Source organism: Schistosoma mansoni, chromosome 2 (genome assembly GCF_000237925.1).
Source record: "Schistosoma mansoni strain Puerto Rico chromosome 2, complete genome".
NCBI classification, from domain to species: Eukaryota; Metazoa; Platyhelminthes; class Trematoda; order Strigeidida; family Schistosomatidae; genus Schistosoma; species Schistosoma mansoni.
In genome coordinates this window covers 27,278,325-27,517,106 of record NC_031496.1, presented here as the reverse complement: position 1 = coordinate 27,517,106, position 238,782 = coordinate 27,278,325, and the positions used below count along the sequence as shown (strand labels likewise).

The following is a 238,782-nucleotide window of genomic DNA, read 5'->3' as shown; positions in this document are numbered from 1 at the left end:
ATTATTTGGCACAGTGCTAAGATTGGATAAGTCATATTCCGATTGGTGGATAATTCATATGATAAAAAGCCGGGCATAAGATCACAACAAATTAGATACAACCTTTTTTTGAAATTCATTACAAAAACGTTATGTAATACATTGAATAACAAGAAACAAACATTATTTAACATCATAATAAATAAAAAAAGTCACAAATACTTAACGAAATGAATATACTAAGCAAAATTCTTTCTATCGCAAAACGCTAAAACATTTGAATTCACTGAGTATTGTTTGTTTGAAACTTCTCATTGATGTTTAGGACTGAAACTGGTCATTCACTAATTGGCATATGCGCATACGGTGCGTATTGCCTCGATGTAGCTCTAATTCACAAGCATTATAAGCAAAGATGGATAGTGGCTAGAAGTGGAATCCAGGAAGCGCTTTTCATCCTATTTGGGACTCGTCATCTGGATGTAAATAAAGACAGAACAAATATTGATGCAGAATAATATGAATTCATTATATTTCGTGGTTTCTCATCAGCTGCTTACAACCAAATATGCATTAGAGTTTTAGCATTGGGGTAATAAATAGGATGGAACGACTGACATAAGTGAATGTAAAGGATTGGAATAACAAAAGTCATCGATGATAACCAAAAATGGATTACCAGGGTAGTAATAAGTTTATCACTGTCTCTTTTTGAATACATAGATCCGGTTTGAGTTTATTTGTTACTACCCTGGTAATCCATTTTTTTTTGTTTTTGTTTCAGTTTTGTTGTTATTAGTTCAATTTTGGTTAATATTCAGTTTTTATTATGTTCCCCTCCCCTCACCCAATTCTTAAACCACCCTTTCTCTCACACATTTCCGCTCATTTGTCTCCTAATTATATGAACTATCAAAATTTTATTCAATTATTACGTAACCCACCCTAATTGTTTTCAACTACCTCTAAAATAATCACATTTTTGATTTTATCTGTCTCTGAACTCCACTCAACTATTACGCCACCCTTTATTCTAATACCTAATAATCTCTGACCTTTCCTTGCCCATATATATATATATATATGGTTATCATCGATGACTTTTGTTATTCCAATCCTTTACATTCACTTATGTCAGTCGTTCCATCCTATTTATTACCCCAATGCTAAAACTCTAATGCATATTTGGTTGTAAGCAGCTGATGAGAAACCACGAAACATAATGAATTCATTATTATTATTATTATTATTATTAGCTTTATTCAATATTATATTATTTGGTACAAAATCGAATTCTCAGCATAAAGTATTTCAACATGTTTACGTTTCTTATTTCTTCGTTGCTCCTGATGATAAACATTCAGTGATCGCCAGTTGGATGTCAGCAGTTCAGTCAATCGACATATGAATAATGTATATTCTTTTTGCTGCATGTTCCCAGCAAACACGACATCTCTGATTAGGCCTTTTGTAACCTTTACAGCGAAAGGTTGTACAGTTTTCAGAAACGCACCGGAATAGGTTGTGTGCTTAATAGCCATAATGATGTATTAAAACAAACAATATTAGATAACTTGTTGAAATATATAGATGACAGGAACAGGTAGCCCAGATGTTTAAGCAGGCCGCCATTCAAATTATTATTCTGCATCAATATTTGTTCTGTCTTTATTTAAATTCATAAAGGGAACTAACTGCATGGAATCATCTGGATGTACCTGCATCTTGTGAATTAAGGCTTTATCGAGGCAATACGCACAGTATGCACATATGCCAGTTAGAGAATGACCAGTTGCAGTCCGAAACATCAATGGGAAGATTCAAACAAACAATACTAAGTGAATTTAAGCTTCACCCCATTACACAAGAAAGTGGCTGAGTGGATAACGCGATGGCATTTGGAGCGAAAGGTACTAGGTTTGAGTCCCAGAGTCAACATCAGCTCTGAGATACAGGTACATCCAGATGACGAGTCTCAAATAAGCCGAAACGCGCGTCCTGGATTCCACTGCTTGCCACTATCCATCTTTGCCGATAAAACATTTGAGTTAGAGAAAAACAGAAATTTATAATCATTCCAAAAATTCAATAATAATTTATGAATATAATCATAGTTGACAGTTTATATGGTCAATTATGGTCTTATGTATTATTGAATATTATTGAATATCAGATAATTTGGTCATATTCAACGTCTCAGAATTCAAATAGTAACTTATTCTACTGAAATACTTTGTTTCATTATAGTATTTTCTAGACTTTTAAATTATGTTACTAGTGAGTAGTAAAGAAAATTGAAAGAAATTTTGAAGTTACAAATATAGATAAATCTTTGGATAAAGACTTTATAGTTTTAAGTTTTATGGGCTAATTGGTAGACCTGGTAGGCCGGCACTCGATCTTCAGTACTACCTTAAATGATAATTTCTGAGTATTCCCGTAAACGGATAAAAAGCTATTCAGTAATTTCTGTTTTCTAATGCCTATGCTCCTCCACGAGGGGCAACAGGCGTAAGTTGTGACATAAACTAAGAAATTTCTAATTTACATTTATTCTTAAATATGGAAAATAGAGGAATGTGCATTTCAGATAACATGAATGATAAACCCATCCAACTTATCATGGCTTATGAATATGAAACCAATTTTGAAATAAACTAGTCAAATAAGAAAGTCATTTCAAATTTAAAAAATTGGAATGTTTAAGTAATACTTAGATGCAAATGTAAAAGGCAAAGAAAGAATGAATATTTTAGTTTCTTTGTTAATATAACAAAGTCTTAACTTATTTAAGATTCAATATAAGGATAAGACTGCTATGAATTACAGAATACATCAACACTGAAAGCATATACACTAAGTTACTAGTGTAATCTATTTTCTAGTAATCAATCATTCTGCAGCTAATGTATCAGGAAATTGATAATGATAACGATAAGGTAATTATAACGGAGGTACTTTTTATTTATCGTTTAAGAAGAGCAATAAATTAAAATACTTGTTAGGCATCCCAGCTTCAATTAAGAACAAGGTCAGAAAGGGGTGTTTATACAATCTTAGATTTTCTTAAAGTTATTATCCTTCACACATGGTTTAATAACTAGTACCAAACTTTCCAACGCTTACAAATAATTAAAATCAAGTTTCTACTCTGTTCATTTGATTACGCTGCCCAATATGTGATGTATTATAACAAATGACGCTTCATTTAAAACAGTTAATAAGTGAATCCGTCAGTTCCTTTCAATAATTCAATATAAACTTCAGATTGAATGTTATATACTCATCAGTAATAAATAAATAAAGTCGTTTAAATGAATACGTAACAAACTTATATCAATTTTAAAGAACATACCATAAAGTGATTCTATATTCGATTTCGATTTACTGGAAGCTTATCTTTTGATATAATCCCAGTTTTTTATGTGTTTTTTCTTTTATCCTCTAAATAAACTGTAATTAGGTACGTAATTCATTTCAGCATTTCTATTTGTACTATCATAAAATAAATATTTGGTCAAACTTAATTGTAATCAGTGTAATTCATTAAAGAAGTCATTATGCATGCTTAATTGTAAGATGACTTCAATTTATATGTACATACATATATAAATTAGAACCAATATCAATATGTTCAGTGGTAAAGAGCATAGAAATTTATATCTACCTTTTTGAATAAGTTATATAACATAACCTTATGGGGTAGGATAAATTTACAATGGTTTTCCGGAGAACCGGACACCATCCAGACTTTCACATGGCAACCCGAACAGTACAGCTCAAACCCGTTTAACAGGAGAGCCAGAGACACTTCATACTTAATTTTATTACTGATTACTTTATTCAAGCAGCTGAATATGCATAAAATTGAAATAATAGAGAAGATAAACTGCCACAGTTCTCCAAGTCTATTAAAAAGAACATAAGAAACCTAAAGGATTATCCAATGCTGACTACCATAATACTATAACTTAATGAATAAAATGAAGATATTTAAAGCAATAGGTTATCTGATTCAAGTTATGGTAGAAAAATTAACATTGGTTTAACTGTGGCAGTGTCAATCAGACGAACTTTATATAAAAAAAGATTTCCAGGTTCGAACATTTTCTATGGCTAACAAAATTCATCTATTATTACTATCTACTGTTTTAATTAACTTCATGCCTCAGATAATTAGGCTTATTTCAGTGTTACCCATATATTCGATTCATGAACTTTTGTTATTTTAAAAAATTAGAAATTCATCACATTATTATTATTGTTATTAGCTTTATTCAATATTCAATATTCAATAAGACTTAAAAGTACTTAAATAAAAAGGGGTTGATTTAAGAGTTGATTTCTCTCTGAAATATTCCATTTTCCTTTGAAAATGAGTTGCTTACTTCCTTACGCCCGTTACCCCTCGTGGATTAGCATAGGCTGCCCACCAGCATTCCCCACCCAACCATGTCCTGAGCAGACCTTTCCGGTTCTTTCCAGTTAATATTCATCCTATTAATATCTACATATAATTTTCAGCGTAAAGTGTTCTTTGGCCCTCCTCTTTTCCGCTTCCCTTCTGGATTCCAAGTTAGGGACTTCCTCGTGATGCACATCGGTGATTTCCTCAATTTATGTCCGATCCACTTCCAATGTCTTTTCATAATTTTCTATTCAGCCATAACTTGGTTTGTCCTCTCACATAAAACGTTGTTGCTGATAGTATCCGGCCAGTGAATGTTGAGTATTTTGCGTAAACAACTGTTTATAAATACTTGTACCTTCTTGACAATGGTTCTAATACTTCTCCAAGTTTCGGCTCCGTACAGTAGGACTAACTGTTTTGACGTTATTATTGGAGATTCTCATTTTGATATTGGTTGACAGTTGGTTTGAGTTCCATATGTTCTTCAATAGTAGAAATGCTGCCCTTGCTTTGCCAATCCTCGCCTTTACATCCGCATCCGATCATCCTTGTTTATAAACGATGCTTCTCAGGTACGTGAATGTTTCCACCCCTTCCAGAGTTTCTCCATCAAGTGAGATTGGGTTTGTGTTCTCCATGTTGTATTTGAGAATCTTGTTTTTTCCTTTGTGTGTGTTGAGTCCTATTGATGCAGAGGCCGCTGCTACATTAGTTGTCTTCGTCTGTATTTGTTCGTGTGTATGAGAGAGGAGGGCTAGGTCATCTGCGAAGTCCAAATCGTCTAATTGATTCCGAGCTGTCCATTGTATTCCGTGTTTTCCCTCAGATGTCGAGGTCTTCATAATCAAGTCAATCAGCGGAAGAAAGAGGAAGAGGGAGAATAGGCAGCCTTGTCTGACTCTCGTCCTTGCTGGAAATGCATCCGTCAGCTATCCCCCATGCACGACTCTACACTGTAGTCCGTCGTATGAGTTTTGGATAATGTTGACAATCTTTTCAGGAACTCCATAGTGTCGAAGAAGTTTAATAATGTTCTCCTGTCTACATTGTTAAACGCCTTCTCATAGTCAATGAAGTTGGTGTATAATGACGAGTTCCACTCAATTGATTGTTCAACGATGATTCGTAGTGTCGCAATCTGGTCTGTGCACGACCGTTCCTTACGGGATCCAGCCTGTTGATATCGAAGCCGAGCGTCTGCTGAGTCTTTCATCCGGTCCAGCAACACCCTACTGAAAACTTTTCTAGGGACTGACAACAGTGTGATGCTTCTTTAATTCCCACATTTGCTCATATCTCCCTTCTTTGGTATCTTGATGAGGTATCCTTATTTTCGGTCCGTTGGCACTTGTTTCCCCTCCCTAATCTTTTTGAATGGAAGGTGAAACTTGTCACTAATTGAAATGTGGTCCAGATTCAGATCATTCCTTTAACCTCTTTCTGTTCTTCTTTTTGTTTCTGCAGAAGAAATTTGTTGAAATACCTTGTGCTGAGAATTCTATATTGTTTCAAAATATAATATTGAATAAAGCAATTATTAATAATTATAGATGGGCAAAAAATGCTAGTATTTCGGAGGCCAAACTGGCACTAGTAAGTCTCACTGCCCTCCAACTTGACATGTTACTGTCCCCCTAATACATATGCGTTCTCTCACCCACAAGTTTACCCCTCATGGTTATTCAAATCTTGTCACATTCACGCTATTTTAAACTATTTCCACTGTCCCTGCTAAGCTTGGATATTTCGCTGATTCGGCGTAACCACATTCAACTTTACCATGGCCAGTTTACTGGCCTCCTAACCTCGAGAGGCCAACCCATGTAGCTGTAAATAATTTCCCAAAATCAATAGCTCTTTAGGTGTTCGACATTGGATGCTGACCAGAGTGTTTTAAGTGGACTTGTTTAGCTGAAGGCGTTCGGTCGTGCGTCCGCACTGGATTACGTTACGACTCAGTGTGGGAGACAGCTCCTACGTTCACTCGCCAGATTAGAGCAACCGCTTCTCGATATATTGATAATGCATCAAATATATCTTTCCTACCTCTTCGCACCTGACTTCTGATTTTAACCAAGTGGGGGACGATTCGAATATAGGTGTTACTGGTTTATAGTTGTCAAACTAGAATACCGGTCGTATCTTCAGTGGTGAGGCCGATGTGATCTGGTACACCAAACGTATAAACTGTGAGTCTGTTCCTTTTTGGAATTTCAGTAATCATTGTGTTGCTTTATTTGACTTTTATATATTGTGATTTTTTCTTCGAGTTTTCGTATATACTTTATTTATTTATTTCTCGTTCATTATCATACCTGATTTTCCACAATGACTGAACAGACACCCAAGGTATTCAAATTAAAGACTATTCCCCCACCATCGATTCAGTTAACTCCCTTTTGTCCGACTTTAACGGCCACGGCATCATGGACTCGCGCTCACAATTCCTCGTGGTGGTTAAGACACTACCGCGCGAATTCAACAGGTACGTCACACCTAGTATGTTTACTTATGATGTTTCGGAACCTTGTGAAACTCTGAAACGAGCGATTCTTAAACGCGGAGATTTAACCGACCGACAAAGGTTGGATCAACCCCCAACATGGTTCTGCGACAGACATGTTTCTAAGGATGAGAGAAGTGATAGGTCAAAGAATTTTCCAAGATGGCCTATTCAAACAGTTCTTCTTATCTAAACTCCCAAAACAGGTACAAGCAGTTCTCGTCTTGTTTCAAAACAACGCCGTAGACGAACTGGCTGCATCTGCGGACCACATTTTGAACTTAGGAAATCTACTAGCGCTGAGGTCTTTTGCGTCAAAGAAAAACCTCAAACGACCCCATCTGACACAACCGAACTATGTCACACACTTACACGCTACCTTCGATTTCGTAATGACCGTAGATGGTCACAAACCCGGCGAAGAAGCATTTTACGTAAAAGATCTGTCTCTTGACCACGAGGAACAGATAATCCCGACTGGTACTGGTATCGTAACCAGTGTAGCAAGTCTTCTAGAATTTGCAGGAAACCCTGCAATTACCCGAACCCGAAATCGAACGACACGAAAACAACTCGGGAAACTTCACAGCCGCAAGTGTTAACGACAACCGTAGCCGGTGGACATAGCCGTTTGTTATACGTCACAAATGTGACTACGAAAGCCCGCTACCTCGTCGACACTGGCGCAGAAGTTAGCGTTCTTCCCATTTCACAGTCTAAACTCAGGTGGTTTCCTTTTTCTTTACATATTTCAAGGAATCCAATAGCCCGTCTTTCTACTCATCCAATTGGAACCGTGAAGGACTCCTAAGCGCCTATAACAAATTTCTCACATTATGCGTTGAAAGACCCCGCTTAAGTCCACTTGAATGTCTCTTAAGTATGAATCACTACAAACAGCACTAAATAGTTACTAAAAAAAGTCATTTCTCGAGATAATACTTTAATAACTGAAGAGATTACTTCAAACATTTAGAACTTGCCGGTAACTCGAGATTTCGTTTTAATTCTTGCTGAAAACAAAGATTCACACAGACTCAGAGTATCTTTTACCGTTAATTTATCCTCAATACGCAGTTTTGTGGGCCCCAACAAATTTTTAACACGGACAATGAGCTTCAGTAGGGTAATGGATATCCCAGGTCAAGTTACGAAGCAACCATTTTTTTACTCGCCCGCTATTTAAAAAGGACAGTAGTATTTTTCCTCATCGAGTAAATTCTATTGTTCTGACCGTTATTAACGTATCAAGACTACTGTTTATACTTTGATTGAATTTCTTTCAGTTAAAGTATTCGACTAGAGTATCATTTTTGGTATCCTAATCAGTTTTATCGTCGGTACTCCAGAGTACCTTGTTTTTCTATTGTATCTGTTAGTACTTTGGTCCTAACTATTTATAGTTTTTTCATACTTTTAGTCAAAACTCACTTTCTCATCCTAAAATGATTGGAAGATGCAACAAAAGCATTTGCCAGCGCCCAGGATGTCGATATCCCATTGACAGCGGCATGCAGTACGATGAGTGCAAAGGTTGGTACCACTAAGTTTGCACGAATCTAACGCTTGCGGCTTTCATACGGTTTAGTAAGCATGGCTGCACATGGTTATGTCAACAGTGCTGTCTGGACGCGAATAGCCTGTTGACCGAGACCATCTCAATGATCAATGCTGCGAAGAAGTGTCTCGGTAAGCGCGGTCGGGACACGTCGGTCAGAACTCGATCTGTCGACACGCAGATTGACATAAGGCAGGCACAAGTGAGTCCCAAAAATGCCGACTCACATCGTCCGAAGGAGGAAGGACAGCCTTCAAAGAGGTCTGTCCCAACCAGAAACTCGCGAAAAAAGTCTCTTCTGTCTCCCGTATCCGAAATGATACCCAGAAGGGAACATCCAGAACCCAAAATCGCAAGGCTCGATCGGTTTCCAGCGCGAAAGATGACCCAACCTCCCAAGTTGTCCCGAACCTTCCGGAATCCCACAGTATGCCTGACGCGACTGTGGTTACTACTCCAAAGAACGTCGACGATTGGGTACGGGTCGTAAGAAAAAAACGACAAAATGACGTTAAAGGAAATCCTATCACCAAAAGGGTCGAAAAGCCGAAGTCTGATCACAGCGACAGATCAGTCATTCTCCATAGAGTCAAGGAGAGTGAAAGCTCGGAACCAAAAGCTTGTTTTGAGCACGACATTGTGTTGATAAAACAACTACTCAACCAAGCTATGCCCCAAAACATCTCCAGATTCACCTTGCTAAAGGTGTATAGGCTAGGAAACCTGGTGCATCTGAAGCCAAATCAGTCTAGACTACTCAAAGTCGTTTTCAAATCCCCAAACGAACGCGACTTAATCTTAGAAAATGGACACAATTTAAAGGGTTCAGTAGTTTTTCTCCGTAAGGACTTACCGTTGGCGGACCGTGTAAAAAGACGGGAAGCCGAAAATGAACTACAGGTCAGATTAGACTCTGGCGAAAAAGACCTGAAAATTGTAAATTTTCGGGTTGTGAGGCTTCGGCAGAGGATGATGCCGAAGCCACTCTGCGTGAAGCACGAGGCCACTTAAATAGGCTTCGGATCTGTTATACCAATGCCCGGAGCTTGTTCAATAATCTATCGGAACTAGGTGTACAGATTGACTCAACTAGGTCAGACATAATCGCAGTCACAGAAACATGGCTGACGCCGTCTATAGATAGTAGGGAACTTGATTTCGAGGGTTTTACATTAGTAAGGGCCGATAGAATACAAATGCGTAAAGGAGGGGGAGTAGCTCTATTCATTAGGAATGCTATTCCACTCACCATTATCGACAGTGTATCCCATGAGAGTGGGACGTATGAATTAGTTAGCTGCCGCCTAAAATGCAAGGGACAAGAGTTACTGCTTAGTTTGATCTATCGCAGTCCAAACTGTGAGGTAAATGAGGTCCTGCTTAGCAGTCTCAACGCTTTATCACGAAGTGATCGATGTATAATCCTAGGGGACTTTAATGCACCCATGGTGGACTGGGGAAATCTGCGGACTGAATCATCGGTAAATTCCTTCGAACAGGAACTACTTGATGCGGTAATCACATGTGCTCCAGTGCAACACGTGAAGGAAGCAACGAGGTACGACCCGGGTTCTGCATCATCCTTACTAGATCTTATATTGACTCATTATGAGGATGACGTTGCAAACCTGGATTACATGCCACCCCTAGGCAAAAGTGATCATGAGGTTTTAACCTTTGAATTCCATATAACTGTCGATCACGAACAAGTCTCAGCTCAATCCAGACCTAACGTCTGGAAAGCAAACATACAAGACATCATGTAATCAGCATCATCAGTAGATTGGAAAATAGACCCAGAGTCATTAATCGAAACGGCTTGGGACGTATTCCGGAATTTATACTTCAAAGTTACCGCCCCCACATCCCTTGGACTACATCTAAGGGGCCGAGAAACTCCCCATCGTGGTTCAGTAAGGAGGTTCGCATCCTTCTCCGTAAAAGAAGGAAAATGTGGGATAGATTTAGGTTACTGGGGACTGATGAGGCAAAATCTCAGTATCAAAAGGCTCGAAATACCTGTGCCTCGACCCTCCGTAAGTCCAGAAAGCTGTACGAAGGGAAAATCGTTAAGGAATCCATAGAATGCCCTAAACGCTTGTATTCGTATATAAACCAAAGGGCAAAAAGAAGAAGAAATGTTCCTTCACTATGGGGAGACAGTACTGCCTCATCACTAGTGGAGGACGACTTTGGCAAAGCTCAAGTATTCTCTAAATACTTTAGCAATGTATACACCATAGAAACACCCTTCTCACTAGTTCATGAAAATGCCCTCACACAAACACTGGACAGCGTGACCGTTAAAAAACTCGATGCCTTTGGTCTGCTAATTAAGCTTGACATAGGTAAATCCACTGAACCCGATGAACTGCATCCTAGGTTACTAAAGGAATTAGCCAACTTTGTTGCGAACCCTTTAAGTGTATGTTTTAATCTATCCGTAACCCAGGGTCGTCTACCAAAAGACTGGAAGAACGCCATAGTAAGTCCAGTCTTCAAAACAAATACAAAACATAAGCCTAAGAATTACCGACCAATTAGCCTAACTAGTGTGGTTGTTAAAATCTTAGAAAAGATTATTCGGAAGGAACTGTTAAAGTATCTCGATGAAACCGGATCCTCTCGGAAAAGCAGCATGGTTTTAGAACAGGTTACTCTTGTCTCACAAACTTATTAGTCGCTCGTGAAAGTTGGTGCGCTCTTAAGGACCAAAAGTTACCTATAGACGTAGCCTATATCGATTTCAGCAAAGCTTTCGACAAAGTTCCGCACAACCGACTGCTATATAAGCTAAGGAATGTCGGGATTGAGGGCAATCTATTGATGTGGATAAAAGACTTCCTAGTTGGGCGTCAACAAAGAGTGAGGGTGAACTCCAAGTTGTCTATCTGGGAAACCGTGCTTGGTGGAGTCCCCCAGGGTACAGTTTTGGGGCCAGTGTTATTCCTCCTGTACGTAAATGACCTCCCTCGTCTACTATCGTCATCGGTCTTACTCTATGCTGACGATGTCAAGATATGGAGAGCGATACAAAGCAAGGGCGATAGCTTAGAACTCCAAAATGACCTGGAGAGATTATCTGAATGGTCCCAAACCTGGCAATTGCCGATAAATACTTCCAAGTGTATTGTGATGCATATTGGCCACCAGGGTACAAATACATACACGATAAATAACACTGAGCTACCTATTGTTCAGACACACAATGACTTAGGCGTCATCGTTAGTCAAGATTTAAAGACTACTGCACACTGCCGTGCAATAGCCGCCAAAGGTTTTAGAACTTTATGGTCCATACGCAGGGCTTTTAGGCATGTTGACGCTAAAACGTTTCTGACTTTGTACACAGTGTTCGTATGTCCTAAACTTCAGTACTGCATACAAGCAGCTAGCCCCTGCCTAAAAGACAGTGAACTCTTGGAAAGGGTTCAGAGAACAGCAACTAGGCTGATTCCCGGAATAGCGAAGCTCCCGTATGGTACTAGACTGACCAAGCTAAACCTATTCCCGCTGTCATATAGAAGAATCAGAGGCGACTTGATTACAGTTTTCAAATTGCTTAATGACAAATTTGCACCTGCTATGCCCTCATTTTTCTTGTCTTCCAAAACAGAAAATCTACGAGGACACTCCAAAAAAATTCACAAGCCCAGAACGAATTACTTGTCAGCTGACTACCGACTTTCCCATTGAATGATCAACGAGTGGAATTCATTACCTCAGCACGTGGTTGAGGCTCCGTCCGTCGACTCCTTCAAAAGAAAGTTGGATCAGCTGAGAGACCATCATTGCCAGGACTAACACAGGCCATCAAACCTCCTGTCCTTTCCAAACTGAAACTGAAACTAAACAATACAGCCAAATTGTACACTACAAAGCAAAGGAAGCTAAATTAACGCTTTTCACATTGATTTCGTGAATTTACTGCGGAAAAACGCGGCTCAAATACAGGAAAACCTGATATTCGTACAACATAACGGACACCCAACAGAGCCTCAGCTACTCAAATATGGAATGACCGCCTCTCGTCAGACCGTTCAAGGTCGTTTAAGCGAAACGGCGGGCGGCTTTTAGCTCGCTGACTTTATTTTACCGTGCTTAACGCGTCCGAAACTTGACGCTACCGACCCCTGTTGCTGATGGTTAGTCGTAAGCTTAAATTATATCTCATTGTTGTCGATTACTTTCTGATTAGGTGTGGTTGCGTTCTGTTTACTTACTGAGTCCTCCACTTTTTATCCTGGTCTTTCGTCCCATAGGTTCGCACACCGACCTTTCACATCCAATACGAGGAACCTTCAGGCTAGACACAAACCTACCAAAGTCTGGCCGTCACAACACAGACTGTGTTTTTGTTTCATACATCTTGGTGGTTTTCTCGTTCTTAGTTACTGAGATTGCAGCGAGACTATAATGTACATTATAGTCTCGCTGCAATCTTGATTGTCCATACGTATGGACATATCAATCAGATATACGATAACAGGTCTCCAATTTGGCTAAATAAAGTTTTGGTATGAAAGCTGATGTCAGTTCGTGATGAAAACCTTATAACTAATCCTTAACCCTATAGGGTCCTAAATATTAGGTGAACATTCGCAAAGTCACTTAAGCCTCGCTCAAACGTCGTCCACAAATTGTAGTCTCACTGAGAATGCTTCAATATAAGGCTTGAAAACCAGAAAAGATTTTACTGACAGCCTCACAGAACTAAAACAACGTAAGACCAGGCACATATATGGATTAGTTCAAGTTGCTACACACTAGCACAAGATTATCACCAAATTCATAGGATTAGTTATTGCAATGTTAGTAATACATAAAAGAGAGATCGCATTTAAGGATATACTACAAGAGGAAAGAATTAGTTCATAGAAGGAAAGGTGTAAAGTAATTTTAACCTCATGGCTTAGGGGAAGACAAAAAGTGTAATATGGCAGTAAACTGCCGGATCCCCAGTACTTCTCTTTCTCCTTCCCGTTTTCTGGTCAAATTAATTGAAGGGGAAGTTTATGATAAATTTAGGGCCAGTTGCGTCACTGTACTGATACAAAGCCTAATAAAAGCAGTCGATAAAATGTCCTCAGGTTCCTATTGTTTACTGCACCCATAGTTTCACTCTACTCCATAGACATAGGCCATTTGTCAATGATAGATATAATTCGAAAGAAACATGCCCAGCGTTTCGTACTTGTCATTCACTCATGTAGACGCCTTCCAACTATCTTAATAAGTGCATTGCGCGAACACATTCATTCACTTAATTTCCACAAGGTTGTCCCAATCTCCCTATTTTGGGGGGGGGGGAAATCTTGTTTGTTCTGGGGAAACCACTATAGAAAACTTTGGGAAAATGGCACAGAACCCCCAAAATTTCCCCAGGTCTGAGGAAAATCCCCAAATATTCGAGGAAATTTTGAGTTTTCGCCAGAATCTTATAACACGGGGTTTTCCCCAAAGTTTTGGGAAAACTACCACATTTTTTTAAGACTTTAGGGAAAACCCCAAAATAGGGAGATTGTATATGTTCACATTCAGGATCGAAGGTTGACGTAACTTACTAGTCAAAAGAGAAAATCGTCATACTTTTGTCAAGTTACAGACTAATGTTTGCAGTTTGACAAGCTTAATCTCGAAAACAAACTGCTCCGTCAATAATCTGTGTTTTCATGTTTTTAGATCTTTCCAAATAAATTTTATCGTTTGATGTAAAGTATGGACAAGTCAGTTGAACTTTCTGAAGTTCTCGTTTATAACCCTAAAAATGTACCTCGTGGTGCCAAACAGTTAAACCCTTATGAAGCACTTGCTTTGCGTCTTCGAATAATCAATTCATGGAACAAACCTCTGGAAGTGTTACCTCTTAAGTTCGGAAAAGAAGCAGTAACAATGGCTACCTTTTTCTCAAGTTTACTTGTAACCTATCGCTCAAGATCGTTTTTCAATCTGTTTACTAGATTTGGACTTGCTTTGTCTTTTGTTCCATGCGTACTTCTTCCTACTGGCGTAGCACATCACTGTTTTACCCGTTTCGTTTTTAATCCGATTCTTGTTGGACCCTCTAATTCAATGTTGTATCCTGATTGCAGTATTTGCTTACAAATACGTGAAGCTCTAATAATGGTAAGTTATCCTGTTCACAACTGTAACATATTTCTCCATTCTTACTGAGCTACATATTTCGTGTATATATATTTCTTGCACGTTTAGTTTGTTCTGCTTCTTAAAACAAGTGCTGCCAATAGCTTAGTGTCCATGTGATTCATAGTTGCGAATATGTACCATCATGTTTCAACTCCACCTTTAGCTCTTCTAGAGTTACTGCCAGTCCCAAGCCCGGGTAAAGAAGAAGTGTTGGAATAGGGTCGGCAACCCCATCCCGTAGAAAAAAATTTTGCTAAAAAAACGCCAACCAGATTGAACAAATCAAACCATTTTAACTCTGCCCACCGAATTCAAGTAGGAATTATGAAAGCCGACATTTTTCGAAAGTCACGAGGCCGATGCCTCTTCTAACAACCGGAGCAACATGGAATGTCTAGACAATGTGGGAGACCGGAAAGACCAGTCAAATGGCAACGGAAATGAGGAGATACAAATTGCTAGTACTCGGAATCAGCGAGACCCATTGGACCCAAGCTGGACAGAAAAGGCTAGATACGGGAGAGATGATGCTATACTCCATTCATGAAAACGAAAATGCTCAACACAGCCAAAGAGTTGCTGTCCAAAGAAGCACGAAATACACTTATAGGATGAGAATCTCGCGGATCCAGGATCATCATAAGCATCTCAAATCAAAGAAGGAGGGAATCACAATGAATGTTATCCAATGTTATGCACCCACCAATGATAGCAACGGTGACAATAAAAATCAGGTTTACGAGAGGTTGCAATCAACTCAACCGAATCTAAATGTCAGGTCCTAGTTGTTTTTTACTGTCTAAAAATCGATATGTTCCACAGACAGTAATATTTAATGCCTTGGTTTAGTAAAGTATTTCATAGGTTGAAAAGTAATGACTCTTAAAAGCCGTCACTTTCGATTAATCCTTTTAAAATATGGCAGTGACATACCAACTCACAAAGAAATACATCACCATTGACAAACATAAATTTACTACAGGTGCAACGTTTTCGACTAATTGGTGTATATAACTAAATTACCTATCTACTAAATTAACATTAATCTTCCTTTTTTACTAAATGCGGATTTTGATTTGTTATGATTACGTTTCGACTTTTGAATTGAATGGAATACTGATTAGTAAGTGATAATCACTGGTACAATGTGATCATTTATATTTTTTGGTGAGTTGGTAGCTAACCTTAGACCTAGCTCGGTTTGATATTCGGTTGCAACGGATGCTGAAGCCACTTTGCTTACATCAATCACTTTGGGACAATGAATTTGTTGGTCACTGAAACGTAGGATAAGATCAGTGCAAACCATGGCATGATCAGAGTCCAGGGACGCAATAAATTTTTCTGTTGTTCAATCCACTTTAGTGTGTGGTCGCTGAAGAATGTCACTTTGAATGACAAGTGTAGTTTCCGTAAAGCAGTATCAGTAATAATATCCGGTGGTGGCATTTAAACTTTTGACCAGCCAGAGACTTGAGTTCATTTGGACAAGGCAAGTTTCGCACCATAGACGAGCTGCTGAGCAAGTTAGAAAATAAAAACACAATGGAAATAAAACGGAGTAGGAGAGGGAAGTGAAGTAAAGCGAATTAGGTGGGTAATGAATACCTTCTGAGTAGGTGGAGAAGCAAATCAAGTTAGTCGATCTATTTATAATTATTCGTTGCCATATTTGGGAGGTCCCCAGTATCCACTATCCTGCTTTAAGCACTGTTTATCCTCTCACTTCTCTAAACAGTACCTATGCAGCGAGTTGACAGTAAGTAGAACTTCTCCATCTGTGGTCATGTCAGCATTTCGTGAGTGAGATTGGAATCCTTCCTAACTCGACTGTACTAGGGCGATTAGAGGCAAGGTTTGTTATACGTCACTTGGATGTCTTACACCCTAACATACTTCTACACCTGCCGAATAAGTTGTCAAATTTGGGTTAAAATTTCTTGTTTCATCTATTAACTTAAACATTTGAAAACGGTTTGTTAGGCCACGGACTAATCAGTCTACTCTAAACCACCAACTGTTTTTTTCTTTATTTTATAACAAGCGTTATAATTGTTTTGTAATGTTCGAACTGTTATTTAAACGTTATTTTCCAGTGAATATTTAAACCAACTACATCAGACTAAAACGTGTTTGTACGACCCAAAGTTTCATGTAAGACTCCCAACTTTTGGTTCACACTTTGTTAGTCTCTCACTGTGCTGACGTAAAGTGTAACAACTCCGACCGATGTACACTCACTTTGCGTTCTAGGTCAATGATGGCTGGCTGACATAAAACAGAAATGTCTGGAATCTATTCTCTTGGGAAATTGAAATAATTGGAACAAAATGTATAGTCTACTCAAAGCCATTTTTCTTGTAATGAGTGGCAACACAAAGCAATAATAATTATAAATAATAAGTTACTATAAGTATATGTTATGCCCCGATAGGGATAACGAATGGTAACTTTGTGATCTATTTATGAACTAATATTATGCATATATTTTTTATCGTGTAATCGCTAAATAACTAAAGTATTCATATTCGTGCCCCCCTTATTATAAGCTTTATTTTGATCCATAGACTATTATTATACGACTTACCATTCATGAATTATACTCAGTCTACTAATTACTGTTCCCCTATTCACAGCCACATTTGGCTAAATCTTGTACATATGTTATTGTTTATTTTACGGTACGATGTGGTCAGCTTGATTGGTCAGTCAGTCAGTCACAACGTAGAACTTCGTACGTACGTACATCAGTTCGAGTTGCCATACCACATTAGCACAGAGATGCAGTTGTCGATTCAAATCCCATAGTGGTAGAAGTAGTAGGAGTATAATCAGAAATCCAAAAGATTAGGGTTTGAAGAAATTATTGAAGGAGTATAGTACAGTGAAATAAATTTGGAAAGAGGAAAAGATAAAGACATGAGGAATTCAGAAGATTAGAATTTGGTAGAACACAAAGAGTGGATGCACCTTCGCCATTGCAAACGATTTTGAGCCATGTCATTCAAGGTCTCTAACCATCGGTTGCTGTCATCTCGCGAATCCCAACCAGGTAGTCTACACCTACCAACATGGCCCAGTCCACTTGTCAGTGACTTCATCGATTTGTGCCACGTTTTGGTCTGGCCACCCCTAGCTTTCTTCCAACCTACTCCTACACCATGAAACATTGCACGTCGGGGCAGTCGGTGGTCGGGCATACGTAACACATGTCCCAGCCATCTCAACTGATGAAGTTTCACTAGTTCATCAATCGATTTGCCATCCCTACCTAGTACTCGTTTCCTAACAACTGCATTACTTACCCGGTGGTCCCAGGATATACGAGCAATGCTTCGAAGACACCTATGATCGAACACTAGTAGCCTACGAATATCCTCTACTCTTATTGGCCATGTTTCACTGCCATAAAGTAGGACGGAGCGAACTGCTGCACAGTAAACCCGTCCTTTGGTTGGTAGACGGATATCTCGCCTACGCCATAAATGGCGCAAGTTGGTGAAAGCTAGACGAGCCTTCTGTATCCGTGCTGAGATTTCGTCACATACTAGACCACAAGGGCTGATGAGACTCCCTAGATAAGTGAAGTGGTCTACACGCTCAACTACTTCACTCCCTATCATTAGTTCAGGTGTCGCTGCAACCCAATCCTGAAGTAACATTTTGCACTTCGAGGGAGAGAATCGCATCCCGAACATGCCTGCATAGTTGCTTATAGTGGTCAGAAGACTCTGCATGTTGTCAGCGTCTTCACCAAGTAAAACTATGTCGTCGGCGTATTCTAAGTCAACAAGTAAATCTCCCGGTAAAAGTTCAACTCCTGGAGGTTTAGCTGATGAAAGTGCTATCTCTAAAAGTATGTCAATGACAAAGTTAAACAAGAATGGGGAGAGTGGACAGCCCTGACGAACGCCACTTGTGGTAATCAGTTCTGATGACAGTTCGCCATAGGCTCTAACTCGACCAGTTGTGTTCGAGTAGAGAGCCTTTATGAGGTTAATGTACTTCTTTGGTACTCCTTTCAGTGACAAACACTGCCATAGAACCTCACGATCAACGGAGTCAAATGCCGCCTTAAGGTCAAGAAATACTACTATTGTGGGACGTCTGAATTTGTGTCTATGTTCTAGGACCTGACGTAGTGTGAATATCTGGTCTATGCAACCACGTCCAGGTCGAAAACCAGCCTGGTTTTCTCTAGTCTGCTCTTCACGAGCTTTGGTTAGGCGACCTAGTATTATTGAAGCTAATATTTTAGACACTATATTAGTCAAACTGATCCCTCTGTGATTGTCACAGGAGGACTTTTGTCCTTTCTTATAGACTGGCACAATCAGTGATTGGGACCAGTCAGATGGAATTACGTCCATTTCCCAGATTCTACCTAAGACATCAGTCAATCTCACTGCTAGTACTGGACCACCATCCTTAAAAATCTCAGGAGACAACCTGTCAGGGCCTGCTGCTCTCCCTCGCTTCAGATTTCCTATAGCTTTTTCAACCTCACAGAGGGCTGGAGGACTTACATCAATTTGCCATTCAGGACGACTGGGGATCGTGGGTAATTGAAGTGTGGCTGAAGGCCAGTTGAACTGATCCCTAAAGTGTTCTGCCCATCGATCCAATCTCCTGGATTGAGAATGAATAATATGCCCATCTTTATCTGAGATGGTTTCACTGATATTCGGGTTCCTAATACCGGTTTCTTTAACGAGTCTGAATAGCTGCCTACTGTTACCTATTGCCGCTGCCTTTTCCATCTCTCTTGCTTTCGCTACCCACCACTGTTCACGATCATTACGTAGGCTTCTTATAAGCCTGCGCTTAAGTTGACTCCGCTCTTCGTTATGTTCAGAGCCAGGTGGGATGAGTTTACGAGCATCTATCAGTGCGGTAGATGCTGCCGAGATCCATTGTTTCTCCCTAACGTTATGGTTTACCTTACTAGCGGATATCACTACTGCTTCTACAGCTTTTCGGATGTCATTCCACGCTGCCTCGGGGTGGACACAACTTACATGGCTGCCTAACTGTTTTTCTAGTTGTTCCTGAAATATATTCTTAGCTTGCCTATCATTAAGTAGAACCCTTAGAGGCTTCCCTGCAGTGTCTTTCCCACGACCAGTAAGATGCAGACAGATACGTGCTCGCACTAGAGCATGATCTGAATCTAAACATGTGCCCCAGAATGAGCGACAGTCTTCTATCGAGCCCCTCCATCGGTGGCTGATAGCGATGTGATCTAATTGGGTCCAACGTTGGGACGAATTCGGGGGTCGCCATGTCAAAAGATGTTTTTCCTTATGCTTAAAGTTAGTATTTGCAAGAAATAGGCGGTTATCTGAGCATAGCTGCAACAGACGGTCGCCATTATCTGTTCTTTCCGCCATGACACCATAAGATCCACCCAGGTGTCTTTCCCTTTCACTTAGTTTACCTACTTGAGCATTAAAGTCACCTGCTACTATTACTACATCAGAACGCCTAGCTTCTCGGAGAAGGTCAGAAAGTTTCCTGTAAAACTCATCTTTTATATCGTCTGAGCTGCAGTCAGTGGGAGAGTAGGCAGAGACGACGAAGAGGCAACGACGAGTTTCCCTATCTTTCCGGGTCCTTACTGATCCGTTTAGTCGGACAGCGCATAGACGACTGTCTACTGGGATCCAGTCTAAAAGAGCTAGTTCTGCCCTACGACTTAATGCTATACCTACTCCAGCGAGGCCACGGGAAGCAGCATCAGGGCTTCCAGATACATGAAGCGTGTATCGAGATGAAACTTTATTTTGATTAGGTGCGGTCAAATGAATGACACTACTCGGATCTTGTATGCGCGTTTCGGAGACGCAGCACACATCGATGGTGTAAGATTCTAGAGTCCTAGCTAAGGAAGCCTGTTGTCCTATTTGGCACAATGTTCGGACATTAAAAGTTCCTACATGTAGTTTAGAGCGTGGTTTCAGGAGACCAGGAATAACGTTCTGTGTACTCGAATCGTTTGCCCTAGCGGTGCGAGGTGATAAAAGGACGTGGGAAGAGTTAGTCGTGGAGATAACAGAGTTATTAGGTGTAGGAAGGATTTGAAAGCGACCAACTTGGTCTCGTGTGCAGTTAAGGGTATGAGGGCTAGTATCACTTCCCGGCTGCCCACACCGTGGAAGGGTATTTCTTGAGGGACCTGAAAAAGAAGTTGGATTAGTGTTGGTCTTAACGACCTGGGAGCATGACCGCAGTGCCCAAGGGACAACTGCTTGAGGCCGGTCATGCACGGCCTTTTTGTGGGGGATTTTTGACGTGTTAGCTCCGTTCTTCAAAAGTCCTTACCGCCGGAGACGGAAATCCGTGGAATAAGGCGAGGTGTGCATTTTTAGGGTCGACCTTTTCTAACCCCACCCCTCCTTGTGGGAAGGCAGCATCGCTGTCATGCTGGTTGTCTGAAGGAAACACCTTACTGCTTTCACACCTCTGTACAGTCAGCAGTACGACTTCGCCTTCGGACCTTGGGATTGCTGCTTTTAGTCTCACCGCTCTTCAACCGACCTGTCTGGCATGGTAGGACCTTGAGGAACGATTGTTCCAGCCAGCATAGCTCGATTGGATCATCACGATAGGCAAGCCCGACCACCACGTCAAGGTAGCAGCAACGGTCGGGAGCTTGATTGGTAATGATTCATGCCGCAGAGGCTGTTCTGGACTCAACTGGCTCGGCTAGGCACAAGCAGGACCGATAAGTACTTAAGACTGTTCGCACGACTTCCGTGTATCACTGGCCCGATCGACAAATCGCTGCTCTCTAATTGGCGGTCTAATAGCGGTCATACATTAACAGAGCATCCACTCGGCCACAAGTTATAACAGTATGTCACCCTGAAAAATGTTTGGCCTATGAATTACCATTAATATTTCCAATTCTGTCTGCTTTATAACATGATTCTCATTCTAGATTAATGTAAAATATCCAACTTATTGTTATACAAGTTTTTTGAGAGTTTCTCGCTTATTTTTTCTTCAGAATACGTGTGGATTGGTCCTACCCTTAGGCTTTGGCTTTCTTTCTTCCGCAGCCTCTGCACTTATGACACGATCTTACCCTGTACCTGATCTGCTTGATGCCAAACGTATGTGGAGAATGTTCAAGCTCTATAGTACCTCGTTTCGAACCGTTGGCACGTGTTTGTTTTTGGGTCAGACAATATTTGGAACAGCATTGGTATATGCTATGATCGACAGTAATCAACGCGTGCTCAGGCAGCAGAAGTTCAGTCCTAGTAGTGAAGGATTCATCGCAGACTAAATCGAACTTTAGTGCTTGTTGTAAATTGGTTACACTTAAACTAATATAGACTTACTTTACTGCACTAATCTTCTTAACTCTTAATTATATTTGAAAAAGTTATCGACCCAATTTTATTCAAACTACAGGCAACAAAATGTCAGACGAATACACAAAGGTATTGCATTTCTTTTGCACTGCTCATTTTCTTAATCTCTTTTACACTGAGTACACTTTCTAACATAAGTTAACATTACTCAGACATTTCTTTTGATTAAGAAGACAAGTTTTACAAAAAACATGAGCGACGTTTGAAGATAATTCATCAGAAACTCAATGTGATCGCTTTCATATTACTGTGTTAACTCCCGGTTGTAACCAGCGCACAATGATGAGCCTGTGTATTTTGAGTAGATTTATTAATTGCATTCACAATTGAACTGAAGTATGTCTGTATTTTGTTGGCCATTGTTGTTTATTTAAAGTTCATCAAGAGTGATATTGTGTTGTGCGCTACTTATGCGGACTGGTATTAGTAGTATATGGTAGGTTTTCAAAGTGAAATGCACACCAGCAGAGGACTGAAATAAGGTGAAGAGGAAGGAAAACAGAGAGCAATCAGAATGACAAAAAATTGAAGGAATGATGGAGTATATGAAGGAAAACTTAAAGAGAATGAGCAATTGATGTATTTAATGTATGATTTTCATATTTTACAAAGGCACTGTGTATTTTTGCATAAAACATTAAGTTGGTTTACCTTATCTGCGTTTTCGTTCACTAAAATATTACCACTTTATTGCATAATGGCTTGCTTCAATAGGCTTTTTACCCCCAGTAATCTTTTAAGGTATACTACGTGTTCATTTGCAGTCAGTCAATCAGAATTCAGTGTAGACCATATCCCCCTAATGTAATAAATATGTTGCACCATTCCGATTAAGTAAATGCTATGTGCATACATCTTTGTCCATTCTTTTCACAGAACTGTTGTTTGACTCGGAATTTAGTCTCACTAATCAACTTTTCTTTGAGAAATAAATTATTGTATTTCGTATTTTATACGAAGATGGCCCAAAGCTTACTACCTGTACTTGATTACTTAGTCGAACGTCTTGTAAACATCGTAGAAAGGTTAACTGTGTTTTCTGTATCTGGTTTCTACACTGATTCTATTGGTGTTAGACAGTTGTCATATCATTCTTATTGTGGAAGTCTTTCGAATTAATGAAGAAAGTTTGCTATTAAGTTACCGTTTCATGATATTTATAAACACCAAAATTATATTGAGTGTATTGAGGCTTTCTATTTGCTGTTATATCGCTGTATAACACTTGAAAAGTTATCTATTTATTCATATGAATTTTAAAAGTGATTGGGACTTTTTTAAAATTAGTTATTTTTCTATTCAAATGGTTTTATTATCTGAATGACATTTATTAAGTCCTCATCTAGAATTTATTTCAGCTATATATATTGATCAAATAGTCATATTCAAACTAGTTTAAGAAGCTGACTCGAAATAAATAAGTGGTAGTTTTATTTCTATTAATTAGGGGGGCAGTTAAATAATACTATATGGTAGTAAATGTGTCATTGAAAATATCGAATGGCAATAAATTCTCTTCCCCCCTCCAAAGTAGTTAAACAACTACACATAGAGCAAACATGAAAACGTCAACATCTAGAGGGAAGTACGGGATACAATGGACAGCTAGGATGCAGCTGGACGATTTAGATTTTGCAGATGATCTGGCTCCTTTATCACACACGTAACAACAAATGCAGAAGACGACCAGTGTAGCAGTAGCCTCAGCAGCAGTAAGTCTCAATATAAACAAAGGGAAAAGCAAGATTCTCCTATACAATACAGCATGCACCAATCGAATTACACTTGACGGAGAAGCTTTGGAAGATGTGGAAACCTTTACATCTCTGGGCAGCATCATCGATGAACACGGTGGATCTGATGCAGATGTGAAGACGCTGATCGGCAAAGCAAGAGCAGCATATTTACAACTGAAGAACATCTGGAACTCAAAACAATTGTCAACCAACACCAAGATCAGAATTTTCAACACAAGTGTCAAGACAGTCCTACTGTATGGGGTGGAAACTTGGAGAACTACGAAGGCCATCATCCAGAAGATACAGGTGTTTATTAACGGTTGTCTACGCAAAATACTTCGGATCCGTTGGCCAGACACTATCAGCAACAACACGCTGTGGGAGAGAACAAACCAGATCCGAGTGGAAGAAGAAATCAGGAAGAAGCACTGGAAACGGATAGGACACACATTGAGGAAAGCAGCCAACTGCGTCACAAGACAAGCCCTCACGTGGAATCCTGAAGGCTAAAGGAAAAGAGGAAGACCAAAGAACAGATTACGCCGAGAAATGGGGACAGACATGAGAAAAACAAACAAAAGTTGGATAGAACTAGAAAGGAAGGCCCGTGATAGAGTGGGTAGGAGAATGCTGGTCGGCTGCCTATGTTCTGTTGGAAGTAACAGGCGTAAGTAAGTAATATAGAGCAAATATTTTACTTATCTTGGAATTTTCGTCACTCCTGGTAACTTGCTGGTTGATGAATACTCGGAATGGATTTAGAGAGCTAGTTTAGCTTTTGTCATCTTGTGTTACTTACGGGATACAGGAATATCCATCTTTCAACAAAGTGGCGAGTACAACGCAACGATTTTTTCTGTATTACTCCATGATATGGAAACATGGCAACTGAAAATAAAAGGCTGCACGCTTTTGACCATAGGTGACTTCGATGCATTTCTCGCATATCGTGGAATAAGGGCGAACAATACTGTGGTTAGTATTAATTATTAGGTTAATATATCAACTCGGTTTTTGACGTCGTAGATTCTCATCGACTGAGGTAGTTGGGACATGTGCTATTTATGCCCAACTGCGACCTACGTTGAAATGCAATGTTAACTGGTGTAGGAGTGAATTGAAAAAAACTGCCAAATCAGGACGTTGAATCACTGGCTGTTGGACGGATCAGTGGTGGTAGGTGGTTGAGATTCTCACAATTACCGGCAATCAGTGGTTGTAGACGTTGGGTGACATGTTTCAGAAACAGTCATGGATGAACTCAGTCTTAAACTCTTACTAATCCTTTATGTATACATTCTCCGTTCTTTTCACAAACTATATTCTTTGTTTGTTGTTTACTACTATTGTTGTTAGTGAACGAACTCTCAGGTGGGGACAACCAGTTTATTATTTGATACAAAATTACCGAGCTCTGTGGTAAAATGTGAAACCTATATATTACATTCTTCATTTTTCAATCTTCCATCAAATGTCTTTTACATCCGTCATAGTTTTTCCACTTCCCAGTTCTTTTATGTTTCCTTTTCTGTTTTCATTTCAATCTCCTCAACCTTCTTTTGACAGGCATTCAACTTCAGACTGGTGTTACATGCTACTTATGTCTGTCGATATAAGTAGCATACATCACAGTACTACCAACATTTTGATTTTTTTTTCGTTCATTTCGTCATTTTCAACTCTCTGTGCTGATTTGGTTCAGAACCCTCAGTAACGCTTTTTGCTAGGCTCTATGTTGATAATGACTAACATAAGACAGCATAGTGAAACCACTTATGAAATGGTTACTCAGTAACTATAATATTTCTTGCTGACGGGAGATTTTCTCAAGTCTGGTTTCACAAGTAGTTTGTCAATCTGATATAATCATGAGCCAAAAAGCGTTCGCTTTCCTTAGTGTGATTTCTGGATTTATGTTTCTATTGATTACCTTTTCTCTACAGATAAATGTGAACATTGGTGGCTGCAAAAATTGCCTGTCCTCTCTTCATCACTTGCTTGAAAAGTATGCTGGTACGTCTATACATATTTTTTTGATAAATTCGCAAATATAAAGCTTGTTATCAGATAAAAGACAAAGCAATAGCATTGTGGTTGGAGCACATGGCTGTCGACTAGTATGTCCCAGGTTTGAACACCATTACGTATATTTCAGCTGGTCAGTATAATTAGTCACCACACAATGCGTGGTTCTAAGCTGAATTCATAAACCTGTACTTAGTAAATCTGTTATATTACCCGTTATGGAAAATATTTCCTTGAAGCCTCATTATTTTTTTATTTTCTATAGAATAGGGGAATAGGCATCCTACGTTTCACTGATAAGTAGTGTCCAAAATATAATCATCGTTTGAACTTCTTACTCTCACAATATCAGGGTAAAACAGTATTCATCACTCCGTTTTGAATTAAGCAGTTCCATTCAATGAGTTTTTACGTCGTTAAAGAGTAAGAAATTTCGTCTACAGTTTATTCTCAAGCACAAAATCATTGAAATCAACATGTAATCTTCTGATATAATTTATTTGTAAAGTCGTAATAACTTGAAAAAAAACGCTATCAGAATACAAAAGGCAACATACTACTATTATGCGATTCATGATTCCCATTTCCACAAGAATCAGAAGCCGTATATAAAATTTGTATGTTGGAGAAGTGGTCGTAGAACAGCCGTCAAATCCCTACAGCCTATTCGATGAAGATGGTAAATTGGTCAGTATTATTATATACTTTCCTGAAGAGCCCCAATAAATACTCAATGTTCGGTCTTCGTCTATCATAAATTTATTTAAGGTTACTGAACTTTTGTTCGTGGGAATGCGATTCCCTAACGTATAAAAACCATTCGTAGATGCTCAGACACCGGAAGATTACGCAAGTCAGGATTTTTCAAACCATGTTGTGTTCGAGATGCACTATAGTAATGATGTCATTTACTTTCGTTCGTGTCAGTTGTTAATCTGTACAGTAAAAACACCAGCATAAGTGTGCATTTCTATCTAACTATTTCCAGATATAAAGGAATATACAATTAGTTCTGAGAAGAATCTCATATCAATACACCCAGTTCATGTAAAACGGGTGACCAGTCTTTTAAAATTTGTTGGATTGGATATGAAAGATGTCGATAATCATTTATCCGTTTACAGTAAGGACAGTAAAACTGAGTCAAACGATGACATCTACTTCTTACCGGAGTTAGATGATAACTCACAGGTTGGTAATTCCTTTAATTTTTTTGTCGTTTGCACAATTAGCTTATTGCTATTTTATGTTCTCGCTACATTCACACTAACGAAAACTTACACAGATCGAGGTGTATTAAACCGGCCGAAAGTACTTAATTACGTCTGTTACCCCTGGTGGAGGTGCGTAGGCCGCACACCAGGATACTCTAACCAACTCTATCTTCAGCTCACCTTCCCAGTTGTTTCCTTTTGCTGTTGGTTTCTTCATGTCTGTTTCCGATTCCCAACGCAATATATTCCTTGGTTTCCGTCTTTTCCTCTACCCTTCAGGATTCCACGTTAGGGATTGTCTCGTGATGCAGCCTGATGATTTCCCCAATGCATATCCTACCCACCTGCAGTGTCTTTCCTAATTTCCTCTTCACCTGGAAGCTGACTTGTCCTTTACCACAGTGGGCTGTTGTTGATGGTATCCGGCAACTGACATTAAGTATCTTGCGTGGACAATTGTTTATAAATTCTTGTACCTTATTGATGTTAGGTGTAGTAGTTCTCCAAGTGAAGCCAAAACTATCTTGACGTTCGTATCGAAGATTCTGACTTCGATCTTGGCTGGCAGTTGTTTAGAGTTCCATATGTTTTTCAGTTATAGGTCTGTCCACGACCGATCCCTACGGAATCTGGAATGTTGGTATCGAAGTTGAATGTCTACTGAACCTTTCATCCGGTCCAACAACACTACTGAGAACATGTCCTGGTACTGATAGTAGTGTGATACCTCTGTAGTTCTCACACTTGCTCATATCTCCTTTCTTTGGTACCTTAATGAGGTGTCCTCTCCAGTCTGTCAGCACTTATTCCTCCTCCCAAATCTTCTTGAATGGAAGGTGAAACATGTTTGCAGTTACTTTTATGTCTGATTTGATCGCTTCAGCTGGTATATCGTCGGGTCCTGATGTTTTCCCATTCTTGATTTCCTCGATCGTTCGTGGAGTAACATCTATAGGAGGGTCTCGGTGTGTGCTGCTTCCATTTCCGGTGGGTTCAGTAGAGCTGATCTAGCGAGAAGTGCGTCAATTCATATGAATAAACAGTTCCGTTTAGCTTCAAGAGAACACTTTGTTTATTTCACTGTCTTTTCAGCTTGATGTGAAGTCAACACTAAACACGTGTATAGGTTCCAATGATAGTAGGTTGCCACAATAATCGTAACCCATTGACATGGTACTAATAATATTAACCAATAAAAGGTACGTTAATTAATCACATAATTTGGGATAAGCATTCAACAGAAATAAAAGTTTTTGTAGAGAATTAAGCGATAACTGATTCTACTGCATTCTACTGATAACTGATTCATTGTTGATGTCAAGGTTCAGAAACCTCACTTGTATTTGATGTGACTTTTTAAAAAAATGACCGCTTAACATTCAACGAATTCATGTGCGATCCATATCATTATGAGACAGCACAAACCGTTATTTGTCGTTAAAATTCAGTAGACCGTGGAAATAATTTACTTGATTTGTTTGAATTTTCAAGTATGATAGACAGTTGGTAATTTTATATCAATAAACTCTTAAGTAATGGATTCGTAATGGGTATTTACTTCTATTTATCACCTCAGTAAATGTCCAGGTATTTTAATTTCCTTAATTATTTCATATATTTTCTTTTATCTCATAAGAAACAACTAGTTCACATAATGCCTATGTTTCATTTGAAGATATTTCAATTTCATTTTTCATCACAGATCACTTCTAGGAGATCTAAACGCAAACGACTTGATAGTCATCATCCTACTATGAAACAAAACGACCACTGCATTATTGCGTCCGAATTAGTAGCAATACTTCCTCATGAAGTTGAATGTTGTCGACCACATTTAGTACCAGGTTGGTGTGTTGCAGTTTACTCAGGACATCATCTTAGTAAAATAAATCAGTATTTACAGTCATCTGTTCCACTCCCTGGGGAGCTCAGTCATATTAAACGAATAGACAGTTGCCGATCATATGAAAATAAATCAACTTATGTCTTTTTGCAGATAGCCAAACCAAGGTTCGTGTTGTAAACGTTATCAGCACGTATCAAGTGCCGATTAGTATTTGTTTCTGTTGTAATGTAGTCGGCTTTGGACCCACATTGTTTATCCCAGGCCTAGTGGTATTACGGGTCTCCTTAATAAAAAGTAAATAGAGTAGGTTTCGAACCTTGACTTGATTCTTGGTTTTTTATTGTATAATGAAGATATGATTTCGGAAATGTAAGTTTTGTTATTTTTAAATAAGCCAATAATGAAGCAGTTAAGGTCCGGTCAGGGGCGAAAATAGTTCTCTGTTTCTCTCAAAAAGCCCTTATGGCCACGCTTCCGTAGCCACTGCATGAGTGTTAGTTAGAGAAGTGAGAGGACGAAAAGCGGACATCTGGTGCTTAAACACGATTATTTGATAGAGAGCACCCATTCATGGGAGCTGCCAAACCTCCATTTCAAACCTATGGTACACATGGCAGCTACTACCTTGATGGGATTGAACGGCTTATGAACCTATTCTTAATTACCGGCTATCACAGAATTGAATATTCTGACGTTTTTCCACTGACTTGTGGACTAGATTCTTAGGTTAAAGGCTCTATGGGTGGCACACTTGGGAAACGATATATGGTACGACATGAGCTGCGAGACAGTATTGCAGCACTCTCAAGTATGACTTTAGTTGTTGATAATTTCTTTAGAGAACTAACTCTGCAGTTTAGGGCATAATGTTTGTTATTGTCTCATATATGGTGTGATGAACCGATAGTTCACTATTGGTACATTTTAGATTATAATGAGGTTTAAAATATATGTAAGTTTATTTCCTTTTGTCTTCATTTGTTGCAGCTATACATGGCTAGATGCCAATGAAACATTAGATTCTATGGTCCAATTACTTCAATTAAATTCATCCGATCACCAAATTATTAGCACATCCCCAACACCCTGCTGGATACCACTTCGTGCTCCAATAACTCGTAAGCATCAGCTCCTTTACTCATTTTCGAATGAATCACAAGAGAAAAGATTTTCATCGTTCAGAAATTCACTTAATAAACCAATTATTTTAGGTTGGCCATCCACTTTACGGGCCTGTCCCGAACTCGAGGAACTAGTGAACGTTGGACGGAGCTTGTCGTTGTCATGTTTTTCAGAATTAGAGCTAAAAAAGTAGGTTATTTGGTCCTTAGAATTTTTATATTCGACATCAATGTATATATGATACCAACGGTGTACTTATGTGCTAAACGGGTTTCATATTATATTGTTATTACTATGTTTAGTGTTGTATGATGATGAGACGATGGAGTTGTATGACTTGTCACTTAGCACCTTTGGTGCCTGGGAAGTTATTCTTACTGGTTTAAACTAACGTTGGAAATGCGCAAACAGATCTTGCACAAGAAACAGCAAAACTCAACTTATCAATTCTAGTGGTATATCTAAGGATTTATACGTTTAAAAATGGCCGCAAGTGTTTCTCTTGCCCTAACCTGCATATGTCAATCGCATTAAGCGTATCAGCTCTCAACGTCCTAAAGATGAACAATCCAGATTTTTACAAAATAGGAAGGATTTTCGAGTTATTGCCCTCTAGTTCTGGATTATTTTAAACTATATGGAATCGTTGTTTTACGAAAGCAATTAGACTTATATCAAGACTTATATCATAGATCAGTAAAACTTAAAAATGTGTAGAAGTTACCTTGCATACTTAGAATGTTGTACAATAAAAAGAAGAGGGAATTTTTAAATGGAAACTTGATGCCTAACTCAGTATGCAACTTATGCTGAGATTTGAGTAAAACGTTAAGCGCTTACTTCGGCTTTGGGAAACAAGCTATGTTAATATTCTCAGTACTGTGTTCGTTTTAGCAATATTTACCGTATCGATTTCTTTAGTTCCGTTACGGCATAAAATTTTAGTGGTGTAGAGTAGACCAAAGACTTTTCTTAAGGAATTGCCTTCTACTGGTTGGTTTTCACGTTATGTTATATCGAATACAAATACTTGTGTTATCTTTTTCAGACATTCATTATGGCTCGAACGTGTTTCCACCTTGTCGAAACAAGCACAAGAACTAAAAAATATACATCCACAATCATGTGCAGGCGTTGGTGGTCCGGCTTGTGCAGTTATCATAGTCGATCCAGAATCGAATATTGCATTAACAGAGTCAACTACACCTACGACAACATCAGATATATCTTGGTTAGATCATGCAGCATTACTTGCTGTGTCAGCTGTTGCTAAATTAAAAGGGAATACAGGAAATCAGTACTCTGATTCTTACTTGTGTACAGGTTTCGATGCATACTTTTCACTTGAACCATGTCTAATGTGTGGTATGGCTCTGCTTCATAATCGCATTCGGCGAGTTTTTTGCTGCCAAAAGCTTGCGGGCGACGGTGCATTTACCAATGCAAGTCGTCTTCACGTTCAGGAACAATTAAATCATCGTTTCCGAGTATTTAGTCCGCCATAGATGTCTATGGGATTTGCTTTATAACAACATATCGATAATAAATGAAAAAATAAACTACACCTTGTCTTTTTATCAGGAAAATAATTACATATCATATGTTCTGTGGTGTTGATAATGACCGTACATATATTCCACTTCATTAATTGTAGACTTCTTTTACTGTATTCGCTCGAGTGCATTCAACCTACAACTGTGTTTTGGCTTATTATAAATGACGATAACAACTAAATTTTATAGCCAGAGATTTGTACCCTATTTGTGATACTTTAGTATTTCTGAAACTAACCATGTTAACTAACTGAACCTTGAAAATATGAAACTACCTTTCGGTAAACATACATTGTGCGACGACTTTAAATATGCGTATCATTAAGAACGGATACCAAAGTCGTGTTCATTCTTTTGCAAACAGTTCGTCAAACGTTGTGGAGTAATTTTGATCTTTGTTGTAACACGTTTTATGTCTGACTTTTGGGGGTTAACTGCTACTAGGACGTTCACTTCAACTAAAAGTAGCAGTCATGAATAACAAAGACTCAGTTAAACTAGTGTTCAAGGTACACCTCTCTTCCTTCGAATTTAAAGTGGTGGCTAGTCTGTCAATAATGAGTAAACTAATTTAGTCACGTTACTTAAGTAACGTGACTCGTGCAAGAGTCTTTGTCGTTGATATGCTTTTAGAAATAACACTTTCATCATATAAATCTCCAGAAGTTGAACTTTGACATAGTTCTATTTGGTGAAGACGCTGACAGAGTGCGGAGTCTTCTGACCACTATAAGCAACAATGCAGGCATCTTCAGATACGATTCTCCCCCTCGAAATGCAAAATGTTACTCCAGGATTGGATTGCATCAGCACCTGAACTAGTGATAGGAAGTGAAGTAGTTGAGCGTGTTGACCGCTTCACTTATCTTGGGAGTCTCATCAGCCTTTTCAGTGTGGTGTGTGATGAAATCTCAGCAGTCATTCAGCTACAACGTAGGACCAGGCACACACATGCATCGTTCCAAGTTGCCATATCTCGTTAGCACAACAAGATGAACACCGGATCCATAGAAGTAATTAATTTAGTGGTGGTAGTATACAAAAGATAGGTTGTATAGAAGTATATAGTGTATGAAGGAAGAAAGTTATGAAGCAATTTTAATCTCAAGGTTTAAGGGAAGATAAAGAGTGTATACACCTACGCCATTGTGATCGATTCTGAGTCATGTCACCTAGAGTCTCCAACCATTGGTTACGATAGTCACGCGCACCCTAACCAGGTAGTCTGCATCTGCCAACATGGCTCAGACTAGAAGTTAGTGACTTCAAGCACTGATGCCATGTTTTGGTTTGGCCGACCCTAACTCTCTTCCAACCATCCCCTACACTAGTCAGCATAGCGCGTCGTGGCAATCGGTGTTCAGTCATACGTAACACGTGGCTTAACCATCTCAGTCGATGAATATTCACAACCTCATCAACTGATTTGCCATTATTTCCTAATATTCTGCGTCGAACCTCACTATTACTTACCAAGTGACCCCAGCAGATGCGAGCAATATTTCTAAGGCATCTGTGGTCAAATACTAGTAACCTACGAGTATCTTCTACTCTTAATGGCCAACTCAGCACGGATACAGAAGGCTCATCTAGCTTTCGCCAACTTGCGTCATTTATGGCGTAGGCGAGATATCCGTCTAGCAACCAATGGACGGGTTTACTGTGCAGCAGTTTGTTCCATCCTACTTTATGGCAGTGAAACATGGGTGGTAAGAGTAGAGGATATTCATAGGCTACTAGTATTCGATCATAGGTGTCCTCGAAGCATTGCTCGTATATCCTGGGACCGCCGGGTAAGTAATGCAGTTGTTAGGAAGTGTGTATTTGGTAAGGATGGACAATCGATTGATGAAGTAGCGAAACTTCATCAGTTGAGAGGTCAGTCAGTCAGCTACAACGTAGGACCAGGCACATATATGCATCGGTCCAAGTTGCCATACCTCGTTAGCACAACAAGATGAACACCGGATTAATAGTAGTTAATTTAGTGTTGGTAGTAGTATATAAATTATAGGTTGTATATAAGGATATAGTATAGGAAGGAAGAGAGATATGAAGCAATTTTAGTCTCAAGGTTTAAGGGAAGATAAAGAGTGTATACACCTACGCCATTGTGATCGATTCTGAGCCATGTTACACAGAGTCTCCAACCATTGGTTACGATAGTCACGCGGACCCCAACCAGGTAGTCTGCATCTGCCAACATGGCTCAGACTAGAAGTTAGTGACTTCAAGCACTGATGCCATGTTTTGGTTTGGCCGCCCCTAACTCTCTTCCAACCGTCCCCAATACTAGTCATCATAGCGCGTCGTGGTAATCGGTGTTCAGGCATACGTAACACATGGCCCAACCATCTCAGTCGGTGAAGATTCATCACCTCATCAACTGATTTACCATCGTTCCCTAATACCCTGCGTCTAACCTCACTATTACTTACCAAGTGACCCCAGCAGATGCGAGCAATATTTCTAAGGCATCTGTGGTCAAATACTAGTGACTTAAGAGTATCTTCTACTCTTAATGGCCATGTTTCACAGCCGTAAAGTAGAACAGAACGAACTGATGCGCAGTATACTCGTCCCTTAATTGATAGACGGATATCTCGTCTACGCCATAGGTGACGTAAGTTGGCAAAAGCCAAACGAGCTTTTTGAATCCGTGCAGAGATTTCGTCAGACACCAACCCATTAGGGCTGATCAGATTTCCAAGATAAGTGAAGTTGTCGACGCGTTCGACTACTTCACTCCCTATCCTTAGTTCGGGTGTTGACGCAGGCCAGTCCTGGAGTAACAATTTACATTTGGATGGGGAGAAACGCATCCCAAACATCCTGGCATTATTACTGAGTTCCAACAGAAGACTCTGCATTTTGCCAGCGTCTCCACCAAACAGGACTATGTCATCTGCGTATTCTAAGTCGCTTAGTGGTCCCCCTGGTAGGAGATCAATTCCTGTAGATTCAGTCGAAGAGAGTGTTATTTGCAGCAACAGGTCTATAATGAAGTTAAACAAAAACGGGGATAGTGGACAGCCTTGACGGACACCACTTGAGGTTGTAAAATCATATGACAGTTCGCCATAAGCTCTTACTCGACTAATAGTGTTCGAGTAAAGAGCCTTCAAAAGGTTTATGTACTTCTCAGGTACACCTTTCAATGACAGACACTGCCACAGAACCTCTCGGTCTACAGAGTCAAATGCTGCTTTCAAGTCAAGAAAAACTATCATTGTCGGACGCCGATAAGCGTGTCTGTGCTCTAAAACTTGACGAATGGTGAATATGTGGTCGATACAGCCACGACCAGGTCTGAAGCCAGCCTGATTTTCTCGTGTTTGCAGTTCACGAGTCTTAGTTAGGCGCCCGATAATTATTGAGGCTAGTATTTTAGATGCTATGTTAGTCAGACTAATCCCTCTATGGTTATCGCAGGATGATTTGGACCCCTTTTTATATATTGGGACAATCAGTGATTGTGACCAGTCGGATGGGATTACATCCGTCTCCCAGATTTTAGCCAGAATATTAGTCAACCTAATCGCTAAAATTGGACCACCATATTTAAAGACCTCTGGAGCCAATCCATCAGGACCAGCTGCTCTTCCTCGTTTCAGATTACTTATAGCCTTTTGAACTTCAAGTAGGGTCGGAGGGCCTACCTCAATGTTCCATTCAGGTTTTCTGGGAATAGTGGGTAGTTGTGCAGTAGCTGAAGGCCAGCTAAACTGCTCCTTAAAGTGTTCCGCCCATCGTTCTAAACGTTTAGGTTGAGAGCAGATAAGGGTTCCGTCTTTTTCGGAGATTGTCTCACACTTGACTTCTTAATTCTGGTTTCTTTTATTAGTCTGAATAGTTGCCTGGTGTTGCCTACAGCCGCTGCCTTTTCCATCTCTTTTGCTTTCGTTGCCCACCACTGCTCACGATCGTTCCTTAGACTTTTAGTTAACCTAGATCTAATTTCTTTACGCTCTTCGTCGTGGTTCAGAGCCTGATGGGATGAGTTTACGCGAATCCATCAGTGAAATAGACTTAGAGGAAATCCACTGGTTTTTTGGAACCCTATGGTTTAAATAACTAATAGATGTGACTGCTGTTTCCACAGCTGTTCGTATGTCTTTCCAAGCAGCATCTGGGTCAGTCTCGTTTACAGAACTGCCTAGATGTGAACACCTTACTGCTGTCACACCTCTGTACAGTCAGCAGTACGACTTCGCCTTCGGACCTTGGGTTTGCTGCTTTTAGTCTCACCGCTCTTCAACCGACCTGTCTGGCATGGTAGGACCTTGAGGAACGATTGTTTCAGCCAGCATAGCTCGATTGCTTCATCACGATAGGCAAGCCCGACCACCACGTCAAGGTAGCAGCAACGATCGGGAGGGCTGGTACGTGTTACGGATTCCCATCCGACGAGAGATGTTTTATGGTGTAAGAGTAGGTTAGAAGAAAGCTAGGGGCGGTCAGACCAAAACGTGGCACAAATCCATAAAGTCACCAACAAGTGGACTGAGCCATGTTGGTAGGTTGGGATCCGCGAGATGATAGCAGCCGATGGTTAGAGACCTTGAATGGCCCAAAATCGTTTGCGATGGCGAAGGTGCACCCACTCTTTGTGTTCTACCAAATTCTAACCTTCTGAATTCTTTATGTCCCTTTCTTTTTTCTCTTTTCAAATTAATTTCACTGGATTATACTTCTTGAATAGCATCTTCAAACCCTGATCGTTCCGATTATTGCTTAAACTCTTACTACCTCTACCACTTTGGGATTAGAGTCGACAATTGCATCTCTGTGCTAATGTGGTATGGCAACTAGAACTGATGTACGTACGTACGAAGTTCGACGCTATGACTGACTGACATGTTACTTAACTGAGTGATCCGTAGTAATGTGCGAAACATATTTACAGGTTCGTGGACTAGTGAACAGCTTAAACACTTATGCGCAAAACGTAGGCTAAGTTTATGCAGTCGATTTTGTGTCACCTAACTCTCTGAAACAAAGCGCGTGAACGTTAGTCTTAACTCTTAGACAGGCCATGGAACCAAAACGTATATACCACTAAACTATTGACATCCACACGGCAACAAATGAGTCTGCAAACTAAAGTTACGCTGCCTTGCGCAAATATAATCGTCAAGACACTTCTCCGAATCGAGGATCTAGTTATTCACACTATGAAAGACGTAACTAACCTTACGCTTTGTATTTTTAACCAACGTACTATTGAAATCTCGAGTTTATAAATGTTCCCATGCGATATTATTCAGCAACAAATACCTCCATGAATACCTGTTGGCTTACGAGGTCCTCATTAAGGATCAAATGGCTTTTCAGTTTAGACGTTGGCTGTCAAAGTTTCATAGTTTAGACCTCTGAAATAAGTTAATGAATGTATTTTGTATACTGTCACTACATGAAGAGTTGGTGCATAATGGCATAGGGAATAGAAAGCCACTTTATAATTCTGCACATATTCGCGTTAGATACAACGGACACGAAACTTGCTTACTTAACTACGTAATCCATAGTGAATTATCATTGACCAACGAAGTAATCACTAGAAAATAAGCAGAATCGCTGAAGTGTTTATTACATGACCATTCAAGTATTATGTTGTTCAATCTCGAAATGTTTAAACAAAATAATTTATTTACATGCACAAACCAAGCAAACGCCATTACTGCTCAGTCTTAACTTTTTTTGGTGCTCTGAAGAAAGACAATTACATGTAAAGTAGTAACTTACCGATACTGAGCAGTTACCATCGCGTGACCACGTTCGAATGGTTCAAGAGTAACCTGTTCGCGTGGGGTAAATTGTAGTTTTCGTAGTGTATCGACTTCCTTTGCAAACACAACCTCAGGAGCAGCAACCGAGTCAATACATGAAGCTTTGATGGATATAACGGCGTGACCTCCGTTTTTCAAGTAGTATTCGGCGTTGACCCCTACTATTCTAGACTGATCAGGTTGAGCGACATCAGCAAATATACAGTCCACCATACCTAAGACATATTAAAATTTAATTTGTGCATACCAACAAGCATCCTGTATTTGTGAGGATGTCTTGCATCTTCTATTATTGGGACCACATTTGTTCGATGCTTAGCCACATTCAGAAGATCACGTCCCGAACGATGCGAGAATTCTACAGCATAAACTACGCCATCTGCACCGACTACATCAGAAACATGGGATACAGTGGTTCCGCTAGCTGCTCCCAAATACAAAACACGACTCCCTGGTTTGATATGGATTTGATCAAGCCCATTGACTATGCCTGCTGCCAATTTCGATCGGAAGGGATTCCACACTCTGTATTCAATTTTACCACCCGCATCATCCTCAACACTGATTCGCTTCTCACCATACACAGACTCGCCGACGACAACATTTTTCGTTACCAAGCAGTCTTCTTTGCCTTTGGCAACAAAAATACCTTCATGTCTATGGGGTTCTATCAGTACTTTTTTTCCTCCTCTCATTCCTCCACGTCCACCCCTCCCTCGTGGTGTTCCTCTGTTGAACCCCCCACGACCTCGACCACCAAAGTCGCCTCGTCCTCTACCACGTCCACCGAAATCGCCTCCACGGCCACCTCTAAACCCGCCTCTCTCGCTAAAACGCCCACCTCTGCCTCCACCTCGGCTGTCATCACCAACGCTTTTCTCACCACCGAAACTATGCCTCTGACCACCTCTACCGCGTCCGCCTCTAAAACCTCCGCCTGATTCTTTATTTTTAGAGTGAGGAATTAAACATTAAACTGCAACTTACCTGGTTTCATCAATATGAAGCACGCTGTTGTAGCGTCGCAGTTGAAATATACCCAAGGTCGAGCACATTTCACAAACTCCCTTAGCAAAAAAGTATTTCAATGGCCTTGTGATAATCTTTGTTACATTATTTGCGAGAACGTATTGCTTTTCTGCCATTAAAACCCAACGGTTGATGAAGCACTACGTGACTGTGTTGAGAAGTTCACTTTTGACAGTGCAATCAGACAAGCAGGAACCTGATTTGATATCTGAAAGTACAGACAATAAATTGATTGAGTCAGTCCTTTCATGTTGTTCTTTCACATTCGTTTCTTTCCTTTAACCATTCATTCAAAGACATATAGCATTTCCGCCAACAATAAGAGCATCCAAGTGTTTCAATTGGTTGTAGACTGAATAAAAGAAGCTTTCGCCTAACGGGCTTCCATATCTAGTAGAAGTGGGTCACCGATGCCTCCACGTTGGAACCTAGGTATACTAATGATAAATGAGCAAAACGAATTGGTAAATCATATTGTGATACTATCCTTGGTCCATAAGAACATGTCGAGTTTTATCATAAACGGCTCCTGGGAGGTCACTTAGCCGACAACGATTTCCAATATTTGGCTACCATTAAAGAGTAGAAGGTATGTCGACATTCCATTCTGCTGTGTTGTGTTGAGACTAGGCTTAATAGGTGTTTAAGGGGATCCCCAGAAATGTTTAGAATGCTATAATTTATTAGAAATTCACCTCTTAGACGCTTGCATTCTAATAAGGTTCAGTGATTGAAGGCGCTCTTTATAAGACTTGAATTTGAGTTCCCGAACTGGTTTCGTGACTCACCGTTGGATACGTTCTTTTTCCTTTGAGAGCGAAGGACGAAATACTCGTTTTCAGTTATTAAATAAACGGACATTAAGAGTCCTGTGTAATTTCTGACAATGGAAGTGCTTTGCCTGTTTCACCGTCACCATGCAATGATTAAAGACTTTCCTACCACTTGTGTGAGATAATGAGATCCACTTGTTGACATTAATATGGGAAGTCAGTAGTTAACTGACGAATTACTGACTCCGTGTTTGTATACTGAAGATACGACCGGTATTGTACTTTTCTCTTAAAATAGTTACCTCTTCTTTTTATATGACACACTTGATATAATATTGTTAGTTATGCTGAAAATGCCTCATATATTCAAAATGTGACGTCATTATTGTTTGTAACACCTTTGTTATCAAGAGATACCAACTCAGTCAAATAAGATGTCAGGAATGAACTAGTTTGAAGCAATGTAAATCCTTTTATCTAAGCTGTTTAGTAGTCGTAAGGAGTGCAAAGAATGGCACAAACATTCGTGATCTAGTGTAGATGCATGACGCAACGCCTTCAGCCAGGATATCTCCAGTAAAGATAACGAGGTCAGTGTCAGTGTTGAAAACTTACATAATTATTCATTCTGGGGATTTATTTATTTATTTATTGATTTATCAGTGACTACCATAAAACGTGATCAGTCAGACGTTTGAACTTGACAAGCGTGCCGTTGGTAAACACTTCCGATATTTTCTTACATCCAGCAGCATCTAGTCATTAAATCGTAACATATGGAGCCAGGGGTTACACCATAACGATAAAAAATGTACACAAACGATCCCACTTCATCTTACTTTACATCGGTTTTCATATTAACCAATAATCCCAGGAAAAAGAAACTGATCTTTATCGTCGTCGTTGTTATCATTGATGGGTGCATAACATTGGATAACATTCATAGTGATCCCCTCCTTCTTTGTTTTTAATGGTGCTTTGATTATCCTGGATCCATGAGATTCCCATCCTACAAGTGCATTTCGTGCATCTGTGGACAGCATTAGAGCCACTCCTTGAGTATGTGGAGGATTTTCCTCTTCGTGACCGGAGTACAGTAGCATTTCTCCCATATCTAGCCTTTACTGTCTAGCTTGGGTCCAATGAGTTTCATTGATTCCGAGTACTACCAAATTTTATCTCCTCATTTCCGTTGCTATTTGACTGATCTTCCCGGTCTCCCACATTGTCCGGACGTTCCATGTACCTATAAAGAGAGAGGCATTGGCCTCGTGACTTCCGAAGGATCTCAGCTTTCATAATGAGGCATCATAATTCTTCCTTCAACTGAGAGGGTATAGTTTGAATAGTTTTAATTGTGCTTAGGACCTGCAGAAGCCCTAGAAAAGCTACAGGTGGAGTTTAGTAGTGTAGTTCGACAACGGGAAAGGCGTGGTTCGAAATGGCGTGTAACCCCTTCTGAATATCGGTGCCTTGTTTTTGAAGCTGGGACAGTTTGAATAGATTGAAACCTTGGAAAATCGTTCAGGAATTTTTACCAGACAAAGTGTCTGCTACTTCATTTTTTCGCCGCACAAATATGTTGCATATGTGAATGAAACAACGAGATTTAGTCCAGTTATTGATACTTTCGGGTGAAATGCTTCTCTGAAGATGAGTCAACTAAAAAGATCATGAGGTTTACGATCGGTGAACAGAGTGAATTCTCGGCCGTCTATATCATGTTGAAAGTGCCGTACAGCACAACCCATCGATAGGAGTTCCCTACCGAGAACGTCTATGGAGATACTGATGGATGCCTTGACGTCCTTTACTTGTGGAGAATTGTTTTCTGCGTTGTCATATAAAGTGATGGTTTACGGATTTCCAAGATACTGGTCTGTTCAGAGCTTATGATCTGTATGAATTGTGTGAAACTGCTTCACTACGATCATTTCTAGATGATCCAAAATGATCTCAGTTTTGCTTTCCCTAGGGTGACTACCTTGGTTGTAAGCAGCATGAAAAAAATCGAGTGAATCAGTGCCAATCTGGCATTCCTGAATGATTGCGGTATTGCCATGGTTTTTGAATAATTGCAAGACGAGGTAGTGGCTTTTATGTTAAGTCACCGATATTCAACAGCTGTAGGCCAGTCGTCGCTATCTCCTTCAGAGAATCTGTGCAAAGACGATACCAATGGGAAATACCGCTGTCGGATAATTCCCAGGTAAATCATATGCTCGAAAAATTTTCGCTCAACTATAGATTTCCGAGAGCTATTATTATTCACAAACATCTTATGGGTACATAAGTTTTGTAAAGAAACCATCTCAGGTTTCTTCAGTAATGCAATAATACACGGGTTTCGATAATGTTAACATAACGTCTACCACGTTTGAATAAAAAAAAAAGGGAGAAAAAATAACAGTGATAACGGAATAATAATAAATCAGGTTCTTTTTAATTGAGATTATCAACGTGGCTATTCCTAACTTTTGAACAGTCTTTAGTTATTCAAACATTAGTAACTAATTAGGCAAGAGGCTGTGTTCGAATCACGTCAGGCTCACCAGATGTAGATGGTGTCGAGTCACGATTGACGATGATCGCCACTACAATAAGATTACGTGCCAGATATCGGCTTGCACATTTCGGTAGGCCAAAAACCAGAAGGCTGTTGATGATCCGGATAAGATATATTTGTTGGCGATCTCGCGACAACACCTAGACGTACCAAAGTTTACAGGTGAAAAAACAGGGGAGCGTAAGCTCGTTCGTACAAGTAAAATGTACAACGGAAGGAAAAGTGCGCTTGGTACAAGCACAGTAAAACAACCACTGGTACAATTGGTTATAATAATAGTTGTTTTCATTACACCAATCACGTTCTCGTTGTAGAAGTAGGTCAATACAGCAGTTTTACGTTCTTACTAGCTCCATTTGTTTCATAAAAAAAAGCAACCTTTAACATATCTACTCACTACTCGTAATTCTACGCCTATATTTTTCATGTTTGCTTGTCTTTGTTTCTGTGCACATCCTTTTATTCAGTGTTCTTCTTGTTGTTGTACCGTTCATTATTTTAAGTTTTACAAGTGCTCCTGATGGGTACTATTTTAGGTAGGCACATCCGGCCTCTCCTATACACTTCTTTACTCAAGCAGCCTATTTGCGTTAATAATTATATATGCACTCGAGTTTCGTCCTCGTATTTCATCCATTTATTTCGCCTATCACTCACGGGGAATTAAGATAATAAATATGTTCAAAGTTTAGCAAGATGTATTTCATGAATAATATCGTGTTCATATTGACGTCAGACAGCGGACGCCTAAAGTAAACGAAACACATGATATCAGGAAGAGTGTAGATAACGCATGTCGACCTGTTTGAATACCTGGGTTACCTGTTTCTGCCATCCAGATATTTCAACAAGCTATCTATTTTTAGTTTGCTTTAGTACATCAGTATGGCTATTAATCGCATGACCTATTCAGGTGCCCCAATCAGAGATATCGTCGTTGCTAACAATATGCATTGAAAGAATGAACATCATTCCAATGTCGATTCCTAAAATGCTAACATCCAACTAGCGACCACTGAATATTTATGGTCAGGATCGACCAAGAATTAAGAAACGACAACTTGAAACAAATTATGCTGAGAATTCTGTATTTTTACCAAAAATAAAATACCAAATAAGGCTAATAATAAATAAATGTTGAATTCGAAGCTAGCAAAACAAGCCTTTTGCCTTCAATATAAGGGTTTTGATGGTTTAATTCAACTTGCTATTTGCACAGTTATTTTTAAGGGTAATGATACCAAACCTACAGTGTGGTGCATATATGTCTGGTGCCGCCTTGTACCAAAGTTTATGTGTTCAAATAAAAATAAAATGATACATAAATAGTTAGCGAAATGTATAACATGCTGTGCTGGTGTTCCCATATTCACCATTTAGATTCGTTACTATTAACTCATCGGTTGCTTTATGTACTTGTATAACAACCTATACGTTCGCTTTTATAGTTGCATGGTGGAAAGTTTAGAACTAACGAAAATGATAGTCTTTGACAAGCACACTTAGTCTACGAATAATAAGACGGTAGAAAAACAATACCGTCATCTGTGAAAAATGGCTACAATGTCTTACGTACGCCTTCAAATTAGGACCAAGTCAAAAACAATATATTTATATGATTGGATCTCATAAATGTTTCTACAATCAGTCGTTTGTCATAACTTATCAATGAACGTGTGCTATGTATCATAAAGAAAAAAACCCAAGTCAGTTTATATGTGTATTTGAAAAATACGGTAGACGAAAAGAACATAAAATCAAGGAGGAATATGAAAGCCTGGGAACAACTGCAAGAAATCTTTAAAATCTGTACAGCAAACAAAAACATGAAGAGAACTTGGTTGATCAAGATACAAAGGAAAGTTAGGACCTAATAATTTGACAAATAACTGGGCACATAAGTAATGGGACGATTAAATCTTGTTAATATTCGTCCGGGGATTTTATAATTGAAACCTGTCTAAAGGTGATTTTAATCCAAGATTTCTCCGTGAAGAAAGTGAAGACAATGTAGAAGATATGAAACCTTGAAAATGACACGTTTTGACGATCACCAAATGACCCATATATTAAATATCTTTACATATATCATCCAGAAAACCGAATTAAAACCGCAGTACATTCCCTTCACATTTGGATGTGAACATCATGAATGGTCTCGCTAAAGCACTCAAAGGACAACAACGTTTCAATTCAGTGTAATCCTTTAAAACAATTACCTAAACCAAAGAAAAAAATCAATGTAGATAGGCTTCAGTTTACATACCAATCAATAAACTAAGAAAAAAGAAATATGGCAAAATGTAAGCACTGGAAGAAAGCAAATAATATCATTCATGTCGTAGGCCATTTAATATCGGCTAAGGGAAAATTGAAAGTAGCGAAAAATTAGTTATTTTGTAACCTATGAGGCTGTGGATAACTTAGACAAATCGAGCAGTTTACCGCACAATTAAATTTTAGAAATCCGGTCAATTCTTTACATAGTGATCGATGTCTCAAAAGCAACGAAACAAGATGATGCCTTGCTCGTATGATTGGGTTTGGCACACCAATCTAATTATTCACCTCAAGTTATCTTTACTGACTTGCTTGATTGCCATGACCTAATCGCAACAATGTTAATACACAGATGATGAAGTCATCTACAAACGAGAAAATCTCACATGTTGGAATACGGTAACCATGCTTTGTGCAACTTGAATTGGGAACGGTAAATATAATAGATTAAATCAATCAACGTTACTATTGGGTGCCATGAATACTCCACATTTTTAAGAAGTTTGTTGACCAGTATGAGGAATTTAGTTCAGAAATGCACTTGATATTCATATCCACCGAAATATTACTTATGGACGGAAAAAGATTAATTAGCAGTTGACAACTTCGTTTTTTGAACAGTAATGTAAGGTTAATAGACATACGTAGGTGTCATGTTTATGTTTCAGAAATATATATGGTTAAAAGTGACATCTCACCTAGAAAAGGACAAAAATATTGGAAGCCTGAGTATAATGTAAGAAGTGTAATTTGAGTATATAAATGTTACATCCATATCGAATAACTTGCTCTTTTAAAAAACAACAACAATCTAGGTAGCTAATCGGCCAGCAGTCAAACGTTGATTAATAATAGATTCAGGATTATGATATAGAAATCAGATATCTGTTATCATACTAATCACAGAGAAGTTTTTTTCCCAATTTTATTGATTTTAGATAAATCTGTTATGAACGTTGCGAAATATCGACGAACAGTTATTATGGTAAGTATGCTTTCACTTTACAAGTCCGATAGTAATAGCATAATTACAACAAAAAGATGGGGGTTGCCGGCCAACAAAGACCATTTATAAGCGATCAGGTGTAATAAATCACGAGGTAAAATGTAGGATGAATTAATGCTAGGGGCACTAAAAAAGTTTTCGTGAGAGAAGTTCAACGGGATTGTATGTCTATTTTAGTTATGTAGATCATTTGTTTAGACTACTGAATTGAAATAGAAAATTACGAGACAATTTTGAGATTAAAACATGGGAAAGAAACAATAGTGTATCGAATACAACATCAGATGAAGAAATGAAATGAACATTATGTACTTTCACTTTTTAAAAATTCTCTATTCATTGTACTGGTAATTCTGTGTCACAAATTCAGCGGATAAACATCTGAACTAAGTTGTATTTCATGGATGATTGATCGATTCGTGGGTCGAATTATCCAAATTACAGAAAAGTGTTTATGACATAAGCACAAAAACTTATCGATATTTACTGCAGTGAATACTGAAAAATGCCATCTCATTTTATGAAAATAAAACAATGTAAGCATTATATATATATTCATACTGACCTTCTCATCATGATTATTGTATTCTGAATCACAGGAATGCTTTTCATTTGATAATACATGAACCGTTAATTTTCTCCTTGTACATGATGATGGATCCATATGCCTCTAAATTTCATATAAAATGATCAATAAGTAACGATGAAGTCTCCAGTCGACTATGTTTCAGTACAAAATAAATATGTAAACTATTTATTAATCCCTAAACTATCCAATCTATAAAGTTTATTCAGTTTAAGAATGAGAAACATGATTGCACTGTTTCAAAGAAGATAATTTCAGGAGTGATAGATTATAGTAAGTCCACTTGTTTATGTAAAAATGCTCCTGAAAAGATCAAAGCAAAACTTCAGCATGAAAAACATTTGCAATGATCGATCAAACTGTGAAAAAATTGTACAATTTAGTTGATGAACATTAGCTACAAAAGTTTATTTCAATATATATATATATATATATCGAATACGTATATTTCATAAAATCGTTGATCTAGACAAAAGATCGGAGAAGAGAGTAGAGTGAAACGACGTCCAGTGGAGAAGGCGTGTGGGTTAACCAAGTGTGAATCGATATTTATAGTTAGATAAAAATAAGTTGTACATGTGATGAGTAAGATAAAAAAAATGAACACACATGTGCATACATAAAAACAGTCCATGTTTCTAAGCAAATCATTAACAAGGTCAAAATGTGACTCAAGAAGAATGCATAAATTGGCCAGAAGCTAGAATAAACTATGTGGGCTTGACATAGCAACTGACACTACAACCTCTACTGTTCGAACTAGCGACCAGTATCAAAATATCTATTTAAGAAGAAAACAATGTAGAATCGCCTACGTGAATCGATTTATTTTAAACATAAACTATAGCTAACTAAATATTGAAATACCAAAATTCGAATACGGAATCTTTAACTAATGGAAATAAATTATTCTATTGTGAAGTCTAGTTATTACGGCACAACAGCAGATTAGGCTGTTGGCGTTTTTAAAATGTTTGTAACTTGAATGTGATACAACTAAGGTCGAGTTATTTCAGTAAGCAGGTGATATGGTTCCTTAAATCATTCTACTGAACAGATTAATTAACAATATTCACAAAGTCAACACGAAGCTGGATATTACACATATAATCTTACGGAGCTACGATTTTGCCATAACATGCCTTTTTTTCCAGAAGAAAAATAGACAAATGAAACTTATACAACTTTAAATTAAAAGTAGAAAAGATAAGTGTCTTGTTGAGTTACACGTACTTTAAAGAAATCGATAACATCATTCTTTTTAAGCGATTTCAGCACGTCGGCTTCATGTAAATCTTTAAGATAAAGAAAACAAATTATTATTAAATGTAAAATATCTTTAATTGAATAGGACGGTAGAAATTTTTGTTGTTTTTAAACAGTACAACATGGGTTGAAGCTAATCGTTTATCCATATTAAACGTTCATTTCTACGATTTATTTTGTTGAGTATATGAATATGTCGTTCGCAAAGCATTTACTGAATGGTGTGAATCAGATAACTCTATCGAGATTAAAACTATTCAAACAGGGTTCAAGATTCAGCGGAAGAGCTAGGATGTAGATAATTGTAGTAAAGACTGAGATTAAAGAAAACAGTCACTCTGAATTCAAATGAAAGTCAATGTTCTGAACATAAGCAATTTGCAAATCAAGGCTGAATAGAGGCATCAGTTAACATTGAATCTACATAATCCAACACAAACTGATTACTGAAGGCCTACATATAAATAAAGATCAGCAATTATAAGGAATATTTCCGATGAAAATAATCTGTAACATTAAATAAACATTAGTAGATCATTCTTTTAACAGTTAAGTATTAACGCATTAGACTTTGAAAAGCCTGTTTTCATTAACTAATACTTTGGATGATAAGCATTTCAAGCGTTAAATGATAGAAACAACAACTTTAAAAATATAGCATACACATTTCGAACTTACATACAATAAGAAACGATGTCTTGGAATCGACTTAAATATGAATCTAACAATCATGGGTGATTCATCAGCTCTTTATTTGTCAAGCCATAGTAACCTCTTTGAACACTTAAAATATAGCTAACAGTTTCAGATATGTAATATATATTCAACATAACAATGTGAAATGCATTTGGTTAGAATTTAGAATTGGTTTGGTGAATAAACTATCAGTTGCAACATCATCACGATTAAAGTTTTCACAATACTTTTAATTTAACGAAAAACAATGTAACACTTACCTACTGATTTTTGAGTTATCATCAATTTACAAATTAAACAACCGTAATAGTATCAATAAAATGAACTTACTTCGCTTGAAATTATAATGTCTACAAGCAATTTCAGACCATAAACGCCCAAATCGATCTTGCATACCTTTCGGTTTTTCCAGTAAATGTGTCAAGAGGGATTGCACATGAACATTAAACTCTTCGTCAGACATATCTTCTAACAGTTTCTAAAATACCAATATGTAAGCAAAAGTGAGTAGCATGCATCTACGAGTCTGTATGTAAGTACAATCTATCATATTGGAGAGGTACACATTGTATGGAAGCATAAATGATAGAACAGAATAGATCACAATCCATTACGTATACAGTTTTATGCAAGGAAAACAATCAGTAACACTCACATTCACAGTAAGTAGAAATTCTTCGACACATTTATCAATTTTATTAGGATGATAAGATGATTGCACTAAAATACGAAAACCTTGTAGTTTGTTGGATCGTCGGAGTCCAGCCTGTACAATATAACCTTTAGTGTGAGCATGAAAAAAAACAAGAAAATAAAACGCCGATAAAAACGTTAACTATGGGTTGATAAAACATAAGTCAAATCTTAATAAAATTCAACATAAGCTAACATTATCACAGAAATTACAAGGTCTATCTGATAAAACTAAAGTAAAATACAGTGAGTCACAACGTAGAACTTCGTACGTACGTACATCATATCGAGATGCCATATCACATTAGCACAGAGAAGAAGTTGTCGATTCAAATCCCATAGTGGTAGAAGTAGTAAGAGTATAAGCATTATGTGAAAGATTAGGGTTTGAAGTAGTTATTGAAGGAGTATAATACAGTGAAATAAATTTGGAAAGAGAAAAATATAGAGACATGAGGAATTCAGAAGATTAGAAGTTGGCAGAACACAAAGAGTGGATGCACCTTCGCCATTGCAAACGATTTTGAGCCATGTCATTCAAGGTCTCTAACCATCGGTTGCTATAATCTCGCGAATCCCAACCACGTAGTCTACACCTACCAATATGGCTCAGTCCAATTGTCAGTGACTTCGTCGATTCGTTTTGGTCTGGCCACCCCTAGCTTTCATCCAACCTACTCCTACACCATGAAACATTGCACGTCGGGGCAGTCGGTGGTCGGGCATACGTAACACATGTCCCAGCCATCTCAACTGATCAAGTTTCACTACTTCATCAATCGATTTGCCATCCTTACCTAGTACCCGTTTCCTAACAACTGCATTACTTACTCGGTGGTCCCAGGATATACGAGCAATGCTTCGAAGACACCTGTGATCAAATACTAGTAGCCTATGAATATCCTCTACTCTTACCACCCATGTTTCACTGCCATAAAGTAGGATGGAACGAACTGCTGCACAGTAAACCCGTCCTTTGGTTGGTAGACGGATATCTCGCCTACGCCATAAATGACGCAAGTCGGCGAAAGCTAGACGAGCCTTCTGTATCCGTGCTGAGATTTCGTCACATACCAGACCACAAGGGCTGATGAGACCCCTAAGATAAGTGAAGCAGTCAACACGCTCAACTTCTTCACTCCCTATCACTAGTTCAGGTGTCGCTGCAACCCAATCCTGAAGTAACATTTTGTACTTCGAGGGAGAGAATCGCATCCCGAGTTTATGTCAGGTGTAGCATTATCTCATGCATTTAGTTTTTTATATCTTGAATAGAGTAGGAACAAAGAACTGACTGACTGATTCTGCTTAATTCTTTGTAGCATTATCTACAAAATCAATTTAAATATAATCGTGATCGGTTACACACCAGTCTAATTTAAAAATAAATTGATAAATAATTTAGCTTTCAATTAATACATAAGATGATAATAATTATTATTATATCATTTACGGGGCACAGATTTTTGCACTTGACAGTGGTACTGACAAGTTGCTTGAATAGAAACAAGTCAAGTGAGATCCAAAACCCTAAATTCATGATTAAAAGTTGGAAGCTTTAGGCACTGATACCCCGCCTATTTATAAGTTGATAGCACATTTTTCTTGTGCTCTATTTTTACCAATACTCACCCAGCTGTTGTTCAGTACGTAATTTATTGAAGACAGGCTCGTTAACAATCTGACAAAACAAATTGAGCAATGTATCGTTAAGCGTAGATTGTTCACCACATTGAAGGTAATAGTAAATTGCAGAAGCTGGTTGACCGGAAATATATCGCTGATAAAGAAAACTGGAATCTGAATAGAAAGAGGAAAAACAATCAGAATTAGAATAATCAACAAAATAAATCATGTTTACAATTCAGATAACAAATAACTTTCCTTTTACAGTATTATGAGTAAGCTAATATTTAGTCAAAGGTTTTGATTACAGTACAAGTCTTGTTATATGACAGCATATGAAGTATGTTACTGAAATCTACAGTGTGACTGTCTAATGGACCAGGTTTCGATTGATTTCTTTGACTAAGAGCCAATTAGTCGTAGATAAGGCTGAACCTTGCACATATGTGCAACAGTTCAAGCTGACACATTATATCGTCACGAGATGAAATTGTCAAGATAAATACCAGAGAACTATAAGCAAAAATTTTATCTCTGGTAATAGTAAAGGTCAGGTATAAAGAATATGATTCTGTAGTCTGTACCTAATTACGCAGCCCATTTCAACATTTATTGATTTTACAAACTGATGCCACATCTTGACTTACTAGCCCCTAGATTTCTTCCAACCTACTCTTAATCGTGGTAGGCGTGTTTAGACATATGTAATACATATCGCAGATATTGCAATAAATGGAGATTCACGACCTCATTGACTGATTCGGCATCTTCAACTAGTCAGAGGTCTACGTCTGACCTTAACACTGCTTACTCAATGGTTCAAACATACACAGGAATTTATGGCTAAATACTAATAACCTATCAAGAGGTGAGAAGTTTAGTAAATTAGGCTGTATACAGTTAGCAATTTGACTATTTGCAAACAACACAAATATAGCTAATTAGATAAAATATAAAATCCTCAAATACAACTTTTGGAAGTAAATTGTAATAAAAAGAAACTGCAAAAGCGGTAGAATAATAGTAAAAAAAACGTCAGAAACAATCAATAAACCGTATTTCTAGAAAAGTGGTGGACAACGACGATTACCTTCAGGAATTATTACTTCTCGAGAGGTTAAGATGTGAGACAATAAAAGTGGCTTAGAAGTCATCTTCTGTACCAACAAGCCCCGAATCATTTCGTGATAACTTATTGCATCCTATAAACGGAAAATTGAAACGTCGCTATGACCAGTTAAAAAAGATGATACATTAGTGAAGTATTAAACCAAATTGTTAAAACTATTTTCTTTTTATTATAGGAAATATTTTTAACTTCTATACTCTTCAACACTCATTTAAACTAAAACTCTGAAAATTAGCACTATATTACACCCCTCTCCCGAAAAAACTCTTTCAAAACGATCTATAGAGGTCCGTTAGTTACTTAATAAATGGAATTACCCAAATGAAATACGTTAAAGTCTCTCAGGATTCTAGAGTTTATGTGTACCATTGGTTTAGAATAAAGGTTTTTCAACTCCCCCAGGTGAATCCTCTATATTCATCAACACCCTTCAAACACCGAACATCCGCTTTCTATCCTCTCACTTCTGTACACAACAGCCCCTGCACTGAGAAGGCGGAGGCTATTAAAGCATGGCCTAATGAGAATTTTGAGTGGCAATAGACTCACCTCAACCTTAGACGCATCGGAGCGTTAGAAAGATAGGTAACAAAGCACGTTAGTTATAATTTCATTCAAGGTTTAGGCCTTTTCTACAGAAATTACAAATTTAATAATCTTTTTAGAACTACCGCTCCTGAAAGTTGTTTCCGAATTTTCACAAGACCCTAAAGGCATTTATGGTTGTGCTCTAAATGTTTCATGTCGAAATTGTAATAAATAATAATGTCGAATATAAGGATTCCACTTTAGTTTTATGGTCAATGAGGTTGCAGAACACGGCTTTTGAAGAAAAGAATAATAATGATTTGGATTTTATTCGAGGAAAGAGTACTATCTGTGGCAGACACAAACGATATACTCTATAGTATTGTTGTGGTAGCTTAAATCTGATTCTTTTTTGATCGTACGTACTGTCTATCCTCGTATGTAATAAATGACTTTATCCGCGTTGGTGAACAACGGAGTTAAATAAGTCAAATACGAGAATGGATTTGAAATACATGTATTTTCTACACTCATTGATCTGGCCAGAGAATCAGAGTGATGAGGCGAACAAAAGTGAACGAAGCGAAAATGACGCGCATTGGAGATGCCTGGGAAGCCAACTCGCTATGAGCAAGCATTACTCAATATTTATAATCAGACAAAAATGAATGACAGACATATGATGAATAGGATACGAAGGGTATACATATACGCTCATATAAAAATATAGTCAAGGTTAATAAGCAAATAACTAACAAGATCAAAATATGACTCATAATGGATAGGCGAATTGGCTTGGCCAGTAGCTAGAATAAAGTATATGGGCTTAACATATAAACTGATACTACATTATGTATAAGTAACGTAATTTGTACTTAACCGGAGCGTTGTAACTGTACGCAAGTGTGAGGTATACTGTAAACAACAAAAATCAATGTACGAACACGTAGCAACCAATCACAAGAGGCTTTGACCTTTGTGAGATGAAAGATGGCTGTGGTAAAACATATTGATAATATCCTGTGGATGCAACTGAGTAATTTCAGACGTTAATAAAAAAAAGTCGTGATCGTTATATACATATATATATATATATATCGTATTATTGTATGCTCACCTCTTCAGTGATATTACCGTAGATAAAGCCTTCAATAAAAATGCGTTCATGAAATTGCATGGTGAAATTAATCAACCTTTCGTACGTAATTTCTAGGCGGGAAAAGAAGTATTTCCATTATTATACAGAAATAGGGAACAATATTTGGTAGATCTCAGTCGAAGCATAGCGACATAATTACACCACAAGAAAATTATGTTTACATTAAAGATGAAATACTCATTAAAATTTATTTATAGATGATAAAAAGATTTATATATTTAAGTGACAGAATTAAAAATTAAATGTTTGAAGAATAATTAAATACACAATGACCCGACCGTTGCTACTGCCTTGACGTGGTGGTCGGGCTTGCCTATCGTGATGAACCAATCGAGCTATACTGGCTGGAACAATCGTTCCTCAAGGTCCTATCATGCCAGACAGGTCCGTTGAAGAGCGGTAAGGCTAAAGACAGCAAACCATAGGTCCGAGGGCGAAGTCATGTTGCTGACTGTACAGAAGTGTGATGCCAGTAAGGTGTTCCCTTCAGACAACCAGCATAACAGCAATGCTGCCTTCCCACAAGGAGAGGTGGGGTTATAAAAGGTCGACTCTAAAATTGTACACCTTGCCTTATCCCACGGATATCGGTCACCGGTAGTAAGGTCTCGACAAGTTCGGAGCTAAGACAAAAATTACTCACAAAAAGACTGTGACCGGCCTCAAACAGTTGTCTCTTGGGCACTGTGGTCACGCTCTCAGGTCACTAAGACTAACTCTAACACAGTTTCCTTTTCAGGTACTTCTAGAAGAACCGTTCCACGGTGTGAGAAACCTGGAAGTGATAACCATCCTCATACCTCTAACAGCACTCAAGATATTCTGTTTATTATATACAGAAGTGATAGATTAAAATCGTTGCACTGTTATTGGGAACCACAACTAGCCTTACTACATATCCGATATGCACACTATTTGATAGGAATATAAAAACAAGATTCCATAAACAGTTTATATAATCGTATTTGAATTCATTAAATTCATTGATCGAAAACTTTGTATTGGAACTTTGATAGTGTTAATTGTAACCATATTATTTCTATATACACATTTTGTAAACAGAACGTTTATTATTTTTTATTGTAAGCTCATATCTAATATTGACAAAATTATTTAAGGTAGCCGACAATATTCTTCCGTATTAGTCTTTAACAGATTTTCGTTTTCGTATCAACATCCACTTGAAAATGGGAATAGCAGAATCACGTGAGATTCCCTGTAGTGAGCGGTAAGCATTAATAATGACGAAATGACTGGTATACATCAATACGATCAGAGGGCTAAGACATAAACGTATATCGAGTGCAGCGTAGACGATACTATGGATATTGTTGTGATGAAACAATTGACTGGTGAGATCATCTAAACTAATGCAAGTAGTCAAATCGATAGTTTTTTTTAACGGCTTGGGTTTTAATGTTAGAACCAAGGAGAAGCATCAGTAGAGTAACTGAGTGTACCGAAGATATTAAGCAGACAAGACTGCAATTTATAAAAGGAATGTTCATTCAAGATATTTAGGATAAAATAGAAAATGATCAATAGGCATAGGGGTAAAAGTTATAAAGTAAGCAGTGACTATTCGTATCTATCCAACGTAGTATTTGGAAGTTGCAAATGTTTAGGCCTCTTAAAAACTATTGGGTTTCCTACTATTTTTTTGTATACGCTTAGTACTACACAGTAGTGGTTGAAGAAGTGTCTAGCACCTAATTTTCATACATTTTTTGGTTTCGCATTATCCATTCCATAAATTTTGCATAATTTAAAAAATATGATTGAAATGATCTGGAGTTTGCATGAGCAATTATGGTTGTCTATACAGATGAAATATTTTGTGTATATGATATCGCTCCAAGATATACTTTTCAGTAACATGAAAGTAATATTGTAAACATGCTTGAGATCATGCGAATCAAATGGATTTAGACCTTGATTTGACAAATATATACCATGATATAGAAACTATGAATTATCTTAGCGATCATTAGCTCTAACAAGCACTTATATAATTATTCTAAAGTGTATGCTTTTTTATGCTGTTCATTTACACCTTGTAGGCTAATGGTAAAGTATGATAATTTAAATAATTGAACATAGATGTTAAGTTTTAACGTTATTTATGACTAACGGAAGAGATGAAATACACAAAACATCCATGAAGAATATTCACCTTTAAAAGCACGAACAAAATCATCACTGATCCAAGAATGATCTGAAATAAGACTTGTTAAATATGCACCGGATTGTTGATAAGCTGGTTTCATTGTGAAATTGGAAAACTCTCGAGACATATTCTCACGAATACATTCGAAACGGTCAGTTGCTGGTTGATAATTTACAAATTGTGTTGCAATTTCTTCGACAAAACTTTTCAATTTATGCGAATATCCTAAAAATGTTAGCTAAGAAACAAACATTTATGAGAATGCAAATCAAATGACAGAAAGAACTAAAATCATGCGCTTACTAGTAATTAATTTTGAAAGGTGATCCCCAGAGTCGAAATGAGACCAGTAGAACTCGACTAAATTGCAAGTGAAACAGTTAATCATCAACAGCACTGCATAGCAGAGCAATATTGCGGATTGATTAAAGTCAGATATGTAAACTGACTCAGTGATATACAGGTACAGTGCTCCTCGCAAGGTTCGGAGGTCCCGAGTTTGAACCCGGGCGAAGTCATGAATGCGTGCTGCTGAAGAGTCACACACTAGGAAGAAACAGTTGTCAGTAGCTTTTTGGTTAAGACCATTTTGTGATGCAAGCTATAAGAAGTAAACACTACGGTTTTTTGTTGATTAGCCCAAATGTTTATATTCCAATCAAATTAGCTTTTGAAGAGACAGATAATAAATATACAAAAACAACATTTATTCAAAGTAATTACATCAAAATCAACTTACCTTGATACCTTCAGCAGTGTGTTTCACGTAAACAGTCATTCCAGCGAGCATAGAGGAATATGTTAGTTCATTAATATGATCCTCAAATAAATTTGCGTAAATCAAACAAAGTGATGTATGAAAAGGATCGAAAAATGCAAGTGGACTACAAACAAAATAATTAGAGAGTAATGTTAAGATATTTAATTAAATTCTACAAACATGGTAAACAAACTGTACAAAACATCTCATTGGATTAAAAAATATCAACCTTCAACTACAGGATAAATTTAACTGATATATAACTAACTTCTGGTCTGCGCCATTTTGGTAGATGCAAACTACTTTGTTGGGGTCTGTGCGACTATCGTAACCGACGGTTGGAGGCTCTGAGAGAAATGGCTCGGAATCGATCACAATTGTGTAGATATATACTCCTTATTTTCTTTTAAAGTGCGAAATTAAAATTGCTTTATATCTTTCGTTCTTATTTATTTTTATTTATTTAAACACATATATATTGGTACAAAAGGGCACCAGGTACATATGCGCCACACTATTTGTGTGTGTGGGCTGTGATACTGCCCGAGTGCCCAAACCGAAGCAGGTGGTTTTCTTAGGGGGCCACACCCCGAGCCTTTGACCAAAAGGTCTGATCCACAAGGCAGTGGAGCATCGTGAGGAGATGCAGTCCCATCGTAGCCGTTGACCAATGACAGGTTCGTCCGCCATTCGTTCCATCAGGATACTGGAGTCCATGTGCACCATTGGTTTGGAATCAGGGTTTTCCAACTCCCCTAGGTGGACCCTCCGTGTCCACCAACCCGGTTAAAGCGCCAGACATTCGCTTTTCGTCCTCTCACTTTCGTAAACAACACCCCCGCCACGAGAAGGCAGTGAGTAGGACTTCCCTGGCAGAGGCTATATATTCGCTGGCCATGTGAGAGCATTTCGAGAGGGAGAGTAGACTCTCCCCACTCTCGGCCGTACCAGGGCATTTGGAGGCATCTTTCGTTCTTCCAACTAATTGTTTCTTCCTGGACTAAATCTTTATACATAATCTTTCTTTTATACATTACTACTAATGCAATGACTACTTTTATGAATTTGGTGACTATCTGGTTGTGCTAATGAGGTGTGGCAACTTGGGCCGATGCATAGATGTGCTTGGTCCCACCTTGTAGCTGAGTGACTGACTGATATATCGAGTATACATCAGTGTACACGGGTTTGAGATGAATCATTCCTATGGCCTCTAGTGATTTTAGCCTACTGTCTGGATCGATGTGCAGATATAATATTCGACTAAGTACTAAGCTACCACCCCATTAGAATGAAAATAAACTTCTAATGACTAAATAAGTAGAGCGCTGGATCAGTTAATTAAGAAGTTCGATAAAATCCCAGATCTAAATACCGTTTCATTCAATTCAATTTGAGCAATCGAATGGTATTACTACCACTCAAACTCAGTGTCCCTCAAAGATAGGTACAAGAATCTGTACCTAACAAATGGCATAATAATGAGCCAGTTAATGCCGTGTTAGCAAAGAAATATCATCCAATTATCCAGTATAATAATCACTACTGTTTATAAATACAATTGAGAGAGAGAAACGAACCTGACAATATGAAATGTGATAAAACCTTTGGGAAGATTGAATTCTCTATCTTGAAAGTACCAAATACGAGACATATCTGTTTCGATTAATAATTCCGGTATTTCAGCATTTGTGGGGTATTTGTTTTCCACCAAATTGAATTCAGTAGCAATGAATGGATTTGGCTCAGGGAATCTTAATTCAGGATTCGTAGAACTATTTCGCCATACCTATCGCAAAGAAACAAATTATTAGGAACAAAAAAACTCAAAAAAACAGAACGAGAAGTGCTGCAGTAAACACATAAGTATATAAACAACTCATATCAATATCTTTTAATTTTCACAACGTGAAATTAATGGAGAAGTGATAGCTTTACACATGGATATCAATCAGTTTAATGAAAGAGCCAATCTGTGACACATTTAAACAATGACGGCTAATATTTTCTGCACAAATGACAATACTGTATGAAGAATACTGATGCTTCCAAAATTTTTAATTGCCTATATATAGCTAGTTACAATTGAAAACAAAACGGTCTAAAAAGTAAAATACTTCTTAAACTTTAACCTAAAAATCACCCAAAGTAGTGAATTAAGTAGTATACTAAGTTTGTTATATTATAAACACTCTTAAACATCCCTAACCACAGAGACTACATAAAAACCGAAGTTCATATGTTTTTGGAAAAAACCCCAGATAAGAACACTATATTTGATAATTACAGTTAATTGAAACTGAAGTATACATATGGATCTAGAAAAAGTATAGTTGGATCTATCGATGATGAATCTGACGAGTAAACTTTAAACTGTAGACGAAAATTAGAGATGGAGTCTTGCACATCATGCAAAAAATTAAAGGCCTTTTCCAAGGGTTGTAGTGAATTTTGTATCTATTCTAAACTTTTACTGAACTTATACATACATGATTTTTTGGAGTTCATGTATATTATAGATAATAGCTATTCACGAGTGAGTACTAATCAACTATTTCGTTAATGCTAACTCCTAAAAAAACCGAAGCAAAGGGTATTTGAGGAAGAACACGTAGGATTTTAATGGACAAATGTCAACCTCTTGAAATTAAACTCCGTTGACGTTTGGTTTGGAAAGAAATAAACTGACCTGTCAACCAACTACTAACCCTGTAAGAGCTGACAAAGATAAAGATTGCGATAAGTTGCCACAGTTCACATCAACATTATCGAGAGAGAAAAAAAATTAACAAGGAGGAAAGTAGACAAGCAGGAATAAAAACGGCAACTGCACTGAAACTGCAAATACAGTTAGAATACAATGAATAAAATAGCAAATAAAAATAAGGAATGACATTAAATACGACTTTTAAAAAGTTGATTTAACTGTGAAGCTAAGAGATCTGGATCTGTGTCACCTAGGTTCTCCAAATATAAATTATGATAAGTAGACTAATTCAAACCAAGAAGTCTGGAGTCCAAAACACGTGTCAAACTAGAAGTCCGTGGCTTTACGAAATGATACAATATGTTGGTTTGATTGTATCCAGACTTCTTCTATCACACTCATATGCTAGACAGCATCTTATGCTAAGGTACGCGACCGCATGACCAAGGTTCTATAACTACTTCTTGGTGAACAACCGATGGATATTTTAAATCAGAATTCGAATGACTACAGAATTTTAAACAATCAAACACATTTCTAGTTTCAACCGAAAAACCATTAGAAAACTGAAATGCACGTATACATACTTATCAGTCTTAAATAAGAACCCACAGCTTCGCATTATCAAACAAAGTTTAAACAACGATATTTAATTAGAATAAGATTTTTGATTAAAATAATTTCTAAGAAGATTAACTTACTGACAAGGTATTTTCAGGAATATCAATAACAAGGTATTTAGTGTGATACCAGGGTTCTTCCTCGACACATTTGTCTGTAAACGTTTTACTGACTAGAAAGACACTATATAATAAAGACAACATTACATAAAAGGAGTTGGAAGATATTTCGGACTTATCATTTACAAAACAATCGCATATATATATATATATATATATATATATATATATCTTTTGCTCCTTCCAAAAACTATTCTAACATAGTGCGTCGAGACATGGACACTACTCTTTTAATCATAGAACTTAATTCATGCTACTGAAACACGACTGCAAACCTTTAGCAGTATTTGTCACAATGTGACGATTAGAAAAAACATGAGACAAACCTTAAACTGCATACTGGGAAGCCCTGTATTCCCTTTACTTACACTACGCTCCTTGGGGAAGCACTGTGATTATGTGATAGTAATATTTGTGCCATTTGTCTAATCTGATGCCTCAAATTCCCTGGTGCGCCCAAGAGTGGGGAGAATCAGCTCTCCTCGAAATGCTCTCACATGGCCACGTGCATACAACCACTGCCACGGAAGTCCTACTCACTGCCTTGTCGCGTCACGGGTGTTTTTCACGAAATTGAGAGGATAAAAAGCGATTGTCCGGTCCTTTAACCATGTTGATGGACACGGAGGATCCACCTAGGGGAGTTGGAATACCCTGATTCCGAACCACTGGTGCACATGGGCTCCAGTACCCTGAGGGAACAAATGGTGCATGAACCCACTGTTGATGACCGGCTACCATGGTACTGCATCTCCCGACGTTGCTCCACTGCCTAGTGGATAAGACCTTCAGGTCAAAGATTCTGGGTGTGACCCCCTAAGAAAACTAGTTGTTTCGGTCTGCGCACTCGGGCAGTATCATTGCCCTCAAACAATTGTGGGGCGCATATGTATTTGGTGCCTCCTTGTACCAATATTTATGTCTTCAGATGAATAAATAAATAAGATATCAAGATTCCCGAAATTCAGAACATATCATACTTTACAAAGAATATAAAGTATAAAATGTAGTTATAAATATTGCAAAATAATTGAATGAATAAGAATCATGTCACCGAGAAAAGTTATACAAAATCAAAATCTGTTAACTGCTAGTATTTCCTATTAATTCTGACTATTCGTATTGTCTGAAGAAAGTTGTATCAAGTGAAGAAACAGAAGCACCACATTACAATGAATAAGCTACACTTTTATTGTGAGATGGCAAAACATGAGAAACCATATATTAAAACCTACAAATATCATGAACTAACATGGTACTGCAAATCAAAAACATTAAAAAAAAACAAATATCACATACCGGCTATTATCAGGTGTTAAACAACTTAAGATTTTTCTAATTAAATCAGGATCGTAGACAGTTGCCAGGAAAGAACCGGTTAGAACATCTTGCATTTCATAAAGCTAGAAAAAATATTTTGAAAAGGTAAACAGTGAGGTATGTTTGTTTATCTAATTCAAGTGAAAAATACAATAGATTTTTTGGACTTATTTCTAATTCTACACATTATAAGAGGACAATGATGACCCGTTTTTTGGTGAACCTACATAGTGTTCATACCAGTGTCAAATCAAAAGCCAAGTGTGAAAAGGTGAGGGAAACTGTATGAGAAAAAATTCGCAGATGGATGTAAGAAAGAAACCAGTTACCACTCAATTGTGGGACGAAATGAAATTGAAGGCTAATGTTAGATGTAGTAAGAGAAAAGAAAAACGCGACCCGTTTACCGAATTTGTGTACTCGACTTTGAGCTATACATGTGCTTATGGGGGACGGCGCTCGTGATACTACTTGGTTTTCCAAACCGTAGTTGGGGCAGGACAAAGTGGTTGAAAGTAGAATGTCTTGACTGCCAAACCATAGCTCCTAGTCACACTATTCAACTGATGAAAGTAGGTGAAGTAAGGTAACAAATTATTGCCTACCAGATGGAAATTAATTAATTAAATTACCGATCTGCAGCTTTACAGTATATATATATATATATATATATATATATATATATTAGAAAAGTGTGCTAACTGGTGCTGGGAACGACGAATTCGAAAATATTACACTCATAAAAAAATCAGATTTAGAATTCAGCAACTGATTTGAAGCCAACTTTGTTTACCAACTTCTAATGTATTTATATATGTACCGATCTATTTAGTATGTAGTTATTTTACTAATTAATGCATTATGATTTGTATTCTGTTCGTAAAATTACCATCATTTTGGTAGACATATGGGTGATTAACTTTGGTTTTTGCTTCGAAATACACATACACCTCTGTCCAAGTCATGTTTTGATTTTGAGATAGAGTGATGTTAAAAGTCCGATCCGTAGAAGACATGATAACTTGACATAAAAAGAATAGGAAAAAAATGAACAAAGTATGTGAATATAGTGAACAGTTCACAAGACTATAATTTGAAAAAGAAAGTATCTGCTCACTAAGAACATAAATTGTAATGTCAAGATATTTTACACATGAAGTATTTAATATCTGTGTATCTATTTATCTGAATTCTGACGATCATATCGTCAACCTTTGCAATCATCATATTACCTTTAATTGGAAATACAATAAATGACATTTCCAACTATAATTACTTAATTGTCACTGACTATCCAACTATTCGAAAAACTTCAGGGTAAGAAATTCGAAACAAATGATAAACCTGAAGCTAACCACTTACTCGAAGCAATATACAAGTTTATTTTAGGCTTAGATTAAAAATAAGATGAATGAGAATGATTTAATAATCTATATAACTTATTAATCCTTTAGACTAAAAGTTATGGAACTTTCGTCAGTAAACACGACTCATTTAGTTAAAACATTGGCAGATAGAAAAGTAATAGCTTAATAACCACAGTAATGAGTGTTAACTGCTTGATATCAGAATAGCTACCAGGTTTTGGAAAGAGGTTATTACAAATATTAAGGATTGATTTTATGGATAAAACACCTTATGCATTTAAAAATGCCTAATCATCACTATAGTCATGTTTAATAGTTCTTTCCAGGACAAACTAGTTCTTCCGAAAAATTGTGAGAAGTAGATCGGTATTAAGTGTTAGTGTTGTATGTAGCTAACAGAACTGAAAGAGAAAAAAGTGAAGAAAAAAAATGTCTCGACTGTCCGTATAAACCCACTTTTTTGATTACCATAAATGAATGGACTGATACATGGCCAGTATGATTTGAGTTTGAAGTGAGAGAAACAAAAATGAATAGAGCAAAACGTGAATACCTACAATGAAGTGCGGCTGTTTAAGGTATCCCATTTCACAGCATTGCAGAAGAAATAAATTAGCTTAAAATGTGGGAATTACGACAATAAAATGTATAGGATAAACAGCATAAATAAAAACAAGAGGCAGTAAGTTATTTAACATTTTGAGGAATGAACTCATGAAAACCATTGTGAGTACAACCTAGTCTCTAATATGCTTAGGACTCATTCAACATGTTATGTTCTAATAGCTAGTAACTAAATAAGGAAAGAACTTAATAAGAATTTTGCAGTTTCTTTAACTATGAACACTACTCTGAAGTACAGATAGATACCGGTTATTATGTTGTACCATCCACCACAGACAGAAGTAAAACATAAAATAGGGAGAACCACTGAACAACATATTCCTTCTTTATTAATATAACTGGAATATCAAAAACTCCACGAGAGTTCTAAAAGAAGAACAAAAAAATATAAACATCGACTGAATTCTCGATTATTGTCAAAAATCTTTGATTTAAAATACTCAATTTCATGTAGGAACAATTGAAAGGTTTTACAAGGTCATATGTGCTGACTTTTTACAAGTTGCTTACCAATAGATTACCGGCTAATCCAGTCACATATTCATAAGGCGGTTCTTTGTCTTTAAATCGAAAGTTTAATTGACATAAAGCCTATAAATAGAAGCACATTGAACAGAAAAGAATCCATTGATTAAATCATATTGATTTATTTACATACATGGTTAATGTAAAAGAAAAACGTTGCCCTAAACAATTGCTTTTTTTCAAGTCCGGATATAAGTGAGTGATCATGATTAGAAACAAGTGGTACGATAAAGTATAACATTAAACAGTAGTACTGTACATATAATGATCACAATCCAAGATAAAAAGGTGGTACATTTGATAGGATTTGCAGCACAGAAAAATTTCTAATACCTCTTTAAACGACGATACGACACTCAGACCCGACCACTTAAAAACACAAATCTCCCAAGGAAAATTTATTTGGTTAGACTCCAAAAGATTAGTTAATAGTCAAATAAATTTAATTATATTCCGGCTTATTAAAGTGATAAGTCACAGGAATAATCATATTGAACAACTATAACCCGGGGGAGAACTAACATCTACAACAATTTGTGTATTTCAAAGCTGGGGAATTATGACAAATAATAGAGATCAGACTGTTGTAAAAGTCTCGAAAATAATTATAAACTTTGATTTTGTTAAAATAAAATCAACAACCTAACATCTAATTAATGCATTGAGTAGAAATTGTAGAAACCTATCGCATAACCTCCTCATCAGAAGCAAACACAAATCCCAATTATACTATTATAGTTCAAAATAATATTTATTTATTTAGACACATCACCATTGGTACAAGGAGGCACCAAATACATATGCACCACATAAGTCACTCGATTTGTGTGAGGGCCGGCATACTGCTCGAGTGAGCAGACCGAAAAAAGTGGTTACCGTTGGGAGCCACACCCGGAGTCTTTGACCTGAAGGTCTTATCCACAAGGCAGTAGAGCAACGTCAGGAAATACAGTCCCATGGTAGTCGCTTACCAACAATGAGTTCATGCACCATTTGTTCCCTCAGGGTACTGGAGCCCATGTGCACCAATGGTTCGGAATCAGGGTATTCCAACTCCCCTAGATGGATCCTCCGTGTCCACCAACCTGGTTAAAGGACCGGACAATCGCTTTTTATCCTCTCAATTTCGTGAAAAACACCCGTGACGCGACAAGGCAGTGAGTAGGACTTCCGTGGCAGTGGTTGTATGCACGTGGCCATGTGAGAGCATTTCGAGAAGGAGAACTGACTCTCCGCTCTCGGCCGCACCAGGGCATTTATATATACATATATATAACCATTGTTTTTACAAATAATTTATCTCTTTTCAATTTTTTATTACGTGATGTGGAAACTGAACTGTATCTCTTCTAGAGTTACTGCAGGTCCAAAGCCCGGGTAAAGAAGGAGGGTTGAGCATGGGGTTAGCGACCCCATCCCATAGAAGACTAACTCACTAAATAAACGCTGGCCAGAAAAAAAATAATACAAACAGTTTAAACTCTTCCCTGGGAGTTGCAGGAATAATCATGACGTATCATTATGAAAGCCGAGATGCTCTTTCTAACAACCAGATCAATAATTTTTATAGGTACATGGAATGTCCGAACAATGTGGGAGACCGGGAAGATCAGTCGAATTGCTACGGGAATGAGGAGATACAAATTGGTAGTACTCGGAATCAGGGAAACCTAATGGACCCAAGCTGGACAACAAAGGCTAGATACGGGAGAGATGCTACTGTACTCCGGTCACGAAGAGGAAAATGCTCCACATACTCAGGGAGTTGCTCTAATGCTGTCCACAGATGCACGAAATGCACTTGTAGGATGGGAATCTCATGGATCCAGGATAATCAAAGCATCATTAAAAACAAAGGAGGAGGGAATCACAATGAACTTTATCCAATGTTATGCACCCATCAATGATAACAACGACGACGATAAAGATCAGTTCTACTCGAGGCTGCAATCAATCATAGCTAAGTGACCAAGAAAGGACCTCACCATCCTGATGGGAGATATAAACGCCAGAGTCGGAGTGGACAACACAGGATATGAAAATATCACTGGATGACATGAAGTAACTTGGAGAGAGAAACGAAAATGAGGAGAGATTTGCATTCAATAAATTGGTTGTTGGCGGCACAATATTTCCACACAAACGTGTACACAAAGCAACATGGATCTCACGGGACCACACCACAGAGAACCAGATAGATCATATTTGTATCAATAAAAAATTCAGAAGGACAATGAAAGATGTGAGAACCAGGAGAGGAGCTGACATGGCTTCAGATCAACACTAAGTGGTGGTCGCCAAGATGAAACTGAAGCTAAAGAAACACTGGACAACTGGGAAAACAGCAGTATGAAGGTTCAATACAGCCGTCCTTCAAGATACTAACAAACTTAACTAATTCAAGATAATTCTCAACAATAGGTTCCAAGCCTTAAAGGATCTAAAGAAAGAAGAAACTACGATGGAGGACAACTGGAAAGGGATCAAAGAAGCACTAACTTCAATGTGTCAGGAGGTTCTGGGACCTAAGAAGCATCATCATAAGGAATGGATCTCTATGGGAACCCTGAACAAAATTCAAGAAAGGAAGAACAAGAAGACAGCAATTAAAAAGAGGCGAACACGAGCAGAAAAAGTCAAGGCACAAGCAGACTACGCAGAAGCAAACAAGCAAGAGAAGAAACCATTCAGGCCGACAAGCAGAAATACATGGGAGAACTGGCAACGACGACGGAAAAAGCTGCAAGAGAAGGGAATATGAAACAACTATATGATACAAAGGAGAAAATAGCAGGGAGATATAGCAAACGATCGTGCACAGACCAAATTGTGACACTACGGATCATCGTGGAACAATCAGTTGAGTGGAACTCGTCACTACATCAACTTCATTGACTACTAGAAGGCGTTTGACAGTGTGGACAGGAGAACATTATAGAAACTTCGACACTATGGAGTTCCTAAGAAGATTGTCAACATTATCCAGAACTCATCCAGACTACAGCACAAAGTCGTGCATGGAGGACGGCTGACAGATGCATTTCCCATAAGGACCGGAGTAAGACAAGGCTGTCTACTCTCCCCCTTCGTCTTTCTTCTGGTGATTGACTGGATTATGAAAACCTCGACATCTGAGGGAAAAGACGGAATACGATGGACAGCTCGGAATCAATTAGACGATTTGACCTTCGCAGATGATCTAGCCCTCTTATCTCATACACACAAACAAATATAAAGGAAGACAGCAAAAGTAGCAGCAGCCTCTGCATGAATAAGCTCAACATACACAAAGGAAAAAGCAAGATTCTCAAATATAACACGGAGAATACCAACCCAATCACACTTAATGGAGAAACTGTGAAATTTTTCACGTACCTAGGAAGCATCATCGATGAACAAGGAGGATCTGATGCAGACGTAAATGCAGGCGATGATTTTCAAAGCAAAGGCCGCATCCCCACAGTTTGAGAACATATGGAACTCAAAACAACTGTCAACCAATACCAAAGTGAGAATCTCCAATACTAACGTCAAGACAGTTAGTCCTACTGTATGGAGCTGAAACTTGGAGAACTACTACGACCATCATCAAGAAAGTACAAGTATTTATAAATAGTTGTCTACGCAAGATAATCGACATCCATTGGCCGGACACCATCAACAACAGCCTTCTGTGGGAGAGGACAAACCGGCTTCCGGCTGAAGAGGGACTTAAGAAAAGACGTTGTAAGTGGAAAGACACATTGAGGAAATCACCAAACTGGATCACGAGGAAAGCCCTAACTTGGAATCCTGAATGGAAGCGGAAAAGAAGAAGGTCAAAGAACACATTACGTAGGAAAACAGAAACAGATATGAAAAGGATGAATAACAACTGGAAAGGATTTTTCAGGACAGGGTTGGATGAAGAGTGTTGGTGTGCGGCCTATGCTCCTCCACGAGGGGTAACAGGCGTAAGTAGTAGATGTGGAAACTGAAACAAACAAATGACTCTGTTAATGTACATAACCGATCGACACAATAAAACAGTTAATTTTCATTAAACAAACAGTAATGCAGCATAACCATTTCAACAAAATAAGCTTCCTCAGTCAAAGTACGAAATGGTCAAAGAAAAAGAAAAATCCTACCTGTTCTTCATCAAAAATCCATTTCTGTGGTTCATCAGAGAGAAGCATATTAATGTATTGATATATATTTGTCATAATTTCATTCGTTTTTTCTAGACAAGAAAATTGAAGAAAATAAATTAAATGACATTCTAGTCCATATATCATCGCTGAAACATCCCCATTCTTTCTTATGACAGCATGGGATTTTTCCGCTATGTTTATTTAGACCATAAACTTAGCTAACACACATATAGTCAGGCATGATAACAGCTGAAGATAAGAAATATAACTGACAATTAACCCACCTAGTCCTTTCAAAGTTAAATCAATAGACAAAATTAGAGAACAGATTCCAGCTGCTGGCCTACTAACTCCGCATGCTAATCGATTAGCCCAGCCTGCATTTTTGAATAAACTCAGTAAACTTCCACGGCTTTCATGACCAAGTAAATGAGTCACATAACTAGGGGCCTGTAAACAGTTGGATTGGAAAAAAAACAAGGTAAATAATTCGTTAAGACGAATATAGCAGTTTGCCAAGCTTATTCAAGTTGAAGAGTTTATGTAAATAAACGATATGCCACCTGAAAACTACTGGAAAAAAGGAGAAGCCTAAAATGAGGCGTTTTATTCTAGCCTAAGCTTTAACACAAAACATAATTAAACTCTAAACAAAAATAGACACACGATAATTATTTGTCTTGAGTTATTCCTCACTTGGTGTCGGTCAGTAATAAAAATGATCCCCATAAATAAAGATGCTTAACAATATGCGAAATTTCGATTGTTAGTACATTTACAAACCTCAAAAACGTGTTAAAGACTAATCAGCTCACTGAATATGTCTGATGTATTAACTACAAAACATTTTACAAAATGACTAAGCAGAATGGGAGACATTAAAACAACGTCTCAATATACGATGTCATGGTTATAAATGGTAATGGCAATAAATGAAAAATCTATTCAGCTACAACTACAAAATTCTGAACACCACTTAGTTCAGCACTTAACGCACATCTTCCATCACATCAAAAACATTTATCAGTAAAAAATACAAATGTTTAAACTATTGGTACAAATCATTCCCCATTATAAGTAAACGTAAAAACTGATCCACACACGTCAACATTTGGAAACAATATAGTGAAAAAATAGAAAGAACAATGAATCTGCATTTGTGTATAACTGATCAATCCAGTTCAAAACAATAATTTACTTGAGCTGTATAGTCTGGAATATAGTCAGGAATAGGCCACATTATATTCATTTGATGAATATCGTTCAGTGGGACGACATATACCATTTTCTGTGATAAAATCAAAATCAAATTGTACATTTATTCTACTTCAAATCTCTAATTAACGAAATTAAAAATCATTAACATTTTGATGAACATTACATACTTCAAGGAAAATAAATTATTGGTCTTATTCACAGATTACAATCACAGTGACAGTACAACACCAACTACCCAGGTGGATAATTTAGCAATCCATATTCTAACACATACAAATTCTAATTCTTTTATTTAAAATGCACAACTTTATTTCTGAACAGGACATTAACTCAAATGTGATTGGCATTACTCAATCATTTTATACTCACTAATCAATGGAAATGTCTAACAGTATTGGACTGTACGGACGCTTCTGACAACAATGAAGCCTCTCATACAAGTTTGACATCACAAAAGGTTTACATTCACACGAGATATTCTACAAACTAGAAACTAATCAATAACCAAAAGACTAATAACAATCAATGTGCTCACATTGACAAAAACAAAATTCACATCAGCGTTATTCCATATTACCAACTAGGAAACTATAATGCTCAATAAATATCAACTGTTATTTCCACGTTTGAGTCCCAGGTAAAACAAGAGTCTTAGAAAGGAATACAGTTACACAAACCATTAAATCCATTTTCGGCATGCCCTCAATAATAGACAACAGACAATATTCATGTTACTATTTACCACATCCTATCACCCTACGCACCATTACTACTAAGCCATTATTCTCTGATACACCTCCAATGTAACCATCTTCACATTCAACATATTCATCATCAACAGTCACACTGCTCACCGAACAACTATCTTCACAAAACTTTTTATCATCATTCTTTAGATTACCACACAACTTGTTACACATAATTAAAGTTGCATGGTTCTTTTTAATGATCCAACACCTAGTTTGTAGTAACCTACTCTCTAACTATAACTCCGCCTGTAGCTCCTCTGGGGGTTACTGCCGGTCCCAAGCCCGGGTAAAGGAGGAGGATTGGGCATGGGGTAAGCGACCCCATCCCGTAGAAAATCAACTCGCTAAAAAACGCTGACCAGAAAAAAATCATTCAAACCATTTAACCTTTGCCCTGGGAGTAGAAGGAATAATTATGACATCTCATGATGAAAGCCGAGTTCCTTCGGAAGTCATGAGGCCGATGCACCTTCTTACAACCAGAGCGATAATTTTTATAGGTACATGGAATGTCCGGACAAAGTGGGAGACCGGAAGAGTCTTCCAAATTGCTGCAGAAATGAGAAAATACAACCTGGAGATGCTTGGAATCAGTAAGACACATTGGACGCAGGTTGGACAACAACGACTATCTTCAGGAGAACTTCTGTTATACTCCGGTCATGAAGAAGAAAATGCCCCACATACACAAGGAGTTGCATCGATGCTGTCCAGAAAAGCACAAAATGCACTTATTGGATGGGAATCTCATGAACCAAGGATCATCAAAGCCTCCTTCAAAACAAAGAGAGAGGGCACACACAACTTCTTCCACATAACTAAAGTTCCATATTGTTTTTTAATGACCCAATACCTCATTTACAGTGACCTACTCTCTAACTATGAAAAAGGCCACATCCAAATGGCATAATTAATGACAATCAGGAATATGAACTTAAACACCTTTTGGAATCAACTAATTATCTAATAGACTTAAACACATACACAGCAATAAATATCAAATATGCATATTTTACTCGGAAAACATATTAAATATAATAAAAGTCAAATGAAACTGTTACCTTGAGACATATATCAGGCCATGGAGTATCGTTCCATGACGGTTGCACGACATTACGATCAATAACTTCCGAAAACTTATCTTCTGCAAGCTTCTGTAGGTCATTTATAGATTCTGAAAAGATTTCATCAGAAACAATCACAGATATAAAGAAAACATAAATACTAATCACACTCAGTATTTAAATTTAATTTCAATCAAACGACAAAATAAAAATCACATGTGTCATGTAAACAAATGTAAGGATGATTATCCGAAATCCAGTTAACGACTCAAAACAAAGGCATACAAAACTAACATAATTCGTTGAAAGCATTTTCACAGGAATGAGTAGACAATATCAATCAACAGAATCATCGTAAAAGATGAACCGCAAAATCTTCCATACTCTTACACTTCAGGACAGACGTTCAATAAAACATCATGTGTAACAAATACAGACACCAAGAAATATTCACTTTAAAATGACATGAACGAAATATTAATCCAACACAATTTTGTAGTCGCCATACTTGCATCTCACACAAGTCGGAAATATCTGATTCAGAAGTTAGATATGAGTCACAAAATGTGGCATTGTGATACTTTCTCAGCCAATTTGTTAGCCAACTTCGTTCTACATAGGTTCTCTTCCTCACCTATATAGTACTTTCCATGAATTATGGTTAGTAACCAAAGACAAAATAATCCAGACACAATGGTTGTTAAAAACAATCTGATTCTTGAGTAGTCTGAAGTTCTCTTGGTAATACGTTGATCTTCATGGCCACTGCATCAAACACTCCGACACGTAAGAACAATGCCTTAACTAATATATGGACGGAACAACACAATTAATATTAGTCTGATATACTTACCCAATGATCAATCAGGAGGCATCATGTCAAAAACAACTAGTCTGATGACATTTCCAGCCTCGTCTGGTGGAAGCGATTCATGCTTAGTATGGTGATGAAAAGTATAATGGATCTTATCAACTGAATAACCTGCTCTCCAAATGTTCTCTACCCTACATGCATTGACATACTAACTATCCTTATCTGTACGAACAACTTCAAAAAAATTACATCTTATAGCCAACTCATAATTGCAGGTAATATATTCCCCTAAATTGAAATCATCATCACTAACACGTTTCGGTGCCTGCAATCAACAGATCACAATATAAGTAGAACGATTTTGTCCAATTTTTGATGAGATAGATGAACAATGGGGACTAGCCATGATAATCACAAACGTTCTATCTCATTTGGTAAACAAAATAGATCAAAGTTATCATAATAACATTTTCTTAGTCTTCTGTATACTTACCTGCTTCAAATTCAAAGTTCTTTACCTACCTGTAGTACGAAGAAGGTCACGAATGCTGATCAATCGATTTTCCTCAAGTTTAATTAACTTAAATGTGAGTAACAAAATCTAACAAGATTTCACATTACCTCTTAAACCCACAGTCCATTACCTCATCACATGTTATTAAACACAATAATTAACTATTCAAGACAAAGTAGTCCTATTATGGGTAGCTATAATCCTTCACTTCTAAGTAAACGTATCTAGTAGTCTAAATGAATCAGAACACATGACGTCAAGGATCTCCAGTGTGAACAACCGATAATTAAGCTTGATTTACTCAAAGTTTGAGTGCCAGATCATGCATTCAAATTACCGAATATCGATACAAACTCAGAATCTCGACAAACTAAATATCAAAATATGTTCAAATAGTATAAAATGGTTTAGTCACATGGATATTTTAAAAGAAATAAAGGTCTTAAAGATCAGCAATTCCATCAATCAATCTCAATTCAACAATATTACATGTTATGTACCTCTTCCAAGAATAACTAGACTCATCAGATTTGACGAATACCATGTCGAATAGAACTGCAACAACTTTTCACGTGTATTCACTGATTTTGCACAACTCGACTCAAATAATGAGTACCGATTACCGGAGAAGAATTTCGTATAATCATGACCACCTTTCGATAAGTTTCGCTCTAGCTGAAAAAGACGTCTAGTATCATTACTACTATCCTTTTCATGTTCCGACTGTACAGCACTCACCTAAAATTAAAACTTGGCTTGTTAGTGGTAGTCCAAACAGTAAAAATATCATGGTAAGTTATGTGATGCCGTCATTCGCTACCAATACTACTAAACAAGTATAATTCACTGACCCAACGAGTATTACTTCGTGTTAAATAAATTATCTAATCAACTCCATAGTGATAACCACAGAAAACAAACAGGAATCCTGAAACTACGTAGCATAACACTTTGATCTAGAAAAACTTATTGTCAAGTTAACAGGAGGGTAAGAAAATACAATCAAGTCCCTTCTATTAACAAATATATAGTGATGACGATGTCAGGTCTCGGAGTATGTATTTTAACGATCTTCATCTGAGAACTGGGAAAAGTGATACGACCACACTGAAAAAGCCTAAGACATTTCCTCACTTTGTTACAAAATTCAAAATCTGATCCCGCCCGTGCACCAAAATGGCTAACAAGTCCCTTTCAAAACCAACTTTTAAACGGTCATTACTCAGTCAACATGTGCAAATAAAATCATATCAGTGGTCAGTTTCACAATGTGCTTCAAAATTCACTACAACTCAAATGGATTTCCATCTTTAGATCCTCAAAGTTAAGTCACATTTTGCTTTTTCTCTTATACCCTATTCCCTTTCCAGCTTCAATACACTCTTGAAACCGTTATTCGCAGTCGTAAGCTTTATACTCTGATTGAAATCACTTATGTATTAACACGGTGACTTTGATCGGCATGCATAGGTGCTTCTCCATAAGTGTTTTGTTAGAATAAAAATTACACGCACAACCACAAAATCGTAAGCAGTAGAAAGCATCCAACTATTACATTTTACATTAAAAGATGAAATAATTACAAAAATAATTCTTCATAATGTCGAATGACTTCACCTTCGTCATAAAATATAATCCTATTTAGAACAACGTTGCATTTTATCCACATTACAATAACCAACCAGTGCCCGCGAGAGAGAAGTACTACCAAGCTGCCTAAAATCAGGTGAATAAACGGGGTTTCGAAACTGTAACCTGATAATCCATTATGACCATGACTACTCTTTCGTTAGTTACTTACCTTTCAACATGTTAATCTTACTTCTCTAAATATCCCTTACGAGCTATATATACAAGACAAGTGTACCCTAGTTTACCTTTCATAAAAACAATACGAAGCTTTTTTTATAAGTACATTTATTAGCTTGTCAGTAACTATGATTGTAGCTCTTTTGCAGTAAAGCAAAAGCAGATATTGGACTACTGCATTCCCAATACAATTCTAGACATAATGGGAGAGGCACATCACCTACACATGCTGCAGACTACAATACTCTACACATAATATCATTCTCGATCTAAGAAAGATATACTCAATAATCAACACTTATTCGTAAGAAATAAGACAACCTATAACACCATGCTGTACACACATAGTAGATAGCAATATTCGATAAACAAAGTCTTGTGAAACCAGTTTTAATACATTCAATGTATCACCTCACAAAACGTTCTATAACCGCCACAATCCTTCTGATTCGACAAGTGAAATGCAGATGACACATTTTCATAATATATATCAAAGTCATATAAAGTCATTGTCCACAGTAAAATTATGGGGTGCTGCTCATAAATTCTGAGCTCAAATGTAAAACTCAAAACAGCATATAAGTGATCGGACCATGACATTTTGAAACACATGATTTTTCAGAATTTTGCACCGAATTATTGCAACAACTGATAAATGCTCTCACTTGCAGCATATATTTCTCTGAAAAAACATGTGCATTGAAACAGAAATCATTGTTGCAGTATTGAAACAACTTCCTATTCACTACAAACAAACACTTGCCATGCTCGGTAACCATATTAAAACTGACCTCACGTTCTGTTGCAGAATCTGTGAAAAGAGGGCACACGAAAAATTGTGAGAAAATATCCAACGCTCCTCTCAAACTTTCAGGTGCAACATCAAACACATAAGAAGTTTTATCTGGACTCGTGAAAGCATTACAGTGACCACCATGATCGGTTATGTACTTCAAATAGGTATTTTCTGTCGGAAATGATTTCGTACCAAGAAACAACATATGCTCGCAAAAGTGTGCGAGACCAGGCAGTTCTTTCGGATCCGACAGCGAACCTAAAATTATAACACTATAACAACATTCATCAACATACCAATGTTCACAGATAAACACACTGCAGATTTATCTGTTTCGGGATCACTTATAAGAAGCACTTTCATCCTATTGCATAAACGCATCACTTTATATTCCCTCAAGTCATTCGCAGACTTTTGTACTACTGGAGATGAGGAATCTGCCGAATTTATACAATCCACGATCGACATTCTATTCGAGTGACAAGTTGCACAATATATATAGGTATGAAGTAACAAGGTGAACCGATCAGAACAACTGAAAAAGACAAGTAGATAGAAAAAATTACATCAAGATAAATAAGAGGACAGATATATCCACCGCAGACTCAGGTACTGAAAAAATAGGACCAGTGCAAAACGTAGTATATACTACATTTGGCACTATATAGTGGGAAACTGCTTCGATTCTCCACTTGGTTCACATTTAATCCATTGGTACTTCGCATAAGAAACAATAATTACACTTATCATAGTAAATAACAGGTAATGAAGGAATGCGCTGAATATATTTTTCTTTTAGCCACTAAAGTAAAAACCATAGCACATAAGACGGATCTTAAACAATAATTTGTAGGTGTCTACGTGGAGATACGACCAGACGGTTTCAAGTAAATTAAATATTACATAAACTGTTTACGTCAAAACCCGTGTATTTCGAATACAGACCCAATTTAATGGAAGCAATATGCTTTTAAATACTATGGTAGTAGCATTGGACTGGACATATTTAAACTAACTATGCAGCGACGTATATGAATTGTGATTGTACACTGGGCGACAGGGTCGATTTCAGACATACCAGTCTCATTCTACTTTATCTTTTAGATCACGTTCTTACTTACATTTGAGATAATTCCAAACTAACTTGTGTATCTTGTACTTTCAAAACCAAATTAACCAAATGCAGACGGTTGTCTGAATGCACTTCGGGCAGCTTAACTTGCCTTCGTAACAATTTTATAAATCCCTAATCCTCCCATCCTGATGACACAACGATACTGTACTGTGCAGCGCAACAAAATATAATGATCCATTCACTAATATCGATTAGCAATGAAACGACCTTACTGAAACGCTGACAAGCCATTATTTACAGTTAGTTGGGAAGGTACAGTAACGCGTAATGTCTCCCCAAACTGCACCAATACTGCTCAAACACGTATACACCTCAGTATTAAATAAAAGTAACAAGTATATGATACTGTTAGATGTACATGACTCTTTTGAACCAACCAGTAATATAAATACTCAGATTACCGGAATAATATCTAATATACTGTTAGAAAATGTGAGCTGTTGCAATGTAGGAGAAACAGTTCGACTGAGTATTTCACAATCAAAATGTTGAAGGGATCATAAAAAAGGCATTGTGGGTTTTCTACTAGTTTAAAGCAGTGTAAAGTATTTAGGACAGATAAAAGCAATATGAAAGCTTTGTTTTAGACAAGATATATAGAGACTCAACATCTGCCAACCCCATGAAGCCCAACTGCCACAACACGCAACGGCGTTGAAACTACTATGACGTTACTAATGCGATTCTGTCTCCTTTTCATTGCAGGGCAGCCTAGGATCGCGTTTGGCTACACCTCCCCGAATGCCCTGGTGCGGTCGAGAGCGGTGAGTCAGTTCTCCTTCTCGAAATGCTCTCACATGACCACGTGCATACAACCACTGCCAAGGAAGTCCTACTCACTGCCTTGTCGCGTCACGGGTGTTGTCCAAGAAATCGAGAGAATGAAAAGCGATTGTCCGGTCCTTTAATCAGGTTGGTGGATCCACCTAGCGGAGTTGGAAAACCCTGATTCCGAACCACTGGTGCACATGGGCTCCAGTATCCTGAGGGAACAAATGGAGTATGAACCCATTTTTGGTCACCGGCTGCCATGGGACTGCATCTCCCGACGTTGCTCCACTGCCTTGCGGATAAGACCTTCAAGTCAAAGGCTCCGGGTGTGCCCCCTAAGAAAACCACCTGTTTCGGTGTGGGCACTCGGGCAGTAACCCGACCCTCACACAAATCGAGTGACTTATGTGGCGCATATGTATTTGGTGCCTCCTTGTACCAATGTGTGTGTTTAAATAAATATGATATTCAGACGAGGAAACGCCTGAACTGCTATTTGTTGCATAAAGTGGAGACAGTCAATGGGACCTTCACTCGCTTTCTAGTGACGTGAAAGGAACTGGATGGACACTTGCTGAGTATCCACGGGTAAGAAAAACATTCATCTAACATTTTCCAAAATTGAGACGGTGAATTACTTGCCACAAAACCGTTGCTCTTTTAGCTATCTCATAGTCTAGGTAAAACGAGAGATAACCGAAGTGTTCTGACGTTGGAACTTTACGCAGACATGTCATCACTCTCACTTTTCAGACCGTTATACTGTAGAACCAATACGTTAGTAAGGGACAAGGGGTTTTATCGGGTGCTACCTTGACTGGGGTGGGATTTGAATCCACCAATCGCAAATACTTGAAACCTTGTCAAATTATTCCGTCTGAAAAGTGAGAGTGATGACATGTCTGCGTAAAGTTCCGACGTCAGAACATTTCGATTACCTCTCGTCTTACCTTGACTATGAGATAGATTAAGGAGCAACGATTTGTGGCAAGCAATTCATCGTCGTAATTTTGGAAAATTTTAGATGAATGTTTTTCTTTACCCGTGGATAACCAGCAGGTGACCATCCAGTTCCTATCACGTCACTAGGAAGCGAGTGAAGATTCAAATGGTTGAGGACGGAATAGAAGAAGCTTTCGCTCAACGGGCTTCCATGTCTAGTAGCAGTGGATCACCAATACCTCCAGGTAAGAACCTAGGTATATGAATGATAACAGGGTAAAAGAAATTGGTAAATCATAATAATATGTTATCCTTAGTCCTTAAGAATAAGTCAAGTTTCCTCTTAAAGGACTCCTGAGAAGTAGCTTGGACTAGCTCAGTTGGCGGCAAATTCCAGCATTTGACAACTCTTACGGAGTAGAAGTTGTGTCTACAGTCTGTTCTGCTATGTTGGGTCTTCAGTTTCTGGGTAATAACCTTGAAGTTAGTGTTGTGACTTAACTTAAGTAGATGTTTAAGGGGATGACTAGACGTGTTAACGATACTGTAAGTCACAAGAACGTCACCTCTAAAATGTGTATACTCTAACGGGTGAAGGTTAAGTGAATGGAGGTGATCTTCATAAGGTTTGAATTTGAGTCAATCTGATTTCGTGGCTCGACGTTGGATACGCTTCAGAGTGTCCTTATCCTTTGGAGTGAGGGAAAGAATACTGTTTCTGTACTCTATATGGGGATGAATAAAACTGTTGAAGATTATGTGGAAAGTCCTTCCGTCAAACTGGCTATAAATGGGCTTCAATATTACTAAAGCAAGGTATACTTGAAAGGCATTTTTGTTGAAGCAAGCTTAAAACGTAAAATCGTATGCTACCAACACTCCTAAATATTTTACGAGAGGAGTTTCTTAAGTTGTAACTAACACGATTTTAACGCTGTTACAACGTGGCAAGTCAAATTACGTAAACGCACTATAACCGTGAAGGTCACACAGTCGACAGATTATTTAAAATAAGTACATTCACTGAATAGAATCAGTGAACGAAATGTCTAGAGGATTCATGTGTGAACTAATAATGTCTGAATTTCAATAACAAATAAAGAGCAGCTTCTTTTGAATGAGAAAAATTTTGTGTTAAAAAGCGTTGTGACGATTCGGTATACATATTGTGATTTACTTGCTTTAACTTGTTCAAGTTACTGCACAGTACTTGCTTCTTCATTAATGAACAGTTTGAACATTTTGGCCGCTTAGCTGATGTTGTTTTGACGAATTTATCTATTAACTTGTCTTCGGTGAATACTACAGGTGCGCTTCCCAACTTTCCGGATGAAAAAACCAACGAAAGTTAAAGTTTTGCCAAGAATTTTTGGTCTCAATGTTAAATGTGCTTCTATGTGTTGCTGTCGTTGGCTCAAGTAGTAGAAAAATGCTTGCCATTGCACACATTATCACTTCTGAATTAGATGCGCTACAAATTCCTGAACTCTATCTTATCCGTTAGAATGAGTCAAGAAGGGCATATGACGACGAAGATGCCACAGGTATACGGAGTTTGACAACGCTTTAACCAGTAGCACTTTCTATTATGAAACTGACCCACCAAGTGAAATCAATAGACAGAAGCGAGGAGGTTCAAAGATATTGTAACCGTAAATCAATCACCAAAATCAATAGTTCTGTAAGTGTTCGACATTGGAAGCTGACCACATTAGTTTTGGTGGACTCGTTTAGCTGAAGGCACTAGGTCATGCATCCGTACCAGATCACGTCACAGAACGGCCTGGGAAGCATCTCCTACGATCACTAGCCAGATTAGATCAGTCACTTCTCGATAAATCGATAACCCATCAAATATATCATCCAACCTCCTCGCTTCTGACTTTTGATTTAACTGGGTGGGCGCGATTCGATTACAGGTGTTACTTGTAAAGAGTTGTCGAACTAAAATACTGGTGGTATCTTCAATATATTTGATAGGTTATCAATATATCGTCGATCGACTAATCTAATATGTCTAGCGATTGCACGGGATGTTAAGCACAGCATTTTCACTCCTGATCTGATGCGGCGGCATGACCGTGAGCCCTCAGCCAGGTGAGTCCATTAAAACTAATGTGATCAGCATCCAATGTCGAAGACTTACAGAGCTCTTTATTTTGGGGATTTGTTTACCACTACAGCATTAGTAACGGCAAGAGCGGTTGACATTGTATTGATAAGTGAAATAAAACGTTACAGATGTTTCAGGCGAACAATCGGAAGTCATACATGAGTTCCCTTTCACTTAAAGCAATCAACTCAGCAGGTTTTGGGATAGCGTCCCAAACCGTAATGGGGTAAAATGTGGTTTGTGTTAGGTTTTTACATTTTAGTCTACGAATATCGTTCGTTACCTCTTGAAGTGCTCCCGAACATGCTAAGAAATAAGACTGTCCATCTGAATCAATAAGGTTTCTCGACAAACCGAAGCGAAGATAGTCCAAACATGAGTCGAAAATTGCGAAAGATCCTAGTTAACTTTTATAGTGCTTATTCACCTCAGATTTCTGTCAGCTTACACATGACCGTAAACGCTCCTTCACATCCTTATTCATACCAGGCCAGTTAAATCGTCCTGCTTCGAAGTCGTTAGTTGCTCGAATACAAGAAAATAAGTCGGAGCAATTTCTCTTTAGTTAGGTGATTAAAAACACGCGCCACACCCATGAACACTGGTCATCGTCAGACAAGATACACATTGCAAAGCATATGTATATCCCTCATTTACTTAAAATTAGGAAAGCATATTTTCAGTTAAAAGACCTATTTTATAGTTACTTACTTACATCAGAGCTGCCTGTAGGATGTATAGCAGCTTACATGTATTTCAGTTTGTTCACATTTCATTTGATTAAGCCTTTCAGTTAACTTATTTAACGGACAGAGTCATTTGCACAATAACAACTTATCTACACCACTGCACCTTTATTATTGTTGCGCTTGTGGTGGACCAAAAGTACGATAACCAAAAAAATAGCAACAAATTATTACGTCTAAAGTTTATGTATCAATTAACAGTTAATAAGTTAATTACACACAGATAAAAATAAGGGACGTTAATTAATTCTTCAGGCTATTGCGTGTTCGGCTGAATTTGGTCCAGATAATCCACAATTATAAAAGATTAGTAATCCCAATATGGACGATATAGATCCAGTAGGTTTACCAAGCGTAGAAATTCAATAAGAATGTCACAATTGTCTATAAACGTAGATGATATGCAATTAATATTTCATTTAACATATTAGCAGACATGGCAGAACGATACAGATGTGAGTTAGAATGTATTTATTGGGGAGCAGTGACAATGTCGCGATAAGTCGTACTCAAAACGGAAGGAAGTCAAATTACAAGTGTTCAAAGTAATACACTTAAACAACAAGTACAATTGTTTAATGCTAAATGTACAGAATATGAAAATACATGCGAAAACTATGAAAAATTATTTACAAAATAAGTTTTATGGTCCTATCTCCACATAGCTCCCCCCCCAGAGTGTCCAGAGGTAACACTGATTACAATATGAACAACAAAATTTGAGAAATATTGTGTATAAGGGTACATAAAATAGTATTTACTGTAATAACGGAAAAAATGGTGGAGATAGGAATAAATGACACGTTGATAGTATAGGTTGTGCTACGCAAAATGAAACTGAAAAACGAGCATTACAAAGTTTAGGTTTGCTAATAATAATAATGAAATGTGCGAAACTGTTAATAGAGTCATAAAATAAAAAAAAATTGGATGAATTTAATAAATAGTTAGTTAGCATTCACTCGTTTATTAGCAGGACAATATTTTTTTTTCAAAAAAAAATTGGTAAAACCAGTGATAATAAACATATGTAATTAAATGTACATGCGAGGAAAATAAATAGCTTTTATTAGAAAATTGAGGAACCTAACTATAAAATGCGTGTAATTGAATCGATTTTTGTTAATCGGCGAAATGTATGTAGCGCTTGGGTTTTTTTACCAACCTACCAAAGCGAGTTAATGACAGTTTAAGATGAAACTTGTCCTCTTCCATTGGCTTCTCAGGAACAGAAGGGGTGGGTTGTTGTTCCTTGATGTTAACTTCTTTAAGGTGAGTCGGTTCGTAAAACGCTGGTTTAATTTTATCAATGGAAATAGTTTCTTTGTTCCCATTTCGAATGATAATAAAATGTTTGGGAATACGTTTGATTACTTTATAAGGACCTTCGTATGGTGGTTTTAGTGGCTTTTTGACAGCGTCAACTCGAACGAAAACGAATTTGCAGGTTTCGAGGTTTTTATCTAGTTGCACCCGGTTGCTATGTTGTCGCGGGGGTATTGGTTTAATATTCTGCATCGTCTGTAGTAAACGGCTTGCAAAACGGGAAGGATCTCCTATCGTTGTAGATTCGCAATTGACTAATTGGCCTGGTAATGTTAATGTTGTACCGTAGACTAATTCGGCAGCAATGCATCCAATGTCTTCTTTAATAGTGGAATGAATACCCAGGAGTACGAGTGGTAAGGCATCGCTCCATTTGGTAGGATCAGCTTGAGCCGTCAGCGAGCTTTTCAATTGGCGATGAAATCTTTCAACCATGCCATTAGCTGCCGGATGATAAGCCGTTGTTTTGATGTGGTTGACCCCAAGGAGTCTGGTGAATTCCTGAAATAAAATGGATTGAAATTGAGGGCCACGATCAGTAGTGATAATTGCAGGTACTCCGTAGTTCGATATCCATCGGTCGAGAAAAACGGACGCAACTGTCTCTGCCGATGTGTCTTTAATGGGGCATGCAATCGCCCATCGAGTGAACCTGTCCACCACAGTGAGAATGTGAGTGAAAGAGTTTGACGGTGGCAGGGGGCCAAATAAATCCAAGTGAATATGTTGAAAACGTCTGTCGGGGGTATGAAATTCCCCAATTGGGCTGATTGTGTGTCTCTGGACTTTACTCCGCTGACATTGTATGCAGTTTCGTGCCCATCGTTTTATATTGGATTTCATTTTGGGCCAGACAAAACGTTCAGTGATCAGCTTGGTGGTGGCTCTAATACCTGGATGCGAGAGTCCATGTAGTTGTTGAAATATCTTTCTGCGACAAGTAAATGGGACGAAGGGACGATTGTTGCTCGTTGAAGTGTCACAAATGATGGATGCATCTGAGAAAGGAATGGGTACCGATTTTAGATTCAAGCTAGACTTTTCTTTACAGATCTTCAATTCTGCGTCGTCTGCTTGTAATTTGGCTAAGGTTTCAAGGTTGATGTCATGGTTAAGTACCGTCATATTGATATCCTTTCTAGACAGTGCGTCTGCAACAATGTTGGTATGACGTTTGATAAACTGAATGTCCGTGGTGAATTGCGAGATATAATCGAGTTGTCTCGCTTCGCGTGGAGAATGTTTATCATATGACGTATTAAATGAGAAACACAGGGGTTTATGGTCCGTCATAATAGTGAAGTCACGACCCTGTAGTAAAAAATTGAAGTGTTTAACAGCTAGGTACATGGCTAAAAGTTCTCGTCCAAATGTGCTGTACCGCTCTTGAGCGGGTGATAACCGTTTAGAGAAAAAAGCTATTGGTTTAATCATGTTATTAACTCGTTGTTGTAGTACTGCCCCTACAGCTTTTTGAGATGCGTCCGTACACAAGATCAGATGCGTTTGGGGGTCAGTGTTTAGGTGTTGTAGCATAGTTGCGTCGGCGATCAAGTTTTTGGCTTTTTCAAATGCTATTTTGGCGTCGGAGGGTAAGTGGAATAGTTGGTTCTTATTTTTGCTACTCGCTTTATCCTCTTTAAGCAGGTCTGTTAAGGGATGTAGAAAATCGGCACAATTGGGTAAAAATTGTTGATGAAAATTTAATGCTCCCAGGAAACGACGTAGTGCCTTAACAGAAGTAGGCTCAGGGTAGTTGATTATGGCTTCTACTTTCTTTGGAAGGGGTTTAATTCCCTGAGAGTCTATGTAATGACCGAGGAACTCCAACACTGAAACACCAAATATAGACTTTGAGGGATTAATCACGACGCCATAACTTTTGAAACGCTCAAAGAGAATCTGTAGGTGCTGAATATGTTCTTCCAAGGAAGAACTAGCAGTTAAAACACCGTCAACATAAACGAATACAAAATCCAAACCTCTAGTTACCTCATCCATGAATCTTTGAAAGGTCTGGGCAGCGTTTTTTAATCCGAAAGGCATCCTTAAGAATTCAAACAAACCAAAGGGAGTGATGATGGCCGTTTTCTCAATATCTTCAGGTGTCATCGGAATTTGGTGATAAGCACGTACAAGATCTAACTTCGAAAAAACTTGCTTTCCATGTAGGTTTAAAGAAAAATCGTGTAAATGCGGGATGGGATATCTATCTGGGGTAGTCTGACTATTCAAACGACGATAATCACCGCATGGGCGCCAATCTTGTTCTTTTTTTGGAACCATATGAAGCGGAGAAGCCCAGGGACTGCTAGACTGCCTAATGATGCCTAGTTGCATCATGTGTTCAAATTCTCGTTTGGCAATCGCTAACTTGTGAGGTGGTAGTCTCCTGGGTTTTGCACGTATAGGTTGACCAGTGGTAGTAATATGGTGTTGTACATGATGAACAGTGCATTCATTTTGATAATCGGCTCTTGTGATGCACTCGTATTGCGATAAAATATCGGCAAAGATTTTATTTTCAGGTTTTTGAATACGGACACCGTAGATTTCAGAGCCAGAAGAGATTATGCCGGTAACTTGTAACTTTGTGTATCTGTCGATGAGTTTCTTTTCTCGCATGTCAACTAATAAGTTGTGAGCACTGAGGAAATCAGCTCCGAGGGTGGGTTGTTTAACTTGAGCTACTGTAAAAACCCATGTACATCTACGAAGGCCGAGGTCTAGTATGAGTGACTGCTCACCGTACGTTTTGATAATGGAGTTGTTTGCTGTAACAAGGGAAAGTTTAGCAGGTTCTGAGTGCCGTCGTCGAGAGAGGTGCAACGGGAGAATGCTGATTTCTGCTCCTGTATCGACTAAAAAGTCTGAGCCAGAAATACGATCCCGGATGTAAAAGAGACGGCTTGTGATGGTGCCAGGAACAGGCACTGCCATTACTGCCTGGCCGGGCCGTTTCCCTGATTCGTCGTGTCAGTTGAAGAAAATGCACACGGCCGAGTACATCGACGTGCTTTAGCCCCGTATTTATTATGGTACCAACATACATCAGAGCTCTTCTTAGGTGAACGTAAACGTCGTCGAGATGAGGATCTTCGTCTCAAAGGAGGTCCAAGCTGTCTAGCTTGAACTGTTGCAACTGTGGTTTGAAGCGACTCAAGTTGGTTCGTTAGTTGGGACAATTGTCTTTGTATAGAATTTAAATAGCCAACGTCTGCTGCTCCGTACGGCTGCATCGTGTTTATGTAGTGATTATCATGGCAAACTTCCGTTACTTTATCCGCCATATCAGCTAAATCATCGAAGGAGGAAGATTTCCCCAAGGCACTTAGAATTTGTCTGACGCTGCGTGGTAATCGGTTGAAAAAGGGCTTCGTCTAGTTTATAAGGGCCGGCAAGTTGTTTCATATGACGAAGTAGCTGGGAAGGTCTTTTGTCTCCCAGGTCACATGCATTCAAAAGTTGTTGTAATCTTGTTTCAGCCGAAACCGTTGTTCGCTGAATTAAAGCCGCTTTTAATTTATCATATGGCTCGGTTTCCGGAACCTGGTCGATAAGGTCTCCAACTTCGGCTGCAATTTCCCACTACATAAGCGTACTTAGATACTTGGGAACGTACGCCCCTGGACTGGAATAAGGCTTGTATTTGAGCAAACCAGATTCTAGGATTATTTACTCCATATGGTGGAAGCCTAAATTCAGAAATGGCGTTGACTGGACTAAATATACTGTCATTAAGGTTAGATGATGAACTAAGAGTGGTTACTGGAACAGGGTCCATATCACTAAGCTCAGGTGGAGAGTACATTAAATTAAAAATGAGCAAGTGAGTCGTACAATAAGCGAATACAGTATAACAATGAGATAAATGCGAGATTATTAAATACTAGGCTCACCAAATAATTGTGGTGGACCAAAAGTATGACAACCAAAAAAATAGCAACAAATTATTACGTCTAAAGTTTATGTATCAATTAACAGTTAATAAGTTAATTACACACAGATAAAAATAAGGGACGTTAATTAATTCTTCAGGCTATTGCGTGTTCGGCTGAATTTGGTCCAGATAATCCACAATTATAAAAGATTAGTAATCCCAATATGGACGATATAGATCCAGTAGGTTTACCAAGCGTAGAAATTCAATAAGAATGTCACAATTGTCTATAAACGTAGATGATATGCAATTAATATTTCATTTAACATATTAGCAGACATGGCAGAACGATACAGATGTGAGTTAGAATGTATTTATTGGGGAGCAGTGACAATGTCGCGATAAGTCGTACTCAAAACGGAAGGAAGTCAAATTACAAGTGTTCAAAGTAATACACTTAAACAACAAGTACAATTGTTTAATGCTAAATGTACAGAATATGAAAATACATGCGAAAACTATGAAAAATTATTTACAAAATAAGTTTTATGGTCCTATCTCCACACGCTTGTATGAACATTTATGTTTGAACATTGTTTTACCACCTACGCACATATTCACTCCGCTAGCTTTAGTGTTAGCTGCCTAAGTGATTGGATGATTCACTGATTTTCCTATGTATATATACATGTTAATTTTAATCTTATTGATTTGACTCGCGCGCTCACTCCTTTGCTTGCTTTTTGGCACTAGCCTTTCATTTTTGCATCGCGCTTCTGCGGTTTTGGTGACCAGTGCGTCGTACAACAATAAACGTAGTCAACACTTCGTATTCGCTTCTCATTCATACACCGTTGGGGGGTCATCTAGTAACAGGTATCAAGACGAACTGTATACGAATTTTAAGGATTATGTTAAATATCGACCACAACAAATACCATTGTTGACAAAATTTTTGAAAGATGCCGAAACAGACCAATCCTGCTTAACCCTAATACTCAAATAAAACATTAAAAATGCACTTGACATTTGGACTCATTTATCTGTAGGCAGAGTTTTAAAGTATTAATAACTCAGTGATACCGTTCTTTAACAGACCATTTTCGCGAACAGTCCTGCTCAGCAACTGTTGACCAGCAATATATGTGGTAGTGTATTGACATTTAGTAGAGGGTGAAGGTATTGTCAGAAAATTTTCAACCACTCGTCTTCTTGTTCACTACACCAGTGCTTAGAAGTGAGACGCTTCGTAATGCCGTCCTTTCTGAATTTTCTGTTTTGCTCTTTTGAGTGAAGAACTTTTTTCTTTTTAAGTAGCAGTACTCCGTCCTTTGTTTTCTATTAGTGTTGTGTAAAAGACGCCTGCAATCTTGCGCCATCAACTTATAGTTTTCATTATCAAGTTGTCCTGATCTTCGCTTGTGTTATTTCTGATCATTATCGATTACCTAATTTAAGTTTATTCTATGTGCTTACTGAGTCGTTGGCTCGCTTTTACTCTTATCCTTCTTCTCTCCATCTTTAGTTCATTGTCTCACGCCACGCGCTTCCGCAACGTCCAAAGTACTCTCAAGCTTGACATATGTAATAAAAAGGAAAGCTTATACTTTAGCCTTTCAAGTTCGAATAATTAAGAAGGGGGTGAATGTCAGTCTAATGATGTCTTCAGAAGAAAAATCAACATTAACTGTAGTTTAAAAGTTATGCCGGAGATTTATCAGGATGTTATTTGTCCATCGCTCATACACTTAAATAACTGTTCGCTGAGAAACTGAAACAAGATTCATTCTACTCTTTAGCCTAGAACTCTCCACTACCATCGAGATGCCGATCCGAAGGAGCAAATAACTTCATTCCTGATCAGCAACATTTGAACAACTGACCTTAATTCGTAAGTATAGAAGCTTCTCATAGAGAAATTAACAGTAACGCTTCCAACAAAATCATGTCATGGGGTGAAATTTATAGTCTACATATTGCCACCTATGTGCGAGGACTATCAATTTCGATTACCTTGTATGCTCAAGCATCATCTGACTATCCCCCAAATGTATAGCCATTTGGCCATCCGAAATTGACGCCGGTTTCTTCAGTTCCAGGTTGCGGTATTAATTCAATTAACTGCTACAGCCAGAGAGCATGAAACTTAGATTATACATAAACTAACTATGCCGCTTAATTTACAGTAGCTAGTTAAATGCACAGTATGCTAATCTATATGCAAAATCAAACTGTCAAAGCACTTTTGTTGGAATTTCATGAACTCTGTAACAGTGTAAATCAATTGTATTAGTCGATAGTTGAAATCTTTCAACCTGTTACCCTCTTCGAATACTATTAATAATCAGGTTAAGTTGTTGTTACAATAATAAGCTTATGTATCATCCATTATTGTTATTTTGGAATTCAATGCATTGATAAATTGTGGTAAAACACCCATTTCCCATCCTCAATTATTGCCTCCTTCGGCATACTAAGTTGATACACAAGAACTGAGTTCTTAATTGCTCATTATAACGATGTAGGTTGTTCTGTGAATATGCAAAGCATCAAGGTATAAACTTATGCTTGGGAGGACATGTGGTGATAAGTTCCCTACGTAGATCCAAACAAAAAGTATTAAGAGCCTGATGTTTTCAGCAAGTAAGCTTACTCCCAAAACACTGAACCAACAATAAATAGACACTACCTTCTCTAACGTCAATCCTATTCCACACTTGCCGAAATTTGAATATCTAGACTTTGAACGCGACAATATACGCGCATGGCGAAATCCTATACAAAATTGGTATTTACATATATTTCTTTTGGCCTAACGGTAGTGACATACATAAAAACTCACATCAACATCAAAATTCTATTTTTCTCAAAGACGAGAGTTTAAAATATTGAACTATATGGTATTAAGTTACAGCTTTTTATTGGTTCAGAATTAACAGAAGAACAAATTTTTATGACAAAATAAAACAGAAGTTTCCCCAACTCTAAATTTCTCATCACATACCAAAGAAGACAGCTAGTAATTTCATATATGTATTTAAAGAATATCTTAGATCATAATAAACTGAAAATCATAATGAAAAATTCCAGTTACTCTACAGAGATGAGGTACCAATATATTCAGAAATAATCATGAGTTAATTCACAAGAAAAAGTACAAAAAGCATTTATATAAATAGTTGCACCAAAAAGTAGTAGAAAAGCATATACATAATTATTTATTTTCTATATCTTATGAAAGTGAATTCTTTAAAAGGTGCTTAGTGTCAAATCTCTCCAAGAGGAAAATATAAACAGATTTTTTAAAAAAAAATAGGCGTTTAGTGAATGAAAAATAAAACGTTGTGACAACCACAAGAAGTGACGAGTATGTTGAATATTTCTAAATCCAGACAATTGGATTAAAATCGTAGTGAAATCCCTTCACACTTGGATGTGAACATCATGAATGGTTTCGTTAAAGAACTCAACGGACAGTAACGTTTCAATTCCGTATGATCATTTAAGACGACTACCTAAATCAAAGTAAAAAGTATTGGAGATTCACTTTATTCTATATATCATTCAACAATTTTATAAAAACAACATAGTTAGATATAATTTGATAAACGGCTAATATTAGCATTGATTTTAAAACAATCAATTAAGAAGAGGATTGGTTTTGGTAAAACTCAGACCTAGAAAAAGTAAGCAATTATTTCATTAGATTCAGTTGTGTGTTAGAGACCGAACGATGAGCAACCTGTTTCCCAGCCACTAAATCCGAATCCAGTGGAGAGCTTCGTTAACTAACTGAGTCAATCAGCAAAATAGTGCTGTAATTGGGTAATACATATGAGTAATTTGTAGCTATACACAATTATTAATCAATCGATAGTGAGCATGTATGATGCATCATTTTACTATTGCAGCCCGAAACGAAAAAGATATCACAGGATAATCTAGCTATTAGGCCACCATTAATCACTTGCCCGATTGGTAGTTCTAGAAAAACTAGCTGCGCAAACTGAATCATTCAATATATCTATACGATGACGCCAACTATCAATTAGGACGTTCAGTATTTTGCAGTACCCTTTTTATTTCTCGGTTTATGTGGTCCACTGAATTAGTTGTAATTGTGCAAACGGATCCATGTGTTTGACAGATTATGTATTGACTTCCTATACGCTTTCAAGTAATCAAATATCTACTACACTTGAACTTTTAGCATAAAACAAACGACAGGAAGAATGGAAAGTGGTTTACTTTGAAAATCTGTCTATATACAACAAACAAGTGTACCTATGGACCATCTAGCGCTGAGATTCTGGAAGCTAGTGCAATATATGCTCAAATTAATAGAAAAGTCAGAAACAATCTTATTAGTATCATGAAAACATGATCTGTCGTTTCCGAATGCTAATTGGTTGGTGTATATAACACATGTTCCCGGCCCCTGAAGACTTATTCAAAGAATCATCAAGGCCACTTATTACTGCTAGAGACCCAACATTGTCTCACAGTTAATATTCTTTGACTTTGTTTTTCTCTTTTTGAAGATGTTTTGTATTATTAATGATACGTTTATGTCGACTAACGTGATTATCATCCTTTTAGATCATTCTGACTATCTTGATGGGAATTGAAAATCCCAGGAAATTCAAATTTGTGCCAGATTCTACATTATTTATAAGTGAGATATGCATCCCAAATAATCTAAAGTACAAACAATTGAAAGCTCATTATTACCGAATTTCATAAAAAATATTAAATCACTACACTATATTTGGTAAAAGAAATGAAATATCTCAAATACATAATAGTCTCAAACAGGGAAATACATACGATATGCATTTTACTGACCTTCTTGCTATGATTACTAAATTCTGAATCATGTAAATATTCCTCACTCGATATTATTTGAACTACTAATTTTCTTCTTGTACATGATGAAGGATCAATATACTTCTATAGTCAAAATTAAATTATAAATGAGTTACGATGATACTTTCAGTCAAATGTATTTCAACAAATAAATAATACTCTAAAGATTAGTAAATCAGTCATAACACATAGACATATATCTTTTATTATTTCCTAGACCATTCAGTCTATCCACTTTTAATTTAGTAATATGATGTGACAGTTTAAAACAAAGTGTGTTGGAGTAAAGTTTGAACTTTTAAATCTGTAGTTGAAAGTTAAGTACCATTGAAATAATCAAATCACTAGACTATTCATTTATTTACTAAATAATATGAATTCGATGAAATAAACTAAGTTTATGTTAATTCAATGACATTCGATTCATTCAGTTTATATTTATTCGAGTATAAACATGATCAGAAATTTCAATAATACAAAAAAAGTGACAACTGGGAATAAATCGTCTAATAATGGATATACTTTTTTTAAATTCACTTAATTGTTTTCATAAAACTATTGTTATTCATTCATTTAGTATTGTTTGTTTGAATCTTCCCATCGATGTTTAGAACTGCAACTGGTCAGTCTCTTATTGGCATATGTGCATACTGTGAGTATTGCCTCGATATAGCCTTAATTCACAGGCATTGTAAGCAAAGATGGATAGTGGCTAGCAGTGGAATCCAGGACGCGCGTTTCGTTCTATTTGGGCGTTTGAAGCAAAAGGTACTGGGTTCGAGCCCCAGAGTGAACATCAACCGTGACATCCAGCTGACGAGTCTCAAATAGGACGAAACGTGCGTCCTGGATTCCACTGCTAATCACTATCCATCTTTGCTTACAATATTGTTATTCATCTTTATAAAATGTCAGGTGAAATAGATAAAATTTACAATGAGAAGTATTAGTGAATAAAGTTTTTTTTCTTAAATTATACATACTTTAAAAAAATCGAGAACGCTATTCTTTTTGAGTGATTTCAGCACACTAACCGCATGTACATCTGAGGATAAAAGTCAAGAAATTAATATAGAAATACTTACAAATTATTTAGAAAATTATTATTTGTTTTCATTTTTTGGAACTTACAAATGTTCATTGGTTACATCATGGAGTAAATTAGGTCAAAACATATAAGTGAGCAAAATTGTTTTTCCACTGGATCTAAATCAAGGTCTATCCCAATTCAGAGTTTGATAAGCAAATATACCTATATCTGTATATATATATATATATATATTTAACGGAATGTATAGGTGGCCCACAATTTCATTATGCATAACAAATATTTCATCTTATAAGGGAGGTCAAAACTTTTGAAGAAAAAAACAAACTCAGTCAATCAATAATTTTTAAAATTACTTTGTACTTTAAGAAAATCAGCGTAAATCAACTGAAGAGATATCTTTCTTGCAGTCTCAACATACTTCATATGTTCAAATATTTGTTGATGATATGATGATGATTTTATTAATCGTATTGTAGTGAATGAGAACGCAGGTGAGGACAAACGACTATGTATTTAGTACAAATTACAAAGTTACAAAGCTCCTCAGTATTCTTCTTGACACTATTTATCTCCTGATTTCCGCACCCGAGCGGAGCTACTGTTCGTGTCATCAACTGTCGGGTTACCCTCACTAATTCACTGACATCCATAGGTTGTGCGGCGTTTACCAGTTTCAGCTGCTGGGGAACGGTAACATGCACGCTCTCGATAAACTGCGACGCCAACAACTGTGCCTCTGACTCCTCATCCAGATTCGGCAGCACGCGGCGCAACAGCCTGGTAAGCTCTACGGCAAGCACCAGTGAATCACCATCAATCGGCAACGTCGCAACTCGGAACCTCTGCAGTGCTTCTTCCCTGTTCACTGGGCTGTCGAACCCCACAACCAACCGTCCTGTGACCACGTCCCATGTCATCCTCCTGCCAGCACCGTCCAAACTGCCATATACACCCTTCACCCTGCCCCTCAGCAGCGTCCCCGAATGTAGTGTATGAGGGAACAGGTGAGGACAAACGATTATGTATTTAGTACAAATTACAAAGTTACTAGATAAAATAGAAAAATGATACTCTAATACTTCACTTGCAAAATGTTCATTAATTGTCACAGGCTTCATTGTTTCTGCATTTCCATACCAATCGCTTTCTCTTTCTGTTCTTCTCTTCTCAATCTTCTGCTGCCAGATATTCTATTCCCGACTAACGCTATACACTACGTATGTCGATATAAGTAACCCACACTACAGTATCACGAACACTAATAAGCCTATCTTATAATATCTATGTTTATCCATTATAATTGTATTGTTGAGTCCATTGTTAATATTGTCATTGTTAATATTAACGAAAAAAGTATTCAGCAAGATTGTTGTTTAGCACAAAATATGTATGGATTAAAAAACAATCATAGTAATAACAGTAGAATAAACTTACGTCGTTTGAAATTATAATGTCTACAAGCAATTTCAGACCATAAACGCCCAAATCGATCTTGCATACCTTTCGGCTTTTCCAGTAAATGTGTCAAGAGGGATTGCACATGAACATTAAACTCTTCGTCAGACATATCTTCTAACAGTTTCTAAAATACCAATATGTAAGCAAAAGTGAGTAGCATGCATCTACGAGTCTGTATGTAAGTACAATCTATCATATTGGAGAGGTACACATTGTATGGAAGCATAAATGATAGAACAGAATAGATCACAATCCATTACGTATACAGTTTTATGCAAGGAAAACAATCAGTAACACTCACATTCACAGTAAGTAGAAATTCTTCGATACATTTATCAATTTTATTAGGATGATACGTTGATTGCACTAAAATACGAAAACCTTGTAGTTTGTTAGATCGTCGGAGTCCAGCCTGTACAATTAAACCTTTAGTGTGAGTATGAAGAAAAACAAGAGAATAAAACGCCGATAGATTCGTTAACTATGGGTTGATAAAATATAAGTCAAATCTTAATAAAATGTAACATAAGCGAAACGTATTTGAAACATGAAAATCGTATAATTTTTCCATTATAGAATATGTTGATATACTTTTGGAGTGCTCTTAAGTCTTAGTATTCAGTGGCTAACATTTAGTTCATTTAATGTTCTCATCTCTTTAATTTCGAACTATTATTTGCCTGATTAACTGTTATCGTATTACTTTTTATTAACAAATTATAGCAAATTATTCATAAGGCTATTAGTTCAATGTCGTATCATAAGTGTCCTATCTTAGCATATATTATAACGTCTTATTTGTGATGAGTCCCAGTCCAGCTATTAAATTACTTATTAGTATGCACTACCGAGTTTCCGGCATAAAAATATGATCGGCTGTTTTATCCTCATCTGGTCATTAGGTCTTGTGGAAAGGAAGTTTTGAGTAGACAATCAGTTTTTGCATAGAAGGTAACTTTATCGAGTCATTATGATAGCTACTAGTAAGACTGACGTAGTTACAGTTGAACCTAATCGTAGCAGATTACGAAGTCACATTAAGTGTCACAAGATATCGAGTGTTGGGGTGATCCTGAAAATTTCCCGTAATAAACATGACAAGCACAGGAAACATTAAAAATCATTTTATTCAATCACCGTTTGATTAGAAGTATTGCTAGAAATATCGCGAAAATGAAAAGTCACATGTAGAAGTTCTGATTGGCTGATTACTACACTGCTACTATGTTTAGTAGTATTCTAGAATTTTCAGGAAAACCCAAGGACTTCTAAAATACTATAAAAACCCTATATTTTCTGTACATAAATGAACCTTTGGAGTAAAGTGCTTCTCGTATAGTTTGCGTCTTTTCTCTCGTGTTCAAGTCGCTGTGTCGTTCTAGCTTGGGGGTTACGAGAATAGCTTGGGATCTGAATACAGTGTCCAATCAACAAGAATTATCAGTGGCGACGGAAAAATCTACAATGAGTATATTTTTCCGATATAAGTCAACATTTTTATTTAATCTATACCAACTGTATTTTCGTCAGTAAATCTGAATACAATGTAATTTGATAGTAATTGTAGTAGTAGTCATTTTCACTATTGAACGAATTTTATCGATTAATACGCAATTTGGCCAGTAGCCTAAATGACTCGGCACTGCATGGACCATGTCGAGATGTTTGTAATATAGTTTTTTGTGTCACAGTACAAGATTAAAATGCCAACAAAATGTATAGATTAGTCACCAAAGACACATATTCATATTAGTTATTTGATAGCTAAGATAATTGAGGATAACTCATATCTTTGTGAGTCTCTGAGAATTCCACTGCATTTATAGTTGCCACGTTTCACACTCAATAATAATTCCTCACCCAGTTGTTGTTCTGTATATAATTTATCGAAAGTGGGTCCTCTTACAATCTGATAAAACAGATGAAGTAATGTATTGTTAAGCGTAGATTGTTCACCACATTGAAGGTAATAGTAAATCGCAGAAGCTGGTTGACCAGAAATATATCGTTGATAAAGAAAACTGGAACCTAAATAAAATAAGAAAAACAATCAGAATATGAATAACCAACAAAACAAATCATGTACACAATTCGGGCAACAAGTAACTTATTTTCCTCTTGTCAGTCAGTTTTTATGCAAAGTAGAGCCTGACGTACATATTCAGAAGATCAAATTAGCACACTACATCAGTAAACCAAGAAAGAATTATTGAGTAGTAGACGTAATATTAGTATCAGTGATAGTAGAAAACACTAAGGATATACAATATGATTATTTTGAACTAAGAAAAGACGAAGACTAAATATAACTGCTCCATTGAGACTGATTCCGAGTGATATTACGCTACGGTAACCACATACTGGTTAGGATAAATGCATGAAGGTATTCTACACATACCAACATGACTCAGTTTAAACCTCACATCTTACAGTACACTGTGAGATAATATTCAGTAAGAGATTGTAGTGAAAATAAACATATTGTAATATAATATTAATTTGGTTATTAAAATTTAAAGAATCAGAATTCAGATCAATAGAATGATCTGGATTTGTATGACAACAAGATTGTTCGAATCATAAAAAAGGAAATTACAACAGTTAAGAATTCTAGTATATATGATTACTGTATCTGTTCAAATTTACCAGGAGAACAAGACATAAAATTCTTAAAAACGTCATCTAGTTCCCTACCGACGTTCACTTTGTTATACAATGCACACATATTTCATACAAATTTTCTAATTTATGAAACTGGAAAAAGAAAGAACAAACATTGTAGTGAAATAACATGAATTCATTTATTCCGTAGATTCTGATGAGCTGCTCATACCTTAAAACTGTGGCATTAATCATTAGAATTAAACAAGTGTATATACTTTATGTCTAGAATGAATTTATTCGATGTGGAGACAGAATAATATTAGGAGACACTACTGAAACTCGCTGATTTATAGGTTAAGTATTTGAATATTTTATAAGAGCATGGAAACAGAAATTTTATTTACGAAACTGGACAGATTATGTAATATAGACTAGTTAAGTAAAGCTCAGAAGCACGAATTTACATTAGAAAGTTTAATCAAAGTTTATGGAAAAATGGTCTTAGGTAATAATCTCACCAAAATAAGGTCAATAAATGTTCCGTTCTGGATATATAAACTGGGTTTAAATCTTCGTATTGCAATATGTTCGGCAAAGAGTAACAATTTAAAATCCCTTTGCTTACTAATCATTTTGAAGAATTTCGAAACTGCAACATCATGCGCACTGTCGAGCAAATGACAAGCGATTGCGCTGTTGAAAACCTTCCGCTCGTTTAGCCTCAACTTTTGTGGAATATGTTCAGAGATATGGACACAAATGCTCCTTTTTGTTCTTTCGATGTATGTACTTTGGCACGTACATGCAAACTGGTAAATGCGATTAGAGGCAACAAGAGGTGGGTATCTGTCCACATTTGGCTGTCATAATGAACATATTGTTTGCTATAAAGACACCAACTTGGTCGCTGAATATGTTCTTTTTAGTATCCTGGAAACAGCTCTGATGGATGTAAGTAATGGCGGTGTGGATCTGCTGCCTGGAGAACGACTTCTCGACCTCGAGTATGCGGATGATATTGTCTTACTGTGCGATAATGCCCAAGGCATGCAATCCGCACTTAATCAGTTGGCAATCAGTGCCCGCAGGTACGGCATGTGCTTTGCACCCTCCAAGTGCAAAGTACTCCTACAAGACTGGTAGGATTCTAATCCTGTACTCACCCTAGATGGTGAGCAGATTGAAGTAGTTGAGAAGTTCGTGTATCTAGGTAGCTACATAAGTGCTGGTGGTGGCGTGAGTGATGAGATCGATGCACGTATAATGAAAGCCAGAGCGGCTTATGCCAATCTGGGCCATCTTTGGCGCCTTCGTGATGTTAGTCTGGCTGTAAAAGGTCGGATCTACAACGCGTCGGTGAGAGCAGTTATGCTCTATGCTTGTGAAACCTGGCCTCTCCGAGTTGAGGATGTTAGACGTCTCTCTGTGTTCGATCATCGTTGTCTCCGAAGGATTGCTGACATCCAGTAGCAACACCATGTTAGTAATGCAGAGGTTCGGCATCGTGTGTTCGGGCGCAGAGACGATAATTCAATTGGTGTCACCATCTTGAAACACCGACTTCGGTGGCTTGGACATGTTTTACGAATGTCGTCCCAGAGAATTCCACGTCGTGCATTATTTGCCGACTCTGGGACTGGTTGGAAAAAGCGGAGAGGAGGTCAGTGTATGACATGGTGTCGTGACATGAAAGAAAGATGCAAAGGGCTAGCTTCTGTTGGTCCTTCACGACTCCCTGGTTGGGGTCCGAGAGATGGTGCAACACAGTGGCTAGAGACGTTATCAGATATGGCTTAGAATAGGAGCCGGTGGCGATCCTGCTGTAACCTTCTTCTAATTTCTTCATAAAGAGTGGCTATAACTTTCCTAACTGAGAGAGCTCTTCTGGTTGTACATTTCAGTTCCCCCCATCATTACTCTTCTTTCTTTTTTCCTTCCTTTATATATACGCATCTTCTTCCTTCTCCTCCCATTCTCATTATTTTGTGTGGCGCATATGTATCCGGTGCCCTTTGTACCAATATATATGTGATTAAATAAATAAATAAATCTTTTCAGTATTACCTTTAGTTTAAAGTCAATCCTCCCAGTTATTATATCCCTTCTGAAACCGAATTTTAGAAAGACATGCTTTTTTTCAACTGTAGGATATTCGATTTTCTTTTTTAAGTCGTTCTGTATTTATTTATGAATTCTTGAGAATAATTGTTCTCACGTAAGCAACATTCAACTACGGCCAACTCCGCCTACTCTCACTGACCTGACATAAAACGTTGTGTCATTAATCATCGATTTCATAAGTTTGTTGTAGGTTTATCATAAAGATGTCTGCGAAGATTTGGCCGAGTGAACGGCCTATAGGCTATATATATAATTCATAAACAATATTTCTGAAAAAACTGATGGACAAAAATGTTTACCTTCAGGAATTATAACTTCTCGAGGTGTTGTGATGTGAGATAGCAAAAGTGGTTTAGAACTAAATTTCTGTATTAACAGATCTCGAACCATTTCGTAATAATTTATTGCATCCTGTAGATAGAAATGTGAAATATCGATATGACTAATTGAGAATGATGATTTAGAAAGAGTCAAAAAATTTATCTAAATTATTTTCCAAGTGATACAGAAAACAATTTACCTTTAACATTCAAGATCAATCACTCTGACCAATAACTAAACTATGGAATAAAAAAGTTAATCAACAATCAATATACAAACTGTAAATCACTCAGTGAATAGATATCGAGACATAGCACACTCAATTCAGTAGGTTGGTAATAAGTAAATCTAATAGTGAAATATGATCTAAACCACACATGATAAAAAGACGGAGAATCGTTCAAAGGTTTGTAAATCACAGTAGGTGTTTATGTTGCTTAAATAGATGATGTGACATTAATCCTCGATCAGGAAATGTAACAGTTTCAAATACGTGTCTACGTTACTTTTGGTGATATATATTAGTGCTTTAACATCCTACAGATGTGGCTGAGTGATTTTAAATATTAACTCAAGTCAAACACAATCGTTTTGCAGTTTTCTGTTGTAAAAAGTTGACAATGGAAGCTCCCTTGAGTGTAACTACATTCAGAGGCAAACAGTTCTTGATATGTTAGTTCTGTAACATTAGCCCATTGAATTTCCGTATAAGTCATGCTGATAGATCTAAAATTCCTATTTGAGATCGGTATGATAACTGTGACTAGTCGTTGGGAACGTTCTGTAACATGTCTTAAAATCAGTCAGCATAGGTCACATGCCATCACTCTTTATCTTTTTCTGGATACTGAGTATTCCATCTTAAATACATTGTAATTCTCTTTGATGAATATGTATTTAGCCTGTCTGGTTATTATGTCTATTAGGGTTAATGATAACACCTTTGAAAATCTTGTTTTTGGTTTCAAATCATCGTAACTAATAAGATATGGGCTGATAAATACTTGTACTGAGCTCTACAATGACAGTAACTAACAGTAACTTATGAGATTGTTTCACTGTTTCTAATTGTTCTGTCACCTATTCATCTCTATCTTAATGTTAAAAACTAATTACTGAAGTTGAAATGAAAAACCCGTTCATAATGTTTGTTATATTACTGCACACAATTTATAATATTCGTTGTATCAATAACTATAAATGATTTTAACATTTTAAACTATTACAAAGAAATCCTAGTCATACTCTCATTACTGACTTAACCTAATAAAGGATATTCACAACATTACTGTATGCTTACCACTTCGGTGATATTGCCATATATAAGACCTTCGATAAAAATGAGTTCAAAAAACTCTTTAATATAATTAACCAACTTTTCATAGGTAATATCTAAGATGAAAAATGAAAAGGCCATCAAATCACTTGGAGAAATATATTAGCTAAATTTCAAACAAAACTTAGTGAAGTAATTTCAGTAACCATTTTTACAATGAATATTAAGTAACCTTTAAAATTTATTTACACCTCAGAAAACAGTTTTTATTTGAGCGTGGTAATTAAAAACATGATTTCTTTGAATATTTGTGTATACAACATACATACCTTTATTAAACGAACACCGATTATTATGTAATCCAACAAAAAATCACCTTTTAATAATATTTACAAAAAAAATGATCTTGTAGTGCCGTGCTTCGCTAATCGTTCACCCTGATAACCGTTATAATACCAATCTTAAAGGTGCATAAAATCAGATGGCAAAGAGAAGCGGCAGCTACAGTTTATTGTCAAATGACGCAGGCCAAAAAGTTATGAGCACATGAGTAAATATCAGCTAGCGAAACAAAAACCACACGCATTGGAGATGGCGGGGAAGCCAACTCGTTTTAATCAAGCGTTAATCAATATTTATAGTCAAACAAGAATAAATGACAGACATGTGATAATAAATAGGATAAGAAGGGTACAAACAATTGCGCCCATACAAAAATGGTCAGGATTAATAAGTGAATAATTGACAAGATGAAAACATGACTCATAATGGACAGGCGAATTGGCTTGGCCAGAAGCTAGAATAAAGTATATGTGCTTAACATATAAACTGATACTACAATCTGACACATTTCAGTCAACCACGAGTAACAAATAATATGGTAGTAATTATTCTTTAATGATGGATTAGAATTATTATTAACAAACATATATAATTTATAGCAAATCCTAAGCTCGTTCTCGCTTCTATGAGACGTGCATTGAACTTCAGGAACTTATTGAATGCCTTAAATGCAACAGGATCCCCACGTGTTGTTCTAATTTTCACAATGGGAATCTTTAATTAATTAATTAATATATATATATATATATATCAGTCAGTCAGCTACAATGTAAGACCAGGCACACACATGCATCGTTCCAAGTTGCCATATCTCGTTAGCACAACAAGATCAACACCGGATTCATAGAAATAGTTAATTTAGTGGTGGTAGTATATAAAAGATAGGTTGTATATAGGGATATAGTATAGGAAGGAAGAACGTTATGAAGCAATTTTAATCTTAAGGCTTAAGGTAAGATAAAGAGTGTATACACCTACGCCATTGTGATCGATTCTGAGCCATGTCACCCACAGTCTCCAACCATTGGTTACGATAGTCACGCGGGCCCCAACCAGGTAGTTTGCATCTACCAACATGGCTCAGACTAGAAGTTAGTGACTTCAAGCACTGATGCCACGTTTTGGTTTGGCAGCCCTTAACTCTTTTCCAACCATTCCCTACACTAGTCAGCATAGCGCGTCGTGGTAATCGGTGTTCATATAATAATTCAGTCATAATTTCAAAAATAAGTAGATTTATGGAATGATTAAAGCCCAGATAATAAAGAAATGGAGAAAATATACTTAAAATTGAGAGAAAGAAATAATATGTCACACAACTGATTATCGGAAATTAAGATTATTATAACAGTACAAAACTGAATATTGAATCCTTTCAGCTCCTTACAGTAGGACTGTCTTGACGTTCTTGTTGAAGTTGACAGTTGTTTTGAGTTCCATATGTTCTCCAACTTTAGGAAGGCGGCTCTTGCTTTCTCAATCCTCGGCTTTACATCTGCATCCAATCCTCCTGGTTTATCAATGATGCTTCCCAGGTATGTGAATGTTTCCACCTCTTCCAGAGTTTCGCCATCAAGTCTGACTGGGTTGGTGTCCTCCGTGTTGATATTATTAAGTAAATCAACTACAACATTTTTGCTGACTGCCAGCCAAGTTTCCAAACCAGAAGATTAATTTTAAGTTTATCTAATGGGAACATAAAGTTTATCAAATTTTGATAATGCTGTACTAATACGGTTCGAGGTCTGTGGATGCGTCTAATGTTGGTTAAAACTTTTCTTTCAGATTTTGTCAATGGTGGATAGTTTAAAATATTGTAATACGGGAGGTTTAGTGGATGACATTCACAGGAATGGTTGTTATTATTTATAGCGACAAAATAATTCGCGATAATCTTTTTACGGGACATTCCTAGTTAATGAAACAGGGGTGCTTTTAGTATTTTTCAGTCCAGAATACCAACAAATCAACAGTTTTCTTAACAAAATTGATACTATACGTAATCATATTCATCACGTTCAATTGCAACAAGCATCATGATTATCGCAAAGCTCCTGCTTTTTTGTGTTTACCTGCAAACGTTACAGTGACATGAGATGTAGTAACTTGGGTAGTTGAACAGTAGTACTAAGAATTGCATTGTCGGCGGCTGATTCGAATGAAAAATTACTCAAAAGGCAGGAACAAGTATTTACCTTGTAGAGCTTGAATAAAATCATCATTAATCCAAGAATGATGTAAAGTAATATTTGTTAAATATGTACAGGCCTGATAATGAGATGGTTTCGCTGAAAAATTGGTAATATTTTGAGAAATTTTCTCACGGATGAATTCGAAACGATCAGTTTTTGGTTCACAATAATTGACAAGTTGTGCTACTATTTCCTGGACAACACTTTTCAATTTATAGGTAAATCCTGAAAATAAAAGCTGGAAATTAAAAATAGGAGTGGAAATATTCTAGAAAATGCATTTTATGACAATTTGTGAATTTAACTTAATAAATATCTCCAGTCGTGGTATAAAACTAAAATATTTGAATAACCAAGCCAAACTACAGCCTATGAGATTAACTGTAAATCTGAGCAAAAGAGATGAGAGATGCCATAATTTGAAATTCTCTTAGCGAAACAGCAATGTATGTGAAAAATTTTCAGAATGCGGTGTTAGGAATGAAACGTATTTCGTTATCCTGGCAACCTGAAGAATCTAACTATGCTTATTTCCCTAGGTTTAGCATACAACAAATGGTCCTAGTAGAATCTGTTCAGGAAAACAGCTACTTATTTTAAACACTTAACTAGCAATGTTTTCACTATTTACAGTTTAATATAGTAGTTGTTCCATTTCTTTAAAATACTGTGCTAGATAAACATAAAGCAATAAACATGTAAACTGATAACAATCTAAATAGATGCTTCAAAATATATCCAATATTGATTAAATTCCATTTATCAAAGAACCATTTACACCATCTGAAAATGTTGACAAGTAAAATCTGAATTTTTTGAGTCAACTTACCCTTGAGAACAACAATTTTCACGTATAAATCTCAGGAAATATAAATTTAAATTCGAACTAATGAATGTACATATAGAGCCGGTATTAAATGGCACAACATACTAAATATATCCTAGTCATTATGGAGTTGTGGAGATTGTTGAATTTCACCAAAATCATAAACCAATCTGAGTTAGATCACCATTAAAATCTTGGAAGCTCTGGATGACCGTTTCATCTTAGTACCGCCTCCTTAGAAGTGCACCGTTATCAGTGGAGCTAAACCGTGTCAGGGTGTGAGGCAAATAAAAAATAACATTCAGTGTTTATAACAAGGAGTCATGACTAAATTCAATGATGAAATTTGTTTCTACAAATATTTATTTATTCTTAGGAATATTATAAACCAAAAAATACATCGACACATGTATACAATGACTTTTCATAATAGAGCATATTAATTTAAATCTTAATGTAACCTACCGTGATACCTCTATTAGTATATCCCACATTAACTGTTATATCAGCTAGTATAGTAGAGTAATTAAGTTCATAAATCTGATCCAAAAACAAGCTTACATAAAACGCACAAAGTGTTTCATGTAAAGGACTACAAAATGTTGACAAACTATGGTGAAAAGTAGAAAAGAAACAATTATAAAATATTTATAAGTACAAATTCACTTAGTATTGCTTGTTTGAATCTTCCCATCGATGTGTTAGGACTGCAATTGGTCAGTCTCTAATTGGCATATATGTGCATCCTGTGCGTATTGCCTCGATATAGCCTTAATTCACAAGCATGGTAAGCAAAGATGGATAGTGGATAGCAGTGGAATCCAGGACGCAAGTTTCTTCCCATTTGGAACTCGTCAGCTGGATGTACCTAAGTCTCAGAGTTGATGTTCACTCTGGAACTCGAACCCAGTACCCTCGCTTCAAACGCCATCGCGTTATCCACTCAGCTACTGAGTCGTGATAGCCACTATGTAAGAAGATATAAATAATATTAGTGTGTCAATATTGTAAATGTTTACATTTGTATTAATTAACTGAAACTATGGTTTAGGACGTCACTAACTACTTTGAATAATAGTAAGATATGTGACATTAAATACGGTAAAAAGAGTTAAGACTGTTAACGTAAGCAGAGAAATAACAAACATTTAGCCGTGAAAGAGTTACAATAAGCAAACAGAAATAACATACACTTACTCAACATAGTAATCACTACTGTTTATAAATATAAATGAGAGAGAAACGAACCTGACAATATGAAATTTGATAAAACCTTTGGGAAGATTGAATTCTCTATCTTGAAAGTACCAAATACGAGACATATCTGTTTCGATTAATAATTCCGGTATTTCAGCATTTGTGGGGTATTTGTTTTGCACCAAATCAAATTCAGTAGCAATGAATGGATTTGGCTCAGGGAATCTTAATTCAGGATTCGTAGAACTATTTCGCCATACCTATCGCAAAGAAACAAATTATTAGGAACAAAAAAACTCAAAAAACAGAACGAGAAGTGCTGCAGTAAACACATAAGTATATAAACAACTCATATCAATATCTTTTAATTTTCACAACGCGAAATTAATGAAGTGAAGTAGCGTAATTCAGTAGGCATAAGAAAGTTTATCTATTTGGTTGTCTGATAAACATTTTGTATAAGTAACATAATAAGCCAATCATAAATGTGCACATGACTGACCAAGAAATGCCTATCTATCCTAGAGAATATATATATATATATACGCAAGCCAAATCGGCCACCCAATACAAGCTTTCTTCTCACTCTTGGTTGAAGAGGCTTGTGTATCAGTATCAGTACGGGACACAGTATATAACGATGAAAACTAATAAATTGACGTACGCCTGATAACACATTGAACAAGGATTAGGAAAAAGAAGCGAAACCCTTATCTCCTAAAGACAACATTGAAATGTAGTAATAATAAATAAGAGGGTTACTTGACCTAAATAACTACAAACCTCTCATTAGAAAAATGAATTATCAGTAATTTCGGTTATGGCTGAACACGGATTTTATTGTGGTATAATCGCAACTTCTTAATTTCAGTTTCACAACGTACTAAATAATATGGTATAACAACATTGTTCCGAGAATTATTGTCAGAATCGCCCCAGTAATCGAAAAAGTGCGGTTATGTTGTTATTTTTGGTATCAGTCAAATCGTGTAGGTTATAGTGCATAGTGCCATATGAAGCCAACGTGGGTTATTCTTTCTTTCGGAGAGACCGATTTCTTTAATCTTCTCGAGCCAAATTTTGACCTTGTTCTTAAATGAGCGTGTGTGTATTGCTAACATTTTTCATCACATGTTTGTAGCTTAATTTTGTCTGGCTATAGATATTGAGTCACACTTAATGAAAACGAGTTGGCTTGCTCGTCTTCTCTGCTTTACTTTCACGCTTCTTTTCCTGACTGTCTGTATGCATAAACGAGCGCTTGAAGTAAATTCATCTAACGCAACCCGTATTTGGCTTCATAATACCGCTGTCACACAAAAGAAGTTACCCTAGGTAATATACAGAGTTAAATGGAAGATATATGTTTATAGCATATTCAATCGTTCTTTGAAATAGAAATCCGATCAAAAGGCCAAAAAATGAGGTTTCAGATTCTCGAATGATTTTATCAATTGTTTTAAGTTGAAATATAGTTCGACGTATATGAATAAACATAATCCAATTTACCAACATGTACCAGACTTTGGAATCCACTTATATTTTCACTTGTTACGATAACTTTGTTTTTTATGTTTGGTGTCCCAGTCAAAAAGTCTCGACAAAATCTGACCGATTTACCTCCAAAAAACTTCGAAAATTGAGGAGAGTAAAGAAAAGACCTTACAAGAAGTAAGATTCTGTCAGAGATGAGAACTAAATTGTCTGGATGAATGTCGACGTGTTTAGATTAACCGCCGTTGTTGTTTGGTTGATAAAAAACTACTGTCATCCAGACCAATTATTTTATACCAACATATTGGGCGAAAAAACATTAACGAGGAGTAAAGAACTCAAGCAGGAATAGTAAATAATAAATGTATTTCGATTAGAACTGATAAAATGTGGACTGACAATAAACCTATGAATCAAACAAGATTAAAATGGGCGTAACTGTGCCACTTTAAGCAATTTTGATACACTTATTCTAGTGTCTACGAATATAAGATACGATGAGAGGGCTAATCTAAATAACATATCAACCTAAGAGTTCGTGGTTTTATGAAATGATACCATATGTTGGTTTGTTCATATCCAGACTTCTTCTATCACACTTATATGCTAGACAGCATCTTATGCTAAGGTACGCGACCGCGTGACCAAGGTTTTTTAACCACTTCTTGCTGAACAACTAATGGATATTGTAACTCAGAATTCGAATGACTACAGAATTTCAAGCAATCAAACACAGTTCTAGCTTTAACCGAAAAAAACTGTCAGAAAATTGAGATGCACGTATACATACTGATCGGTCTTAAATAAGAACCAACAGCTTCGTATCAACTAGCACAATTTAAACAACGATATTTAATTAGATAAAGATTTTCGATTACAATACTTGCTATGAACATTCACTTACTGATAAGGTACTTTCAGGAATATCAGTAGCAAGGTATTTAGTGTAATACCAGGGTTCTTCCTCTACACATTTGTCTGTGAACGTTTTACTAAGTACAAAGATGCTGTAAAACAAAGTTAACACAATATCAAAAGAATGAAGAAATATGCTTTATTTTGTCAGCAAAATAATATCACTTTTATGAATTAAATATCGCCATTTTACTCCTATGATCTATTTTCTAAAAGACAAATCGCAACCAAATATTTTAAATTTGAATCTTTCTACATGTATATTCAAGCTACCAAGTTCTTAATTACAAAGCCCATGGGTCTTTTCTCTTTATAGTTTAGAAAGTTGACACTAACAGATCGACAAAATCGGAGGCCCATTTTTCGCCTGAATCTCGTATTGAATCAAGAATATGTGGTCAATGAATATTTAGATTGACAATAACAACGTTATGGAATTGTGTAGAACTAAAAAAGAAATTAATTCTCGGCACCAGATCTACATTTGATCAATTTCTTCTTCAATATCTTTTACTGAAGTGGCTACATTATGCGAACAATAGCAAACAGTTTTGAGGTTATCGGCGTAGAGGACAACTTCGTTTGCAGTCTTTCTAGGGTTACTGTTGGTCTCAAATCAGGGTAAAGGAGGAGGGTTGGGAACAGTTTGAGCAACCCATCCTGTAGAAAACAAACTTGCTAAAAAAACCCTGACCGGAAAAAAGCAATTTAAATAGTTCAAAATTTTGCTCCCGAGTTGAAGGATATTCACTCAGAAGAACTATGACGCCTCGAGGCGAAACCCAAGATTCTTCAAAAATCACGATGCCAATGACCCTTCTAACAACCGGTGCAACAATTTGTATAGGTACATGGAATGTTCGCACAATGTGGGAGATCGATAGGAGCAGTAGAATAGCTGCGGAATTAAACATATACAACTTGGCAGTTCTCAGAATGAGTGAAACTTATTGAACACAAGCTGGACAGAAAAGTTTAGATTCGGGAGAGGTGCTGCTGTACTCTGGTCACGAAGATGAAAATGATTTGCACACACAAGGATTTCATCAGTACTGTTCAGAGAAGCACGTATGGCACTTATAAGATGGGAAATTCATGGGTCCAGAATTATCAAAGCATCCTTCATAAAAACGAAGGAGGGAATAACAACGAATTTCGTCAAGTGGTTGTCTAATGGTTGCCAAGATGAAACTGAAGCTAAGGATGCAATGAACACCTGGAAAAACAGCATTATAAAGGTTTAATAGAGCCTTCCTTCGACATACTGAAAAACTCAACCAATTTATTATGGCTCTTAGGAACAGGTTCCAAGTCTTATAAGATCTGTTCAAAGAAGAAGAAACTAGTATAGTGAACGATTGGAAAGGGATTAGAAAAGCACTAACTTCAACTTAACAGGAGGAGCTGGACATCAAGAAGCATCATCATAAAGAAAGCACCCCCAGCAAAACCCTGACCAGGATTATAGAAAGAGAGAACAAGAGAAGAGAAGAGAAATTAACGACAATCGAACAAGAACAGAGAAAGTGAAGGCACAAGCTGAATACACAGAAGCAAACAAGCACAACTAAGGAACTGGTAGAAAAATGTAGTAAACCAGATAGACCAGTAAAGGACAAAGAAGGCAAGACAATCACTGGAACTCAAGGACAGAGGAACAGATAGTTGTAACAATTCGAGGAACACTTGAATAGACCAGCTCCACTGAATCCATTTGACATCGAAGCAGCACATACAGACATTCCTATAGATATCAAAGAAATCGAGATGTCCATCAGACAAATCAAGAGTGAGGAAGCAGCAGGACATGACAACATATCAGCTGAAGCACTGAAATCAGACATTGAAGTGACTGAAAACATGCTTCACCTTCTATTCAAGAAGATTTAGGAGCAGGAACAAGCGCCAACAGGCTGGGAAGAACGATACCTCACCAAAATACTAGAGAAAGATCTCAGAAAGTGTGAGAACTATAGAGACATCACACTACTATTGGTATTAAAAAACGTTTGTAGCAGTGTTGTTAAACAGAATGAAAGATTCAGTACACGCGCAGCTTCAAGATCAATAGACTAAATTCTGTAAGTATCGGTCATAGGCAGACCAGATTGCGACACAGCAGACAATTGCCAAACAATCAATTGAATGAGACTCATCACTAAACGTTAACTTCATTGACTATAAGAAAGTATTTGACAGTGTGAATAGGATAACCTTATGGAACCTTCTTCGATACAATGGTGTACCTGAGAAAATCATCAACATCATCCGGAATTCAAACGATGAACTACAGTGCAAAGTGGTGCATGGAGGACAGCTGAAAGATTCTTTCCAAGTGAGGACCGGAGACAAAAAAGGATGTTGCTTCCTCTCCCCCTTTCTTTATCTTCTGGTGGTTGATTGGATTACGGAGACCTTCACATCTCAGCGAAAGCATGAAATACAATGGATAGCTTGAATGCAACTAGATGACTTCATAGGAAAGCAGCAGCACCTGACAATTTACCAGCTGAAGCACTGAAGTCAGACATAGAAGCAAATACAAACATGCTTCACATTTTATTCAAGAAGATTTGGGAGGAAGAACAATTGCCAACGGACTGGAAAGGATACCTCATCAAGATACCAAAGAAAGGAGATCTGAGTCATCGATGAACGAGGAGGATCTGGTGAAGATATGAAGACAAGGACTGGCAAAGGACAGTATTCCTACAGTTGAAGAACATATGGAACTCAAAACGACTGTCAGACAATATCAAAGTCAGAATCTTCAGTACGAACGTCAAGCCAGCCCTACTGTACGGAGCTGAAACGTGGAGAACTACTACAACCATCATACAAAGAGTTCAAGTATTTATAATCAATTTTCTACGCAACATACTCAATATCTATTGTCCAGATAACACCAGCAACAACCTACTGTGAGAGAGAACAAGTTGGCTTTCATCTGAAAAAGAAATTACTAAAGACTCTGGAGGTGGGTATGAAATACATTACGGAAATCATCAAAATGCATCACGAAGCAAGCGCTAACCTGGAATCCTGACAGAAAACAGAAAAAAAGAAGAATGAAGAATACTTTGAGTCGGGAATGGGAAGCAGAAATCAAAAGAATGAATGGCAATCGGAAACAACTGGAAAGGTGAGATGAAGACAGAGCTGGCTGAAGAATGCTGGTGGGCGGTCTATGCTCCTCCACGAGTGATAAGAAGAGTAAGTAAATATTTTTACAGCAATTAGTCAAAATATTTTTACACTTGTAACGAGTTCAGTGTGTAGTGAACAAAACAACGGTTGGGGACAATCGAATGTATTTAAGCAAACATTACAGACTATCTCAGTAAATTCTGATAACCAAACCATGAACAGTCAATTTGCAAATTAACAACCAATTGTTTCAATCTTCTCTGTTTCTTCTCTAATTTCATTGCTCATGCATTTTCCAAACGATTGCGCTTCATTTCAGTTCTTTGCACATCGGTCTTCTGGCAAAATACATTCTATGTCTGACCAACACCATATACTACTTATATGGATATAAGTAGACCACACCACAAGTGAACATACGGCACCTTTACAAACTTTGGAGCTATATATTTTGTTGTGAATTTAAGCCCGGCTTTTTATCACGTGATTTAACATATTTCTTAAATTTACAAATACTACAATAAGTGTTTTCGACCTTCAATTTACTCTAACTAACAAAAAAAATATGTAAGCAAACGGTATTATATATACAGGTAACAACCTATCACGAAGATGATTAGTGTAAAGTTCAAGTCTATCCGTCTTCTTGTAAATTTTTGGAGAAAAGAAAAATGTTTACGAAAGGAAACCAAACATGAAAAATTTTTTTAGGCGGCGAAAAATGTCATATTAATTAAGTCAATCAAATACATGTAAACGGCGATTCACGTGGTTGTAAAACGTTTTTTGATAACATGAGCTAATCTAAGTTAAACGAACGCTCATAAATCAAAACCACTGGATGGCCGTTTCGTCCTTGGATGAGAATCCTCAGAAGAGTGTATCCGTGACCCAATAACCAATGATTGGACTGAAGACCGATCTCGCCCATGAACTCTCAATCTCTAGACCACTAGATAAAAATTCAATGGAGTACACATCTGACTCCAATCAATCCGAGATATCGCGCGATCAACTTCCACAATCTCCTTACTAAAATTGTCTTGCAAAAAAACTCCAACTTTTAAAACGTTAAGTGGATATTAAAGATGAACTTGTTACACTAATGAAAATTTGTGCTGAGAATTATTCACTGTAATAAAATAGAAGGTACTAAATTACTGTTAATAACTGAATTCAACGAAACCAGTTGATGTTAGTTATGGAACAAAAGCGCTACATTACAATGAGAAAGCTACACTTCCATCACATTACAAAAAATTCAAAACTACATTTTCAAATCTGTAAATATTATAAATTAACATGACGCTGCGAATTGAAACCTTACAAAATAATCAGTAAAACATACCGACTGTTATCGGGATTAAGAGAAGTCAAAAGTTTCTTAATTAAATTAGGATTGTAGACAGTTGCTAAAAGAGGACTAGTTAGGACATCTTGCATGTTATAAGTCTAGAAGAAAAAAGTAGAAAAGTAGGGAACAATTATGTATATGTCAGTCATATTATTTTTCTATAAACTGATCTTAAAACTCGGTATGATAATGTCGAAAGTTGATTTATATGAAGGATTAGAAAATAGGTTATTGGACGTGTTACACTGTTTTTAAGGGTAATCAAAAGCTTTAAAATAAAAAGTATTTGTTTTCAGTAGTACTCACCAACAAATTGCGGGATAACCTAATCACGTATTCGTAAGGTGTCTCTTTATCTTTAAATCGAAAGCCTAGTTCCCATAAAGTCTACAAGTAAACAATGTATATAAAAATAATCCACTGGATAGGTTAACTTACATTTAAACATAATTAAAAACTGATTTATCTATTCTCTAAATACAAAAAGAAATACCCATTTGGCCTTTTTAAACTGTAGTTGCATAATTTTAATTCCCACCCTATTTATGGCATTAGATTCACCACTAAATTGTTTCTTTACTTTCAATTTCCTATTAATTCATCATTATATTGATGTTGTTCAAGAGATCTGCAGTCTAAAATTACAACTTCTGAGAAGCAAATCAATATCGATTAGGTTGAAATACCGTTGTAATTTACTATTAAGTGAGAACTTTGTTCAGGGAATTTCAATATATTTTCTCGATGATTTGTGCCAATGACAAGTACTGATTTTAAATATTGTAAAAACTTTTTTATTGATATATAATCGATAAACTTAATGTGTTTTCGATGGATTATGATGGCTCATCGTCAAAAAGCTTCATCTTGAAAAACTGGTGTCTTTAATCTGAAGTCATTAGGGAAGGAAATGGAAGGAGATAAAATTGGTTTCGTTTACCCTATTGAATTCGGAATGTTGAATTGTACTCGCAGCCTCTTAACGTGTCATGTGTGTAAACTTAAACCGATGCGCATATATGTTTGTGTTGTTGGACATAATCCACAGATACAACACAACTGTTAATTTTCATCAAACTCTCACATTGTCTAGCCAAAGTTCGAAATGGTCGAAGAAAAATCAAAACCCTACCTGTATTTCATCAAATATCCACCTTTTTGGTTCATCAGAGCGAAGCATGTTAATGTATTGATATATATTTGTTATAATTTCATTGATTTTCTCTACAAAAAATAAAGTTTCAAGAAATTAACCAGATGATATATTTAGACATATAATTTGTCTAAACCATATACAGTTATGAGCAATAACGTTAGGAAATAAGAAATCTAACCAGCAATTAACTCACCAAGTCCTTTCAAAGTTAAATGAACGAACACATTCAGATAACAAATCCCAGCTTCTTGTCTATTAACATCACATGTTAGTTGATTAACCCAGCTTGCATTTTTGAATAAACTCAGTAAACTTCCACGACTTTCATGACCAAGTAAATAAGTCACATAACTAGTGGCCTGTAAACATGTGAGTTGAAAAATCACTCAAGTAATTGAAATGAAAATTAAAAAATTTCAAAAACCTATTCCATCTGAGGATAGGCCTTATCTACGGCTGATATCAGGTGAGAAGCTATTTAAAACCAAGAGACATCAAGAAGCTATTAAGTCCCAATTTATGTCTATTTAGCAGTAACCTAGAATGACTGCATACGAAATTATGCCGAAGATTTTCAAGTCTCTAGTAGACAATGATATATTTCAAATTATCGGGACAAGACTCAGTGTTCTACATTTTTCACTTACTTCAATTTACGATATAGATCAATAAAATTACATCCCATTGGCTATGACTTATCATTAAATCTTCCAGTCGATAATAATGAAACCATGTGAAATGTAGTAAATCGGAAGTGTGAATCAATGAGTACCAACACAATAACCTGAAAGCAGAGCAATCACCATCAGACAAGAGTTAGATTACATTCTGTATTTGACCGTAAGTGCAAACTATCAAGAAGTAAAGAGCTAGGATGTAATGCGTGTTCAGTGCTTTTTGGTTCGCAGTGGTTAGAAATAAGACGTCAGTATATTTAATTACAAATTAACGCATTCTGTAGGTGCTTGGAATATGAACCACACTCTGTGTGTGAGGGCTGATAATACAAGCCGGTTGCCCCAACCAAAGTGAGTGAGGCAGGTCTCGAACACGGAACTTAATGGCTAAAAGTCAAAAGCCTTATTCTCTACACCACAGCTAAGTATGTGATGAAAATCATATTTAAATAATAAAATGATATGTTTGTGGTAAGCAGATAAATTTAACAGAAAACTTTCATCATAGACTGATACTTACTATATTAGAAAGATGTATCAAAACAACGCATGAAAGCAACTTCATATACAGTCATTATCTACCTCATATCAATTAATTAGGAAAACGACCTTCATGATGATAAACGATTACGTCTGTATTACATATTGTTCCTCTTGTAACCTTGAAGGGAGTAAACATAAAGATTTGAACAGAATAGCCAGAATTCATTTTATTTCGTTTGGCTCTCATTGACGACCACTTGCATCTAACCCTTTGGGATTTTGTCGCTATCAACGTTATAGAATGATCTTTGAAATAAGATATAAACTTACAATATTTTGTTTAGTCTATTGAATTTATTTACACCTTTCCTATATTATACTGATATGTGATTATAGAGACTTTCAACTAAACTCTATCATACATGTATTTTGAACCCATTTTTAAATATTACAGATTTTAAGCAGCTGATGAGAACTCAGCGGAATAAAACGAATTCATACTATTGTGCTCAAATCTTTACTCTCGTTATCTTGAATATGTACAACATTTAGGTTGAGCAAAACTGTTCCTTAGGATTAGTGTTTCCAAGTTACTGATACTCATGAATAAATTTTAACTAGAATTTTTAGGCATAGGCGTACTGTCAGTGTATTTGACGATACTAATATGTAATAACTATTATAAACACAAACAATAACGAGATATGGTGGACAAATATCAAAAAGGATTACTCAAAACACAAATCTCTTCCAAAAATAAAACATATATTCAATAAAACACTTAGTGATCATCTATTATTACAGTAGAAAGAGGTACGGTCATGACACTGAAAATAAAGCGAACAATCAGATACCTATTCTTAAATAACACGAATTGCGTATGTCGCGGACGCTTACGATAGTTATAATCTAAAAACACGTATAATGTCCCCTACAAATTGAGGACAAAACCTCTAAAATAGAAAATAGATTCAGGTTAATTAAGCAATACTATGAACACATAAAAATGTTTAGCACATACTATGTAAAGAGTAAATCTAAAACTGGACTAAGCAGAATGGGAGACATTAAAACAACGTCTCAATATACGATGTCATGGTTATAAATGGTAATGGCAATAAATGAAAAAACTATTCAGCTACAACTAAAACATTTTGAATACCACTTAGTTCAGCACTTAACGCACATCTTCCATCACATCAAAAACATTTATCAGTAGAAAATACAAATGTTTAAACTATTGGTACAAATCATTCCTCATTATAAGTAAACGTAAAAACTGATCCACACACGTCAACATTTGGAAACAATATAGTGAAAAAATAGAAAGAACAATGAATCTGCATTTGTGTATAACTGATCAATCCAGTTCAAAACAATAATTTACTTGAGCTGTATAGTCTGGAATATAGTCAGGAATAGGCCACATTATATTCATTTGATGAATATCGTTCAGTGGGACGACATATACCATTTTCTGTGATAAAATCAAAATCAAATTGTACATTTATTCTACCTTAAATCTCTAATTTACGAAATTAAAAATCATTAACATTTTGATGAACATTACATACTTCAAGGAAAATAAATTATTGGTCTTATTCACAGATTACAATCACAGTGACAGTACAACACATTACAACCACCCATCAATGGAAATGACTAGCAGTATTGGACTGTACGGACGCTTCTGACAACAATGAAGCCTCTCATACAAGTTTGACATCACAAAAGGTTTACATTCACACGAGATATTCTACAAACTAGAAACTAATCAATAACCAAAAGACTAATAACAATCAATGTGCTCACATTGACAAAAACAAAATTCACATCAGCGTTATTCCATATTACCAACTAGGAAACTATAATGCTCAATAAATATCAACTGTTATTTCCATACGTTTGAGTCCCAGGTAAATAGTCTTGGAAAGCAACACAGTTACACAAACCATTAAATCCATTTTCGGCATGCCTTCAACAATAGACAACAGACAATATTCATGTTACTATTTACCACATCCTATCATTCTACGCACCATTATTACTAAGCCATTATTCTCTGCTACACCTTCTTCAATGTATCCGTCTTCACATTCTATATATTCATCATACTATAGGCAATCAACAGTCACACTGCTCACCGAATAACTATCTTCACAAAATTGTTTATCATCATTCTTTAGATTACCACACAACTTGTTACACATAATTAAAGTTGCATGGTTCTTTTTAATGATTCAACACCTAGTTTATAGTAACCTACTCTCTAACTATAACTCCGCCTGTAGCTCCTCTGGGGGTTACTGCCGGTCCCAAGCCCGGGTAAAGGAGGAGGGTTGGGCATGGGGTTAGCGACCCCATCCCGTAGAAAATCAACTCGCTAAAAAACGCTAACCAGAAAAAAATCATTCAAACCATTTAAACTCTGTCCTGGGAGTAGAAGGAATAATTACATCTCATGATGAAAGCCGAGTTCCTTCGGAAGTCATAAGGCCGATGCACCTTCTTACAACCACAGTGACAATTTTTATAGGTACATGGAATGTCCGGACAATGTGAGAGACAGAAAGAGTCTTCCAAATTGCTGCAGAAATGAGAAAATACAACCTGGAGGTGCTTGGAATCAGTGAGACACATTGGACGCAGGTCGGACAACAACGACTATCTTCAGGAGAACTTCTGTTATACTTCGGTCATGAAGAAGAAAATGCCCCACATACACAAGGAGTTGCATTGATGCTGTCCAGAAAAGCACAAAATGCACTTATTGGATGGGAATCTCATGAACCAAGGATCATCAAAGCCTCCTTCAAAACAAAGAGAGAGGGCATTACAATGAACGTCATCCAATGCTATGCGCCTACCAACGACTACGATGAAGACGCTAAAGACCAATTCTACGATAGGCTGCAGTCGATCTTCGAGAAGTGCCCAACCAGAGACCTGACCATTCTGATGGGAGATTTCAATGCCAAGGTTGGAATGGACAACACTGGATACGAAGACGTCATGGGACGACATGGAATGGGAAAAAGGAACGAAAATGGTGAAAGATTTGAAAACCTATATGCCTTCAATAAACTGGTCATAGGGGGCACCATATTCTCACACAAAAACATACACAAAGCCACTTGGATTTCACCGGATCACACTACACAGAATCAAATCGACCATATCTGCATCAACAAAAAGTTCAGGAGGACGATGCAGGATGTGAGAACCAGAAGAGGAGCTGATATAGCATCCGATCATCATTTGCTGGTCGCCAAGATGAAACTAAAACTTAAGAAGCACTGGACAACGGCGCGGGCAACATCACAAAAGTTTAATACGGCCTTTCTTCGAGATGCTGACAAACTCAACAAATTCAACATAGCCCTCAGCAACAGGTTCCAAGCCTTTCATGATCTACTCAATGGAAAGGGAACGAACATGGAGAGCAACTGGAAAGGTATCAAGGAGGCAATCGTTTCAACATGTCAGGAGGTTCTGGGCCAAAAGAAGCGCCATCACAAGGTATGGATCACTGTTGGTACACTGGATAAAATTGAAGGAAGAAGGAACAAGAAGGCAGCAATCAATATCAGCCGAACAAGAGCGGAAAAAGCCAAGGCACAAGCCGAATACACAGAGGCAAACAAGCAAGTGAAGAGGAGCATCAGAACCGACAAACGTAAATATGTGGAAGATTTAGCGATGACAGCGGAAAAGGCTGCAAGAGAGGGAAACATGAGACAACTGTATGATACAACAAAGAAACTTGCTGGAAATTACCGTAAACCAGAAAGACCAGTGAAAAGCAAGGAAGGCAAAGTAATCGCCAACATTGAAGAACAACGAAACAGGTGAGTAGAAGACTTCAAAGAACTCTTGAATCGACCAGCTCCACTGAACGCACCCAACATCGAAGCAGCACCCACAGACCTCCCAATCGATGTTGGCCCACCACTAATTGAAGAGATCAGCATGGCCATTAGACAAATCAAGAGCGGCAAAGCAGCGGGACCAGACAACATCCCGGCAGAGGCACTGAAGGCAAATGTAGCAGCAACTGCCAAGATGCTCCACATTCTCTTCAGTAAGATTTGGGATGAAGAACAAGTACCAAAAGACTGGAAAGAAGGACTTCTGATCAAAATACCGAAGAAAGGCGATCTCAGCAAGTGTGATAACTACAGGGGCATCACTCTCCTCTCAATACCAGGAAAAGTCTTCAACAGAGTATTGTTGAACAGAATGAAGGATTCCGTGGACGCCCAACTTCGAGATCAACAAGCTGGATTTCGTAAGGATAGATCGTGCACAGATCAAATCGAAACTCCACGGATCATTATGGAACAATCAATCGAATGGAATTCATCACTCTACATCAACTTTATTGACTACGAGAAGGCATTTGATAGCGTGGACAGGACGACACTATGGAAGCTTCTTCGAAATTACGGCGTGCCTGAGAAGATAGTCAATATCATACGGAAATCCTATGATGCACTAAACTGCCAAATCGTCCACGGAGGACAGCTCACCGATTCGTTTGAAGTAAAGACCGGTGTTAGGCAAGGTTGCTTACTCTCACCCTTTCTCTTTCTCCTGGTGATCGACTGGATCATGAAGACGTCAACATCTGGAGGAAAGTACGGGATAGTGGACAGGCAGGATGCAGCTTGACGATTTAGACTTCGCGGATGATCTGGCTCTTCTATCACAAACGCAACAACAAATGCAGGAGAAAACGACCAGTGTGGCAGCAGCCTCAGCAGCAGTAGGTCTCAATATAAACAAAGGGAAAAGCAAGACTCTCCGATACAATACAATATGCACCAATCGAATTACACTTGACGGAGAAGCTTTGGAGGATGTGGAAACCTTTACATATCTGGGTAGCATCATCGATGAACACGGTGGATCAGATGCAGATGTGAAGACGCGGATCGGCAAAGCAAGAGCAGCATACTTACAACTGAAGAACATCTGCAGCTCAAAACAATTGTCAACCAACACCAAGGTTAGAATTTTCAACACAAATGTCAAGACAGTTCTACTGTATGAGGCGGAGACGTGGAGGAGTACGAAAGCCATCATCCAGAAGATACAAGTGTTTAATAACAGCTGTCTACGCAAAATACTTCGGATCCGATGGCCAGACACTATCAGCAACAAGTTACTGTGGGAGACAACAAACCAGATTCCAGCGGAGGAAGAAATCAGGAAGAAGCGCTGGAAGTGGATTGGGCACACTTTGAGGAAGTCACCCAATTGTGTCGCAAGACAAGCCCTCACATGGAATCCTGAAGGTCAAAGGAGAAGAGGAAGACCAACGAACACATTACGCCGAGAAATAGAGACAGATATGAGAAGAATGAACAAGAACTGGACAGAACTAGAAAAGAAGGCCCAGGATAGAGTGGGTTGGAGAAAGCTGGTCGGCGGCCTATGCTCCATTGGGAGTAACAGGCGTAAGTAAGGCCATTCGAATTTGGTAATTTTCCTAAGCGACGAAGATATTCACTGTCGAAACGAGCGGTGAAATTTGCGGTGCCTAGTTTTTACAGTCGTATACTTCTAGGGTCGACTCTGAGTGACCCAGGATGGCCGCGAGTTTGCCTCATCGAGGGAGAATACGTTGAGCGTCAATAGTGTGTCCGAGAAAGTCAAGTGAGTTATTGAGTCTGAGGATTTATCGCTATAGATCACTCGCGCATAGTGAGGTAGTGATTGCCCTAAGACGAGGTTAGATAGAAGTTTAAAGCCAACGAGTTTGTCGTTGACAAACACTCTACTGATAGCTTGCGAATTTGAGCAGAATCTGGTTGTCTTTCCTCATTATCAGGGGCCGTGAAGTACAACAAAGTAATAAAGAAAAATAGTACGATCAAAAATTTGGTTCCTCGTAAACTACATAGTTCTTTTTATCGTCTTTTCCAGCCGTCCTAGAAAAGAAAAAAAATGTAAGTGCATGTCAAAATACACTCGTACGCGCGTAAAGACACAAAGAGGTAGAACGAGAGGTAAATAATGTCACACACATGAGATAGCGTAAAAACGACTTTTAAAGAGCTGTACCTCTTCGGGTTTTCCATAAAGAAAAAATAATTATTATACACATATAAGCAAACAAATTTTGTTTGTTCTTTTATTGAATAAATACATAAGTATAAACATATTAAACATTTTTTTATAAAATACAAGGGAAAATTGCGATAAGGAAAAGTGGTAACTAGTGTCATATGTGCAATAGTCATTTAAATGTTCTGGAAATCTTACTATTCTTCCATAACGCGTTGTTTTAGGTTTATTTTCAGATACTGCCGAAGCATCAACGTGCGCGTTGACTGTCGGATGAGGTATTATAAGTGTAGGAGTCATGTCGTTCGATTGTACAGAATGAAAATCGACGTGGATAGAATTTCCTCCTAAATATGCTGCTTCGATGCGATCGATGCTGATGTCATCATTAGTTCCGTTCTTATCGAATGTATAGTACTTAGGTTCGCTCTGAAGAACTTTGAAGGGTCATTCGTATGATGTTTCGAAGGGTCGTCGATGTGAGTCTTGACGTACGAAGTCAGGATGAACGAAAACATCAGTTTAACTGGACGAATTGCGTTTGTAGGAGTTAGATCCATGTTCATTGGAGAAGATGAAGGATCCACGAATTTTCCTGGACGTCGGAGTGTCGTTTCATAAACAAGTTGTGCTGCAATGTACCCAATGTCAGCTTGCACTGCATTGCGAATACCTAGTAAAACGAGTGGAAGAGCGTCGGTCCACTGTGAAACGTTTGCAGCTGATAGTGAAGCTTTGTTGTCGGTGAAAGCGTTCTACCAACCCGTTTGCTTGTGGGTGGTATCGAGAAGTGACTGATCTAAAGTAGCTAGCGATCGCAGGAGGATTTGAGTATGGCGTTCCCACTTGTGAGCTGGTGCGGATGCACGACCGAGCGCCTTCAGCTAAATGATTCCACTGATTCTAATGTAGTCAGCACCCAATGTCGAACAAATACAGAGCTATTGATTTTGGGGATTTATTTACCGCTACAGAACCATCAAATCCTGCGAAAGTAATAGTTGATCATGGCGAGATCATAAATTGCCATTTGTATTGGAGATAATGTAATTTCGTGCCCAACATTACTTTGAATTTAGTATTTCTAGATTTTAAAGACTAAAACGATGTAGGAGACATATAATCAAATGGTTGTGTAATCAAGATATTTTATCATCATTCATTTATTGTGCAAACTTATCTATTCGAAAATCACCAATTTCCAAAGCGGAATTCTTCGCATGAATTGGCATACTAAATTCTACTCACCATAGTTTACAAATGCCGTTTTAGAAACAAATACATTCTGCTGAAAACCAAGTAGGGATTTTAAGAAATGTCTCTTACTACACCGCTAGAAATGGAAGAGTAACTCTTCTCTGAAAGTAGGTAGCACTATAAGAGGTCTACTGGACGAATATTGTGGAACAAGCAAACGTAATAGTGATAATCTAATTACGTATGAATTTATAATTTGACCAAGCGGAAAATTACACACAATTACAAATAGGAAGACTGTTAAAAAGCCCCATTAAAAAAACATGTCACATCTACCAGGTGTATGTCTAGCAAAATCCACTCTCATTTTATATCCTCTACACTAAAATGACGTACATATTAAATTCGTGTTGCAATATAGAGGAAATAAGTAGATAGAAAACTAGAATTCACATATTACTGAACTTTATTAAAATGTGACTTCATTTACAAAACCTGGTTGTTACTATAAAAACGTGAAAGTTCACAATATAGATATAAACGCACAGATATTGAGGTCAAAATAAAGATTGATAAGCAGAGAGCCTTAAGAAGGATTGTTAGAGCTGGAAAGTCAATTAAAACAATAATGACTGAGACATATAGTGGAACACTCCATCAAACGGTATCCTGGATACATGTTCAAACAAAAATAAATCTTTCAAATATTAGCATAATAACGAAACATTTTATAACGTCTACAGTGGATCCTGAATGGAAAACTTGGAAGTTACTTAGTAATCCTCTCCACGAGAAACAACTTCTTTACATGTTGGTCTTAGCAAAATCGTGTGCTCCCATTGAGCAGTATAGCAGCCACGTTGGTCACACAGAGGGGGATATGGATTTACTATTCCCACGTCACATAGGTTCTTTAGGGCCATAAGATATTTTGTCTCACCTAAACGGTCTAACCAACGGCGACAAAATGCAAGAGTACTGAAATTACGATCTATTACATTCAACAGTTGTTTCGATTTGGCCAACCTGCACAATAAAAAAAAGAAATTTAGAAGTGTTATAAACTTCAAAGATTTGAAACAAAAGAACAACTGTTTACTTCAGTTTCTGAACGTAGAACATACCATTTTAAAAAGGATCAGTAAATGTACTACAATTATGGAGTTTAACTATACTTTTTATTTCAAATGATTTTCATGCTTGGAAGATTCGGCTATAGATAGTAAACATGTTCTATTATGGCTGAGAGGGGAAAGTAAAACGGGTTATGGGATAGAAAATAGTCTACGATATGAATGAATAGTAAATCAAAAACAAGAGAAATAAGCGTCTGTTTTAGCTGTTCTAAATAGGATAACATTTCACACCTTGAAATATGAAGATAATGAATTCAAGACTGAATAATCGTACTAACAAATAAATTTTGCTCTTGCTTATCTGCTTAGAACCCTAAGTACATTTTATACCGGTAGATATGAAGTTATACAAACTCGATACTTCGTAGAACTACATTTGAATATAAACCTAAGAAATACAGCTTTGAGTCACTGAAGTTAACAGAATATAACTGGCGAAATAATCGTAGGAAGGAAAAAATAAGACAAGATGAATTACAAAGCCATCGATACGGTGAAAATATTGACGTGAAGCCACAAAGAGATGGAAGTGGAACTAACAGTTGATATAAAACCTTTCATGTACTATTTTATGTTGTCAAAAAGTAATCGATTTCTTTTAAACTGAGTTAATAACAGCGTTAGATCGACAAAAAACCTGATAAACTAAGAACCGTACAATTAGAAAAAATGTGGTTTAGTGAATTATTACAGGGTTTAAAAAAATACCTGAGAGGAACATGTCCAACGTCGAAATTCTTCATATAGTGCGAAACTTCATCTCCATCAATAACATAACCTTTTCCTGTACTACCAAACGTTTCGATTGCATAATATTCATTTTCCTTTAAAAAAATGTAACAAAAAAGGCATATTACACTAACATTTTATTTTGAGAACGAAATAACGTAAGAATTACACAAATAATCAATGGACATACCTCCATACGAGTTTGCTCTCCTCCGCGTACGATTGGCACAGTTTTTCCCGCATGAATTTGGTATGGCCCCAAAGAATGACCATTCAAATTACGTATAGGTTTCACTGCATTAATATTACATATAATAGTGTGATTTATTATACTAATTATCATATGTTAGTATAATTGCATGTAGAAAAAAGAATAACATAAACAAACAACTAACATAATAAAACTATAAACAACAACCAATTAGATTGGGGAAAAAAATAAGAAACCTTATGGCATTTTACTTATTTATTTATTTAATCACATATATATTGGTACAAAGGGCACCGGATACATATGCGCCACACAAAATAATGAGAATGGGAGAAGGAAGATGCGTATATATAAAGGAAGGAAAAAAGAAAGAAGGAGAGTAATGATGGGGGGAACTGAAATGTACAACCAGAAAAGCTCTCTCAGTTAGGAAAGTTATAGCCACTCTTTATGAAGAAATTAGAAGAAGGTTACAGCAGGATCGCCACTGGCTTCTATTTTGAGCCATATCTGATAACGTCTCTAGCCACTGTGTTGCACCATCTCTCGGACCCCAGCCAGGGAGTCGTGAAGGACCAACAGAAGCTAGCCCTTTACAGCTTTCTTTCATGTCACGACACCATGTCATACACTGACCTCCTCTCCGCTTTCTCCAACCAGTCCCAGAGTCGGCAAATAATGCACGACGTGGAAGTCTCTGGGACGACATTCGTAAAACATGTCCAAGCCACCGAAGTCGGTGTTTCAAGATGGTGACACCAATTGAATTATCGTCTCTGCGCCCGAACACACGATGCCGAACCTCTGCATTACTAACATGGTGTTGCCACTGAATGTCAGCGATCCTTCGGAGACAACGATGATCGAACACAGAGAGACGTCTAACATCCTCAACTCGGAGAGGTCAGGTTTCACAAGCAGAGAGCATAACTGCTCTCACCGACGCGTTGTAGATCCGACCTTTTGCAGCCAGACTAACATCACCACGGCGCCAAAGATGGCCCAGATTGGCATAAGCCGCTCTGGCTTTCATTATACGTGCATCGATCTCATCACTCACGCCCCCACCAGCACTTATATAGCTACCTAGATGCACGAACTTCTCAACTACTTCAATCTCCTCACCATCCAGGGTGAGTACAGGATGAGAATCCTGCCAGTCTTGTAGGAGTACCTTGCACTTGGAGGGTGCAAAGCACATGCCGTACCTGCGGACACCGATTGCCAACTGATTAAGTGCTGATTGCATGCCTTGGGCATTATCGCACAGTAAGACAATATCATCCGCATACTCAAGGTCGAGAAGTCGTTCTCCAGGCAGCAGATCCACACCGCCATTACTTACATCCATCAGAGCTGTTTCCAGGATGTCGTCGATGGCAAAGTTGAAGAGGAATGGTGAGATCGGGCAACCCTGCCTAACCCCACTGCTCGAATGGAACAAGGGAGAAAGGTGGTTGTATGCCCTCACTCTGCCTGAGGTGTTCGTATACAGGGCCATTAAGATGTTAATAAACTTCTCAGGCACACCCTTCTTCAATGGACAATCCCAGAGAACAGTCCTGTCCAACGAATCGAAGGCAGCCCTGATATCAAGAAACACTACGATTGTTGGCCTGCGATAAGTATGATGGTGTTCTAACATTTGGCGGAGGGTGAAGATGTGATCAATGCATACTCGACCGGAACGAAAACCAGCCTGCTCCTCGCGAGTCAATCGTTCTCGGGTTTTAAACAACCTACGAAGAATGATAGAAGCCAATATTTTGGACGCAATCAGAAGTAGACTTATCCCCCGATAGTTGTTACAGGAACAACGTGAACCCTTTTTAAAGATAGGGACGACTATTGACTCATTCCATGATGTTGGAACACTTTCTTGCTCCCAAACCTTTGCAAACAACACCGTCAGTTCCTTAGCCAGAAAGTCACCACCATCTTTAAAAAGAGCCGGAGGTAAGTCATCTGGGCCCGGTGATTTGTAACGTTTCAAGAGTTGGAGTTCCTTGCGGACTTCCGCCTCGTTTGGTGGATCAGTCGTCACCGGCCATGGGGGGCAGGACAAACTGGTTGATGTTGCCGGAGCAGCAGGCCAGTTGAACTGCCCTTCAAAAAATTCCGCCCATCGTCCATAATGTCGAGAGATGTTAGTGATTGGCATCCCATCATCCTCGTAGATTGTTTCACTCACACCAGACTTCTTGCTGCCAGTGGCTCGGATGAGTTGGAAGAGCTTCCGGCAGTTACCAGATGCAGCTGCTGCTTCCATCTCATTAGCACGCTCCGACCACCAGGCTTCTCGGTCCTTACGCAAGCTTTGCCCAATTTCATTACGTAACAGCCTTCGTTTGTGGTCATACTCACGGTCACCCGGAGTAGACCGACGGGCTTCCATCAGTTGTAAGGAGCCAGAAGAAACCCAGTGCTTGTAAGCGAGACGTTTCGCGAAGCCGCAAGCGGCTTTACTCGCCATTTTCATGGCGTCGTGAAGATGCAACCAATGCTCATCTATACTTTTCGGTGGGGTGGTAGCTAGCCTAGAAGCTAGCTCCGCTCGATACTTACTTGCAACGGAAGTTGCAGCCAGTTTACTAACATCGATGGTGGTCAATCCTTCGGCCACTGAAAAGTAAGGTGAGATTGGCGCAGACCAGGGCATGATCAGACTCCAGATAGGTACTCCAAAAGGAGCGGCAGTCTTGTACACAACCACGCCAGCGGTAGCTGATCGCGATGTGATCAATCTAATTCTATAGTCATCCATAGTAAATAAACGTACTCACTTATGTTGATAAATATTTATTCAGGAATACTCACACAAGCAGATCCTTCTCAAGATAAATTTAGGACAAACGAGAAAAATAGCTAAGAACCATGTTGCAAAGATGACTTAAGTTTAAACATACTAATCAGTAAAGAATATGTAAGAATGTTTCAAATAACTCATCTGACTAGATTATTCATAGTCAACTTATCGGATGCCTAATTTGTGCATTCAGTTTTTAGTCACATTTAAGTAAGGACTATTGATACTAATTGGCTGAAAAAACGGTGGAATTGAGTTCAAACTTAAAACCAGAAAGAAAAGTGTACCGTTATTTACTCAATTATAAGACTTATAATGTTCATAGAAGAGTCTTCTACAATACACCACTTTCAATAAATTATCCGATAAACATGATCGTCGATGTTAAAAAAATGAAGTGGTAAAATAATGAAACAACTAACGTTTGAAACGTAAGTAATATATCGTTGAAAAGTGATATATAGATGAGTCATCATTGAAAAGGAAAAAAATAGTTTCCCAAGAAACCACTTGCTTAAAGAATGTAGACTATGTAGGAAAACGATAGACTTGTACTTCTAATTTTAAAATTAAACGAGAGTCTACGACAATGAATTAGAATGGTTTTATGGTATCTAAACCAGGTTATTTAACAAAGGTAATTACAGGAATTCATATATTCAAATTAATTATTTGGATTGACTTGTTTGATTTTCTTTAACATCTCTCGTTGCTGATTATTGTTTTGTGGACTCATGCAAATACAGTCAATCTAATAAAATGAAATGTTTACGGTTACTTCTATAATAAGAAAAATCATCTATATAAACAACTGATCGTCATAACTGTGAATGAGGAGACAAACCAAACAGTTTAATGTCTTAAAAAGTGTCATATGATAGCAAAAACTAAAAGATATTCTATTCATCTTTACGAATTTCCCGTGATCCACAACCGGTGTTATAAATTCCAGTGTAATAATTTAACTGAAATTATTAATTAGGGTAGTTCGAATTCTTTCGAACCCATTAAAAATTTCATTTGCTAGATTCGAAATCGTCCAACAAAATACATTTATAAAGTTTCACTATCAATCAGGCTAGCTAAAGGTATAAATGATTGGTTTTATCTATGATACTATGATGCTTCTTTTTACATTTGAAAAGTATTATGCAAGAGGCATCAATACCAACGTTGGACTTGATAGTTTCAAATAAATTGAGCATTGAGATAGAGTGTTAATAATAAATATATTTTTGTTATATCCGTGATTGAAGAAATTGTATTTCTGACGTTTTGCGACTTGATGCAAGCAACCTCTTCAGTGTAAATAAATAGCCGACATCTATTTACCCTGAAGAAGTGACTTACGTTAAGTCACGAAAGGTCAGAAATACAACTTTTCTACTCATTGGAATATAACAAAAATATATTTATTATTATGCAAGAGAACTAAAAAAGTGCATGCTTTATCTTTATTTAGTATATTATTCGTAAAAAAATAATTGAATCAGTAAAAATTATGGAAACTGGAATTACTTTTTAAAAAGAATAACTTATTAAAATCATGATAGTACGCGAGTTACCCTGGTAAGTGTTTCCGTCTAATTCTACTTCATAGGACTCCATAGTCTCCTGAATGGCTGCCCCAACATCACACAAACGTACGTCAATGCCAGCTGCCTAAGATTGCACAAGATGAGGAATTCATAAACATAAGTTGATCGGTATTTAAGTTTATAAAAACAATAAACACAAATCAATGGTATACCCAAATAAATCATGTTTTAAATGTGTCACAAAACACGAAGGCTACAATAATCTTACACTTGAAAACGCTTACTCGCTTTTTTTATCTTGCTTGATCGCCAAAACAGCAATAATATACTCAACAGTACCAGAGAGATGAAGAATGCGCATATTTGTATTAATCCAATCACTTGATGTCCTTAAACATAGATTACAATTCTACTGATCATAGCAGTCATAATTTAGCACAATTTCAACTCATTAGAATAATCTATGAATAAAAATTCGCTCACCAAAACGGAAAAATTTGCTTTGTTCCACCCATATTCTACTTTTTGACATACTACATAACAGAATGTAATTTTGAGGAAATTTAAAAAGTAGAACTTTGTGTGACAAGCTCTGAGTCAAACCAACAAAATGAGAGATGCCCCATCTTTTTGGTGCAATGTGCAGGAGATTTATTCCTAATTTAGTCACTGGAAGTCCAGCACGTTATTTATTGCAAAACAACTTAACTTTCAGACTGCTACCATAAGATGATCGGTTAAATGCCTCTAGATGCCAATTATACATACATATGGATAAATTTGATAGGACATATTACAATACAGAAACATACCTTAATACCGGTATTAGTTGCATCCTTAACAGCCTCTACCAAAGTATCAAACTTAGGATTAAAGTGAAGTGTGAAAGCACAATCAATAATACGACCTGAAATTAAACCAAAAATATTATAAGCTACTACAGTTATGAATTATACAACAGATAAAAATATTTATTCCCTCAACTTGATTTGTTCGAAGAAACATGTTGAGATTTTACTGTACATGATTATCGCAATAATACAATTTACTGGACTACCGATTTAGATAAATAAACTATATGTGTACTAAGTCAAGAAGTTCAGTCAAATATTTCATATATCAAGTACACACCCATATACTTATTTTCCAGTCAAAATTTGCGTGAGGACTAGTGATAAGAAGTGTATGGTTTAAACCATAATAATTGAGGAAGAGTTAGGTCCTACTATCCGGTAGTTGGGAGCAAAGTCATTTAAGCCATTGTTCCAACTGTGTCCTTTTAATAATATGTAGTAGGTCGACTTATAAGGTGTAAAAGAATTTGCAAGATCAATAGTTGAAAGCCAGAAAAAATGAACAAAAGGACAGTCTTACTTCGGCAAGAAATTTGTTTAATTATGCTTTCATGGATATAAAACATATTGATTCATGATTTTAGAACCAAGATACTAATCTAAGAGGTTCCTATGATACAATGATTCAACTTCATATCAATAGGAAGCAATATTTCCTTCCAAAACCAATAACCAAATGTTCACACAAGCAGAAAATCGCGATAGATTACAAAAAATTAAGCTTATACAAGCAAGGTGATTACCTTGGACTACATTGACTAAGTAATATCTCGTAAGGCTTGGGAACGATAGCACTGAATTAAGAGTAGAGAATTTGTTGTTTTATTTATTTTATTTATTTAAACACATAAATATTGGTACAAGGAAGCACCAGATAAATATGCGCCTCATAAATCTCATTCGATTTGTGTGAGGGCTGTGATACTGCCCAGGTGCCCAGACTAAAGCAGGGAGAATTTGTTGTGGATATATGCAAAATCGAGCTGATAAAGACTTAAATTTCATCATATGAAAAAACAACTGCCCATATTAAAAGTAAAACTTGTTTAGATTGAAATCATGAACCGATCAATGTTAGACCACCATTGATCGGTTCATGAACTCAATCAAAGGTCAACAATCTCCACAACCGTATATTGATAAAACTTGTTTAGTTTACTTTAACTACCTATTAATAAAGACAATGTTGACTTACCATTTACATGTACTCCGAAATCAATTTTGCATACATCGTCATAATTTAGAACTGTATTATCACCCCCATTGGGAGTGTAATGAGCTGCACAATGATTAATTGAACAACCAGTAGGAAAAGCTAAGCCTGCATTCAATCCGCGTTCTAAAATGAGTGCACGGCTAGTGCGTTCAAGTTCTTCGCACATATCAATGAGACGAATACCCGGACGTATCCATTTCTTAATATAGTTTCTTGTTTGTCTATGAACTTCTGCACCTTCACGAAACTGTTGATAGATCTCTACATGAGCATTATCACGAGCTTTGCATTCTTCTGACGTTGTGCGATTGATAGCTGTACGACTACAAGAAGCATTAAGTACCAATTAATTTTAGTCTATGGACAAAATTCAACTAACCCCAGCACTCCCCACTCCATTTTTAAATGATACATAAGTAACACTTCAAAGACAGCTATGACCCAAAAATAACAACTTACGAATGTTCTCTGCTTTTGGGCACCACAGTTTATACTCATAAAGCAAAACAGAGAACCGCTGTACAGTAGACTAATCTTTTTATCGGAGAAAAGGAAAGCTGACAAAAGTCAGACGAGCTTTCTTAAACCATCTCAACATTTCGTCGAATAACAACTAACCGGACCTGAAGATTAGTAAACCCGTTCAATTACGACGCCGCCTACTATGAGTTTATTGTCTATGATCGGCCGATTCGATCTGAATACTTCTATATTTGTGACCATTCATCATTCCATCAGTCCACAATAATTTAAGCAACAAAAAGTACGATCGACCACACATTTCTCCTTTATAATATACCATATTTATCTATGTACCTTCCGAGCATGATCACTTCCTAAGCTACATGAAATGTTCGAAAAACGTAGTTGAACTACTGAGAGGTTAATTTACTAGGACAGGGAGAATGAATATTGGTGAACTAGAGCAAAAACACAAACCTTTAGAAATACACTGGAAATGGTCAACACATTAGATCAAAGATATGACACTAATGAGACGTTCGGTAACTATCTACTTCAGGAGAATACTGAAGTCGTACTGAAAAAAAATATATATATATCATGCGTTTACAGATAAAATATAAATAGACTTTAAAATATGAAGAAAAAACTCAACATATAAACTAACCAATCAGAGTCGGGCTCATAATTAATAATCTCACCAACTGGGTAGTCTCCTTTAGGATACAACTGACAAACAGGAATAGAAGGAGGATCCGTCTGACGTGTGACACCTGAGTTCTCCGATTTAGATTTCTTGTTTGATGTTTTCACAGTAGAGGACACGTTTTCACGACAGTTAACTGAGGCGTCTCCCGTCTCATTTTCCTTCATCACGGTCTCATCGTCACCATCTTCAAGAGGGAATTGATTAACAATATGTTATACATACTTGTGCATTTTCCAGTCTTCTTTTTATGTTTCTTTTTCTTTTTCGTTGCTGATTTTACAGATGAATCCCCATTTAATTCTGCCAGTTTATCCATCTTTTGGCATACTTCATCCAACTTTTTTTCTGGTTCTTTATCTGGTTCTGAGGTGCACTCCATGGCTTGTCTGCAAGCTACACGAAACAAACAAAAGTATAGACATCAAAGATAGTTAAAAACCCTTTGCTTTATGCGTCCAAAAAAATGCTAATACTAGCTCAAAACCTTGTAAAAATGCTGAAATGAAGCTGTTACTACGATTTTTGGAAGGGAAAAGTGATTTCTGCTGCCTAAAACTCACTCAATACGCAAAAATACTATAACCATTATAACGAAGGACTGTTGAGTAATTTTGAAAACAGTTGAATAAAAAAATGATAAAGTAGATTAGGATATTCCACAAAACACCAGCTAAAACCAAATATGATGGGAGTAACACTGATAGATTAGCTAAGTGATGTACTATTTAACTAATAATATTTGTAACAACATTCAAGTAAGCTTACAGATGCGTTACATTGAATGACTTTTCAGACTAAGAACTACCGGATTGTGCAAAAATATCTTGTTAAAAAGCAAACAACAGCTGTATGGATGATAGGACTCAGAATAGGTGACAATAACACTGTTCACATTATTTTACACTCGCTATTCTTAGGAAATCATTTTTTCCCCGAACTACACTATTCATCACAAGTTGTTTACAACTAAGAGAAAGGCTTGGTCTCAATTAGAGATATGAAGTAACTAGGCGAGTCGAAAACGCCAACTGAGGTATTGGTACATAATTGGACCACAGAATGTCCCCAGAAAGCCGACCTGTAAGTTTCGGAATTGCATCCAAAGCTAGGAATGAGGATTTTAATTGACGAAGATTTCTTTAAAGAAACATTTTCAGGAAGTTCCTCGATAAGGAGGGAAATTTTCTCAGTAAAATCCGACCCAGGGCCTCTTTACAGCACTGTCGGGATCCCAACCTCAAGGCTGTCGAACCTTGCGGGCTGTCCGATGTACTTACTTTTATCTGTTACCCCACACCGAGGAGCATGGGCCACCCACCAGCACTCTCCATCCAACCCTGTCCTGGACAGTCCTTTCCAGTCGCCATTCATCAATGTCTGCTTCCAATTCCCAACGTAGTATGTTCTTCGGCCTTCCTCATTTTCGTTTTCCTTCAGGATTCCAAGTTATAGCTTGCCTCCTGATGCAGTCTGGTGATTTCCGCAATGTATGTCCCATCCATTTCAAGTGTCTTTTAATTTTTCCTTCAATTGGAAGCTGGTTTGTCCTCTTCCATAGTAAACTGTTGCTGATGGAATCCAGCCCGATGTTTATGCTTATATATGAGTTGCATGGGTCAAAGCTTGTATAGTTGTGTAAGTAGGTACGCCCTGAGACCCAGAAAGCAAACGTAAGCTGAAATGCCTACCTTGTGGTTAGTAAAAATAGCGGCCTAAACCAACAGGTCGAAGACATAACAAAAAGGTGTGGTAGCGAATACGAGGGAGAGGTGACCATCAACCCTCCCTTACAGTTTTTATGCTTATGCGTGCACAATGATGTGCACAGGCGAAAGTCTCTGTACCAGTGGTATGCGTGTAATGCGTAAGAGACAGTCAGTTGCCGCAAATACGATAAGGGAGCAGTACCATCTACATTCCCAGGTAGGTGAATATACCTATATGTATACTATGGGATGCATGCCTAAGAACTTGTGTAACCGATGTGCGTGGCCATACCTGTATGTACATCGGATTTATGGATAAAAACTAACGTGTTAACACGTTAACACTATAGACCTACAATACTAAACTATTATATGTGCGATGGCCTTAGAAAAATGTCTACCGACGAAAATGTATGTAAAACGGGGATAATAAGCTCATAATAATAAGCATTAGGATAGAGATACACTTACGAGGTATACCAGTAATGGTAATCCATGTATATTCGTGGCTAGCTACAGAGTACTTAAATATACCTATAATAATGGAGGGCAACGGGTCAGTGGAGATATTAGAAGGGTTACTAAAAGCCCAAAAGCCAATCCTTCCACCCACGACAATTTGTGTGATGAATACAGGTTGACCGTTAGCTATGACTATATTGTTGCGCCTAGTAGTCGAAAACTTTGAGTCTCTGCAAGTAATGAGTTCTTTATAGAAATCACAACCTACTATAGACTTAGTCAAATAATGTGATACGTCCTGATTCAGTGGACTTTGAAAATAAACTTCTTCGGCATATCGCTGTGCAGCTTGTTTAGATGCTAAGAATCCGCAATGTACTGAACTTATCAATTTATATATATATATATATATATATATATATATATCATTGATTGTAATTACGTCTTAAAACGCTAAAGCAATACCGTGGAGATATCACCACCATATATATTGGTCGAAAGTTTTACCCCTAAATCCCCTCAAATTTCATATGACTGGTTAAAACCCCAATATTACCCAAAGTCAGGAAACTGGGTTATCGGGAGCATAGACCCGTAGTAACCGATTCTTCTATGAGATCACATCCACGAGGTGGGTTGTTAAGCCTTGAAACACAAAAATAGTTTCCAGAAAAGCCAACAGTCCACCAGAAACGGCTTGACCGACATCACACAGTCTAAACACCGCACAATAACGATATGAACGTAATTTAAAACGAAATGCTGACTCTATCAACTTATTTCAAACTTCAAAATGACTTTGGTGCAGACAAATATCCCTTCACACATCCATAAGACTTCAGTCAATGGGAGACTTAGCGTGTGTACATAGTGAAGGAGAAGTGATTTTGAATAAAAGCCAAATACAAATTAAGAGTATACAGGATAGATGCATATAAACATGATCTGTAATATGCATATGTAACACTAAGCTATATATCTGGGAGATAATATTATAGGCAAACTAGCTTAGATCACAAAACAGTATCGCTGGTAACGCACACAACCGAAATTAGACTCATAGTTTTTCAAATTACAATACAGTTTTCATAAGGGTCAAGCAGTTCTGCACGAGATGGAAAAGGCTTTCGCTAAGCAGCCCTTCATATCTAGTAATGGTGGATCGACAATGCCTCAAGGTAGGAACCTGGGTATATTTAGCTATAAAAGAGAAAAAGCATCAGTAAATAATAATAAAACACTGTCCTTCGTCCTTTAAAACATGTTGAGTTCCCTTCTAAAGGAGTCATGTAGAGTCGATTGAACGGGCTCACCCGAAAGAGAACTCCAGAATTTGACTACTTGTAAAGACCAAAAGGTATGTATACGGTTCGTTTTCCTATATTGTCATTCCAGTTTCTGGGAATAACCACTACGTTTTGTGTTCGGATTAGGCTTAAGTGGGTATTTAAGTATGTGTTTAAGAATATAGTACAGAAGGAAAGAATTAGTTTGTAGTAAGAAAGATATAAATCAATTTTAATCCCACCTCCTTGTGTGCCATGATACTGGAGCTAGAGAAGAACTGGAAAACTAGAAGAACAACATTGCAATGGTCAGATACTGCTTCTGAGATACTAAAAAAATCAACAAATTCAAGATAGCTCTCAACAACAGGTTCCAAGCTTTACGAGATCTACTCATAGATGATAAAACTACTTTGGAGAACAACTGAAAATGGACCAAAGAAGGACTAACTTCCACGTACCAAGAGGAGCTGGACCGCAACAAGCATCCTCATAACGAATGGATCTCCATCGAAACCCTGGACATGATTCAAGAAGGGAAGAACAACAAGACAGCAATTAACAACAGCCAAGCAGTTAGATAGAAAGTCAAGGCACAAGCTGAATACATGGAAGCAAAGAAGCGAGTGAAGAGTATCATTAGAACTGACAGGCAGAAATATGTGTGAGACCCAGAAAGGAAAGTGTAAAAAGCTGCAAGAGAAGGAAGTGTGAAACAATTATATGACACGACGAAGAAACTGATAAGGAAGTATGATAAACCAAAGAGACCGGTCAATAACCAAGAAGGCAAGTCAGTCACTGAGATTCATGAAGAACGGGAATGGTGAGTAGAACACTATGAGAAACTCATAAATAGACCAGCTCCATTGAATCCACCGGACACCAAAGCATCACAAAAAAGTATTCCTATATTTTTCACTTAACCAACGGTTGAATAAATCAGGGTGGCTATCAGACAAATCAGGAGTAGGAAAGCAGCAGCACCTGACAATATACCAGCTGAAGCACTGGAGTCAGATTTAAAAGTGACTTTAAAGATTCTTCACGTTCTATTCAGTGAGATTTGGGAGGGAGAAGAGGAACAGACGGACTAGAAAGGTGAATACCTCATCAAGATACCAAAGAAAGGAGATCTGAGCAAATTAGAAAACAATGGATCATCGTTGAATGACCAGCTGAATGGAACTCATTTTTTTACATTGTAGCTGTAAATAATTCCCCAAAATCAATAGCTCATTAAGTGTTCGACATTGGATGCTGACCACGTTGTTTAAGTGGACTTGTTTAGCTGAAGGCTTTCGGTCATGCATCCGCACCAGATCACGTTTCAACACAGCGTGGGACACAGCTCCTACGTTTCATTAGCCAGCTTATAGAAAAGGTCCTCGATATATTGGTAACGAATCAAATATATCTTTCCTGCCTCTTCTCGTCTGACTTCTGATTTCTATCTGACTGGGAACGATCGAACATAGAAGGTGCTACTGGTATCCAGTTGTAAAACTAGAATATCCGTTGCATCATCAACATCAACTTACTTGATTGTAAGGAAGCATTCGACCATGTAGATAGGAGAAACTTATGAAACCTTTTTCGACACTATCGTGTACCTGAAAAACTCGTCAACATCTTCTGCAATTCATACGATAGACTACACTACTAAGCGCCATACAGATGCATAAGACTGAAAATCTCTTGGGTGTACACTTGAGATGACACCAAGCAAGATGTGGGTATAGGGTTACTTTGTTCACATTCCTGTTTTTCCGTCGTTGCGAAACAAAGGCGCACTAAGCATTGCTGGCGTCTCGTCCGCAATGTAAGATACTCATTATTCAGATGTCCCTATCCGCTGAGTATTATTAGCATTACTTAGTTTGCAAATTTCATCAACCTTATCCGGCTAACCAGCGGCATTCGTCCATAGACAGTTCATGCTTTCGATTTGAAACGTGTGAGCTTCCTCGTCCTGTTCATCTGAATGAGCCTGATGTAAATGAAAAGAACACCTACATCCCAAAGGTTTCCAGAGGTGGTAGTCTATGTCTCTTCTACCTTTTCATTTGTTCTTGACACTCCACGAGTGTGATAGTCCGTTCCAACTGTCTTTTGTGCTCAAATGTTGCATCATGTGACCCGTCTAGATGTATATGGATTTCAGTAAGCAACCAGAGTCGGTTAACACGAAATGCTTTGAGTGTCAGCCACCGTTCGAGATGATAGGAAAGGTTATCTTCATTAGCTGTGGTCTGAAATCCTCGTCCTTCTTGGCCGATCGCACCGTTTGTTGACTCAATGTATGCTTGAGCTTCAATTACTACTTTATAAGTTTCTACTCTAGAATATCATAGTCTGCAGAATCAGAGTTCGTATTTTTTCGGACACCTTGCACAATGATATTTCTTCCGAGAAAGAAGATTTCTTGAGGATGTCTCTGATGAAATCGTACTCGGAATATGGTGTTACGTCTGACCGATTGTGAACGCTATTTCTCTTCCCTAAGCTAGTTCCGTACCCCCGAGCTAGAACTACTGCGCGACTTGAAGACCAGAGAAAAGGCACAAAGTGTGTGGCAAGCACTTTACTACAGGGTTCATTTATGTACAGAAAATATGGGGATTTTATAGTAATTTAAGAGTCCTTGAGTTTTACCGAAAATTCTAGAATACTGCTAAACATAGTAGCAGTATATGAATCAGCCAATCAGGATCTCTACATGTGACTTTTTCATTCTCGTTATTTTAGTAACATAACTTCACACAACTTCTAATTAACCGCTGATTTGTTGAAATGCTCCTTGATGACTCACGAGCTTGTCATGTCGCTTGCAAGAAAAATGCAAGGTCATCCCAACAATGGTATATCAGGCAGCATTCATATATCCTCTGCATCACAGGAAGTAGTTTCGGATGACTTTAATGCTTGGTACTTTTCCCACGGGTAACCCGGGTAACCGTTTGTGGCTCCACCATGGGAAGTTTGAGCTCGCTACTTATCTCTTCTTAGAGCAGTGTGTTCTCTTTGACTTGCAGACTGAAAGGAAAGTCGGAGGTGTCTCTTAGTTTTATGATTATGACAGAACCACTGTAAAAGTTGTGTTTTCCTGGGTTTTCGGGTACGTTGTGGTCTCAATCCTTTTGTTTGGTAGTTAGGTTGCAATCCGGGTTCATAACTTCAGATTTACTTGAGCGGTTTTGTTTTTCTCAACACATATAAACGCTGTGTAGCATCAGTAAATTTTCAGAAACTATATTTCATCTAATAATCCACATCTTGGTCCAACATTACTATGTTTGGTGTAATTGAATTGCTGACATTATAATCCTTGACACCCATGCTATTTTCACCACCTATGTTTTAAGACTACACTGAAGGGTCACTGAAAAGCTTCTGAACCTAAGCCGAATAATTCATCCACCTGAGTTATTTGCACGTTAGCTAGGAATTCACATCATTCCTGTTTATTTCGACAGAACCCTGAACCTCCGAATAAACAACTACATTCATAATGTTTGTTATCACAACTGTCTACCTTTATTTTTAATCTTAATTAATGATTTGTTCACTTTATCTAGGAACACTATTTCCAGAACTTGAAATTGAAGCAATCAGGTTCTGTTATTAACGAGTGAGTCTTGTGGAAACTTTATGCATACATGTTGTGCAATCTTGGCAACTTCAATGTTGCACTGTTCGGAATAAAAATACAGTTAAATGTTCTTTTTCAGTGACTTAATTGATATCTATTTCTGCTGACATTACTTAGTGTGAAGACCAACTCTGCGATCTTGCCGATCTGCAAAATACAGGTTAAACAATCTGTGATATATATGTATATACTACAAGGATTTCTTTGTAAATTGTTCCTTGATAATCTCAATTCTAAGTGCATTACTTTGAACCATTCTGATAAAGTTTTTTCTCCCTTGAGTACGTGCCTATATGTAGCTAGTAGGGTTTGAATTAGACAGTTATGGGAAATACTAGTTAACATGTACTTCTATCACACAAAATTAAAAACGTTTCAGTACTGTCACGAGCATATTGCGATGCCTTCTTCTTAAAGGATAACGAAATATTTCTTGACGAGATTATGATGTATGGACAAGCGAATCATATTTGGTGAAACAATTTCAAAACCAAGAAGCATATATGAATGCACACATACATATTACGCCTGCTTTAATGCTGATTCCAAAGATATCAAATTTCAACATTCACAACAGATGAGGTTGTTGAGTAGATCCACTATTTGTGATTGCGCGATTAAAATGACTATCTAACTATGTCAAGAGTGTACATTACGCGACAGTTTAGTCGTATTGGTTCCTAACCAAGCGATCCTTGAAGCCGAACGTTTGATAACAGAAGTGGTGAACACAAGAACACTTAATCGAGACGTCATGGCCCAGTAATGCATGAATGGCCACTCTATTTAAACTCCTGCTTTACACAGTAAATGTATTATTCTATCTCCAGCCCAAATATATTCTGCAGAAGATCATAGCAGGAAAGGGTCAGTATAGATTATGATGTGATTTCCACGAAAGGACTGATAGATTAGGTAGTCACATCATGGCAGGTCTACATTTGTGGAGCAGGTCAACTATCCCTGTAGCATAGATAAATGTTCCTGATATCGGACGAGATACGGCAATATTAAAACAACACTTCTATCGTAATGCATTTTTATTCAGCGATTTCAAAGACAAACCAGAAATGAACGAATTTAAATGTAAATCTGAAAGACAATCGGAATGCCAAGAACTATATGAAGAGTTGTTGTAAGGGGTACATAGCACAGCGTACTCAGAAGTGATCCGACCCAGACAGTTGACCAAAGGCCCTTAGCTTGGACCGTGTCCAATAAAACGAATGAGGTCGCTTTCCATGCTGACAATCTGCTATACCATTTATTTCGGGGACTTGTTTGCCACCAAAACGCTGTATCCTGGTGCGACATGTTTTAGGGGAGAAACTAGTCGAGAACGACGACATTTTATGTTCGTTTCAGCTAAACATTATGACAAATTATTCCGATTCTTGCAAACAAGATAGTGAAAGCATCAGTTACGCAAGCTGCTCTTACTTCTGATGTCAGTGGAGCTTAAATAATTCAGTGTTATGAGTATCATAGATAGATATGTTCAAAAGAATGGGGAATTTTAATTTGTCATTTAAAAAATAAAGAGAAAATAGGTGTTAGCAAGACAGATAACAGAAAACTTAAATATTAGAGAGGAAGAATAGTACAAAGATTCAGTACATATAGATGTTCCTTGAATCAACTTGGCGATTCTTTTGCATATATAATAGAATATTGAAAAATAGGCATGAGAAACCGATAGGCGACAGTGGTGATACATCAGTATTCCCAATCAGGTACTTTAGTACACGACGACAGAAGGGCATACAAGTACCTATATAGACTTCTCTATGTTTCTTATGTCACTCACTGGAGATGTTTTATAAATCCTACCACTATCCATTACATGAACAATTTGTAATGAACTTGGTCGATGCTGGAAGAAATTTTCCTTTTTTCAAGGCTCCAGAAGCCGACAACTATAAAGTCACACGAATGAGTTTTATGCCACATGCAACATGGTTTTGAAATACCAGGACTGATGTTTGAGTTTCGAAGGCTCAGAAACCACATTGAAGATATTTGCCGACCATAACGTTTCTCTTCTTTAATATTTAGTTACTTTGCACCAACTTGTTTCTGATAACTTCCAATGTTACCAGGAAATCATATACTATTATTCTGAAGACAACTAGACTTACATAGAATGTGTGGTACCCTGGTTATGCATGTCTTTGAACGCGTCAATAGGCTGATGACGTTCGGTAAATTATGTACTCTTGAAATGTTTATAGCAGAGTCCTATTTCACATAAGCTTGGGTTCCTATACGAACGTTTGGATAGGTTGCACAGTTTGTCAATCTCATGGTATATTCTTATACTGCTGGCTGCTTAGATTAGTTTGTTCGCCCATTCAGTAGAATTACTCTGTCTGTCTGATATAAATGTATCTTTAAGTTTCCGAGAGTGACTCTTGATTACACACTATCCGGTTCAAAGAATTAAAAATATCTGGCTTATTTAGCATTACCAGACCATAGAGAATGAATGCGTTCGAAGTGAAGTCCAAATTGTAAAGTCTGTGAAATACTTCTGGATTCTAGATAAGCTATATTTTAAGCTGAAGTTTCCTCTGTTGACCACTGGACATTGGGCAGTCTGCTAAGCATTATCAAGTATAATAATGACTGATCAATCAAAAGTATTACCCAGACATTTGAAGAAATCAAAAATACAATAATTCCTCAACCTGAAAGCATACAGCTTTACTTTTAGCTTAGAACATATCCTATTCTAATGAAACGAAAAAAGTAACTTATGTTCTGTGCAGGTTTATCAGACTTTTATATATCAGCGGGAGACCCTAAAACGCGGACATCGGGAAATTACGCCAGACAACCTATATGCGACATATCACAGAGATTTCAGATACCGAATATCCACCGTATTTTCAGTCCTAGTGAAGGCTTTGAAAGCGAAAGAAGATAATTTGAATCACCAGCTGACAAGTACTCCACTCTTTACTTGTAGATTCTGTCTATAAGCAGCCGGACAGAGATTCGCTATCCCTTTCATCGACTTGTTCTGCCTGATATATACGGGGTTTTTAATACATCCGCAGGTAGTTTCTTTAGATTGATCACTAAATAAGCCACTGTAACTTATCGAGGCATTTCATAACTTCCCTTTGTAATTTATCATCTATGACCTAGTTAATTATATCCTGAACAATCACTCGAAACTCCTATGGAGGATCCTACAACATCATTGCTCCAAATGCGTTAAGTCGACAGAGTATATACTAGGTCATATATATATATATATAATCAAGATCACCGGCATCAACCTCGACCTCCTATAATGGAATCGACTACCGGTACATAAGACTAATGTTCAAGTTAGAAAGTAGTGGGCAAACTCGACAGTACCGTATTTTGTATTCTGAACCAAGTGCTGCAAAAATAAGTAAAGTAGTAATAAATGGATGTGAGTATAACAGCTAAACAATTACGAATCCAGGATAGGAATCGTCCGTGAATTTGTACCTCATCCGCTTCTCAGTGTTCAATATCTGGGCAGTATCTACCAATTTCCCGTTCATTTGGTGAGGGAATACTTCATATAAGAGCATAACTTCTATTTAGGGTTCCATTTAGAACACCATCTTTTGTTTTATTTGTTTTTTATCTGACAAATTGGGATGCAGTGTTGTGATTACAAAAGACACACGTGGATAGCTTTAGACGGTTAAATTGAAAATTCCAGTGAAAACTGCACTCATATATGCAATATTCGCCTACTAACTGAACGGAAAAATACTAGAAAATGCCAGATATCATAATCTTATTGAACACTAAAAATCAGTGATAATACTCACGTTCCAACTAAAGTGACAGGAGTTTCCCGAAGAAAGTCAAACAAATAAAATTATCTCCTATGATAACAGTTACACTGTCTACAAACGCAATAGCTAACGTCAACAAAGGTTTGGGAATTGGGTTGTAATTATGACACAACACTACACTTTGGCCGACCTTTACCCAAGGACGTCCTAGAAATTTCTACTGACTCCTAATCCTCCACTTAAGACGCGTTTTTTGATATATTTACAACATATTGGTGCCTTCTTCCACACGTCTCTAGATGAGTCCTATTAATGCATTAAAAATGACTCAATTCTACTTTAACCCTGGTCAGTCTTCTAGATCTGCTATTAAATAGCTTAAGTTGACTCCAATAATGACGATGATGAGTGACCCATGAAATATAATTCTCAGTTTCATTTCACACATCATACTTAGGCCAACCCTAATGTTCAACACTGGTAAGGAAAGCCAAATATGAAATATAGTGGGAGAATTTTACTGTAGACATTCATGTGCAAGCAGGCAGACAATAAAAATGAACAGAAAATCATAGTGTTATCTCATAAATGCCAGTCAAGCGTTATCGATCTTTCGCATAATATAAAGAACAAATTAAACGAAGGCAAGCACATAGGCGGCTAATTAGCTTGTAGAAAAACAGATACGTACGTATACACCCAGGTTTAAAAGTGAATATTTGACAATGACTAATTTGAATATCATGTATATATTTACGTCGGCATTATAAGGAGTCTATATAGGCCACTACGACTTTGCTGCATCATATAATTACCCTGATAAAACCTTTGATCAATAACACGTTAAATACCCTATTACAGATAGGGTTTGCATCAAGGCTTTATGCAAAGTAATTTAACATGATACGTAATGGTCCAAATTGTTACTTCAAGCGCAATAACCAATAGTATTCGGGAGCAAGCAATTAGTGACTGAAGTTTTACTAAATTAAGGAGGATCTCAAAATTATCCACCTTAACAATCAGAGAAACAAATGATTTTGCTCCTGTAAATACTCAAAAGTAAACCAGGGTCATGGTTTCTTTATTTCCGGCACCAGTTAACAATCCTGTAACTTATGCCGGAAACTTAATTTCTTTGATGACACCAACAATATGTTATCACTTGACAAACGGATTTAACAAACACTAAGTGCGAAATAATATGTGGTAGAATATTTATCAATAAAATGAACAAAAATGATAATATTTACGTTTATTTATCTCTTTTATTTTAAATTAACTAATACCTGTGCACGTGTAACATTTTTGAACGTAGAATATGACTACTTTATTTAGTTTGTGAAAGTGTTTACATGAAAATCGCTTCTATTATTATTTACAAATATCTTTATAGTTGGCCAGTGGATGATAAGATTTTACATTCATTCTTAATCCTGAAAAAAAGCAATCAAAAATTCATTTTTAAAATTATCTATACTACATCAGAAACTTACTGTTGACATAATAAACAGTGATACTTGAGTCATTATTATGAAAACAATTCAAAATACACTTATGTATGTGACAGCTGACAGTTAGTAACCTCAGATATGATTTAAGTAGTATCATGAGTTAACCATCCTTCAAAAACGACAGCCAGTACATCTTTATTTTTTATTCTCCATAATTTTCTTATTTAAGGTTCGACCATTGGACAGATTAAAGTGGCTCACTTGTGGGGTATCTTTAAGTGGGGAAAACAAACATCGAGTATCCTTGAATTTACGTGATTTTTTAAACCCACTAACTAACAGTTTCTTTTGGACGGACATCTACTGCTAATTAAACGATAGATCTTTTGTGACATCATGTATAATTTACAGCAAGTCATCTTGAGAGCCTAAAAGATTAGTTTTATAGATCAAATTAAATTTAAATGCTCAAAGTAACTAAATCTTTAATCGGGAGGAGAAAATAACTTGATAACTCGAACTTTTAACAGTTTATGTTGTGGGGATCGTTAAAGTAGGATTATTTTGTCATTACTTTTCTCCATTATTTGCATTTTTCATTAATTCTCATAAATTGCACAATTACCATTATTGACTGTAAAATTGTTGTTCAAAAAACATAACGTTTGATCTTCCGTTTCGTTTTCAACCCCCCCATAGCACGACACATTGATTCTTGTTCACAAATATTCTGCTGCACACATATGCTTTTTTTTCAATTATCCGCTGTTACGATAGCAGAACTCTAAATTATTTGCTATGTTTATAGATCACAGTGATAACCTCATTACATGCTTTATCTGTATGCACATCTCGAATTATAGCAATCATTGGTGGAATTAATAACTACCTATAATTGTGGATTAAAAGACCAAAAGAAACTCAACCAAGCCTATTCCTGACAATTTGAGTAACGTCCAGTTTATTTTTCTTGTGTGCATAATTTATATTTGGTATATTAACCCACTAATTTTCTTTCGAAATAACTGTCATTATTTTTAGAATTGACATATTTTAGTTCATCATTATTATCTGGTGAGCCCGACGTGATTCAAACGCAGCCTTCTGATGAAGATTTAGATACGGAACCACTGAAATGATGAGCTTGATGACGAACATAATGCAACAAACTACGTCAATGAAGCTCAACGTAGCTTACTCAATCGATAACTAACTCAGTTTCGACTGTATGAAATAATTTCAAAAAATTCAATGTGCTTTGTCTCAATTCGGATTATTATTGTGCATTATAATTATAGTTCTGTAACAGCGGATAATTGTAAAAAGAAGCATATATGTGCAGCAGAATATTTGTGAACAAGAATCAATGTGTCAAGCTAAGAGGGGGGGTTGAAAACGAAACGGAAGATCGAAGGTCATGTTTTTTGAACAACAATTTTACAGTCAATAATGGTAATTGTGCAAATTATGAGAACTGATGAAAAATGCAAATAATGGAGAAAACTAATTACAAAATAAGTCTATTTTAATTATCTACACAACATCACTGACCAATGTTCGTAAGACAACCACTGAAAATCTTCAAGCGCTGGACAGCTGTTTTATCTTGGAAGAGATCTATATTTTACCCTCACCGCTCGGCTTTGCATATTTTTCTATGATTAAACTATTTTATGAATTGATGCAACTGACAGGTGGTGTTCTTTGTGACAGTAATAACTTTCCTGTATCTCAATGTTTTGTATTTCCATGCTTACATGAGCGCGTATGAGTGATCACATGTTACAGCTCTCGTACCTACTTCACTTACTCGCTTGAATGTCAGTTACTGAAACCGACTGATATTTCATTCTCATGCCTATATATATGTGCTTGTTAAAATCCATTATTTCATTCTCATTCGCGTTACTTAATAATTTAGTAAACTCATCTTACACATAGTGCGCTCGTCAATCGTTTGGTTTGTGCTGTGCTGAAATAAACTGTTACAACAATTCATATTGTATGATAAAATTATACACCGTTAGTAATTACGATAATAACGGTTAGCAGGACGATCGATATATAACGTTCATGAATAGCTTTGAAGAGATTCCTCAATAACTAAAAAGTACATGCTCATGTGTGTGTGGCCTATGCTCCTCCACGAGGAGTAACAGACGTAAGTAAGTAAGTAAGTAAGTAAGTAAGTAAGTACATGCTCAAGATAACGTCATCGGTCGAATCCAAATATTCTGTATCGCGGTGAGGGCTTAACCTTCAGACAAATATATACTTGCTCCTGTTACTCCTTGTGAAAAAACATAGGCCGCCAAACAGGGCTTGCCAACCAACCCTTTCCTGGTTGTTTCTTCCCAGTTATTTCCAGAGTTCTCTAGTGGTCTTTAAGGATGGTGGTCCAATTTTACCTATTAGGTTGACTAAAATTTTAGCTAAATTCTGGGGACTGGACATAATCCTATCTGACTGATCTTAATCACTGATCGTCCTATTATATAACAAAGGATCAAAATCATCTTTTAATAACCATAGGGGGATTAGTTTAATTAATATTCTATCTAAAATACTAGTCTCAAAAATTATCGGACGCCTAACAAAGACTCGTGAACTTCAAACACAAAAAAATCAAGCTGGCTCAAGACCTGGTCGTGGCTGCATTGACCACATATTCCCTATTCGTCAGGTTTTAGAGCACAGACATGTTTATCAGCGCCCGTTAATGATAGTTTTTCTTGACTTAAAGGCAGCATTTGACTCTGTGGCAGTGTCTGTCACTGAAAGGTGTACCTCAGAAGTACATAAACCTTGTGAAGGCTCTTTACCCGAACACTATCAGTCGAGTGAGAGCTTATGGCCAACTGTCATCTGATTTTACAACCTCAAAAGGTGTCCGGCAAGGCTGTCCACTATCCCCATTCTTATTTAACTTCATTATAGACCTATTGCTGGAAATAACACTCTCATCGATTGAATTTTCAGGAATTGATCTCCTACCAGGAGGTCTACTTGTCGACTTAGAATACGCAGATGAAATAGTCCTGTTTGGTGTAGACGCTGATAAAATGCAGAATCTTCTGTTTGCACTGAGTAACAATGCAAGGATGTTTGGAATGCATTTCTCCCCTTCTAAATGTAAATTTTTACTCCAACACTGGCCTGCATCAACACCTGAACTAAGGATAGGGAGTGAAGCAATCGAACGCGTCAACAACTTCACTTGTCTTGGAAGTCTGATCAGCCCTAATGGGTTGGTGTCTGACGAAATCTCAGCACGGATTCAGAAAGCTCGTCTGGCTTTTGCCAACTTACATCACCTATGGCGAAGACAAGATATCCGTCTATCAATTAAGAGACGAGTATACTGTGCAGCATTTCGCTCTGTTCTACTTTACGGCTGCGAAACGTGGCCATTTAGGGTAGAAGATACTCGTAAGCTACTAGTATTTGATCAAAGATATCTTAGAAATATTGCTCGCATCTGCTGGGATCACCGGGTAAGTAACAGTGGGGTTAGATGCAGGGTATTAGGGGATGATGGTAAATCAGTTGATGAGGTTGTGAATCTTCATCAGCTGAGATGCTTGGGCCACGTGGTACGTATGACTGAACACCGATTACCACGACGCGCAACGCTGAAGATTATTGGGGATGGTTGAAAGAAAGTTAGGGGCGGTTAAACCAAAGCGTGACATCAGTTCTTGAAGTCACTAGCTTTTAGTCTGAGGCATTTTGGTAGATGCAGACTACTTGGCTGGGGTCCGCGTGACTATCGTAACCAATGGTTGGTGATTCTTGGTGATATGGCTCAGAATTGATCATAATGGCGTAGGTGTATACACTCTTTGTCTTCCCTTAAACCTTGAGATTAAAATTGCCTTATACCTTCCTTTCTACGAACTAATTCTTTCTTCCTGTATTATATCCTTATACACAATCTGATTACATGAATATGTACTTGGTCAACAAGCCACATCACAAATGGTTTCCCGATTTATCTGATCTTGTTTAGCTAATAGGGTATGGCTACTTGAAACGACGCATATATTTGACTGGTCCTACGTTGTAGGTGACTGATTGACTGTTTCCAGTTGCAATTCATTCTTTCGATGTCAGCTTCCGATTCCCGACTCACTATGTTATTTGGTCATCCTCTTTTTTCTTCCGTTCAGGATTCCAAGTTATGGATTGCGTCGTGATGCAGTTTGATGATTTTCAACCCACCTGCAGAGTCTTTTCGAATTTCCTTTCTGAATGGAAGCTGATTTGTTCTCTCTCACAGTTGGTTGTTGCTGGTGTTATCTGGCCGACGGACATTGAGTATGTTGTGTAGAACATGGATTATAAATACTCGAACTCTTTTGATGATGTTTTTAGTAGATTTCCAAGTTTCAGCTCCGTACAATAGGGCTGTCTTTAAGTTTGTATTGAAGATTCTGACTTTGATGTTGACTGACAGTTGTTTTGAGTTCCTTATGTTATTCAATTGTAGGAATTCTGCCCTTACTTTTTCTATCTTTGTCGTCGTTGGTATCATTGTTGGGTGCACAGCACTGGACGAAATTCATTGTGATCCACTCCTTTCTTTTGAGAAATGCTTTGGTGATCCTGGATCCATATGATTCCCATCGTATAATTGCGATTCGTGCTCCTCTGGACAGTATCAATCCAAATTCTTGTGTGTGAAAAGCAGTTTCTTCTTTATGACCATAGTATAACAGCATCTCTCTCGAATCTAAACTTCTCTGTCGAGCTTTTGTTCAATACGTTTCACATATTCTGAGAACCACCATGTTGTATCTGCACATTTGCAAAGCTATTTAATTGTCCCTTCAAATTTCTCCCATTTTCTCTGACATTCTATGTACCTATATTAATGGTTTCACTGATTATCAGGAGGGACATCGGTCGTAAATATTTTCCTAGAATTAACCTTTTAAATAGGCGTGACAGTGACATTCACGACATCGTGATTTGTACAGAGTTACCAATATATTGATTGATCACTGACCAAACTTAATACAATACTCAAATTCCTGTAAGATTTGGTCTACTTTTTTAAACACGATAAACATTTTGAGTCTTGAAAAAAAGGACATTTTAAACTTGATTTTTATTGAACTTACACTAAATACTTCATTTCTAGAAGTATAGTCCACATTGCGATCGAAATCTGGATTAGTCAACCAAGCTTTTAATCGATCTAAAGAAACACCATGTGACAAGACTACTTCATAAAGAATTACAGCAATTAAGGAACCACATAATGGACCGACAAGATAAACCTATTTCAGAATGATATGCAAAGAAAAAATAAAGTGAAATGAATAAGTGTTCTAGTATTCATTCTATAATAACTCATCGTGAGTAAAAACTCTCTCTTCAATTTACATATCATAACAGTAGCATAAATTTCATGGGAAAAAACCTTTTATTCTGTATGGTCATTTGTATGAATCAGTTCACTTTTTCTGGTAAGTTCGGGGATAACATATATATTTAATTCAAAGTTAATTAGTACCCTGTTCTTACTAAACTTAGTTACTATATCAACTGAAATCAGATTGCAGTAAATATATATGGTTTTGTCATAATCTAGTTCTCTTTAGCAATCATTACTTATAGTTCTCTATAATAGATAGTCATTAATTTTCAGATTTCATTATTATACGATAATAATTTCACTTAATATATATTACATATATTTAGCTTATTGGTTAACAGAAGGGGTTTTGTGGAGATCTCAGTAATTTTATAGAATCTGGGTTCGAATCTCTCTAGGCGGGATCATGGATGCGCACTGCTTAGGAGTTCCACAATAGGACGAAACGGCCGTTCAGTGTTTCCAGGCTTTCCATGGTGGACTAGCTTCAATTGACTAGTGATTTCAACTATAAAATTATTGGTTAAATTGCACAATAATCAACGTATGTTACTTAGAGATATACATTCCCATCAATGACACCAAAGGTTAGCAATTGCTAAACAAAACATTTAATATATTTCTCATAAATGTATAAAACTATCCCACCACAAATCATATGTTGTCCACATTTAGAATGTAAAGTTAAATATACAAATTTATAATTATTAAATCACGTGGTTAAAAAATTGTTAAGAACCATAAGTTTCCATGGTGCATTATATATCCATATTGTAAAGGCTCAAAAATTGTTAACGTCTTACCCATAAGTCAGTGAAGTCGTTTGCAACGACAGCTGTACCCAGACACCGTGCAGGATTTAAACCCGCTCCAGAATATCTAGCCTGAACAAAAATAATTAACTGTTACTAAAGTGATAAAGAACAAATGATTGGTAATGACAATCTAGGTTATTTTCAATCTACTGAAGTCGGATTCAAGCAAATATTACAACCAATTAACGGTTCCTATAACATTTAATGTATAAAATATACTGTTTATTAGAATTATGATAAATATGCAGTTGTTCGTAAGTCCTTTCAGTAAGAATATGTCTGTTAATGAGTTTTATCGATCCCTGTCGCTGACTTGAGAATATAAACTTGGAAAAATCTCTTTTTTGAAATAGAAAGTTCAATGTGACGACTTTTAGTTAAACGACCGTGAAATCTACTGATGAGAAGTTATGTAGTCTGAAATTCATACCAGTTATGATATGGTAGCACTATAGGACTTCTTTACGGTTTGTTGGTCTATATTTACGTTAAAATAACGTGGTCTGGAGACTATCTAGAAAATTTATGAAAATCTGGTAAAAATCTGATCGAATTTTAGGATTGAAAAGATCAACTTCAGAGTGCGATACTAAGTGTATATTTTCTTAACTTTCATATCATTGATAAGAAACGATAAGAGTTTTAGCGCCAAAACATATGGAAACAGATGCTATACCACACAACTGGCAAAAACAAATTTTTAAATCATTCTTAATTAAGTTGCTGAAATGCATAACCTATTGGTAAGACTAATGCTCACCGCTGTAATAGCCACTATTAACAATATTACTTTAACGATGAGCTAATTGAGAACAACTTTCTTCTAATGCTTTTTTAATAAAATATCTTTTTGACTATTGTACTGCCTAATGTAAACTCTTGATTTGAGTTGGTTGATCCTGATATGAATTTTGACAAATTAAAATTCACCAAAGGGTTCTCTTTTCAACCAAACCACTAGATTGAATGTGTATTTACTTTTTGTGTATACAAAATGTGTAGTAATCACTTTTGCTATGATCAGCTGAACTTTACAAACCTAAATCTAAACAAGGAAGTAAAGTTAACAAATACAACTTGACTTTTCAGCATGATAATAATAGAATGGTCGAAGGCTCTTTATTAGGTCCTCATTTCTAGCCTTTCATTTGTTTATCATTGAATAGAATGAATTTTGAAGTAATTTTCATGATGAAGAACTATTGAAAACTTAATTAAAACTGGAAGGATAAATTAAGTAATATCACACATTGAATGAATTTGAATTTTTGCATCACTGGTTGACTTTGTTTCAAATACCTTTTCAAAAACAAAAAGCATTAAAAAGACTTTGCGTCCTAATATAGGACTTTTCAGTATTGTGCATCTATGACCACGACAGCAATATAACCCAAGACCTTTATTCCTTGTTATAAGCCGTCAACCGTAAAACATCTAAGTTGACGTCCATTAGTTTACATTTCTAGATTATGTGAAAACACAATATTATATAACCGTTATCCATTCTCACTAATGGCATTTCTCTCACATGCAACATGACTTAAATCGAATGGTCACAGCTTCTTACTCGAACTCCGGAGATTGTCAGTAGTTAGCAACTTTTTGTGTTTATTTTAGCAAGGTTCTTTTTTGCTAAGTCGCTAACCCTGTGACCAACCCTTCTGCTTTGTCCAAGCTTGAGACTGGCAGTAACCCTAAAAAAGCTCATTGTGGAGTTAAGTAGTAAGTGTTATCATGGTTATTATTATGAGGTTTAAAGAAGATTGTTAAATTTGAAGTTTCACATCGTGGATTGGCCACTGAAAACCAGGATTAATTGATAACTTTTTCTCAAAACTCAGCAATCTATACAACACTCTATTTATCAAATCAAATGAAGCTAAAATCCGGATTTCTGTATTTTTGATCAATAACTGATCACACCAACTGAAGTCTCTGAGTTCGATCCAATCTAAAGTAGAATACGCACAATTTTAGGAAGTATTTAACCAAACACACTTTGATTGATTTCCCAAATGAGAACTAGTCATAATAAAAACTAACTCTAAATTATGCACTATCTGATGGATGATTCATAGTAATTTTTTTAATTTGTATCCTTTTCTCACGGCTTACGATTTTATAAAATTAATTATAAGTTAGTTAGTTGGCCCTTTATTTGTTTGCGTAAAGGCCATTGACTTAAAATGTTGAATTACACCATTATTAATCTGTTTCACCAACTCATACAAACATATGTTGACATTTAACTATTTCAGTTCATCTATTAAAAAAGAATAGTTCTTCCGCTTGCTGAATGGAATAAAGAAATAACATCAGCTGTTACTTATCACCCTAAAGACAAACATCAGTAATTACACAATAAAGCAACTAATTAGAAATTATTTCCAGAGCAAGTTTTCACAAAATTACTTGTCAAAACAAAGTAGTCTTCCAACTAGAAAGTTAATATCGTATGTTGTAATATCTATCAAGTAGGTCTTATAAACTAACAGTGTAGAGTACTAGACATTTGTCCGGAAGAAAGGTCTTTTATTAATTAAATGTACACTCAATAGCTAAATCAATTTTATTTCAAGTTCAGTGTTCCAATGAAATAACTTATCAACACCGCAATGCTATATTACTTAGGTAAAAATCATATATTTATTAAATTGTCACAAAAATATACTGGCTCGATCGATTGCCGATACTACTTGGACGTTGAAAATACACATGACAACTATAAGTACATCAAAAAGTATAATAACTTAAGTAGTTATGATACAATAATTAGATTTTATGTAATTGACTTCTTTTTATTAATATACGATTCATATAAGTTTGATGACTGAGTAGTTACATCTAAAAAGAATAAAAACATTCTAGCGAAGATAATTTCATGTCTAAGATATCATTTAATAGAGCTGTACAATCGTAAATATATTTACTTGAAAATTTGAACATTAATTTATAGACTATATTGTAGTGTGGTCTACTTATATCCATATAAGTAGTATATGGTGATGGTCAGATATAGAATGTATTTTGGCAGAATATCGTTAAGGAAAGAACTGAAATGAAGCGCAATTAGTAGGAAAATGCATGAACAATGAAATTAGAGAAGATGAACTGGTATTTACTCAAGGAACAGTGAAGATTGAGACAATTGATTGTTATTTTGCAAATCAACTGTTTATTGTATGGTTATCAAATTTAGTGAGATAGTCTGTAATTTGTGTCTAAATACATTCGATTGTCCCCAGTCGTATCATGATCACTACAATATTACTGATTAGTAGTTTTAAGCTTGTACAATAAAACTGATTACTGTTCGGTATTAATAATTTTCTGCAAATGATTCTGTTCTGATGAAGTTAATTTGTGATTCGCATAGTTTAAAAGCTCTGAAGGCCAAAGGAAAAGTGGAAGATCAAAGAACACATTACGCCAAGAAATGGAGACTGTGGAGATAGGACTATTAAACCCATTTAGTAAACAATTTTTGATAGTTTTTGCATTTATTTTGTGTATTTTCACATTCTGTACATGTATCACTAAACAATTGTACTTGTTGCTTAAGTGTATGACCTTGAACACTTGTTAACTAACTTCCTTCCGTTTTTGAATTCAACATAGCACGACACTGTAACTATCCCTCAATAAATACACTCTAATACACACCTGCCTCGTTCTATTATGCCTGAGAATATGATAAATGAACTATTAATTGACTATCATCTACATTTATAGACTATTGTGACGTTCATATTACATTCTACGTTTGGTAGACTTACTGGAGCCATATCGATGGTATTGGAATTATTTATTATCTATAATTGTGGATTATTGGTACCAAACTCAACCGAACATGCAACAGCCGGCCAATTTAAGTAAAGTCACTAAACTTTTATTTGTGTTAATAACTAATAAGTTGTTTTATTGTTACATAAACTTTTGGACATAATAATTTTATTGCTATTTTTGGTTATTTATACTTTTTGGTACGCCACAAGACAGACATGAGAAAAATGATCAAAAATTGCATAGAACTAGAAAGGGAGGCCTAGGACAGTGTGGGTTGGAGAATGTTGGTCGGCGGCCTATGCTCCATTGGGAGTAGCAGGCGGAAGTAAGTAAGTAAGTAATAGTTTAAAAGTAAAATCTTTTACACGTGAAGTAAAACATATCACTTTTAATTTACAAGATAACATCTATTTTTATAAGCATATAAATTTATCGGTGAGACTATAATTTATGGACGACCTTTGAGCGACGCTAGAGTGACCCTGAGAGCGTCAACATAATAACTAAGACTAAATGAGGGTTATAAACCTGTGTGAAGAATTCGAATTATGATTTACAGTCCATGGTTAAGGTTAGGAATTATACTTAGGGTTTTCATCACGAACTGACATCAGCTATAATGCCAAAGCTCTATTTATCCAGATGGATAAGTGAATTTCGCGCCAAGATTGAAGACCTATTATCCTATACCTATTGGTTCGTCCATAAATTATAGTCTCGCCAATTTATCTTATCTGTTTGGTTAACCATTCATATGAAAACAATGATTAAGTAATATGATTTATACAATACCATTAATTTGACAGGCTACCATTCAATATATATTAATCATAAGCAATTCATATATAATATGAATTATGAAATAGCTTACTAATATTCCAACCAATAAAGCATGAACAACTCCCATTTGAAATGGTAAACTAGTAAATAATCCAGATGTCCATATATTTGGACGAAATTCATCAGTTGTAGCTAGAATAGCTAATACAATTGCAAATCCACCAAAAAGTTCAAATCCAACAGCATTACCTTGTGATATTAATGGATTTTTCATAACTAAACCAACTTGATTTAATTGTGATAAATTATTAGGTATTAAATTTTTAGCTATTAATGCACCTAATATTGCACCAATTAATTGTGCTATTATAAATAGAATAGTATGTATAATTGTTATTTTTCTTGTAATAAAAAATGCAATAGTTACTATTGGATTAATTTGTGCACCACTTATTGGTCCAAATATCCATACAATCCATGAAAATGTAAAAAATACAATAATACAATCAGATACTGGATTTGTTATTGGTGGTAAACTATATAATATAGCAACAAAACATAATGTCCCTGTACCAATTAATTCAGATATAAATAAACGTAATAAATAATAAAAATCAATTGTAGAACATTTTGGTAATCTATCCATTGATGGTTTAATTGATATTGGTGAATTGTTTACACAATTTGAACGATTATTATCATTTGTCATTTGGTATCTTTCAATATGACAATTACAAAGTATATGTTGATGAAATGTTCTCTAAAATGAATAAATTAGACATATATATATATGTAAGTTTTAATAGTTCCAATTAGGAAGAAGTATTATCTTTCTTGTTTATTTCAAGTACAAACTAATTTATTCACTGAACTTTATAAATTTCGACTTTGTACTAAATATTATTATGAATGTGCCAATTTTCATAAATTAAGTTCAGTTATTATTTTGATTTATGAAAATGTTTAACAATAAACTTCATGATTTACCATTGTAAGTACTTTTCACAGTCTTGAATAATGTCAGAAATAGAACGAATTTTCTTAGACGTCATAAGAAATTTTGTAAAAATGTAACTGACGACTCCAGTATCATATAAATGGATCATTAATAATATGATAGAAGAAAGATCATATGAAAACTGATATTTAACGCCTTGAATTGATGTGAACCGCTAAACAAGAAGCCCTAACAAACTACGGAAGCTATTTTGGGGGACGTTATTTCATTTGGCTCAAAGTTTGTAAAGCTGTAACATTTACTTTTGCCCCTGGTTTATTCTACAGATCATGAGCTTTCGTTTGATGTATGATTCACTGCCATACCCTTTTCTGTTCCAAAGCTATTGTAATTTCGACGCAACTTTTTGTACTCTATTTTCTATTCTAATCCCCCAGTTTTGGACATAATTGTATTTTTCTCATTATTATACGTTGTGATCAAGTTAGTTATCTATTTATTCATGTATCTTTTTACACTAATCTGAATTCGGAATTCGAGTATCAGATCGGAATCGGAATAAAGCGAGTAGTGTTCCAGTTGTCTTGTCTTCTCTCTCGCGCGCGTGCTTGTCAGCCAATCAGGGATAGAATAGTTTACGTCTCTCTATCCCCCCTTCGAACTCACGCATACTAGCCTCATGGTTAAGCCAGTCAGCCTATTGCGTCAAGGTCTTAATCTACATTAGACAAGTTATCCTCAGCACGAAAGTGGGTAAACAGATCAAGGACGTAACAGAATACTAGATAATGATTTTTCAGTCACTTATTAACAGCTACAAGTGTACTGTCAAGCAAAGATGGATAGTGGATAGCAGTGGAATCCAGGACGCGCGTTTCGTCCTATTTGGAACTCGTCAGCTGGATGTACCTGCATCTCAGAGTTGATGTTCACTCTGGGACTCGAACCCAGAACCTTTCACTTCAAACGCCATCGCGTTATCCACTTAGCTACTGAGTTTTGATAGCCACTTGCTTGTGCAATAGTGTGGAGTTTAAATTCACTTAGTATTGTTTGTTTCAATCTTTCTATTGATGTTTAGGATTGCATCTGGTGAATTTAAACTTCGCCTCATTGCACAAGCAAGTAGCTATCAGGACTCAGTTGTGAAGTACATAACGCGATGGCATTTGAAGCGAAAGGTACTGTGTTTCGAGTCCCAGAGTGAACATCAACTCTGAGATGCAGGCACATCCAGCTGACAAGTCCCGAATAGGACGAAACGCGCGTCCTGGATTCCACTGCTATCCACTATCCATCTTTGCTTACAATGCTTGTGAAATAAGGCTATATCGAGGCAATACGAACAGGATGCACATATGCCAATTAGAGACTGACCAGTTGCAGTCCTAACACATCGATGGGAAGATCCAAACAAACAATACTAAGTGAATTTTTACAAGTGTACTATTCTTAAATCTCAGACAGAAAATATAACGCGAAAAATGTGGAAGACATTTTATCTCTAAAACTAAATTAGTTACAAAGCACATGAGGTATGAATTAGAGTATGAACGATCTTGGGTTTATGAAAGCCTCTTAAAATGATACGAAAATTGGCAATAAACTCAGTATTTGTCTAATGATATTAAGGAAAATATAACTAATCTCTTTTCAGATTTGTTATGAGAGGTTAAAAGTATATCTGTCTAGTCAAAGTAGTTTTAGCATTTGTATATTTTCTGGAAAATTTGTTAGGGTTGGGAGGGGTTACTTGATCGTTAAGCACATATATGTAAATCACCAAGTAGTAGGTTAAAATTTCTACTCGGTTTGGTTTCATTTTTCAGTCATAGATTTACATCAGCTTTCCATTATTAAACAACGTAGCTCAGATTCCAGTATGTGTAACTTTACTTGATAGATGAGTTATATAACTCCACTGATAATATGCAAAACATTTATTTCACATTTCACATTTTATTTATGAGAACAAGTTATGAAAGCTAACAAAATTGTTTTCATCAAAACATAAGACCACTCATAGTAGTTTTTTAGTCAATAATTTAAATCACACAACTAATAAATAACAACGGTAACAGTATATCACCAAGTGTCGTATTAGTAGCAATGATATGAATAACAAAGACAATATAAAACAGGTGGATTGTGTCTTGCAGTAGAATAAAGAACTCGGCTTTCGTCGTATTCGCTACTCGTCAGCCAAATATATTTACATCCCAAACATTACATCCACACTGAGACTCAAACCCAGTAACTTTGTCATTAAACACCTAATGCATTATCCAATGATCTACTGAGTAAAGATAACCACTCCCTTGAACAACAGGTATGATATTTGTATCATTAGTGATGAGGGTTTAAACTATCACCCTGTTGATATTCTTGGCTAAAATGCGCTTCGTAAATTTTACTGTTAGCCACAATCCATCTATTCGTAACAAAACTTGTGATAAAGTGTCTATATCAAGGAAATCTACACAATATTTAAATATACCAGCAAACACTTGTTAAAAGTATCAACAGCTGGATAATTTAAACCGTTTCTAATAATTATCTAAATCATGGCTATGTTACGCAAAGTGAGTTTGAAGATAGTAACAAAAGCTTTTGATAAAAAAACCCGCTGTACACGTGAGTATAACTACCGTGTTTCCCGTCATATTATATTCGTTTGTTTTAATAAATAAAATCATTTGATCTTGAAATAACCAAGAATTAAATTACCTTCAGAAAAGTCACACTAATAATACCTTGAAAATGAATAAACATTAGACGAGCAGTTTTTAGTTTTTTTTAATGATGACCCTTTATCGAGTCAATATTTGAAGTCTTTTTTCAAGATTAATGATGAGAATAATTTGAGAATATCTTGGAAGCACTACAGATCAATGATCGGATAATCACTTTTATGCATAAGCCTACTAAGTTCAAATCACAAAGACATTGAAACAGTGATCATTCAAAGAATCCCACGTCACAGTGTACTTTTTCAATTTCAGTTCGTCAAAATGTAATGAACTGTAAATTCATTTAGTATTGTTTGTTTGAATCTTCCCATTGATGGTTAGGACTGCAACTGGTCAGTCTCTGATTGGTATATGTGCATACTGTGCGTATTGTCTCGATATAGCCTTAACTCACAAGCATTGTAAGCAAAGATGGATAGTGGCTAGCACTGGAATCCTGTTTCACGCGCGTTTCGTTCTATTTGGGACTCGAACTCAATACTTTTCGCTTCAAACGCAATCATGTTATCCATTTGGCCACTGAGTGCTGATAGCCACTTACTTGTGCGATGGGGTGAACTTTAAATGGGAAGATTGAAACAAACAATACTAAATGAATTTAAACTTCACCCCATTGCACAAGTAAGTGGCTACCAGCACTCAGTGGCCGAGTGGATAACGCGTTGGCGTTTGAAGCGAAAGGTGCTGGGTTCGAGTCCCAGAGTGAACATCAACAAATCTGAGATGCAGGTACATCCAGCTGACGAGTTCCAAATAGGACGAAATGCGCGTCGTGGATTCCACTGCTATCCACTATCCATCTTTGCTTATAATGAACTTTAAGTTCAACGAATTTTTAAAAGAAATAATTCACATAAATAATTTATATTCACTGAAAGTTTACTTCGACAAGCAACACAGAAAGCCCGTAACTTATATATAAAACTAGCTAAAACCAATGTACAATACATTCTAATAAATTACATTTAAGTTTACATTTCATAATAGACATTTAACTTCAAAATACAAACAACATGAGATTTAATATTCAACAAAAAAACCTACTTATAATTTAATACAAAACAAACAAACAAAATTGAAAGCGTGAGTCAGTTGAAGCTAGACCACCAGGGAAAACCTGGAAGAACTGAACGGCCGTTTCGTCCTATTGTGGGACTCCTCAACAATATTGAAATCACTTGATAAAATATTATCACATTCTCTGTTTATTCTAATTTTTGTGCCCAGTTTTTTTTATTTAAGGAAGAAATTGTTACCAAAGTTATAAATTCCTGAGTAAACTCGTAAGATACTATAGAATAATGAATTATTGATGTACATTTTAAAAACACCTGTTTAAAAAAATGCATTATTGTTATATCCCGAAGAGAATTATGAATGGTAACTTTTGGGGTCTATTTATGAACCAATATTATGCATTGTATAATTGCTAATAACTAAACTATTCATATTCATGCTCCCCTTATCATGAGCTTTATTATACGATATCCATTCATGAATTACACCCAGTCTATTGATTACTGTTCCCCTTATTCACAGCCACATTTGGTTAAATCTTGAAAATATGTTATTTTCTATTTTATGGTACGATGTGGTCAGTCTGTTTGGTATATAAATTCAGTATGTTTGAAATACAATTATTCATACCCCAGAGGCTGTTCTAGACTTAACTGGTTGGGCTAGGCAGAAGCAGGACCGACAAGTACTCCAAACTACTCGTACGGTTTCCATGTGTCACTGTTCCAATCGATAATTCGCTGCTCTCTAATTGGCGGTCTTATCACGTCATACGTTAACAGGGTATCTACTCGGCCACAAGTTATAACAACTACTTTTCAAACACAATTCAATTATTTGAAAGTTAAATAAAATTCTCAGAAGGGGCTTTTGTGGAGATTTCATTGATTTTATAGTTGAAATCACTAGTCGATTGAAGCTAGACTACGATGGAAAACCTGGAAGCACTGGACGGCCGTTTCGTCCTATTGTGGGACTTTTCAACCACGTCTGTTGTGAGATATCAAATCACTGAAGGCAATAATGAACGGTTGCTCAACTTCATGGATTGTTTGAAGTTATACATTAACACCGTTGGATACCGACTCAGTGGTCTAGTGGATAAGCGCTCGCGCGCGAAACTGATAGATCCTTAGTTCGAATCTCGCTAGGTGGGATCGTGAATACGGACTACTGAGGAGTCTCACAATAGGACGAAATGGCCTTCCAGTGTTTTCAGTCTTCCCATCGTGATCTAGCTTCAAAGGACTCATTATTTCAACTATAAAGTTAAATTAAATTTAAAAATATAACTAACGAATTAAATATAAGTGATAAAACATTAAAGAGAAAAAATATTTAAAAAAATAATACATCTATTACATACCTTCATGAAAAATTGATTTTGATGATAGAAAAACAAAACAAACAACTTACTGATAATTGACAACAATTATATAATTATAAAATAATATAAATGGTATTACTTTAGTTAAATGATAGGGGTTAAATACATCATTTATTGATATTTATAGGGTAATTTTATTTCTTTTAATGAACTTTTAAATGAATAAGATAAAATCAAATAGAATGGGTGGAGATTAAATATTGAAAGGGTTATTTAAACTAACCAATGTTAGTAAAAAGATGATCCACTATTGGTTAGAATATTCATAAACAATAATTTAAATATTAGAGTAGAAATTAACATACAGGGTGGTGAATAATAACATGAGTAAAATTTAAAAATAAAAGAAGTAATAAACCAATTGAACATTTTTAAATAAATCAGAAGGGGGTTTTGTGGAGATTTTAGTATTTTCATAGTTGAAATCAAGGCATCCATTCGGCAACAAGTCATAACAATTATGTTTCAAACACCATACAATTAACTGAAAGTTAAATAAAATTCTCAGAAGGAGCTTTTGTTGAGATTTCACTAATTTTATAGTTGAAATCATGAGTTAATTGAAGCTAGACCACCATGGTAAACGTGGAAGCACTGGACGGCCGTTTCGTCCTATTATGGGACTCAGCAGTGCGCATTCACGATCCCGCCTAGCGAGATTCAAACCAAGGACCTACCAGTCTCGCGCCAGAGCACTTAACTGATAGACCACTGAGCCGGTATCCAACAGTGTTAAGGTCTGACTTCAATCAATCCACGAAGTTCGAGCAACCGTTCACCAATTGTCTTCAGTGTTTTGATATCTCAACAACAGACTTGGTTGAACTCCACTGGTCACTGCTTCCCACTAGAACTCCAGGAAATATCTCTTGAAGTCAGTCACCAGTGAGCATATGATTATACATCAGAAGGGGTTTTGTGGAAATTTCAGTATTTTCACAGTTGAAATCATGAGTCACTCGGAACTAGACTACCCTGGAGGAGGAGGAGTCCCATTATAGTACGAAACGGTCGTCCAGTGCTTCCCGGTTTTCATAGTGGTCTAGCTTCAATTGACTCGTGATTTTTAAATAAGGCAATATGACATTAGCCAGTACGTTTATGGATTTTCTCTGTAATTACAAACATGTGTTTCTAGGATTTATTTATCCTATAGATATACTACTAGAATTGTAAACGTGATACTGATGATCCCAGAGTCTATGTGAAAGCTATAGTCAGAACAAGGACAACTTTAAACTTTTTTCTGTTTCTAAATCTAAAAACAATTAGATTAGTAAAATAATTAAAGGAATTATAGTCATTAAGTGAAACGCATATACGTATTGATCAGTATTGCGTGTCTTATCGAAATGAATAAAAAATTATGAGTCGCACTAATATAATATGATAATAATGTCCTTCAGTCGGTAGGTTATATGCGATATAGCCTACAGATACATTAGATCAGATTGACGTGGTGGGCACTTAAACAACAATTTGATCGGTTAATTATGAACATAACTTTCAGTGTATACTAAAATCACTAAAAACGTGATTGAATTTAGAAGACCCAATTACTATGTTCTTTATGTATGAACTAAAATTCGTACAATCCATTTTGGTTTCTTGATGGTAATTGCAAATTATTACATAGTGTTTAAGAATAATTCTTGTTTGAAAACATCATATAGCAGTCCCTTCGAAAATCACCATCAACATACTTTGTTTTTTGTGATAATTAAAGATCATTATTTTACAAACTATATCGCAAGATCATTCCTTGACGTGTAAAAGTACAGTATGGCTTATTTGGGGACAGTGGAGAACTATGATATATGCATATTAGATACTCTACATTAAATTAGATCTGTATATGCGGATACTAATTCCATTCTGATTTCTGTATTTCCTTTCTTTCTTGTTTAATTTACTATCATCTCTTTTTCATGTTCGAGTTACACGCAAACTTACCGTCCTTAATTCACTGAATCCGAACATATTTTAGCTAATTTTAAAACTCCGATGAAACGTTTATCAAGAGGATCTTCAGACGATATCAGAACAAAATGAAAATAGCTAACGGATTAGATAAGCATTCTTCAATTGTTTAAGATCGATCTTATGAAAGTCTACTGCATTTTTCAATGAAGAACATTGAATGTCCAAAATATTTAGAAATTTCTTTCAAGTCATTAATAACTGGAATAATGCACTGGATTTGACATAAAGTTAATTAAGCAGAAATGGATAGTGGATAGCAGTGAAATCCACGACGCGCATTTCGTCCTATTTGGGACTCGTTAGCTGGATGTACCTGCATCTCAGAGTTGATGTTCACTCTGGGACTCGAACCCAGCACCTTTCGCTTCAAACGCCAACGCGTTATCCACTCGGCCACTGAGTCCTGATAGCCACTTACTTGTGCGATGGGGTGAAGTTTAAATTCACTGCTAGCCACTATCCATCTCTGCTTACCATGCTTGTGAATTAAGGCTATATTGAGGCAATACGCACAGTATGCACATATTCCAATTAGAGACTGACCAGTTGCAGTCATAACAAATCGATGGGAAGATTCAAACAAACAATAATGAATGAATTTAAAGTTAATTGCCACCAAGACGAGTACTACTGGATATAATATGCTTCAGTTTTTACTAGCGATACGGTTGGCAATGAAGTAAAGCTCTTAGTTGAAACACTGATGAATAATGTTTATCCATCGAAGTTTATAAACGGACAAAAAGGCAGCAATAGGAAGAGACCCACCACGCTTTTGACAACTAAAAAGCGGATTTGTATTGCCCTAATATTCAAAGGTGACTCACATAGTTTTGTGTTGAAAAAATGACTTGAATTCACTATCACTAAGGGATTTTACACAGCCTAACTCATTATTATTGAAAAGTCAAGGTCCATGTCTTAACGAAGACTCAAACAGCATGTAAAAGATTGTGTCTATCAGCTTACATGCATATGTGGAGCAATCATGATCTGAAAGTAATAGTGGCTGAACGCATACCTAAATATTTACAAAAAAATGAACTCATATAGTCAAATATAATCACAGAATAGACAAATACCTCAGTCTTTTAAGAAACATTTTGTTGAGACGGGTTATAGGGTTCATATCAAGTCATCCTTTGTATTATTATAAAAAAAGTGTTCAAGGGTGTATACTAAGGTTTATTGAAGCCTTGGCTATACGAAAAGTAAATCCCTTTTATGTGGGCGAAAACAGTTTTTTCTTGCTTTTAACCTACCCTGGTGAAAGTGATTTATTATGAACAGTTTCTTATAATTTTCGTTTCCTCTTATCTTCTAAGTTGTCTGGTTGAATTTTCATTTCTTTATATATACTGGCTTGAGAAGTATTTGTGTGTTCAGACTGTTCGAAATGTACTAAACAAATATATCAAATAATTCTACAAACCTTCGTCTTTTCATAGCATAATCTAGTGCTTTGTAACTATTTTTAGATATTACTTTCGATTTTCTAAAAGTATTTCTCATATTCATCAAGTGGACGATCATCTTCCACACATTTTGGCTTCGCCTTATCATTTTCCAACATATCATGACCCTCTTTGGACACCTGAAATTCCAATAGGCTACTTCATTTTATGGGTCACAGTAAAATCACGATTGAGATTCTGAAAGTAAAAGTTAGTAAAGCTGGTAGTTTAAATAATCTCAGATTGACATGTATTTTGATGAAATTTCACCAAATCTTTTTAAAACACGTCCAATAATTCGAACAGACCAATTACGCCTAAATATCAGAAGACGTTATGTGGATATTAAAGTAATTTTTAATAGTTGAATTCATAAGTCAATTGAAGCTAGACCAATATGAAAAACCTGGAAGCACTGGACGGCTGTTTCTTCCTATTATGGGACTCCTCAGCAGGCTTTCCATGGTGGTCTAGCTTCAATTGACACATGATCTCAACTATTAAGCCTAAATAACTTGAGCAAAATTTCTTTTTGTTTAGATCATATTTTCGAAATTAAAATATGTTCATTCGAAGATCGAATGAACCCATAAACATGTTCTGGGCTTACCCTGTGAAAATGTTATTGTCCATTAGTGAAAACTACGCAACAGTAATCAATAAGTACTCTAAATATGATCAAGAAGTCAATAAAAGTATATCGGCCTGAGGTTAAAATAAAAACAGAAAGGTGTGTTTCATTGAAATGGACTAAGTTCGAACCACTAGACTTAGATTTAAGTTGTAATTTGATCAGATGTGCATAATAACATTAAATAGTGAGCATTTATATTGATCACCATGTGATTTCTGGTTTATACCTTTTACTTGAGGACTATTAGTTTTCAATATTACCATAAATTAAATTAAAGGTTTGTAGTGCTAGATTATTTCAGTAGGATGGTTTAATTGTGAAGCACTTAATGTCATCTGAACGAAATGTTTGGTGTCTGCTTTAAAGCATGTCGTTTAAGTCTAAACTACCTTTACGCGACTAGTCATTAAGTACAGACAAGTGCAGTGTCAAATGTAGTTTCGCTAAAAATCGCTTAATAATCATTAGGTTTTTAATCTAAAACGTTTAAGTAAGTACAAGCCAATGTTATTACATGTTTTCAATCGCTTAACTCAAATGTCGATTTAGTTAATAAGTAGTTGACTGTTTTTTAAATATGCGTTCTTTCAGACAACTTGTTTATAAAACTGATTTATGTGCGTTAAATACTACGCTGATGAGTTCTATTGATATTATTAGTTTGCCTTAAGTTCAAACGTGATAGAAAAGTTTTTAAACTGATCTCTAATTGCCATCCAAAAGACAGTGACACTTCCCCTTGAATAATATTGAAAACTCTCCTTTTTATCAGGGACTGATATTAGCTGGAAAATTAAAAAGATTATGAAGTATCAGACAGTTCGTTGTGTCTTACTCTGAGACTCAGAAATGCACACTCATGGTTTCGTCAAGAACCGAATTCAGGATTATATGTTATCAGTCGGAGAACGATAGCATTACATCACCGACTATCAGTCCAGTCATTTTCCCATTTAGAGTGACCATCATAAAATAATCTGTCAGTTTTACCTGCCTCATTCACAACCGGACAAAGTTCTATCAATCACGAATACTAAAATGAACTCTAGGTGAATGCCTACTTCTGATGAGTACAAAACTAAAACGAAACAGCTTTCCAATGCTTGCTGATTCCAAATAGTTGTCTAGTTGATGTCCATGATAAAAACTGACTACAGATTGAACAGTTTTCATAACATTACTAACTAGGGTATATCATTAGTAGAGTGTCTTTTATATAAATACATATATTGAATAATTCCGTAAGGCATAGAATTTAATACTTAGTACGTAATTGGACTTTCAGTAAAGGCTTTCACATTAAAGCATGAAACATTAATTACGTTACTATATCAACCGAAAATCCCATATTATAACTGTTATATTTTGTAAGCAGAGTTAATGGTGTAGACCAGACAAAATTGTGTTACTAGTAAACCTATCTCATTTCGTTACATTGATAGATGTAATAACTTGATTTCCACTACTTTCTTAAGTAACTAGCTACATAGTTACTCCACATGAATACTGTTTTTATATCGTGAAGATATCATCAATATACATTGTCATTTTACTCAAATATACCGTATATAAGATACTTTTCAATTTATTTAAGTACGCCTGTAAATTTGTTTTCAGTATAACAAACAATTTTAAATGAATTTAAACTTCACCCCATCGCACAAGTAAGTGGCTATCAGGACTCAGTGGCCGAGTGGATAACGCGTTGGCGTTTGAAGCGAAAGGTGCTGGGTTCGAGTCCCAGAGTGAACATCAACAAATCTGAGATGCAGGTACATCCAGCTAACGAGTTCCAAATAGGACGAAATGCGCGTCGTGGATTCCACTACTATCCACTATCCATCTTTGCTTACAATATCCATATGTCGTTTACTGTATATTGATCGATTAGCTACGATAATAAGCTTGACCATAATATAACAGTTATATTTATCCCATTCTTACACAATACTAATGAGTATTACATGTAATAGAATCATAAAATAACTAAAACGTCAATATGAATAAATCCAAACATAATTATCAATATAAGGTTGTGGAGATTATTGTATTTAGATTGATATCATGAATGGATCAATGTAAGACCACCATTGAAAACCCGAAATCATTGGACAACCATACATAATTCCTAAAATAAACAACTGAGGAATATTATGAACATTAAGAAGGTTGTCTTTGCTTTATTCATTCGAAAAATTTATTTCTCTAAAAGAAACCTAAACATTTTCACTCTAAAGATATTTGAGTTGAACTACATTTTATCATATTCAAGGGTGTGGTGATGAATAATTTAAAAACCTATTAATTATATTAAATATTTGAAACAAACATACAAAATTCTGGTGTTTGACTACAAAACAAACATTTCATATAGTTAAAGTCTCAATTACAAAATTTTTGTTTGACTAGGCTAGTCCTCTGTAAGTATCAATTAAGTAAAACTTTGGTAACTAAAAGTTTATAATAATAATGATAAATGATTATATACTTTATCTAACCTAGTAACTTAGTGTTCCTTAGAATAACTATAGATGTGTATCTATTAATTAACATTCCATCAAGGTTAAAAAGTATTATTTGATGTATTTCCATTTAGAAATGTAACTGTTAAGTGGTAACGCTTTTTATAACACTTTAGTGTGCATTATAATATTCTACTACTTTCACCAAAGATGAGTAGTTTTAAACTTTAGGTCAAATTAATTTGCACGACTAGATGTTGTAAACGTGGTTCCACAGAAAGTTAGTACTATGGAAGAGTAATTTCCATGAACAACAGTTGTAGTCATGGAAGACCAAAAACTACACAGTTTTCTAGACGTATTTTCTAGTTTTCGATAGGAAGCACCTGTTACCTGATTAGAGATATGACACAACTTAGATATACCATATCTTCTTTCGTAAACATACTTCACATTTTGTATTTCCTTAGATCTGCAGTTTTAAAATTATATCACATTTTTATGATATGAAGCGATCGAAAATGAAATTACGGAATAAGTAACATAATTACTTAACCAAATTTCGATATATACTGCTATTAGTTATTTAAGTATGATATCCTGTTGTATGACAACTCCTCCTGTAGCTCTTCTAGGGTTACTGCAGGTCCCAAGCCAGGGTAAACGGGGAGGGTTGGACATGGGGTCAGAATCGCGATCCCTTACAAAAAAAACTTGCTAAAAAATGCTAACCAGAATGAACGAATTGGACCATTTAAACTCTGCTTTCCGAGTTGAAGGAAGGATTATTACGCCTCATAGTGAAAGCCGATATTCTTCGGAAGTCACAGGAACGATACCCCTTCTAACAACCAGGGCAACAAATAATATAGGTACACGGAATGTCCGAGCAAATGTGAGGGATTTGAAGGGACAATTAAATAGCTGTGCAAATGTGCAGATACAACATGGCGGTTCTCAGAAGAAGTGAAACTTAATAAACACAACCTGGACAGAGAAGTTTAGATTCGAAAGCGATGCTGTTATACTATGGTCTGAAGAAGAAAATGCTTTGCACACACAAGGATTTGGATTGATACTGTCCAGAGGAGCAGGAATCGCACTTATAGGATGGGAATCACATGGATCCAAGATCATCAAAGCATTTCTCGAAACAAAGAAGGAGTGAATCACAATGAATTTTGTCCAGTGCTATGCACCCAACAATGATACCAACGACGACGATAAACATCCTTTTTACGAGAGGTTGCAATCAGTCATAGCGAAGTGCTCAAGAAAGGACCTCACCATCCTGATGAGTGACCTGAACAACAAAGTTGGAATGGACAACACCTGGTATGAAATATCATAGAACAACATTAAGTGACTGGGAGGAACGAACGAGAGTGATGACAGAATTGTAGATTATTATGACCTCAACATAATGGTTATAAGTGGTACAATATTCCCCTAAAAACTCATACACAAACTACACAGACATCACCCTATCACAATGCAGAGAATCAGATAGATAATATTTGCACTAGTGAAAGAATCAGAAGGTCAATGGAGGACATGTGAACCAGGAGGGGAGATGACAGATCTTCAGATCCCCAGAACTTGATGATTGTCGAGAAGAAGCTGAAACTAAAGAAGCACTAAACAGCTGGGGGAACAGCATAGGCTTCTTGCAAGATAGTGACAAACTCGACGAATTCCAGATAGCTCCCGACAGCAGGTTCAAATCATTACGAAATCTACTCAAAGATGATGAAACTACTTTGGTGAACAACTGGAAATGGATCAAAGAAGAACTAACTTCCACGTAAAAGGAGGAACCGGACAGCAACAAGCATCACCATAACGAATGGACCACCATCAAAACCCTGAACAAGATTCAAGTACGAAAGAACAAGAAGACAACAAACAACAACGGCCGAACAAGAACAGAAAAAGTCAAGTCACAAGCTGAATACATAGAAGCAAACAAACGAGTGAAGCCGAGCATTAGAACTGACAAGCAGAGATACATTTAAGACCTAGCAACAAAAGCATAAAAAGGCTACGAAAGGAAATATTAGACAACTATATAATATAACGAAGAAACAGGAAGGGAAAAATAATAAACCAGAGAGACCAGTCAAGAACAAAGAAGGCAAGCCAATCACTGAGATTCAAGGACAGAGGGAAAGATGAGTGGAACACTTTGAAGAACTCTTGAATAGGCCAACTCCATTAAATCCACCGGACATCGGAGCAGTACACACAGACATTCCTACACCTGTCACTACACCAACGATCGAAGTCAGAATGGCCATCACACAAATCAAGAGCGGCAAAGCAGCAGGACCTGACAACATGCCAACTGAAGCAATGAAATCAGATATAAAAGTAACTGCAAATATACTCTACACTCTACTCAAAAAGATTTGGGAGGAAGAACGAGTGCCGACAAACTAGAAAGGAGTGTAGTATCAGTTGTTATGTTAAGCCCATATACTTTATTCTAGTTGCTGGCCAAGCCAATTCGCCTGTCATGAGTCATATTTTGATCTTGTTCATTATTCGCTTATTAACCTTGGCTATATTTTTATATGAGCGTATATGTGTTCACACTTCGTATCTTACTCAACATATGTCTGCCATTCACTTTTGTCTGATTATAAATATTGAGTAACGCTTGCTTAAAACGAGTTGGCTTCCCAGCCATCTCCAATACGCATCATCTTTCGCCTCGTTCACTTCCTTCGCTTATTCGCCTGTTCACTCGCTCGTTATTATTCGCTCAGGTGTTGCTAACTTTCTCACCTGAGTTATTTGACAATAAACTGTAGTTGCTGCTATCCTTTGTCTTCTGATTTTACGCGCCGTTAAGATTAGAATTATATCGGTTATCGAAACGAACGATTAACGAATCGCGGCACTACATAATTGGAGGCCTCGCCGTACGAGCACGACGCTACAGAATTGGAGGCCTCGCCGTACGAGCACGACGCTACAGAATTGGATACCTCGCCGTACGATCACGACGCTACAGAATTGGATACCTCGCCGAACGAGCACGACGCAACAGGAGGATGCCTCATCAAGATACCAAAGAAAAGGGACCTGAGTAAATATGAGAACTACAGAGGCATCACACTACTAGGAAGTTTTCAGCACAATCAAATCCAGGTCGAGACAACCAGTGTAACAGAAGCCTCTGCATTAGTAGGCCTCAAAGTACACAAAGGAAAAGGCAAGATCCTTAAATACGACACACAGAACACCAAACAAATCACACTTGATAGAGAAACTCTGGAGGAAGTAGAATCTCACACGTACCTGGACAGCATCGTCCATGAACAAGGGGGATCTGATGCAGACGTAAAGGCAAGGATTGACAAAGTAAGAGAAGCATTCCTACGGTTGGAAAACATATGGGACTCAAAACAACTATCAACCAACATCAAAGTCAGAATCTTCAATACGAACGTCAAGATAGTCCTACTGTACGGAGCTGAAACTTGGAAAACCACCACAACCATCATCAAAAATGTAAAAGTATATCTAAACAACTGTCTGCGCAACATACTTAGTGTCCATTGGCCAGATGCCATCAGCAACAGCCTACTATGGGAGAGAACAAACCAACTTCCAGCTCAACAGGAAATAATTCTGGAGGTGAATTAAACATACGTCATAGAAATGATCAAGCTGCATCATGAAAAAAACGCTAATTTGGAATCCTGAAATGAAACGGAATATAGGAAGGCCAAAAACGCAGCCGAGAAGTGGAAGCAGACATCAAGATAATTAACAGCAACTGGAAAACATTTCCCAGGATAGAGTTGGATGGAGAATACTGGTGAGCGGTCCATGCATCTCCACAAAGGGGTAACAGTTGTATGACAATTATTTCACCCAGATTCATCATATATTCAGTATGAAATTCATTTTAAGTTACAATGATTTAGATGTATATATTAGGTTATGGGAAAGTATCTTTATATCAGGAGTACAACCTTTTCATAAAAGATACACGTCCTTCACTAGACAGATTTTGTCTTCCTTAATGTAATGAACGAAGGGTTGGTAAGAGTAAACCGATTTATTGTATTAAGCAAAATCATACGCTGCAGTTGTAAGATATGAAAACAATACATTTGCACATGCTTCCTTGAGTTATCCCTTACAAACTCTATCGTTCTTGAGTTCCTGTTATTTCGATTGCTTTCTGTTTTTCTTTCTCTTCCATCCGGAAGAATCTGTTATGTCCCGATAAGTATTATGAATGGTAACTTTTGAGAACTATTTATGGACCAATATGATACATATATTTTTGTTGTATAATTGTTAACTAACTAAACCATTCGTGTCCCTCTTATTATAGGCTTTATTTTGACCCATGAACTTTTATTATATGATTTACCGTTTTAAGTCATAACCAGTCTATTAATTACTGATCCCCTTATTCTTAGCCACATTTGGCTGAATCTTGTATACATGTTATTTTCTATTTTATGGTACGATGTGGTCAGTTTGATTGGTATATAAACTCAGTATGTTTGAAATATAATGATTCATACCGTAGAAGCTGATATTGGTGTTCTAGACTCAATTGGTTGAGCTAGGCAAATATCAGGACCGACAAGTACTCTAGACTGCTCGTATGGATTTTCTGTGTCATTTGTCAGATCGATAATTCACTGCTCTCTAATTGACAGTATTATCATGTCATATATTAAACTGGGCACGCAGACCAAAAGTTATAACAGAATCCTACTTCCGATTCCTGATACCCACTATATACATCTGTCTGTAAAAGTATTACGCATCACAACAGTTTCGGCCTGAGTCAAGAATATTGGAGGCATAATGTTGAAGAGGGATTGTGGATATTCACTTATTTCGTTCACTATCGCGCTAGGATTTTGTAATTTCGAAGGAATGTTCAAGTTGAAATAATGGTCATATCTAGTTCCAATTCATTTCTGATAAAATTTACAACACTTATTCCTTCTCAAATTATATTGTCTATGCTTAATGTTTTTTACAACCACCGATACTGTTCATGATTCTACTATACTGGCATTTGTTTTGATTATTTCATCTAGCTATGTTGATATGGTATAGTAACTTAAACCGATGCGAATATGTCCCAGGTTGTTCTATGTTGTTTATAACTGAATCTATTTACTGCAAACTGTCAAATTTCTTGCCATTATTTGTCGAAAATAACGACAATTAAGTGAAAATGTACAGTTTAAAAAAACGTACTAAATGAAAAAAAAAAGAACATCCTGAAACATTCTATGCACAAAGTCAATTTATTCAATGTAAGATTGATGATAAATAATGAGAACTATAATGTGCTTAGAAAGTATACATACAAATTGATATCATCACCTACAAAACAACAAAATCCTTATTTATTTCACCACACTAGCAACTTCTAGAAGCCGGGACATGTTCGATAAATGTAGTTGATTCCAAAACGTGGCATCAGTGCTTGAAGTCACTAACTTCTAGTCTGAGCCATGTTGGCAGATGCAGACTACTTGGTTGGGGTCCGCGTGACTATCGCAACCAATGGTTGGAGACTCTAGGTGACATGGCTCAGAATCGATCACAATGGCGTAGGTGTATACACTCTTTATCTTCCCTTAAACCTTGAGATTAAAATTGCTTCATAACTGTCTTCCTTCCTATACTATATGCCTATATACAACCTATCTTTTATATATTACCACCACTAAATTAACTATTTCTATGAATCCGGTGTTCATCTTGTTGTGTTAACGAGGTATGGCAACTTGGACCGATGCATAAATGTGCCTGGTCCTACGTTGTAGCTGACTGACTGACTGAGTTGATTCCTTGCTCCAATCCTATAGACTCAAAGAATACATCAAGATGTAACAGTTTTTTATAAATAAAAAAAAACATTGAATATTCAACAAATAATGACACAAAAGACGAATGAATGTTACATAATATGAGTTCACTTAGCAAGTACAATTAATAAATAATGTTATACGTTTTGGACAAAATGATTGAAAAATAAAACATAACGATAAAAAGTGAAATGCATGGGTTAATCATTACAAAAATGACTTTTTTTTATTATTATTACTATTAACATTCTGCAGCATTTAAACAACGTAAACGAATTTTTAAAGCATCCTCTAATAAATAATCACGTAAATTCCATAATGCTTCAGTTACTGAACAACTTTGAACTTTTTTAGGATCAGTAAAGAAATTTCCTATTAATTGATTAGCTATATTTGGTTGAACTGGTGCAGCTGTATCTACAGAAGCTGATAATTGGTTATGCCAATCACCTAATCCACCCGGTGCATTCTTACGTAAACGACTAATGTAACTGTAATAAAGAAATGCAACAACAAAATTATTAAAAGTTACTTTGTTAAACATATACATCAATAAAAAAAATGAATTAAAATGGAAAAAGTTGTCCCTTTTAGATAGTAGTGTAACTAGGAATATTATACATTGAATATTGAAATGATACTAACCTAAACTAACGTTACTTTCTAAATTACAAGTGTGTTTAAAAGATTGTATCTGATATAATAATGTGATATATAATACTAAAACTACTGTTATTATTACTTTTCATGTTGATGATTTCTGGATTACATTATTTTGAAGAAAGGAAACGAGAAAAACTAAAACAATGACTGAATAAGAATTTCACTGTTAGTTATAAATAATGTAGGTTTGATAGGAAATTTCGAGAATGTTCAACTGGTATGAACAAAACTTGATATAGTGATTTGGTATTTATTTAAAAATGAAAATATGAATGAACTGTGACAAATCAAATCTTTACCCCGCTTATTTATACTAGGAGTAGTTGACTAGTGATATCCGTAATCAAAGAACCCTTAATTTTACTAAGAGCTACATTCACCGAAAGTTAGCCTAGATCCAGACTTTAGAGACTTTTGATTATTCTACATCAGTATCACTAAGTAGCAAATTCATCAGGTAGGAGAAATGGAACTAAACGCTCATGAATAAATTGGTAGTATGTGACTTCGGATAGGACGTTGTTATTCAATGTTGTTAGTGCTGACTTATTGTTAACTGGAAATTCATGAGATCACACATAATGTCATACATGTTTTGATATGCATAGTATCGGATCATAATTAGTCGATTATTTAGTACACATCCAAAAGATGAATACTATACTGTTATTGGCTACAATGATATTAGCATACATATGATTCCACTTACCGTTGGTAAATTTCAGAATGAAGTACACGAGAAGTTCGAGGTGGAACCGATACAAATATTGGAGAAGATGGGCGGCCCGTTTGAGGTTGAGTTGGAATGGTTTGGGGTTGAGATTGAATGAACTGTGTTCCTGGAACAACTGAAACAGAAGCCATTACATTCGGAGCGATTGGTTGACTTTGAGGAACTACAAAAATCGATAATTGCAAGTAATTAGTACGGTAAGAAAGTAGTACACGTAGCTTTATTACAGAACAGTCAGTCAGCTACAACGTACGACCAGGTACATTTATGCATCAGTCCAAGTTGTCATACCTCGTTAGCACAACAAGATGAACACCGGATTCATAGAAGTAGTTAATTTAGTGGTGGTAGTATATAAAGAAAGGTTGTATATAAGGATATAGTATAGGAAGGAAGACAGTTATGAAGCAATTTTAATCTCAAGGTTTAAGGAAAGATAGGGAGTGTATACACCTGCGTCATTGTGATCGATTCTGAGCCATGTCACCTAGAGTCTCCAACCATTGGTTACGATAGTCACAGAACACAACAAAACCTTTAAGTAATAGTTACAAAATAAAACGAAGAAACAACAACAGTAAGTAATGTTTCCTACATGTTGTTAACATTTTATTTTTGACGCTGAAAAATGATGATAAAAGAATCTTCAAACAAGCCAATTATTTTCCGAACATGGAATAAAATTCATACGAACATTTGCATTTGAATGAGGTCCAACAAATAGAAGTAACAATGCTGTCTAAAAACCTAAAAGAAATATTTCGAGTAAAAAATCCACTTGGTATTGTTTAATTGAATCTTCTCATTGATGTTTAGGATTGCAAATGATCAGTCTTTTATTGGCATATGTGCATCCTGTCCGGATTGCTTCAATTAAGCCATACCAATTGAATTTAAACTTCACTTCATTGCACAATCAAGTGGCTATCAGGACTCAGTAGCTATAATTATAAAATCTAATTTAGGTAAAAATAGGATACTAACAGTTTTAACGTCTTTATTAGTTGATGACAAATGTTATGAATATTCAATACAAACCAATCATATTCGAACTTTAAACTCTCCTTATGATAGTCTACATACATACACTTATGCAGGATATATATATATATATATATATATATATATATATATATATATATATATACGGGACAAACGTAAAGGGATAAGAATAAATACAATGCGCAGATTATTTAACACTTACGAAAAGTTGAATTTATAATGATCAATGGATAGCAGATATGAAAATAATGAAAAAAAGACTTGGACTGCTATTGAAGACACAATATTTAAGAAGTAGTCTTAATAAGGGGCAAAAAGCTGACTCAAATAATAAAAAAATACGAACGTCAGGAAGGTTGTAGCTGTAAATAATTCCCCAAAGCTGCAATCACCTAAAGGTGAAAAAAACACGGAAAAATTACCTTGTTGTACTAACTGGTACTGCGGTTGTACTTGTGGCGCATAATCTTGAGAACAAGCTCCCAATGTTGGTCCAGGTGGTTGCACAATATGTGGAGCACCTACGGCCGCAACAGCTACGCCTGGGTGTAACATAGGTTGATTTAATGTCGGAGTTGTCGTTGTTACTAAACCACCTTGTGCTAAAGCTGGAAACCCTGTTGAAGATACAGACCCTGTTGAACCTAAAAGTATCTGGGCTTGTTGAACGTTAGGCATAGAAGGACCAGTATTTGTACCCACGGGTAAAACGGGTGGTACAGTAGTTCCTGATCCAATAACAGTACCCATTATAGTGGGTGTAGAACACACGCTAGATGCAACCAAAAGCCGTTGTGGTTGTTGTTGAGTTTGGGGGTGAAGTTGTGGTTGGTAAAATGGTTGTTGTGGTGTTCCAGAACCGACGGTCCCATTTGGAAGAATGCCATGTTGTTGGTTGGAAAGCTGATAAACAACCTGTCACACGGTCAATACAAATAACAAGGAACAAGAAACATGAGAAAATAGAGATTCATAAGCTATATATCACACACGAACCTTGAAAACATTGTATGAACTCCAACATATAACATACACAACGGAAATAACGAGGCATCATGAGAAAATGTAAAACCATGTTATTAAGCGTTAATAAGACATATGTACCTATGTGGAAATGAGAATAGTATCGCAATAAATCAATAAAGATGGAACAAACTACCAATTCAGAAATCTGGTTTATATATGAGATTACTCAAAATTATTTTCCTCAACAATTTCGAATGTAACGATGATTTATTCTGAACTGAAGATTTAAAAAAGCATTTTACCATCCCAAAAAAGATTCTCATTTTGTCTTTATACAAGTGAACGTAATTCACTAATCTAATTATAAAGTTGAAAACTGACAGAATCAAACGTTAAACATTACAAATACACTGAAATTCGATGACCTGATGAGTTGGAGTGGCAACTGGACAGGCTGAAGCGATTGCAGGTATTGTTGCATATGTAGTTTGAACAATATTAGCAGGCTGAGCAGGAGATGCAGTAACTGTCTGAGATGGCAACGCATTATGCCCAACTACACTAGGTGTTGTTGAGGAGGCATGGACAATTTGAATTACTTGACCACTTGGTGTTTGGTAGAACTGCATAGTAGCGGCTGTAGCAGTAACAGGCATTCTAGATGAAGAAGGCGGATTAATCGCTGTAGCAGAAGACTGAAGAGGTATGGTTCCACTAATGTTAAGTGATGAAATACATGTAGCAGCTATTTGCTGTTGAATGTGAAGTTGTACTTGTTCTTGTTCTCTGGCTTTCATTTGCATTTCTTCTTCAGCCATATGTTGTCTAATTAGATGAGCTTTTTGCTCATATAAATCACGTTGAGCAGTGGGCATTTGACGCCACTACATAATTATAAAATAAGAAAAATATAATTTAACTGAGATTGATAACCTTACTTGCTTAGAAATCAGAAATGAGAAACCGAACACTAAACTTTACTAAAAATACACATTACAATTCATAAGAAAATATGTGTAAGTCTAGTCACCCCGATAACGTGTGGATAGTTTGTCATGGGGCATAATTCAGAGTAAACCAAATATAGAGATAATTTGAAAAGTATTTCGACAGTCTTAATAACATTTAAAAACATAATGAAGCCTTTTAGGTTATTTATGTCGACGACAGGATATCAAAATAACATGTTTGTAAGCTATTTTGATGCAGAATAACAGAGTCAGAGTCAGTCAGTCAGTCACAACGTAGAACTTCGTACGTACGTACATCAGTTCGAGTTGCCATACCACATTAGCACAGAGATGCAGTTGTCGATTCAAATCCCATAGTGGTAGAAGTAGTAGGAGTATAATCAGAAATCCAAAAGATTAGGGGTTTCAAGAAATTATTGAAGGAGTATAGTACAGTGAAATAAATTTGGAAAGAGAAAAAGATAAAGACATGAGGAATTCAGAAGATTAGAATTTGGTAGAACACAAAGAGTGGATGCATCTTCGCCATTGCAAACGATTTTGAGCCATGTCATTCAAGGTCTCTAACCATCGGTTGCTGTCATCTCGCGAATCCCAACCAGGTAGTCTACACCTACCAACATGGCCCAGTCCACTTGTCAGTGGACTTGTCAGAGGTTAAGCACGAAAACAGTATTGATGGATTTAACACAATCACTCACCAGAAGACCAACTTCACGAGATATTTCACCGAATGGAGCGTCAGGACGTTCTTGTAATAACTTCTTTCTAATTTCGCCAGCGTATAAAACATAGCCTGACGGCGGTTTACGAATTTTCCGCTGAGAAAAAAATGAGGAAAAACCTGATCACAATCTATAATATTATAAAATCTATGTTCGAATGAAGGAAATGTACTTGGATTACAAAACTAAAACAATGTGCAATGTCTTAAAATTTGATTTTTGGAGCAAAGATTTGCAGTAACGATAAAAGTAGTTCATTAATTTAACTAGTAGAAAATACCAGAGGTAATAATAATGATAAAAGTTAACAGATCATAATATCACTGCCGAAAGTTCCAAATATTTGGGTTGATTTTGACTAGTATGAGAAAATAATTTGAGATTATGATTTCACAAAAAACTCCTTATGCTAAATAAAACTTTCACAAATAACTTACGTACCTTTTTACCTGTACGATCTACGTTATTTTCAATGAAAGCACGAGTAAGTGCATCAATTTGAGCTGGTGAAGTTATACCATGAACTAGTGCATTACTACTGGTAGGTAAAACGTTAACTGGTGTGCGGCCGACTCCTGGAGTTGTACTATGACCTATAAGTGGACTAGATCCAGAGCTTTCACCTATTAATCCAGTAGATATACGGTCAGTTTGTTTCGCTGCATCAACAGGTGATAAATTAGGAAGAGAAATCAATGGAGCGGCAACCATATTGGTAGTAGTTCCGGCTGCTGCTGCAAGTACGCAAGTAAATGCCAGAGACAGTGGGCGATTTAATTGATCATTCTGAAGTGGTTCAGTGGATGCTTGAGCCAAAAGAGGTGATGCATCCTATAGGAAATTTAAGATTAAAAAAAACAACACAAGTTATCCATCATGACGCTAACAGTAAAGTTCAAAATAAGATGCACTAAAATAACCATTGAAAAATAACTTGATAACACCATGAGAACTGAAATGAAAAGAATGATATGAACGACAACCCAGACATAAGGAAACTTTTGAGGTCGAACTAAACTATGCTATTCATCTATTAGATTAAGGTTCATCAAGTAATATTACGGAAAACGCTCATCATGTAAAGACTATACAGCCATTTAAATTGAATTAGAGAGAAATCGAGTATAGTCGCATCAACACGACCAATGAAGGCAGTAATTAAGAATTTACTTCACAGGTTGACGTTTTTAACATGTTACACAATAAATCATCATAACATGTTAGGAGTATAAAAGTTTGAATACATAAACTTAAAATCATTGATACCCCCAAATGCTCTGATATGACTGAGAGTGGGGAGGGCCCGCACTCTCTCTCGAAATGCTCTCAAACGGCTACGCGTATACAGCTACTGCCATAGATGTCCTACTAACTGCCTTCTTGTGGCGGGATGTTGCTTACGAAATTGAGAGGACGAAAACCGAATTTCCGGCGCCTTAACCGGGTTGATAGACATGGAAAGACCATCTTGGGGATTTGGAAAAGCCTGATTCCAAACCAATGGTGCACATGGACTCCAGTATCCTGAGGGAACAAATGGCGTATGAACCAATTGTTGGTCACTGGTTACCATGGGACTGCATCTCCTTACGATACTCCACTGCCTAGTGGATCAGATGTTGACGTCGAATGTTCCGGGTGTGGCCCCCTAAGAAAACCACTTGCTTCAGTTTTAGGTACCTGGAAAGTATCACAGCCCTCACACAAATCAAATAAGATTTGTGTAGCGCATATATATCTGGTGCCCCTTTGTACCAATATTTATGTGTTTAAATAAATAAATAATCATTATTCCACAGTTCATGGTCACTCTGTGACTTGAACCCAATACCGCTCGCTTCAAACGCCATCACATTATACGGTTAGCTACTGATAAATTGCAGTCTTAAACATCAGTGGAAAGATTCAAAGGACCAATATGAAAATGAATAATAGTCTTTTCTTAATATTTCGAAAAAAGCATTGATAATGAAGAAATAAAATACAAATTGAAGTTTCAAATGAAAAGTTAGAGGTGCGCACTTACTTTCCTAGGCATGATTTGTTGGGGAAAGAAATAAAATTCATCTTCATGTATATCATTTGATGTAAATTGAAATTTCTAAGCAAAAATAATGAACAGTGTACAAATTGCAGACAAGTTACAAATATAAAAAATAAATAAGTAACACTTCCGTTCTATAAATTTGCCTAATATATGCATTTTGACATACATCGTATTCATATACTAAGTTTTAAAAGCTATCAATACTCATAAATAGTGGGCAATATCTCGTATACTTGTTCATACAAATGAAATACTTGACACGAATTTCAATGTAATTTGAACCGATTGACTGAACTTTAGACGTATATCCCTGAATGTTTGTGATCAAAGCTGATACTAGTTATGATACAGTTGCTTGATCATCGAATAGTAACCAATCCCATATGTATTTCCTTGTGGTGATGATCGGATTATAACAACCAAGTTGTAATATCCACATTAGTCTAAGTGACTTGACTCGGATGGCTAAGTGATAATATTTCAGACCGTAAATAAATAATATATCTACTCATTGGGATATTACAAATATATTTTTTATTTATAACAATCTACCCAATGCTCAATTTATTATAAATTATTTCAGACCGTGTAACTAAGTGACAAGGGGTCGAATCTACCAGGAAGTACCAGTTACCTCACGATTATAGGCATACCTTGCTGATGAGTACCAATTAGCATAACATCTAGGTCAGGAATGTCTTATCGACTACATCCAATCACCCAGCACTATATATCATAATTATAGAAGATATAATCCATGACAACAATAAAATAGTTTTTAAGAGACTGCAAACACAAGTATACAAAAGGCAAATTCATAATTCAAAGAAAACCTCTCCTCACTTAACATTAGAAACAAATATACCAACTTAGGGAGCATAAATTTGTTGCATACTTTCAGAAAAATTGAAACGCAAATTATCAAACCATGCGAATATTTGCAGAAATAAATTAATTAAAATGATCTAATCGTTTAATGGAAAAAACCCATCATGTTTCCAATAGTGTACAAAGTAAACCTTATGAAGAGCTTATCAGTCTTATATATAATATAGATTTCAATTACTATGCATGGCAAATTATATGGGTATTACAACTGTTCACTTACTTTTAATCCTTTCTTAAGTTTACGAATTACTTTCTCAGTTTCAAAATATTTTGAATCACACATATAAATATCTTGCTCCGGTATTTCGGTGGGCCGGGCTAAAACACAGCACGTTAAGTTGTTTTACAATTATTGGTTATCAGTACAAATGATGAAAAGCGGTAATAATAATAATAATACAAACTAGTAATATTGCGATCATGAACCGGTCAATGATAAACAACTACTGGAAGTAACGGAAGGCCACTTCGTTTTGGTATGGGACAGCTCAGCAGTGCACATCCACGGCCACACACACGGGAATCGAACTCAGGACCTTCGGCCTCGTCTGGACGCTTTACCTTTAGACCATTAAGCTAGAATCCAACGGTGTTAACGTCTAGTCGCAACCAATCCACTATATAGCGCGACCATCTCCCATAATCTTCGATGAGTAACTTTACCACACCCGACACAGTTGAACTCCACTAATCACGGCTTTTATACTGATAAATCAGTAACATGTGAATTCCGTGAAAAACAGTACTAATTTCTAAAGTGGACGAAATCAATCTTAGTTATATGGAATATTAATTCTTTGTGGATAGAATTCGAGCGGCACTAAAAAGAGCTAGACCAACGTGAAAATGGTCACTACTCAGCGATCGATCCATTGTAAATACCTGTTCGTCTTGCAGAAGGTCAGTTGTGGTGCGAATGGCTCAGTCTTCACGTTTAAAACTGTGAAACTGAGTGACATGTGTTTGAAACTACCAGCGAGCATCAGTTTTTCGAGATTATAGGTTCTTCTTTTCGGTAAGTCCCAAATACCAAGAAACGTAAATTCAAAACTTTTTAATCACCTACCAGTAGAATTATTCATTTTATTGATTATTATTAACAGAAAAATAAAACATCTACTAAGTAACTACCTTGAGAGTAATCACATGGACGCATAACATAACATTTCCCTGTAGCTGAAGCAAGCGCATGAGTAGCATGATCAGCCCCAGTGAGAAAAACTTCTTTAGGATAAAATAAACGTGTTGGTAAATGATCCACCGCCGATGAAATAACGAACCATGGTCCAGTAAATAAAATAACATTTTGACTGAAATTTTAAAAGATGAATAACAGTTTTGGTTATATGAACAAAAATTATTTTGGAGATAAAAACTGAAAAGAAATCAACTAACCCAATGAATATATATGTACTAAACTTGTGTCACATTTATGACGTACAAACCCGAGATACTATTTAGATGTTCAGACTGAAGAATGAGTTTTGCAAGAAATCAGAGTTGTTGAATTCAAATATTATTAAGTGGAATGATGGGAGAGTATTAATAATGTACAATTTCACGTAAAAAAAATTTATGACCAATTAATCAAACTTAATATAACAACAACATACAGTTATCTTGAAAGAAATTCAATTTATAAAGGTTCAGTTTACCATAATTTCTGATTACACAACTTCTAGACACTGCAAAAACCTATGGAGTAAATCTACATGAATAACATTTTTAAAGCCTAATAATTTCATCATATAGTATGAAGAGTTGTTAAACAGCGTCTCGCTTTATCAAATATGTTTCAAAAAAAATACTGGAGGATTTAGATTAAATAAAGAAAACGTTGTGGGAGATGACATCAGTAGAATTATTGACGAAAAATTGACATATCTGAAAATAGCTGGTTATCAGCATCCGATTAATACAAAATGTCAGAGAAATATATTGAATTCCTTCAGATGATTGGAAAATCGCCCAGATTTAGTCTTATTAATATTCCTGAGATTATAACCATCAAATTCTGCTAGACTATTATTCTTTTGTTACTTCAATCAATATTCCCGAGACTTTGCCTTGAATATAGTATCTATATCTTGCTAAAGCATTTAAAGCTTATGTAAACCAAGATTTTCGTGGAAATATAGAATCTCAGCAACAGAAATTTCACAAAACATATAAATATTTGAAAACACTATGGGGTAACAGTTATTTTTTATGGTAACTTACGCGCAGGATTTCCATAGTTTGTCAACTCGTACAATAGAACGTTCAGAAGATCCATTAGTGGAGGGGACATATAGAAAGTCGCCTTTATGTACAAATCAAGGGAACAGAGTTACATGAAATCAATGTAATGATAAAATTAACAGAGGTATATTTTTTTAAAATGAGAAGTAGAAAAACTAATATGCATGATAGTTATGGGTCTTTCTAAGTGTAGTTCCTTTTTCTAAAGTTAGCAGAAAGTTATTTCATGAACGTTTATCGATAGAGACAAATTAGAATGCCGGACAACTGTTCAACTGTTCATCACCAGGCATAAACAGTATTCATGATTGATGCTAGATTAATGAAAGACCTGATTGAGCAACATTTCACATTTCTGTGTTTTGCAATCAAGTGATGACAGAATCTGTTGTAACGAGAGACGGAACTGCTTGTCCTGCGCCACATTGGGCAGTCCTGACCGTAGCTGCTCTCTTGACGTGGTGATAGGGCTTACCTATCGTGGTCACTCAACCGAGTAATACTGGTTGGACCATATGTTTCTCTAGGTCCTACCATGTCAGGCAGGTCGGTTGAAGAACGGTAAGACTAAAAGCTGCAACTTGAGGCCCGAAGGCGAAGTCGTAATGTTGACTGTAAACAGGTGTGACGGAAGTAAGATGTTTCCCTTGTAAAACCAGCATCTGCAGCGATGCTGCCTTCTAACGACGGAAGATGTTAGAAAAAGTCGACTCTGAAAATGTTAGACCACATCTTACTCCACAGATTTCAGTGTTAGGCGGTAGGTCTTTTGAAATACAGAGCTAATTCGTCAAAAACTTCTCATAAAAAAGCCACGGGCGACCGATCTCAAGCAGTTGTACCTTGGGCTCTGCAGTTATGCTTACAAGTCTCTTTAACCACCACTATTTCAAAGTCTTCTTTTATAGGTCCTTCAAGAAAAATATCCTTACACCGTGCGGGCAACCGGGAAGTGAAAACCACCCCCATACCTCTATCAGCACACGAGATCATTTAGTTGGTGTTTGAATCCCCCTCTCACCTCTTAATAATTCTTCCATCCATACAACTAAACTTTCTCATTTATCTTTATCAACACGCGCCATGCGTACCAATTAAATGCTAGTAACAGGAATGAACTTACTTTAGGATACAACTTCATAAAAACATCCGTATGTAATTTTATAGTTAGTTTAAACTTAACGTCATTTGTAAATAATACAGTTTATATTCTGAACATTTACTTTACTGTAGCTGTTATTAAGATTCATTTACAACGTTATTTATATATATATAGCATTAATCAAGTTTTGTTATTATTCACTTACCTAGTTTCACTGAAAATCCATTCTCATGAACATATTGCTCATAAACTACAGTTCCTTCAGTTTCGGTAAGATCCTCAAGAACAATTGACTATTGCACATATTAAAAAATAAGACAACCAAGAATATATATATAAACACCTATATATTGAAACAATACACTAAATAATTACTTCTTACCCACTATTCCATTCAAAATATTGTGAATACGATTCATTTAACCAGTATCATATGAAAACAATAGTATGTTACAAAATCGGTCAGTCAGAAAAGGCATGAAACTTGGTCCCGATGTGCATTAATCATAAATTGTCATACTTCAAACAAACAAAGACAGAAAAGACTACGGAATAAGTACCTTGTCATTTTTAACTGAAACCCCATTCATAATCTGATTTTAACAATTTAAAATTTTTTATGCACAAAAGTATTTCTTAAAAATGATGAGATTCAACGAAAAATGAAATACTTACTTTCAATGTTTGAGGCAAAGGATAATGCATTTGAACGAACAAACTGCTATTAACCTGTTCTAAGGCATTTCCTAAAGGTTCATTTGGAGGTAAACGTGTTGGTACAAATGGAGTAGGTCTAGCTTCTAATTCAATCCCAGTCGGAAGTGGAATATTCCAATCCTATAAACAAAAATTGTAATATACACAAAGCATTTGAGACACTAAACAATTGTAGGTATCATGATTAGTAGATACTAGGAACACTCTGATGAGCTTCCGTAAAAATACTGAGGAGCAGAGATAACTTAACTGTAGAATGATAAAAAGTTTACGGGATTGTGATAAGTAATGGGAAAAGAAAGCAAAATGGATTGAAAATGTAATAGTGACAAATAAAACTGCGACATTGTTTAGATTTAGTTAAGTAAGATTTGGGAAGAAAACTTAGTCCCTAGTAAAAAATGATCTAAGGAAGAAAGGCCACACTAGACAAGTGGAACGAAGGGTGAGATACTGATGGAGTGTTTCAGTTATTTATTTAAACATAAAAATCGGTACAAGAGGGAACCAAATACATATGTACCACATAAAAACAATGAAGTTGTGAAGAGATAGAGAATGGAGGGTGAATATAATAAAAGAAGAGCAACAATGAACAGAAATTAGTGTCAAAGTGAAATAGTACTACTAATAATAATGGGAGAAGCAGTTTAGTTATGAAAAATACAAGAAAAAACTCGTTCACTTAAAGAAGCTCCTATTGTAGTGAACAAGAAGACGAGTGGGGACAATCGAATGTATTTGACACGGAAATTACAGACTGTCTCACTAAAATCTGACAACTTTACAGTAAACAGTTAATTTGAAAACCATCAATCAGTTGTCTCAATCTTGACCGTTCCTTCTGCAAATATCAGTCCATAGTCTCCGATTATTATTGATCATGCATTTTCATACCAATTGCGTTTCGTTTCCACTCTTTCCTTATCGATCTTCTAGTAAAATACATTCTCTGGCTGACCATCGTCATAAACTACTTAAGTGGACGTAAGCAACCCACACCACACTATCATTTATAAGAAGTAAAAGAAAACTACTGAAGAACCCCTTCTGGCTTCTATGCAGAACCATGTCTGATACCACATCTGGCCACTGTCTTGCACCATCTCTTGGAACAAAACCGAAGATTCGTGAAAGACCCAAGGGAAGCCAGTTCTGTACAACTTTCTTTCATACCACGACACCATGTCATACACTGACCACCATTCCTCTTTTTCCAACCAGTCCCTACGTCAGCAAATAATCCACAATGCGGAGTTTTCTGGGACGACATTCGTAAGACATGTCCAACCCACTGAAGTCAGTGTCACAAGTCGATGTTTCAATATACTGACACCAGATGAATTATCAACGCTGTGCACGGACACAAGATGCCAAACTTCTACATTGCTAGCATGATGTTGCAACCAGATATCAGTAATCCTTCGGATACAGCGATTATCAAACACAGTTGGTCATCTAACATCCTCAAATTAAAGAGGTCAGGTCTCACAGGCATAGAGAAAACCTCCTCTCACCTACGCGTTGTAGATCCGAACTTTCACAGCCAGACTAACATCACGAAGGCACAAAAGATGGCCAAGATGGGCATAAGCTGGCCTGGCTTTCACCATTCGTGAATTGATTTCATCACTTACGCAACCACCAACACTTACACAGCTACCCAGATACACAAACGTCTCGACTACTTCTATTCACTCACTACTCAGGATGAATGAAGGATCAGAGTCCTGTCAGTCTTGTAAAAGCGCTTTGCACTTCGAAGGTGCAAAGCACATACCTTACCGACAGACACTAATTCCCAAATAATCAAGTGCGGATTTCATGGCTAGTGTATCATCGCACAGTAAGACAATATCATCCACATACTCAAGGTCCAAAAGCCTTTCTCCAAACAATAGATCCACGCCACCATTACCTACATTCATCAGAACTGTTTCAAGAATGTCATCAATGACAAAGTTCAAGAGAAATGGTGAGATTGGACAACCCCATCTAACATCACTGCTTCAGGGGAACAATGGAGAGAGGTGGTTGTATACCCTCACTCTACCGGAGGTGTTTGTATACAGGACATTCAAGATGTTAATAGACTTCTCAAGCGAACCTCTTTTCAATAGACAATCCCAAAAACAGTCCTGTTTAACCAATCGATGGTGATCCTAATGTCAGAAAACACTACGATTGTTGGTATGTGATAAGTATGAATGTTCTAACATTTGGTGAAGGGTGAAGATATGATCAATACAACACCTCAACAAGAACTGAAACCAGCCTGTTTCTCGTGAGTCAATCTTTCTCCGGTTTTCAACAATCTACGAAGTATGACGGAAGTCAATAGTTTCGACACAATCGGGAGTGGTCTTATCCCCCGATAGTTGTCCCATAAATGACGTGAACACTTTTTAAAGACAAAAACAACAATCGACTAATTCCACAATATTCGAACACTTTCCAATCGCCTGACATTCGTAAACAGCTCAGTCATTTTCTTAGTCAGAAAGTTGCCGGAGGTATGTCATCTAGACATAGTAATTTATGGCATTTTAAAAGTTGGAGTTCCTCGCGGACTTCAAACTCGTTATATGTGGAACATCCATAATGGACCATCGAGGGCAGGACAGTCTGATAGATGTTGACAGGGCAGTAGACCAGTTGAACTGTTCCTCGAAAAACTCTAACCATCGTCTAAGACATCGATAGATGTTAGTGATTGTCTTCCCGTCAACTTCACAGATTGTTTCACTCATACCAGACTTCTTGCTGCCAGTGGCTCAGATGAGTTGAAAAAGCTTCCGGCAGTTACCAGGTGCACCTGCTGCTTCCAACCATCAGGCTTCTCGGTCCTTACAGAAGCTTTGCAAAATTTCATTACGCAACAATCTTTGTTTCTAGTCAGACTCACGGTCACCCGAATTAGACCGATGGGCTTCAAATAGTTGTAAGGAGTCTGTAGAAACCCAGTGCTTGTAAGCGAAACGTTTCGCGAAGCCGCAAGCAACTTTACTCGTCATTCTCATGGAGTCATGCAATTGCAATCAATGTTCATCTATACTTCTCGGTGGGGTGATAGCTAGCCCTGAACCGAGCACGGTTTGATATTTAGTTGCAACACAAGCCACAACCAATTCGCGGACATCGATCCGTTTAGGATGATGAATTTGTTGGCCACTGAAACGTAAAGTGAGATTAGTGAAAACAGGGGCATGATTAGAGTCCAGGTAGGTACTCCGAAAGGAGTGGCAGACATGTATACAGCTACACCAGCGGTAAGTGACTACGATGTGATCAATCTGAGTCCAGGCTTGAGATGTAGAGGGAGGACACCAGGTAGCACACTGACGATGACTGTGTCAGTAGTTAGTGTTAGCCAGGAACAGGTTGTACCCTGAGCAAAGTTGCAGTAGACAGTCACCGTTATTTGTTTCAGTAACATCTATTTAATCTCCAGTTGAGTAGTACGAATATATCAACTTTTTCATTTTAAAAGTCTATCAAATGTTCAGATTACTTGTTAGCAATACCTATAAATCTATTTAGAGTTGATGGATATACATAAAATACAACTTTGAAAATGAGGTCATTTTGCTGCAAGCTACAAACTTTAGGAAAAATGAAGATAAATACCAAAAAAAATTTGTGAGTCAAAAATCGAAATGTTACGTATTCTTACGTCGAGATGTTGTGTACACTGTGAGCAGTACTAATTAACCAGTTGGACAACGAAAAGCAAACCAAGTTGGTGAATATATAAGGTCTACTTGTAGGAGTTGGGAAGCTCCGATTTCCAAACAACGATGTATATGGGCTTCAGAGTCCTGAGAGGACGAATGTTGCATAAACATACTTTTATTCAACAGCTATCATGGAATGAAACCTCCGAAATATCTTCCACAGTCTTTAGGTCTGTTATGCCCCGATAAGAATGATCAATGGTAACTTTGAGATCTATTTATGAACCAATACTTTGCACATATTTTTTTCATCGTATAATCGCTAAATGACTAAACTATTAATATTCGTGTCCCCCTCATTATAAGCTTTATTTTGAAATATAAACCACTGTTATATGATTTACCATTCCTGAATTATGCCCGTCTATCTCCCCTATTCACAGCCACAATTGGCTGGGCCTCAAAGTACACAAAGGAAAAGGCAAGATCCCTAAATACGACACACAGAACACCAAACAAATCACACTTGATAGAGAAACTTTGGAAGAAGTAGAATCTCACACGTACCTGGACAGCATCGTCCATGAACAAGGAGAATCTGATGCAGATGTGAAGGCAAGGATTGTCAAAGTAACAGAAGCATTCCTACAGTTGGAAAACATATGGGACTCAAAACAACTTCCAGTCAACATCAAAGTCAGAATCTTCAATACGAACGTCAAGATAGTCCTACTGTACGGAGCTGAAACTTGTAAAACTACCACAACCATTATCAAAGATGTAAAAGTATATCTAAACAACTGTCTGCGTAACATACTCAGTGTTCATTGGCCAGATACCATCAGCAACAGCCTACTGTGGGAGAGAACAAACCAACTTCCAGCTCAATAGGAAATTAGAAAATAATGCTGGAGTTGGACAGAACATACGTCATAGAAATCATCAAGCTGCATCACGAAACAAGCAGTAACTTGGAATCCTGAAATGGAACGGAATAGAGGAAGACCAAAGAACACATTACACCGGGAAATACAAGCAGGTATGAAAAGGATGAATAGCAATTGAAAAGGATTGCCCAGGACAGGGTTAGATCGAGAGTGCTGGTGGGCGGCCTATGCTCCTCCACAAAAGGTAACAGGCGTAAGTAAGTAAGTAAGTAAGTAAGTAAGTAAGTAAGTAAGTAAGTAAGTAAGTAAGTAAGTAGGCATATACCATTTCTGGTGCCCAGTTATACCAGATTCTATTTGGATTCAATAAATAATAAATAGACCTAAATATAAGAATATATTGCATAAGTCACAAAAAGAAATGAATCAAATTGTATTCTTATTCTTAACCTACCTTGACTTTCACAAATAACTGAGATGTAATGGAGAACTGAGATTCACAAATAAATACATCACGTTCTTCAAGATTCTAAACGGAAGAGGAAGAAAGTACACAGTGAAAAATAAAAATATTTGAAGACAGGTTAGAAAATACTACTGGTAGTGGAATGCAGTTTTAATAGGATGTTTACATCATTCAACGATGCAAATCTCAACCATTTCCGCATTCGTAGACATAAAAATTAAGAATAACTTTTATGGAAAATAAAACTGACTTCTATGTTTCGAAACCATATATATACCAGTCAGTCATCCACAATGGACTTACCTTGTAAAGGTAAGTAAGTCCATTGCGGATGGCTGACTGTTATGCGTGTACGATATATTTTTTTACTATATCATCAGCTATAACCCAATTATAAATACAACAAGTGACCAAAAAATCTTAAGTTAGTACATAAATGAACGATCGGATGACATTATTTGAAGAAAACAAGTTCCTTTTTTATGGAATTAATACTATATATATATATATATATATATATATATATATATATATATATCCTACGGCAAATATACAACACAGAAGTTCGCTTTATTCCTCTTAGTCAACCGGTATGAAACACTGACAATCAAATAGAATAAAATGTGAATACTTAAAATATTTTCTAGTGATATATTTAAAGAAGTAATTTTGTTTAATGTCAGTAAATAATAAATAAATAAACTAAGCTTAAGTACATGTAAGGGAAAATATCAGCTAATGAATTTTCAGTGACTGAAATGATCAAAAGATATTTCCTATGTCGACAGGGTAAGAGCAGTGGCTCAATAGTTAAAGAATCCAAATTTCAGCCATTAATTTGTAGGTTAAAAACAAGCTCATCCTACTTCCCTATTCGAATAGACAGTTAGTATCACTAGCTTTCATCACATTTAAAGTCTGATTCATAGTCAAGTATAAGAATCTGTATACACAGTAACTGGGTTAGTAATAATAACATACAGATAGCAAAAATTTAAATTATTATTTATCAGGTGTTTTTCGTTTTCCCTGTTCTATTTCTTCATAATATTATTTTATAGGGCAGATTTATCACACCATAATTATTATCAATTAATTAACGATAGCCAACTAATGGTCAAATTTGAAAGTTTCTGTTCATCAGAATATCAAAAGACTGGATAGACGTTTACAAGCCTCCTCTGTAAGCTGAAATTTATAATTATTTATAAGTCCAACAGTGAATGATGCTTTGATATTTTAGGCATTTTCTTATAAAAAAAAGTTTACAATTGTTAACTAACTTTTGGCTTGTAACGAATGAACTGCGAAATATGCATCACAAGACAACGTCCCATTATTTGATTAATTTGAACTGTCTCACCGAGAGCTGTACGAAAAACTTCAGCGGCTAAAAGACGCCTTCGACGTGAAGGATGTGCTTCAGCTGGTCGTAAATACATAGCCAGTCGAACATTAATTGTACAAGGATGATCAACCTTCACAGATGATTCAATGTTATCACAACTATTTTCTCTTTTCGATTGATCTTCCTTATTAGGTACTGATTCTTCGATTTTGGACAGCGAATGCTCTACCCGGCTGATACGTGTTATACGACCAATATGACATTGAGTAACATTGGGTCGCATTGGTTCAATATACACATAATCTCCAACATGATAGGTTTGACCACGTGCTTCGAAATGCTTAAAGAAATATTTGATTATAAAATAATTACTTAATGAATTATGAGTGAAATTCTTTATTTCTTTTGCATAAGTACAAGGTAAACAGCTTAATCTTCGAAAAAATATTTCAAATCACGTAGATATAATTCATTCTATCTTATAGATAGACAATAGTAATATAAAGACTACATAGAATGCAAAATAAATTCAAAAATGGCATTATAAATTGAGACTTAATTTAAAAGTGGAAACTGTATAGACCCCGATTATCTATAACACTACTGGGTAATAATGAAAAAATAATCACAATGAAAGCATACTTTTAATTCGCATTCTCCGTCTGAAAGTGGATTTAAAGTTTCTTCTCCGTTTTCATCATCATAAACTGGAAGTTTATGGTTTGCATTTTCCTCAGTAATGTCACGTTCTAAGGCTGCTTCTGTATACGACAAGGCAGGACTGTACAAAACCACATGAGAAGGTAATACAGATCCAGAATCATTACTTGGTGAGGTCTGAGTTCCTGATCTCCGTTGCTGACGATGACATAATTCGTCCCTAAGACGAACCCAACGGTGAGCTAATTCAGCAGCATCCAATCGTTGTTGTTTAGTAGGGCAAGGATTTTTCACGTCCGCTGGTTGGTCAGATCCTTCTCCGATTCGGGCTCTAGCTAATATCCCAAGCCAATCTGATTGAAGACTATCTAGACGATGATAAGAGCCTTCTGCCACTGCACGATGAAGTGCAGCCAAACGAGCTGCAGTCACAGAAGTAAGCATAGATTCAGTACCATCACCAGCTATTAATGAATCTACTAATCCTCGACCATCTGCATCGCAAGCCGTTAACATTGCATTGTGAAGATTAGTCAGCAGACGGCGTAAGCCAGTAGCAACATCAGGAGCAATACATGGAGGTATCGAGAGTGCCTGCTGATGGGCAGATAATAATAATGATCGCTTGGCAAGACATACCCGATGAAGTATCAGTGTATCCTAAATCAAAGAAAAACGTAATCATGTATTAACAGCTTTAAAGCTAGTAAAAAGCTGAGTGAGTAGCTAAGTAGAAAAATCAAGCTCACCGCATAAATCTGCGAATCAGGTTCGTTAAATCTGCATGCGTTGTCAAACATTAGAAAAAGTTCACCAGCAAACTCTTCAAAATCCGTATATTTCATTTGAACCAATTGTTTAGCCACAGTTTGTAATTCAATGGGTTTCTTAATAAACTCATAATAAGTTGGAAGCTCATTTCTAGTTGGTAAACGCATAAACGGATTAGATAAAACTCTCCCGTTGATTTGATATTCACGAACTGCCTGAAAAAGCTCCAACATGACCCGTTGCAAGAGTGAACAAGTTGGTTGGCCAGACTGTTGATGATGGACAGCAGGAACAGTATTGACTAAACTAGCATGTGACTGAATATTTGAACTGTCTAACTGTTGTGTTAACCTTAATTTAACGTAAATTTAAAAATTGTTTAAGTACGAAAGTTGGAATGACTTTATAGAAAGGATGGAAAAAAATTAATTTACAGAATTAATTTACAACTGAAGGAGGCTAGTTAAACGACATAAAGTGAAGTGAATTCAAAAAGATTGCTGAATCAGTCTGTAAACTAAATGTAAGAGAAGAATTACTGTTCTATTCTGTTACCCAATATTTATGTCACGTTGATTTCCTCTGAAATGAAACAGAAATATCCAGGTTTTGTTACATGTGAAACATGAAATTACAAAACCTGAGAAAAATCAAGACATCTACGTAACAAGAACAATTTTACGCCTGTTTGAATAACGTTTTAAATCTTCGGATCACCCACACGACATAAACTAGAAACAATACACAGTTAATGACAACACAATGACAATGGATTTACGACGCAAGAAACATTAAGCTACCGTTCATTAGAATTTTTGTAATCCAAGCTTATTCTGGGAGCCACACCAACAATTTAGTCAATCTTTAATCACGCTTATAGAGAAATTATAACTTCACTAAATATGGAAGTGGGATAAATTAAACGCTGGGACAAATTATAATTTTTGAACAAGAATTTCATTTCCACACATTAATTCCGTTGATAAGACACCTCTTACAATAATAATGAATCAATAGCTCAAATCACCTGTGTATGTTGGTCTGTCAATCACGAAACGAGGAACATGATACAAATATGTACAATATAAGAAAGAAACTTTGAATACACTATTGATATGATAATTTCGCAGCGTCAGATGATATGCAAACATTATATCATTGTGAAGACAGAGATTTGATAGTGACCTAATGTCTTTGAGAAGAATAGGAACTGAGCTTTGGAACAGCCTGTGAAGAATAACAACCCCTCTTTCACACAACCCATACTGTTGATACAAAACAGGTTATAGATTGTATCACAAGCGTAGCCGGATTGCCTTACATAATCACTACTAAGAAATCTATTTTGATCCCTGACTGGACAATGGTTAGTTTGGAGTAGGGCATCCTTTGTTTTATTGAATAACTTGTCCACAATCGACACATTAAAATAACAGGCTATACGGTTATCATCACCGTCTGCTTGTTGTCAATAGTGACGATGCCAGCATGCTTTCCTTTGCTTTCGTTTGTCATCTATATATTTCAACAAGTTATCTAATATTGTTTGTTTTAATACATCATTATGGCTATTAAGCACACAACCTATTCCGGTGCGTTTCTGAAAACTGTACAACCTTTCGCTGTAAAGGTTACAAAAGGCCTAATCAGAGATGTCGTGTTTGCTGGGAACATGCAGCAAAAAGAATATACATTATTCATATGTCGATTGACTGAACTGCTGACATCCAACTGGCGATCACTGAATGTTTATCATCAGGAGCAACGAAGAAATAAGAAACGTAAACATGTTGAAATACTTTATGCTGAGAATTCGATTTTGTACCAAATAATATAATATTGAATAAAGCTAATAATAATAATAATAATAATAATAAGACACAAGAACATAAGTATGTAACAGACTGATTGTTTTTGATGTAATAAAACTTTGACCTCAGAGATTTACACTGAAAAATACCTGCAACAAAATTTCGATTCATAGCAACTGCAAGAAGAGAAATGAAACTCACGGTTCCGTAGTAAGTGAACTACGCGAAGTTATTGGTCGATTAACACTGCCACTATATGAGACAAAAGTCCTCAGGCGCTTTTTAACAATAGAATCCAAAAGTTTTGCATCATTATAAACTGACGAACCTTCTTCATTATAATTGCAAGCATTGTCAAACATCAATTGAAGATCAAGAACCATTTCATCGTGTGACGAGTACTTAGAAAGATATGGAAGAATAAAAGAGAAAATGAGAGAGATCTCTTCAAAAATAAATACTTTAAAATTAGAATACTTGTTGTGAGCTTTAATTATACGCTGAAAAATAAACTTTGTAAATCGTCTCGGAAAATCATTTAAATTTATCAGCATTTAACAAAGTTCTTAATATTGATCAACTTTGAAGTCTACAAAGAGTAGAAAAGTGTGTTGGAATTCGTCAGTCTCTTATATTTTATGTATATTAAGCAAAAGAAGCGTTCCCGAATTGCTACGTTTGAAGAGATTACGAGTTCACCTAAATCTGTCAATGGAACGAAGGCTCATAGACACAATGACCAAATAAGCTAACTATTCCGATGCATCCCAGACCCGCCAACTAGAGAGAGAAGTTCAGGTTCAGAAGAGGGAAATTGTATTCCACAAACAGGCAGAAGAACGAACAACAACAACTTGAACGTATATATACAGCATAAGAATGTCCTTGGGAAACGTTGCAAAGAGACAACGAACCAATGACATTCCCAAGTGGGAAATACGATATGAAGGTGAAAATGGGTGCTTTTGTCGCGAAAACAGAAAGTTCAAATTTGCAAAATAAAATTACGAAAATAAGACATTTACCAAGTGAGTTCTGGAAATCTAGCATCCCCAACACAAAGAATTCATCACACCTAGTGGTAGACTTAAAGAAGTAAATGACTGCATCGTACACAATATGTGATTGTTATGCTTCAGCTTATCTGAACTATATTTCCATTCCCCACTAGCCATATGATGTGTATAATTACTTGCTTAAGGAGTTCAACACACCAATTTAACACATTTTTTTCGCATAATCCTATACTTTTGCAAAGACAATAAGACTCATGTGTTGAGGGTTTTAGCGGAACAGTAAATACGACTGAGGAAATCTGAGTATAATGGAAATTCTCATTTTGGCATTAATAAAAAAGGACGAATAGAGCGAAGCTTCCTTCCCACTAGTTTTCTTTATTATGGCTCTACACTGACAAATACAATCGTCCGATAATAAAAAGCACCACTAAAGACTGACTCCATGAATTAGCTAAGTCTATGTGTATTTAGCAACTCAACTGCTTTGGTGAAGCCAGTTTTATATAGGGTGTATAATTCAGCAACTCCATCATTACATAGCGAAACACCATCCATCTTGGTTGAGCAAAGAACAGATAAGCGTGATTAAGAGTTCTATTCTCGCTCACATGGTGGTCATAGAACATCAAGTTGACCTGGATAAAGCTTTTACAGTTATTCACCAAATCCCATCAAGTTTACCGAATGGTTTAAGAGTTAGTCTTTTAGATATTGCCGAAACTACCGGAATCCATATTCACAAATCTAACATTTGCATTCAAAGGAAGTTTGTACAACCACTCTAGCTACCTTGGTCATCGATATTAGGAGTGAGTTTTAGCTAAACTTGAATCGATTACATCTTTTCAAGAATATTAAAACGATTTTCTCATTTCGTTCACTTTTGTAATTTTACACATTTACAATATCCGTCTTTTTATTCTTACATAGCTACCACAATACTGACCTTTCATCGAAGTATTTGACAATATTTTTTAAATATTATATAATGTAGCAATGGTTTAACTGAACTTTTCGAGTAATTACTTTGATTACCATAATCTTCTGTCTTCCAACTACTCAATATTTTATAAACATTATGACATCACATTATGCAAGTACTCGATCAGTACATATATATATGGAATCCTTAAGGCCAAAGGAGAAGAGGAAGACCAAAGAACACATTACGCCGAGAAATAGAGACAGACATGAGAAGAATGAACAAAAACTGGATAGAACTAGAAAAGAAGGCCCAGGACAGAGTGGGTTGGAGAAAGCTGGTCGGCGGCCTATGCTCGATTGGGAGTAACAGGCGTAAGTAAGCCAATTCTGAACATGTGAGCCATCATTTAACACAGTGAACAGTTAATAAGCAGAATTATCTAACAACAAACAAATATAATATAATTCTTATAAAAGCTTACTTTTCCTTCATCCATTTTATGTTTAATCATTGTTAAATCTATTGGATTAGAAATTACTTGGTAATAATCTGGATGTACATCCTTTGATGGTAAGCTTACAAATGTATCTCGAGGATAATGTCCATCATTCTAATTAAACATAGAATAAAAGAGAAGAAAATATTACTAGATAGTAGAAAGTAATAGTTTTGAAAATATTAATAAATCAAACTATATAATACATGAAATTGTCTATAAGAAAACAAAAACAACTTACTGCACGAAAATAGTAAACAGTTTTGTATAAGTTTTGTAGTCGTTTCAAAGTAGCCTCTTCTTCTGTAACTATTTGATTTCCAGGTCGTCTAAGTGGAGTTTGATCATATTGTGGATAATTTATGCCTTCTGACAGTGTAGTTGATGATACAGTTAGATTACTTCCATTAGGACTGAATGGAACTGTATCTGGATTATCTGGTTTAATGTTCAGCTTTGAAATATGAATGGGAAAATAATTATACAAAATGTTAGCTTCTTTTACAGACATAAGACAGAGAGTTTAATGAACATAATTATTATTATGGTTAAAATAATAATAACATAACAAAAAAAGCAAAAATTACTATGATAAATCATTCAGATCTACCATAATACAAGTGCCAGGTTATTTTATGATCTACTGTTCATGTTGGACATTATTCAAATTAGTCGAGGTCTCCAGGGACGGTGTCAGTGCAAAGTAACGCCAAGTAGGGAGGATTACTTAGTGGGTTCAGTAATAAAAACGATCAAACATTTAGAGCTCCTATAATTTCACTTAAGGAATGGGATATACTAGAATCTGTAAGCATATTTAAGGCATTTTCAGAGAAGTAAGCATTGATGCAGCAAACAAAAGATGGGAGTGATTTTATTTCACAGACAGATTGTGGTAAATTATCCCAGAGTCTGGAAAATTTACTGGTAAAGTGATTTGTATGAACAGAATATTTAGAATGAGATTGTTTCACTAATGACAAAGAGTTATGGATGCTTTAGCCCCCAAATGCCCTGGTACGGCCGAGAGTGGGGAGAGTCCGCTCTCCCTCTCCAAATGCGTATATAGCCCCTGCCAGGGAAGTCCTACTCACTGCCTTCTTGTGGCAACAGTGTTGTTTACGAAAGTGAGAGGACGAAAAGCGAATGTCCGGCACCTTAACCGGGTTGGTGGATATGAAGGATCCACCTAGGGGAGTTGGAAAACCCTGATTCTAAACCAATGGTGCACATGGGCTCCAGTATCCTGAAGGAACAAATGGCGTATGAAACAATTATTGGTCACCGGCTACCATGGGACTGCATCTCCTCACGATGCTCCACTGCCTTGTGGGTTAGACCTCTAGGTCAAAGGCTCGGCGTGTGGCCCCCTAAGAAAACCACCTGCTTCGGTTTGGGCACCCGGGCAGTATCACAGCCCTCACGCAAATAAATGAAATGACACATTCAACTGACAATTCTATTCTCGCTCATACTAGAAACAAAACAATTTGCACTATTATTATTATTATTATTATTATTATTATTATTATTATTTACCATATCGCTAATTCACCCCCTTTTATCCCCAATTTGTGTAACCTTACTTTTCAACTTACGCAGCAGCTCGCTCTTGGTGGAAACTCTGTTCCATCTAAACGATCTCTAGTCGCTGTCTGGTCGAAAGTGAATGCTTCCACCGATTACGAATACTGAAGTAGTCTTTCTGAAACCACGTACGCCGTTCAAGCTGGCTTTCTTCAACGTTCACACACTAATGCAGATCAAACAACAGATGGGGCTGGCTTTGTCCTTAGAAAATCTTAATGTTGATGTCTGTTGTCTATCCGAGACCCGTATTCAAGACTCTAGTGAAGTACTACAAATCCGCTCTCCGTCTGTCGCCTCGGAAAGCTTGTTTCACGTGCGCTTATCCGGGGTCCCTGTGGCATCCTCGTCTGGTCTTGCTGGCGTTGATGTCGCACTAAGCGCTAGAGCTGAGGCAGCACTAATCGATTGGATCCCCATCAACAGTCGGTTATGTGCTGTTAGATTAGAAAGTTCCATCAAAGTGAGAAGAAATCGGCGTGAGAAACGGTGTCTTTTCGTCATCTCCGCCTATGCCACGACAGATTGCAGCCCGGATGCAATCAAGGATGAGTTTTACCACCAGTTAACAGTTCTTCTCCAGAAAGCGCGTTCGACAGATATTGTAGTACTAGCCGGAGACTTGAATGCACAGGTCGGGCGTCTAGGCACAGAAGAGAGTCGTTTAGGTGGTCGATGGAAACTTGTTGGTCGCAGGACAGATAACGGGGACCGTTTGCTGCAACTGTGCACAGACCACAACCTGTTTCTGGCCAGCACTAACTTCCGGCACAGTCATCGCCGGTGTGCCACCTGGCGTCCTCCCTCTGCATCCCAAGCCTGGACTCAGATTGATCACATTGCGATCAGCTACCGCTGGCGCGGTTGTGTACAAGACTGCCGCTCCTTTTGGAGTACCTATCTGGAGTCTGATCATGCCCTGGTCTGCGCCAATCTTACCTTACTTTTCAGTGGCCGAAGGATTGACCGCCATCAACGGATCGATGTTAGTAAACTGGCTGCAACTTCTGTTGCAAGTAAGTATCCTTCTTTTATATATACACATCTTCTTTCTTCTCCTCTCATTCTCATTATTTTGTGTGGCATATATGTATTTGGTGCCCTTTGTACCAATATATATGTGATTAAATAAATAATAAAATAATAATGGATGCTTTAACAAGGAGTAATAAACATTATCATAAGTGAACAACTTACTGCTATTTCTGAATTCTTAAGTTCTACACACTTTTTATGAGCAATCTCTTGCAAACGAATAGAATCCTGATGTATTGCACTTTGTTCCACATTATATTGTTGAGCATTGTTGAATACTACATCTAAATCCATGAGAACAGTATCTAATGAAGGGTATTCATATCTCTGAAAAAAAGTAATCGAATATAAAATAAGGTTGATGATCTATCTAATTCACATAAAATTAAGCGCGATTCGTAAAATATGCCAGATACTAACCAATTAATCAATACAACTCGTCTTTAAAAAAACACAGGATAACAGGAAATATCAATAATAATACAATCTCCACAAATCTTCCATACTAATAAAAATCCAGTGCTCAATACTCACTAGTTTCAGGATGTAACTCATGAAGTTCTAGTGAGGAACAGTGATCAGTGAAGTTCAGTCTGTGTCGGGCGTGAGACAGTTATCCACCGCAGGTAATGGATAAGGGGTTGGGCAAGACCATAGATTGATTGATGCTCCATATTAACACTGCTGGATACCGGGCTTAATGGTTTAAAGGTTAAGCATCCGCGCCCGAGACAAAAGGTACTGGGTTTGACTCCCCCGTCCGGGATCGTGGATGCGCACTTTTCAATATTCCCATGCTGTTCAGTGCTTGCAAGTTTCCAGTGATGATCTAGCTAAGATTAGTTCGTGATTTTAACTGTGAAAATATTACAATCCCCACAAATATCTCATAGTAATAATAAAAACAACTACCTTAATTTTTTTCTTTATACTCGAGAGGCACAATGGATTGGTAATCTCTTCATAGTAGTCAGGATATAATCTGAAATGAAAAACCAAAAACAAATTATTAAGTGTGGTAAAGGATGATACGTGTGAATTGGAATAACAAAGCTATCTAAAAAACATATTACGCACACACCTTCTAGAAGGAAGTCGGAAAAATGGTGTTGACATTGGTTGACCATCTTCATCAAGAGCATCTAATACGACTTGTAAAAGTTTTTCTTGTAAGCGTCTATGGGCTCTTGAAGCACATGAATGTGGTAAATTAGTTCCACCTAGTTCACCAGTTGCACTTGTACTATACTGAGAAGGTATGCTTGCCGGAGAAAGAGGTTCTCTTGATGGACTTCGTTTTATTGTATCTTCAGGATAGGGATTACGACGAGGGCGTCCACGTTTCTTTTTTGTGGAAATTGAAGCTATTGATGAACAGCTTTGAGATGTGCCAGTTGCTCGAGTATCTTCATCATCCCCAGAAAGTTCAAAAGCTGCTTCAGTAGATTCATCTATTTGACTTGAACTGTCGGGAGGATCAGATAAGTCAGCCATTGAAGCAAACTGCTCCACAACCTCATGTGGTATGTAATTTAAACGAGATGCACGCCTTAAAATTGAAAAGAAAAATGATGCATACATTATCATGAGCTGCAAGCCTAGGTGGGACAAGAACGTATATTAAGACAAACGATGAAAACATATAGTTAGATATTGTTAAGAACAAACTCGAAATGTAACAGAAAGCTTTTTCACACTTACTTTCCACGCTCTCGGTTAGTTCGAACTGGAGGATGTTCTGCTTCACTACGTTTACCCTTCAAAATTCTGGACAATGTTGCTGCATCCTGAAGAATAAATGTGAAATTGGAAGTTATATGTATATTAGTTATTATACTAAACGAGGTCCTTTAGCTACAAGAATTGTTTATTTTAATGATAAAGTAAACGGAACTAGTTGGGTTATAAGGTTCTTGCTTGGTACATAATGACTGCGAAACAAAAGTCAACAAACAAACACAAATATGGGTAGTCCAAAACAGAAGTCATCAATTTATTAATTCTCTAACCAACCTGGTAGATAACTGACTTTGGTTCGTTAAAAGTTTTAGCATTCCGAGCTAACAGCAAAAAATCCCTTTCCAACTCATCCATGGAATTATATTTTCCAGACGAAATCCGTCTGGCAATCATTCTTAAGTCAATTGGCTCTTTGATAACAACGTAGTATACGGGATAAAGCTGAAATGAAGAAAAAGATTGATTAATTAAAGGGTAACACCATACAGCCCATATTTTAATTGTTCACATAGTTACAATAAAATCAAATATTTATACTGCGCTGCGTAGTAAATGACTCTATGAGAAGTGCTTATATCGTAACCAATATACGATGTTCATGATTACTGATTCGCATCTCTGTCTTGAAAGAAAACAGTATAATCATTTCATCCGATGAAAAGAAGCAGGAAACATAAACTAACAGACTTTTTGGTCTGAACAAGACATAGATAAATCACAGTATAGACCTTAACTGTCATCAGAGTACACAAACAACTACCCGATAACTAATAAATAATGAATGTATATCTCAGTTTTACTAAATGTTGCTACCAGTTAGTTGCACAACAAAAAGATTATTCAATTAAAACCAGTTAACTCACCTTCTATAAATTAATCAAACAAGAATAAATCAACAAATAACTAACCTCTCTAGATGGTAGATGAGTAAATGTTGGGGCTAATGGACGATCATTTTCCCCTACATATTTTGCAATAGAAGCAAATAATAGTTCATATGGATTATCCAACTGTGTTGAACCTGGTTGACTAGATGTTAAATTGGTAGTGCTAACTTCTGATGGAGCAATACGTGAATCATCTGAAGCTGCGATTGACAAAGTTTCAGCCTTAAGAATTTAATTGGTAAAAAACAAATGATGATAAAAATATTTAGAAAGGAGGACACTACTATTACTTTATTCAACTATGTTTGATGAATGCAACCATAAAGGAGGAGATTCTAGATCAAACTACGAAAATACTCAAGAGAGCAAAAACAAAAATAAACAACAAGCAAATACCTTATTTATGACACTTTGAAGATAACGGGATCATGAATCACATTTATTATAGGGAAATGAGTTATGGATATTGTTCTATGTCTGACAATTTTTAATACGTCTGTTTTCACTAATTTATCGTATGCACACTCAATTTCAGAGATTTTTAACTTAAATATGAATAAATTGAAGACAGATATTTCCGATGGTAATATCAACTGACCAGATACTTAGGAAGACAGAATTAAAAGCCTAGCCTACAAGAGCTTGATACATGCCTTGTCATATAAAGGTTGAATAACTACATTTTAGGTTCCATCATTATACCCTTTATGGATGAGGCTAACTGGAATACCACATATCTGTGTCAGGTGTACATGTGAACGAACAGAGTTAAAGTACTTTTTGAAAGGGAAAATTTTAAGCAGTCCTCTACATTTTCCAGTTAATAACACCCTTAATAGCACTTGTAACATGTTTAAGGTTGAATTTCATATTTATTATAATAATAAAATACATTTGCGATATAATTAGGGCTGTTTTGATTGTATTAAATATTCTGGTGCTTTTCTTTTGTGTTGTTAACTTTCGTTAATTTAATTAGGTCATTTATTTATTCTCTGAAGCAGAGACTTGCACTAAGTAGTGAAAGGTTACAAATTACATTTCCTACTCACTGAAATATTACAAATATACTATTCACTGTTAGTGGCAGATATGAAAATTTCAACTTCGAGTTTCACCACATCATAAGCACCGACCTTTAGTATAAAGCTTAGACATTACCAATCGTGCAGTTAAAGGCATCTCGTAACTCTATTAGTTTGTCTAAAATTACAGAAATAATGACGTAATTATCATAGGACTAAAACCAGATATCAGATAACTACATGAAGTATTTGATCAAATAAGGCAAAAGATACAACAGAACATTTTATGAAGGAAAAACTGTATGACAACCAAATTTATTCCGTAAAACCAGTTATTTTACATAGCAGCCAGTAAAATCGAAATGAAAACTATATATATATATATCGAAAAGAATCAACAAACCTCTTCTTCATCTCGTTCTTCGTTAACGAATAGACGTCTGCGAGTTGCACGCCTATCGGTAACTAAAACAGAATAATAAAAACACTGAGCAACTATATACATAAAAACAGTTAGATGATGATAAAGTGTTCGAAAGGTAAGAACTAATCATTCCTTTTTTTAAAAAAATATTCTATTAAAAATTGTAATAGCTTTTGGACGTACCGCTACTGCTTGTTGAACTTGTAATGGAATCAGTACTCTTGGTAGTTATTGCTTGAAGCACCTGACGCTCGTGGTCAAAAACATCTTGTAATTCAACAGCTTTGGCGAACTCGGTTGTTGAGGCTGGATAGAATGCTTTTGTATTGGCTACTATTAAATTAACGTCCGTAGCCATTTGATCGACGCTTTCATACTCACATGCCTTAATTTTTGCTTGAATACGGGCTAAATCCATAGGTTCTCTTACTGCTTCATAATAATCTGGATTTGACCTATATGCGAGATTTTTGAATTGCCAAGTTTAAAAAAAGTGTGTTGTTAAATGGTGATGAGTACCAATCATAACAATACTGTATTAGTTTATATTAATTTGAAGTAATGAGAAAAAGTCTAATACACGAAAGTAAAAATAGTTATTAATTTCAAGTCATCGCACCGGTGTAAGTTGCAACACCATCTCACTCACAAGATGAATTAGTAGAAGTAGGAATGATAATAAAAACGAGTAAATGCATAGAATATGATTTGAGAAGGAATTGGTTAGCGAAACGAGAAGTATAAAATGAACTTAAAACTCTAGATCAGAAGGAAGATAAAGTGTAGCTGATTCTGAGCTACTTAAAGCATCTCCAATTAGTTAGTATCGATTTACAACAAAACTCAGGTCAATTGTCAATGAGTGCACAAACAGGTTGTACATCTTAATTCAGCTACTCCTATACTTCTTCCAGGAGGAAAATACTAAAAGTAAAACAATACTTAGCTCCTGGGCTTTTATTTAGGTGTTAACAGATATGTACTCAAACTATAGCATAATCACAAATAAAGCGATAAAAAAATGCAACAAACCCCCACTCATATCTTGTAACATTAATCAACAGTGCCAGACATTTGATTGAAATCGACAACCGCGAAACTAAACAATAATTTCAACTATATTTGACACGTTTGACAAATAGTTGCTCAATCACCATTATCAGTTAATCAAATTAAAATTTAACAAAAAATCCCCCACGTTTTTTCATTCCATTCAGATTGACTAAATATGAAGTACATTCGCAGGCTATTTCAACTAGGGGATGCCATATTACCAAGCATAGGTTTTAAGGCTGTTGATAGAATTCATCTGTGTTTTCTCATATCAGTTAGCTGATATATAAGGAAACACAGAAGCATTTAGCAACTTTTTAGTTACTGTCCGATAACTCAAGAACATACCGAACAAGAGACCACTGACAAATACATGTGAACTTTTTCTTCCATCGATCATAATCAAATGCGCGACAGCTCAACTTTTTATAACACACTAGCACTGTGAGACGAAATTAACAAGATGAGTAGGATAGGAGTCGAAATAATAATAGTATCAATGGTAGTAATAAAGACCAAAGATTAATGTTTTAGTTGGAGAAGAAGGAATGAGGAAGAAGTAAGAGGAAATACTAGAGCTCGAAACATAAGGATGAATACATCTGTTACATTGAGACCGATTTTAAGCCTAACATATAACGTCTACGACCACTGATTATAGATGCATTCATCTCTTTTCCCTTAGATCTTCAATTGTGAAGTTCTCTTATGTACTTCTTACTCGATGAATTAGTCCTTTCTCAATTATTCACATCATATATACAAAATCTTTTAAATTGTTACCACTGAAACTTACTAATTTTGCTAATATGGTATTTGTCTTGATACTTGTTGTGCTAATTTGGGGTACCAACAGAAACGGACGAACGCATGTGCCAGGTTCTATTTTAACTGACTGGCTAACTGCAGTTATCGCGTGAACGCTAGGCAGGTAATTTGCATCTGCTAACATGATTCAACTAAACAATCAATGATTTCATAGGGTGATGTTTTGTACCTGTTTGATCACCTTTATTCCTCTTCAAACTTACTCCTATATTTCATGTTGTCGGTTCCCTTTACGAATTTGAATAAAGCCAGAATCATAATTGAGGCAGAATCATATGAATTCAGTATATTTGGTGGCTTTCCTTCAGCTGCTTACAACCATATATATATATATATATATATATATATATATATATATATATATATATATGCATGAACAGGTGTGAGGTACTTTAAAGATAGAACGTAGGGAATAAGGCAGCAATCAAATGAAGTCCGAAAACAGACAAGATGGATCGTGTGGTAATTATACAAGTTGTGAAAAGTTTACATAAGATTCAAGTTACTTGGAAAGGAATATAAAAGACTTGGAACAATGAGATGGTAATTGTCTAGAATTAAAAATCGAAGGGTTACGTAATAACTTTACAAGATTTGAAGAGTTAGCACAAGTTCAGAGAACTGCTCCTAAATGACTCAGAATTGTATGTCGATGTAGACGACGGTCAGGCACGAGTAAAACATAACCCAGACACCTTATTAGATGTAGATCTATAACTTGGTCAACCGATTTGTCATATTTACCTAGTACCCTACGTCTGACGTCACTGGTGCTACTACGCGATACAGATGGAATCACATAAATCAACCGTAAAATCCTCAAGAACCCAAGGAAACAGCCACTCACTAAATTAGTTTTGTGAAGACAAGTAATTAACACTGAGGTGCTTTCTGAGTATCTTAAAAGTAACAGCATACATCTATGGTCACAATAAGTGCACCATCGGTAAATGTCAGCTATGATTTGGGTTGAAATAAGATGCGAGGTGAGTTCTTAGTGTAGTTCGCAATGATGTGAGGCTGGTATTATGAAGTTTCGGACTGATACCAGCCAGTAATTAGAAAAAGAAATATTCCCAGGTTTTTGAGAACTGAAGCAAAATGGATGAAACAATTCAACAAAGCTTTGTTCAAACTGATCCCAATGACAACTACTACGGCATTTTGTAAAAGATTTACAATAACTATTAATAATTCCATAGAATCGGTGATCGGTTTCAGTCAGGTCTCAGAAAAATGTTACAATTATCGTGATTAAATCTCAGCTATTAGTAATTCTGCAGGACTTTGTTTGTTAATAACAGCACTTATAATAAAATCAAACTTGACCAAGTAACACTGAGTCTAGCTTTATACAACACGGACACAATGTATGTGACAGAAAGACCCTATGACGAGAAAAAAATTTACCTTCTTGTCGGTAGACGCATAAATGTTTCAGATAATGAGCCATCCTCCCCACGATATGCCCGAATTCGATCAAACAGTTCTTGACACAAATCCAACTATGGTAATAAAGGTACCAAATACAGACATAAATACATTAAAAAGAATGAGTAAAAAATATCAAATTTAGAAGTGAACATTCCAGTCTCACTCACAACGAATTATAACAGACCTATTTGACATTGATACACAGTAATTAAGGCCTGCAGAAGCAGGTGTTCATTGAAACGAGACATGATATCTCTATGAAAGCTGGTGACCAACTTTTTGAAAACCTATCATAGACATAAAGTATATCGCAACCCTAGGTGTATAGAACTGGAATCTGTCGATCTGTTACGACTCCACAGTTGGGTTCCTACAGCTAATGCAACTCAGTAACTTGAGACGCTATTATTATGATTTAAAATAGAATTCCAAAGCATTCCTGATGTTATTTATTACCACCATCCTAATAAAGCTGGTAAGCGTTTCCTTAACTGTATTACTCTTGGCTGTATTTTCTACCTAAACTGTATCTCTTATGAAATAATATTCGTGTTTATTTGTCTATTGACTGTACACTTCTCCTCTTTATTTGTTCATAATATCGTCCATACATTTTTGTCATCTACATTTTAGTCCCCTATTATACCACGATCTATGTGCTTTAGATAAAAATAAAACACTACAAAACAGTTTTAAGTTTCGACTCCTTATCTATTTAATTAAAATAAAATTTGGTACAACTAGGTACCAGAAATCGTATGCACCACATATTTTTGTGGGATGGAATGCTGCTTTGAAATTCAAACCGTGATAGATATTTTCGAAGAAGGGTTGCGCACCCAACTCCTATAGGCAGATCCTGTTTCCTAACCCAATTAAAGCGTCTTAAATTCGCTTTCTGTCCTCTGATTTTCGTAAACAATATCTCCGCAACGTGAGGGCGTTGTGTAGGACCTCAATCATCCACTGGCTGGTATTATCTGTGTTTGGAAGGGTTCATTTAGTAAGATTCATATTCTCGTGATCAATTTTAAATGAGAACTGCTAAAATGCATTTTTCCAAACGAGAAAAAAATTTCGCTAAAAACTTGGAGATGATGGGCTTCTTATAGTCGCAGCCCTTTACTATCGGACCTTAGCTGAAAAATTATACTCTTACAGAAAAAAGTGCTCCGCACACTCGGGGAGTTGCTCTGATGTCTAAAGAAGCACAAAATGCACTTATTGGGTGTGAATCTCATGGACAAATAAACAGCAAAGCATCCTTCAGAAGAAATAAGGAGGAAATCACAATGAATGTTATCAAGTGTTATGCACCCAACAATGAAGATCAGCTTCATAAGAGGTTTCAGTTGATCGTAGAGAAGTGCTCAGCAAAGGACCTGACCATCCTGATGAGAGACCTAAACACCAACTTCGGAATAAACAACATCGGGTATTAACAAATCATGAGACGACATGGACTGAAAGAAAAGAACGAGAATGGTGAGAGATTTGCAAATTTATGTGCATTCAACACAATGGTCATATGTGGCATTATAATCACCTACAAACCCATTCACGAATCTATATGGCCCTCACCGGATCATATTACAAAGAATCAGATCAATCATATTTACATCGCTAAGAACTTCGGATCAATGGCAGACATGAGAACAGAGAGATGAGTTGACAAAGATTTACATCACTACCTGGTGGTTACCAAGATTAAACTGAAGCTAAATAAGAACTGTACAACTGGTAAAATATATTTACAAGGATCCAATACAGCCCTTCTTCGAGATACTAACAGACTTAATCAATCCAAGATAGCTCTCGACAACAGGTTCCAAGCCTTACTATACCTACTCACAAAAGAAGAAATAAATATAGAGAACAATTGGAAGGGAATCATGGAAGAACTAACTTCCATGTAAAAGGAGGAACCGGACAGCAACAAGCATCACCATAACGAATGGACCACCATCAAAACCCTGAACAAGATTCAAGTACGAAAGAACAAGAAGACAACAAACAACAACGGCCGAACAAGAACAGAAAAAGTCAAGTCACAAGCTGAATACATAGAAGCAAACAAACGAGTGAAGCCAAGCATTAGAACTGACAAGCAGAGATACATTTAAGACCTAGCAACAAAAGCACAAAAAGGCTACGAAAGGAAATATTAGACAACTATATAATATAACGAAGAAACAGGAAGGGAAAAATAATAAACCAGAGAGACCAGTCAAGAACAAAGAAGGCAAGCCAATCACTGAGATTCAAGGACAGAGGGAAAGATGAGTGGAACACTTTGAAGAACTCTTGAATAGGCCAACTCCATTAAATCCACCAGACATCGGAGCAGTACACACAGACATTCCTACACCTGTCACTACACCAACGATCGAAGTCAGAATGGCCATCACACAAATCAAGAGCGGCAAAGCAGCAGGACCTGACAACATGCCAACTGAAGCAATCAAATCAGATATAAAAGTAACTGCAAATATGCTCTACACTCTACTCAAAAAGATTTGGGAGGAAGAACGAGTGCCGACAAACTAGAAAGGAGGATGCCTCATCAAGATACCAAAGAAAAGGGACCTGAGTAAATGTAAGAACTACAGAATCATCACACTACTATCAGTACCAGTAAGGCTTTTCGACAGTGTTTCTGAACCGCATGAAAGATTCAGTAGATGCTCAACGTCGAGATCAGTAGGCCGGATTCCGTAAGGATCGGTCGTGCACAAACCAAATCGCCACACTATGGATTATCAATGAACAATCAAGTGAATGGAACTCATCACGGTACATTATTCCCATTGACTATAAGAAGGCGTTTGACATTGTGGGTAAGAAAACCTTATGGAACCCAATTCGACATTATGGCGTACCTAAGAAAATTGTCAGCATCACAAGGAATTAATACGAACAACTGCAGGTCACAACAACCAGTGTAGAAGCCTCTGCATCAGTAGGCCTCAAAATACACAAAGGAAAAAGCAAGATCCTCAAATACGATGGATGGAGAATGCTGGTGGGCAGTTTGTGCTTCTCCACGAGGGGTAACAGGCGTAAGCTAGTGAGAAGCAAACATCACCATAACTCAGGTTAACTGAGGTCCACACTGGAAAGAGAAAAACGACCATAGAAATCATAGCGATTCAACACAAACAATCATATATAGGTCCCCTAATAAAGTATTACCTGTGAAGCATTAGCCAAACGACACCGCTTTCGAGTTGTTACACTGCTCGATTGAGACTCATCTCCCGACACTCCAGTTACCGAATCAGTAGGAGATTCTGGGTTGTTGCGCTTCGGCATCCGGGGTGAATCTGCAAACGAAATTACTTGGAAATCAATACTGTCTAAAACAACTAATTATTCAGCCATGGGCGCAAAACCAATGATTATGTACTCAGACCGACCAGGTTCAATTTGAGTTGCATAACAGTACGCAGTTGATGCATTGGTGATATTAGCAACGGCAGAGGAGAGAATCATAGTCAAGCGATAAAAAGACTGCCTAAAGCTCCACAAACTTGAGTACATTACAAAGACCTACTTGCTACACTACAAGTGATAGAAGTATTAAAATAATGGAAAATAAAACGCGAAAATTCGATTTACAGCTAGTTTGACGCACAAAAATACTTGGTTACTCTAAGCAAAGTCGATGTAGTCTTCTGGTAAATGCTTCAAATTTACTGAGGAACGGGTGAGCATAACCTCAATTAATCTGTTTGAAAGATGATAACTGAATCAGATCTATTGACTTTTCGGTAAGACTATAATTTATGGACGACCTGAGAGCGACACTAAAGTGGCCTTGAGAATGTCCACCTACTGACTAGGGCTAAATGAGGCTTTTAAACTTGTGAAAGACAAGGGTTGTGACTTATAGTTGGTGGTTAGGGACAGGGATTAGATTTAGAGTTTTCACCACGAACTGACATAAGCTAAAATGCTAAGATGCTATTTAGCCAAATGGATAAAGAATTACGCACTGAAATCCAAGACCTGTTATTGTAAATCTGATTGGTCAGTCCATAGATTAGTCTCGACGATTTTCCTGTAACTGAAAGATCGGTGAGTCGCATCTTAAAACCAGGTGCGTATATACATTGGTTTAAGTTGCCAACCTTGTTAGCACAGTGAGAGGAAGTTACTGGCCTAAATACCAGAGCAGAGGTAGTGACAGTATAAGTAATAATAGAAAAAACTAGGCACCAAATATGTGACTCAAAGAGATATAAATTAATGGAAGAGCTCCTCGATAATAACGTCATGACAGCCTAATCACACTTAGACAATCCGCCACACATTTACTAGACACCATATATGCCCATATTTTATCAGCATTTCCATGCAGCTGATATCGATAACACGGCACTCCTGCTAAATTTCAGGCATTATGGGTCAGTAGTGAATGAACCTAAATGATATTTAAGCAGTGACACAGCAGGTAAAGAAATTGGAGAAATGTTAAAAGACAACTATTATACACGAGTCAGTCATATAAATACAAACTGGTTGAAGTAAAATTCATTATCACAAAGAACCGAATGAGAATAATAAGCTTGGCGATTTATGAAGTAAGCAAGTCATTGATAAAAGTTTATCTTTCTAGTTCATAAACCTTAATATATGCAGCGCAACTACGTCGGAAGTAGCGGGACAAATGAACAAAGCGCTTTGAAGAAAATAACAAACACTTTAAATGTCTTCAAGAGTACGACATCTAGCACTTTCTGTCATTTTTACATTCATTCAGTATACGAATGATACAAAAAAGCGTTTTCATCTAGTATTTGACTTCAATCCTTCAAAGTTGTCTAGATACGTCTGTGAAGGAAGAACAATGGAGCATCTTACCGAATACAAAAAATACGCCTCAAAATGAAGTTTTCAGTAAACATCGTGAGTTTTCATGAAGCACATACTCATTAAACAGACGTAAAATAGCTAAAGACTGCATTCATCAAATATAGATCAGATGCGTTATTAACTTACAGACACTCAAACAAACCTTTGATTGACTTTATATTATTCCATACGATACCGAAAAACGGGGTTCGTGCTAATATAGCATAAAATGGCAGGATTCGCGGTTGACCTATACGCTGTTACTGAGATCTGCCTTGATTTCACGACAGTATATTCGCGCGCTATTCAAAAAGGATCAATGTATTTGCCTTCGTCAAGTAAATCTTGTGGTTCGTACTTTGGTTATGGGTGTGCAAGCTTCATTAATACCTGTTGAAATCAGATTTTTAGCTACAGTACCATGGATGTCTTAGTCTTTCATGTCCAACGTTTCTTTTCTCCCGGAGCATCAGAAATCTTTGATCTATGTGTCATTTTTCTTGTTTCTTTACAGGCCTTAAGAGATTTTCAGCATTGTTCTCCTAGTGAACATATTTAGTAATTTTAAATGCTAGGACAAAACATATTCGTAGAAGACCCACATGTTTCTTCCCGATTGAGGATGGTGTAGTGCTGAATGACTCCTTAAAATAAATATTTCTGCAAGTATTCTCTATTGGGACCAACTTCACCAGTTTTGCCGAACACATCCTAGCTAGCGGCGCTCGGTCACGCACCCGCACCAGATCACGAGTTGGTACACCGTGCTACGAACCATCACTTTTTATACACTTTGAATCATCAGCCTTGTATTCAAGAAGGAAGCTGCTATTCATGGGCCTAGTATTTTGTTTTGGTCCCTCTTACGCCACCGAACGTCAATGATAGTGCAGCTACCCTGTATTGGTTACTATTAATTCAACTTACTGCTATGTGATTTTGGCAGCCATTCTTATTCCATAATTAGCTGTCTTTTTCAAGTGTTGATTCCGCTGTACGTTGTATTTTCACGGTAAAATATCACACATTGTAATGAATCTTATGCATCTTAACTTATGATATTATATATTTCTGGTACTGACTATCTTAGAAGAATATCGACATCCTACAAACTGAAATTCTAGGCAGAATATTGTAGCGCTGATATTTTTTCTTAGTCCTTGTATAAGCTTCTTTTCCCTGAAAACGGTATTGAAATAATATATATTTCAGAACGGCAAGTTGCATTACAAAGAGTTTACGTGCATAAACAGCGTAAAACATACGCAATATCTATTTAACCTTCTCTTACTGGTAAAGCCAAAAAGTGGTCTTTCATCCCATGTGTAGAATGATCACTTAGCATGAGTACTGACCATAAACCATCAACTGTGATTACCTATTGTCACACAAGCCGTAATACACATAACTGTATCTTTCCCTTATGAATCTCATTTTGCCTCTCAAATATAATAATTCAGCTGCGCACATATCCAACTAGGAAAAGTAATATTTGCAGCTCTGTAGTATTGCTAATGTCTGATGCAGATATATAGCTATTACAATCTTTAATAAAGGTTATCATCTATTCTTAGAAATAAAAATAGAGTCAAACAGTAATACCCAGATTAAATAAAAAGTATGAAGATAAAACATAAGAAACTTATCATAGAATCCTTGTTTGTAGTAACCATAACATAGTTTTCATGACGATATGTGTCTTATTCATGTTATGCCGTACCTAAATAAATCTTAAGCCTACTTTCTGTTTATTGCTGCTTGCCAGTAACGCTTTTCAAGAAAAAAATATTTTAGCAGCACCTGAATAATGAATTTTCAAGAACATTGGAATGCCATGTATCGCAAAAAATGAAATCCCTATCCATTTTGTTTCTCATTTATTAAGTAGCTTTCCAAATTCAGTCAGCATAAATTTGGTTTCTTCTCCATACAACGTAGAAATAATAACGTATATTGCTGACATGGCAGGAACACGAACGTCATTAAGAATGGCTAAATATACTGTTGTAACGCCATGATGTCGTATTGCTAGGAGCTTGTAGCGCTTAGCGTCTAGTCAGAAAGTACTTTATGCATTGTGGGAACTTGTAGAGCAGCGTGAGGAGAGCTTAAAAAGAGAAGAACGAAAGAAAGAGTGAGCTAACGTCCCACAAAGTACACAAAATGTAACAGACAGTAACCAGAAATAACACTGGCTTGAGACTAAGATTATTTGGAAAAACAAATCAGAAGTGGTTAGTTTAACTAGCTACAAGCTAACAGTTTAACATTTGCTCTCATAAAAGTTTGAAGTTTGACGTCTGTTTAACATTTTGAACTTTGGGTCATAAAATCACTCCTTGGTCTACTTTAAAATGAATTTCTCAGAGGACTTATCTGTTCGAACAAAAAAGCAGTAATTTGTATCTCCCTACCATTACTATGATGGGGTAAAACGACTGAAAATGACGTTTCCTATAACCCAACTACTTTAGAAACGCATCTCAGAGATGTCCATACAAATTTAGTTCGGAAGGAATTCTATCATACCCTGAGCGAATTCTCAGACAGAGTAGCGATATTAATTCTGACCTGCTGGCAGTATTTACAACGTAATCTGGTAAATCAACATCATTTCTATTCTTGATTTCAAAATTACTTTCAGCAAATCTTGTTTTATTGGCTTAGTTTCATAGTGTTTAAGAAAACAGATGAAAGTATTTTAATCGGTCTCATATAAAATCGTTTGTATCACTTATGAGGATGTTACCGTTCGAAAATCCATTCTTTTCAAATGCTCTTTGACTGACGTTGTCCGTTGAAAGGGATTTCGAGTATGGGATAGTTGTCTTTATTCTTTCAATGTGTTTCACGACAACGAGTGTTTGAGATATATATTAAGTTCTAACTAGATGTGAGCTGCTAAATGTACGTACAAGGTTTGATTCATAATTGCAACTAAACGATATAAAATGTAGATAAGAGTCACTAGTATTAAAAGGTCGGTGAAGCAGAGTTTAGTCTTATATTATTATTCAACAATCATAAGATCCCTATTGACCATTAATCACCTGAATATGACTGCCCGCTCGAACCTTTGAATTATCATTAATATGTTTGTCCTAATAGAAGGTTATCGGTAAGCTATCAATATCTCATATAAGGCTGTTACACTTTAAATAAACTTTCATGTGAAATACGAGTTCAAAAGATACTTTAACTAGATCAATTTAATTGTATAGTGTAACATGTTGTTACACACGAGCGACCAATGAAATGTAACTACGCCACTGGCGATTTACTAGTTAGGTTGGACCGTTTCAAAGCCTAAAGGCTGTTAACCAAACACTATAATGCTCAACGGTAGCTATCACCAACCGGTCAAACCAACGACGTGAATCATTCCCTCGAGTAGCGAATTTGTTACATTTGTATCTAGGTAGGGATAAGCGCACTAATCTACGCTACTGGAATAGTAAACCTAATCCATTTTTATTACTATCCACAAAGAGCCTATTAGTGCATAACTGTCATAAACCACTTTGGTTTTCTTCGGAAATGCAGCTACACAGACGTTCCCTTAATGTTTACATAATACTCACCATATTTAAACAGTTTCCATAGAATTTAGAAGTCCATTGAGTTGACTTCAAAGAAAGAAAGGAAAAAAGACCAACGTGAATGCCTAGTCTTTAAGACCATAACTTGAATTCAAACCATGTCTTATATTGGATAGCCTATGAAAGTCGTTTGCAATTTTTTCAAGAACTTTTGTGCTGGGAATAAAATAAAATATATTGAGTAAAAGACGAATTAGGTAATTAGAGTGACTAAACAGGTATTGCCGAGCCATACATTCTCGATTAAAAGTCTTCGCTTCCACCTTCACTAATATTCTCTGAATGTTCAACTTGAACCTATATCTCCTCGTGATGCAAAGTCGTTGACCAGAGTTCTTCAACCAACTCTGTCGTGATCTACCCTTAACAACTGTACCCGAGTACCGACCATTCTTTTATAATAATAATAATTTATTCTCAAATAACAGTTTGTTACATGAGGCATGCCGGTTTACAGGCAAGATCAAACTGTTAAAGAAGTTACAATTTTCACTGTTGAAAATTACTCAGCTAGGTTGATATTTTATAAGATATGAATGTAAATGGATTTCGTAAGGAACATGTCAATATCACACTTGACGCACTTTTTGGAGGTAGCGTTGCAACGTACAACTGATGGTCGAGAATAGATCCATACGAAGTTGGGGGCTTTTAGAAGTTCCGAACTTATATCCCTCCAAAATATCGGAAGCCTTAATAAAGGTGTAGGACGAAGTCACCCGTGCCATATCTGTTTTCGGTGGAGTATCTGCAGGAGGCTGAAAAAGGTGTAAGAAAAAGGAAGGACGAAAAGCAGAGCACACAATGTTCATGGAGGAATAGTTAATGTATAACCTTTTAGTCTATTTGTCTGTTACTGAAGTATTTATTAGGTAAGAACATACTAATGTGTTAAAGAAAAATAAGTGTGGGCAAGGTATGAGTGGGTAAGGAACTGTATAAATGAAGGTAGTTCAAAAGAAAGTATGGAATTGTGTAATTATAAAATAAAGTGCTGAAAACAGTATTCCGATACAAATGACCGTCTCCCTTTTTTCGAAGCTGTTTGAACTCTCTTTTTTGTTTTTAGATTTTATAGGGTATAGAGTGGGCTTCGTTTTTAGCCAATTGTCTAGTTTGCTTGTATTAGGATTACTCGGTAGGAAGTGGAACCAATTCAGCTTTTTTTAACATGATTTAAAGTGGTGTTTTTGCATGAATAATTTCGCATCAATACCGTTGGTTCGTGACATTCCACTAGACATAAGGAGCCGTAATTAATATGTTCTGCCCTACAGACACGGGTGGACTGAAGTTAAGAGGTGGTAAGGACTAATAGCAAACCAGAGTATATGAAAGAGAATATTGTAAAATTTTCAGGGTAAGGAAAACAAAACATTGAACAACTCACAAGAATTTAGGACATTTGAACTTCTTTTGATCGGCCTTAGTTGGTCAGCATCCATAAGATTAGTGAGTTATCTGTCTACTTGTAATCAGAAAAATAAAAGGACATGACACTTAGGAAGAATAATTTGGTTTTAACCATTAGAGAGATTCGGAAACCGAAAATGAGGATTAGGAGCGGAAGACCATGGTTAATAATCAATAAATAGTGGGGAAGGATAAAGCATGTTTTCTTTAGTATTGCTATATTTATACTAACGACAATGGGGTTCGTTATATTCTTGTTCCGTCTAGATATTGGGCGGTCCATAATAAAGTGCCTCATTGGTAGGCGGGAGTTCAAGGAATAGTTGGTGAAGTTCTTTAGAATTTAGTAACAAGGTTATTAACCTTTTAAATTTGGTGAAGGTGTCACAGTTACGGATAGGTATTGGCAACCTGTTCCACAATAAACTATACCGAACTGTAAAAAACCTACAACGCATTTGTCTTTGATGTTTTTCGGTAAATAGTGTATATGCATTGTTTCTTAGTCTATAGGCTGGGTCATTGATCATAGTTGGGCAGGAGGTTAGGAATGACAGTCCTTTTATTGCTTTGTAGGGAAATATCAGATTGTTCCTTAACCTACGGTGCCATAAAGGTTCTAAAGAGAGGTGCTTACATCTACTTGTGTAATCGAGAGTGGGGTCACTTCCTAGCAGTTGGCGTGTAAAGCGTCTTTGAACATCTTCTACTCTTATTTTGTCAGTGGTATTCATATTAGAGAAGATAAAAGAGCAGTATTCTAGGGAAGGTCGTACACATGTTTTGTAAAGGGTAAGCTTAGCATCTGTCGTGAAGAAATTTTTCGTTATGGAGCCAATTAGACGTCTGGCTTTAGAAATAATAGAGGAGGCGTGTGTTTTAAAGTTTAGGCTTCCTGTGTAATTTATTCCTAGATCGTGTACTGAATTCAGTGTCTGGACTTTACTTTTATTTAAGTAAAGTTGGGGTTCATAGGGGTGCTTTCCAAAGTGCATGATCCCACATTTGTGGAGGTTAAATGGTAATTGCCACTTTTCGCTCCAGATAGTTAGGTTATTGAGATCATCTTGAATCAGGAGTACACTTTCACTTAGAACCTCAGGCTTATAGCTGTATACTATTTTGAGATCATCAGCATATAAGTATGGTTTCCCAGTTTTTTGATGTTACATATATCGTTTATATACATGAGAAACAAAAATGGGCCTAATACACTTCCCTGGATGACGCCACTAGTTATTGGTCTAGGTAATGAGAGATAGTCGTTGTACTTTACCATTTGTTTACGTCCCTTTAAGAATGAAACAATCCATGAATGGATTCCGAAGGGCCATAGTTTGGCTAGTAGCCTTTTGTGTGGATCCTTATCAAAAACTTTCTTAAAGTCTAAAAATATGACTGATACAAGGAGTCCATTGTCTCGTTTCAGAGTTATATCATCCATGTAGTCCACTAGGCATGTATCACATGATCTGGACCTAAGAAATCCGTTTTGGGAGACCGAGATGAGATTATTAGTAATTAGATGTTGGACTAACGCCGCCTTAACTACTTTCTCCATCACTCTAGACACCACTGAAGTTATGTTTATGGGTCGGTAATTTTCAATATTTGCTTCAGGTCCTGTTTTAATTTTGGAAATGATGTGTGTAGTTTTCTAGGCAGTAGGGTAATGCGCTGTAGAGAGTGATATCGCAAATAGTTTGAGTAATAAAACACACATATCATCGCCTCCACGTTTTAGCATGCTAGCCGGAATACCATCTGGTCCGTCAGTGTAGGAGTGTTTCAATGTACTAATTGCCTTAGAGATATTCTGTACATTGAAGTCTACGTTAGTAGTCTCACAGGCAGATGCTGTGATAAGTTCTGAATCACTAAGTGGTTTTTCATCAGTTAATGAGGAACAAAAGTGTTCATTAAATAGTTCCGTAACAAGTTTAGGATCTTCGTATACTTGTTTGTCTTTAATAAATATGTTTCCTCTCGACTTAGAACGTTTAAGTTTATTTTGAAAGAGTGTGGTGAGTGCTGAGGAGTTATTACTAAGTTCGACAGCACGTTTTTCCTGTTCGATTGCTTTTTGTGTACTTATTGCGTCTGTCTGGACAAGTATTTCTGTCATCGTTACTAAAGAGGAGAAGTCATCAGAGTTGTGGAAGCGAGTACAATGTCTCTGCAGACGTCTTCGTGTACCGACCGGCATATACAGATCTTTAGAAAACTTAAGTCTCCAGTACTCTAAAGGTGCGATTTTGTTGATGATACTTTCGATGTTGTGATAAAATATATTGGTTAGTGTGTCGGTATTGTTTGCAGTAAAGAATGTTCCCCAGTCAGTGCTTCTTAGGTAATTGTGAAAATTATTCCAATCTACCTTGCGATAGTTTCTACGAAGGGTTACATTTTTACGTCTACCGTTTGTGTTTTTTATATTAAGGCTACATACGACAGTGTTATGATCACTACCTGGAAACTTTTTTCCAATATACACAGTATTGGGGGTGAGGCCACTGGTAAAGACTAAGTCCAAGATATTTTGATGTCTGGTAGGACCACTAACATACTCAGTTCACTGTCCTGGTTCTAGACATTCAATAAACGATTCATAACGTTTCGGAGCTTTGACTGGAAACCAAGAAATTTCAGGCATGTTGAAGTCACCACAAATGAACTTGCCTGTGAATGGAAGGGATGATGCTAGTGTGAATACCTCTGATAATACTGCTATTTCACCTATTCCCAAGTTAGGTTGCTGGTAGATACAGCCGAACAGTAAGGTAATGGAATTTGATGGCTTTAAAACAATCCACACCGAGTCCTTCAGTTTGTTTAGTTCAGGCATATCGCATAGTAGTGAGTTTAAGCTAGAGTGAGTATAAACAAGACATCCTCCGCCTCGCCCTTTCAATCTATCGCTTCTATATAGGAGATAATTATCAAGAGATATACTTAGATCGGAAATATTACTGTTAGTCCATGCTTCAGATATCATTATAAGTGATGGTTGATATATGAGAGCAAACAGAGCTAAATCAGTCTTTTTATTGCAGATCGACTTAGCGTTGATAAGACACATATTAAACAAGTGGCCTACTAAGTTAAAGTGAGTGAGAGTATCTCGATTAAAGATGTCATGACCCTCGCGTGGGTGGTGTATGTTTGAAGTAATGGATTGAGTGATTTTCAATATCTCTGTAATTTGATAGCTAGAGTTACTGGGGCATGTATCAAATGAGCTAGTGAAGTTGCTTGGGGAGTTTATCCAAGAGGAAAGGGTGGGAGTATTTTCTGATGCGAACTGTACGAAGGAAGCGAGTTTATGTTCCGCACTTGGTTTGAAATGACTAGGGCTATATGCTTCAACAGGGGTGCAACCAGGGGCCTTATTCCAAAAAAATCTGGTACATGTTGACTTTAAAGTGTACTGTTATTTGCAAGACAGTTTTGATGGTTAAGCTCGTAGCCTCTATTATAACTATTTGCGCTAGTGCGAGCATGAGGGGGGTCTGATGCTCGTAACTGGAAGTGGTTACGACTGTTGTTATATATGGAGGCCGTCCTCATGTGGTGGGTTGATACTGGAAAGTTCTCATTCTGAGAGTAATTACAATTGTGATCCTGGGGAATGTACATAGGGTGTGGGGTGAGGAACCTGTAATTACCATGCATATTAACGGTTTTAGGCTTAAGAGGGTGAGTGTAGTGATCAGTATTCTGATAGTTTTTGTGAGTGTGCGTGTAAAAATATTTGTTACGCTCAAGCATACTACCCATTGTGCGAGGTGTTGATGGCAAGTTACATGATATCAGCGGGTAGAACCTATTCACTGTTGTTGGGATACCCACAGAACAGTCGGCCTCAATCTTACGTGTTCCCCTATTTTGGATTTTATCTCCCCAGTCTTTTTTGTCAGAGATGAAGGGTTTCTTTGCCTCTGTGAGATGAACTTAGGTTCATTCGAATCCTCTTGTAGAGTATCTCTTGAGGGACCAATTTTTACATGAATATGTTTAGTTGGGTGTGTTTCGTTACACGGCCCACATTTTGGTATTATACTGAGCGAACACCCGGGATCAGAGATGCCGTCACGCCTTTTAGTGACAGGTGGGGACCGTATCTTATCCAAAGATTTCAGATCTGCAGACTCATCTAGATCTACGGATGGACCAGTCGTTTGTGGTATAACATCATGCTTGTTGTCCATGCGCTTTATATCATTCATTTTGTTGCATACTGTCTTTAGCTGGTTTTTTACTATCATACGATTCTATTGCTTCACGTCTTCTTATACGACGTTGATACGGTGTTAGGTCAGGAGTGACTTTTATGCATTTGTATGGAATTAATGAGCTAATATTTGTGCTCAAATTAATAAATTGCTTAGCATCGTTACAACGGTCAAACATAAATAGTAGAGGGCAAGTCAATCTATCCGACTATTTTTTAAGGCGGATGACTTGGCAGTTGACCTTCAGCATATCGCATGCTTTAAGGCAGATGTCCCTCAACTTATTTGGGTGTGTGCGATCAGGGAGATTGTAAACTACTGCATTGTGGGAAGACATCATTCTTTTCGTCACTTCTTCAGCCACAAACTCTAAAATACACTCAGCTTTAGTGAGTTGTTCGAGATTTTTATCGGTATTAATACCCCATATATGTGTGAGGGGTACTAGTTGGTTAAGTCTACTGTAAATTTCGGCTAGGGAGTTTTGTAACTGACGAACGTCAGTACTATATCGATCAGCATTCTCGTATACGTGAGATACACTGTTAGACTCCTTGGTTTTTGGTATATTGGACCTAGGCCTAAGTAAAGCATGCGGTCTGGTGGACTATGTTGACTTTTTGATGCACGTGGGCATTTCGCTTTTTATGTCAACTAGTCTTACCGTTGGCATACTGCATGAAGAGACAGAGGGTTGTTACATGGAGAATCAGGTAGTGCTAGTGATACTTGTGGGTAGGTAGCATGGGGTTCAAAGGATAAATGCTTATCATTTTCAGTTACTGAGTCATCAGTCTTAGGAGTTGCAGACTTTGACCTTTTAGTAGGCTTGAAAACTGGTGAAATATCTCTTTTACCCGAGTTACTTGACATATTTTGAAGCTGGGTAAGTTAAAAACCTGTCTAATAGATATATATGAGTACATAATTATTTCTACGTATTAAACGGGTTATACTAGGATCAGAGACTATTAGTATATAACGTATTACAGATAAAAAGTGCTCAGTTATAATGTAAGGAAGTACTGATCAGTGAAATCTCTATTAACTGGGCAAGTGTCGGTTAAAATTTATTAACCTAGAGTAAAGTGTGAGCGATAAACGCGATAGGATGATAATCTAAGGACAATACAGCCTACAAAAGAACAAGTCTAAGAATTTCTAAACCACGTGCTTCTTGTTCTTTTGCTCTGAAAATTCGAAGATTCGGCTAGCTTTGGGATGCAGTTTGATGGCGTTCATAAAGTGTGATTTATTTGTATTTAGTGTCTTTTATTGATTTCTTCAGCGGAACTTTGGATTTTTACAGCAGAAAAAGCTATTATCGATGTTGCCTTTCCAAAACACATGGAATATACTGAGTTGATAGCCACTCAAAATCACTCATCTGCTTCCGGCAATATCTGTGGTAGTTTTCCAAGTTTCAGCTCCGTACAATAGGACTATCTTGACGTTCGTATTGAAGATTGTGACTTTGATGTTGGCTGACAGTTGTTTTGAGTCCCATATGTTCCAAAGCTGTAGGAATGTTTTTCTTACTTTTCCATTCCTTGCCTTTACGTCTGCATCAGATCCTCCTTGTTCATGTACGATGCTGTCCGGGTGCGTGTGAGATTCTACCTCTTCCAGAATTTCTTCGTCAAGTGTGATTTATTTAGTGTTCTCGGCGCCGTCTTCGAAGATCTCGCCTTTTCCTTTGTGTATTTTAAGGTCTACTGATGCAGAGGCTTCTGCCACACTGGTTGGCCTTCAAAAGTCTTGCTGATTGAACGCTATACTTGGGTCCTAAGCCGGTCTCGTAATCCCAAAACTACACTGGTTGTTGTGAACTGAAGTTGTTCGTATATGGGATAGAAGGGCTAGATCATCTGCGAAGTCCAAATCATCTAGTTGCAACCAAGTTGTTCATTGCATTGCGTGCTTTCCCTCAGATGCAGAGGTCTTCATAGTCCAGTCAAACACCGGAAGAAAAGGAAAGTGGGAGAGTAAGCACCCTTGTCTGACTCCGGTCCTAACTTGGAATGCGTCCGTCAGCTGCCCTCTATGCACGACTTTGCAATGTAGTCCGTCGTATTAATTCCTTGTGATGCTGACAATTTTCTTAGGTACGCCATAATGTCGAATTGGGTCCCATAAGGTTTTCTTACCCACAATGTCAAACGCCTTCTTATAGTCAATGAGAATAATGTACCGTGATGAGTTCCATTCACTTGATTGTTCATTGATAATCCATAGTGTGGCGATTTGGTTTGTGCACGACCGATCCTTACGGAATCCGGCCTACTGATCTCGACGTTGAGCATCTACTGAATCTTTCATGCGGTTCAGAAACACTGTCGAAAAGCCTTACTGGTACTGATAGTAGTGTGATGATTCTGTAGTTCTTACATTTACTCAGGTCCCTTTTCTTTGGTATCTTGATGAGGCATCCTCCTTTCTAGTTTGTCGGCACTCGTTCTTCCTCCCAAATCTTTTTGAGTAGAGTGTAGAGCATATTTGCAGTTACTTTTATATCTGATTTGATTGCTTCAGTTGGCATGTTGTCAGGTCCTGCTGCTTTGCCGCTCTTGATTTGTGTGATGGCCATTCTGACTTCGATCGTTGGTGTAGTGACAGGTGTAGGAATGTCTGTGTGTACTGCTCCGATGTCCGGTGGATTTAATGGAGTTGGCCTATTCAAGAGTTCTTCAAAGTGTTCCACTCATCTTTCCCTCTGTCCTTGAATCTCAGTGATTGGCTTGCCTTCTTTGTTCTTGACTGGTCTCTCTGGTTTATTATTTTTCCCTTCCTGTTTCTTCGTTATATTATATAGTTGTCTAATATTTCCTTTCGTAGCCTTTTTATGCTTTTGTTGCTAGGTCTTAAATGTATCTCTGCTTGTCAGTTCTAATGCTCGGCTTCACTCGTTTGTTTGCTTCTATGTATTTAGTTTGTGCTTTTAGATCATTCAGCCTGATCTGTAATTTGGCTACGGGGTAGTGAAATCTCACTGACCATCCAAATACTTTAATTCTACTCAAAGTTTATGTCGATGGTATTTTTCAAAACAATTCTGAAGCGTCACGACTAAGCCACTCATCATTAAGAGTGAAACTCAGAGAAAATTATTCGCCTGAGCAGAGAATCTAAACCACATTAGCAATCCAACGTTTACCCACTTCTGCCTGTTGATCAGCAATGTTAGAGATCTGTTTGAATCATTGGGGGATTACTCTAGTTTGACGGGAATGACGTGACCTACCAGCTCACATCGAATCAACATTTCACGGTTAGTACCTCACGTGGATTTCTCCTTCGACGTATCCAGGTTCTATGGATACATTGATGACTGTGTAAATAAAACAGTGTTATTGCAGAAATGTATTGTTAAGAATAGATACAAGAAACATAATGAGACCACTACCGTGAAGATACCACAAGTACTGTAGTTTGACAACACTTTACTAGCAACAACTTCTATAATCAAATCGCGCCCACGCAGTGAAATCAAAAGTCGGAAGCGAGGAGGTTGGAAGATATATTTGATGGGTTATCAATATATGGAGAAGTGACTGATCTAATCTGGCTAATGATCTTAGGAGATGTTGCGCACGCCGTTCCAAAACGTGATGTGGTACGGATGCACGACCGAGCGAATTCAGCTGAATGAGTCCACTGAAACTAATGTAGTAAGCATCCAATCTCGAACACCTACAGAGCTATTGATTTTGGGGATTTATTTAGAGCTACTACCACATAGGAAAGTCCATAGCGTGCAAATGATTAATTGACGTTGGTTGTTCTTGACCTTGATGGGGATTGGTAAACTGCTCGTTATATAGTGATTTGACTGCCTGATGATTAGGCTTAGGCCCAGTGACATTTCACTGGCCATTTGTCCTAATGATCTTGTAGGTCACCAATGTCGAATGAATAAGGGTCTATTCGAGTGAGACGGAAATGATGTGACGAACAGCTAACTTCGAAGTCACACCTCGCGGTCAGCACCTAATAAGGTTTACCCCTTAGTCGTACTATTACTGCTTTGAAGACCGTATTACACAAAGGACGTTATTACAGAAATTTATTAGTTAGAGTAGGCACAAGCGAAAGTTCGACCACCATGGTGAACGATTTAATAGTGTGCACTGGTTGTCGTCGCCCTTAACGGGGATCGATGAACTGTTCGATATTCAGCGACACAACTGCCGGATGATTTGGTTAGCACTCGGTGACATTTCACTAACCCTACAAACTAATATGGTACTTCAATTATCATCGTCCTCTCCCTTGCTATACTTTTTAGTACATAGTTTGTAAAGCCAGTTGTCAACACCAACTGATTCTGGTTTAGGATATGTTACTATTCATTAAGATTGATATGCGAGTAAAAATAAAATACTTTTTTTTATACTGAAACACCAAAAAGACACTGAATGTTCATATACTTACAACCAGCACATTAACAGTTAATGATTCCCAGACACAAAAAAGGTACTAGATAAATTAGCTTTTTTCAATTGACGTATAAAATGCTGATACTTTATCCCAAAGTTTGCCGCCACATATGAAGCGTGAGGCACTCACAGTCTTCGCGCTTGGCCATAAGTTGTTGACATTTAAGCCACGGTAATTAAAGTTTCTACTCTCTTTGTACCATGTGGTTTTTTTGAAATAAAAATCGCGATCTTGAACTGTTTAGTTCGTCACTACTGTTTGTTTACCCACTCTTTTACAAGGCCAAGTTTACTCAGTCTTCACTGTTAAGGATAGGTCTATCGACCTATTTTATTCCTTGCAATCTGCAACATCGTGGAGGTTCAACTTTATTTTGAATATATCAACAAAAGTTGTTGACATTACGTTTACTGGTAGAGAATTCTAGTAATTCACTACTCGGTTGGTAGGATTAAACTATACTGCCAACCTTTGAACGAATCTTAAATGACCTTGAGAAATATGAGTCAATCAGAGGACAGTTAGTATACAGTAAAAATTTATTATACAAAACCGAAGAATTAAAGTGGGAACACTTCTTTTACATGAGTCAAAAACTTCTGAAGGTCAGATATAGGTTCAGAAGTTCTAAAATCATGGTGCATACGGCACAGGAGCACATCCATATGGCTTCATAGTAGTCGACATCCGAAACCATGATAATGTCTCAAAAATTCTTTTAGCCTCGACCACATAGCTTCAATAATGTTAGTATATTGGTATGGTTTACGATTTAGGGTTAGAGTTAAGGTTTCGGGTTAAGGGTGAGGCTATAATTTATGAATGACCTTTGAGAGACGCTAGAGTGACTTTGAGAGTGTCAAATAATAACTAAGACCAAATGAGGGTTATAAACCTGTGTGAAGAATTCAAATTATGATTTACAGTTCATGGTTAAGGCTAGGAATTATACTTGGGGTTTTCATCACGAACTGACATCAGCTATAATGCCAAAACTCTATTTATCCAAATGGATAATTGAATTTCATGCCAAAATCTTATGATCACTTCTCTTGTAGACGCTGAATTATCACGTCTTCCCTAAAATCCACTCTAAAACGATTGTATGTAAGCATCAGGTACCGAACTTAGCGCCGTGACCGTGAAAACCCGCGAAAGCTTCTGATTGGTTCGGCAGTATAGTTTAATCCTACCGCCCTTAGGTGTACTTTGCAACAGCGTGAAGCTGTTTGTTTTATGCTTGTTAAACTAGGCCCTCTAAATAGTATTTTCGACCACCCCACGTGTTTGGTTATATTATTTTCTACAGGATCATGAAAATCCTATGGCGATACTATGTAAGCAAGTTGAATCATATGCTAGTGTGTGAAGAGATACAAAATGTAAAGTGTGTATGATGAAAAGGAACAGCAAACAGAAACTACTGTACGAGAGTGAAGTAATAATAATAGTAGGAGAAACTGTTCAATTAAGAAAAATACAACCAGAAAAAATTCCCAGTTAAAAAAGCTACGTTCACTTTTATGAACAAAGCAAGAGAAAGTTACAGCAGGATATCCACTGGCTTCTATTCTGAGACATGCCTCATAACGTCTCAAGCCGCTGTGTTGCGCCATCTTCAGGAACCCAACTAGGGAGTCGTGAAAGATCAACAGAAGTCAGTCCAACTTTCTTTCATACCGCGATACCATGTCATACACTGACCACTACTCCTCTTTTTCCAACCAGTCCCAACATCGGCAAATAATCCACAATGCGGAGTTTTCTGGGACGACATTCGTAAGACATGTCCAACCCACTGAAGTCAGTGTCACAAGTCAATGTTTCAATATACTGACACCAGATGAATTATCGACGCTGTGCACGGACACAAGATGCCAAACTTCTACATTGCTAACATGATGTTGCAACCAGATATCAGTAATCCTTCGGATACAACGATTATCAAACACAGTTGGTCATCTAACATCCTCAAATTAAAGAGGTCAGGTCTCACAGGCATAGAGAAAACCTCCTCTCACCTACGCGTTGTAGATCCGAACTTTCACAGCCAGACTAACATCACGAAGGCACAAAAGATGGCCAAGATGGGCATAAGCTGGCCTGGCTTCCACCATTCGTGAATTGATTTCACCACTCACTCAACCACCAACACTTACACAACTACCCAGATACACGAACTCGACTACTTCTATCCACTCACTACTCAGAGTGAATGCAGGATCAGAGTCCTGTCAGTCTTGTAAAAGCGCTTTGCACTTCGAAGGTGCAAAGCACATACCTTACCGACAGACACTAATTCCCAAATAATCAAGTGCAGATTTCATGGCTAGTGTATCATCGCATAGTAGCATAGCCAACCCTATCTGTTATCTGATCTTCATTAGTGTGCGAACTTTGAAGGAGGTCGGTTTGAATGGTGTGCTTGGTTTCATAAATATTGATTCAATATTCATAGGCGATGGTAGCATTCAACTTTCGACCAATCAGTGACTCAAGACCGTTTAGATAGGACAGGGTTTCCACCATAGGTGAGCTGCTGTATAACTTGAAAAATAAAATACAAAATTAAAGTAAAAGGAAGTGGATAAGTGACGTAGTATAAAAGAAATAAAAAGGAGTGTTATCAAATGATTGTGAATATGATTTGGCTGGATGAGAGTTGAAGTAAGAATAATTTCTCCAGTAGTAACTATCATTTGATTTGTGTGTGGGCTTGGATACTGTCCGGAGTGCCCAGACTGAGGCAGGTGGTTTCCTTATGAGCCACACCCCGAGCCTTTGACCTAAAGATCTAATCCACAAGGCAGTGGGGCAACGTTCGGAGATGCAGTCCCATGGTGGCTGGTGACCAACAATAGGTTCACGCGCCATTTTATCCCTCAAAATCCTGGAGCCCATGTGCACCATTGGTTTGAAATCAGGATTTACCAACTTCACTAGATGGTCTTACATGTCCACTAACCTGGTTAGAGCACCGGACATCTGGTTTGTTTTCCTCTCAATTTCGTAAACAACACCCCGACGTGGGAAGGCAGTGAGTAGGACTTCCCTAACAGTGGCTGTATATGCGTGGTCATGTGAGTGCATTTCGAGAGAGAAATCGAACTTTCCCCACCCTCCGTCGTACCGGGGTATTTGGGGTCATCATACAAAAGCATTTGTTTCCTTTTTTTATTTCGACAAGTAGTCTGGCAACTTTAGAATTATTATGAGATAGGTCATGTAGATGTTTTTTTGAATAGAAACCTTCAGAGGAACGTATTTTCATGGCATCCCAAAATCTCTAGAAAATTTGGATTTTTTCCTTTGGGTACAAAACTTTTTCTTGTCCTGAATTGGTTTTTATTGGTCATTAATTCAGTTTATTTGTGAAGATATCAAAATATGCTTCTCCACTAATTTTTTTCCCACTCTTAAGTGCTACAGTTTATTTATCTGTCTTGATGTAACCTTTTACAACTTGCTAAATACAATTGTGTCTTATTTGTTTGTCTAAGCTATATAATTTTCACCAGCAAGTGAATTAGCTTGCCCTCGTTGTTTATGCTTCTGTTATCCCTGCAACATATAGGTTGAGCAAAATTATTATTTTAATTACTCGAGTTATAACGAATGTCCACAAGATGATTTCGGAGTACGTTTGTTAATCGTTTGAGTCATCAGAATCAACTTTTTCACCTGAGTTTTTTAACATGTACTGATTTAACTGTTTTCCATATTTCTCACATTTCCCAGTAAAACACATCTATTTGTTATCTCATGGCATGTGTCGTCGTACACGCTGGTGCCGGATATCACTCTAAATCGAAAGAAAAGAAATATAATAAATTGTGTTCTGAGGCCTGCTCATTGGCTGGAAGACTTTTGTCAGTTGATCACAAAAGTGCCATCGACGCGGTGGAAGCAGCTGTAGCGTATTTAGAAGACTGTCCATTAACCAATGCAGGAATCGGCAGTAATCTGAGTATTAATGGCTATGTGGAATGTGATGCGGGAATAATGAGTGGTTCTACCCTTCAGTTTGCCGGGATTGGAGCTGTTCGTAATATGAAGAATCCTGTAAAGGTTGCAAGGCTTCTGTTACAGTCACAAATTGACCACCCTGTGGGTGAGTTAGGACGCGTTCCTCCATCTGTACTTGTTGGTGATGGTGCTCATGTGTGGGCTGCGTCAAAAGGATATTCTGTTGATAATAGTGATCTCGTCACAAAACATTCACGGGTTTCATGGGAAAAATACAAAAGTTGGTTATTTAATGGGAACGAAATGAATGCAACTACAAGGGATCCTCATTTTAATCATCATGAAAATGTTCCTGAGTTGAAAAGGTCTCGTGTCCATAGATTTGATACTGTAGGTGCTGTTTGTATTGATATAGAAGGGAAGATTGCTGCAGCATCTTCTAGTGGTGGTATTGCAATGAAGTATGAAGGTCGTCTAGGTCAAGCGTGTACATATGGCTGTGGTTGTTGGGCAGAAGAACTCAGTTCATTTTCTAGTATTGGGGTTGTTACTTCAGGTACTGGTGAACAACTTATAAGAACTCAACTTGCTCAGCGTTCTGCAGAACGTTTTAATGGTGACTCTATTTCCGTTTCCGAAATAGTCCACTCATCTCTCACTGATGGGTTTTTAAATTCTAAGTATCTTTCCTGTGATATGGAGAAATTTGCTGGAGTTGCTGGAGTTTACGCTAATTTTGAACGAATTGACTTTCCTAATGTGGAGGTGTTTTTTGGACACTCAACACGATCGATGAGTGTTGGCCACTACCTACCGAGTATTATGAAAAAGCCATCTGTCCATGTATCACGCAAGCAAATTGATAAACCTACCTATATAGAAGTCTACGCATATACCATATAGTTAATCTGGAAATGAAGGGTGAATATTTTTGTATCTGATCTTGACCATTTGACATGAATTTGTTAGAAGTACTCAGTATCGCCAAAGTGCATAACTCTACTGAGCAAGGAGATCGCAGTCATCTCATGTAAGAGTATTTTTTTCTTACTTTTACTCCGTAGTTTTTTTCAGTTGTATTTTATTTATATAAACCACAATTTATTTTCTGAAGAATGTCTGATTTCGGATTGTCAAATTCGTTGCTACTTACTGACTTCTTATGTATATTTATTGTAATGTACGTTATAATCACACTCAGCACAAATTACTGTAGTGTCACTTTTGGTTAACATGTACGTAGACAATAATTGTCAGCTACTCGGCTGTTACCAGTCTTTATCGATTGGTTATAAGAAGCATTTGTGGCTTTCAGTCAGTCAGTTACAACGTAGAACTTCGTACGTACGTACATCAGTTCGAGTTGCCATACCACATTAGCACAGAGATGAAGTTGTCGATTCAAATCCCATATTGGTAGAAGTAGTAAGAGTATAAGCATTAATGTGAAAGATTAGGGTTTGAAGATGTTATTGAAGGAATATAATACAGTGAAATAAATTTGGAGAGAGAAAAAGGATACAGACATGAAGAATTCAGATTAGAATTTGGTAGAACACAAAGAGTGGATGCACCTTCGCCATTGCAAACGATTTTGAGCCATGTCATTCAAGGTCTCTAACCATCGGCTGCTATCATCTCGCGAATCCTAACCAGGTAGTCTACACCTACCAACATGACCCAGTCCACTTGTCAGTGACTTCATGGATTTATGCCATGTTTTGGTCTGGCCGCCCCTAGCTTTCTTCCAACCTGCTCCTACACCATAAAGCATTGCACGTCGGGGCAGTCGGTGGTTGGGCATACGTAACACGTGTCCCAGTCATCTCAACTGATGAAGTTTCACTACTTCATCAATCGATTTGCCATCCTTACCTAGTACCCGTTTCCTAACATCTGCATTACTTACTCGGTGGTCCCAGGATATACGAGCAATGCGTCAAAGACACCTATGATCGAACACTAGTAGCCTACGAATATCCTCTACTCTTACCGGCCATGTTTCACTTCCATAAAGTAGGACGGAACGGACTGCTGCGCAGTAAACCCGTCCTTTTGTTGCTAGACGGGTATCTCGCCTACGCCATAAATGACGCAAGTTCGCAAAAGCTAGACGAGCCTTCTGTATCCGTGCTGAGATTTCGTCACACACCAGACCACAAGGGCTGATGAGACTCCCAAAATAAGTGAAGCTGTCAACACACTCAACTACTTCACTCCCTATCATTAGTTCAGGTGTCGATGCAACCCAATCCTGAAGTAACATTTTGCACTTCGAGGGAGAGAACCGCATCCCGAACATGCCTGCATTGTTGCTTATAGTGGTCGGGCGTCGGTGGTTCAATGGTAGAATGCTCGCCTGCCACGCGGGCGACCCGGGTTCGACTCCCGGCCGACGCAAACCACTTCTAATTGGTCACAGTTGATGACCTACACTATCACAATAACACCGTCATTCATCATCCCATCCGAAAATACGCACGTATCACCGCAACATCATTTGTGGCTTTATGGTTCATTGTCTAATACACCATGGTTAATTTTAACAATGATGATCAAATATTTCGTTAGTTGATTACTTCTTTGCTATATAAATCAAAACTTATGATCTGGACTGTTAGTCGTTTTAAAACAGGAACTATGGAGAGATTTCAATAGTTGTAAAGTCTCAGTAGTACAGCTTGCCAAAAGTCTTCCGACAGTCATTTCGATTTTGTTGCAAAATTAAAAGCAAACATGGAAAATAAATGTTTCGTTCCGTACCTTACAGAATTTTTCTATTTATCGATGTAATTGTCTTACCTGTTTCCCTAGTTTGGAAGAAGAGATAGATTTATGCCTTCAATTCTATGCTTACAAAATCATTTTATGGGTGTATTCAACGCAATATTAAATACATTTTCTCCGCTAAACGAATATGATCATTGTATTTCCGCGTCATCATTCATAACATGATTTTTGTTCTTGTATTCATTTTCCATATGTTAGATAAATTTAAGCGATATACTGTATGCGATTTCCCCGTTTACTTTTTTTAGCGTACTATGAATGCTGGCGATAAACCTGAAAACTACTCAAACTTTTGGTAAAGTTGATCTGGAACCATAATTTTTAACTTTTATATGACACTCGTTTGTAAAATATTTAACAAAAGCTTCAGCATTATTGAATAAATTATTTCCCAAACTGATGGTATTTCTCTGTCTGCTTTTTGGGTAACAACTATTGATGGATTGTCTGTAGTATATAAGTTAGAGAAGTATGTATGACGAGTAATGCTGTTCTTGACAAATGTGAAATTCTATATCCCTTCTACTAGGAAATTTAATGAATGACTTGAAGCAATTTTTCTTGATTTATACGCATCACTCTAAGTTCTACGTAAATTAACAACTTGTTATTACTGTTATGTGTTTTTCGAATAAATATCCATGACACCTGCTAGTTCGGTTTAGTATATTTATATGATAGTCTTAGTAGATTTGTGTACACCAAATATAATTTAAACCGATTACTAAAAATCTAGAAGTACACTAGTATAAGAAATGTTCTCTCTAGTGCAAGTAACAACTATTTGTGTGGGTTCATACATTAGTCTGTTAGCCACGTATATTTAACCCTTTTATAAGTCAAGCGGGGTCCCGTCTCATGACTCACTGGTTTGAAGTTGAGTTTCTGAACTCCTGAGCCGTATCTCCTCAATTATTCCTCCGAAAATATGCAAACCGCATAGTATTGTAAATTTTGCAAATGGTTGTTTGGCCGTTTGATTACTAGCAACTAATTAGTTGGAAAATCTCGGCTACTTTCTTTATCTTCAACAACATATTAAACGACTTAACATCATGAATATTCCGTTTACACTACAAGATGTCATCTGAATGTATCATAAATTACACTAAATACATCAACCGAACATGTTAGAATCATTTCCTTAGATCTTTTATGGCTTTAATCTTTAGTATGTTCTGACATTCTAATTCGACTAAAGACAGCTTATTGGACGAAACCTGGTAATCTAAATTTGGAAACGTGAGTCATGTTTGGCCTAACACTCAGTGCAACAGTAATTCGTTAGTGTTCAATTTTTATCACAAATACACTTTTGATAGAAGTGTTTCATGTGAGTGTTTTCAACAACATCAGATAGGACTGTCCTGGGTATTCTGTCAAAATTTCAAAAAACGAACCTGGACAAGCGTCCGGTCTCTAAAGCGCACGGTGCATTTAAATTATAATATACTCTCATTTATCTTTAATGTAAACGATATTGTCAGAGGATAAGGCTAAATACTGCTCAATTTCTGAGAAATTGGTTTCCTGTAAAGTACTGTTAAAAGCCTTCAACAATGCTTTACTATAGTTTGGGGGATATTCAGTTGGTTTTGTTGATTGCTTACTCGTCATTTTTATTGTTTGAAGTGCTTAATTTTTGTCCGTTCCATGCGACAGTATTGTAGACTTAAAATGTTACTAGTTTTAGAGTAAACCTCGGGAAGTGCAAAATTCATTTAAAGGGCTAGCTTCTCCGATTGAATTGTGCCTCGTACGTTAATCAGTTAACGGTAAACAATCAATGCCACAGTTTAGTGTTCAATGATTGAAAGACCATAACGACAATTTCCTAGCATATATCCCATAATTTAAACTGATTTTGCTTAGTGATACAGATTAGTCCCAGGATATCTTATAGTCGTGATACATAAAAAATAGATTGATTTACGAAATAAAAATAAATGACATTCGCCGTACTGAGTATCGCGTAAATTTCTAGGAATAAAATGAATTTGTTAATTATTATCAGGTTTACGGAATATATTGTTAACATTACCGTTAAATACTTTATATGCCAAAGCATTTTAATCAACTGACAACATTAATCCGGTTACTTTTTAAATACTTGTTGATTTGATCACTTCCGATCAATCTCTTTTTTTAATCATAGTCTCAAGTAAGGATCAGTAATCTCTCATGCTAAGCGCTATTTTCACAAGACAAAATAAGTCAAACCGTTTGAACTTTATGGAACTCAAAAATCGGGTCACATTTTTGTTCAGTTGTCTAAAATAAATGGAGTAAGACTTGAATTTGTCACCAATAGGTGTGAGGTTTAATGTGTAGAGCAATCTACTCACTCCTCTCTGAATAAGAGATTCTTCAGGTAATTTCGAACTCTACCATATAAAATGTTAATCTGAGTATTCCTGAAGTGTCGGTATTTTTGGTTGAAGTAAAAAATTTCAGAGAAAATTAGAACAACAGTGATTGTTCAAAATAATTCGTTCGCCTAATTCTTTTTCAAGGATCCACTACTTCAGTTGAACCTGATAATTCCATCTAAAGATAATTAAACGTGTGATAAATTCGTCGTACTTATTTAAAACAGTTGGGGAAATTTTATTAATCTTCGTTTTTTCAGAAACTACCATCAGTTCAACATTAAATAGGAATAATATATTCCTTGTAAAACCCATATTTTGTTGAAGTGATAAAAAGTCATTGACATGGGGATATTTTTTTACTATGGTATTTGAAAAATGGTAATGAGAATCTCCCTCGAATTCTACTTTTGATATACGGAAACTGATTTCTTGTGTGTGAAGAGGAATGCATTTCTTCTTTGATGGTAGTTAGTAGATGTGTTATGTGTTTTGTCATACAAAACCATTAAAGAGCGCATAGATATTCAGGGTTTGACAACTCTTTTGTCCGTAACACCTTTATAATTGAAAGATACCAACCTAGTCAAATGAAGTCGGGCATGAGTTCGAAGATATATTCAGGGAGTGGTCGATATGTTGAGAAGCGTTTGATCCGAGCTGGCTGTTACTTGCAAGGGATGCGTAGCATGGCGTACCCACTCGTGATCTGGTGCAGATTCGTAACCGAGTGCCTTCAGATAGGATATGTCCGGTAAAACTAGTGAGGTCAGCATCAATGTTGAATACTTGCAGAAATATTTGATTCAGGGAGTTATTTACCACTACACCATCCTTGTAAACTCTTAACATGTGTACTGTCACTCAATTGACAGTTAAGAATTTCAATTCACAAACACATTTTTTGTCTTATAATTGGGTTTATTCTTCGTTTACGTTTGTCACATAATCTAAAAGTAATTGGATTTTATGTTTCCCACCATCACTTTTGTCGTATAAACTGAAATTTATATGCAGTATCTGCTGGATTGGAATAAATTAGCAATCCTTTCTTTACAGTTAGTTCGTGTTGGATTTTTCAGGACAAACTACTTTTATTATCTAAATATTTCAATCATCATTATCATTTATGTGGATCATTTCCAAAATGTATAACGTACTCATTGTTATGAAGACGGATAAGTCATAAGAAATTCATATCATGGCTGGAAAGAATTCCAAATTTTATGATATCATAACCTTTAATGACCAAAGTTTTATAGACTTATTAAATCAGGGGAATACACATTGTAATCTAGAAGGCCTAAAATTGTCGGCACATTAATTTTGTTCGGTGATGATCACACAGCATTTTGTGGGAGGAGATGCTTAGGCCTTATCCTATAATCGTCTAACTTCTTAAGGTATTTAATCATGATTATTTTGTAATTATATGAAGCATAGCAATAAAAGTCTAATATTTTAACATAAAAACCTAATCATATTTATACACTTTTTAGAAGAGGAAAGAGTAAGTAACCTGATAAGTCACTAAACATATTATATTTGTTAATTATAGTAGCTTCATTTTATGATGTAAATTCCATAAATGCCTTGAGTCGTTGGTTAGTGGATGTCTAGTACTGCCAGGTTCGAATTTGACCACTGGTTAGACATGGTTTTTGATCTACTTTTGTTTGATGATAAATCCCTATTTGTAAAAAAGAAGTTAAATAGAAGGTACTTGTACGATCCATTTTGAAGGTTTCGTGTGTGAAAATCCCTCCATGCATACATTTGCAATTTGTTCGTAATAGTTTCCTTAGTTGTACATTATTGTTAATCTTTTTGACCCCATTTGAGATTGTAACCCAAACAACCAATAAAGGGGAAATAAAGGCGAACAAAGGGGAAATAAAGCGGACGAAAGCGTAAATAAAGGGGAAATGTCGCTTTTTCGCCTGCACGTCGGTTATTTAGGGGAAAAGTCGCTTTTTCCCCCTTACGTCGTATATTTGGGGGATATTTGTAGACAATTTGTCGTAACGTATAACATTTGAATGAACCGCAATAAGGAACAACATTTTGCTGAGTATATCAAAAATAACGAATTATTACATTAAATTTATGAACATCATCATTATTACTCATGCAATAAAATACGGACACAGGCTTTTGTATGTGATGCGTTTGTACTTACTTTCTCTGTTGTTTAGCTAAGGTGTTCCGACATGGTTGGCCGCCATCACAAATTACTTACACGATGCAAGTGAGTGACGTGCTCTGTCTTTTTAGTTCCTTCTAACTGTTTATGTTGTTAGTCTAATAACATCAGTTTAAGCCAAGTCAGTGAAAGAGCTCGTAGACGTAGGGCAACCGTGAACTTGTCAAGAGTCCTCGGATGTCATAGATCTACTTATAACAGACGTTGGAATAAATTACGTACTGATTTTCTGAGGAGACATGACTTGCTTTCGTTAAGTAACTTTGCTAATGAAAGCACAACTACAGGTCATTCTTTATTCGAAAGTCTACCAATAGACATGATATTAACTTTCCCCTTAGATCCCATGCACATGGTTTACTTAGGTGTCACAAAGAAACTTGTGACTCTCTGGATAGAATTAGGACACAAGAGACTAAAGAACATGAACTCATGTGTAATTAAGACCATAAATAAGTTGATATCTAGGTGCGTAGAAAGCACTCCCTCTGACTTTACGCGTAAATGTCGAACATTAGACTACTTATCTGTATGGAAAGCGTCAGAGTGTAGGTTGTTCCTTCTATACCTAGGCCCGGTTATTCTCCAAAATATTCTGCCTAAACCTTTGTATATAAATTTTAAGTGTCTTGCTTTGTCTATGTACTTGCTTGCACATCCTAAGTTTTATAATAGGGTTACAGAATCTGTCAGGATGGATTTAAGGAATTTTCTAAGAGAATATGAATGGTGTTACGGATGTGAGAACTTGGTATATAATGTGCATTCCCTACAGCATCTTCCTGACGATGTTCTAGCACATGGGCCGTTAGATAGCTTCTCAGCATTTCCTTTCGAGTCTTACATGAGACAAATTAAGCAATCAGTACACAGTGGGTATTCCGTGGCTAAGCAAGCAGCTCAGCGTTATGCGGAACAAATGTCTTTCTGCGATAGGCTCCAGGTTGACATTTCCACTAATGATAACCCAGTTATAGGTACGGCTGACTCACGCAAGCAAGTAATAATGTTTAGGAATAGCAAAATAAATTCTTTTCATCCTGATAACGTTGTAGTAGTAAAGGGTAAGCCGGGATTGATTACTGATATTCAGGATAGTGGCCTATTGAAATTCAGGCAATTTACTGACCCACAAAATTACTTTACTGATCCATTTCCTTCCACTGACATAGGAATATTTAAATGCTCCGTAGTTTGCAGTGCTTACAGTTGGGTTTCCATCCGTGATGTTGACTGTAAATGTATGTCTAATCATTTGGTTATTGTCCCTTTGTTGCACACTGTAATGTAATTGTATTTCCCTAAATTTCCTGTTATGATATCTTTAGTCTCCAATCAATAAGTACGTAATCGTTAAGACACAAAGCAAAAGTAATCTCGTGATTGCATCGGGACTTTGGGTGATTGGAGAAAAACGCTGTCTGTATCCGAGGAAGAACATTGACCTTCATCTGCAAAACAATGACCTACCGGAAGACAATTGGTCTATGTTCAAGTGCAGTATTGTTCACAAATGCGGTTAGTTAAAGACATGCAAATTATCGCTTCTTGTAGAAAGTCTCAAATCAGCAAATGAATTGTTAGCAGCGTTGCAAGTGTGCTATGCTACTGATGAGAACTATCCGCCCGACGAAAATACGTTGCCCTTAAACACAGATAAACAAAAGAGGTCAGTTCAACAATCTTACTTACATTTCGTAGAAGTGCATTAAAACGTAAAGAAAGTTTTCTTTACAATTCCGTGGACATGGATGTCGCGGAGATGCAGGCTGGGAATACCCGCGTCCAATATCCAAAACTTTGGATGTTTGAGAACGTTGTCTCTCCCATTGCCAAGTAAGTATCTTTCATTTGGACATGTCTATTAAGCAGTTCGACACAATTAGACAGCTCGCCCTCCACATCCGAGGATAAAAATCTAACTGCTCAGTAAGTCATCCCTACGATCTACTTCTATTTTTCCGATTTGACAGAATTTATACTTTGCTGCTTAAAGTGTCAGCAAGCATTAGTGAACTGAATACAAATATGAAGCTGGTACTCTCAAAGTTCACTGACCGCCAAGATCCGCGTCAATTTGACTGTGGACTATCCAGCCAACAGTTCCCTTTGTCATCAGAAGAGGAACTGGGAACTTTGGACGCTTGTCTAGAGCACAAAGACGTTAGGGACAGATTTGTAAGCACACAACATGATTTTTATCATTCATTCCTATTACAGATGGCTATGTTGACACGTCTAATGGATGATGATCCTAAAACCTCTATGCGATATATTCTGTCGTACATCATGAAACCGGAAGTCGCCATTAATTTCACATTGCTGGGTACTTCATCAAAAAGAGCGATTCAGAAGTGCAGGTTTTACAGCTGCGCACGAAGTAAGATATATAGGGTTTTTAAACTTCAGGTGCACTGACTAATCGTTTCCTGTCGTCATCTATCAACGAGAAAGACCTTGCGAAACTCTATGACATGGCTACGCAAAGTTATTTCCACGACATGAGAGACAAAGTCCAGAAGCGTCATCGACGTAACAAGGAACACGTATGTACGGCTTTAAAGTGATTACTGTTTTTGCATTATCTATAGGAACAGTCTTTCGTAATCAAGGATATAACCGTAAGTCCAGCTCCAAGTACCTCGTTGTGCAAAACAAGTTTCCTAGATTCAATAACGTTTTTCTTTATCACATTTTAGAATTCACAAGAATTGTTTGACTTTCCATAGTACAACAGGCCTGGTGGAAATAAAGAATACGTGAAATGCCTGGTCCGTGACAATGACAATTACATATGGAGCATTGATACTCTACCATCTGCCAACTGCTCATTACTTTGTACATTGAAGTTTTTGTTTTCAATAAAAATTTGGAAATTATACCATATTTTACGTACTTTACATTATTCGTGTGCTGTGTTGTGGGAATGAAAGCGAACACAGGAGGCGGTAGCGGTAAATGCATTAGTGTGTATGTAGTGGAAAAGCAGTGAATGTAGCGGATATTGAAGGTAGAAGTCGGCTATTCGTCGGATATTTAGGGGAAAAGTCGGCTATTCGTCGGATATTTAGGGGAAAAGTCGGCTATTCGTCGGATATTAAGGGGAAAAGTCGGCTATTCGTCGGTTATTTAGGGGAAAAGTCGGTTATTCGTCGGATATTTAGGGGAAAAGTCGGCTATTCGTCGGATATTTAGAGGAAAAGTCGGTTATTCGTCGGATATTTAGGGGAAAAGTCGGCTATTCGTCGGATATTTAGGGGAAAAGTCGGTTATTCGTCGGATATTTAGGCTAGAAATCGGTAATTTAGCGACATTTGAAAAACAGAGCGACAGAAAGGGGAAATTACGCTTTATTTCCCCCGGACAGGCGAAAAAGCAGACATTTTGGCGCATTTCCCCTTTATTTACGACTTATTTTCCAATGCACATTCCGCTTTATTTCCCCTTTGTTCGCCTTTATTTCCCCTTTGTTGGTTGTTTGGGAATGTTTCATTTCATAACAGTTTTAGCATTGCTCTTTCGCTTTCACTGAGTTTCTATATTTCCTTCTGAACTGTATCTATGTTGTTTTATTTGATATTTTATCTTGGCGGCAGCCATATTGATTGTTCCCTCTTCGGTTGTGTTGCTTGATTTGACTGGGATCGTGCATTTTGGTTGTGAATTGGAACGCTTCCCCAGAATTGGAAACACTTTGTGTTATAAAGCAACAAAATATTATCTTTTGAACGTATTTTTACTTGACCCATCCAGAAAGGATAGAATACCACTTATTTTTTGGAGCGTTCGGTCGATTATTGTGGGAACAATTATTGTTTGAATAACTGAGTGGTAATATTTGTTTAGAACTATAATATCCAAATCTATAACATTCAAACTAGGTTTGGCTGAAGAATAACTGTCCGAATTAGAGACTCGTGTTATCCCAATCACCTTGTTCTGATTTCGATTGGGAAACACGA

At 36.8% G+C, this 238,782-nt stretch overlaps 11 protein-coding genes and 5 non-coding genes across 17 annotated transcripts; 7 read left to right on the top strand and 9 right to left on the bottom strand.

Annotated features, from left to right (window-relative positions):
- Nucleotides 1-14,169: 14,169 nt before the first annotated feature.
- Smp_146030 (cytidine deaminase) lies at nucleotides 14,170-31,542 on the top strand (the record flags this gene model as incomplete). Its single annotated transcript, XM_018796270.1, has 7 exons — nucleotides 14,170-14,577; nucleotides 21,608-21,805; nucleotides 25,660-25,729; nucleotides 26,730-26,932; nucleotides 28,658-28,965; nucleotides 29,789-30,112; nucleotides 30,972-31,542. 7 exons carry the CDS (start codon nucleotides 14,170-14,172, stop codon nucleotides 31,426-31,428), a joined length of 1,968 nt encoding a protein of 655 aa, XP_018650499.1. The 3' UTR covers nucleotides 31,429-31,542.
- A 5,499-nt stretch (nucleotides 31,543-37,041) lies between these two features.
- Nucleotides 37,042-38,302, bottom strand: Smp_044280.1 (putative fibrillarin; the record flags this gene model as incomplete). Of its 2 annotated transcripts, XM_018796268.1 has the most annotated exons (4): nucleotides 37,042-37,184; nucleotides 37,222-37,480; nucleotides 37,513-38,208; nucleotides 38,253-38,302. In XM_018796268.1, the coding sequence occupies 4 exons, from the start codon at nucleotides 38,260-38,262 to the stop codon at nucleotides 37,154-37,156; spliced, it is 996 nt and encodes a 331-aa protein (XP_018650498.1). In that variant the 3' UTR covers nucleotides 37,042-37,153. The 2 variants fall into 2 exon arrangements, with proteins under 2 accessions (XP_018650498.1, XP_018650497.1); XM_018796269.1 differs by having other exon boundaries at nucleotides 37,042-38,208; nucleotides 38,253-38,262.
- Nucleotides 38,303-43,738: 5,436 nt separating this feature from the next.
- Smp_146010 (putative m16 family peptidase) lies at nucleotides 43,739-74,114 on the bottom strand (the record flags this gene model as incomplete). The annotated part of the gene is made up of 20 exons (XM_018796267.1): nucleotides 43,739-43,852; nucleotides 45,485-45,589; nucleotides 46,739-46,800; nucleotides 47,798-47,945; nucleotides 48,123-48,247; nucleotides 49,793-49,960; nucleotides 50,877-50,988; nucleotides 52,561-52,652; nucleotides 54,776-55,007; nucleotides 55,509-55,653; nucleotides 57,110-57,318; nucleotides 58,938-59,040; nucleotides 60,276-60,379; nucleotides 62,798-62,878; nucleotides 66,943-67,034; nucleotides 67,230-67,395; nucleotides 68,144-68,233; nucleotides 69,974-70,086; nucleotides 71,805-72,042; nucleotides 73,905-74,114. The coding sequence occupies 20 exons, from the start codon at nucleotides 74,112-74,114 to the stop codon at nucleotides 43,739-43,741; spliced, it is 2,709 nt and encodes a 902-aa protein (XP_018650496.1).
- A 12,235-nt stretch (nucleotides 74,115-86,349) lies between these two features.
- Smp_128080 (putative junctophilin) lies at nucleotides 86,350-86,520 on the top strand (the record flags this gene model as incomplete). Its single annotated transcript, XM_018796266.1, has 1 exon — nucleotides 86,350-86,520. A coding segment is annotated over one exon (171 nt), but the record flags the coding sequence as incomplete, so codon positions are not given.
- A 1,703-nt stretch (nucleotides 86,521-88,223) lies between these two features.
- Nucleotides 88,224-105,576, bottom strand: Smp_011100 (putative m16 family peptidase; the record flags this gene model as incomplete). Its single annotated transcript, XM_018796263.1, has 12 exons — nucleotides 88,224-88,337; nucleotides 89,650-89,772; nucleotides 90,672-90,717; nucleotides 92,170-92,321; nucleotides 92,505-92,623; nucleotides 94,058-94,225; nucleotides 97,222-97,364; nucleotides 98,544-98,635; nucleotides 101,058-101,292; nucleotides 102,346-102,490; nucleotides 103,129-103,337; nucleotides 105,476-105,576. Coding segments are annotated over 12 exons (1,647 nt in total), but the record flags the coding sequence as incomplete, so codon positions are not given.
- Nucleotides 105,577-120,016: 14,440 nt separating this feature from the next.
- Nucleotides 120,017-132,456, bottom strand: Smp_011120 (methionyl aminopeptidase 2 (M24 family)). The gene is made up of 9 exons (XM_018796262.1): nucleotides 132,439-132,456; nucleotides 129,452-129,622; nucleotides 129,188-129,413; nucleotides 128,038-128,381; nucleotides 126,801-126,895; nucleotides 126,016-126,112; nucleotides 121,624-121,727; nucleotides 121,413-121,528; nucleotides 120,017-120,594 (listed from the first exon to the last, which is right to left on the bottom strand). The coding sequence occupies exons 2-9, from the start codon at nucleotides 129,606-129,608 to the stop codon at nucleotides 120,342-120,344; spliced, it is 1,392 nt and encodes a 463-aa protein (XP_018650493.1). The 5' UTR covers nucleotides 129,609-129,622; nucleotides 132,439-132,456; the 3' UTR covers nucleotides 120,017-120,341.
- Nucleotides 132,457-141,451: 8,995 nt separating this feature from the next.
- On the bottom strand, nucleotides 141,452-153,041 carry Smp_128110 (putative aquaporin; the record flags this gene model as incomplete). The annotated part of the gene is made up of 4 exons (XM_018796261.1): nucleotides 141,452-141,505; nucleotides 146,695-146,853; nucleotides 147,755-147,835; nucleotides 152,424-153,041. 4 exons carry the CDS (start codon nucleotides 153,039-153,041, stop codon nucleotides 141,452-141,454), a joined length of 912 nt encoding a protein of 303 aa, XP_018650492.1.
- Nucleotides 153,042-154,219: 1,178 nt separating this feature from the next.
- On the bottom strand, nucleotides 154,220-154,286 carry Smp_tRNA_00891_Gln_TTG.1.1. Its single transcript has one exon. It is a non-coding gene (tRNA).
- Nucleotides 154,287-156,493: 2,207 nt separating this feature from the next.
- Nucleotides 156,494-156,562, top strand: Smp_tRNA_01958_Gln_TTG.1.1. Its single transcript has one exon. It is a non-coding gene (tRNA).
- Nucleotides 156,563-160,761: 4,199 nt separating this feature from the next.
- Smp_tRNA_00884_Gln_TTG.1.1 lies at nucleotides 160,762-160,828 on the bottom strand. Its single transcript has one exon. It is a non-coding gene (tRNA).
- Nucleotides 160,829-164,199: 3,371 nt separating this feature from the next.
- Nucleotides 164,200-164,266, top strand: Smp_tRNA_02106_Gln_TTG.1.1. The gene has a single exon. It is a non-coding gene (tRNA).
- Nucleotides 164,267-170,847: 6,581 nt separating this feature from the next.
- Nucleotides 170,848-208,269, bottom strand: Smp_128120 (putative polybromo-1; the record flags this gene model as incomplete). Its single annotated transcript, XM_018796260.1, has 29 exons — nucleotides 170,848-171,323; nucleotides 172,205-172,391; nucleotides 173,653-174,145; nucleotides 174,622-175,080; nucleotides 175,869-175,988; nucleotides 176,334-176,723; nucleotides 177,919-177,993; nucleotides 179,048-179,145; nucleotides 179,959-180,137; nucleotides 181,048-181,129; nucleotides 182,376-182,463; nucleotides 182,846-183,007; nucleotides 187,903-187,977; nucleotides 189,198-189,602; nucleotides 189,905-190,582; nucleotides 190,672-191,044; nucleotides 192,706-192,905; nucleotides 194,930-195,058; nucleotides 195,186-195,398; nucleotides 197,729-197,893; nucleotides 198,479-198,548; nucleotides 198,648-199,115; nucleotides 199,268-199,353; nucleotides 199,580-199,747; nucleotides 200,215-200,415; nucleotides 201,622-201,683; nucleotides 201,826-202,097; nucleotides 204,934-205,028; nucleotides 208,150-208,269. The coding sequence occupies 29 exons, from the start codon at nucleotides 208,267-208,269 to the stop codon at nucleotides 171,074-171,076; spliced, it is 6,363 nt and encodes a 2,120-aa protein (XP_018650491.1). The 3' UTR covers nucleotides 170,848-171,073.
- Nucleotides 208,270-223,612: 15,343 nt separating this feature from the next.
- Smp_011150 (taspase-1 (T02 family)) lies at nucleotides 223,613-228,385 on the top strand. The gene is made up of 2 exons (XM_018796259.1): nucleotides 223,613-223,663; nucleotides 227,231-228,385. The coding sequence occupies exon 2, from the start codon at nucleotides 227,255-227,257 to the stop codon at nucleotides 228,359-228,361; it is 1,107 nt and encodes a 368-aa protein (XP_018650490.1). The 5' UTR covers nucleotides 223,613-223,663; nucleotides 227,231-227,254; the 3' UTR covers nucleotides 228,362-228,385.
- Nucleotides 228,386-229,788: 1,403 nt separating this feature from the next.
- On the top strand, nucleotides 229,789-229,858 carry Smp_tRNA_02235_Gly_GCC.1.1. The gene has a single exon. It is a non-coding gene (tRNA).
- Nucleotides 229,859-234,233: 4,375 nt separating this feature from the next.
- On the bottom strand, nucleotides 234,234-234,389 carry Smp_201610 (uncharacterized protein; the record flags this gene model as incomplete). Its single annotated transcript, XM_018796258.1, has 1 exon — nucleotides 234,234-234,389. One exon carries the CDS (start codon nucleotides 234,387-234,389, stop codon nucleotides 234,234-234,236), a length of 156 nt encoding a protein of 51 aa, XP_018650489.1.
- A 750-nt stretch (nucleotides 234,390-235,139) lies between these two features.
- Nucleotides 235,140-236,111, top strand: Smp_178400 (hypothetical protein; the record flags this gene model as incomplete). Its single annotated transcript, XM_018796257.1, has 1 exon — nucleotides 235,140-236,111. One exon carries the CDS (start codon nucleotides 235,140-235,142, stop codon nucleotides 236,109-236,111), a length of 972 nt encoding a protein of 323 aa, XP_018650488.1.
- Nucleotides 236,112-238,782: the final 2,671 nt, after the last annotated feature.

What these genes read in the sequence shown, in the direction of transcription:
- Smp_011150 (XM_018796259.1), top strand. Translation starts at nt 227,255, where the DNA reads ATGGCATGTGTCGTCGTACACGCTGGTGCCGGATATCACTCTAAATCG.
- Smp_011120 (XM_018796262.1), bottom strand. Translation starts at nt 129,608, where the DNA reads ATGGAGTGCACCTCAGAACCAGATAAAGAACCAGAAAAAAAGTTGGAT. An exon ending in GAAGACTGGAAAATGCACAA is followed by an intron (nt 129,414 to 129,451) that starts GTATGTATAACA and finishes TCCCTCTTGAAG; the next exon opens with ATGGTGACGATGAGACCGTG. An exon ending in TTTCGGAGTACATGTAAATG is followed by an intron (nt 126,896 to 128,037) that starts GTAAGTCAACAT and finishes GTTTAATTTCAG; the next exon opens with GTCGTATTATTGATTGTGCT.